The 258,277-nt window shown below is 39.8% G+C and overlaps 1 protein-coding gene across 2 annotated transcripts; it reads right to left on the bottom strand.

Moving 5' to 3' along the window:
* Window positions 1–23,008: 23,008 nt before the first annotated feature.
* LOC306835013 (contactin-associated protein-like 2) lies at window positions 23,009–218,947 on the bottom strand. Of its 2 annotated transcripts, none has more exons than XM_079361383.1 (26): window positions 218,374–218,947; window positions 143,210–143,320; window positions 133,377–133,570; window positions 123,537–123,684; window positions 114,423–114,475; window positions 114,076–114,238; window positions 113,538–113,722; window positions 108,595–108,738; window positions 105,893–106,154; window positions 99,370–99,519; window positions 92,788–92,950; window positions 90,626–90,732; window positions 88,368–88,487; window positions 87,404–87,519; window positions 86,039–86,123; window positions 60,727–60,883; window positions 58,335–58,462; window positions 50,845–51,015; window positions 47,197–47,415; window positions 35,320–35,556; window positions 32,559–32,792; window positions 30,364–30,497; window positions 27,288–27,381; window positions 26,418–26,708; window positions 25,379–25,450; window positions 23,009–23,999 (listed from the first exon to the last, which is right to left on the bottom strand). In XM_079361383.1, the coding sequence occupies exons 1-26, from the start codon at window positions 218,474–218,476 to the stop codon at window positions 23,809–23,811; spliced, it is 4,032 nt and encodes a 1,343-aa protein (XP_079217509.1). In that variant the 5' UTR covers window positions 218,477–218,947; the 3' UTR covers window positions 23,009–23,808. The 2 variants fall into 2 exon arrangements, with proteins under 2 accessions (XP_079217509.1, XP_079217510.1); XM_079361384.1 differs by having other exon boundaries at window positions 114,088–114,238.
* Window positions 218,948–258,277: the final 39,330 nt, after the last annotated feature.

Genomic DNA, 258,277 nt, shown 5'->3' with positions numbered 1-258,277 from the left:
TGGCTGAGATGACTGACATCATTTCGAGAGGAAGGCCGTGGTGATGTCAATTACATGGAGCAGAGAGGAGCGCACAGGGAGAGAGCTGAACGGACAGGAGGTCTGTTCAGGAAAGTGACTGCAGCTCAGAAAAGCTCATCTGAATCCCTGGTGAGAAAAGGCTGGATCTGATCAATGTTCTATATCTTTGGAATCACAAAGTGAGGTATAAAAGGTTGCTGGCCGTCACGCCACGATCCTCGGCAGTGATGGACTGGGGTCAAGGGGTGTTATTACCGAGGATGTGCAGGTCCTGCAAAGACTAGGATCTGCAGAAGAAAAAGGAGAGAGCTTACTTAAAGGTGCTTGAGTTGCTGAGTGAAGGTTAAATCAGAGCCTCATGGGATTTTGTAAAAAGGACATGTTAAGACTTTTTTTTTTCTATAAAATACCAGTGACCGACATTATTTTTCCACAAAGCTCTCCAGAGAGAACCAGAGCAACAAAAAAGTGAAAGCAGGAAAACGTGCTTTTGAATATAAAGCCTTTGAATGTATTTGCTTCAGGTGATGGAGTCCTTTAGTGTTGAAACACTGAATTTAAGTGAGGATTTAAGTGCAACATTTTTTTATTTATTTTTTTAATGATGAACATCTACACATGTACAAAGCTGTTGATGCATCTGTTTCTGCCAGATTCATTTCACAACAAAAATGTTTGAAGAGAATATTGAAGAGTTTTAGCTTCAATGCATTGAAATCTGAAACAAACAAACAAACTGGACACAATGTCAAAAAGCTCATTGTGCAGATTGCACTTTTTTACTTACAAGTTTATTTTATCGCCTCCTGTTCTTCTGGCTGCACAGATCAAAATCAACAACAAATATTCAGTGACCTGAAGATACAAATCAGCAGGCTGATCAAAGGTTGGCATCTGGGTAACAACCAAAAGGAAGACGACTGAACTAATGACACAATGATAAGAAGACAAATTATTCAACATCTCTGCTGTCATTAAGGACCTTAAACTGTTCATATAATCACTGCTTAAAAGGATATTTTCGGGCCGCCAGGGGGAGCTATGAGCGGATAGGACGCGTCTCTCAACAGCTCTCACTGATTTCGACTTAAAACTCCACTTTTAACAAAATAAGGACACTTTTATTGTTGTTTCTTGCTAAAGTTCGACGTCTCAGGTACTTGTGAAGTTGACCTACTTCAGGGACCCAAGAATGCCAAACCCAAAGAAATAAGCCAAAAGGTGATCTCGCTGAAGAGGGCCCCAGTGGAACCGCGGACTGGCCGGAAGGTTATGGCGGTGATACAACCGCAGCTAATGCTAATGATAACGCTGTGCTAGCCGCAATCGCATCTTTACGCTCCGAGCTGCACACGGTAAAAGCGGATATTTGTGACAAGATAGATGAAAAAATTGCAGATGTCTCGGTCACACTGAGAGCGGAAATTGCTGCTTTGAAATCAGAGATTGACTCAAACATCACGGCTCTGAAAATACAGACCGAGTCACAGGTTAAAACGTTACAGGGACTGGAGCAGTCAGCGACCGACACAGCGGACAGAGTGGCAGAGCTGGAGACGCAGGTGAAGCATCTCACCAGACAAGTTGACCGCATTAACGGGAAATGTTTGGATTTAGAAGGGCGCTCAAAGAGACAGAATCTGAGGATCACGGGCCTGAAAGAGGGAATGGAGCAAGGGAAAGCGCCCAGGGAATTTGCAGCGGGCTTGTTAAAAGAAGTTCTGGAGCTGAAGGAAAAGCCGATTATCGATCGTGCCCACAGAGCTCTCCGGCAGCGACCAGGAGATGGTGAACCACCGCGCCACTTCATTTTAAAAATTCACTATGGGCACGACTTTGATGACATCTTCCGCCGGATCACTAGCAAGAAAGACCTAACTTTCCAGGGACAGCGGATCCAGATGTTCAGAGACCTTCCCCTAGAAGTTGCCAAAGCGCGAGCCGCCTTCACACCGGTCAGGAAAATGCTCCGGGATAAACCCGGGGTCAGATTTGGAATCATGTATCCAGCGAAGCTGCGGGTGACCCATGATGGCAGAGAGCGAATGTTTACTGACCCCCAAGAAGCCCTCGCTTATGCAGAACGCCACTTTAACGCAGAGTAGAAGATCGGGATGGTAACGTAGTATTTGATTATATTAAGGTGGACTGATGATTCTCTGAAAACTGGGACTGGTTTGTTCAACTTTCATAAGCTGTTTAATCTCTATAAACTGTCTACTCCCACTATTATTATGAACATCATAATTTACAATTTCTATATTCCTCATTTGTAGTAGGCAGTGGGTTGGAGTATTTTTGTTATAAGTACCTGGACTTTTGGTCCTGTTTTGTTATTGTTAACATATTAACCAATGTAGAGCTGTTATTGTGTTAATTCATAGACACTAGGACTATCAGGGAGTAGTGTAAGAGGCATTCACAGTTGCACTTATTGCTGTATCTTATTGTATCTTTGTTTTCCTTTTTTTTGTTGCAGTTTAATAATGTTGCAAGTTAATGGCTTTTCTTTTAAAAGTCAGGGGGTTAGGGGATGGGTGGGAGGAGTGCTACCCGGTAGACAGGATTTTGATACAGGATTATGGCACAGAATAATGTAGGGGGAACAAAGGAGAGGATGGGGGAAATATTATTTTCTTCCTGGAATGTGAAAGGACTCAATGAGCCAGTTAAAAGAGGCAAGGTGTTGGCTCACTTAAAATCTCTTAAGTCAGGGGTTATGTTCTTGCAGGAAACACACTTGAAGAGAGATTCACATCTCAGACTCAGATGTAAATGGATAAATCAAATTTATCACTCCTCCTTTCCATTTAAGTCCAGAGGAGTAGCCATTTTAATTCATAAAGATGTCCCTTTTAAACACCATTCTACTGTTGCCGACAAAGAGGGGAGGTATGTACTGGTGGTGGGAGAATTATACTCAAGGCATGTTACATTGTTAAATATTTATGGACCCAATCAGGATGATCCAGATTTTTTTAAGAAGGTGCTCGGGTTGATACCAGACATCTCTAATACTAACCTGATTATTGGTGGTGACTTCAATTGTGCATTAGACCAGCATTTGGATAGATCATCGACTCAAAGCATAGCTCCATCCAATACGAGTAAGCTCCTCAACACCTATATTAAAAACATGAACCTGTGTGATCTATGGAGGGCTTTTAATCCAACAGGCCGAGAATACTCTTTTCACTCTCATGTCCATAATGTATACACAAGAATAGACTACTTTCTTGTTGACGGTAAATTACTACCATGCGCAGGTAACGTGAAATACCATAACATTATTATTTCTGACCACTGCCCAGTGACATTTTCGTTGAGACTAGGTGAGGCAGACCGACATCAAGGAAACTGGAGGTTTCATCCACAGCTTCTAACTGACTCAGTTTTTTGTGAATATATTAAAACACATATTGATACATTTTTCGAAACAAATGACTAAACCAGAAACTGCTCCCTCTTTATTGTGGGAGACATTTAAGGCCTACCTAAGGGGCTGTATTATTTCATTCCAAGCCTCTAAGAGGAAACGCAATAGAGAGGAGCAGTCAAGGTTGGAAGAGGAAATACATAGACTTGATATGGAAAACGCAAAATGTCCCTCCAAAGAGAAATTTAACCAAATTCTAATGCTGAAATACAAACTTAATAAAATACTTTCAGCCAAGATTAGTAAAGCCTTTATGTTTACAAAACAGAAATACTTTGAGTTTGGTGATAAACCGCATAAATTATTGGCTAGGCAACTGCGTAACCAAGAGAGTGAACGTGTGATCCATAGAGTTAAATCGGGCACTGGGGAGCTCTTAACTTCACATAAAGCTATAAATGACAGATTTAAGCAGTTCTATGAGACTTTGTATAGCTCTCAAATGAATGCAACTCCAGGGGATATGCAAACATTCCTGGACAAGTGTAAACTCCCAACATTAGATCAGGCGGACCGTGACTTCCTGGGAGCTGATATTACAATAGGAGAAATCTCAGAAACAATAAAATCCCTTAAAAACTGTAAAACTCCAGGACCGGATGGGTTTGGTAATGAATTCTATAAAAATTTTAACAAATTGCTGGCACCCTACCTGAATAGAATGTATGGACAGGCGTTTGATAGTGGAGTACTTCCACATACATTAAATGAGGCGACTATCACTTTAATTCCAAAGAAAGGTAAGGATCTGGAGGAGGTCGGATCTTACAGACCTATATCCTTATTAAACACGGATCAAAAAATTCTAACAAAAACTTTGGCCCAAAGACTTAGTGTTTTAATAGGTAAATTAGTACACCCAGATCAGACTGGGTTTATACCTCAAAGACATTCATTTCTAAATCTACGACGCCTTTTCAACGTCATGTATTCCTCACGGGCCTCCAAAGAGGACCTATCGATTCTGTCTTTGGATGCTGAAAAGGCGTTCGACCAGGTCGAATGGCCATATTTGTTTGCAGTTCTTGAGAAATTTGAAACCGGTGATAGGTTTATTTCTTGGATAAAATTATTATATAACAACCCCCATGCTAGGATACTAACTAACCAGACGCTTTCACCTAAATTCAATTTATGTCGAGGAACAAGGCAGGGTTGTTCATTAAGTCCCTTGCTCTTTGCTCTAACGATAGAGCCACTTGCCGAGAGCATTCGGTCACACAAGGAAATTTATGGATACAATACAAATTATACAACAAATAAAATATCCCTTTATGCAGATGATATCCTCCTCTTTATATCCCAACCTCAAACATCTATTAAATCGATTCTGTCCTTGATTGACCTATTTGGGACTTTTGCAGGGTACAGAGTAAACTGGGATAAGAGCGAACTTATGCCAGTCCATATAACAGATTGTCAGTGGCTTCAACAAGTCCCTTTTAAGATTACAAAAGAGAGGTTTACATACCTAGGCATAGTAGTCACTAGGCAATATAATTCACTGTTTAAGGCTAATTTTGACCCCCTTATAAGCAAACTGCAAAACAGCATACCATTTTGGAGGTTGCTCCCTATCTCTCTAATTGGTAAAATAAATGCTGTTAAGATGATATTCCTTCCACAGCTGTTATATCTTCTGCAGAATATACCTGTTTTTATCACTAAAGCATTCTTCAAACGATTAGATTAGATTATTCTGTCATTTATATGGGATTATAGAATACATAGAATACGAAAAGCCCACCTTTGTAAACCAAAATCGAGTGGAGGCCTGGCCCTCCCGAATTTCATATATTACTACTGGGCTGCTAACATCCGCTCCATTATTTATTGGCTGGATGATACAGCTGTGCTACCTAGTGGTTTGGAGATGGAGTGGGAGGAATGCTTACCGTTTACCATCGGCGCAGTTGTCCTGTCACCGGTGACACTAAGTAAAGTAAACTACAACAATAACCCAATTATTCATAACACTATACGCATTTGGAAACAAATATCCCAACATTTTAATCTTAGGACGGTGTCTTTCTCATTACCCATAGTGGCAAATCCCTCATTCGCTCCCTCCAACATAGATGGCGGTTTCCTTGCGTGGCGAGAGATGGGAATATCTAAGGTGGGTGATCTGTACCTGGGGGGGACATTTGCATCTTTCCAACAGCTCCAAATTAAATACACTCTCACACAACAGGACTTTTTTAAATACCTTCAGGTCAGGAGTTATGTGAGAGCACACCTCCCCAACTTTGAGAGTGCAGGACCAGATAAACTGGATGGTTGTCTGAAACATTTTGCTGGGTCTGAAAAGGTGATCTCTCACTTGTATAACTCACTGCAGAATATAGCCCCGACTACAACAAACACCATTAAAGCAGATTGGGAAACTGAACTGGGTGTACAGATACCAGATGATACCTGGGACAGGAGTCTTGAACACATACATAAATGCTCAATTAATGCAAGACACAACTTAATACAATTTAAGGTGCTGCATAGATTACATTATACAAAATTACAACTACATAGATTCTTTCCTGAAATCTCACCTCAATGTGACAAATGTGGTTCACCAGAGGCAACCTTACTCCATAATTATGGTTTGTGCCCAAACTTGCAGAACTTCTGGAGAGGAATATTTAGATTATTCTCTAAAATATTAGGGGAGGAAATTGAACCTGATCCAATATTGATTATTTTAGGATTATCAGAAAGGCAAAGGAGGTTGAGCGTAGCTCACAAACATCTCTTATCCTATGGGCTCCTTACGGCTAAGAAGCTCATTCTTCTGTTCTGGAAGAAGAAGGAAGTACCGACAGTAAAACTCTGGCTAACTGAGCTGACAGGCACTCTGCATTTAGAAAGAATAAGATTCATTCTTCAGGACAAACTTGGAGAGTTTGAAAAGGTTTGGCACCCCTTAATCTCCTACCTAAAAGGCTGAATCTGGTTGATTTGAAACACAACCTGCATGGTAGACACTGACTGGTAGCACTCCTGGGGGTAATGGGGGGGTGGGGGTTCTTTTGCACATTATTATTATTTAATTTTTTATTTGCATTTCTGGTCTTCTTATTTCCCTTTGTGTTCAATCAAAAAAACAAAAAACAAAGTGAAGGAAAATTGCTTGATGGATGACATGTGAAAGATTCAATAAAAAATATTTGAAACAAAAGGATATTTTCAATGAAGTGGTATACTTATGGAAGAAAATCATGCTGCATTTTATTAATTAAAAATATAAATCAAATCTAGTTTTCATTATATGAAGCAAGAATGATCCCTGCATCGCTTTCACCACACCACTGCGTTCAGATGTTAGATGTGTCAATTGCCTCTCAATGAACTGAGTCATAACTCTGCCTCAGAACACTTATTGAGGGCTGAGGAAAAGGAAATGGGCTCATACATATGCAAAAGTTAAAAGTGTGAAATGCATGTAAATGAACAAATGCATCTGATTTTGCCCTTGTAAACACAGCAAACAGGTGATAAGAGTTGGTGGTCAACACTGGGAGGAGGCTGCTGCCGCCTGCAGCTCAGCAGGTCTTAAACACAGCTCGGCCGTGTTATCACTCTGATTAGAAACACTCAGAATTCATTACTACAGAGAAAAAAAGTTAAATATTCTACTGACAAATATGTGTTGGAGTAATCTTTGTGCTATATCGCATGTGGCATCAGCATTACAACATACGACTCCTTCCTACTTTATGACCTTTGCAGCTGCTGCACATTCTGTCTAAACTGCTTCGAGACGATTGTGTGCTTATATCTTTTCATGAAACCTCAGCTTTGCAGCGTGTTGTGAAAATCTGGCAGAAAAGTCTGTAACTATAAATATTACAAATTTAAAGATGAGTTATATTTTTATGTGTATATATTTATTTATTTAGATTTGATCAGCAGTGCTAGAAGGTCAAACATGCTGCAAACCCATGAAATAATGCTGATTATTTATTATTTTTTCTTGACATTAAACAGGCGTCAGATCCATGTCACCCTTCTTTCACTAATCCCTTTCTCCATGAAAAAAGCTTTAAAGATAGCCACTGTATCTAAACTTTGCTGTTTATAAACTTTCATTTCTTATCGCCTCCACTTGTCACTCTGACTCTATCTTAATACTTTTTTAATACCCAACTGCTTCCCAGTAGAGGGCTACATGCTGTCTGAGCAGCGGACAGAGAAAGGCAGCGAGGGAAGAGGAGACAATCAGGGGCTTAGCGTCTACGGGAGGGTGACCCATATATTGTTCAAAATGCATGAGGGACCAGAAAGGGGAACCCTGTGGATGAGGAGCCTCAGCTTAGCTTGTAATGCATCACATACATTTCTCACCCACGTCTGCTTGTTTGCCATTTATACACTTTAATTCCCTTTATCCTGTCTCCTTTAAGTAGCTCAGTTTACTTTACTTTAAAACTCATAAAACGGATGTCACAGCAGGATGTTGGGTCATGCAAGGGGGAAGTGGTGATAATGAGTAGCGTGATTGCTTGAAAAAAAAGAGCCAAACACTAAAAAAATAAAATAATTTCTGCTCGCTGTACATGCTAATGCTTGACTGAATCGTATACAGGATTTTAAGAGTTCACAGCCTCTGGCTGATGTCATTCTGTTTCATTGTTACAGTTTATGCAAATAAATGTTTTTGATCTTTCATCCATTGATCCATAACATCTCTGAAAACCCCATTCATGTATTTCTTATCTCTCCTCAGAATACAATTTGCATATACTTCCACTTTCTGCAACAAAATTACATGATACCTGGCCCCATGGATACTTTGTAAAGGTAACTTTTACTCTGAAATGCAGGAACAACCCATAGGCCCTCCTGCTTACTCTGTTGTTTTCAAGATGCTTTGATTTAAACAATTTAAACATCTTTTTAAATGTGCATTTCTTGTTTTACAAAGTCTTTCCATCCATTTTTCAACAAACATTCAGATACAAAGAAAAGGCCTACTTTAAGCTGTGCCTCACATGATTGGCCACTGTAGTCCCAGTGTTTAACTGGCCACACCCACCAAACCAACTTAAATACCATCACCTTCTGACCTCACTACCCATTCAATAAGAAACCAGACAGACATCTTTCACACAACATCTGCAAGACCGGGTTGTCAACTTCAACAACTTCATCGGAGTGTACCAAGTTACATGTCTTTGATCGAGCAACACTACTGTTTTGTCAGCCAGTTATTGATGACAAACAATGGCACAATAATTATTCCAGATGGCCTACAGTGTTAAGGACAGATGTGCAATTGTTCTGGCATGTTGTGACGTTCTCAATGTAAGTCAATACCACCTTTATTTAAATCCTTATTTTTGCTATTGTATTGCAACTTGTATTCTTGACATTAACTACTCTGTGTTCCAGGATGCAAGTCAAGACGAAGCGTTAACAACAGAAGAACTTGAACTTATAGTACAAACTCAAAAAATAAAATAAAATAAAAAATCAAAGAACTTCAGACCCTGGTTAACAGTGAAAAACAAGAACTGGGTCAACTGCATAGACAAGTACTAATACTCTGAGATGAACAAACAAAACAACTGATGGTGAAAGGCCAACTTGAAGGCTTATAGATACTACAGGAGATGAAACAAGTGCTCTGGTAAGGCTTCATTTAAACTCCACAGAAGTCTATCGTACATTTGACTAAAAACATTGATAGATGGTGTTTGCCCAAGCATCACAGAGGTGAATTAGCACCAGAGGATAAGCTAACAGAGCTAGACTCCTGTGTCCTCAAGCTGAGTAAGCAAAACGACTTCTTGATTGACAAAGCATCGCTGCATCAAAGATTGTTGTAAAGTGATGGAAAACCTCTTTTTAATTGCAACAAACTAATGACAAGTCCTACCCCCATCACCCCCAACACACACACAATACTACAGTAGGTTAGATCTATAAAGCACTACCACATCAATAAAGTCTGCCGACATTCTGTATTGTAACATGACATTTAAGGTTTTCAAAAAAATCCCCTTATGTAGGCTTACTTGAGGATTGTGGTGAAAAATGTCAATAAATAAGGTCTAAAAAAACCACAGGTTTAATATTTGTTATTACAATATATCCATTCATCCCTCTTTCTATATTTGTGCAGAAATAAATATTTCTTCTGCAGAAACACAAATCCTCCTGACTTTTCTTTTGCAATGAGGAGCACTGGTTCACATAATGTTCTGCAGGACTTCACATCTCATTCTGAATGGCACTAGAGCGTTCCTGCACCCTGACTTGTTATGAGGTGAAGGCACTCTCATAACAAACCTGAGGGAGTCAGATCAGGATCAGACATCCACAATCTTCTGAACACCATATCATTACTTGTCATCTTTATTTTAGGTTTTTCTCTCCTCTCTGCTTAATATTCATTATTACTGTCTCTCACCTCTTTCTTTTAACATCTGATGAATGCACATCTGTCATGCTGAGCACTCTTTTAATATGCCACATATGCTGTAAGGGGCCAATTTTCAAATCTTTGCACTGCGTCGTTGAAGTCAGCTTTGTGATGCATTGGAGGAACAATTCAACATACCTACGTTTAATACCATAAACGTACAAGGTACACTTTTTTCTTTTTTTTTTTTTTTACTTTTATCAACATTTTATTTCAGAAATATTCAAAGTGTTGTCATCCAAACTGAGTAGAGCTGTACCATGCAGAGAAAGTTCAGATTTAAAATAAGATTTTTAACTAGGAATGTGTTCATGGACAGACAGATTATGTTCCAACGATTGAGGATACAATTTTAAAAGAGTTTGTTTGACTGACTGCAACAGAGTGGCACATGCAGTTATGAGAGACTTGTTTGCTGAACCATGAACTAATTACACTATGTGGTCCCCGGATTAAATACATTCACTTGTCTTTCTTCAGCTTTACAATCTAAGTGTGCCAACATTGTGAAGAATAGCTGTTTATTGTTTTCATCTAAATAATTATGTTTCTGAATAACAAGAACAAACTTCAGCTACAAACATGTCCTTTTGACTCTCTATGTCCTTTTCTGATACTATGTCTTGCGTTTATATGTAGTGAAGCTACACAAACTGCATTATTTAAAATATACATTTTTTCTAGACAGAGTTGGCAATATCAGGTAAACAGCCATTTGGACTGGATGCAGATTTTCTGCATGAGATTTGATTGTGAGCCCCTTCTAAGCTAAAACTCTCCCACGAAAACCTTGCTAAGTTCGAAGGTCATGCATGAACAAAGATTTATTGATGATCCAGCCTTGGTGCATATTTTATGAACATTTTTAATAATAATAAAAATAATAATATTTTGTTTATTTGTGTATAACCTTTCAAAACAAGTTATAAAGTACTTTACATACATAGAAGAACAGTTGATAAAAAAATGATATGGACAAGTGGTAGCAATCAGCAAGGGGTCAGAAAGAGAACCCTGTGAAGCTGTGTATGTTCCAAGTCCTAGAGCTGATTTAAACTTCTAATTTTCACTCAGAACAATATCTCAGAGGTTGGATTATAATCTAAAACCAATCCTGAAATGTCTACCCAATTTTTAAGCGATGTTTAAAATAGAATGATCAACAGTGTCAGAAGCAGCCGATGGGTCCAACAGGAGTAAATTAGTGTGTTGCCTAGAGTCAGCTGCTAAATAAAGATTCTTTAAAACATTAAGGAGTGCAATGCTATAGCCTGCCCTAAAACTCAATTTAAAATTTTCAAAGAGACTAAAGGAAAAAAATCTGCTCTTCTACATTTGTTATCAATACCATTACAAGGTAGAGCAGTTTTTAGATAGACAAGAAATTATTAAATAATGTCTGGGTATTACAATAGAATCTGATTTATTGACTAAACAAGGAATTTGTCATCAGTAACTGTGCTCTCAATATACAAGGATAACAGTAAATATGAACATAATAAGCAAAGAATCATATATACAAAGCTAAAATAAATCAATAGTAAGAGATGCAAATATGCTTACGTGATATTGGTAGTCATATATTTAAGTAACAGATGGATATTATAAATGACGTAGAATTTCTACAGCTCTTGGACTCTATGTTGCCCCATCTCCTCCTCCTGTTATATCAAAGCACTGTCCAGCCCATCCTGCTCTACTGTCCTGCTTCTTCAACATGCTTACAGTCAAAAACTGAGTCAAACTCACACGTGTCACAAACATTGCAGCCAAACTAATCGGTCTCCCCAATCCCACCCTGTCAGAACTCAACTCAAAGGCCATCACTGACCCACTCAACTGCCACCTCACCATCATGCCCTTCGGACACAGGTACAGGTCCCTGTTGTGCAGGAGGGCGTAATATGGCAAAAGCCTAGTGTCCGCAGTCATTGCAGCCCTCAATAAGATTGCCTGACATAGATCCACCTCAGGTTCATTCTCCTGTTTTCTCATAACCATATGCACTGTATGTCCTGCTGTCCTCCATGTACTGTATGTCCCCTTGTCATTCTTTGTCGGTGCGCAGCCCTTAAACTGTACTGTTCTGGTGAAAAAGAATCTCCCCTCGGGGACAATAAAGTCTTAAGTGTCTTTCGACTCAAAAGCAAATACACAAAATGTGCTTTAAAATCAGTCGCACCCTAAGCTCTTTCAGCCTCTATCAGCAAAGTATATAAGCAAAATGTGTGACAAAGACGATTTATCCTCTATCAGCCTGCCGTGGAGCTAAAAGCCAGGCCTCCCCTTCTAAGTCCCGATGCACACAAGTCATGCAATGGGAGGGGTGGCAACAGGAATAAAAAAATAGCCAGAACAAAAAAAAGGGGTGTGCTCTAAAGACAAAATGTATAATAATCAATCACCAAATTGCCATAATTTGAAAAAACAGCAGCTCCCTGTAATCATTCAGAAGGGAAAAAAACAAGGGAAGGACACAAACGTATCAGAATACTGCTTGATTTATATAATTTGGAACATAGCAGAGTTCAGTCTGGGCTCCAGTTAGTGTGTGTTGTGCAATTTTCCAGTTTCTGTTAATGTTGATGTATATCTCAGGGCAAACTTTTTCCCCACAAATTAAACAAGTGAAACAGTTACTGGCACATTTTTTTCACCCTGCATGTAAAGTAAATGTTGTGTATGTTGAAATAGATGGACTATTTTATTGGCCAAAATCAGATTAGAGCCTGTCAGCTAGCTGCTGGCCAGCAGCCATATCAAAACTTCAGCCTACATCAACAGACTCATAAAAGGATCGTCGCAATTGACTGCACTTTGATCACCTTTCCTGCAGTTGAGCTGTGTATATGTCACCTTTTTTGAATAAATCTTGGCCTTTTTTTCTGTCGAGAATGGCAGTTACAGTATGTTTTTTAAGAAAAACAATTACGGATACCTGTTTTGAAAGTTCAGATGTATGGCCGAATCCTCTGTAAAGTTGGATTCAGTAAAGTTATGCTTACTGAAGTGTGTGTGTATCTTTTTAGGCCTGTCTGCCTTTACATAGCACAACAAAGATTATAAAGTCTCAGGACAGCTTCAAAACAGTCTCCTGCACTGAAGTGAGTGGGTGGACAGCCTCTAACAGCTGAAAGAGAGGCACATCATTTTCTTATTAAAAACCTCTGTAATCATAGTCATTAGTGATGAAAAGAGGAGGAAGCATTACAGACAGCTAATGCTTTCTGCCTCTCACGATGAGTTCACTGCAAACCCACATTTAGTGCGCAGATTGTTAAAGCAAATTTAACATGGTGGCCAAACCTGGTATTGAGTTTCTTAAAAGGTAAATTGTTTTTTTTCTATTTTGTCACATGTGCCACTGAGCATCTATGGGAGTCCACCTGTAATGCAATATCCATTTTCTGTCATTGTAGTCCAGGGTGTATCTCACCCTTTAATTCAGTGTTCTTGTGGATAGATCATGTCAGGCAAAGTTTAAAAAACACAAAGACAGAAATAGTTGGAAACAGTAGGCCTATATTAATGCCAGGGGGAATATTATCTATTTTCATCTTCGTGAAGCCGTAAATGGAATGGAAGTTACCGTAATTACACAGAAAAGTACTGCAGTGGGTCAACGCGAATAGACTGGAAGAGGGCCTGAAGAAGAAGTCTGAGTCTGATGCTGAGCGGGACACACAAAGAGACTGAATGGAAAACACATGCACACAAACACAGGCAAAGGTCACACAGCCATCCCAGCCATCACACACTCAAGCAAATGGCGGGGAAATGCTCTATTTCCTGTCCAAATTGAAGTGTCAGTTATTATTAATGTGGAAGTGAAGACTGTCACCCACACAGCACACCAACACAAGTTACACACATGCTAACAGCATTTACTGCGACACAATTTAGAACCTCACTTGGTCAATTACTATCAGCGGATGGAGTCAAGTTCACTGTCAAAGACCACTATGGGATTTGTTCGTGCTGTCTATATGTGTAAAGCTGCGACTAGGCCCAGAGTCATGTCTCTTCCCTTTTGTCACTTCAAGTTATTACTGAATGGAGATGTTTTATAGTGATGCATTTGAATGGTGTTTGTGTGGACGACAAACAATTTTACCTGTATTAGAGTCTGGGTCCGTGTTCAGAGTTTTAGCTCACTCAGGAAAAAACAAGAAAAGCAAATGGGTCTAATGTGTTTAATTAAAAGTTGTGTACATGCACAGATCCATGAGAAACTTAATTATGGCACTTTGTAATCATTTCACCCAGACCATCATCAGAAGCACACAGCATTGGTATTGGTACACAGAGGAGTGGATAGGGAGGACTGGAACTGGAACAATAGTCTCATCTCTGACTGACAGACGGACGGACGGATGGACAGACGGACAGACAGACAGCAGTTAAATATATCCCAATGAAGAGAATACCAGCAAGGACTGAGACGTCGCCCAGTACGGTGCAGCCGGGGCCCCACCCTGGAGCTAGACCTGAGGTTGGGGCTCGCAAGATCGTCTGGTGGCCGTCCTCCACAGAGGATACCATAGGGGTCGGGTGCAATGTGAATTGGGCAGCAGTCGTAGGCAGGGACCTTGGCGACCCAATCCCCGGACAGAGCCTGAGCTTGAGCGGGAGGTTGAGAGGTACGGATTAGATAAAGTCGGGCTCATCTCCTCTCACTGCTTGGGCTCTGGGACCCAACTCCTTGAGAGAGACTGGACTCTTCACTTTTCTGGAGTTGCCCGATGTCAGAGGCGGCAGGATGGTGTGGGCATGTCCCACAGCTCAGCCGACATGTGCTGGACTTCACCCCGATGACGCGAGAGTCGTGTCCCTAAGCCTTTGGGTTGGAGACAGGTCTCTGACTGTTGTCTAGGCCTACGGACCGAACAGCAGTTCAGAGTACCCGGCCTTCTTGGAGTCCCTGGGAGGGGTGCTGGACAGTGCTCCGACTGGGGACTCCATTGTTCTACTGGGGGACTTCAATGCAAGTCAATGGGCAATGACAGTGAGATCTGGAGTGGGGTGATTGGGATGAACGGCCTCCCTGATCTGAACCAGAGTGGTGTTCTTGTATTGGACTTCTGTGCTAGTCACAGCTTGTCCATAACAAACACCAGCACAGGGATGTCCATAAGTGCAAGTGGCACCAGGACTCCCTAGGCCAGAGGTCGATGATAGACTTTGTGGTCGTGTCATCTGACCTCCGGCCGTGTGTCTCGGACACTCAGGTGAAGAGAGGGGCTGAGCTGTCAACTGATCACCACCTGGTGGTGAGTTGGATGCGCTGGCAGGGGAGATCATAGATCATGATCATAGATCATCAGGTCAGACTCTGCAGGCCCAAATGTGTTGTGAGGATCTGCTGGGAACGTCTGGCAGAACCTTTTGTTAGTACGACCTTCAATCCCACCTCCGGGAGAGCTTTTCACAGATCCCAGTGGAGGCTGGAGACATTGAGTCTAAGTGGACCATGTTCTCCACCTCCATTGTTGAAGCTGCAGCTCAGGGCTGTGGTCGCAGGGTCTCTGGTGCCTGTGGGGGCGGTAATCTCCGAACCTGGTGGTGGACACTGGAAGTAAGGGAGGCAGTCAAGCTGAAGATGGAGTACTATCTGGCGTTGTTAGCTCATAGGACTCCTGAGGAAGCTGACGGGTACCTGCAGGCCAGGCGTGCCGAGGCCTGGGCTGTTGTGGAGGCAAAAACTTGGCCGTGGGAGGAGTTTGGGGAGGCCTTTGAAAAGGACTTTTGGACTTTTGGATCACACTCCTCAGCCTCCCTGGGAAAGTCTATTCCAGGGTACTGGAGAGGAGGATCTGGCTGTTAATCGAACCTCTGATCCAAGAAGAACAATGCGGTTTTCGTCCCGGTCGTATAACTCTGCACAAGCTCTATACTCTCAGCCAGTGAGTTGAGTGAGCTGTTGAGTGAGTGTGTTGTTCCATAAGTAACCAGACCAGTGCCTCAAGTTCACGGATGTTACAAATCTAGTAAGAAAGAGCATGAAGTTTAGCTGCCCAGTAATAATACAGGTTTGGTCATGCAAGACTAGCGTTTTCCCTCAGCCTCTCCAGAAAAGCCTGTCTAATTCGTGGCACAGTCCTGTTCAATATAAAGGTGGATATGTCTTCATTCATTTCAGTAAAGAAGGTTTTGGGAATAAATATAAGGATTATCTGAAAATGAAAGGAGAATTGTGGCATTATAGCACTTTTAGCAGAGTTAATTCTTCCTGCCAAAGATAACGGGAGGGATGACCACCTTGTCAAGTTCTGTTTAGCCCTTTCCAGTGTGAAAGATATAGATATATGATCAGTGTAGTTAAGTACCAGTGAATAAAAAGACCCTTAGAGTGAAAATGCACCAAGCTGGGAGGCCATGTTATGAAAGGTATATGTTGCATTGATGGATGTGTAGCATCCAAAGGAGGCATTATGCAAAAGTTAGTTAAGTGTTGCTTTCAGTTTGGACAACATCTCTTGAGGCAGGACATGAGTTAGAATAGAATCTGTTGGGTGAAAAGTGTGCACTCAGAAATGGTCAACAGCTTGTGCTTGACTTTTCTCTTGGGAGATATTGAAACATTCTTTTACATACATCAGTTTAACATGTACCTGCAGAAAAAACAATGAAGGTCGATGGAGGAGGTAACAGAATGAATGTATCCCTTTCTTTCTGTTTCTTTGTCAACAGTACAGTGTGTTTTCAAGTGAAAACATCTAAGTGAAAGAAAGAAAAACAAACCAAACGGGAGAAAAGAAGAGAAGGATCTGCACAGAATATCAGAGTTCCTACAAATATTTACACGACAGATACAGGCACTTGTATATCTTGATTGTATTTGTATTTTGGATACTGGTGGTTGAGTCAGTCATCACCCTCTGCCTTCTACACTCTGTTGGGTTTTAAAGCAGTCAGTGTGGGTGCTCGGGGAGTTTATGGATAGAAACTGCCAATCCTGCAACTGTTGGACTAACATTTGTCTCAGGTCTTAAAATCTCCCTCAGTTGTGCCACTGCCAGTCTTTCTCTTTGTCTGTTCTCTCTCATAAATTTGTGTTGAGTGTTAAACACTTGGAGAACTTTTTTTCTTTGTTAAGTAATCTCTTCAAGAATCTCCCTGTATGCATGCACATCCCCCCATCGTTGCATTATTAATGTGTGTGTTTTTACTTGCTCTGCAGCACCTCTGCTCCAACAGTCCAGTGCCCACAGGAGCAGATACGCAAGGCTTCTATTTTGTGGGACGCTGGAGCACAATACATCGATTTACCACAGACAAAAATCGAGCGGGACGGGAAGTCAGTCACTAAAACCGCATCAACATATCCAGTGTATTTTTCAGAATAAACTGAGGAATGAAAGACTGACCAGCGAGTCCCCAGAAGCCAATTCTCTGAGGGAATAAACAAACTCAAAAGCTACATGTAAAATCCTTTAATCAACCTCTCTTTCTTTTTTCCAGTTTATCTTTGCAAAGCAAAATGGAGGACGCTGACAGATACTTTTGTAAAAAGCAGGGAAAAAGTGTCAGCAAGTGGATCAGCAGGATGCACTCACAAAGACTGGAAATATTCAGAAATCGTGTCTTTTAGTTTGTCCTATCTTCAGCAAAGAAGGTGTGCATCAAAGTATCCAACCCACCGTTGGATAACAGAATTGATGGCATTATTTGTACTTCTTTATTTACATAAAATTGCCGAAACAAACAAACCTAATATCTTTGTGGCATTTCTACACAGAGTTCCTGTGAATCCAGAAATGTTCCAGAAATAAATCACAAGCACTGAGTCGGTTTTTCTTTTCCACTTTTTTTTCTTGTGTTGAAAAAGTAATCTAAATGCACCTCAACTGGAAGAGGAGAGATGTTCAACACCACTTTCAGTGTGTGGATCTGATGAGCAATCCATTGGCAGCTTCTCTGTCCATGAGAGACAGAGACCACCATCTCTAGCACCGCCATAGCCCACAAGCTCTGGGGAGAGGATCAGGTCCCAAAGGTCCTGTAGTCCTGCTGTAGACAGCGGGTGTCAACAATGATATGTGCTCATTCAGATACAAGGAGTAGCAAGTTTACAAAAAGCAGGTAAAGAACCTTACTTATTGCTATATTACAAGAGCCCAGCTTAATCTGTCATAACGTGGTGAGAGAAAAACTTCTCTATCACAGGCAGAAATCTTCAGCAGACCCGCGCTCATGACGGAACAGCCATCTGCTAAACTGCGCTGGGCTTGAAATGGGATAGGGGAGATCAGATAAGAGGGATAACCTCAGTGCAACAGTCTCTGCTTTGGCTCTATGGCTCAGTAGTTGGTGGATAGCCTGGTGAGTTTGTCCCCAATGAGTGATAGAAGCTTGTCCATTTGCTCTACTCTCATCCTAAAATACTGATGGTGGCGTTGACTGTCTAGCCGCAGTTCAGCCACAAGATGACAAAAATCCCCTTGTTGATGCTTGCTCTGGCTCAGTGGATGAAACACATGCAGACTCCTTCTCCTTGCACCTCCTCCGTGACCTCCAACTTGTCCTCAACATGCCAAAGGCCCGCTCTATGAAACAACGGGCCTCGACACGACATTGGTTGAAGTGGCTCTACACCTTCCCTTGCAATGGTTCTCTATATGGGATGCTGATAGCTACACATTTCTGTGCAGGGTTACCCACCTCCATCCACAATAAAGTAGCCTGCAGAGAGATAGAGGAAAGAATCAATTATATGTGTGTGATGTCTTATTGTACTGGTTACAGTGGTGTGTATGATGCATTTGGGTGAAATCACTGTAAATTAAGACCTTTGTTCAATTCTTACCCCACAGTGATGTTCAGTGTTTAGGGCTTGCTCATGTCAACAACTTGATTGGAGACAATTGACCTCAAGTCCACTGCTGCTCTAGATTTAATTCTTTGACTTATTCCCCACCCTTTCAGGTTGCACTGTGGTGTAAGTGGATATATTCAGCCAGTTCAAGAGCACCACAGCGGAAGGTGTGAATAATGATAAATGTGATAAATATTTCAGTGTTCGAAAGAGGTTGTTGTATTGATTTATTTAAGCTTCGAGATCCCATTAACCCATTCATGTTCAGATTTCCTTAAATAAATGCTTTGGAAAAAGTATACTGTGTTGTTGTTGTTGTTGTTTTTGTAAACAACCGCAAGATATTGAACGAAAGCCTGCTGCAGAGGTCTGACAAAATGTGTCAGTGTGCTATTGCTTTTTACAAGAAGCTTTATCCAAAAAAGAGTTCCTGGAGAAGCCAGAGGTGGCGCTGTGCTTCTATGGGGTCCTTAGGAGGATAATGCAGCGCTATTAGGAGGCCCTACAGAGCCTGCAGAGCAAGACGCCACTGGGGATAAATTATCTCCCTGCAGAATTTTATAAGAATTTCTAGCCTATGACAGGAGAAGATGTTGTATTTCTTCTTCGAGACTGAAGAGTAAAAAAGGAGACCGCACACTTGCTCCCTTTTCGTGCATTTTATTGTAAGCACATCCCGTGAGTAACGTTTTGAGCACAGCTCTTCTTCAGACTCAAAGACATACACATTTGACACCCATTTTTAACCCCTCCCTGAAGATCACATGATAGGTCACATGAGTAGGGAGATCCTATAGAAACACTGTGTTAAATATAGAAAAGCAGATGAATATATACAAAAGTAGAATTTCTGATGAACAAAAATATATACAATCATCTATAGGAAATGATCATCAGGTTTATCGGCCGTCATACATATCCAGTTAAATAAATGAGGCATCGTCCATGAAACTTTGAAGGGATGGCTGAATAAAAACAATGATTACTTACTTTTCTTCACATTTCTACACTTAAAGTTACACATGTATTAAATTATCTTATAGTATAGATCCAGTTGCATAGAATGTATGTTTGACCAGGATGTCATACACATTAAACATATTGAATAATCTATTGCACTAACCCCGTGAAAGACATATAGTGACAAGCACTCACAAATGACCAGATTAAGTCATCAAGTTGGACCATGGAAGATAACACAGCTTTGTTGATTTTTTCCCATTTTCTCCACAGGAACAGTTTAATGCTAAAATCTTCATTCAATTCTTTTGGTTTCAATGTTTGTAGTGTGCATATCCAATATATGATCAGCGCTCTCTGAAGGAGTAAAGTGTCCACATTACCTCCTCTGCGGAGGGGATTTATTGACTCAATGCCAGGTCTTAGAGACTGAGCAAGAGTAAAGTAAAGAAGGGGACATGCAGGACATTAACAACTGGCGTCATGCGTTTTCACAGTGCACAGATTATAAACTGTTATCAAAAGTGTGGGCAACGAGCCAGAGAAAAGTGATAGATCATCCACTCATGTCGACCAGACTGTGAACCCAGCCAGTTGAAATCTGACAATAAAACTCTAATTTTGGACATTTGAACCTCTCTGGTTTATTTTTTTCTAGAGATCACGATTGAAATCAGTACTTGCGACAGTTGCAGACAGGCATGCTCTATTCTTTGGCCACAGAGCATCTCTGCATACAGAGGTAACATTTGTCTGGTTTCTCTTCCATATACCGTACTAAAACAGATAGAGTTGTTTGACAAAGCTGGTGTGAGGTATTACATGTCTGCCTGCAAGAGGCAGACAGATCTCATATTCCTTCTGCTTCTCAATGTGCTCCTCTTATCTTTTAATTTCTAATTTCTTCTCTCAGCCTGTTTTTTTTTCTGTCAGTATTCTCACCTTGTGTTTTCGACTTTAATTCTTTCAGCATTTCAGTCCAAAGAAAGTGAATTAATTCTCCTTTTATCTTGAATATCTCTGTCAACATACGTTGTTTCTCTCTCTGCATCTGCCACACCTCTCTACAAAATAATGTCACTTTCTGCCCCTCTAATCCATCATTTCCCCTCTCTTTTTCCTTTCTCCTCATTTCCTCCCTCTCTCAATTGTTCAAATTCCCCAAGGTCCTGGAGAGGTAAAATGAAACTTGCATGTATTGTGTAGTGGTGCAGTGTGGAAGCAGAAGGGACAGCTGCTGTTTTCTGGTTTTATTCATGCATCTGTAGATCATTAGCTCTGTGCACATCACAGGGGGCAGCAGGGGGACAGAGGAGCAGCTCTAATACTCGCAGTATAGAACAGCACAGAGGCAGAGATGAGAGATGCACAAACACGGTTCCCTAACTTGGACCAAATTTTAATTTTCTCTGACCAAACAATCCTGCACACACAGTCAATTAAAGCCTTAATACAAGGCATTTATTCACATTTGCACATCACATTCAATTATACTGCTCACACAGCCAACATTGAACCGCTAATATCGTAAATCACTGTGCCTTTTTTCTCCACACTGGAAGAAGTTGTGTTTATCTGAAGGCCAACCTGAGCCAGAACAGTGTTTGTCACTGCACACTCTTCCACAAACTCAGCAGTGCCATCATACACATTTAATGGAGGCGGCTATCGGAGCACAGATGGCGTTAACAGTGCTCTTGCAGGCCTTGACTTATGTCAGGGCAGATAAATAGTGTTCAGCCCCATCGTGATTAGGCCCTATGGGGCTAACAACAACCTACAAATTGACCCAATAAAGCGCATAAACCACCTTCACAAAGTCAACCCAAGGACTAAATTAACAAGCCAACACAGAATCCCAGACTGAGCGGCAGCAAGCAGCAATCCACACTCCAAGAGACTCCCTTGCCAGCACTGGGCTTTTAAACACTGAGGTCAGGTGCACCTTGTTGAGCAATCAGTCACCTCACTTGGGCAGAGACGCAGACCTTTGGCAACAGAAGAGATAAAGGCCCAAACTGCAAAGGGAAACATAAAGGTATAATTATAGTCTTACGGCGCATTCATACGTACGTGTGCCCCGCGGTCCGTCTGTGCCCCGGTTTTCTTCCGTCTGACAGCGCGTGACCATTCACACTGGATTCGTTTCTGGAACGTCAGCGCAGAGAAGCGCACCCATGATCAGCTGGACACACATCACGGGAGAACTACAAAATCACACAGGATTAAAAAGAGAAAAAACGTGCGGGCAAAATGACTCTTTGTTTTTTTTAGGATGATTTGTTGTTCATTTGGTGCTTGTTTTAACGTCCTGTTGATAAAGTGATGGAAAATACGATTGCTAGTATGTATAATGTGTTTCATTTTGAAATTGACTGAAGAGTTTCCTTGTCTGACTTCCTGCCCAGGTTGTGATATTCTGTTTAGCTTGACTAGTGTCTGCAGCGTGCTCCATCTAAAAATAGACTTATGGTGAATTCACACCAAATTCAATATTTCTTTTTTGGTTTGGTGCGGTTTGTTTTCACATTGCACTTTTCGCAAGAGGCCCAGAATTCATAAACAAAACCACGTGTGCAAAGATCGTTCAATCATTGGATAAAAAGCAGTAATCACAAAATGAAATTAAACAATCATGGAGAACTTGTGTACTGCACTCACTGTCCTGGTATTGAACAGTTTGGCAACAAGTTCCTCCATTTCGTGAATACACCCTTACAGCGTATTTCACACGGAGCATAGCAGCATGGTGCTGGTGTCACGCTCTAGAGACAGACCACAGCGCCTATTGTGTGAACACAATGAGTGACTAAAGTGGCGGCACCTTTAGACATGAGGAGTAAGTTGAGGAGAGAAAACGTGGGACATTGCTATGTTGAATTTCCTGATAACATAGAATGTATGATTACATGATTAGAACTCCCACATTTTTTTAGACCCTTGCTTTTGTTTTTGATGCATGACATTTTGGAGATTTTTCGATACTCAAAGATTTGAGCATCGAAATTCAGTCAGAGGAGCGAAGGCTACAAAGCAAAATAAAAGCCCTTTGTACTTATTTTGATTGGAAAGAAAAACAGTGGCTTCTAAACCCCTCCAACCACACAAAATCGTAACTTACAGGCAACGTTTGACTGAATATAACTTCTATCAGGATTGCTTAAATCAATTTCACCTCATCAGTTATTTTAACTGCAAAAAAAAGCATACATGCTTCCTTAGACATTTGTCACCAGACTTCTCGAACAGTCTGCTTGCATTTCCTAAATTAAAGAAATTCATAAATAACATTTTCCATTACTGCAAAAAAAAAAAAAAAAAAATTTCCAGTTACATTTTGTCAAACCACTTATATTTGTCAGAAGATTACTACATTAGTATGTATACATTTTCCAAAATTACAGAAAATTTAAATAACATTTGTAAATATCGCTTAAAAAAACAATTTGCAGTTAATACGTTTCACCACTGTTTGGCCCCCCACCAAGGGAAAAATACAATAACTCTGCGAAAAGATTAAGTTCAATTCCTAAAAATAAAAATAAAAAAGGAAATTTAATATCGGTATTTGGCAAGAAGGAGATGAAAAAGTCTTCTCACAGTTCAGACTCCCAATAAAACTTTACTTTGTGAGACACCTCACTTCACTGTGAAAAAAACACAGCTGTTAAGTTCAGTGCTGCTCTCTTTACACCGTGTGGAGAACAGCCACACTTTTAGGTATTCTTCTTGTTGAATTTGTCCAAAACATCCACCGGTCAACGACTTGTTCAATTTAGTGCTTATCTCCAAAGTGCTTCTCCATGAACAGCACAATGTGTCCGTTGCACGTTTGTCCATTTCCTGAAATCTCTTCCTTTTCCCTGCCATGGTCTACACATCATCCGTTTAAACATCCACAACGTTTTTTTCTACTTCAGGCTGCGCTCTGTCAGGTAACAGACACACAGATTTAAAAAAATAACACTGTTGCTCTGCATGGGTCAAACTTACAAAACAGTTCATCCAAACACAGTGTTGCATTTGTTTGAATAAACACCATTGCTAGACTGCAAACCCGGTTTCTATATTGTTTCCACATTAAAAATATATTACGCAGTCAAGACATTCATTTTTTCAGCACTCAGTACTTTCTCGGAGTCCTCTCATTGGCTGCTAGATGAACCACTCCTTTTTTGACTCGTCAACCATTTCTGGGTTGTCTGTGCCGATGATGGCCGTTCCCGCTGACTCTCCTGCAGAGTCCTTGGACTCATGGGTGTGGTACGTGCCTTTGTGACGGAACATGTAGCGGATCAGGAACAGCAGCGTACATAAGATGGTGAAGATCACCACGGCGATGATTCCTGCAGAGGACACAGACAACAGGTGCACAGAAACAAGTGATTGTGTATGCTTTCGATCACTGCTGCCATCTTGCTTTTGATCAGCAAACCAACTTATGGGTTAGGTTTCAGCGTAGAGCTTTAAAATTTGGTCTTTCATGGATTCATTAACTGAAAATCAAGCAAATCAAGCTCATCATGTGAGGCATGTTTTAGCAAATGATGGCAACATCTCTTGGTTCCTGCCTCTAAATGATGACAAACTGTTGCTTTTTTCACAGAATATGATACATAGAAACCTTAATATTTCAAGTTTTAAACAAAAACAATTGTTTGTAACTTGTAACATGTTGTTGTAACTAGTTGTTATTGAAAGATTATTTGAGGACTTTTTTTTAATAGTCACTTATTTATTATGACAATACTGTTATTTGTTGATTTTTTTTCTGATATGACTGAAACAAATAAACAAATACACCCTGCAACACCAGCGAAATAACGGGAGAATCGTTCAAGACTTGCAACGCTCACAGCGTCTGAATCACATTAGTGTACACCTTTCAGTTAAATCATACCTGCATTCATGAGTTCCTCAGTCATCCACACCCACAATCATCCAATATTCCAATGGAAAACCTCCACAGTTCCTAGTCTGAATCCGTGCTACAGGAAGAGCACCAAAGTCCCAGTTGACAGTGAACAGTAGAGTCAGTGGAGGAGATTGCCACTGTAACATCGGCATAGAGCGGGTTGTTAAGTTGTCGCTGTTTCGTGTCGTAGAACCTCGTCGCAGGAGTCACGTTGGCAAAATTCCCTGGTGGATTTGGGGATTTTCCAGATCGATCCACTAGTGGAGTGTGCTGTTTTCTGGAAGCGGGAGCTGCCGGTTCCAGCAGAGGGAACTTCACTGTCTCCATATTTCAGTACAATTTATAGCTGGTGTGCAATTTGTGTCTGGTGTGCTTTTTAAGGTTGTACAGCGAAGATAATCGCTACATTTTTTAGTTGACTTTTTTGATTTGCCTCGAGTTGTGGGTCCGTGGTAAAACCCAAAGTGGAATATTCCGTTCTTTAGTGTGGGGATTGATTGAACTGTGTGGAGACACTGGAACTGTTGTTGAATTTATTCATTGCTTTTGTGTGGTCGTTGTTTGGTGCGGTTTAACAAAAAATATATACTTTTTTTACTGAATGGCAACCAAAGTCAAATCCGCTACAACTTGTAACAATGCCTTGAACCCCCGTTATGTCTCATGTCTAATATGTTAATGCCTTTAGCCATCTGAGCATACTTTTAAAAATAATTATTTTATCTCTTCTCTACACTGACTTATCTATTTATGTTTTTTTTCAGATTTTTGTTCAATAAATTGATCTCTTATTGTCTCAAGATTGTTTACCTCCAATGATGGCTGAGTCTCTGCTGACTCCATCAGGGATCACTCTCTCCTCATTAAAGGGGAACTTCACATCTGTAAAAAGGAATAATAGAAATCATAGTACCTCAGTGCCTTGCTCAGGGACCAATTTCAGGATTTCTTTTTTTTTTTGGTCCACACAAGGACTTGAGCAGGCGACCCTCCATTTGCCAACCCAAGTCCCTACAGACTGAGCGACTGCCACCCCTTTACGTTGCATGCTTTAAAAGTACAGATATAGCTGCAGACTTGAAGGATCAAACTTTACACACACAGTTTCAAAAAGTCTCACTCTGTAGTGAGCTGTCAGCTAATTCTGCTGCTGACTTCATCGCTCTCCAGGGAAGTGAAGAGCGTGAGTAAGACCGAGAGCAGGAGGCTGAGCAGAGACAAAGGAGTAGCACCAGAGGGAATAGAGGGTAATCTGACCCATAATAGCATGTCAGCAGGCTGGAAGTTCTTGGATATATAGTTAAGAATTCTTTTTTTTCTGTGAAAAGACAAGGGCAGAAGGTAGGAAGGTAGCTAAAACGATAAAAGTTAGGCAGAGAGGAAAAACAAAGTAAAAAAAAAAAAAAATCAATAAGAAGACAGACAATGATCTTTGCAAAGTAATGGATTGGATGAGGGATGAATAAATTATAAATAATATCTATAAATAGAACATATACATGAAGAGTTAGTCAGTTATATCAGTTAAATGGAAGGATAGCAGAGAGCCCACTTTGAACTTGATCATAGAGTCCAAATCAATGGACTCAATTGATCTGGAGCTTAACACTACCAAAGGTGCCTTTTAACACCAAGCCGGAGGGAGAATAGCTGCATCCACTTTCTGAAATACTGAACACTTGGGTAAGTGCTACATTGTGTTTGTGTGTGTGTGTGTGTGTGTGTGTGTGTACACATGCAAGGACATGTAAAGGATATAGATAGCATTTGAGTGTGTAACCAGTGATTGTGTTTTTTTTTTGTTTTTTTTTGAGTATGTGCAGATTTAGACAACGGTTGTTTGAGGTACCTGTGTTTTCCACATGCCAAGGATCTGTAGCAGCAGACATGGGTGGGATGGAGAGAGGAGACGTCTTACAGTTGGACTCCACCAGTTTGCCCTGGTACGACACTGGTGAGGAGGCTGCAGGAGGCCCGACTGTCTGACTGGCTGTTTCTGTGGGTGTTGCTGGGGTCTGTGCAGCAGTTCTCAGTGCAGACTTGAGGGGGGCGATTCCGTTGAACTGTACCCGTGACAGACAGCCAATGAAGCCTGGGGTGTTGTAGCGCTCGATGAGGACCGGGTCAATGTGTCCAGTTTCTACAGAGACAAAGTTAGACAGAAGCAGGGAGCAGAGGATTATTTTGATGGATTCGATGTGAAACTGTTTCATGAAACTTTCAAGCTTATTAAAGGGAGTATTCAATGATCTGTAAACGATGTGTTTGAAGTGAATTAGAGAGATACAGAAAGAGATAACGAGGATGATCTAAAGCCATGACTACGACAGATTTAAAGGAAAACACTTTTTATAATCCACAAAATAAAATAAAAAAATAGTTGGCACACATTTTTCTAAAGGCAAACACACAAATAAAAACTGAGATGTAAAACATCAGCACGAGATTACAGACGTGCTCAAACAAGGAGGGGGCGAGTGTGTAAAGAGACGAGTGTTGGCAGCATGGAGTAGGAGAAAGCAGAGGAACATACACGATGAGGGAAAACTTAACCTGTACAATAAGAAAGTTAACCGTCTTTGAACTACGATTGGTGGAGACAAAGGCAGTTTCACTAATAAAAGGAGAGAAGATGTCGTCATACTAAGTGTTGTAACAGTCAATGAAGTGTGAAAAAATAAATGCATGTGAGAAGTTCTCGCCAAGCTGAGATGCTTACCAAAGACTTTGGCCAGGAACAGAGTCTTGACCAGGTTGAACTGTGTGTCTGAGGAGTCAGGGAGGGTGTAGCTGACAGAAGGGTAATGATCTAGCTGTGGAGAGAGACAATGAATTAGCATCTGCATTTTGATAAGTCTGTCTATAAAACCACTGAACACAGCAATTAAAGACCCAACCCTTTCAGGATTATGTGTAAAGCTTTTGGTCGTATTTCTCAGTCAAACTGAATGCAAACTGAAAAGAGATCTCCCTTAATGACCCTGCAAACGTTAATTAATGGTGTGCTTTTTCTAAAGTCTGCGCTGCGTTCAAAGAATTTTAAACAAAGAGAGGGCAAGTTTGCGAAGAAGAACGTCTTCAGAGACGGAAAACCTGAGAGGGTTGATGGAGGGAGTGGAACACACGACTTTAATATCGCTGCAACATAATTAACTTGTTATTGCTGTTTCACTGACGTTTCTTAATAACTTGACAGCTGCAGTTGATGCTCTTCACAAGAATCATTTTAGACCAACACATTGGTTTATGTTTGTTGCAGGGAGGGAAAGTCTTTTTCTCTTTTCTATGTGTTCCAAGGAGGACTGTATCTTAGCATGTGCCAGTCTGCAGGTTGCATACAACACCAGGTGCAACCGGGGATGGTTATAGACTTTTTTTTGTTGTTGCTTTTTTTACTTTGTATTGTTATTTTTAACTGGAAATGTGCCCAGTCGATATCCTGAAACGCTGTTGCAGCCTTTTAACTTCCAGCTGAACTGAGATGTGGGTGAAGGGTTGATTCGGATGCGTTTGTGTGAGCGTGCGAGTGCATGAAAGAATCACTTGAATCTTCCCATGCAAAAAAAACCTCTCTAAACCCCCTCGCACTTTTCTCTGTTTATTTCTGCACAAACAAACAAAGCAACTCCTAATTTGATTTGCTTCTCCAACAGGCTGGTCTCAGAGGAGCACTGTGTGGCTTTTGTTTTCCACTGTGACTGGAGGGTCGGATAATGTGGCACAATTCAATTTTGCACAGTTTATTTACTTTTATCTGTGGAATCAAATTGGCTGCAGAGCGGGGGACGGCAGTCGGAGTCTTCAAACCCCACAAAAAGGTCCACAGAGAAGGACGTCTAATTACAACCACAATTACTGGGATGGTTTCATGTTATGCAGAGCTATTTAGACAACAACATGTTCTCCTTTTTACTTTTTACTCTGTTATCTCTCAGTTTATACAAAGCTCACATTAGCAGAGTAATCAGCGGGTGGACAACAGGAGAAAATGAACAATGGTGGAATCTATTTCCTCAATATGTGCTCAGAGAGAATGTTATTTAGCCAAAGTTCTGTTTTATTTATATTCACACTAGTTTACAGTAAACAGAGAACACTCTGCTTTTTTGTAGCAGCTCTGTTTCTTTAATTTTATTTGAGGGACAGAACATAGTCCTAATGCACGTTAAACATTAGAGAACCGAGTGCAACTCAATGCTAATTTCTTGTTAAATTGTTAGTCAAAAAAGAGAAATACCAAAATGTGTTTTATTTTTCACAGCTTCAGACAGCAGTTCCGACCATGTTCATGAGTACAAATACAGACCAGAGGGAGGAGAGGAGAGGAGAGGAAGGACGGGAGAGAATAGAAGAAGAAAGAGAACATAAAGGGTAAGGAAAGGAAGAAGAAGGTGAAGAACTGAAAAGAGAGAGAGGAAAAGAAAGTCAGGAGACATATTTTAAGTTAATACATACAGAATACTTCTGATACAATTCTGCTAGATAGTTGTCATCTCTTCCGTAAATATGGCATCAATCATCGTGAGCTGACTGGAGACTGTTTGTTCCAAGATTCAGATTTTTTACTTCATTCATCGTATAATATCTTTAGTTCCTTCGAGCTCATAAGTGTGATAGTGAGATAAAAGTTGAGCTTCCTGCCTACAAAGCAGATAAATCATTACTAAAGGAGAGAAGTGCAGTGGACAGATGAAAAAGACACATCAATATTCCCTATCATGAAGCCTTTATAGAGAGTTGACCTGACAGCATGTGTGGATATGAAGAACATGTTTGTACCATGAAAAGAGCCTCGAGGCAACATGGGAAAAGTTTCACCCATTAAAGTTATCTTCATTAGCAAACCCTCTGGCTCTATCATTTTTTTTCATCTATATCTTTCAACTTTTTTATTCTCTCTCACAGCTCCCCTGATGATTTTTTTTTTTCAATTTAAAAGAGCACATTATGCCCACCAGTGTTCCTCTTAATACTCTGAGCTCTATTTAATGTTAAGTGCTGAACCTATGATTGAAGAAAAAAAAGGATTCAAAGGATTGTTATTTAAAGTACATTAACACTGTTTACCTGATGAACGTAAACGTTTCAGTCACACACTGAGCTCCGCATCTTTATCTGGCCAAAACTGAGTGCATGCCGAGAAGCAGAGAATCTTCCAGTCTCTTTCCATGCCAGTGAAAAGTGATATGTTATGTACAAGTGCTCCCATCAGGGTGATCAGCAGCTACAGGATATGATTTGTACAAAAGGAAGGAACAATTTCAATTGAACGTTTCAAGGGAATTTTCTCGATTTCTGATTTTTTCTCTATTTTCCCCCCGAGTGAAGGTGAAGAGATTCGAAGATCGGGTGGATGTCATTGCAATGAGGGTATCAGGCAAATGTAGTTTTCCCTCAATAAACTCGTAATAACTGCTTATTGAATGTAGCATAGGAAGTTATGATGTTAATATACTTTACTTAATATACCCTTAAAAGGTAGTAGTACTCTGATTAGGTCAGGTCTATTCTGAAACACACAACACTTCTTGTCTTAGTAATGTCCAAAGAACTTCTTATAAAGTCTTTGTAACGCCAAATATTTTTATTTTACCAAATTATTGTCATGGTCCTCTAAACCATATTTTCCTCCTCTCAATCAAAAGCGTTTTGTCATGGTGTAGTTGTTCCTACACTGCTTGAAAGGATGGTCGAAGGAACATAATATTTCAGATTCTGAGATTGATCAAAAATCCTAAAATATATGCTTTGTGTGTGTGTGTGTGTGTGTGTGTGTGTGTGTGTGTGTTCTGTACCTGGATGGTGATGCTTCTGTCAACACGGGACATGTTGATGCTATGAGGCTGTCCGTTGGCCAGGTTACGCTGATCCACGTCTATGGAAAAAGGCTCCCTCAGACCCCCCAGGTTGTACCGCACCTGTAGTGAACCTAGAAACAAACTGTCATGGTTTGGTTTTGTTTGGTTGTTAATCCTGTTTTAGTTTTCATTATTTCCCTTGTGTTCTGTGTATCTATGTTCCTAGTGTGTTTTCCTGTATTCTTGTGTTCTTCTATGTTGCCTGTTAGTTTATTTCATTCTGTCACGATCCGGGGTAGGAAACAGGGAGGAGGACCCAAATGCAGAGAACTAAAATTTATTAACAAAAAGGCAAACAAAAACTTACTTTGAAAAACCAAAATCCAAAAACCACGACGGAGAAAACACAGGGAGCAGGGAGATGACAGACCACGAGACATTGACAATACAATGAACCGACAAGAGACTGAGGAAAAACACAGAGACTAAATAGACAGGGGTAATTGGACACAGGTGAGACTAACGAGACAGGTGAGGAACATCAGGGTAATCAGGAAGGCGGGAAACACAAGGAACAAAGAACACAAGACCAGAACACTGAAGACAAGTACAACTTGACAACGACACCACCAAAACCAGATATACAAAATAAAACATGAAACACTAAAGACTAGACTTAAAACACAAGACAGGAAATAAACTAACAGGCAACATAGAAGAACACAAGAATACAGGAAAACACACTAGGAACATAGATACACAGAACACAAGGGAAATAATGAAAACTAAAACAGGATTAACAACCAAACAAAACCAAACCATGACACAAACGACCTCACAACTCAGCTCTCCATCTCTGTAGAATGTTTTTTTAAAAAAAGCTCTTATTGTTAGTAAAATGAAGTTAATAATAAATGAGATTTTTTTTTCTCTATGCTGACAAATATTAGTGGGAATGATGACTTAACCCCAGCTAATAGCGGCTCAATTTTTGTGGAAATCCATAGGCATTAAGGTTATTGGAGATGTATTTAAAGATGGTATTCTCATGTCTTTTCTTCAGTCTGGCCTTCCCAAGGACCATTTTTTGGGGTACTGAGCAGACTTGTCTTTTTATTTTGGGCTTAGTATCCCTTCCCTCAATACTCCGAATGAATGAAGAATCCTTTCTTATTAAATGCAAGAACGCCTCCCATTGCATTTCCTCTTTTCACCACCTGTGACATGACACAGCATAAATGGTAAAGGGACCTAGATAATGAGTACATCAGAGTCAACTGGCACAAGACTGAGCGAAACGTAATATAAAATTTGTCAAGGATTACACATAACACCTTCCATCCGGAATGAGATGGAGCCAGGCCCATCACCACAACGTCTGAAATTAGTTTTGGCAAGAACATGTATACTGTTGAGGTGGATCAGTGAGAAATGTTACTATGTGGTACAAAGCCACAGCAATTTTTTTCTCTTCTTCCATATGATAGGATTAGTGCAGTGCTGAAGGGCAATGGACAGTTATTCTTGATCACTTGGCAGCCACTCATGGACTACCTTACCGCAGAGAGTCTTGTCAACATGATTCTCTTACCTGTATTGGACGCCCTTAGGACTGAATACCGGCACTGGACATTCCCATTCAGGCTGAGGCTGGATTTCAATTTGACGGACTCTGGCAGGTTAATAAATCCCTGGAGTGACCATGATGAGGAAATTAGGTGTTTTATGTTCGACTTTATTTGCCTTTTTTGATTTTAGTTTTTATTGTCTGTTGTGGTTTGCCTTTTTTGCCGGGGTTGATTTTAGTCATTTTCTTTGTGTCTTTGTAAACGTCTTCTAACTGTTATATTGTTTAAAAAATGTCAGTAAAATTGTTAATGGGAAAAAAAATAAATCAGATTTTTCAGGTGCAGCGAGTGTCTTGTTGACACTTAAGGACAAAAGGTTGTTTTTGTGTAATGTTGTTGTAATGTTGCGGGCCTGGAGACATGTCGCTGCACCCATTGCCTTTGTTGTGATTTTATTCAAGTAATTGTGAAAGTTGGTTGCATGCAAAATATTTTTGGGAGATTATAAAACTTTGTCTGTGCTGAAAGAGAAGCTTTGTCAAATATATTATTCAACCACAGACATGAATTATTTAAGGCAGACATCTGAACTGTGAGCAACAAAGCATTGTGTCAGAATCTCACCATTGTGCCTTAGAACCACAGCCAGGTAGTCCTGAGTCTTGGAGCTGACATACATCAGAATAGCTGGAGCACTGGATGTGCTGAAACTGAAGGCAACTTCCTCCTTTGTGAGATTCACTTCCTGTGGTGTGAGCTGGTGCGTCAGGATCTTTGAGTCTCTGCTGGCTCCTACAACTGCTTCAGGCATGAAGTTGTACTTGACCAGAGTTCCTGCCTCAAAGAAACCCCCAACGTCTGTGTGGGACAGACAGAATCAGAAAAATACGTCAAAAACATATGTTTCAGCTGCTGCAAAGTGAACTAGGTGTAAGAATAGAGGACGATAAATGGGATGTGATATGGAATGCAGAGGATATCAGATTGTTACAATTTAAAATCTGACACCGCTTGCAGCTCTCTCCCAATAGACGACATAATGAACTCCCAGCTGTCACCTCTTTGTCTTAAATGTAAAATCCCTTATACTCATCGTGGATGGTCCTGTCCAAAAAAAAAAAAACAAGCGTATTGGGTAGATACTTTACAAGATATGAAAAACATTCTGGGTGTGAGTTTGTGTATGAACTCTCTCTCTTTAAGACAAACTAGCATAAGATTATCATGGAGTCTTGGATATTTGCTTTACTCTACAAAAGGACTATTCATGCAAATATGGACCCCCATACCTCCGCTTTTTGAATTCTACTGTGGCTTTTTTTTATTTTTATATATATTTTTTTATTATAACTAATTAATAACTATGGACACTGCTCTCTGTTTGGAAAACCAAAACGGGACACTTTTGTTGAGTTATACCCCCTCTCTGTGTGTTAAATCCATTGTGGTTGGGCAATGTCTTGTTTTGTTCTGTTTTGCTGAGCTTTTTGTTGCTGTTTACTTAAAAAAAGGAGAAAAAAAACAATAAATATATCTGGAAAAGAAAAAAAAACATGATAAGGAACATTTCTTGACATGTTTGAAGCAGTGAAAACGGCCCCCTTTACAAGTACAAAGGAAACACATTTATGTTGTGTACTTCAAAGCGTCATTACACTCATCGTCTTCTTCGGGACACAGTACAATCAATACTTCAAGATGCACCGCTTAAAGTTAATACTAACCTTCTGGTAATTTAAACTCAGGGAGTCTAGAGGCACATGTTTTATAATTCTAAGTGTTTACCAGGCAGAGTTCAGTGAAACACACTGCTTGTAATTTTGTTTTCTGATACGGAGGGAATGTTTACTATTTGCAAATAATTAATCAGACTTAAAAAAAAATACAATAAAATCTTTAAAATAAAGTGAAGCTGAGAAACTCAGAAATCATGAAGGGGGCAACTGAAAGAGGTGGAAACAAAGGACAAGGACTCAGAGAGAAACTAAATCAAGGAATGGGAAAGGATGAACAAAGATTAAGGTGGATAGAGTACAGAAGAAAAAAAAGGATGAGACAAATTGAGAGCAAATTTAAAGAGTAAGAGGGGAAAAAGAAGAATCCCAAAAGTAAAGAATAAAAGTCAGAGATAGAATAAGACATATTGAACAGCTTTAAAATGATTGGTTGAAATAAAGAAGAGTACAAAGTCGATTCAGAGTTAAAGAAGGGGAATTAGGAAACAGAAACAGAATGTAGCTGGAGGAGCAAGGAAACAAAGGAGAGGGGGAAAGTGGAGATGTAAAAAAGTGTGATGTGTTTGATATGCCAGGTGAAAAAGAAGGGATGAGTTCAGAAAAAGCAACAAGGGGGAGAAGTGACAGATCCGACATGTAACAGTAAAGGTGGAAGAGAGGAAAACAGAAATAGAATAAGTGTGTCCTCAGAGAAGAAGTGCTCTCCTTTTTTCTTTTTTTTCCCTGAACATGTTAAACACATGTACAAACACTCACTTTATTGTATAAATCCTGAAGAGTCGGATTATTTAAGACATAATTCAAAGGACCTCTCGTCTTAAACAAACATGTCTGCACACCCTATTACCCTTTCTCCGAGCATACACAAATACACATTTTGCTTTTCTGTCATTCCTCCACAACCCTCAGCATCCCATGAGCTCAGGGGAAAACCCTCTTCAGCTTTAAGGAAACACATTAATTCAGGTGATGGAGTTCAACTCTCTGCCTGGGAGCGAGCAGAAAGTCTCTGACTGTGCTGCACTTCTCCCCAGAGCATTTTACCAACACTTGTTTTGAGAAGCACAACATTAAAACTGTATCTAATGAATCCCTATGAAACAAACATGAGGCTTTAATGATGTGTTACAGGAGCTCAGTGAAAGTGTAACATTTCTCCTCCTCTCTTCTTTCTGAGCGACACGCCGCCTGGTAACAGGACTTTTCTTATGTTGTTTGTCGGTTCGTTCTCTCAGCTCTGCGTTTGCACAGATTTAACATTCAGCGGGCGCACTTGAAAGCCGGAGAGAATTGGTAGGTAAGCACAATATCATTCTCAATCGATGCCTTTCATCATAAGCCCAAACACTTTGAACACCAGCAGCTCGGAACTGAACAGGAAGTGAGGACAATCATGAAGCACAGCAAAAAACACAGTGGGTTGTCACGCAATGAGGCCCATTGAAACGCTACTCCAGCAGTTATCGTGGACCTACTTGAGTCTGACCCTGAACTGAACAGGGACTCAAAGATGAGTTTGCACAAAGAGAATACATTATCTGCCGCAGTAGGAAATTTAAAAAAACCCTGAAGAGGCGGCAAAATGGAAATAAAATCTGAAATAAAGAAATGCCAGAAAAACGGAATCTAAAGAGTATTATTTCTCGTACCTCTTGTGCAGAACGGCCCGTCGTACGCGGTGTCAGTGCAGTCACACAGGTATCCGTTGTATTTCTCCACACACTTCCCTCCATTCTGGCAGTACATCCCAAAACTTGTGCAGTGGCCTTGGCAGCCAGGCTTGACCCCAGGCGTGACCTCCGCCCTCTCTTCCAGGTCCAGCGTGATGCCGTTCATTCGAAGGGCTCGGATACATCCCAGGAAGCCCCTCTGCCCCCCTGCAGCACCTGAGGAGAGAGAGAGAGGGAGAAACAGGAAAAGGTGAGCGGGCATCAAGGACATACAAAGTATCAGGGGATAGGAAAAAAAATCCAAGAAGACAAAAAGTGAGGACGAGCAGAAGTCAGGGTCACTGAAATCATTTTGAATAAAAGAGGCTGTTTTAATCTCTTTTACAGACGTTTATATCCCTACGCCTGGAGGAAGCCGCTGATGTCACGTTAATCGTTCCGACTGTGACGCCGCTCTTGAAACAACCTTCAACTCCTTTGATTTCTTCACTAATTAAAACCTTCTAATGAACACTGTGTCTTACTGAACATCTCACAAGCACACACAAACAGAGTCATGTCAACTAAACACACACACACACACACACACACACACACACACACACACACACACACACACACACACACACACACACACACACACACACACACACACACACACACACACACACACACACACACACACACACACACACACACACACACATCTGACTTGAATGAGTCAGTAAAGGCATCAACACTTAGCCTTGGGGTGTCGATAGCCATTCCCCTAAACTGCTACCATCATCATTCTGGCCTTGCAGCATTACTGTCTAACTACCCATTAAGTTGGACAGAGGAGGGGACTTAAATAGATTAATGTCAGCCTAAATGACTATAGCAATAAACACACACATAAACATGCATGCACAGGTATGGATTCAAACACAGGCAAACTGACAGAGGACGCCTATAATGTATGGATAAACACACAAGTATGAACACACACTCATACACACCGTCATTAAGAAAAACCAAGGGACAGCTTAGTTATTAAAACATCTCAACTACTTCATTTTAATTAGAGAGAAGTGTGCACTCAAAGGGACATGTTAAGGAGACTTAAACACTCAGGACATGTTTGCATAAAACACGTCAGTTAGCTGAGCCCCACAGGTACAACACAGACTTGTGAAGATCACTGCACCCACAGCACATAGACTGCCATTCTTATGCTAGCTTACTTCATAAGCATCAAGATGCAAGTTGGCGTTCACACACTTTCTCCACTTTCCCCTACCACACTGGATTTGACTTTTAGTAGTCAAATCCAGGGACATTGATTTATTTGAATCAGGGACATTGTACAAAAACAAAGAAAAAAAGAGAATAGATGCTTTGTACCAGATTTTGCTGACTAATTAACTACACCTGTTAATAAATCCATTTGGCTGGTGGTTTGTGCCACCTGTTTACACAGGTCTAAATCAGTTTCTGATGAAACGTACAGCAGGCGCCAAGGTCTGCAGGGACATGGGCAGACGTACACACACACACACACACTCACTCACACACAAGTGCAGATTATTTTTCTACCTTTGAACTGCAGGACTGCTGCACTGCTTCTCTTCTGTTATCACTGTATAAGTGGCTTATTAAAGTGCTGGAATGTCCTATCTCTCGTCATTCCTCTGTTTGAGATTGAACACCAAACACATCTCTAAAACAACGTTTACCCACTCCATGTTTATCACTGCAGGATGCTGATGGTGTTGGTTTAAGATCACTGTGTTTGATTCATATGGTCTAAATGCCATTTCAAAAACCTTCCTCACCCTGCAGCAATTCCAGAGAGATATTATCACATGAATCCCATCTCACCACCAAAGTTATTTGTTTTTTTCAACCATCTCTCTTAAAGGTCTATAGCAGGGGTCGGCAACCTTTGGCACCTGTGCCATGGGTGGCACGCCGCGGAATAAACACTGGCACGCTGGCACCTCAGTGTTCCTCACTTTGTGTGTCCTGATTTCATGGGTTTGAGTGACAGCTCCCGCCACAGCGTTGTAGCCGCGGTCCCGCCCACGTTCCCAGTGACCCCCACACATGATGTTGTCAACGATGGCTACGCCGGCTGTTAAAAAGGCCAAAAGTAGAGCATTCCTGTCCTCCTGGACACAAGAGTTTGGTTTTGTATTTTTGAAGGACCGTGCTGTGTGCACTTTATGCTGTGAGAATGTTGTGTGCCGAACATCAAGTGTTAAGCGGCATTTTGAGACGAAGCACAAGAAGAATTTCAAAGACCTAGCGGACAAAGCAGAGTCGATTAAACGTGCTGTGTCAAGGTATGACAAACAAGCTAGTTCCCTCAAAGTTTTTACCACAGCTAAAAATCACGGGACAGAAGCAAGCTATCGCATTGCGCATTGCATTGCAAAACATGGGAAGCCGTTTACGGATGGCGAATTTATTAAGGAGGCTTTTCTCAGTAGCTCAGATGCTCTTTTTGAAAGCTTGCCAAATAAAGAAACGATCAAGTCACGAATAAAGGACATTCCCACGTCAGCTAGAAGTGTTCAGCGACGTATAGATGAAATGGCTGAAAATGTCAGAGCTCAGCAAACAGCTGGATTAAAAGATGCTGCGGTGTTTAGCATTGCACTCGATGAAAGCGTGGATGTGAATGACATTCCGCGTTTGGCAGTCATGGCAAGGTACCGTGATTCAAGTACCGTGAACTTTGCTGCTTGAAGCCAATGCCTGAAACAACAAAAGGTGAAGACATAGCCAAGGCATTAATTGAACATTTTGAGGAACGAGGGATTAACATCGGAAAAGTGTTTGCAGTGACCACAGACGGCGCCCCCGCTATGGTTGGGAAACAAAAGGGAGCTGTCAAATTGATTGAAGAAAAAGTCGGCCACCCCATCATGAAACTCCACTGTATAATACATCAAGAAAATCTGTGTGCAAAAATGTCAAATTCGGATCTCAATGAAGTTATGGCCACGGTGTCAAAGATTATTAACTTCATAGTGAAGAGATCTGCACTGACGCACCGGCAGTTTCAGTCCCTGCTGGAGGAGCTGGGCAGCGCATACGCAGATCTGCCTCTTTACTCAGCAGTGAGATGGCTGAGCTGCGGAAAAGTTCTGGAGCGATTTATCAGCTGCTTTGATGCTATCAAGGCCTTTCTGGCCGAAAAGGGCCAAAGGTATCCAGAACTGGAGGACGAGAGGTGGATTGTAAAACTTACGTTTCTGGCAGACATTACGGGACACCTGAACGGGCTCAATCTCAGACTGCAAGGTGCAGGACAAACTGTTTTGGACATGTTTGAGACATGGACGGCTTTTGTTGGTAAGCTGGCAGTATTCTCAGGTGACATTTCCACCTCCGCTTTCCGCTACTTTCGACACCTGAGAGAGCTGTCCTCCCAGCGCCACATTAGCACCGCTGAAATAACCACGTACATGCGTGAGCTGGAGGCTGAGTTCACAACGCGATTTGTGGATTTCAAAAGGTACGGGCCAATGTTTTCTTTCTTGATCAAGCCCGACAGCTTTGATGGACATGATTTGGACACTACTCTGTTCGACTGGATGGATGTAGAGGACATGGAAATGCAGCTGATTGAGCTGAAGAGCTCAACACTGTGGGTGACCAAGTTTGCAGAGCTCAGGAAACAGTTGGAAGCCACACCCGTGCGAGATCACGGAGCCCACATCCTCACCTGCTGGGCATCTGCACCTGAGAAATTTCGCTGTCTCCGGGACATTGCAGTGGCGCTGCTGTCAGTCTTCGGGTCAACATATCTCTGTGAGCAGGTGTTCTCACACATGAAACATGTGCTCAGCCCCACCCGCAGTCGGTTAACAACGGAGCACTCTGAGGCATGTTTGCAACTCAAGGTAACCAACTATAAGCCCCAGATCACAGAGCTCAGCCAAGCTAAGCAGGGCCAGGGATCACACTGACTATCTAGTAGGCATCTGATCACTTGATGTGGCCTCAGCCTACACAGGTTTTTAGTTTAAATGTGTAGCTGTTTGTCCATGTCTTTGAAATGTTGATGTGGCTATTTTGTTAAGAATACAGATATGTTATTGTTTTGTTATGATACAGATACAGTTTCACTTTTTATTATTATTATTAAGCTTGAGCAGATGCAGGTTTTAAGACAAGGCACTGTGGTCTCAGTTTTGGTTTGGCCTCTCTTCCCAGAGCACTATGTTTATGAAATGTTTGTGTTTTGAGATGTGCTGTATATGGATGGAATAAAATTCCAGGTATAGTGGAAATTATTTTGTATTTTGCGTCATTTAACTTTGCGTTATTATTGATAATGGCACACTAGATGAGAAGAACATTTCAAACTGGCACTCCATGTCACAAAGGTTGCTGACCCCTGGTCTATAGGCTAATAATCTCTCTTCTTTTTTTTTTTTTTTTTTAATTTTCTTTTTATTGAACATTATAGCTTACATTCTACATACAGCTGGTACATAATGTTTGAGTTCTTTATATTTCCAAATGCAAATGAGGTATCTTTAAGTTAGAATTAAACATGACAATCAAAAGATACATGAATAATACAAGAAAAAAAGAAATAAAAATGTCTTCAGCCTTTTACTTTAAATCCCCTTAGAGAGTGTCTGTACCTTTCCATGTAAACAAATGAAATTATGCCCAGGACATAGTGGGTAGTTGCATTTTATCCTTCATTTTAAATGGTTCAATCTAACATAGTTTTGTTATGTTACCAGTGTAGCGAATGTAGCAAAATAAAAGGAAATGAGAACTAAAACAAAAGAAAAGAAAGAAACAAAAAACTAAAATTCCAACTCCTGTAGCTATGAACTGGGTTTTTTTTTTTTCCCTCTTCTTTCCCTCCTCTTCACAATGCACATCTCAAACAAAGTCTGATCTAATTGGTTTTATGAACTCAATCCAGTTTTCCCAAATTCTTTTAAATCTATCCCTCTCCATTCTCAAAGAGAAAGTTAGCTTCTCCATCACATATATGTCGTGTATTACCTCAATCCAATCCTCCACCCTAGGTGCCTCTATCTTCGACCATCTTCTGGTAATCGCTTTCTTGCTAGCAATCAGCATTATTCTATAAATGTGTTTGTCCCCAAATCTTATAAAATTTATGTCCAGTTTTCCCAGGTATAGTACCTCAAATGTAAGTGGAAGGTCTACCTTCAGTATTTTATCCATACACTTTTTGATCTCCTGCCAGTAACAACCAATAGTGGGGCATCCCCAGAACACATGGAAGTGGTCGGCTTTGTCAGCACCACATAGTCTCCAACACTTTGTGTCATGATACTTTGTCTGTGCTGGTGTTTTAAAGAATCTTATCATGTTCTTCCACCCGTGTTCTCTCCATGTTAAGGAGCAAGTTGTTTTCCACTGCTGTTCATGTATTTCCTCCCATTCTTCCCCCAATATAATAATATTTGCCTCTTTCTCCCACCTCTTTTTTATATACTCCGTGTCATTTCCCTTTAGGTCTTCCACTCCCTTATATAATTTTGAAATTAGCTTTTTACCCAGTTTTGATTCATATGCCGAAGTGAACATCTTTATGACTTCAAATCCCCTCCCCTCCATAATTCCCCTTCTTGTCTGCTCTAAATAATGCCTTAATTGCAAGTACCTGTAATGATCCAGATCAGTTAGATTATATTGGTCTTTCAGCTCTTGAAAACTTTTGATCTCCTTCTTTCCTAGGAGCTCCCAAAATATTATAGGTCCCCTGTCCCAATTTTTAAAACTTTTATCTGTTCTATTTGGTATGAATTCGGAATCATATCCAATCCATCTTAATAGTCTGCTTTGTACTTTCAAGTCATTTTTCATAATTAATTCAAACCAAAGCTTCAGTGATATATCCAGCCAAGGGTTTGTCCCTTCTCTAATGTGTTTTCTCAGGTTATTGTCCCCTATTATAGCCTGTATAGGAACACCATCAGTTGTGGTGATCTCAATTTCTTTCCATCTTGCTGAGTAGGAGGGATTGTATATATTCAACAATATTTTTATTTGTGCTGCTTGATAATAGCTTTTCAGGCAAGGGAGTGCTAGTCCTCCTTTGTTTTTAGGTAACTGCAGTGTTCTGTACCTGATCCTTGGTCTCTGCCCCTGCCAGATATATCTAGAGATCAATTTATCCCATTCCCTGAATTCATTTTCTGTTACCTCCACTGGTAAACTCTGGAACAGATACAGAAGCCTTGGCAGTATATTCATTTTGATCACCTCCGTTCTTTGTGTAATACTCATATAGGGTATCAGATTCCATCTCCTAATATCTGATTTAATTCTATTGAGCAATGGATCATAGTTGATGGATTTTAATTGCCCTAGATCCTGAGGTAGATTCACTCCCAAATATTTTATTGATTTTAGGTCCCAGTTGATCTTGTACATTTCCCTAATCACTTGGTTTGGTCTGTAATTAAAAGTAATAACCTGAGTTTTCTGTATATTTATTTTATAGCCAGATAGATGGCCATAATCTGTAAGGGTTGTCATAAGTGCAGGGAGAGATGTATTGGGGCTCGACAAATATATTAATACGTCATCTGCGAATAGGGCTATTTTTTGTTCACCTCCCCCCATATCTATGCCTGCTATTTTGTTTTATCCATTTATTCAGGGGTTCCAAAAAAATGGCAAAAAGTAGGGGACTCGCTGAGCAACCTTGACGACAGCCTCGTTCTAATGAGATAAACTTGGAAAGACTTCCATTAATCCGGATCCTAGCTGTTGGTTTATTATACAGGGCCTGTATGGTCTTAATAAATATCTCGTGGAAATTAAACCTTTCCAGCACTCTGTACAGGAAATCCCACCTGACAGAATCAAATGCTTTTTCCGCGTCTATTCCCACTACTACAGTCTCCATCTGATGTTTGGTTACGTGCTGCATTACGTGTAGGGTGCGCCTGATATTGTCTTGCGTCTGTCTTTGTTTTATGAATCCCGTCTGGTCTAAGTGGATTATTTCTGGCAGAATTGTTTCTAAACGTCTGGCTAGAATAGCTGTAAATAGTCTGTAGTCTTGGTTAAGGACACTAATAGGTCTGTAGCTGGAGCATTCCTGCTTATCCCTTCCCTCCTTCGGAATCACAGAGATAATGGCCTCTCTCCATGAGTGAGGAATCTCTCCCTCCTTCAACACCCAGTTAAATGTCTTTCTCAGAAGTGGGATTAATGACACCCTAAGTGATCTGTACCATTCAGCGGTGTACCCGTCAGCTCCCGGGGACTTGTTGGCCTTAAGATTTGAGATTGCTTTGTTTATTTCCTCATCTGTAATTTCGGTAGTCAGAGCCTTATTCTGTTCATCTGTCACTCTTGGTAATTTTAAGTTCTCTAAAAATGTATCCATCTCGGTTTTATTACCAGCTGTCGGTTGGGCATATAGATTTTTATAATAAACTTCAAAGCACTTTTGAATTTCCTCTGTTTTTCCGACTGTTGTTCTTGTATGTGGGTCTCTTATCTTGTAAATATTGTTTTGGGATTGCTGTTTTTTCAGTTTATATGCCAATAATTTTGTTGATTTACCCCCAACTTCATAGTATCTTTGTTTTGTGAACATTAGATTTTTTTGGATCTCCTGTGCATAAATCTCATTTATCTCTGCTCTCTTTTTTTTAATTTCCTGATTTATGTGCTCTTCCAATTTGTCTTTATGTTCACTTTCTAGTTTTTTTAGGTCTGATATGAGTGCATCAAGTTTTGACTGTCTTACCTTTTTTAAATATGCTGTTTTAGCAATTATCTTCCCTCTCATCACTGCCTTACACGCGTCCCAGAGCACCGACGGGGACACTTCACCATTATCGTTATCCTCTATATATGTCTGTAGTTCCTTCACTATTTCTTCCTTAGTGTGTCCTTCTAATATACTTGAATTTAATCGCCAGATTGTTGTTTTTTTCTCACTCTCCAGACGTAGTGTTAAATAAAGGGGGCTATGGTCTGATAGGTCCCTTACTCCTATATCACATTTTTCTACCCTATAAATATCTTTATTATACATCAAAAAGTAATCGATCCTCGTATAAACGTTGTGAGGTGAGGAGTAATAAGTATAATCTCTACTTGAGGGATTCAAATCCCTCCATACGTCTACAATCCCCAGTTCAGACATCAGACCTTTTATTTTTTTACTTATTGCACTTTTTGGTATTCCACCTCCTGAGGAGTCTAGCTGAGGATTAAATCTTTGGTTCAGATCACCCCCAGTAATGAATACTCCCTCTGTCTCTGATGTCATCAGGTCAAACACCTGTCTATAAAATCTCCACTCCGAGCCTGGTGGGGCATAGACATTCAGAAAAGTCACCACCTCTCCCTCCAGTTTCCCCTTAACCATGATAAACCTTCCCTCTTTGTCCCCTGTCACGGATATTTTTTCGAATGAAATACTCCCCGAGATTAAAATGGCCACCCCCCTCCGGTGTCCTGATTTGTAGGAGGCAGAGAATATTTGGTTGTAACCATTCCTCTTTAGCTTAGCATGTTCCTTTTCTGTCAGGTGGGTCTCCTGCAGCATTATCACCCCCTTTCCTTCTTTTTTCATCTTTCTTAATATCTTACTCCTTTTGGTTGGGTTGAGTACACCGTTCACATTATGTGAGGCTACTTTAATGCAATTAATAATCTCTCTTCTGATGGATCCATGCATGAAAAATATACATGCATACTGCACTAAACCTAAGTCTATATTTAAGGTATATTTTAAAAAGGAGCCGTATAAGAGCATAGGCGGTTGCATTTCAGAAGATTTATCCAAGCTTAAATTCAGTCAAGACGATTTGAGCTGAAAACAACTCAATCCAGATAGATGTCCACCGAAGATTATAATGTCACACGTTTTCATTGAGACTCTTTAGTTAAACTGAAATATATTCCAGGAACCATGAAGGTTATTTTATCTGAAGAAATTAAGTGTATAATGTATTCTAAAACACAAATGACAGCCATGCTCATCTAACAAATAGTATATTATAAAACTATGACTTTTGTTTTGTGCCATCTCTATTTCTTTTCTCTTGATTTCTTCCTTTCTTTCTTTTCCTTTGTCCATATATTCATGTTTGTGTTTTTCCCTTGTTGTATGTTTTTTACAAGCTCATCTGTTTTGATTTGATGAAAGACAAGCGTCATTCACAATAGGGCGTGTAGCTGACATCATGGACAAATGGTGGCAGTGTAACAGTTTGTCAAAAGGCTTAAGCCCTGCCTTAGTTCTAGCTCTTCACCTGACGTTAGGTTGACTGAATGTTAAGACGACTTTTTTCAGCATGGTGGCCACTATCGATGACACTCCAAAGCCCCCCCCCCCCGCCGTAACAGATGAGTGATGTCACTCTGGCTTCATCTATTACTAACAAAGACCCAACGCTTTGTGTGTTGGCAGGTGAGTGAAGCTGGCTTTCCTGCAACAGGTGTCGCACATATGCAGGAAGGAGCAACAAGTAAGATGAGGATCCGGGAAGAAAGAAGCACAAAAAAAAAAAAAGACAAAACAACGACAACATTTAAAGTAAAAGCATGCAACGTCACAAAAGTGTAATGGAAAGAGTCAAGAGAGGAAATAGATAGACGGTGAAATGAAATAATAAATCCTCACATGATTGGTAGTTATGAGCGTGAATGAAGTGACTGAACAGTGTGAGGTAAATGACTACAGGCTGATGATATTTACATTTACTCTCAGGGTCATTAAAGCAAATGAGCCACTGTGCAAAAGCAATCAAACGCTTGATGAGGAGCATATTGATCGAGAAAGGGAGAAGGAGATGATACAGAGACGGATATGAGAACAAGGAGCAGCAAAATAAAGCTCCTGTAATATCTCTTCAAAAAGGAATCATGACATAAAATAATTATAAGGGAAACCATTTTTTCTTGATGGCAACTCACATAAGTCCCCCGCACACCCACGCACACGCACACCCACCCCCACACACACACACACACACACACACACACACAGCAAAGAGAGAAGAAAAAAAAAAGGAAAAGGTTTGTTCTAACTCACCAACAAAAATGATATTGCAGTAGTAAGTGTCCCTCCCTTCCTCCTTACGAATAACTCGTCCAGTTTCGTATAGAACCCAATCGGAGCCTCAACTGCCTTGTAGTGTCTTTAATTTGGTTATATAGTTGATCACAAGGCCCCAGACACAGTCACATTTTTCAGGCGTACCCCTCAAATTATACTTAATTTTCTCCAGCTTTAAGTACATCATGAGGTCCTTTAGCCAGTGTGATGCTTTGGGCGGGTAGTGGGGACTTCCATTCTAATAGTATTCTTCTGCGAGCTAAAAGATATGCGAAAGAAATACAGTCCTTTATTTTCCTGCTGATTATTCGGTGAGCTGGTACTACTTCAAAGATAGCTATTTCTGGGCCTGGTGTCAGAGACCTGTCTAAAGCCTTGGCAAAGGTGATTGAGAACGTTTGTCCGGTAATCATCCAAGCGGGGGCAGGACCAAAACATATGTGTCATGTTTGCTGGAGACATGTGTCTGATATATTCTCATACATTTTGGAGAGTTTATGGCTTGTAAAAATAAAGCTCCTTTTTTGTACTGCCCTGCCATGAGTGTTTATGTGAAACCCTGCAAACAGATTATGTTTGTCATTATCAAACCTCTGTATAGAATTGATCTTTTTTTCCAACAGCCAATCACTATCAAACAGAGACACTGTGAAGTGGAAGAGGACAAATCTGATCAAACATTTTGATGTCTGCCAGGATCTGGACTCTCGTTCACTGTTTATGGACCAAAGGCTCAGGTGGGGAGCTTTCTGTCCCGTCGTTTGAAAACATTAAGGCTCGACCAGCATGTAAATGAGGTGAGGGTCTCCGAAAGCCTTTATCCCGTTCCACAGCTGTGAGACACACGATGCAACCCTTTTCGCCCCCTGTTCCATTCCACTAAATGAAAGCACAAATACACCGAGAGGCAAATTGGAACATGATGAGGTGGGGATGTTTCAGCAGCGTTCAAATCAGCAGAACTGATGAAACGATGAAATCATATTACAAATGGGGATCAGGGAGGGGAAGGCTATCACATCAGGACGCCTGATTGGAATTTGGAACAATCTCCTTTTTTTCCCTGAGACAGTAGGAACTGCGATATCTGCCTCAGCACTTTCCCTTCTACCCGCAAATCCCTGAAAGATATTTTAGCCACAGAGTTTGGTTTAGAGAGTATTGATGGCTTAGCACAGAAGGCAGAAAAAGGGATGAAGAAAAAGAGTGCGAAGGGACAAATGTGGACAGATCTTCTGAAGTTTGAACTTCTGATGAGCTTGAGAGGAGTTCTTGAGGAGAGAAGAGGACGCATTAAAGGACAGACTATTCGTCTTGATGAATCGTCAGTATAAGTGTGATCGCTGATACAGAATAAGTGTGTGTGAAAAAGAGAGCCATGTAAAGTAAGGTGTGCTTTAGTCGCACGCCCTCACATCCAGCCAAGAGTGATCACTTCCGCTGGCGAGTTTGTGAAGGTGTGTGTGTTCTCATCCATGTGCATCATAAAATGAGTCAAATGGCTTTGTGTGTGTGTGTGTGTGTGTGTGTGTGTGTGTGTGTGTGGTTAATCTAGTCCTTTTATGTTTACACGTGATGTGCGTAAAGGCTGAGCCTGCTACCTCATGATTGTTATTTGTTTGTCTCGCTCAATGTCCCTCCTTCACGTAGTTGAATAGTTGCAATAGAATATGGGTGCATGAGGGGTTATAGCGGTTATATGCAAACTAATTGCATGTGTGTGTTTGTGTGTGTGTGTGTGTGTGTGTGTGTGTGTGTGTGTGTGTGTGTGTGTGTGTGTGTCTTACCCACGTAGAGCTGGCTGAACAGCTCCAGCCGTGTGTGTCCCTGTGCAGGAGCGAGCTGAGACACTGTATGCGTCTGATCCAGCCGAAGGACCGCCTCTTTGACGTTTCGCTCAGCCGTCACGCGATGCCATTGGTCGTCATTGAGGGGCGTGGCTGAGTGGAGCGTTAGCTCTACGGGTCCGTTTCCAACATCAAAGGAGAAGGAGATGACTTTTGGAGCTGAAGAAAAATGGGTTGAATCAGAAAAAAAAAAAGATTGATTAAAAAACAACTTTCTAAACTTTTATGGGTTTATTTCTAATCCCATAAATCTGCCTGTTTTGTCATAGTCACCTCTGCAGGTATACAAACGCTCGTATTCCCATTTATTGGCTCATTTGTTTCAAGGACACTCATTTGGCTTCTATAGATTTCAGCTTTGCAAGAGATGACTGCTCACAGGTCTGAACAGCGAACAGTCAAGCGCAACCAGGAACTGCTGCTATTACATGCTGCTTTTTTTTTTTTTTTTTTATTGTCCCATGGGGACAAATAACGTTTGCTGAATTGAAATGAACATTTTCAGTTTTCAAATCAAAGCCCAATGTGTCTCTCTTCTTGATGTTTGTAATTACTGGAAGGCCAAAGTATGAAAGCTATGAAATATGTTGTGCGCTGGCAGATGGTGGTTATTTGCAGCAGTCACGGAGATGATAAATAACCACTTCAAAGCTCTTTATGTTCCTGCTTCATTATGGCTTCATTATGCTTAGATAATAGAGCGGACTATTTGAGGCTGTGGTCAACGGGGAAATTAACTTTAACTCTTCTTTTATTTAAATCAATAAGCCCCACCTTTTTCCTCCATGTCATATTGATTTTATTATTATTTTCTGCTTTTTGCTCAATTTATTTACACATCCTGCAATTTATACACCTCATACATTGTTCCTGTTTCTTTTTCTGTTTCTTCCTTCCTTTATTTTGTCTCTCTTGATTTCTTTTGTCCTCATGTTTACTTGTTCTTTTATCCATCTTCACTTGAGTCTACACTCTATAAAGTGGATGATATCCTTTGTTTTACTCTGTTGTTTGTTCTTTATTTACTGCCTGCTTTCAGCCTTTCACTTACCCATCCTTTATGAGTCTTATCAGTCACTTTACCCTCAATCCCCATCCTCACCTGAGTCACCTCCATTATTCATTCCTTCTTTACTCTCTTCCTTCCTTCACTTTCTTTGCAGACTTTATCAAGTCCACTTTGATGAGATGTAAAAAACAAATCGTCGCTGCAAAAACCCGTCTTGTAATGCCGAGTGCATGAAACAATAAGATCGATCTAATAGTGTGCTTGAACATTCAACAACCCACAATGCACAGCAGCATAAAGACAAGTAAAAACCAATGTGTGCACCCACAGTGACACTCTTGAGAATAAGCCCTCTGACTGGATTTAGTACAATGATTTAAACAATGCCTGTGTGCAATATAAATTGTGCAGGACATGACAGAGCCTCATCAAACAAACAAAAGCTGTAGCTACACAAGTGAATAGCTGTGATAGATGTCTTAAGTGTGACTCGGTGTGTTTGTGGATGTGATTTAGACGTACTTGCATGTTGTCCCCAGGGAAAAATCGAGAAGAGAATTTCAATGCTCGTCATGAGTTTTTTTCTATTTATATATTAATATGAAGGCTGAAAGTACCGCGTTCTAAATTTTGCCACAGTGCGATCAAACAATGATGAATAGTGAAGGCTGTATATTGTGTGTACTGTTTTTGTGTGAAAGATTGGTTGTGGATGTCTTTGTTCTTCCCCATGTGCAGTGTGTAATAATAATATGTGTTTCTTTTCTGTTTTCTATTTTAAACTCTGTTGTCCGTCTCATTTGATGTGTTCGGCTCCTCACACTGCTGGAACTTTCTGGCATTTTTAACAAGGCAAACTTTGACTAACATGCCACAGAAAACCTGCGGCTGTTGATACCCGGTCAAGATCTAAAGCAAACACTTTTCTGGTAACACAAAACAATTGAGAGCTAAAAATTCAAAGAATCCCGAGGAGTTCCTCACGTGGGTTCAAACCCAAATCAAAGCAAATGTTACTTTCAGAAATCACACAAAATACAGCTACGTGCCCAAAGTTGGTTGTTATCTGGTTGTCTGGTTGTTATCATGTAAATACAGATAAAAAAGGACTATTTATTAGAAATATTGTGAAACAACAAAATAGTTTATGACCTTTTGAGCAAGACTATCACAAAAAAGCCTTTTTATTCTTTCAATAAAAAAAGAGTCTGTTGCAGTCCCATAGTGTGCGTTTTTTACAAGGTCTTGTGTGTGTATAAGAAGTGTGTGTTTGCGCTTTGAGCTCCTGCAACAGCATGGTGATGCAATCCCAGTCTACTGCTGGTCATTTCATGGCCTGACTGGATTGCAGCAGACACAGCTTTTGCAGCAGTAAGAGGGCAGAGATTATGTGTGTGTTTATGTGTGTGAGCGTGTGTTTGTGTGGACTCGAGATGTGTGTGCGCTGTGGGGCAAAATGTGAGAGCATAGTGAGGGAGAGGGGAGAGGAAAATCGGTGCAGGGGCATTTTGAAAGCCTCGGGGAAACACACGCACTTTCTATCTCCTCTGGCCTGCTGTGCAGCATGGACAGCCAATATACTTAGTGTATATTTCTGTGTACAAGTTTGGAAACACCAACCCTTTCGCAAACTTCTCTCTGCACTTGAAGTACAGTGTCAGCACATCATGTTTTTGCAAGAATAATTGTCGGCATGTTTAGAACTGAAACAGAGAATAACTAGCTCATTGAACGTTGAGTCCACAAACTGACACTATGTCAGTCGGTGTGGCTCGTAAAGTTGATTTGATGGCACGTTGACAGAACATGAAGGCCATTCTGGCAGGAAATGGTAAACGAAGCATTTGTCAAATGTTGAACACCTGTGAATTCTAAATAAAATGCAGTAATTCATGTACCCACGACCATGAACTGCCAGGAACCTTCACAATGCAGCTCAGCGGTTAGAAAATAGCCCAAGATTTTAACATCCCTGATCAGAGCAGCTCCATCAATGCTGAATGTTGCTGGAAGATGATCACACTAACCTACAACAATAAAAGACAGTCATCATTCTCTTGAAAAGACTTGGAGAATGTGAATAATGTGGTAAAAAAAAAAACAGTTCCATTGTTTGAATTTGAACATTTCTTTCTCTTCTCTTCTGTTGCCATCTCTACATTGTTCCTTTCCAGCATTCGACAATGTGCAGGTGCACACTGAACAGGGACAAACTATTTAAATGCTCCGATCCGAATGGATGTTTTTTCAGAAATAAGAAAGAGAGGGGATAGTGGAACAGGTCTGTCTGTGTGTGTCAGTGACAGAGGGGTGGTTGTGTTTCCTCGTGCCTGAAAATGAGCGATTTGGTTAAACGGAGCTCCATAACGGACATAATGATTGCATACGTAAAACTCAAATAAGTAGTGCTGAATAATCAGGACAGCAGTTCACCAGCTGTTGTGTGTCTGTGCCGGGATTCATGTTATGGTGGAGTGTGTGTTTGCTCGTGTCAGTAAATATGGGTGGTAAAAGATTTAAGCTGGATTTAAGCTCCGACTCTGATAAAAGAGAGAATTACACACACATATACTTCTTACATTTGAGCTCCAAGCGGATGAAGTCAGTGTTGCCCAGGTTCTCCAGAAAGACTCCGTAGGGGGCGCTGGTCTTGAAATAGAAGGAGATGTCAGCGCTGGTCTCACCCTGGAAGGTGGCAAAGTGCAGGTAGGAGGACGGGGTGGTGAAGGAGGCAGCGTTCCAGTAGTTATCTGTGAGAAATGAACTCTCCATTAGCACTTTGGCGAACACAATCTGATCTGATCTGCTGCAGAATAAACTAATTGTAGAAATTGTGATTTATCCAATATTCTATCTTTTTTTTTTCAAAATAAAACTTTTACTTATCTCAGTCATGTGTTTAAACTTGTTTCATTTTGTTTCACAATAATTTCTCCTTTAACTCTTTTTCTGTGTAGAGATTTAAATATACTGAAACATCCTGAACCTTCAACAGAAAGTATATCATAACAGATAGAAACCTTATTTTGACATACATGAAGAATGGAAAGGGGACAAACTAAGGTGGACAAAGTGTTGCAGCATTTTTCGACAACTCAAATAAAGTGAAACCAGCAGCGACTAATGAAGACAAAGGATGTTAAACAGCTTCTGATGAGTTATCAGACTGTGGTTGATGAAGTGACTCTCTGCCGTCCCCTTTCACCTCACATTGCCATGTCTCCGTCTCTCTCCGATCACTCAAGGAAGTTGAAGTGTAGGAAAGAAAGAAAGGATAGAGATGACAGATTTGACGGAAAGAGGCCAAACACGGGTGAGCGGACAGAATATTGAAGAAGTGAGGGAAGAAAAGAGGGTAAAGTCATGCAAAGGGCAGCTGACAGCAGAGTAGATGAAGAGGGAGAGGAGGAGGAGCTGCAGGTTTTTCATGGTTTGTCCACAATTTTTCCTGCTGTTGACACAATCAGAGAGTTGATTCTTTAATCTACAGCTCAGGTGACCACACCAGGCCGGGAGATGGAAATTAAGACACACTCAACAATAGATTTGATAGATTTGGATACCAACTCTAAAATGTGACTGACTGACAAGAAGACTTCTGAGTTTTCTAAGGAGATAAAGTCACTGTGAGCATTTCTTGGAGATATACTCAGCTGGAGGTCCAAAGTTCTTTCAGTTTCTGTCTCAGCTTTGACCCATCCCCAGCACCATTTGAAGATACTTGAAGATAATGTTGTAGTACTCAAAATCGGTCTTGGTCTCAAGACTGGTCTGAGACAAGTTTTTGAAAGTTTTGTCTTATCTGTCTCAGAATAGGCACACAATTTTAAATCAAGTCCAATTCCGACCCTCATTGAAAGGCAATTTTTCCAAATCATTACTGTGGTTCTAAGAGAAGAAATAACTTCAACTTATTCATGACTTGATTTACATCTCCAGTTTATGGCCACCAGCTTCCCAGTATTACGCTCTAAGTGAGGGACCCTTGTCTTGGTCTCAGTGCACTCTGCTCTCGGGTATTTCTTTGTCTTAGTTAGTGTGGTCTTGACAATAGCACTACTTCAATGTTCTAAAATGACGGGATTCTAATGCTTAAAAAAATGTTGGCACAAAGCATTGCACTCGTTATGGATCTTTTTTTGTTTTTCACAAAAAGTTAAATACAAAATCCAATTAAAAATTGGATTTCATTGTACTTTTTTTTTTTTTTTGCAATATATTTTGCATCCACGATAGGTGAAGACAAGTCACAGCAGATAAACTCCAATTAACTGTGTACAATACACAGTCCGAGTTTCCACATCTGACACATTCACTTGCACTCTTCATGTGGTTAATCGTAGCACATTGGAGAAAAAGTTACAAGTAAACATTATTTTTACACTCTGTCACTTTCAGATGAAACGAACAAACACATCACCAGCACCAAAAGTCACATTTGTTGCAATGTGTATTTGGAAAATACTGAATGAGACTTCAAGGGCTTTCAACAAGAAAGTAAAAAGAAGTTTTACAAAGACAGTGTTGAAAGACAAAGGGAGCAAGAAAATAAAAAAAGACAGCCTGTAGGTGAGTCATGCTTCAGAATGATGTAGGGGGAACAAGTGAGAAAAATGAGAGTGAGAGCTTGGAGAGAGAGGATCTATGATGTCAGGACGAAAGAAGAAAACTTGGGGGTGAACAGACTGTGTTGGAGAGGATACAGCAGTAGAGGAATAAACACGGAAGCCAAATCATCAAGCTCTGATTGCTCCTGTGCCAGATCCACAGATGCAGCTGATTGGCTCTGCTCTGTGGCACATTAACCATCCCGTATTGAAATGTTTATCCAACAAATCTTACAGAAACTGATCCAGTAAATCACTGTCTTCACTAACTGACTGAGACACCACATTAAACTCTTAACGCCTTGGAAAACAGTGTCATTACATATAACTATAAACTGCTGTGTGAGATCTAGCCATTTGACATTTATGTTTAAAAAAAAATGAGCAGAATAAAATTACAAAGCATGTCAACTGTGTCATTGATTTCAAATGCTAAAAAAAAAAAAAAAACCCCTCCTGTTATCACTTCTTCATCTAGATATCCTTCTGTCATTATGTGGTGCAGTGCTATGGACATCACAGCTAAGCACAGTGTGTTCGATCTATTTGTGGACATCTGTCACTACTGTTACAGAGCCACCCATGTGTTAGACGCTTTACTCACAGAAATACCTGATTATAGTCAATCGATGTTCAGATAATAATCGTTCATGTGACTGATCACATTAATTGTGAGTTACCCAGCCCTGGTGTGGACCAATCGCAAAGGAACCATCCTTCACTCAGAAAAGTCCACGTTTTACACTCGTGCAGGGATCAATGCAACAGAATCCTTCATGGAGACCAAAGACCTCCTCCTACGTATCCTTTTTACAGTTCACTTCTTGTCATGAACATCACTGAGTAATATGGTGTTTGTGATATGTGATGTGATATACTGTTTTTATGAATTGAATTTTAGCTAACTCTTGAGCAACAGTTTTGTTGCACCTGGCCCCTTTCAAAATAAACCAATAAGCTAAACTTAGACCAATCAACATATTTATGCGTCATGTTGCAAAACAGCTGCTGACCTTTGGATCACACTGAGGACCGAGATTAAAAATTCTCTCACGCCCACTGAACTGTAGCAGCTGACACGATGTGAGGTCCAGTTTGAGCCGAAATTTGGGTCTGGAAGCCAACAAGATGATTCATGTATCTATGCTTGACCAGATGGGTTATGAGCCAGTATACTCACAGATGGTAAAAGTGACTGACTGCTCTATCACAGGTCAGTAACAAGAAGATTTTCAGACACACACAACAAAAAGACACACATAAAGTGCATGGAAATAAAGATTAAAAAAGCTTATATCACAGCACACTGTGGGCTTCAGGCACACTGGACTCTATTTAGCACCTCAATTGCTCATTACTTACCTCCTCCTCACGTCATGTTGCATAATGAAATCATGATATTTCCGATTTTTTCTGTTTGACGGGGTAAACACTTGCTGTGAAACATAATTTAACCCTCTAATTGCTACTTCTTTTATTCAATCTACTTCAGGTGCAAAGTTGTTACAAGACTTTTTATTTGAGGCCAAAAATGTGTCTTATGATAACTTGGAAAAAAAGCAGCACACATCTTAATGTGATGCATCTTATTTCAAAAAGGACCCATAAGGCTTTGGGTCTTTTCATAAATTTGCAAAAATTTCTACATTGCCAAGATGGGGTGCCGAGTGTACATTAATGACAAAGAAAATGAACTTTTTTGACTTTAGCAAATGGCTGCAATGAAACAAAGAGTGAACAATTTAAAGGGGTCTGAATACTTTGCATACCCACTGCAAACCCATTAAATGGTAGCCAAACATCATTGCTCTTACTTAAAAACTTCTGGCCCAGTATTAGAAACATCAATCATTCATAGAGTACCTATTCACGTGTGACATTTTTAATATATGTTAAATATGTCTCAATGGGATCTTAATGTGATCTCCACTGTAGAATTAGTTTGTTAATTTGGTTGGTCAGTTTGACGGATGATAATTCTCTGTTTGTCTTCACACTCTCACATACAGTGGATAATGTAATAAAACGAAGAGAATATGTGCCCGTAAAGTGACAGAAGATTCATCTTCGGTGATTGTGTCTGCCATACTGCGACGTATAAAGACCCGCACACACACGCATGTGATGTTATGGATCATTAGATCATTGCAGGTCTGTGACGAGTACACATTAGTGAGAGTGGCACCATATTGTTGATGAGAGGAACATAATGAGTGTGGCACCAGTGAGGAGTGCAGGGCAGGTGTTCTGTCATGTTTTGTGCCCTCGACAGAAGCAGGCCACTTCCTGTCTGGGATGAGTAAACAGAAAGGGAGAACAAATCTGTGCCTAAGGAGTTTGAGAATCAATAGGTAATAGCCACTGTATGACTACACTTACAGTCCACTGGGCCTGCAAAGCTCTGCTCAATTATTCCCTTTACTATGAAAAATGAGAAGTCAATAGATGATAAACAAAGCATTATCATTGTTATGATCGTGCTGCCTTGCACAAAAGATTAAATCCATGTTTGCTTTTCCTCTCCTCAGGATAACGCTTTACACTAAACCTCACACAGCAGATTATTTCCTGTTATATTGTTTGAAAATATTTATTTCAGAAGACAAAAAGAAAGGGAGAGGATATCTCAAAAACAGACATATTCTGAGTAAAGGGAGCGGATGGGGAGGAGGGAGGAGTCTGCAAATGACAAACAGTCGATGTCGAAGGCTAAGAAATTAGCTGGTGTTAGCTACTAAACCATAGAGGGCCTCTAATCCACAATCAGATGTGGTGGGAGGCCAATTGGCAGGAGATTGACAAGAACCAGGTAGCTTTACATAACAGCTTTCTCATCATACTAGCTTTCCATCTTCTCTGTGAAGAAAAACCAATGGCAATCGAGACTCCTTTGCACTGCCAGCCACAGGTAAATCATTGTATAACAAATGCTGAACAAACAAACGAGCCATTTACTCAGGTTGTCGCTTGGGTAAAGTGGGACAGTGGTGTATCCTGACATGAAAAATCATTAGCCCAAGGCATCATGAAATTGCCTTACGAACACTCCTGGTTTGCAGTATATGAAAAATGTGGTAGTGTGTGTTTTGATATGTATCATCGCTTCAGTCAAGCAGCTCCTGAATATCCACTTGCAGGAAGCTATACCTCAAGTTTGCGTGGCTTTACGTCATTAAGATAAAGTTGTCCATTATCCAGTTCACTTTATGAGTTTGGCTGAGAGCTCAGAATGAAAAAAATATTTCATTTAGTCATGGATAACAGATGGATGAAGAATGTGATGCAATCCATTTATGGCAAGCTGACAGCAGCAGAGTGCTCACTGCAGGACTGACACACTGATACAGATACACTGCAGGACTGACACAGTGATACAGGACTGACACACTGATGCAGGACTGACACACTGATACAGATACACTGCAGGACTGACACAGTGATACAGGACTGACACACTGATGCAGGACTGACACACTGATACAGATACACTGCAGGACTGACACAGTGATACAGGACTGACACAGTGATACAGGACTGACATGACTGACACACTGATGCAGGACTGACACACTGCTGGCAGAGTGAACAAATGTTCAAGAGTCAGAAAGAAAGAGAACAGGTGAAAAACAATGAAAGGGCAGGACAAGTTTGAGTCCCCCAGGTGATCCAAAGTCCCACAGAGAGCAGAGTGCCAACACTGATGACACAGGGAGACAAGCAGCAATGATTAAGGTGCCCTCTGTGTTGCATGTATTTCTGCTGTGTCATCAGATGAAACAAAAAAAAGGAAAAGGGATTTGAATAGACTTTAGATTTAATCTGGCCACACACGCATGTTACACACATGAGTACAAAGTAGGGAAGAACCATTCCTCTGAATGGTTATACACTGTGTACCAGAAAAATGTTCTTTTCAAACTTAAACATAGAAAAAAACAATCTGTCACCACTCCCTGTTTTACTGTAATTCTGTTAAGAATTTCTGCTTTTTAAATCTGTTATGGTGGAATGAAGAGTCCTACTGCATGACTATTACTATAAGAATACAATCCAACAATAATATAAATTACTATTTCAAATGTGACCAGAAGACATCAGTCTTCTGAGACATAAAAAAGGAAAATATTCTCCACAAGCTGAAGGTGTATTATTAATAAATGTGTGGCGCACATTTGTCAGCAGGTTGGGATGTGTTTCTTTTTTCGAACTACAAATGCATTTGTTGGTGGAAATTGTCAATTTACTTCATGTTCCTAATGTTGTTGCTGTTTGACTTGCCAACATTAGTTGTCGCACATTGTTCAGAATGTTGTCTTATCTTATCATTTTATTTATTCAATTGTTTTAGGCTGCTGCCCTTCATGAAGGAGGCCGTTCTTCGGTAGTTCACAATTGAACTTTTGTGGACCAAAGATAAAAGAGAATTCAGCCTTTCTTCTTTAAAACTGTGAGTTTAATTGTCCATGCAGTTGTACTTCACCTGCTGTAGCAATGTGGTGGCATTTACGACACAACAAATGGTTCAACAGACATCTGAGAGCACTTTATCGTTTCAACACTATACAGCTTAGTGACCTTTATTGTAAGCACTGTCTCATTTTCTTTATAAATTCTTCCACAGAAAAGAACTGTCACACCTTATAAACCCAGCTGCTTCAACACTGCTCATGTGACAGCTTTTTGCCCGGGGGATTTTATAACTGAAAATTACTTTAAAACTTTTTCACACCCCATGACTGTTTCAAAGTGGACAAAGGTGGACTAATAGGCATGGCATCAAAGAAAGGTTGTAGTGTTCTTCCTCTCCAGCTGATCTTGAAAATGAGACCCCACTCTCAGCTTCTGACTTGGACAAAGTCATTAATGCACAGAGTTTCTCTCAATTGAGATTGTTATAAGATCAGACTGTTCTAAAGCACAGTGCGATTTTGCTCCTGTCTCTGTAAATTGTCTTTTTGTGGTGTTAGAGCATCCCTTGGTGTCTTCAAGCTATTACCCTGAGTGTCCCACAGTCTGGACTGCCAGGGACCAGGTCTCTATTTTCTGTTACACAAAATTTTAAGTAAGAAAATCCAGTTTAACGTTTGAATCAAATTTGGCAACCATTCATTGGATGTATTTCTTTTTCTGTAAATCGTTAAGTATTCTGTTGTATTATCTGTCCAATGAACCAGTAACTATCAATAAATTATCAGTACAGCTGCAGCACGTTTTCAATAAAATGTATCTTCTCGCTTAACTTGCTTCATGTTTGTCTCTGATTCAATCATTCATTTTCCAACATTTGGAACCCTTGCCACTCAAAGACACCTATGATAAAAAAAAAAAAAAATGTAATCCCGTTTACGCTGTTAATCTCTGTACTCACATTTACAACCTAGCTGATTGGTCTAAATGTTGTTATCCTGGGTCCTGAAATATTTTACAAGTTACTCAAAGTCATTGGTTAACTCATCACTTACTGTCTCCTTGGCAACGGAGTGGTCCAACGGTCAGCTTGGCTTCAGATCCTGGTCTGTTAGTGTCGCCCACGGCAACCTGGCTGACTGGCAGGTGTTCTTTATGAATTAGGAGACCCGAATCTTCTCTCCTGTAAGACGAGCCAAAAGAAACATGTTGGTTTAACACGGCTTTTTTGATTTATTCTTCTTTGTGCTTGAAAACTTTTGAGTGCTTGGAACCTCTTTTTGTATGTGCACAAGATACACAGCCAATATGTCTTTTCTAGAGTAAGTCCTTTGGTTTTTAAGGGAGTACTCATAATATGTTTCATACTCTAAACATTTGTTAAACAGTGATTCTGAAGAGGTGAGGTTAATAAAAAGGTAGTGGAATAGTGTTTTTGTTTTCTATTTGACAGTACAACTGTGCCAGATGTTGCAGTAACAGCATAGAAGTGGCATTAAGTCCTCAGTTTTACAATACTGTGATTACATGTGTGCTGTATGAATCGCATTTGATTAATATTCAAATGAATGAATAACTAATGTTTCATATAAAATCACACAATATGACATGTTATATAATACAGTCTAAATAATAATACATTTTATTTGTAGCACACCTTACATTTAAAAGAAAATCTCAAAGTGCTACGAGTACCATAAAACCATTAAAACAATAGCAAGAGTAAAACAATTAAAGTCAGGCAGAGTTAAGAACCTGAGCATAAAACAAGATCTAAAAGCAGTGGTTTTTTTTTTGTTGTTTTCTTTAAGATGTGAACGGATGAAATGTATGGCAACTGACACAGACATGCATTAACTGTTACAGGAGAGGGATGCCTACATGGATAATCAATAATCAATAATTGACCAAAAGAAAAACAAAACTAATCAATCAAATGCCTTAAACTACCAATATCATGTAAAAACAAGAAACAATGTTTTGTTGTCCTCTGATCACATGAGCTACTATTGTCTCATTACACGGGAATCATTATAAACATTGAATGTTCATTAATTGAGGACTTCATGGTGAAAATGTTTTTGAATACAACACATGCATACCCTTTAGTTGGAAAGTGAAACACTGGGATACAATTCATGGTGTTATGGTGTTTCTATGTGCTGCCAAAATGATGGGTAACGACTGGAAATAGAGTTATGAGGGTAATATTTCAAAAAGTCATTCAGTCTAAAAATGAGACAGTGATGCAAAACATATTAATTGAGAGAACAAGACAGAGTGAGACCTATTTGTAATCTCATCAGTTTGAGAGATCAGGACAGAGACATGAAAGTAAATGAAGTCCCTTCTTCTTGCTGAGACACACATACACACTCATACAGGCACAAACAGACAGTGATGCGTTTGATCTCATGAGAATATCCATCAGCTGACTAAAAGAGCTTTGAAACACAAAAGTGTTGGTTGTGGAGGCAAACATCCCTCTTAAAAAAATGCATCATGAATGGTAGAATCCATCATTCAGTCACTTTGAAGTCAGACTCTTCATCAGAGCATCCAGCTAAGGCTGACTGTCCTCTGACAGATTCATGAAAACATTAGCATTAGCAGCAGCGACATTTTTACTATCAGCACAGTGGGCCTGACACATTTCACTGTTTAAGGTTTGTTGATGTCATAGTGCAATGTTCAAATCTGTCAGTGAAGATGTTCTGTTCTTTTTAGAGGTTATGCACAAATTCTGATTTTTTTATTTGACTGTCATACACATTTAAAAAAAAAAAAAAAAAACTCTAAGAGCATATGTACTTATGAAACATAAGATGCAGTGACCATTACAACTTCTGCTGATGGTATAATCTTATGACAGAGGGTAAGTACAGTACTTTGGGCGGCCAGAACCTCAGGTTGGGAACTGATGATCCAAGTTAATACATTTGATCTGGGTTGCGACGTTTAAAATCAATTAATGAATAATCAAGATGCGTTCAATAGTCTTTAATCTTTTGTTCAATCTCAGTCTACAGTAGAGAAAATTCTGTTTTTTTTATATACTGTATATATATATATATATATATACTGTTATATACTGTGGCATGAAACAAACAAACAGATGTGCAGATGCAGCTGTATGAAAGCTCCTGTATGAACCACACACATTACAGCAGAGTGGAAACTTTCCCCAGCAAACTGTTTCTGCAAATTCTTTCAGTATTCACCTTTTTTATATATCTCAAGTATAGTGTATTTAGTCTGTCTTTCTATTATGTGATGTAAATATATATATATATATATATATATATATATATATATATATATATATATTTAAATTGAATTGAATTCAGTTGAAGTCAATGCAGAACTAGTATCACTGGAGAGAAGTCAATCAATACATGACTGTGTGTTTGTGCTCCTGATCAACTTTTTTTGAAGAGTCTGTCTTACCATTGTTTGTGGTCGGCGTCACAGTTGCAGTCGTACTTTTGGTCAGTGCAGTTTCTGTTGATGCCGCAGGCACACTTCTGGATGCCGGGTGCCGAGCCCCCCCAGTAGAAGTGCTTCTCACTACCTCGACCCACCCACCACGTGTAGGGGGTCCCATCTGTGGAGAAAACAAAAAAAAACACAAACAACAAAAACTTTAGTTTGTTTTTTGGAAAGAGCTCGTACTACTATAAATAACATTCATTAGAAACAGGGAAACTTCTCCTTACTGATTAAAGGTAGGGTTGGTAATTTTTTTGAAAACTAGCATGATTTTCAAAGTATCATTCCCTCAGGGCTCAGTCTGCACCCACCCCGTCCCCTATGTGCGCACTCAAAAACTGCGCACCTCACTTAAATTCACAAGCATCACTGGTCCAAAAACAGACCTCAGCTCATGCTTTGAGTGTGAGCTTGTGCATGCACGGGGTAAAGAACGAGCAGGGAGACATGATTGGTTCCTCATGGCAGACATTGGTCAAACTTTTTACCGGCTTACAACTGCAAAGATGGCAGATTTTCTTCTTTCCTTTTTAACACACATAAATAATTAATGTCTGTCAGGACCTAAAGACTATTTTAACCAACATCTAAGTAAGTGTATCTAGTATCTAATGATCAACCCTGCCTTTAAGTCTCTTTTGAGACATACTGCATATAAACAGGTAAACTGTTGATGTGGGCAAAGATTTGAAGTGTTTCGGTTTTTGTGCAGAGAGAAATAGAAGGAGAAAGCTTTCCTGGAAGACATGGGGGGGGGGGGGGGGGGGGTCATCATGCTTGAATTAATGTTGATAAAGAAACTATCTGCAAACATGTACTGCTCAGTATTCCTTCACAGAGGTCAAACATGGTATCTGCAGTGCTAGCAAATAGACATGGACGCAAACACAAAGTACATATAAAAAAAAACAAAAAACTTTCTTGTCTTTAAAAGGACAAGACTTTTGCTCTTCCATCAGCCTGCACTTAGACTCAATAGACCTTAAAGGCCTCGAGAGTAGGGGATTCATTTTCAAGATGTATTTTAGCTAACTAGAGAGGAACAACTCCATAAACTTTCTTTGATATAGCTTTGTGCCTGTTACTCTACCTTTGTCACATCCCTAATGTTTAGTGTCATTATTAAGCTGGTTATTAAATCATTACTTGTAAGAGGCCTTTGTCTCATTAATTTAATTTATAATGACGGCAAGCAGCTGCATGCTGAATTAAATTTGTTTTCCTCACGTTTTGAACAGCTGGATGGTAAAAGCCTTCGAGACTGAGAGTCACAGATCACACCTGTGATTTAAGACGTCTTCTCAAACACACTTAGGGTTGCTTTTACATCGATCGAGTGCATACTAACGAGTGAGTCACTGTGTATGTAAGTATTTGTCTCAACACTTGAGATGCCTCAGTGCGTGCTGATGTGATTGAGTGCTTTTTTAATGGTAGAATGTGGGGTGAAGGATTACTACTTTTCAAAAACAAAGGTAATTTTTCTTTGCTCTGCCTGGATAATGTAGTCTGGCTCAAGAAAGTAACAAGGTGGAGAGATAGGTGGAGATATGTTGGTGTCTATATCATGATCACAGAGAGAGATATATAGAAATATTACTTCAGCACTTTCCCTGAAGTGCTGATTACTATATATATATATATATACACAACAAGTCCTATGAGCTTTTCCTCTTTATTCTGGGAAAATAAGCTGCATTGTCAATATCACTTTGTCAAATTCCATCAGACAATGAAATCTCCTGAGTCAGATTTCTTCACAGTAGGGGACTGAAGAAGACTTTGATGCTGCACAATTGAACTGAGAAGTGAAATATTGGATTGTAATCTTTTTTTTTGTTTCTTTTGTTTTTAAACTCCAGGACGAAGCTGTGGATGTGTGTGTGTGTGTGTGTGTGTGTGTGTGTGTGTGTGTGTTGAATACACACTCAGCCTGTGTGTGTTTTATGTGTGTGTATGTTTGGCCTTCTTGACCTGTGGTGTTTATTGTCCCCATAAAGAGAATCTCCTGGCTGCTGTTCAGTCAAGTTATCGTTGACAGGACTAACACTTTCTCCTCAAGAGACATCACAATCCTCTCTCTTTGTGTGGACACATCTCTGTGTTTATGTCTAGCAACTTTTAGTACATAAAATGTAAAATGTGTATATTAAGTAACTATACTTAATAAGCATACATAACCAACAGTTAATTCAATATGTTATACATTTAAATGAGTTTAAAATTAGAATGAATATTTGTTATAATTAGAATTGGTCACTTTTTACATGCTTCTTCATGACAACGGATATTTATACTTTATACTCGACGAGGGAGTCAGTTGAACAGATGAATACACACAGTCATGGGTGTCTTTGAGATTGTTTCTCAGCTTTGTCATGGTTTGGTGGAATGATGTGGTGACACATTGATGGTGTCAGTTATGTCGTGAAGGTGCAAGAGGAAGTTTTGAGCCCAAACGCTGTGGCTGTTTTTTTTGTGGAGTGCTCATTCTCATTCTCAGAGGTTCCACTTTAGGATATGGTTACTCTTTAGAGTGGAGGATGTTTGTGTGTTATGATGCGTGTATAGTGCTTTTCTTGTGTTCTTGCTACGTAAAGTGTTCACCAGAATAAACTAATTCTAATGCATACACTGCCGATGAGGCAGTGGGAGCGACATTGAGTTTGGCGTCTTGCCCGAGGACACGCCCGTGATGGAACCCATAACCTTCAAGACAACCGACTCTAACTGAGTCACAGCAGCCCAATAAACAGTTCATCTGCCCTCTGTATGATTTAGAAAGAAAAGAAAGGGAAAACATTTGTCTCAATAGAAACTACACATTGTTGTCCAATGCTCTGGACAAAGACAAAAGTTTTCCCCATGCACACATTCAATCTTGGAAAGAGCTCATACAAAGGACAACCAGAGTGCCATGTCTATTCTCTGTTGTCATGATTTGCTCCACGATTTGCAGAGAGTATGTTGTCTCCCATCTGCACCTGCTGCTTATTTTTAGCTTCCTAGTCTCTTTGTTTGTATCGAGATCTAATAGAGACACAGAAGTCATGGTCTGGGATCTCTACAGTTTTTTTTGTTTGAATTATTAGAGAAGCTAAGAGAAAATTGTGTTTGTATTGTCTTTGTCCTTGTGTGTTTGTATGTTCTCTGTGTACTTGCCTTGCTCCCCTGTCTCTTTCTATTGTCTCAATCGTCCTCCTCTCCAGGCCACCCATCCATCAATTTACTTTGAGAACCTCTCCATTTCTTCAGCCGAAACCATTGTCTACGTTGTGATGGCTCTAACATATTTAGGCGTCTCTCTACTCCACACTCCCCACCTTGTCCTTTCTATCTTCTTTCTTTAAATCTCTGAGGCCTCTGTGTCTATATCTCTCCGACTATTATGTCTCTCTACTTTTTTTTTGCACATCTGGATCTCTATCTCTATCAGGCTTTTTTACCCTCCCCTCTCTTATATCTGGTCTCACATTTTTCTCACATTCAATCTTATAACAGTCGGTCTCAGCGGCATCTTTCTCTGCTCTATGCATGTACATATACTCGAATTCTCCAAGACCCTCGGTTGTTATTTTTTTGGTCTAATTATCGTCACCATAATCTGCTCTTAAACCCACTCTATTTGCAAACCACCCATGCCCTGATGCCGGTCTGAAGTTGTGTTTAAAACCATTCCTTTCGTTCCCTTGACGCTTAAAGGGCTTCTAGCGTAACTTATGGGGTATATTAAATTGGTCACCAGACAGACCCCCTAAGTCTGTCAATACATTATATTTAAGTAAATTAAAGCAGACTACGAAGCAAAATTAAATCAAGTTGAAATAAATTAACACAAATTCAGGATAAACAAACCATTCATTTTGGGTAACTTTTAAATCAAAACATCATATAACAAAAGATGTCCCAACGCTTGGAGTTAATAACCCTTCAAAAATCCAGTCCAAAGTTTATGTCAGTTCCAAAAGGAAAAAAATATATTAATGAAGAAAAAAGGGGCGTGTGAGCTGAGTGGGTGTGTGTGGGTGAGTGAGTTTGTATCTTATAGTGGGGAAAAGGAAGGGGAGCCTGGGTTTGGGAAAACAGGGAAGTCCGGAGGTGAGGTAGGAGAGAGAGAGAGAGAGAGGGGGGGGGGGGGGGAGATATCACCTGTCCCAGGTTTTTTTAGGGTAGAGAGGTTAGGTTGGCAGGTTAGTCTTCTCCCAGTCATCCAAACATGAACTGATCCATGCAGATCCCTGTCACCAACAATCCCACTAGAAACCAGTGGGATTTTTTTTCAAAATCCAGAGAAACAAGGCAAAAAAAAACAACAAAAAAAAAACCTCCAAAAGCTTAGCATCTCCAAAAAAACATACAGGTGGTTTCACCTCGTTCCACCTTTTTCTCTTTTGTCCACTGTCTGTCTCTTTGTTCCTCTTGCCACTCTCACGCTCTCAGGTGCAATCAATTCTCATTTTCTTCCCTCCAAGACACGCCCCTTTTTTCTCTCTGCTGTGCAGCAGGTGGCCTCTGCCCCCTGACTTCTACAGTGTAAATGTAATCATCACCAATGCAACAAGGAACCTCAAATTTAGTCCTCAATGTGTTTGTCGTTGTGATGCCATCTGATACACAATCTTACCCATTTAACAAGATTGCGGTTGTCTAAAGTGCTATGATGGTGTATTATTAAGATTATTAATCCTTCCAAAGGATCACATCTGAAATGTAGAAACAGAGTAGGAAACCTTATATGAATGACTTTACGAACCACCTGTACGAACAAACAAATCCTTCAAACCTCCATTTACTGTATGTGGTGCAGGGAGGAGGTGAAAGAAGAGTGGGGCAAAAATCAGCTCACTGTGACCTGTGGTTTCTTGCTGTTTACATCACAACGCACGGCAGAATGGATGAGGCAGGATAAAGAATTATTTCAACTTTTCTTTTTTTTTTTTTACCTCAGAGCACCCGTAACGCGAGCCACCTCCCTGACAGCTCCGAGGTTGGTCACATCATTCAACACAATGTTCTGCTCTAGTAAATTCACTTATCGCATATCTCTGCGCCAATCTACAACTCTTCACAGGTCATTAGTGAGTGTATCCGGAAAAAGTCCTCAGAAAGAAGAGCTGGAAGGAGAGAAAATTAATATTAATGGTTGCACTCCTAATTGGCTTGTCTGCATGATAAAGGACACAATAATCCAACTTTGTCACTCTAGTATGCACTCAAACCAGGCTGAAGCCCATAAACAACCATAATTATCATCACTGATCTCAACTGTGTGTATGTCCTTGTGTTTATGAACATAAGTCAGATTTAGTGTCCCCCCCGTCTCGGTTAGTGCTGACCTACCAAATCTCTGCATATCACTCAGACTTGTCATCTGCATGCATCATAATCACAGAAGATCATAAACAACTCCATTGGGGTCAAAGAGGCAGCGATGACACAAAAAAGAAAAGAAAGAAAAACTTGGCAGAGCTGTCCGAAACAGGAGACAGAAATAAAGCTGATAGGACCTCAAAGTTAAATTCAACAACGGGGAAAAACACGACACAAACAAAACCAACGATGGAAGACATCCAGCCATTCATCTGCTTCTTCACTGACATGTGGCTCTTTATTACAAAACACAATCCAGTGTTGTGTCAGAGAAGGCTGTGTGCCACGAGGAGAAATACAGACGAATAAACGATGGACGTGTATTCAAACACGGTGGGGTTTTGTTTGCCGCTGTCACACAGGAAGTGACAATTTCGATCAATCAACTGACTGCAGTGTTTAGCTCCACCTCTGAGGGTCGGATTGATATACATTGGCACCCCAACAGAAGGGTACTAAAAAGTTGGACGGTAATTTGGGAATCTTTCCCGGCTTTAGTCAATGGAAATGCCACAAAAGATACTGAATAAAAAAAACAAACATGTTTTCTTTCAGGCATACATTTTATACCCACTAAAGACAGCACTGCAACCCACATTTGGATCCCAACCCACCACTGCAATAGTTCATTTGCCAATAATTGGAACAGACTGTAAAGATTTGCTAACTTGACATGTAAACTCTGAGTCACTCTTCAGCCAAACACTCTCTTTTTTTCTAGCTCCAAAATACAACATGGGGACTATAAAATACCAAACTCCAGTGTCCCAAACTCCAGTTGACAAAATAGTGGATCAGGGTATCTTTGGCTATTAGTTTTTACAGTCTATGGTTTGTCAACATAGTTCAAGTAGAGCTAATATCTGCCTTTTCCTTAACCTCTGACTCTTTTGCTTTATTCATAACAATGCTAATTTAAAACACTCAAAGCTTGTGTGGAGATTTAGCATTGACAATGTGACTATATAATTGAGAGTCACTGACACTTCAAAAAATTAAAATGCTGTTGCCCCGAAGTTAAAAAAAAGCACATTAAAAAAAAAAAACAAAAAAAAAAACTCTCAAGTAAATGTCAAAGACAGAGTTTGAGCCTCTTCAGACAGTGAATACATTTCAGTTCTATACACAGCGTCTTGAAGACGAGAACGGAGAATAACCTCTGACACTCCTCTCAAATCCAGTCTCTTTCTCTACTAGCCTGCTCTGTGTTTGCAGTTGATCTGCAGGTGAAGAGGTCGACCTCACAGAGCCAGACACTAACCCGCTGGGCTTCTCCATGAAAGCCCACAAAGACCCAGCAACCTTCTCCATCTTATTCTACCTCTACTGCACACTGTCTGTCTCCCGCCTTATCTTCTCTTAAGTGCTTTATCTTCTCTCTCCTTGGTATTCCCATCTCCCCCATCTCTCTGCTCCCTTTCCCTTTGTTTCCTCAGTGTCAGATGTCTCCATCTTAGCTTGAGTTATTGATTTCTGTGAAGGTTGACTGCAGTTGCTGCCTTTCTTTCTCGTCTTTTCACCTATCTAACTTCCTGCGTTTTTTTCCCCTCTCTCTTTGCTTTACTTTCAGCCTTCTACTATCATTTAATTAAACATCATATCCTTCTTCCTTTAGTGAAGTCTCTGCCTTTCTATTCTTTTTCAGGGTTAGAGTAAAGCTAAACTTTGTAATAAAACTGTTTTGTCTGTTATTTTTTCTCCATCTTCTACCCTGCCTGTATGTGATCTGGACGGAGAGCTTATATGATTGTAGTTTTTGAAATGTCCACTGGCAAAAAAAGCCAACATTTAAAATATTTTAAAAAATTGAAAATACTTTTTTTACGACAGAAAAGTTACCCCTTCTTTCCAACATTGACGAATGCATGAGCTAAACTGTTATGAAAGTTCTGTCCCTTTAGGTAGGTTTTAAAGAATAAATATACACGTCTTTTTATGCATTCAGGATGGCTTTGCAAGCAGATTTCTGTTATTTAAAAAAAAAGACAAAAAATAACTTAATTTTTTCTCAAATAATGTGTATAAGAAAACTAAAACATGATGATGGACACAAACCTCTCTCTACAGGAGACTCAATATACCTGGTTATAGTTTCATTTTACATCTCAGTCCCTCTATGTCTTCTTAGGAGACTCACCAGGTTTTAATGTGACAGTGATGTTTTGATAATCATCCTCCCTGTAGATTTTGGGAGACCTTCCTGCAAAAATATTGAGTATTAATAATATGAACCAGACACTGCTGAAAGAGCTCACATTTCTTCCACCCATGTGTGATTTACAGACAACTAATTTGCTGCAGGCAGACCTTAGTAATTAAAGATAAATGTTCTGGCTTTGTATGTCTTTTTCTAACTGTGGAACCAATTTAAAATGTGAGAAAACAAGTGGCTAGTTTTTATCTGGTTCTGTGTTTGTGATGTTTTAAAACCAGCTTCAGTTATTCTCATTAAGTAACTTCTGCTTGGAGAAACAGGTATTTTAACCTGAACATCTGCTTTATATTATTTGCTTCAGGATAAGGCTGTCTAGTATGGCTGAGCTTTATCAGAAACCCAAATAAAACTAACTCTTATTCTGTCTCATTTGCTTCAAAAATCCACATATCGTTACTTTTCAGTCTTTACATTAAGAGTATTAGAGGTCTAACTCCTCCTCGACAGTGGTTTCTAAGTGACAAAAAAAGAGCACTAATCTATTCTGCTGTAATCAGGCTTTGACCTGGCTAATGGGGAGCACACCCCAGGGTGAGAAGTAATCAGATAAAATGAACAAGAACACTAACATACATGAATGTGCCCTTATGCACATTATACATGACATGCAGTGAATGACTGTACAGACGCAACAGTGTCATGGTGATCCTATATGTTTTTATATTTCCGTACCTTTGTTATTTTGTTTTTAATGCTCTGTTTTTGCACATTGTGCAGTATATTTGTTTTGTTCTGTATTTGTGTGTGCCAGTTTGGATATGTTTTTTCTTCATTGATTAGATTGGAAGCTGCTGAATGTTTGGCAGCTCTTTGAGTGTAAGACAAAATAGTTGATAAAAGGAAGGCTTATCAAAACGTTCACACTCACTTCACAGCTGTATGCGTGCTAACAGCCAGACGGGTGTGTCTCTAGCCTATGATAACGATAATATCACAATATAGCAATTTTTCGAATAATGGATACAAGACATTCACACAACAACATATCAATAAATCTAATTGACTCAAACATTCACCATACACTTACATATTCGTGTACCTGATAGGTTTTATTCATCTTAATCATTGTGAATGTCTGGAACTACGCATCAAGGTGCTCGCAGATAAATGTTATTCTGCAATGCTTTTGTGTTGTTGCTATTTTTCCTAATAGTTTTAGACTATCGCAGTATACACTGTGGTTCAGAGAGAAACAAAATAAGTGACATATTCGCCAGTAAGGGACCAGATTAGTCAACACAATCATGCCTGGCATAGCTAGCTAAGTAGCTTGGCTAATAAAGTGACAAAAAGGCCCTGAGGCTCCACAGTGAGCATATTTCTCTGCAGACAAATTAAATCTTAGCAATAATGAATGTAACACAGCGATCATATCACATTGAAGACAGTTAACACTAAAGAATAAAATGAGCTAATATAAGTGCATGCAGCAGCTATAGTCAGTGATTAACAGTGGCTTCATCATAATGTTACTGGGCTCAATGGCTAAGTTATTATCCAGCATAAGTTTAATAATGGTTCAGGTTTCTTACTGGTTACTCTAAAACTTTAGCGTGACGAGGAAACTTGCTGGAGTAGAACAATGGGGACCCCTGGGAGCTCAAGAGACACTGTTAAGCGGGTCAAGAGATTTCTTTCAAAATGGAAAATGGTTTAAAATTGCACATTTTACCATTTAAGTTTTAAATATATACAAATGTATGATGGTGTTGGGGCTATTGTGTGGTGTCCCAGTGCTAGGGTTTGTAGTGTGCATGGCTGTGTGCAATGTCGGATTTTTAACGCACTTCCAGGGACAGTGGGGATCCGCAGTATCGAGCACCGTTATATAGAATAGAAGACCATTGCTTTGAGCCAAAAAATGTTGTGGCATGTTTTGTTATTCAACTTTGGTATCATCCTGATTGGTATAGAGACAAGTCAGTCTACACAGTTAAAGGTTTGTGTGGACAGGGTGGCATGTAGCAAACTTTCCACAGTCCATGCATCAGAACTGGAACTTCCAACTTTATGGAAGAAAAAAAATACAGCAACATGTAAACAACCTATTTATTCACTACCTTTATGGTATAAAACAGTAACTGTTGAGTGCAATGACTGAGTCTGTGTAAATAAATACACGTGATTAAACACCAGAAGAACATGCAGTAAAATGAAAAAAAGAATCTACGGCAGACAGATGATTTCTTGGGAGAGACATGCAAGGAAAAGATTAGCTGTCATGACCTGCGAGATTGTTTTTTAGCAAACAGTCAATAGAAAGCATATCTGTCAGTGAGGGAGAAAGATGAGGCCAGAGAAAGAAAGCATGCAGTAATTGGACTGAAGGTTGATATAAGAGAAGAGAAACACTGATATTAAATCACAGGTTTCTGAGAGCTGAAAATGGCAGATTCTCTGCTCTAAGGCACAGCAACACTCACTGGATGTTGCTTGTTTTCTCATTCCATTGTATTTTTATTGAATTTTCCCTCTCTGGAAACTTTGTTTTTGGAAACTATACCAACAGGGTCGAGAGAATCCGGCTACATTGAACTGAACAGGGCCGTAGCCACCACTGAGGACATGTCCTCTGTATTAAGTTTCATTTAAATTAAAACCCTCGTTATTTTTTTCTCTTCAGTTTTGTTTCATTAAAACCCAAAGTAAACACGGGAGCAACGTGACTGCAGGTCTATTTTTAGAACGGCAATTAAATGAATAAAAGCAAAGATGCAATGCAGTGGTTCCAGGCTGCTTTAATCAAAGTTATCATTCGTTACAGAAAGAGAGGCAGAGGATGATAAGGCAAAGAGGAGGAAAGGTGAGAATGGTAATAAGCTAAGAGAATGAGAAACATAGTGAACAAGCCTACAGATGCAACAGATAGCCAACAGATGGTAAACTGTGACCTATAATCCCTAAAGTGGATATGATTTCTCCAGGATTTTCATTTTAAATTGAACTTTTCACTTTATTGGAAGTCTTTCTTTGTAAGTTGACAAGCATATACTTGAAGTTACACATCAACAGGAACAAGAACAAAAACGTGCACAAATCCCCAATGCTTTTTCCAACTCTCCTGGAGCTGGAGGGAGACTTTGCAATAGGAGGCTTATTGAGATAAAGCATGCGGCCTTGAGGGAGACAAATGTCTGCTCTGCCAGCCTCCTCTGCTCTGACAATCTACAGAAACTCAACCCCACCCAGCAATCTACAGCAAACGAGGGAAGGAGAAAGAAAGAGAGAGCGATATTTCAATTCTTCGCCTTTTACAATTCATCACCTCGATCTAAGAGCAATCTGTGCAGCTAAGCTATCGCTCCCAGGAAGAAGAACTGGGATTCTTCCATCAAACTGTCTGGAAAAGTAAGATGCTGTCAACACAACTTCTATCATTCCTCTTGAAAGGCTTCAAAACGATCTGATGTCATTTAAAACACGCAATGCTTTCTTGCAACATCAGTGATCAGTGAATTCTGTAAAACCAGTCAAATGCAGCACAAACAATGAAATGAATTTATGTGATTATTAAACAAACTAAAGCCAATTTACACCACCAGCATTGACAAGAAGCTAAAGACTTCACTTTGAAAGGAGTAAATGTTTTAATCTTTTTAAAATGGCATGTTACCAGAAGAAACAAAAAACTTGGCACTTCATGTTTATGCAAAGATGTATCCTCAGTGTATGCATGTTTGAGTTTGATGTGTTAAAGCGCCTCTCTAAAAAATTTAAAACCATTAAATAAACAACATACAGTAACTGAAGTCTGTTTGTTTTCATCCAGATGAAGACACGTTTTCCTATCCTTTATGGAATCAGACGCTTCTTCAGCAAAAACAGAATACGACTGAAAAGGTCCATTAGTGTTAATTCTCAACTCTAGGAGACTGTGCCAATTATGCATATTGCTCAGTTCCATGAAAAGTGGTCCATTAATGTAGCAGATTGTTCAGCGCAAATTAGAAATGTCTTTATAACAGCAGAATGCCCATGACACAGCTCTCATTTTATTTCTTAATTTTCTAACTGTCATACTGTATATCCAATAGATATCTCGTTTATTTGCATCATTTGTTTCGAAAACCATCTGTTACACAGTAGATGATTCTGTACCTTATAGCTTCACCATACTGTAGGTTAATTAGTAGAAAACAGTCTGTGTGTTGCATATTATATGACATGACTTCTCTCCACTCCTACAATCAAGGGTATATCACTGCTCATTGCTTTGTTGTTCTGTGAAGAAGAATAAAGCATACTGGACTCCAGTGCTTATTTTAGAAGAACATTCTGTAAACCTTAAGAGTCCCATTTGAGCTTGAAGAATACTACGTAAAGAATCAACGTGTTGAAGCGTTAGTAGTCCAGATTGAGGTTCATTCAGGGTCCAGATCTTAAACAAAAAGACTCAACAATACCACCGGAGATATTCAGCATGACGAGTACTAACTGATGTGAAGCCGGTCTTTGAAATTATAACTGTATTTTGGTAGCTAGATCTGGCTTTCTCACACACTGTAGAGTAGATACACTTTAAACAGAAGAAGAGACGGGAATAAGCGAGACCAACACAAGAGTTTCATGTTCAATGACAGAGCGATGGGCTGGAGGAAAGCTGAACATTTTAGAAGGATTGTTCGTCAACAAAGTAAAAATCCACAGTGTGATCCTATTAACCTGCTCGAGGTTTTGTTCTGGAGGCATTGTGAAGTGGGGGAAGCACTGCAGAAGCAGAAAGCTTCTTAGAACCACAGGGGTGGAAGGCTAAATGACAGATGATACACAGATTTAAACACCACGGGATGGCCCAAGGCAAGCTGGGAGACACAGACGTAAGTATAGTAGCACAGGCACAGTGAGCGCATACTCGAGCAGAAAAACTCAAATGGACTCTTATCAGGCTTTCAAAACCTTCCATGTGCGCGCACACACACATGCACGCACGTATACACACAAACACACCTGATTGGGCTGACAGGACTGCACCATTCTAAAAGCTCATCCATCTGTTGATAAATTGAATTTCATAGGGAGTAAGTACATTGATGACCTTCTTTCAAAGAAAAATCAGGATACAAACTTTTTAGCATTGATGCTAGTTATCAGTAATAGTAGGCGTTCTTGCAGCAGAAGTTAGCACAGTTTGCACAATGTTGTTTAATGGGTCCATTTTATGTCATATTGACTCCACAGTTTTATGAAGAATTCCAAAATGTACTATTAGCTTTGGAAGCTTACAACAAAGCTAGAGGGGGAATCCTTTTTGTAAAGAGGTTTAGCTATTTGCAGCCACAGAAGTGCCTCTCACTGTGACTCCACTTTTAGTTTCCGGCTCATCGTTGTTGACGAGTCTTGCAAAGCAACCTGAAAATGGATTATGATAATTTCATGAGGAGAAACATAAAGCCTCCATTTAACCCCCTGCAGACTTCTTAAAAACCCTTATTCTCCTCTTCTGTCCTTGTGCTTCTCCTCTGCATTTTAGTCAACAGTTGTTTTTCTCTTCTCTCCCTGCATTCTTAATGTCTACTTCTGTTCACTTCCTCAACATCAAGTCCTGTTGTGGTGTCTTTAACCCTGTAAGACCCAAATATAGAAAAACCTAAAAAAAAAAAAATTTGACCTTTCAGATGTTGTTTTAGGAGGCATTTGATGCAGAAATTAAAGAGTTTTTTTAAAAAAAATGTTTATGTACGTTTTTAGAGAAATGTTGTAATATTGCAACATTGGGCTTAGTTGGGAGCAGAATTTCTGTTGTCTGAACAATTCAGAACAACTAAGGGTTCATTTGCAGGGTTGCTTCCTTTGCCCCCTAACAGTATAACATTAATAATAATCACACATTAGTCATATTTTTATGAAGTCATTTATTAAAAACAATAAAATATAAAAAATATTAAACAAGATAAAACTCTTTAAAAACGTTTTTCCCCCCTCTTTTTTTCTTTTCTTGACATTGGTCATGAAGACTTTCATTGGTGGTGAAAGTCCCAAAAACAGTCCCTGTCGTCTGTAAAGCAAAGGCGAACATCACACTTTCTGCATTGTGTGTTGGTGTATCCTTTATTGCAGTGTCTGCAGCGTCCTCTCCCTGTCTTCCTTGGGAAATGGGCAACTAGATCGTTGCGTACATCCAATGGGAGGTGTGCACATCTCTTGGATGGCCTCTTCTGAGCATTCAGAGGGCTTCCTGATGTCACTGTCTGTGTTGCTGGGCTCCCTTTGCCTGAAGATGGCCGTCCTCTCTTTGGAGTTTGAAGTGTTGCGTTTACCAGGATGAGAGAGGATGCTAGCTGTGCCTGAAACTGTCTCCTGTTCATTGTCTCTTTGCTAGACATCTTGAGCGCTTTACAGTCCCGCTTGTAGAGCAGCCAGGCATTGACCACAGCGAGGATGATGGTGTGCCAGAAGATGTACATGTACTAGCGACGGGATTTGATGGGGAACTTATATTTGGCTGTAAATGAGTCCAACAAATCCACACCTCCCATGTACTTGTTGTAGGCACCAACAATGTAAGGCCTCTCAACTTCAACGTAGGTTCTGTTGGCTTTTTCCCAGCGTTGAATCTTCTGCACAGGTTCAGGTCCAGCAAAGGATGACACAAGTGTGACGGCCCTGCTGTCATACCATTTGATAGCACAGATGTTGTGATTCCCCTCCACTCTGACGTCATAGCTTCCTCTCCCCTTTTTCTTCAAGCTCTTCTCGTCTTCAAGGTTACAGTTGGGTAGGCGCACCTGCCTGGCTGTTCCCACGTAATGAATTCCCCGATCAAGGAGCTTCACTAATAATGGAACAATGGAATAAAATATAAATTAATTAACATGTGTATATATATATGTTTTATATATTGTAGTACATAACCTGAAGGAATAGAATAGGGTGGTGGACTAGGTGTTCAGGGTAGAAATGTTTTCGAGGCAGACAATACTGTAAGTCGCTTTGGAGAAAAGCGTCTGCTAAATACCCTGAATGTAAATGTGAATGTAAATGGGTTAATGGCTCCAATTATCATACTAAAAGGAAAACATGCATACCCCCACTTACATCCACACCCCACATTCAGGAACATTCCTTTCCCCAGAACTGAATTGTCTGTTGATATCCTCTTTGTGGACGAAGTCATGGAATTTTAGGTCAGGCTGATCAAATTAACTACATTTTAGAAATAAAACTTTTAAATCAGTCAAACTTGACCATAACACAACAGAAGGGTAGAATGTATAATATCCATGTATAAAGAAAATACTCTCTTTCAGGCAGTGGTGTAGTGGAGGGAATACAACCTGTTTGAGCCCACTGCAACAAGCCAGCTATTTTGACTACCACGTTCACCCAGTGTTGTATAATTGCAACAATTATATAACAAGCTCTAAATGAAATTTGATGCATCTATTCCACAATAACTACATATGTACATGCTCTAGACATTGTAATAACAACCCAAAAAAATATAAAAGACATATTACTTACTTGAATCTGATGAATCCAGTCCAATGAAACAAATAGTTGTTGTTCGAAGGAAACCTTGAGAGGTTGTGTGAGTTCATGGCCAGAAGGCGTGACTTGTAAACAAATGTAAGATCCAATAGCATTGTGAGACTGAACAATAGGACCCAATGACTATGTAAATGTGGTAAAAAATAAGATAAAATATAACAGATTGTTTTTTAGGATGGTTAAAGGTGACGTTGTAATTTTACAACAAGGGGTGTTACAGGGTTAAGTGCACCATGTTGCTGACGACGAGTATAATAAAAACTCACGGCTTCATGTTTGAGGCAGGATTGATGGGGAGAGCAGCGTGGCATCTCAGAGTCTCAAGCTGTAATCATTCTGAGACTTGTGATGGGACGCTCTGACAGGCACAAAACCCACCAAGTCGCAAACAATACCCTCTCTGTGAGTGGTTGAAGGTCCTTATTCCAATTACAATAAGAACTGGGAATGAAAGCTTGTAAAGAAACAACCTCGGCACTATTCTCCACAGCGTATGTGAACATCATCAAAAAAACAATGGAAGTTTCTTAAGGTGAACAAAAACAGGAGAAAAAAGTGAACACACTTTTATTGTGAAGGTCGCTGTTTCACTATCATGGACAAAAAGATGCAGATATAACCACCATTTATTTTTATTTATTTTAAAAACAATGACACCTGTCACCACTAGGGCTGGGTATTCTGTGGGTGTCTCAGGATTCCTTACGATTTTTATTCAAGGGCTCACAAATTTATTTTCGATTTAAGACGATTCTGGATTCATGATTCAAAGTCTATTTTTGAATCAGTACACACTTCAGGGTCTACTCCAGTCTTCTGTGAGACTGGCTAAATTTCTTGCTGCTCCATTAGGGATACTACTGAGTTAAAAAGCTAGCATTAGCACTTAGCAGAGAGTTACTGACTAGCCCGAATTAAAACAAAAAAACACGGGGTTTTTTTCGAAATTGTGAATCTCTTGAAAATCTGAGAAAAGAAACTCAATTTTTAGATACATTGGTTTTTTTCATCACCTCTAGTCACCACCGTGAGATAAATCAAACCTTTAGACTCTTGCCTTTTTAAGTAAAATATACTTTTCAACACTTCCTTATTGCATATAAAATACAAAAAAAAAACCCTCTTAATCTTATTTGCACACCCTTACAAGATGAGAGTATCGATCTTCACGTCAACTTTTAATTCAGAAGGAAAACAAGTATATTCTCTCAAATGTCACACAGCTGCTCTGCAGTCAGGCAGTCAAGGGATTTGTTCTTGAAAACAAGTTTGTGATTGATGTGATTTCCTGATAAATCAGGGTCGAAAGGAAAGGATGAGGTCAGTGCATGAGAAAGTATTGATTTATGATCAAGAAAACACTTCAGCATTGACCAAGTCCACTGCAATGCTCATTTGTTTTTCTCTCTTTTTTTTCCTGTTGAATGCATTGACAGTTATGAGTTCAGCTCCTCTGTGATCTGACCTCGGGATGATCCTCAAAGGAACTCATTTGGACTTTGGGCGCTTAGCAGTCTGATTGGACTCACAGTTTATGAACTGAGCTGCTTTTCTAGGTTGACACATACCTTTGTGAGCATGGGAGCGCTCACAAATGACATCAAACTCCCTGCTCCTGTAATTGGATGGGATTAGTCTGGGCTGAGAGGAGCAGCCCTAAACACGGCTGAGCCACAGACGCAATTTGCATAATTTAAAACCACGGGGGTTTGAAGTGTTTGAAAAAGGAAACGCAAAAGGGAGGGATTTAGTTAGGACGAGTTCAGGTGATGAACAATATATGGAGGAGAACTCAACACCTTGTTTCGTGAGATCTATCTCTGTTAATTTAAACTTTAAGTTAAAAAGTGTTGATTTTATGAACAAACTGCCTCCTGCAATTAAAGGACGGGCACTTTGAAGCAGTGTGTCTATCAAGGAAGATACACAACGAGAAAAATGAGGATGCAATAATGTCCTTTTAAGAAAGATAATGGTTTATACAAAGGAGTTAGACAAGGCACACTGTGAATTTATTTACATCTCAGAAAAATAAAGATGACAAAAAAAAAAAAGTTTTAGAAAAAGGCAGATATGGAAAATGCTTGTGTCAAAAAAGAAAATCAAACTGAGAATACTCCCAGTGTGGGTGAACCTCAGGAAGATGCATGTGAATCGCATTGTTGCCTGTCCCTGATTGGTTCAATAGCATGGCTGTCAAACTCAAGAGGGGACGGGTCTTCCTGCCTGGCTCTACTGCTGATGGCTCGGGGAGCCGTAGCCTTGATTAGCTGAGGTATGCAAGTGTGAAAGGAGTTAAACGTTTGGGCCTGTGATTTACTTCATGGGAGTTTGGACAAACACTGTTTACTGCTTCCCCACTTTTTTTTTTGTAATATAGTTTCTGTTGAGCCATTGTCACATGTTTTATGTTATCATAATGAACTGTAATCTGACACAGAGAAATAAGCACTGGACCGGACTAGAGTGAGCCGGCGCAGATAGCGACTCGCTTTGGCAGCCGAAAGCAATTACGCCACAGACAGGAGACACCTGTAAGCCAGAGACAAGAACAAATCCCAGGCTTGTCTTTGTTGTGACAGTATGCCACAAATGATTTATTCTTTTTTTTTTTTTTCCATTTCATGTTCGTGCAACTATCAGACACCTGAGAATGTAGGCTGGCTGTGCATGGGATACCTTATTGATGGTTTATACAGTGAATACTTGTTTTAGCCAAAGTAAATTCAATTGAGATTACCTATTGGAGTACAAGGCAAATACACTTTTTTTTAATGAAGACAGGCATACAGAAAATACTTGCTTGTGAGGCAGAGAGGTTTTCTCTCACCACAAAGTCAATAAAATGCAGGAGTCTCAGGCTGTTCTTATGACATGACCTCTTCAACCGAAAAAGAGCAAAAGCACCTGTAACTTCTCTTTCTTTCTTTCTTGATCAATGTGTGCAGCTGCATGAAAGGCAGGTTGAAATCTTGTCATCTTTTCGTAATGATTAAAAATACAGTCCTTCAGTTCTTCTCTCTGACAAAAGCGACTCTTGACAAGCAGAACCTGCCTCCTTGTAACACTTGTCTTATCCGCCAAAGCACGGTGATCCATCACACTGTGGTTCTCAGGACCCCCTTTCCTGCTGCTCGTTGTTTTCCTGCTCTCATCGTCACCTCCTCCCTGCAGGCTCTCTCCCTCCCTTTCTCCCCTCTCTGAGTGTTTATCACACTGCCTGGGCTCCAGTCAGCCAGGCTGCAGAGAGGAGAGACAGAGAGCTCTCTCTCCTGGGTCGCTGACCCTTGTGAGGAGGACAAACTGCACACTGCTGCTCGCCTACACACAGCTGGACAATTGAAGTGTGTGTGTGTGTGTGTGTGTGTGTGTGTGTGTGTGTGAAGGAGGTGTTCATCAGCTTCGGTGTGGGTAAGAGGTTCACGTGGATCCGTGTATGTAGAGTATTTGATATAAAGTGTGTGTGTGTGTGTGTGTGTGTGTGTGTGTGTGTGTGTGTGTGTGTGTGTGTTGTGGTACAGGTTAAACAGTCTTGTTTAGAGAGGTGAAACATGTTGCAGACGGTTTAGGATGTCCAGCTGTTACTCTTATCAAGTAAATGAATATCACAGCATCCCTCCAGCTTCTATCTCTTTTCCACATTAGCCTGTTGGCACAAAATCTGCTCAATTAATTTGTAAACTGAGTCAACAGCAGAAGAAAAAAAAAAACAGAGAGAAAGACACTGTGATTTGAGTTGTTTCTCCAAGAGAGCTTTAACAAATACCTTCAAAGATGGGGTGGAATGAATTAAAGCAGTTTGAAGTTTGAATATCTTTTTTTTCCTTTCCATTTGGTTTAATTGAAATGTGCTAAGCCAACACAAAGAACGAACAAACTGAAGTGGCTAAATGCCCCTTGACTTGTATTTTTTGGGCATGATTTTTTTTAATCCATATGCATTTTATTATTTACATTTATTTTGAACGATTTTAAACGTTCAATCATTCAAAAAATGAAAATCTCCATCCAACTGTTGATTTTAAAGTTTGCTGACGTAATTCAGCATTCCCTGGGGGAGAAAATCTTTTATTTTCCTCGGGATCAATAAAGTATCTATCTATCTATCTATCTATCTATCTATTTTCAGAGGCGAAATCGCATGCACACACACACACACACACACACACACACACACTACAAGCTGCACACAGACACCCAGTTTAGTTTTCATACCTTGTTTCTAAAATACATTCATTTGCAATTAAGTCCCACTTCAATCAATGTCCCTCTGCCCTCCATCAGACCTGCAGCTCTTATAAAAGCCACAACACAGCAGACTGTTCTCACTATCAGTGTTTTGTGGGGAGAGGTCACCTGTTGACTTCATTTTTTTTTTTTGAAATCTCAACCTGCAGACTATTGGTTTTGAATTCCACACAGTCGGACATGTACAACATCGTGTGTGTGTGTGTGTGTGTGGGTTTGTGATTGAGACGGAGCAAGTTCAATTTTGAAAATCCCATTCAGCGAGATATGTATTGGTTTGCTGTGTTATTCAAGACTTCCTTGAACATTCGTGCCAACACATCTTTCACTGTCAAAGTGAGCTGCAGAAAAAAAACTAATCTGCTTCCTCCTCACTCTCCTCTCTTTCTCCTTTTTTCTTCCCTCTCTGTCCCTCCACATCCGTCTCTGTCTTACACGACGTCATCTCTCCGCGTCTTCTCTCTTCTTATTGCTTTTGCACTGAAAGATGCAACACTGCCCTTCATCCTTCTTTATGTCCCTCTTTTGTCATTATGCACGACATTAACGTCCAAATTCGCCGTTGTTTTGGAGTAACAGACAGGTTTTTTGTGCTCAACATAATGCTGTGACGGAAGAGTCAAGTCGAAATGTTCGTAGCGGTTTCTAAACACAACATTCAAACTCGGCCTCTCCTCCCGGGCTCATCGCCAGAAGGTCACACCCACTGCAGGACGCAGTGTGGATGTTTACTGCATGTACCTACACTGCAAGCTACCGCACGCTAGCACAAGCTGTCCAACAAGAAGCCATACAACTCCTCCTCATGATGATTATATTTACTGCACTCAAATACACACACCCACTCCCGTATGTATTTATATTGAATGCACATTAATGAAAACATAAAATGTAAATACACCTGCTCCATGATACACAGGACCTTATGATAAACACAGCAGAATCATACACATCAGTTTAATGCAGTTCTGATGTGAAGGAAGACAAATAATAGATGTTAGTTGGGTTTTTTTTAAGCATCCACACTTAAGGATTCATGTACATAGATGTGTGTGCATGTGTGTGTGTGTGTGTGTGTGTGTGTGTCTATGTGTTGTCTCTGTTTGTTGTGCCTCAGGCCCAGCCTTTAGCAAAGAGCGCTTCAGAGTAGATAAGACAAAAGAAGAATGAATACATTGAAAAAGGAGAATACTATAGGTAACGGGAAGAAAAGGAAATAGCAAATGTGCAGAGAGAATTCAGAAATATATAAACAGCAAAATAAAAAATAAAAAAGTGAATAAAGTAGGAAAAGGATCTTCATCCCTCCAGTAACTCAGCTGACCGGCCTTTAGTCGAGTCACTGAGGAGCGATATGACGCTTAATGTCCCATTTGGAAATGTATAGCAACAAAGTGGCAGTAACAAAACCATTATCAACAGTCATGATAACAATGCTATTAGCTGAGTGATCACTTTTGTGTCCACATTATGGACTCCCCGGTTGTCTCTTTATGTTGACTGATGGCTATTTTGGCTGAAAAGAATAAAAGGCAGACAATGATCATCGGCATGCTCTGAAACAAAGGTCTGTAATCAGATGTGTGATGTTCAGTATTATGGAACATCTTTTCTTACAAAAACAGTATAACTTCAACTTAATGTTCTGTGAAGTGTTCAACTCTCCCCGTGTGACTGGGAGCTGGAAGTGTTGCTCTCAGGTAGACAGACAGACGTGGTGCAGGAGGAACAAGACACATGACTCTGTCAACGCAACATATGACAGCATTATCCGGAGCAATGACGCACTACCACGGCAACAGCACCCAGAGAACACATATTATGGGGTGTAAATGGTACCAGCTCCTTCTGAAGTCGATCACACTTTGATGATTTATTTATTTATTTATTTTTTGACAGGCTTTGGAACTAAACACAAAGAATAGTCCAATGATAACACGTCTGCTGTTTCCCTTTAGCAAACTCTGTGACAACCACAATGTCTTTAGCTTCGTCCGACCTAAAGGCTGTAGAAAGGCTCCACCTCTGTTCGTTTGCCGTGCTATACGAAGGCTAACTTCACACGCAGCAAAAAAACCCCCCAAAAAAACACCTTGACCTTAAAGGGACACAGATTCTTATCAGAACATTTAAAGCTGTAAAAGACAGAGATGATCATTCTTGATTAACATCTTGTCTAAAGGAGGGGGAGCAAAAGAGAGAGAGAGAGAGAGAGAGAGAGAGACCCGTTTTTTGCCTGAAGACCTTGGCGATAGTTCTCGTCTCTCTCGTCTTGCGATATGTTCTCACTGAGCCCCTGCGTTGATTCTTGCCTCAAGCGTGTTCACAAATAAAAATACACTCTAAACGGAACATTAGTCGATTAATGAAAGTCATGGCACAGTGAAAACATGCTAAGAAAAGCGGATAATACATGAAATATAAAAGGGATATCAAAATTGACAAAGACATTAACTCAGTGTTTTAAGGCAATAAAGATCCAATTCAGCACGTTTTTCTCATTGAAAGAAAAGCAGCTCATGAAATAAAAAAAAGGCTACATTTTGCAGTCATAATGTTGAAGATAAGGGCTTCATTATTTCTGATAAAGGAATAACACTGAGTTTTGTAGTTTTGTTCAATACCATGAATTTCTCAGGCCCATTATTGCCATCCCTTTGAAAATTAAATATTTTACTGCTGCTGCATATGTGAAGGTTAAGCACGTCTGTGTGTGTGCGTCTATGTGTGTGTGTGTGTGTGTGTGTGTGTGTGTGTGGACTAGTGTGTTGTTGACTTGCTGTGACTTGTGAGGCATTAACTGAGGTGCCCAAGGATCGGACAGTAACGGCCTCCACGCATGCACACAGCCTCATTATCCTGAAACACACTCTCTTTTCCTCTCTGAACTACCTCCTATCTCTCCGCCTGTGGCCGCCACTCTCTTGCCTTCTTTTAATCTCTTTTCCGTTTGATATCCATGACCTGTTTCTAACCTTTATTAGAATCCTTTTCATGGATGAAATCATCAAATGACTCTTCTCCACAACAGAAGAGACATTGTAATGAGATGAGTCACTTCATACTACCAAAAAGAAAAACTCAGAAAATCAATCAAACTTTGTTTGAAAAGCACTTTTCATACATGGATGTAGAACAGAGTGTTTTACATAAAACTCAATCAAGCAACATGAAGTTCAGTTGAAGGCCATACGAAAATGGGAGGTCCTAAGTTGGTATTTGAAAGTACTGACTTTTTTACCGCCCTCAGCTCTCCAGGTAAACTGTTCCACAGACAGAGGCCATAGAAATAAAAATATGCCTCGGGGTAAGATTTAGTTTGGACTGGCAACAACTAAAGACCAAAGAGACTAAAGAGCTGGGGGCTCTCGTGGGCTCTTTGGTTAAGAGCAAATCTAATTATGTACTGTGGGTGGGAGCAAGACCAAGAAAAACTTTAACAACTAAGAGAATCATCTTAAAGTGTATTCTAAATCACAGCGCAGAGACTTTAAAATCAGTACATTATGTGTGCTCTTCTTCTGGTATTCGTCGGTCTTGACAAAGCCTTGCAGCTGAACATGAAGGTTTTCCTTTGCAGAATGAGAAGTCGGGCTATGTTATAATATCAACGGTCTTTCATAGTGTCCAGGATGAACCCTTCTGAACATTTAGGACGGATTAGATTGATGTTTCTTCACGTATTACTTACTTGTTGATATGGTTACAATAATTATAGACTTGCTTGAAGCAAAATAATTAACTTTAATAGCAGCTTGAGTGGAAGAAGCCTCGTGGGCTAATGTGTGCACTGGAAAGGCTTTTCAACCTGTTGTCTCATCTTAATTTTACTGAAGTCATTTATCTTTTACCTTTACTCAATTGGCAGACAGAGCCCGTAACACGACTGTCTCACCAAATATTTACATCAGTGTGACATTAAAAGCATTAAAAAAGGAATAGAAGCACTCATTGAACAACTGCAATATGAAAGAATGAAGAAAAAGGCTTTGTAATTTCACACTGGATCTTCTTGACTGTTAAAAGGTAAGTCCTTTGATGAATCTCAGCACACACGAGCAGGTGTGATCAGTGGTGGAGACTGGCATAGAGCGACAGATGTGCATTTATATCAATGTCTGCATCTGCAAAGGGGGCTTGTTTGAGGAAGTCGTGTGCCATTAGTTGTTAAAAAGTCTGCTTGGTTGAAAGGACTGACGCTAAATCGGAAGTGAAAGGGGCTAATTCCCCTCTGAAAAAACTGTGATCTCAGCACTAATGGAAGTAGTCTTCAGCGGTGTGAGGAAGAAGACGGGGCGCAGAAATCATCTGGGGTGAAATTGGCGGAGAAGAATGGGAGTCAGGCAAAAGCGCCGATCTGAAAAGGTAAATGGACGAGGGAGAGAGAACAACGGGAGAGAAGAAGAGTCGGGGGGAAAAACAGATGGTTAGGAATTTGGAAGATAACAGCGAGCGGTGGGAGGCGGAATAGATAAGATACAAATGGGGAGGAAGGTAAGGAAATGCTGCATGTGTCTGCATCAAACTCTCCCATTATATGACCTTCCCATTGGCCAGTGCAGGTCTGACATCAGTAGTACATGGATATGTATGTGTTTGCATGTGCTGAAAGTGTGTTAGTGAAACAGAGGTGGAGACAATTCCAAAAGGACAGAATCTGCGTAAGAAAACTGCTGTTGACAGTATGATTTGATTAAAGCTGACAACCAATTTATGAAGCATATTTTGAGGTAAATGATTTTTTCCTGCTTCCTCGGTCATTCTAAACTGGTAATTGTATTTCTCCATCTTGAAAGGTAGTGAAGTGGGAGTAAACTATAATGACGGACTTACTGACAGTGTATTTGTGTCGCTGTGTGCGCGCTCGGTACAGCGGAGGTTAATGGAACAGATTTGTTCTATTGCAAACCACCCTCTGCTTTATTATGACTCATTCAATCATCAGAAACACTAACACGGCCGCACACTCACTGACACCCACACTCCTCTCTTCTTAATGTTTCTGCCTCCTATCAGTCATTCTAATTGACTGGAAGCTTGTTATTCTCAAAGCAATAACACACACACAGCACCGTGAGGAATAAAATGCACACACACACACACACAAAGGACTTTTTGTCAGACAGACTGAGCAGAACAAGCGTAACCCCCCCCCCCCAGCTCAGAGCCTTCAACACTCTACTACACTGCTTACAATCATGTCAAATTCTCTTAAAAATGCCACTTTACCCAACCGCATCACTGATCGCACAGATCTAATCCAGTGCAAACCTTACACAGCTCAACCATTTCACTCGCCAGCCTCACTAATCCAAACCACACTGACGAAAACTCCACTCAGCTTTGCTCAAGAACATGTGCGGCCAAAAAGACGGAATCCATTCAAATCCAATCTAAATAAATGCATCAAAGTTAATCCACTCAGAGCGAGCGGAGCCGAGGCGCAACTCATTCTCAAAGTCTGTTTCAAACACCGTCATCTGTCGATGTCGTGGAGGTAAAGGCAGGGTGAAGAGCACGGCACACGCGTAGAGATAGTGGAAGGGAGACAGTGGAAACAGAAACAGAAAGTTATCCGTCGCCACATGTCAACAGGGAAGCTTTGAAGCTGCCACTGCTGGAAGGAAAAAACATTTTAGTCAATGTTTGATAATGTTCTGTTGATCGAGCGAGGGTATTCGAACAAAAGAGGCAGAATACAACCGGCTGTTGTGCAATCCTTAAAGCCATCGACAGTCACCTTCAAATCCATATCTATAAATCAATAAATCCATAATGATTTTTCAAACAGTTTAGGTTATTCAGCATTAGACAGCCATTTTTCATTTGTGTCTTTACTGAATAGATCAAGTTGTTAAAATGAATGTCCCCTCAAATGTGGCAGATAGAGCATCCTGCGTGCTTGTTTGAAAGTCAGCGGTGAATAAAGATGCCATCCTCAGCTCTTACCTGGAGTGTTGAGCAGTCTGGACATGCGACAGCTGTAGGCGATTTGCTGCTCACAGCTTTCTGCACTGGTGGTGATGGCTGTCATCTGGAACCAAGCACACAGATGAGTTGTTTATATCTATCTTATTCAGCCAGACATTTGCAAAATGAAACAAAGTGCAATTTAATGTTGTTTTAATTTAACTTCCCGTGACTCAGAGACGAACACGCGTTCAGGACAGATGAAGTGGTAAATGGACTTGAGCTTAAGTGAGGTTAAGTGTTTTGTTAAAAGACACATTGGACATGCAGCTGCAGGAGCTGGGCATCGAACCCCCAATCTGCTGGTTGAGAGAAGGTGACTTTACCACTGACCAACAGCTATCCCAAACATAGAGGAAAGACAATAACATGCTACACAGCATTATTGTACACATTAAAGGTCAAACTGCTGCTGTAACTGACTGAAGTTAAGCAGTATTTTGCTTTAAAGTATGAGCTGATTTATTTATTTTTTTCCCCACAACAAACTTGATTCATTTTATGTTGAGGAGGCTCTTAGGAATTCGGAAGAAAGATGATTAGTAGCTGATATGTAAAATAGTAGAATGTTAGAATGTATTTCAAATCTATCTTGGGGTTGAGCCAGACCGCCAGATATTGAAGTACTGTTGTTGGTTCAGTGTTTCTGTAATGTTCTTCTGGATCTATGATCATAATAAACAAACAACCAAAAAGTTAACTCTGCATGCACAAAGTACTACAACAAGTACTAGTACCAAAAGATTCAGAGACACAATGTTCATGTACGAGTTGTAAAGCTTCAACATGCACCTGAACCGCAATGGGAAAATATGGGACTTTACAAATTCTGTTTAAAATCTGGTACCTAACATTCTCTGCATTGTTTACAAAGTGCAAACTAAAGTATAGAAGTATGGTTTACTTTACTTCTATACAAAATGGGTTTCTAAATCTCTGCATTAACTTGCTTTTTTTTTTACTTTACAGGTAGAAAAAGCAAAGAAAGTTTTGATCAGCATCCTGACATAACAGACAAAGTTGGTATTATGTAGCAGTATGGAAAATGGCTATAAAATTAAACTGACATCAGTTTAAACTGACCTTTTGAAAAAAGAGAATAACTTGAAATAAACACCTTCTTTATAATATACTGTTGATTATTGTACTCTCATATGTGAATAACTTAACTTTACAGTAAACATAGTTGGACATCACACCTGTCTTTTCATGTCTAGTATGTCTGGAGTGAAATTGTAAAAAAGCTCAAATGTAGGCGTAACAATGAGACACATGTCTTATTAGTGCGTGTGTGTGTGTGTGTGTGTGTGTGTGTGTGTGTGTGTGTGTGTGTGTGACTGTAACCTGGTCCATGGAGGCGCTGTAGTTCACTTGTAGGACGGTGCGTCTCTCTCTACTGGAGCCAATCACTGTGGTTTTTGGGGACAGGTTGTTCATCACTGTTGTCCACACTTTGTCCTCTAGACACACACACACACATGTACCAGAAATATTTAGGAAAAAGTCAATCATTTGTAAAGCCTTTCGATAAATAGTAGATTCAACCAGACAATGGTAGAAAAACAGTCATTCACACATACACATTTCTGTCATGGCAGTGACATTATTTCTGTGTGATCCAGGTAACTGCTCAGACTCTGTATGTGCTGCTAAAGCCAAAACCAGTCACTAAGACATTAACCTGTTCATTCACACTGTCAGTCAGAGAACATCTGTGTGTGTGTGTGTGTGTGAGTGTGTGTGTGTAAAATACAGTCCTCCTAAGTGAGTATGTGTGAGAGAAAAAGAAGCTCTTCACATTTGTGAGCTTGCAGCCGCTGCAGTGTGTGTGAGTGTTAGTGCAGCGTTACTAAAGGGCCAGCCAGAGGAGTGCAGTGACATTTCATTGAAAGACTCGCCTTTGCTCTGCTGTACACTTTGCTGTTCCACACAATCTAGTTATTCCATGCTCTGTGTGTGTGTGTGTGTGTGTGTGTGTGTGTGTGTGTTTCTGAAGTGACTGGGTTAACAGTCAGTGGGCTTAGAACGTGTTGCTGTCGGGACCCCAGGAACCGCAGGTTAAGAGTGCTGTTGCCTGAGGTTAAGAATGAGGGCTGGAGTATTTCTCCCTTGTGGGCCACTGATGCTCGACACACACACACACACACACACACACACACACACACACACACACACACACACACACACACACACACACACACACACACACACACACACACACACACACACACACACACACACACACACACACTCTTCAATGTACCAAAGATAAAGGTCAGCAGAGACAACATCCTGTGCCCACAGTCACCTGTCATGTTGCAGTTGACTTTAAAGGGGCCGAGTGGTCCACTGCCGTCAGGGTCGATCCAGTAGGTGTCAGAGGACCTCCCCAAATGTTTATAGGCCTCACATGATGGCTCATAGACAGCTGAGGCAAAAAGATTAAAACAATGCATGGAAAATGAGCTGTTGGCAGACAAAACCAGAAGTCCCCTTCTCGGTCTGCTGCTGCAAAAATATGCATCTTTTTTAACACAATGCATGATAAAATAAATGGCAGGGTGGACATAAGTATTATTATAATAACTCAACATCAGAGGTAGTGTTAGTGTTGTGATTAATCTAACGTCAGAGAGATGGACCCTCGGGTGGTGAGAAATGGTAAATGGACTTGACCTTGTACAGCACTTTTCTTCCGGCAACTTAAAGAGCTTTTTTTTACACTGCAGGTCACACCTACCTATTCACATTCAAACTGTTAAAGGTCGTACACATGTATTCACCAAAGGACACATCGGGCAAGTGGCTGCAGGAGCTGGGGATGACCTTGCGGTTGTGAGATGAAGATCAACTCGAGCCTTTAGGCAAAGGGTAAGCAAGTTTAGTATCTTCAAAATCATTTCAGAATGCTCCCATTATTTAACGACCATAGATGAAGCACTTCCTTAAGAGAGCATATATACAGTACATATATATATATATATTACATATGTAAGATTTCAAGATGGATGTGAACAGCCCACCACTTTTCTTGCCTTCAAGAAGGTACAGTGATTTCATGTCGTTGTCTGTCTTCATTCAGTGCTTGACAAAAAGTGGTGTCACAAACACCAAAGCAATCTATCCAACAATATATTGATGTAGTGTTTCTGTGGATGTACTCAGACACAGAGTGTCTCTGTGGATGTGCACACATGCAGACAGAGAGGGAAGGAGGAAGACATTTTCAAAGAGCTTTGTGAGAGTGTGACATGGACTGAAACCTTCTCCATGGCTGCTTCTCGGTTTAACACTGAGTTATAAAGGGAGATGATCCACCATTTCTCTTGTTTAGCAACTGAAGTCGAAACTTCTTCCTCTGACTTTTTGATTATGTCTTTTTCTCTTTGATATCCCTCTGCTCATCGTGGAGTTTAGTGATGCAGCTGCTTGCTGACAGGATGTGCTCTATTCAGTGTTCACTGTTGTGAGGAACTGACCCCGCTGAACGCTCTCACACTGATCTTCACAGAAATAAACAGAGCTGTTAAAGCATTACTTCGAAGTCAAAGGCTTCAGTCAGAGGCTGTATACAGAAGGGAAATAATAAACACATTTTTTTATCTTCACTGGGGTTTATACAACACAAAGAGTCCAGATCAAGGCCAACAGAGAAACAGAGACATTGTCCACTTGAGGGAATGCGATTAAAAAAATCAGCTAATTTACCTTCAGAGTAAAAGGAAAAAAAAAACAGTAAGAGTGTATGTGTAGTGATTTTTTGAGGTACTATAAAGCAGCAGCAATGATTTCTGTGATTGAATAATACTGTATGTTGATCAATATTTACTAATTGATCCATAACTGCACTTTGTCAGCACAATGTCTGTGAGGTCTTAAGACCAGTTTGAAAACTATATCTATAATGTATTAAGTGATTTAAAAATTGCAATCATCAACTGGCATTTGTGTTTGATAACAAACCAGGTTCATCCATTTTCAAAACATTTCCTGTTGATTAGATGGCGGTTAAATAAACAATTGTTGAGTATGTTGTTTCATGGAGGCAGATTTTCAAGAGTGATTAAATGTGATCCATTGCAGAGGAAGAGATATGATCAACTTAAATGGCTTATTTGTGTCAATCTTTGAAACATCTACGACTCCAACAGTGCAAGTATAGCATACCTTTAAGCACTAAAAATCAGCCTTCATGAGCTCAGCAGTGTTTATGTCAGTCTTGACTGAAGAATCAAATGTTGGTTTGAAAGGTTTGAAGTTAAAGATTAAAGTAGGCCATAACGCCCACAGTGATGGCATTCTCAATATGTTAAGCTTTTAACAATTCTTTGGCTTTTTACTCTCTCCTTATCTCTGACGCTGTTCTCTTTGTGCTTTGTTTTGGAGCAGGTTCGGCCGTGTTGCCCCTACTTAAATCAAAACAAAACATAATGCATAATGTCAAAACTTCAAAAGTTCATGTGCTCCTATGCTAAGGGCTTTGGGTTGAAGAAAACAGCTTAGTCACTCAAAAGAGAACAGAGGAACTACAAATCAAAGTTTCTGCATACACGCTGACAGGCTTACATGTGTGGCAGGTGGCTCCTGTGTATCCTGTCCCATCACAGCTACAGCTGAAACTGTCCCACGTCTGTGTACAGCGACCGCCATGTTCACAGTGATTAGGCATACATCTGGAGAGAGAGAGAGAGAGAGAGAGAGAGAGAGAGAGAGAGAGAGAGAGAGTATATGAGTATATGATACAAATATACAATAGTTACTGTTTAAACAGGAAAGCAACCACTAGTTTTAATCTGTGTAAGAAAGATATTAAACTGTAAGTAGAACAAAATAATGTTCATCCAATGCATCCCTAATTGTGTTTAGTATGTTTGTAATACACTTGTTTAGAGCGTCTTGGATGAGAGAAGTGTCTTAAGTGCACAATTTATCCACAGAGGTCCCTCAAGAGCCGGTGCTCGGTCCCCTCCTCTGTTCCATGTTCACCAACTTACATGATCGGCTCTCATGGCTCCTCGTACCTTGCTGATATCTTTAAACGGTCGAATGAACGTCGCCTTGAACTGAAACTCTCAAAGACTAAGCTTCAATTCACACCAGCCAGTCCTTCTGTGCAACCCAAATCAACATCCATTTTTGTACAACCAAACATCAGGAAGAGCAGACCTTACCTGTCAAGAGCATGCAACACAGCTTCTCTTACAAGATCATGTGATATCATGCATTGACTATTGCAACTCCCTACTGGCAGGTCTTCCTGCATGAAACTGCAAATGATCCAGAATGCAACAGTGCAAGTTGTCTTCAACCTCCTCAAAAGAGCAAATGTCACGAAGCAGTCCATCTCCTCACACTTGCTCCCTGTTCCTGCTTGCATCACATTTTAAATTCTTGCTCCCTTACAAGACAGTGACAACAGTGGCTCCTCCTTATCTAAACTCTATCATCCAGGTTTACACTGCCTCCCACCCACCACACTCTGCTAATAAAAGGGTTTCAGATTACATCATTTACACATTAAGCAATACTACAGTTCTGTTGGGCAGTGGGCCCATCAGAGAATAAACCTTCAAAGAGGCAAATAAGGTGGTGAACAAACATCTGGAATGACCTACACAAACAACAATGGCCATCATGTTCCTCACACCTTCACACTGCCTGGGACACTCTGAGTCTCCTGCAGAGTTTCTAGATGCCCGAGGGCACGGCGTCGATGCAACGCAGAAGTGTCAACTAGGCTTTACTCTCCCATGTACAATGTTTTGGATAAAAGTGTCTGCTAAGTGAATTGTATAATTGTACAGCAAACTATTCACCTGTAGGTTCACAGGATCTTAAAAGGTTACAAGGCGTATCCAGAATAGTACTACCAACATTTCCACATTGTGTTTGAAATACATGTACATAAATCAAAGTATGAACTATAACTGCAATAACTAAAAAATACATATGAAAAAGTCACAACATTCTTCTTCTGTGTAAATTGATTCTTACACATCTGAAGTTCACCCTCATTGACTGGCAGAGGCAGTTCTTCTCTTCTGGATATCTCCATCTCGGGCAAGCGCAGGTCGAGTGTTTACATAAATAAAGTCACATGTGACCTCTGATAACCCCCTGACAGGTTTAACTACCGGTGTCATCTGAGCACATCGAGCGATGTTTATCTTATGTAGCTTCAGCAGGCTAACAAGAGTAGATAAAATGGTATTGCCATGGTTAGCAAGCTGTGAGCAATGAAGAAAGAACGCTGACGACACTTGCTTTGAAATTTGAAAGTGACACTGCTCTCATTTGCTGTATCTTCCATGGAAGGAGAAGGCCTCAACTACTGCAGGGATGATACACATAATGATAATAGGGAGATGGGAAGCACTGGAAGTCACAAGTATGGGTATTTGTAGTGGACATCTCAGTACTTTAGCAAAAGTTCAATCATGATCACAGTGAGCCTGTTGTAAGCCATCTGTACAGCAGCACTAATGCACCACATTTTGCAATAATTACAAATTCATACTACATTACCTCACATTAGCAATGCTCATTTGAAAGAAATGATAACAGAAGGAGGCAAGCAATGCAAAAGATTAGACACAGGCATGAAGAACTATGTGAATGGGATTATTTTACCAACTGAAAAAGATAAAATGATTTAAAAAAAAAAGTCATTTGATTCATGACACCTCGATCGTATGGATTTGCATGGAAGTTAAAATGATCACTCTTACCTGTCTATGATTGCACACATGTCCAGACTGATGTTCTCAAAAGCTCCTATGGAGCCTTTCTCCACAGCGTGCAAATCTGCTGGTTGGTTGTCCACTACGATCGCTTGCAGGCAGCCCTGGAAGGAACGCAGGGACGGGGAGAACGGTGTCTGCAGGAAATACCCTGAAGGTTGATAGATGGAAACGAAACAATCAACTCAAATGCAACTTTATTATTCTTTACTCTTATCCAGGATTGTTTTCTGCCATGGCTGCAGCCTAAAATGCCTGACTTGCAACAGCTTTTTTAAAATCTGCAATATAAATTGCAATAATGTGAGGCTTTCTTTGTGTGCAACACATTAAACATCCATTGTGAGCGACAGGGACAAACGCTTCAATAAAAGTTAACGATTGGCTGGGAGAAGCCCTTGTCTACAGACAACACTTCCAGTTGATTTTTCTGTGAAAATGTTCGATCAAATGTCTAAAAATTGAATGAAACTTTAAAGCCATTCTAGGAGGACTGTTAGAAAAACAATTGTCCTCAAGATACATAAAACTTGACCACTTGTGAAAATTGGTTGATTGCACTAAAAAGGATTTTTAAGTCATCTTGTTTGTCGTACACAACAATGGTATTTATCTGGATGCTATGGCGCTGTCATTTACAAACAAAAAAAAAAAAAAAAAAAAAAAAAGCTGAAGGCATAGGAACTGAATACTGACCAGTGTTTGAGAAGGACTACCACTAATGTCAAAACATTAAAATCAATAAGCTGAGAAAGGTGACGGTCAATACAAACAGATGGTTTTTCTATTAAACACAGTCTTAAAACACCTCATCAAAAGAAGACCTTGTATCGACGCAGACATCAGAGTTAACAACACCATCATCCTTGACGAGGAAACACTGACCTGTCCGGTGTTCTGTTATTGTCACTTTTTGAAGCCATGAACCTTCATCTGCCCTTTTGTTTAAAAGCTTATCCACAAGTCCCATCTGCCTTTATGTCTGTGCTAAGGCTGCAATAGACTACGGGACATTTAGGCTTTACTATATACAGAACCTTTATGTGATACAAGAGTCAATGGCCCGTCCAGAGGTAGCACCAGGCCTTGACTGAAATAAGTACAAGGCTAGGACACAACTGTGAGTGTAACAGTGTTTGTGTGAGTGAGTAAAAGTCCATGGATATATGGTAGGTGTGTATTCTACATAAACAAATCAGTGGACATGCATCTGTTTACAGTAAACGTGTCTGGACATCTGCAGGTGTTATGACAGCACACACAAGCAGCTCAAGGAGAGGAGTGCCTGAGATTCAATCTGAGCCACAAACACTCAGGTCACTCATAAAACACTGTCTCTCAATGACGTCTCCATCATCATGTTGTTATAAACTGTCACACTCTCTAGCATACCTGTTAGCCTCAAGGCCAACGCATCTCAAAGGCTTGTTACAGAGGGCGTGTGTGTGTGTGTGTGTGTGGACGGGGATGTAGGGAGATGGATGATAAAAGTACAGCAAGTAAAATGTTTGCGCCTGTGTGTGTGCGTGTGTGTGTGTGTGTGTGTGTGTGTGTGTGTTTCTTCATCTCCTCACATCTTAGACTTCATGCCCTGCTTCTTCTACTCTACACCGGTCTGCTGTCATTGGATCCTCTCCATCTTTCGCCTCCTCCATTTTTCTGAAAATGTGTGCTCAATCAGGCCATTTGGTCGATTTTTCAAAAACGTATCGTTAAAACAGCTGACCAACAATGACCAATACTCTTATTTTCTTCCAAACAACCAACCTGTGAACATGTTCATTACTCCATGAAAATGATTTTCAAAAACGATATCATTGCATGATTTAGACTGCTGTATAAAAGCTGCTGTGTCAAACAGGAAGACCAAGAGGAATGAGGCAGAGTTCAAGATAGAACAACATTTATCAAACAAAAGGATACATCTGTTCATCGTCCAGCTATCATACACACCAAGGATGTCTGATCACACTTTATTTCTTCCCCTGAATGCAACTGTATTGTCTGGTTTTTAGTCAAAAAAAATAAATTACATCGGCCCTCAGGATCTGAACCAGTCCCCTGCAGTCTAGTTGGTACTCTATCCCAGCCTTCCTTTGGTGCCAAAAAAGAGCTTCTTTTACAAAACACAGGAAGAGCAGCACCTCTTTCTGCTTCATGAACACCATCTGACTGACTTGTCTATCCCTCAGGTTACAGAACACTTGTTTCCACATCCCAACATATTTATGAGGAAGCCTCTTCACTGGAAATCAACCAAAACGTAGGAGAAGGAAGAAAAAAAGTACAAAAAATAAAAATAATCTGAGGATACGAAGCCACAAAATATTCAAACAGAAGAAATAAAACTGGCTTAAAGAATTTTTTTTTTCTTCACAAATCCAAATTTTCCTTATAAAATATCAGTGAAATGCTGCAACACAGACGTACAGTATCAAAGATAGGTTTTCAAACATCACTGCAGTCATGTCAAGGACAAAATGTACCCACCATGGTGCACATAAACAAGACTGTGTGCACTTAGAAGAAAGTGCACAGCGCTCATGTCGAGATAGCAGAGGCTGCTCTTTGATAAATGTGGGCGTCAGAGTCTCATGTCTTATTCATCACATGCTTTAAGGTGAAGAAGAGAAGTGACACAATGTAAAAGCTGGCTGGAAGTGTGCAATATATTATGATTATCTCTGATATACATGTTGGAAGTATACTGCACATCCTCAATGCTTGGCGAACAAAATGAATAATTTGTACTGAAAATACTTTAAAGGCAGATTTTAAAAAGTCAGACAATTCTTTTGCGCAATTTTCTTTATAGTATAATGGAGAAGTAAAATTTAAGAGTTTCTAGTATTAGTTTGTCAATTATCAATCCATATTAAATCAATATGAGAGAGAACATGATTTGTGAAATTTTACAAATTAAAACAAAACAAAATTTACTTTTCTGGTGTAAAAGGAGTCAAAGCTGGAGGTCGTAAAGGAATCAGAGAACAACCCTCTAAAAACAATCTGATCACCATTTGACAATGGTGGAACGTCCCATGATTGACATTTCCTTTATTATGTCCATCCATTTGTGAGTTATGGCTCTGAGCGTGTTCATATGTGTGACTGTGAGTGTCCATCTGTCTCTCTTCTTGTGAAATTCAATTTGTGGATGTCTCGTGTCGGTCACTTGCTCATTTCTTTAAGTGCAGCATCAGCATTCAGAACCTACCGGCCGTTAAATGGGCTTTTGGTTCAGGAGGATGCATCTAAAAGCTGACGCTGAAAGTAGGGGTGATGACGAGAGCGGGCGACCTGGCTGAAGAAAAGGGAGGAGAGCATGCGGGCCAATAAGAGCAAAAGAAGAAACGAGCTGGGACTGGGGAGAACATCTTACAGAAAATAAAACAGAGAAGACGACAATTCAGGAAGACAGGATAGTTGAGGACGATGGAGACTGAGAGGCATATCTTTTTCATTCCTCTAACTCAGCTGACCAACATACACACACACACACACACACCTATATGTGTGTGTGTTTTTCCAGACCATCGGTCATACATGCCCACTTAGATACAAACCACCTTAAAATAGACAGTTTTTGGCATCATTTCCTTGTTGTGTCTGCTCTTTTGAACAATTCGTCACTTCCTGAATTGTAGTCGCTCAGATAGACATTCCAAGGAAGAAAAAAAAAGATACATAGACTTATTTAGCCTGCAAGCACATTCATGCACACACACACACACACACACACACACACACACACACACACACACACACACACACACACACACACACACACACACACACACACACACACACACACACACACACACACACACAGACACGCACAGACAGACGTCAGTTGGCACTTTTTAATCTTTAAATAAGGGGTGTCCAAAGTGTGGCCCGGGGGCCATTTGCGGCCCTTCAGGGGAATTTCCAATTGTTTTTTTGTTCATTTTCAAAATGAAACTTTGCATATTTTTGATATCATTTTATTAGAAGCTGTTGTGAACCTTTTGATTCTGATTTACAAAGCTTTACCATTTATAAAAATATATATATTAGAAAAGAATAGTTTAAATATTTGTTCATGACACCAGTATCTCCTCATTAAATATCCTTTTCTCACACTTTTTAGTTTTTTTGATGTATTATATTCAGTGTGATGAACGTAAAAACAAGCTGAAACGTACAAAGACAACACAAACAGAAATCTTAAACACAGACATATAGGACAACAGGTTCTGTGTAACTTTTCTGTCCAACAACTTAAACACCACATCACAAAACCTTATTGAAAGGGAAATTATTTATTTTCTTTTTTTTGTTGTTTTTGGTAATGAAATCAAGCCCTTTGGATGTGTGGTAGGAAACTGGAGCATCCCGGTGAAAAACCTACAAAGGTGTTTTTTTTATTTTTTTTTTATAAACCTTATCACAGCTGACATTTTGAATTGTCATGGTAAATCAAAATGTTAGCCATATAGAAGGTCTTATTGTTGGGGGGAGAGGGAAGAAGGTTCTTTCTTTTTCTTCCAACTCTCAGGTTTTCTCAGTCCCAGGAAGTGCCGAGCTTTCTTAAAACGGGTCTTCTGCTGCTCTGGCTCTTGAGGCTGCATTGTTTCGACAGCTTCAGTAGCCTCTGCGGTTTCTGTTGCTCCCGAAGTTCCTACAGTTTCCGTAGGTCCCACAGGTCCTGGATTTCCTGGGGCTTCGGCAGTGACATGGAGGATGGTCACTCCCATGCATGAAGGCTCGCCATGCTTCTCCTCACAATTTGCTTTCTTTTTTGTTGGAAGCGTGCGACCCTCCCTGTGAGCCTCCAGTTCACTTGAGAGCTCCATGTTTCGTAAGTTTAGGAGCTGAATCTGGGTTTTCAGCTCCTCCACTTCTTCACACTGGAAGCTCTCCTTCTCCATGTTGACCTGCTGCAGGGTATTGACCTTTTGCTGGAGGACGACCTTTTCAGCGTTCAAATTGCAGATTGAAAGCTGGTTGTCTGCCACAGTGTTATGGAGAGACTTCATTTCGGCCTCAAGTGCTTTCTGGCGGCTCTCAGCCTGCTTTGTCAGAGCCAGCACATCGGTTTGGTATCTCTGGCTGTGCTCTTCGTTGGACACTCTGAACTCCTCCAGTTGTTCTTGGAGAAGCTTTCTGTTGTCCTTCTTCTGGAGCTCAGCAGTAAACTTGTCCTTGATGACTTTCTGATCACTGAGCTGAGTTTTCAGGCCCTCAAGCTCAGTAAAGTTCATCTTCTCCTTTTTAAAAGCGACCTGTTGCAGGACAGCAATCTCCTCTCTCGCCTTCTGACTGAGGACATCCAGTTCAGCTCTCAAGGTTGAAATCACCTGCTGGTCTTGGGACACTCTTTCTTCGTGAGCCTGAGCTTGCTGCTCATTCTTGCGCTGGAGTGTCTCCACCAACTGCTTGGCAGCGAGCGTTTCGGCTTCATACATGAGCTTGAGCTCATGGTGTGAAACTTTGCTCCTGTCCAATTCTTCTTGGAGAATCTTATTTTTCTCCCTTTCACTCTGGAGCTCCTCTGTGACCTTCTCAAAGTGTGCCACCTTGAGCTCCACATAGTCAACATGAAGATCTTTTTTCTTCCTCTGCTCGTTGGTGTCATTCACTTTCTGGGCAATTTCCTTGAGGGCTTTCTGCTTTACCAGATCTTGCTTTGCCTCCTCCAACTCTTGGCTGGTCAGGAGTTCATTCTGCTCCTCGCAGCAGTGTTGTGTCTCTCTCTGCAGCAGATCACAGAGGTTTTTCACATGAAGTCTTTCGAGCTCCATGTCTCGTCCATTGCCCTGCTGCATGACGGTATTGCTATTCCATCCTGGGCAGCTGTCTTGCTTATATCTCGGCAGCAGATCACAGAGGTTTTTCACATGAAGTTTTTCGAGCTCCATGTCTCGACCATTGTCCTGCTGCGTGAAGGTATCGTTGTTCCTTCTTTGGTAGGTGGGTCGCTGCATTTTCTTTGGCTGGTTATTTAAGTCACAAAGAAATGCTGCTGTTGTTTGTAAAGTGTCTCTGAAGAACAAACGTGTTAATCGGAGGTGATAGTTGAGTTTTCTCTCAGTGCTGCCACTAGTCGAAAGGTTCAAACTCAACTGACTGTCTGGACAGCTGTTGTCTCATAAAAAGACTTTATGACTGATCAAAGACACTTAGAATGGAATCAGTCGTTTGAAAACATACAACATACATCAATATGGGGTCCATAGGAGACAGATAGTTACACACATTCACAGTACAGTCATTTTAAAAACCAGTTACAGCAGAGTGCATTTTCTTCATGCACCTGCTTTCATTCTAATTCATCAAAGCTGAACAAAAATATAATGTATTTTTACAACAAAGAAACCAGACATTAAGGTTGCCTGGTGGTACTTTGAAAATAATTGTGAAACAGGTTCAGAGGTTCAGATTGACGAGACTGTAAATGGATGTTTAATGGATGCTTTTTTTTTCAGTTTCCTGAACATCTTACACTCTGATGCCTCCCTGATGGACACTCAAGAGGAATGTGATGGGATGTCAGTGAATGCAAATGGAAGTTGGGGCGACCCTTACCTCCCAAGTGATAGGTTCCTCCCGTGGTGACGCTGAGAGGTGAAGTGGAGCTCACAGCAGACGCCTCCTCACCGTCTGTCGTCAACATGGCAAAGTTGTCCTTGGCGACCAAACGGATCGAGTGCCACTGGCCGTCGTTTAGGCTTGAACCTAGAAGGAAATGAAAGTAAATATACAAAAAAAAAAAAAATACACAAAAAAAAGTAGAACTTTTTGCAGAGTAAGGTTTAAGCTGACACACAAGACCATCCGCAGAGAATCCGGATTCATTCATCCATGGTAGGAAATGTGAGTGGTGAAGCAGAAAAACAATTTATGTCTGTGATAAGATGCTATAGCTCTCTTTTTACCTTCTGCTTTGTCAGACCACCATTTTTTTTCTCCACAATCATGACACCTCAGAGTTTTTTCTACCACCTTTTTGCCTCTTTCCAAAAGCCTGAGAAAGTTGGCTTCAGAAACAGTTAAGACAGGATACGAAAAAAGGAGATTTATGAACTGCCTCAGCCTCATTTTCACAATTTTCACATTCATTTCAATTCCCTCTAATTTCTCCCTTTCCTTCTCTCTCCTTTCTTTCTAGCGTTAACCAAGCTGAGAGCAGTGTCCAGTCTTAAGGCCCCTGAGCTTCAACTCCATTAACTCACAGAGAACCCTATTTGCGTCAGTGAAACGAGTTTGTTGCTTGCAAGCTTTGAGCTCTCTTTGCAAGTGCATAAAAGTCTCTGCGTGTGCATGCAGGTTTTGTACTCTCCTTTACTCCCTTCTTTGTGTTTTTGCTTTGCTCCATGTAAAATGAGTGATGTTGTAGAAAAGGACATCACGACTGGAGCCGAGAGGGAAGCCGGCTCACTCTCATCAACCTCTTGTCTATACATCACCTCTTACTGACTTCAATCTCTATTCATCCTTCCCTCCCTGCTACCTCTCTGTCCCTGATCATTGTCGGTGTCTCTCCATCTTTATTTTCTGCCCTGTGTTTCAGTTTCTTATTCACCTCTAGTGACCATTAGCAGTATTGTTCATCTTTTTAAATCTTGGCTCTGCTTCATGCTTCACAGGCTGTAATACATTGTTAGTGAGGACACTGCACCAAAGTTCAAGGTACGGTCCTTTGCAAATCAGTTGCAGCAGAGTGCATTTTCTTCATGCACCTGCTGTCAAGGCAATTGCTGTTCATGCATTTCAGAATTTTGCCTATATCAATACATCAGAATCTTGCATTTATGAGCTTTCACTTGCTTCATCAGTGCCTTTGTATTGTACTGTATGCGAGAGTTGCTGCCTATAAGCCACCATCTTCATTGTTTTTTTTCTACCCAGAATGCACTTGGAGACCTTTAGCTTTCTTGTCGGTGGGGAGCCTACACTAATTAATCTCCATCAGTGGGGGGGACAGAGTGTGGCGTCTGTAGAGGAAAACCACGTGTGTGTAAAGGGTATGTGTTTGCAGGTCATAGCAGTGACCGAAGTCACTCAGAACAAAGATGGCCCCCTGCTGAGAGGTTTGACTGCAGGTTAAATGCACACAAACAGAAACGTGCAAAACATACAAAGCTGTGCTACCATTTGATCATGAAAAAAATGCAAAAAGTCGATCCAGGACCTTTGGTTATGGCTGAACCCATAACCAAATTTCTGACTTCAATAGTTTGATGGTATCACTATCACACTCTCTGCTCCCTCTCTGTAACCTCTTGAGTGTAATGGAAAATATAAACTGTGCAACCTCATGTTTCCTCATCTGTTTTCCATCACCTGTAACAGCTGTGAATGATGAGCTTATCAGTTAGAGCGAGGTGGAATCTTCGGTCTCGCTGCAGCTAACAGAGAGAAATGTGTGCTGCACTGTCTCTCTCTGTTTTTCTATCACACGTCAGACGCACAGGTTCAAATGAGACACTTGGGGGCCGTCTGCTGCAGGTAAGACCAACACAGATAATCACAGAAAGTGGAGGAAGGAGGGAGATTCGACGAGATGAGACTGTTTCATGGCTGGCCTTGATGTTGTTATTCCTATGGAGTTGTCTAGTTGCAGGGTGGACAATGTTTTCACTTCAATTAAAAGGTGTTGAGCCGTGGGCTCAACTATCAAACTTCAGTGGCAAATGTGTGGTCTCGCAGTCTGTCTGAATCATCGAGTGTGTGTTTTAGGATTATGAAAAACCTGTCAAAACTGTCCTGATGTCTGTTTTCCCACCTTTTTAAAATCCATTTAAACATGAACATTTTGTGTGGCCAGCTTTAAGTTTAATCAGATTGCATCAGATTATATTTTTAACAATGGTCCCCAATCGCCCTCTCAGCGTTTCCCCGACCATCAATTTAGGGTGGCAGACCGACACTCCCAAGCGACGTCTCTCCTCTTCAAAAGATAACACAAAATACTTTTTTTAATGGAATTTGCAGAATGTAAATTCACTCAAGAGAAGAGAAGGTTTCAGTTTCTCAGAAGATGATTAAATTGACATCAAATTATCAAATTACACAAGGAGAAGAAACAATATATATAGCAAAGCAGAATGTGATTTTATTTTTGCCTGAATGATTTCCCTTGGAAGAAAAAAAACTGTGTTGAGTGTGGGTGTTCAAACTTTCAGAAATCAATGTTGATCCACTTTCTGTAAGAAATCTCCTTTCCTCTCACCTCCTATATTGATTCTGTATGAAGAGCATACACTTTGTCTGCTTTGGATTTATGGCACCCTCAGTTTATCCTCTCTCATCTCCCTCTTTCCTAAACATTCGATCCTGTGAGGTATTTTGGAGAGCCTTAAAAGTACCACACAGTCTAAAATATCCAACAGTTTAAGTCCTGCAACACACAAATACAAAAACAAACAAGAACAGTGACTCTCTCTCTATGTGCCTCAGGTCTTTACTTTATTGTAACTCTGGTTGATTTCTTCTCAGACTGTGCATGTAACCCAGCGTTTTTTTTTCTATGGCTTATGGTAACTCTGCATGTGAAAGGAAATGAGGTTATTACATCAAACTGGGTTAATGTTTGTGAACACCTGCATGTAAGAACACATTTTTAACACAGCTAAATATTGTGGCTCTGCAGGTGTTCGAACACATCTGATGCTAAAAGTGGATTTTAAACTTTTTTTTTTTTTTTTCCAATGAAGATATAGTTCTGTGCAGTTATAACATTTCAATGTTGGAGTCGAAAAAGACAGATTTCAGAAATAATGTCGAAAAGTAATCTGAGTGACGGAGGGCAAAGCAGTTTCAAGAGGCCTTCTTGCAGAACAAACTTTTAATAACATCTCTAGAGAAAAGCCACACAATGTTACAAGCTGCAAAGAGGCAAAAGAAAATCAATCACACCTGCTGTTCAAGATTTTTTGCCATTTCTGCTCTTGGTTTGAATGACTAAAAAGAAGAAAATGTTTGCCACATCTCAATCATCCACTGCATGTGAGATTAGTTTGCCTCATTTCTTCTTGTTACGACCAATGATCATAATAGAAAAGAAGAAGAAGAAGAGAAAGCTTTGTGAAAATTCTGTTCATATTCCTTACCATTGAAATCTTTCGTCTTTAAAAATTGAACAACAGCACAAATATTCTTCCTCACTTAGTAAGATGAGAAGCTCCTCGGAAATTAGATATGTCTCTGCACAAGCACTGGAGACAGAGCATTTCCATAGAAGCGATGCAAGGACTCAGTAATTCTATAATTAATCGAGAGTGTGATCAGAGAAAGGCGTCGTCAACACACAAAGACAAATACCAACGCTCGCTTCTGTATCAGGTAGAAAAGGAGCTTAGAATATGAACAAGCTTGGTACTCTGAAGGAAATGCTGAACATGATTCTAGACTCAAAAAGGACTGTTGTTTTTTTTTCTTCCTTAACCTAAATATCTTTTTCTTTCTGAATACACACAATAAACACAACTAAACAACAAGTATTATTTGTTAAAAGAACAAACTCAATGAGCAGTCGATGAGCCTCATGAAAATGTGGTACGGGGGTGCGCTGGTGGCGCAGCGGTAGCGCGTGCGACCCATGTATTGAGGCTCGGTCCTTGCGCGGGCGGCCTGGGTTCGAGTCCGGCCTGGGGCTAATTTCCCACATGTCTCTCCCCACTCTCTCTCCCTGATTTCCACCTCTATCCACTTTCCTCTGTATAATAAAGGCCAAAATTAAATCTTTAAAAAAAAAAAAAAAAGCAGGTGGTACACAGTACAGGCAAGTGTCCTTTCAAGGTTTGGAGTGAAAATGTCCTGCTATAGTTAGCATGTATACCTCAGTTTTCTTTTTAAAAGGTGAATACATATCTCGGTCTTCTTGGTCTGTTTGTAACTTCACGAGGATACCATAAATTCCATCTATCGACAGATTTGTACAAAAAGAAATGAAGCTGCTAACTATACTGATCATTCTGAGTATAAACAAATTTTCCATTTCAGGACTTATTTGATTCTGTGATTATAAAGAACGCCATTGTGTTGGTTAATGAAGCTAGAAAAACAGTTAATTGATTGCTATAAAAGGGAGATGAAGAAGATAGTTTTCTTCATGCATCCATATCAAGCTTTAATTTGTTTTCTGATTTCTTTTTAAAGGGGCAGGGAATGGCTGAAACATTTGGCTCACCTGTATTCATATTACATCCACATTGAGGGAAATATCACGTGTACAACAGTTCAACCAATTAAGAGGTTTCTACAAGTTTTTCTCTGACAAGTCCAGCAATTACAGATAACAGCTCACACATATCTAACTCTGATACACTCAGTGGTTAGTGTCCTAAACAAACAGATTCATGTTATTCATTAGACAAAATGTTTTATATCATGCACCTATGTATGTCACATCCCCGGGTTTCTGTTTATTTATATTTGCCCTCATGCTCCATGTCTTGTGTTTTACTTTGATACTCATCCTGTGTCTCGTTTCGGGTTTGTTACTGCATGCCCTTCCCCGTGTTTCACGCTCTGCTGATAACCTGATGTTTCTCACCCATGTCTTGTTAGCCCCACCGCCTTTCAGTATATAGTCTCTGTGTTCCAGCTGTGCCAGTTCGTCTTGTTCTTTGTATCAGCGTTTGAAGCATTCTTTTGTCTAGCCATTCTGATCTGATCCCGTTTAGTTTTTTGACCTTGTTTTTGCCTGCCGATTTGGACACCGTGACCTTGATTGTTTGGATTTTGTGTACCGACCTCTGCCTGAATAAACAGACTTCGATACTGTCTGTTGTCTTGAGTTGTGCTATTGGTTGTTCTGTGTCCAGCCGTGACAATCAATGCTTCTAAATATGCACTTTAACAGAAAGTGTTCCATTTCTTTGTATTGTGCAGACCGTCTATGTTGTCTTCTCTGAAAAGATAATTTGCTCCAATGTGAAAGCATTCTTCTGAGACTTACTATCTACTTTAAATGCAAGAAATGTCCGCCTTAGATTGTTGCAGAGCTAAATATGCTCAAGGATCAGTGGAACGAGAGTGTCTGGTATACTTTCCAGGAGATGCCGAATGATATGTCTAAATAAGCTGTCATTTACAGGCAGCTTCAGAAACAAACTCGCCCCACTGGGAGAAGAAGACGGAATGTGCAGTCTCTGGAAGAACAACTTTTTTTTCTCTCTCTCTTAGCATGTGCTCATCTCTGCGTCTCTACCCATTATATTTTTCATTAAGCAGGACCAAGCATTTCATTACAAGTCTGCTGAGCTTCCAGTCTTTAGAGCCTGAGAACATAAGTGGCTTTTTTTTTTTCGCATAGAGATACAAATAGAAATTTAAAAAAGAGGGCTTGTGTTTGTGTGTCTGAATTATGTTGGTAATACTGATGTAAAAACAGGCTCAAGACCAATTAGCCTAGAGGTTAACTCAGTAATAATCCCTACCCCCTGGGCATAATGGCCTATTAAAGCAGCAGTGGGCAGAATAAGTGAGTGTGTTTACATAAAAAAGTAGTAGAAGTAAGGTAGGCCAGGTAAGTCTGGTGGGATACAGGAAGAAAAAAGATCAGCAGGTGAATCGTGCAACATGTCAACACTCTGGTAAAATGGTTTTAAATAGTGGCTTGCATTTTTTCTCTCTCCATATGTTCACTTTAACATCAGGTTATCGTCAGAGCATGCAGGAAAAAGGATCTCATCGCTAAGTTTCACAGAATCTCCTTTTTTGTAAACTATACTTTATCATTTACAATTTTCTTAGTGTTGTATGGCTCACATGACGGATGAGACGGATTATGTGGAGAGGTTGAAAGGAGATCTAATAGAGACCAAAAGGAATTTAAACTGAGTCTTTGACTTTTGTGTTTTTCACAGGGAATAAATTTACTGTACCCGTGTTTTAGAGTTTAAGAATCATTTAAATGAACAGACAAAATAAAAAATAAAAAATGTGGTTGTTCCCTGAATTATAAAAACACAAACCTTTTGCCTTCCTGACATCAAACATGTTGAGCATGTAAAGTATTGAACTTCCATCCTTTTTGCTACAGTTTGAAACAGATTTGAATACAAACGATGTGTGTTCATATGTGGACATCATCCAAACTCACCTGATGATAAATCCACCCGGTTGTTGCTGGTCCCCTTCGTCACGTTGATGTGAACCACCACCTTGCTCTCCTCCAGGGAGATCTCCAGAGTGCCGTCATCGAGATTACTGAAGAGAAGGAGCACATCAGGGTTCCACGTACGAAACTGAAAGCTCACAGATATTGTGTTGTGATTGGCTCGTCCTGGAAGCTGCAGGAAGCTGGTGGCGTTAAAAAAGACCGAGAAGGTGTGGGACTCCACGCAGGAGAAGGACAGGTTACGCTGTCGAGACACAAAGTGGGAGAAAGACAGAACATTAAAGATACTGAGAGTGAAATGTCACAGAAATCCGACCCCCTTGAGGCCTTCTTTATGAAAATGTTAATATGTATCGAGTGTGTCAAACACTTGAGGGTATCAGCCATATTTTTCATGGTTTCATGCTTTTATTTCTTTGAACCCCACCTATGTGTGATTAGCTTCAGAAGTTCAGTGTTTCTTTTAAACCAGGGGGGGAACAGCATTTTGGGGAGCTGTCGAAGAGCTCGGTCACACTGGCAATCCGTACCGTGCCGTACTCATGCACAATTGCCCACAATTTCATTTCTATATTTAAATATTTGGCTTGTATAATTATCATATTGTCATAGTGTCATTATTCACATAGTTGTCTTCTTCCCTTTTGGTTGTCCAGGACTCACCTTCGATCTGAGTGTTTATATGTGGGGATACACGTATCTGTAGTGCACTTGGAAGTGTTCTTTCTTGGCAGCTGGTCCAGTAAAGACATATCAGGGTTCGGGATTTTGGGCTTTTATTTTGAAGTCCCATGAACTAAACTGTGTAGTTTTGTTGCTTGCGTGATACGATGAAGTTGAGGCATTGGTGCGGTTCTGTTGTTCCCCCCTTGCTTTTATTAAACTGTTAACATTTGAGCAGAAAATGGCTTTGTTCAAACAACACCTGTAATGAAGCTTCAACTACACAACAACAAGAATACAGAAAGTGTTATTGTGTTCACTCTCACCTGTCTGTCTCGCTGCCACACTCAGTGATTCAGAGTGGGTACAATAACAACCCTTTCCTTTTTTTATCTGCTGATAATCAATGTGTAGACTATTCTTGTATAAAACTCATCATACTTTTGCATGTCGAAGCTCTTTAAAGGTCCCATATTACGTCTTTTCTAGTTTTCTATGCTCCTTAGTGTGTTTTTCACGTGTCTTGTGTGTGTTTAGGCACATCTATTTGCAAAAAATCAAATTATGCGGAAGTGCGGCTTCAATAGCAGTATGTAACGCTAAGCCCCCCTCATTGAAAATGTGTGGAGTGACATCAAAAGACAAATATGTTACTGAGCCCATTGGCTTGTTGTAACGAGCACAAGCTCCCCTCGACTGACTACCATTCTCAATATGGTTAAAAGGGGCGGGACATATCCAAGAACAAAACTGAACAACTGTCCAATTACGAGAGAGCAGATAGGCCAACCAATCAGATCAGACTTAACACAGGCGGAGAGCATTTTTTCCCCCACTCTCTCTTAATTAGGGACACTGAGCGTTAGAAACACAGGCAGATGAGAGAGGCTGCATGGAACAGCGTCTGTGGGCCGTAAGGGCCGTGATCGTTGGCCTGCAGTATACTCTCCGACCACCAGAGGCAGTATCATCAGTTAGAAGTAGTGGAACTTTATAACGCGACACGCGCAACACTCAGCAGTATAACCACTTCCTCCACAACATCCTGTTTAGCGGCTCGTTCTCCCAGGTCTTATCTAAATGCTGCATATGGTCGCCCTGTGCTTGGGTAAAGGTTGAACTATTTGCCGCAAGTATTCGTTGCTCTTTTGGCGGCGACATACACGATGTATCATATCAAGGTTCTGTTTTAAAAGACGATACAACGCGAATAGCTGCTGAAGCACATAGCCGCCGCCATTGTTGTTTGTTGTCGACTACTGCGCATGTCCAAATGTTTCGTCTTGCTGTCACAGCGTCTCCGTGTAAACGGGGCCTGAATCTGAATGGAAACGTAACGGAGAGGTTCTTAAAACGAAAAAATAATGACAGCAACGGGGGCAGCGCTAAACAAAACAGACTGCTCATTTTAATTTCAACAAATCTACCTAACTTCATTGAGCACCTAATTTTATTGCTTTTGTTGCTAAGTTTATATTGTGTTACTTATTTGACAAACATGCACTTAAACATGGTTTTATATGAGCAAAATTAATTAAATGATCTTAACTTGTGCAAGGTTTTATGCATAATTAGCCAATGTATAGGTTATATATTGATTAAAAAACATACAAATGAAGAACAGGATTCGTTATTACAACATAGTGACACAAATAGCTATTAAATAAAAATGACCGCAAAAGTTAAATCAGAACCATTCACTCGATTGGGCCCCAGACTACCTTGCCCTGAAAATGTTGGGCCCCAAGGTCAAAAAGGTTAAGAAACCCTGCTTTAGTTGACACAAATTCGATATATGAACACCAAAAAGGCATAATATGGGACCTTTAATCACTTTATGCATCAAAGGTGATGATGCATATAACGTGAGGGCGCTCATTATTAAATATATTGGGAAGGTTTTATGACAATGCAGTGGGAGAATATCATGATGAATCATGTTCCTCTGTTTAAGTCTGTCACTTTAGTGGGAAGATATTCCAATCAACCTCACTAAATTCGACGTCTTGTTGCGTACTTACAAAGCTGGAGGTGTCGAGCTTCTTTCTGCGGGCCAGGTCTGTAATGTTGTCTCCATTGTAGTTGATGCTCTCCAGGCAACCTTTGAAGTTCTTCCTATCGCCACCCGATGGCTTCCCACTGTATGGCATCCCTCCAAAACTCAACTGGAGAAAGGTAGACACAAACCAGTTAAAAAAAAAAAAATCACAGGTTCCTTCACCTTTGATGATCTTCTCACTCTATGGCTTGAAATTTATTTACAGTTACTGATGTACACTTAAAGATCAAATGGTTCCTTGGGAGAACTAAGTGGTAAAACTATGTGAAAGGAATAGGTTTAGATATTCATATTTGGCAGCAGAAGCTCAACAGTAAAGCTCGTTTTATCTGGAGCTTGCATGAACAGAGTCTCTGGGTCTGGTGGGATTGCTGTGTGGGTTGTAGCGGTCTAAAAGCTATGTGCTCTGTTATGTAACTCATCAGTAGAGCATAGGGTGTAATTAGCATCAGGGGTTTAGGTGTTCATCCTTTTCATTACGGCACAAGTATCTTGTGTTTATTCCAAGTTAAACAACTACAAGTTTCATTCTGTAATTAATTAACCACAACCAGATCAAGCTTTATTGACACTGCATGTGTTTACTAATGTGGACTATGATGAAAATTTAGTGTACACAGTTTAGCGTGGATAAATCCAATCATTTTTGGCCTTCTCTTAAGAGGTTGACATGATTCGCATTAAAAGGTCCTGTTGAGTCTGAAATAAGACTGGATACTTGTGATCATCCTGGAGCATCTCTTGAACCACCCTTACTAAGCTTTTTTCAAACGGTTTATCTTATGCACCAAGACGCCGTTTCAGGGTTTATTCTACATTTTGTGAGCAACATTGTCCACAGACTTAAAAGTCATGATCAAAAGATGCAGAAGTGAAATAAGAACGGTTGTGTAAAATGTTTACCTATATACTGTATGTGGTGGATGTGTATGGTTATTTTTATAGTATGTAAAATGTGCATCCATGTGATTTTGTAGCAGTTGTTTATTTAACCATTCCATCGATAGAGGAAATGTGGATCATTGAAGTGGCAATCTCCCCCAAAATCAGATTTAAACAATATATTGTCACGGGTCGGGTAGAAAACAGTGTGGGAAGGACCCAACTGCAGTAAACAAAATATTTATTTTAAAAAACAGAAACTAAATCAAAAAGGCAAAAACACAAAACAAAACTTACTCAAAACTAAATCCAAAGTGTCTCGAAAACCAAGTGATAAAAAACAAAGTAAATCCAGGGAACAAGAAACAGACGACAGGCAACGACGGACACTCATCACAGACTAACACTGGGAAAGACAATGAACCGACAAGGGACTGAGGAAAAACACAGAGACTAAATAGACAAGGTTAATTAGACACAGGTGAGACTAATGAGACAGGTGAGGACAATCAGGGTAATCACACAGGCGGGAAACTCAAGGAACAAAGACCACAAGACCAGAACACTTGAGGACACCACCAAAACTAGATATACAAAATAAAACAGGAAACACCAAAGACTAGACTTAAAACACAAAACAGGAAATAAACTTACAGGCAACAGGGAAACACACTAAAGACACACTAAACTATAACAAGACGAAACACAGAAACAAAACCAAACCATGGCACATATTGTGCATTCTGTGAGAACAAGTTCTTTACTGTCCTTTTGTCTGCATGGTTAAAAAAAAGTAAATCAAATAGACCTAATTAATATTCAATTAATATTTATTTTTTCCAATTATTGGATTTGTGGGACAAACCGGAGCGAACCGGGGAAAACCCACAATGATGGTGTTGAGAGGGGAAGAATTCTTTGGGAGGTAAGGTGGAGTCAGAAGGATTAGGCGCTGGTCTCCTTCTTCTTCTTCCAAGACTTTGGCTTTCTCAGTCCAATAGCATGTCTGAACTTCTTGAACCATGAAGCCTTCTCTGGGACCTCAGCCTGGAGTTCAGAAGAGGGATGCTCCTGCTCGCCCAGCTCAGTCTGATGCTCCTCTAAACGTTTCTCCTTCTCAGCCTTGAGCTCATTGGAAAGCTCAAAGTTGAGCGAGGTCTGGAGACTGAGCTGAGCTTTTACTTCTTCAAGCTCTCTGATACAAAGGGCCTCCTCCGAAGCCTTGTTCTTCTTCATTTCGTTCTCCTTTGCCATCTTTCTATTGAGGGCTTGTAGCTCAGCTTTCAAGTTCTTGATAACTTGTTGGTCCTTCACCACCCTGTCTTCATTTGACTGGACCTCCTTCACAAGTTTACTTTGCAGGGTGTCAGCCTGATGTTGGACACTCATGACATCTCTCTCATAACGTCGGCTGAGCTCAGTGAAAGAAATTTGGAGTTTCTCCATTTCTTCTTGAAGAAGCTCGTTCTTCTCTCTTTCTACCCGGAGCTCAGCAGTGACATTCTTCTTGCTTTGTATTTGTTTCTGTTCAAGCTGCTTGTCTTCTTTCTCAACCTCTTTCCTGAGTAGCTCCTGCTCCTGCTCTTCCAAGAGATGCATCTCTAGTGGACTCAAGGGGTCTTTTTCAGCTCTCAGGTCGGAGATCACGTCTTCATCTTCCAGAGACTGTATTGTCTCCTCGAGCTCTGGCTGAAGGATGTCGGCCTGCTGTTCTTGGACGACATCGTCCTCTCCCCTTTGCATGTTCTTCACAGCTTCCATCTCCTCTGCTGTCCGTTGTGTGATTTCAGGAAAGTCATCACTGGAAACCTGCTGTTCCTCCACATCCACTTCTTCCTCGGATTGTGTTCTTGTCAACTCCTTCTCCAACTGATCACACACCCTGATTCTCTTTTTTCTTTCTCTCTTTTTCTTTTTGTAGCTTTCCCTCTCCGTATTCAGGTCTTTAACATCTTCTCCAAATGTATCGACAAAGTCTTCCTGCCGTTTGCATTTTCCAATGACCACTTTTTTCGAGGTCTGAGCGTATTTTTCTGATTTTCTTTGTCGGGGCATTTTGACCGGCTGGTTGAATCACTGTTAAAAGGAAAGCTGATGTGAACAGTTGCAGTTGATTCTGATGAGGTTAAGTTGTCTGCCTTAGTTTTGAGTTGAAGATATCTCCTTGTCTCAGTAATGTTACCTCTGACAAATCTGAAATCCGAATGACTGAAGAGCTGATAGCCAGCATATATACACTCTAATCATTGCTTTGATGACACGTTCAGGTTCCATTTCCTTTTGATGTGAGTTCCAAACTTTCCTCTATTTTACCCTGCTAAACTTATTCACGTTTTCAAATCAAACAATAACAAAATACATGAGAATTTAAAATGGCCGTAAACAAGGTGATAGTTCCAATGGAAAGTTACCACAGCAACCGTTGCCACAGCAACCAGTCCTATTTGGTACGAACAGAAATTTCTTCAGCGTTGAGTTTCAGGACCAACAAATGTTTGCTTAGTGAGATGTTCTCCTCTTAATATATATGAACACTTGTTTCCTGTTTCCTTTTTTAATATCTCCTGATTTGACCATTTCTCATTTGAAATGTTTCGTAGATTTAAATCCCTTGAGGTGGAAAATTTTGTATGAAAAACAAACCAACTGGACAAACCGATTCTTAAAATGGAGGTCGGATAGATCTTATTTAATTTTTCTTCATGTCACTCTGACATTACTCTGAACCAAAAAACACGATTTCTACTCCTGGTATTAATCTCATGAAAGCACATCCAACATTTGACAACAGGATTTTTTATGAACTAGTCTGACACAGTTCTTAAAAGAGTTCAAACCGAGTTAAAAAAAATAGTTCCAGTTGTTATACTTAAAACTGTGAGGACACAATGTGTGGACTGGGAATCATTCAAGAAGAAAGGCTGTGGTTTGTGGGGAAGATATGTGATGAGAACAGAATTGAAGCGAAGCGATTGCCAATAAAGAAGCATCTGCTGGGACGTGCTGAAGGGCAAACAACGGATGGAAATCTAAAATGTTTTATTGTTTTTTTGCAGTTGCACTGCATTTTTATTCAGGCATAGCTGAAGTGGAGATGTTGGGAGACGGTCTTCAATCACTATTATTTGTGTGTATGTCCATCTCTTAAATATATATATATATGTGAGTGTGTGTGTGTGTGTGTGTCTGAGGAGACACTACAGTTTTCTTTGTAATTACTTCTCAGGGTATACACAGTTGCAGCTTGAAATGTAGTCTACATGATTACATGGTAGCAGGATACAAACACACAGTTAGACATAGGATTTGCAGAATAGAAGTGGCGCAAGGGTACTCATTTGGGGATCACCAGTGGGATCCATTCAGAGTTTAAGAAAGACACAAAAACACACCCAGGTTGTATAGCTTAGCTGCAAACTAAAAGGTAAGTACAAGGTCTGTCAGCTAAAACCACCAAGAACCCAGAACAAAAATGCAATTCCACAGCAGCATTACTCCCAAAGCTGCACTGTGCTGAGCTGCACAAACAGCCTTTGAATCACTAGTTTAGGTTTCTGAATGACTTAACCCGTATTGATACACAGAATGACTTCAATTCACAAGAAAGTTAGTTATTTCTCGATCTATCTATCTATCTATCTATCTATCTATCTATCTATCTATATATATATATTAATACCCTGCAAATCATCATCTGATATTTTTGTTATTTAATCTTCAGGTTTTTTTTTTTTTTTTTCAATTGAAGTCAGCAGAAACGTTCTAACAAAGTACAGCAGCTGCTGTTTAATCTTTTGGTACCAGGTGGTTTTCATATAAACATGATGTCAGTCTGGTAAGTCTCACAAAGACGCAGTTAAAGTGCATGTTTGTCTTACACGGCTGAACACATTTTCCTGTTCTTTCCTGGTTGTATAGCTTTGTATAGTTTTTACATGCATGTTTGTTTTATGTTGGTTTCTTGCATGACATCAAACAGATCACATTTACCTATCAGTATACTCAGTATTATTATTTTCTCACCTCATAGTCCAAATCGAGGTGGTCGAACTCTCCGTTGGTCCTGAAGTGCTGAGTGTGTCCGTCCAAGGTGAAGTTGACGTTACGACGGTATCGTTCAAGAACCACTGAGTGCCAGTGATTGTCGTCCAGGAGGCTGCCTGTGGTCACAGAGGTATGACCCAGGATAGAGCCGTACTGATTACTGCCTGGAATAAACAGAGCATTACAAAAGAAGTTATTAACACAGAAATATTGGAAACTGTAATGGATTGATTGACCATTTCCAAACCTTTAGGCAATGCTACTCTGTTTGGATCTGCCATTTGCATGCGTTAAGCTGAAAACTTTGAAAGGGTATCTGGGAGATTTCTTCTGAACATTTCACATATTTTTTACTTGTAAAAAAAAAAAAAATGTATGATTTAAACTAGAAATATTTTTAATGAATTGTATACGTCTTCTTTAAGTGTGACTCTTTTAAGAATTTAAAACATCTATAAATGACTGATATGGAGACAGGTTTATCTTAAGTTTTACTGTGTGTAAATAAATGACATACTTGTTTCTTCACCCAGGTTTATCTGCAGCAGTAGTTTGGCCTTGTGAAGCTCCAGGGTAATGTAGTCTCCCTGTTGGCCCTCCCCATGAAGAATCACACCATCGCTCTCTGACGTTTTAAACCTCAATGCGATCACATCTTTAATGATCTTCATCTTCTTCACCTGGGAGGTGAGAGAAAGAAAAAAAAGAAACACACAGATGTGGTTCTTTACCGCCACAGTAACACATTTTCAATCAAAAAAATATAGTTTATAGTATATATTTTCAATTCAAATTATACATTGTTCTTCATTTTAGAATGCATTGGCACTCTCTTTAGTGATATCAAGGTTTTCTATTCCGAACCTTAAAACGGTATGAGATGACACCCTGTCCATCAAAGTTGATCACGTCTGCCCCTAAAAACACACAAGAAGGTAGACATAAAACATGACAGACAAAGAGACAGAGAGTCCAAATAAACAGTGATGTAAACTGTAACTGAAAAAAAATAATAATAATAAGATTACACTCTTATTGCTGGATCATGTCATTAGACATCGAAGCAAAAAAAAAAAAAATACTATTTACTGACATTTACAACAACAAATATGTTTTCTTCAACTGATTCTGAGATTTCTTCTAGAAGGAATCAAAATTCCTGGCAGAAAATGGACTCTATGGTTGTGTCCACAGGCAAACAGTGACAGCACCTACACCCCCAGTCCACCACAGCACACTGTCTTCACCGCCACTTTACTGCTATATTGCGGCTTGTAGAGATGGCAACAAACATCCAATTCAAGCACAAGACCTTAAAAATACCCTCTTCTCTATTGTTGTTTTTTATCAGCTTTCTCCATAGCGCCTGTTCGCATCGCTTCCAAGAAATATGTCAGATGTTTCCTTTGGCAGTAAGGTCCCCACTAATCTGTAATAGGTCTGTAGCTTCAGTGGTCAAAAATATGAGGAGCAATCTCGTTTCACCACCTTGAACCAAGCGTAGCCTTACAGTTTTCCCAGCTCAAGAGATAATGAGGGCAGGATGCACAGCCATTAAAAAAATACAACTATGTTTGTAATGATTAAAAGATTAAAGCAATTGTTTTTAGTTAATGCTAAAACAATATTTGGTTTGTTTTTCGCATACAAACATAACATGAAACAGTGCTGCAGTCTCCAATACTGTTTCCCGGTGTGCAGTCTTGCTCTGTATCAACAACATATCTATGAAATCATCAAGATATTTTTTTAGTCATAATAGGCTTACATTTTTAAAGTTGATAGCAAGTGTAATTATTTTCTATTTGGTTCATAATGAGTAAAATTGAGAAATAAAGATATGGTCACCTCAACAGATATTCAGACTAGAAGCACAGGAAGGGCCTTTTTCAAACCAACCCCTACACACTCCCCCTCCGTGACGGAGTGCACTCCGTCAGAAGTCACACTCACAGCTGAATGAAGTCCCCTCCATCCAGGTGGAGGGTAGAAATACAGCAGCAGGCTTTGGGACAAACTTCACTCTCTCAGGTGGAAACAGGAAGTGTGTGTTACCATGGTTTCTCAGCGGCATCCTGGGGGAACGGCTTATTATTAATATACGTAATACATTCTGTAGAAGTCTTTATGTAGATTATTTTTCTCGAGTAAATTTACATTAGTGTAGACTTATAGCAAAACGATCCGATGGAGCCCACATTCTTTATTGTAATTTATAATTTAATGTTTAGTTAATTTATTATAATATCAAAGAACAGGTTGTCTTCAATGAAAGCACAGACAAGGAGACTATAAATGAACATCACAGCTGCAAGACGTTTATTTTTTTGTAGCCGAAATTAAGTTTTACAAAGAAATCGAAAGTAAAACAATGATAAATAAATAACAGTGAGAAGTTGTCTGTAACATGATTTAATATTCTTTAGTTTTTGCAACAGTCCCTTTAAATATGAAACACAATCAAATAATCACGTGAACAGAAGGAAGAAAAGAAGAGGAGGCTTTTATTTGATCTTTAAAACAATAAACAGGTGAAGTTGTTCACGTCTGTATGATCATATTAAATGTCCATATTAGTTGGAGCAGTGTTGTTCAAACACGAACACACGGAACTTACTTTTGTACAGGTCACTCCTTCCGTGACTACCGGACACAATAGGCGTTACACGTGATCATCGAGTGGGCATCGGTGCAGACTCGCTGGCGGAGGGTTTTATGGCCCACTACCACTCCCTGCTAAGTGGTTTGAGACGGACTTAATATGGCGGACCCTCCGCGTGGACGCGCAAACGGAGGGGTAGTGGGTAGGGCGAGGGTGTAGTGGACGGTTTGAAAAAGACCCGAAACCACCAGGTGTTTGCCCTTAATTGGCTGATTAGATGATGGGAGGAGCCAAAACTCAGCCAGGCTTCAACCAGAGCAGATGTCTAATCAGCCCTGATTAAAAACACCTGGGTGTGCAGGCAGGTCTGTACGACGTGCTAATCTGAAGGTATGAAAAGGAGCAGTATTGTATATTCTGGTTGAGGAAAAGAAGGTTTTAAATACAAACCCACGTCCTTGCTTTGAAGTTCTAAAAAAAGAAAATATCTTCAGTTGTCAAACAGAGAATAATTGTCACGATCGTGCAGGCAGGAAACAGGGAGGAGGACCCAAGTGCAGAATACAATTTATTTTAACAAAAAGGCAAAACAAAAACTTACTGAAAAACTAAATCCAAAACGTCTCGAAAACCAAAAAACCAAAAATCCAAAAACCAGGAGGAGAAAACACAGGGAGCAGGGAGAAGCAACACATACCAGGACCACGAGACCATGACAAATACAACGAACCGACAAGAGACTGAGGAAAAACACAGAGACTAAATAGACAGGGGTAATTGGACACAGGTGAGACTAACGAGACAGGTGAGGAACATCAGGGTAATCACTAAGGCGGGAAACACAAGGAACAAAGAACACAAGACCAGAACACTGAGGACAAGTACAAAGTAAAACCTAACACCACCACCAAAACCAGATCTACAAAATAAAACAGGAAACACTAAAGACTACACTTAAAACACAAGACAGGAACTAAACAAACAGGTAACATAGGAGAACACAGAGAGACACACTCAAGACTAAAGTAAACACAAGACTATGAAACATTAAAGCACACAAGGGAAAAAACCACACGAGGAAACAAATAACACTAAGGACAGAATGAAAACTAAAACAAGAAACACAGACAAAACCAAACCAAACCATGACAATAATTAACTCATCAATAGAGACATGGGCAAATGTGGCTCAGTTGATAAAGTCATTGTCTCTCAATCGGTAGGTCAAGCGTCCAATCCCCAGCTCCTGCAAAATGTACTATGTGTCCTTGGGAAAGACACTTAACCCCCTGGATTGCTCCCGCTGCTTTGTCAGTGATTTACAAATGCTTATAAATGGGATTATTTACTTTTTCCTTCTCTTGTCACTTTCTTTTATCTGACCCCTGTTTTCTCTCTTCTTTCTTTGGCTATTGCTCCCTACCCCTCTCGTCATCTTCCTCTGCCATGTATATGGTTTAGAAAAGGGTTGTATTTGACAGTTGTACGATATTTGCAGGTCTCGGAGATTTGCTCAGACAGCGGTTGCCCGCTCTGCTCAGTCCTTGATGTCAGAATGGAGACATTGCTTTGTATTGTGGGCCATTCCACCACCTGCAGAACACTCTCAGATGTAGAAAATGGTACAGACACAGGGAGAGGGGTTGACCCACTACAGATGCAGAGCAACGCCTGAATGTTTCCCACTACAAGGTCTTCCACTGCAACTGTAATGGCATGTACCCTGGATAGTTTCAATTCTAGCACCTTGTCACAAGACACGTCATCCTTTTTGGACCTTGACTAAGTTCTAAACCACACTCTTCATTTTATAGAGCTGAGTGTATAACTAGCAAAGAAAGGTCCATATTGTGCCCATCTGGCTGTACCTTGGCACCACTGCAAATGAGGCTTCTCTCTCAATGTGTTTTACAAGGTTTTAAATAAATACAATTATGATCTATCTCAGCAAGTCTTTCTATATGAATCAAACACTGTTTTATGAGCAGGAACATCCTTTTTCCTTACAGGATTTTGTGGGCTTTTACTGGTGGTTGCTGCTAAAAATGCCTGATAATGTGGCAGCGTGTTTTAAATAGTAACCACATTTTTAACACTCCACATCACCTGCTTATTTTGTTGCACAGTTCTAGATTAATTTGCATTTAATTATCATCCATTTCCTACTAACTAACAACTAACTAGTGATTACACCAGAAACACATATTCACCTCCTCGCTCTCCTCTTACTACTTAGGTGGTACTGGAAAGCTTGCTCAGCCAGCCTATATTGTGGACTTTGAAAAGGCCTATGAGAGTATCCATCAGGTTCATGTCAGTGGTACGTCCAAATATGGCTGCCATTGCTACATGCCATCCAGTCTTGTGTATGACCAAAGTGGAAGCTGTGTCCGGATCCTCAGGACAAAGTCAGACATATTCCTGATACATGATGGCTTCCACCAGGGTTGCCCCTGGTCACCAATTCTGTTGTCATTTTATTGGACAAGATCTGAAGATGCAGTCTAGAGGGGGGATGCAATGGGGCTGTTTGAAACTGAGTGTGAAGCGGCTGGGAGGAGGGTCAGCACCTCTGAGTGTGAGGCCATAGACTGGTATAGTAATGACGTATTTTTGTAGGCCAACCCGAAAAAATGGCGCCGGTGGTTCCTAAGAAAATTCGCCTATGGGATTTTTGCATTGGATTTTGGATCATTGCAGAAAATAAGCTCTGTGTCAAACACACATTTCTGACGCGTTGCTGTTTTGTTCAGCGGGATAATCTTTACAGATGAACATCATTTATATGAAGTTTGAAGAGTTAATGCAGCCGAGAGAAGTAAAAAGCTAACGTTATGCGCTCGCGAACTACACCGCGGTCGATTTATAATGACGTCACGACCGTTATGCTTCATCGATCTAATCAGTGGATTTGACAAGATAGCTAAACGTTAGCTTAAAAAGTTGTTTAGTAACTTAATATTTGCAAGAGCACTGAAAAACATGACTAGAGGCTGCAAGGAGGATTGGGGAGAGAGTTCCCGGCGTGATGACGTTTAATGTCTGCAACAACCACTGTAGTTTCAGTTAGCTACTCGTTAGCAACCGCCATTTAAAGTTCGCGTAAAAACTTTAAAAGTCACAAGTGGGATCTTAAGTAATATAGTTTTTCTCGTCTAACAAAACGTCAACATCTCTTCAGCTTTTGTTAACCACAGACCTTATTTCAGGCGTCTAAACACAAACCCATTCAAAATCCCCATTGACTTTCAGAGTTAGGAACCCATGGCTCTAAAATGCTAACTCACTTCCTGGTTTTAGGACTCAAAACTACACCAGTCTATAGTTGTCTGCCAAAAAAATGTTAGATAGCTCCCTCCAGGTGAGGAGTGAGTCTTTGTCCCAATGAAGGAGTTTCTGTGTCTCAGGTTCTTGTTCACAAGTAAGAGAAAGAATAGGTTTGCAGATACAAGTGGCGAAAATGAGTTTCCTCTGGAGGGCGTCATAGCTCAACCTTAAAGATAGGATGAGGAGCCCAGAGAAGAGCCGCTAATCCTTTGCGTCAAAAAGAGCACGTTGAAGTAGTTGAGGGGCATCTGATTAGGATGTCTCCAGAGGTTTTCCAGGGTACTCCCAGGGAGAACACCCAGTTGTAGACCCAGGGCTCGCTGCAAGGATTTATGCATCTTTATCGCCTTGGAAAGCCTTGAAATCCCCCAGGAGGAGCTGAAAAAAGGTTACTGGTGAGACGAAAGTCTGGTATGACTTGCCTGTTGCCACTGTGACCTAACCTAAGATGGAAGAAAGTGGATAGATGGACAGATGGATGGATGATGGATGGACATTTGACCCATGTTCCAGCTGTTAAAATGGAAAGGAAGCAGAGCTTATTGGCTACATTAAAGCGAGTCAGTAAAGTAACTCAAAATGTTTAAGCTTCACTTTCGGTGAGCTACCATTATATACACCCTTTCATACAGTTCAAGTGCCACCCGAAAAAACTAGTTTATAGTTTTTTTGTTTTGTTTTTTGTCAGGGACGTTTGACAGTTTTCATCATTTTCCATGATATCTCTGTGGAGAATTAACATGAATGTGGACATCAGTAAGAAGTATGGGCTCTTTTATGACCAGTGGTTTCATGTCTAGCTGTCTAACTGAGAGAAAGTAAGGGCCATAAATGAATTTTAATAAAGGTGTCTTATTTTAATCTTAAGACGGGAAAGCCAAAAGAGCCCTCTTGATCTATTCCATGGTGATTTATCTCGAGCAGATGAAACCTAATTACTTCTGGGAGTCAAAAATAATCAAAGTTTTCTCCTACTGGCCAAAGAGCAGCTCCACTTGCTGGCGAAGTTGATGTCAGAGGTGACCGTTACAGAGAAAAAGTGAAAACTTGTTATCTTTTCTGGCCCTGATTTTGCTAAGCCTCCACCTTTCCTACTGTTGTTCAGTCCTACATATTCCATCTTGTAAGGTGAGTCAATGGGGTTTCATGAAAATATTATTGTTATTCAACAAATATAACCTTGTGTAAATTATGCAATTCCAACAATGATTGGATAGTAGAGTAATTAAAAAAAACGAGAAATTAAGTTTGAAACACAATTACCTTCAATGTTAATAAAAGCAAGAAGATTTGGAATTTGAAGAGAATCCCAGTAGCAACATTCAACATAGCTTCTTCAACATCTCTTTCAAAAACCAGGCCAAAGTTACACACACACCATACTCAACACAACCACAGCTGCGAGAATAATAGGTTTCCCCATAACCAACCGAACAGAACTCAAAACAGAACAATCACATGCATTGCAACCTCAATAGAACAGGAAATCACACATCCATTACACACCAACTTCACCCCCACTTCACTCAGGGTGGAGGTACAGAGCACTGAGATGCCGAAAGGTTGGCCTTGGGAAAAGTTTGATGCTGTCATGGCTGCCCTGAAGAAAAGGCCTTGCTGAACCAGCCAGAGTGGGAACTTTAGATTGCTGTTTTACATTGTTGGTTTTATACACTGTGTTTTGCTTATGTACAGTTGAACAGAAAAGGGGCTGTGATAAGGAATTTCCCCATGGGAACAATGAAGTCCAAAGTCTCAAAAGTCTTTTATAACATTTTAATAGCTAACGCACTGTTTGAAGAATTGTGACAAGTCACTTGAGAAGTGAGAAGCTGCTTCAGAGAAAATATAATACAATCTATAAAGTCAACTGACTTCCAGGTCTAGGTGCATAACTCAATTCTTCCAAAAATAAATGTCAACCAGCTTTTCCGAGGCTTCTTGACAGCCAGCATCACAACATTTGTTTTTGTAGTTGGGGGAAAAAAAAGTTGAGTTTTGCTTGAATAGCACCTCACATAATATACAACTACTCATAACACAATATGTTCCAAGAAGGCTCTGTTCTGCAATCTGCATCAATGAGTGTGCATCTTTCTAAAACAATGTTTCAGAAAGCTTATCAATCAATCTTATGTATATGTTATACCTGCAAGACATTTAATGCGGACAAACTGCATTAACCAAAATACACTTTAAAGTGTTTTTGAACATTCATTTGGGTAACCTGAGTGTCTATTGACCCACACAATATTAAATAAACCCATCCAGTCCTTTGTTTGTAGTCTTATAACATAGAGAAAAATGCTCAGTTTCAAATCTTCTCAAATTGTAACACGGAAATCACAAATTGGATTCTGGTAAAAAAGATTAAAAAAAACCTTCCCCTCCTTTGTTTTCTCCACCCATTGGCTCCAACCCCAGCCTAAAGCAAAACTTTTGTGCAGGTCCGCCATTTTTTTTTCTCACTACAGAAGTGTGATATCTACTGGGAAAGTTCATGGGGGCTCATTGCATTTAAAGAGACATACACATGAAAAGCTGGTTAAAACAGGGTCACAAACCTCTCCTGCTGCTTGATTCATGTTATATTTGAAGCAAAGCTCAGCACAGATGTTTCATTTAGACCACAGTGGACTGTTTGAAAAGGTGGAAAAGGGGCATATTATGTCCTCTTTAATGCTTAAGTAGCAAAGCCCTCCTTTGCAGAACTTCTACATTTATGTGCAACTGTTAACAAATAAAGGAGGAGACTTTATTCTAGTCAAAAAACAGCAACAGAAACTAGCTGTTCCATTGAAGCACAAAGGTAGCGGCATGTTACCCATTAGAAATGAATTATTTAGTTGAAGCAGTTTGTGTGTGCTCTCGTGTCTTCATTAGAGTGGACAGGTGCTTTAAACTTAGAGCAGGCTGTATATCTCTGTTTTATTGCTTTGTGCATTTGTGCATTCACTTGTGCAGCTCTGTGTTTGCAAAACCTCGTCATCTTTATTTTCAGTGACTTACTTTTCTTCTAACATGGGAAGGAAATGAACAAGGGAAATATAGTGAAATGAAAGCAAAAGGGTAAAGAATAACTTGAATGCAATACATGCTTTTGTATTCACTCAGACACATAAGCACTCTCACAGATGTATTCACACAAGCAATCCCATCTCCAGAATAAAGGGTGTATGTGCGTCACTTATTTCTGTACTTTATTTAGAGGCTTAATTGAAAACTGTTATCAAAATCAATTTGGCAGCCTTTAATAGGATGAGAGCTAAGAGGCTGTGGGAGAGTCAGTTCCTCGGATCGTACATTTGTAAAAAAAAAAAAAAAAAAGAAAGAGAAACAGTTCAGAAAATTTACAACTGAGAAATGAAAGGCAATATTACTTCTCTGATGATATCACTAGAACCTTAATAATGCACATGCTTTGTTTCCCACTACCGACAGGCTAGCAAACCCTCCATCAAGGGCATACTCTGAACCTGCCACCTTCTTTACAGAAACACATTACAATATTAGACAGGAAGTCAGTCAAAATCAGGCTTGGATCTGTGTCTACTTGAAGCCCATTCAAACATCATGGAACAACTCATCATAAAGACGGAGAGCACATTATACAATCACTTAATTCATCTTCCTGCTGTGTGGATCTTCTCCTGCAGGTCTAATCCTAAAGGTTAATAAAGTTGTGGCTTCTCATACGATTCTAAATTTAATTTCATCTTGACCAGGCTTCTTCCTCTAGGTCATCAATCCACTGTTAAAGCTTTCTAAATATGACTTTGAATAACTTTTTATTGGCTGATGTAAAATGTCAATTTTTTAAGAAGATTAACTGAAAAGAAAATGTTTTCAACTCATAAATAGCAGACTCTTGTCTTGCCTATTTTTTATTCACACTTAAAATTGCAGTCTGTGAACATTATTCATGCAGCGTTTACTTTGCCACAGGACATCATCAGTGAAGGGTTTTGGTGATATTCAAATGGGAACAGGTTTGGCAAAAGGCTATATTTTTGTGTTCTGTGTATGTCTGTGTGTCGTTCTTCACTCACAGTATGAACAGCCGTACACTTCTATACGCAGGCCGATCCTTCCTTCCTCGCTCCAGTCCAGTGGGACGATTCGCAGGAAGCGCGCAACGATTCCCTGCTGCAGTTCATGGAAGACTGAGCTCTCTGAGTTGGAGTTCCCAGAGAAGGCCTTTAAAAAAGCACACACATACACACACACACACACACACACACACACATTTAAATTAAACACATCATACTGCAAGCCTGCAGTCAAAGAAGCGGCTCTGAGATTAAGAGCATTTGTATTTGTTCCACTCATCACATCCTGCCCTAAGGTGCAAAGTAAAACATACAAAATAATTATGAGTCTACATATTTAGAATGCCTGCCATCAGACTCTCTGGCTGCAGGGAACTCTGTCTTGTTTACAGCTCAGTGTAGATGTAAGACACTCCCTGTTCATATCGCTTCATATTTAAGCTGATTTCAGGCTCTGCAGAAATTCCCTGAGGCTCTGTGGTTTTCAGTCCCCTGTATACAGTATACTGTAAACATTTTGTACTGAACATTTACTAAGTATACTTAAATCACAGCCTCTAAGAAAACATCATACTGTATTTTCTGCAAACAAAATACTGTAAATATGTCCAAAACACTTGGCAAACAGTCCGATTTACTGAAATGCAGTATACACGAACAAAAAGTGTATGAGACAAAAGCTTGGAATTCTGTGTAAAATAACATCAAAACACTTTAATGCTGTATGAGAGCAAAAAGTCACCAATGACATAAAAAGAGTTCAAAGTCAGCTGACAATGCACAAGCAGCAAAATAATAGTAATGGGATTTGAGCATACCAGGTATTTAGAAATGTAATTTCTGCTCTCCACTGGAAAAAAAAAAGAAAGACCTTAATTAATTATGGCCATTCCCTGTGTTTTTAATAAAGCTAGAGCTTATGTACACATTTTATTTAACCAGTTTTTCCCCCCATTGTTTTACTGATATAGTTCAAAGTTTACCCTTAGCAAAAGCTTAATTTGCTGTCAAGTGTTGCTGGGACCATTTAGTAAGACCTTGCATTCGGTCGGTGCTGACAACTAATTTAAACACATGACTACAGTACATAATGAATAAGAAAGTAAAGCCTCATTATGGAACATTCAAATGTTTGATTATATATTAATCTAACTGCACATTTTTGGCAGAATTCACATTCCTTTATGCGTGTATGTATGTCTGTATGCATTGTGTGTGGGTGGGCCTAGTCCACAGGGTGTTGTGATGCGCCTAGTGCAGTAGTTAGAGGGAAGGTGCATGCCTCCTTTCCATCTGCTTGCTACCTCTTGCTTTCAGAACTGCCGCTGGCTAGCCCTTGTGGTGAACAGAAAAGCAGCTTATGCATCAGTCTTTTCCTGCCAGTACACAGCCTCTCCATCACCAAGACTCCTGCCAGACCACCACGAGGTCACACATGGATACTGGGGCTTTGCGGCCCCAGGCTAACTTGGCAGGAGATCTCGGAGCAGCAGTGGGCCCCAGAGACATGGTGTGCAGGCCCACCATGGTGGACACGCCCTGGCACTTGTCATCCACTGCTCCGCTGCCTTGCGGATGAGTCTGGGAGGACAAAAGGCTAAGGGAGTACACCCTGACAGAAAAGCAATGTGTTGGCGGCACACGGTAGGCGGTACTCCGAAAAATTGGAGATCCGGCAGCCTCCTGCAACTGTTGAAAAGTGCCGGTCGTCTTGGGTCCCCCTTGCCTTTGGGTTACGCTCTTCCACAGTAAAAAAGTGCTGTTGGGATACGTGCACCCCCACTCAAAACAATTTCTCTGCGCAGGTATCCACCTCTGCTCCGGTGAGACCAGCAACCGGTCAAAGTCTGGTGGCGAAGGGGGCTCTGATGATGGGAGAAAGGTCTGAATGCACTGGAAACTCCTAGTCAGAACCCTGCACACCAGCAGCACAGGGCTATTCATGGTCGTTTGCAGCTGGGGCTGAGTGGCAGCTGCTCCCGGCAGACCCCTGTGTGACTCAGCAGCCCTATTCAGGAACCACACTGCTTACCCCAATCGGGGAGGGGCCTAGAAAAGGTGGCCCAAACATTGCCCACTCAAAACATCCTGGATAGGGAACCGCACCTATCGGGACATTCCATACAGTGGTCAAAATAAACAAAAGAAAATAATCCCTCTCAAACTGGCTACATGGAATATTCAAACTCTCCTGGACTCTGATGCCGTCACCAACAGGCCTCAGAGGAGGACTGCACTCATTGCAGCAGAACTGAATCGCTACAAGGTTGACATCGCTGCACTCAGTGAGACAAGGTTTTAAGAGGAAGGCTCCCTGAAGGAAGTAGTGCCAGGTTACACCTTCTTCTGGAAGGGAAACCCAGCAGAGGGGCAACTTCAGCATTTTGTAGGCCTTGCAATTAAAAACACACTCCAACCAAAACTCCCAGAAACACCAATTGGCATTAGTGAAAGGCTTATGTCACTCAGGATCCCTCTGGCCAAGAAACGTTATGCCATCCTTCTAAGTGCTTATGCACCGAGACTTCCATCGAAGGATGACGTGAAAGACCACTTCTATGCCACATTACATGAGGCTCTCCGTCACATGCCCAAGATCTTATTGGGGGATTTCAATGCCAGATTGGGGCAGGACAGCACGGTGTGGAGTGGGGTCATTGGTAGCCATGGCATTGGTCAGATCAATGCCAATGGCGTGCGGCTTCTAAGCCTATGTGCTGAACATAACTTGACTATTAACAACAACCTCCTTAAGCTCAAGAATAAGCACAAGACATCGTGGATGCATCCACGCTCCAAACACTGGCACTTACTGGACTACATCATTGTGAGACATTCTGACACGAGAGACGTCTTATCTTATTAATGAGAGGTGCGGAGTGTTGGACAGACCATAGACTCATTATAAGCAGGATCGGGACAATCTCCGCCACTCACTGGCTGAAAATCTGAGCGGCATTGAAACCGTCCTGAGCACTGATGTCTCCATTGATGACCTAGCGTCTTCTCTCTAAGACAAGGAACTATCAGGACTGGTTTAATGATAATACAGGCACAATCACCATCATGTTCAAACAAAAACATGAAGCACACACGGCTTTACTCAACCTCACATCCGCTCTTCTCCGCCAGAAATGGATAACATCTAGGAGAGAGGTGCAGTCAAAACTGCAATCCCTGAAGAACGACTGGTGGATATCAAAGGCAAATGAAATACAATCTTATGCCGATCAGAATGATATGCACAACTTCTATGATGCAGTAAAAAAACATCTACGGCCCAAGAAACTGCTCAGTCTCACCGCTGAAGTCTGCTGATGGCACCACACTCATCAAGGATCAGAAGCTCATAACCAGCAGATGGGCAGAACACTTTGAAGCCCTCCTGAACCAGCCATCCCCAACAGACCCATTAGTCCTGGGTGAGTTACCCACCCATCTACCATCTACCAGCTTACCCTACCATCCAGGACCTTGACCTCCCAACAACTTTTGAAGAGGTTAAATGTGCAATAAGATCGCTGAAAAACATCAAGACCCCTGGACCTGATAGTATCCCTGCAGAGATCTTCAAGCAGGGAGGCTACCTCTGCACCCGTGCACTTTTTCTCTTCATCAAGGATGTATGGCTGCATGAAACAGTCCCTCAACAATTGAGAGATGCAAATATCATCACCATCTACAAAGGGAAGGGGGAGAAGTCCATCTGTGGCAACAGCCAGGGCATTTCACTGCTGGCGGTTGCTGGCAAAGTCTTGGCCAGTCATGCTCCACCGACTGGCACAAAACATCACAGAGCAACTGCTGCCTGAATCACAATGCGGGTTAAGAAGGAAAAGAAGCACTGTGGACATGGCGTTTACAGCACGGCAACTCCAAGAGAAGTGTTGAGAACAACACCAAGATCTCTTCATGGCTTTTATTGACCTGTCAAAGGCCTTTGACGCTGTCAATAGGGAGCTATTATGGAGTATCCTCCTGAAGTTTGGCTGTCCAAGAAAGTCTGTCAAACTCCTTCAACAGTTTCACGAGGGCACGATGGCACATGTCACTGTTGGAGGTCAGGAATCAGAGACATTTAGGATCACCACTGGCGTACGTCAGGGGTGCGTCCTTGCTCCAGTTCTTCTCAATATCTTCCTTCTCTGTGTGACACTGCTGCTCCATACCAAGATCAAGAAGGATAGTGGCTAGATGGAAACCTTTTTAACATCAGAAGGCTCCAGGCAGTCACGAAATGACATCTGAGCACATTATTGAGCGACAATATGCGGATGACTGTGCAGTTGTGGCCCACTCACCAGAAGCGCTGCAAGCTGTGCTCACAACTGCTGCTGAGTGCCTATGGCAGGCTGGGGCTATCTGTAAATGTACCAAAGACTGAAATGCTGTGCCAGCGGGCTTACACCACCCCATCACATCCACCAATCTTCACCATCTCCAATAAACCCCTTGCAGTAGTTGAATCCTTCAAATATCTCGGCAGCTTCATCTCCAATGACTGCAGCATTGAAATAGAAATACAAAACCGGATCAAGCAGGCATCATCTTCTTTTGGACGACTAAGAGTCTTTGAGAATAAAGACCTCAGCCTCCACACCAAAATAGGTGTTTACCAGGCAGTTTTCCTGACAACACTCCTCTACAGCTGTGAAGCATGGACACTGTACAGCCGACACCTCAAGATGCTTGAGGCCTTTCACATCGGATGACTACAATGCATTCTGGGGATATCTTGGCAAGACTGGGTCCCCCATACTGAGATACTTTGCAAGACCAACTGCATCAGTATGGAGGCCACAGTCACACAACACCATCTGCGTTGGCTTGGCCATGTCATCAGGATGCCTGAATATTGCCTGCCACGCAAAGTTCTCTATGGCCAACTACATCTTGGCCGTCGCTCAGCAGGTGGTCAAAAAAGGCGATATAAGGACCAACTAAAAACGCTGATGAAGAAGTGCAAGCTAAACCCAACCCAGCTGTAGGGAACCGCCATCCAACGCACCACCTAGCGAAGGCTCTGCCAACAAGGAGTGCATAGACTTGAGGAGGACCGAGAGGGACGACAGACTCAGAAACACCAGGAGACATGGAGCCAGTACCGCATCTACTCCCCTTGGATTCACCTGTTCTGACTGTGGGAGACAATGTGGATCACAAATTGGACTCTACAGCCACAGCAAGACTCACAAATAGCAAAGGAAGGATCCTCATCATCGGAAATGAAGGACAACCTAGAACGATGTATTGTGTACGTATTTATTGGTTTTTCATTTTTACTTGATAATAATTTGATCAATTTTACACAAGCAAGAGATAACTGAATTCATCAGTGTGAAGTGTATGAACTTATTGCTGTTAAATATGTATGTAGATGTGTTATCACATCATAGGGTCAGGATAGGAAGGTCATGAGGAAACACATTGTTGACCTTTTTCATAGTTATTCCTCTTTCGATTGCCTGGGCATTGTGTACTAATCCAGCTCATTCTGGTGCTCTCTCCTCACCTCCCCCACCCTGTTCCCCTACTGTATATGCACAGAAGAGTCACAACTAACCATTCGGGGAGGGGAACCATAGCCTTTCAGGTATTAAGATGAGAATAGACAAGACTGCCGTGTGTTAGTCGAGATAAGCCATAAGCCGGGCAGGGCAGTGATGTGCATGAGGAGGGGTAAAGCTCGGCACAGAAGGTCGGCTTTGAGCGGAGTCCTCAGTGACCTGACTCCTGAAGATATACACTATCTGCAAAGACGAGATGGTCAAGAGTTCACAGTCGGCTTAGAGCCATTGAACTTTCTCTATGGTGAGGGGAGTGGACATGATGTGAACAGAGCTTCTATCTCCTCTCTGCCTTTCCCTCACTTTCATTTTTATTGACAGAAGGTTAAAAGAGCACACAAGTACTCTTAGTTTTTTTTTAATCTTTTACTTGCAGCCTGCTTCAAACTCACACAGCTCCACGAGACATCTTGGAGTCTTTCAGGAAACTGTAACTGTGGTTTCTACTCTCTGTAGGTGCACTGGTCCTGAGACTTGCTGAAGGTAAAGTGTGCTGCGGTTTGAAGTCTTGCAACTCACTCACATGTTCACAGTTTTTCCAGAAATAGAAACATAACATCAAGTGAACACAGGGCTCCTGTTGGTCATGGATGCCATGAGTCAAGTTCTTATGATACTTCTGAGTATCATGAGAACTGAGCGCTTTGAAAGAATTTTGAAGGAATCTTGTACCTTCCATGCAAACTTAGTGCTAGACTAAAAGGGGCAGTTCAGGTGTATATGACTGCAGGTTAACATTTAACAACGGAAGAAATTTACAGTGTTGGTAAAAAGATTTCCTGAAATTGGAAAACTTCTTTTTATCACTTCGGCCAACAGCACTATGAGTTGTTGTTTGCATATTTCTCAGGGTTCCTTTCGTCTCTCCTCTTTTTTTTTACTTTCAAATCCTCTAAATCCTCCTTCATCATGAACTCTCTGTTGCATGTTTTTTTCTTTAACTATCTGGTTTCCAAACTGCCTGTAGATTTGGCTCAGGCATCTGAAGCACAAAAAGGCACAAATGGATCAATTTGCATGCACACACGAATGCACATATGCATGCATACACACAACCGCCTACACACCACCTTGTCATTTCAACCTGCCACAAGAAACCTCATCACCTCCAAGCTGGTGTCAAATTCTGAAATTAAATATGAATAAAAATACACGCTTGAATTCTATCTATCTGGAGAGGATTTGGCTGACTGTGCAGAAGATTTTACTTTTTCTAATCCAGGTGACACTTTATTTCTTGCCTATACCCATGACTTAAGAGACAGAGTCAGAGAGAGAGAGAGAGAGAGAGAACAAAGCCGTTTTCATCTCCACCCAAATGCTCAATCCCCCTGTCCTGATTTTCCAGCTTCTTTCTTAAAATTCACTCATCCTGCCATTTCTTGGCTCGGCTGAATGAACAGCTCAATTCAGACATTTGCTTTGCAGAGTGGAGGGGCAGGAGGAGGGATATGAATGAGAAAGAAGATGGGAAGAGGAGGATGAAAATTAGCTAAGTAAAATATTGTGGATGCTGAACACCTCGCAAAAATGTCTGCAAAGTTAACCATTTAATTCCTTCGACTTTAAAGTCCAACCATTAATCAGAAAATCAATGATTTATTGCGTTTCTGTGTCACATTTAAAATGAAGTCGATATATATTCATGCAACATATGAATACAACGTTATAAGTTAACTGCAGTAAGATATAAAAAACATAATATGCTTGTACTTGATCCCTGATCCAAACCAAGACATACATTTGTTTTCAGTGCTCCTCTCGGTGTACGCATAAACTTTTAAACAACGACATGCTCCACTTCAATGATTTTACAGTTAGTAAAATTGAACCTTGGGTAACAATCAAAATAGTGCCAAGTTGTCATATCATTTTTCAGAATCCATGAGATCAGTGGAGGAAAAGCAATGTGAGGATAGTTGAAAACAAAAATAATGAAGGAAGCTTGATGCCAGTTTGTCTCCTTGTTGGGCATTTGGGCCTCTGTGGGCTGCCATCATTCAAAACAGAACAAGCCATTCACTGCAAGACAGCTGGTTAATGAACAGCCCAGCGATCTGATTTGTCACCACACACACACAAACACATTTAAACAAGATTCACATGCATGTTGGCATGCTTATGTCCATTTGAACAATACTGGCACTGTTTCATTTAGTTTCTTTCCCTGGCTGCATGTATTTCATCTTCTGAAAGTGCATCTGCCAGATTTCTCTGTGTCTGTTTGTGCATCTATCTGTACGTGTGTGTAACTTTGCGTTTGTGTGTGTCTGTTTTGACAGCCAGAGACATCCTTTCTAGATAGCAAATCTCCAGATACAAAGCAACAAGTGAAAGCTATTTTCTGGTGCTTGCTTGTTGCAATGGGCTCTGTTTCAGACCAGCCCAGAGTCTGGCTCCTTTGTGTGTGTCTGCCTGTGTGTAAATGATTTCCTTTCTATCAGAGGCAGAGGAAATCAGTCTGACCCGGTCTGGTCCTTTGTTTTTATCAGCAAGTGAACAAGACCATATTTGAGAGAAATTTGAGTGGCTGTGAAGCTTGGTGGGTGACTGTGTTAATACTTATACATGCTTGAGAAAAACAAGAAACAATTTAAAACATTACACTGGAAGACGCTTTTCCCATTCAGGGTCACAGGGGACTGAAGCTAATCCCAGCCGTCATTAGGCAAGAGGCATGGTACACCCTGAACAGTCAATCACAGAACTGACATCATTATCAAGTAACCTAACAAGAAGGTCTTGTTCTAATTTACTTTGGAAACTACAATTTTCTTCTTTTTTGAACTTTGAATATTAAAAAGGAGCAACTCTTTCCAAGGTTTTTCTGTTATCTATGCCCTTCTGTATCAACTTTAGCCAGGGTAGGCTCGTATAAAACAGGCTAGAAGTGTTAAGTCCTGCCTTTCTGACATATATATATATATTAATGTTTTTATTGTATATAGGAGAACATTACTTTTCAAATAACTTACAAAGTTTCAGAATACATAATTTACATATTAAGCATTACTACAGGTATGTTGGCCTGTGGACCCCATCAGAGAATAAACCTTCAAAGAGGCAAATAAGGTGGAGAACAAACACATCTGGAATGACCCACACAAACACAACAATGGACATCCTGTTCCTCACACATTCACACAGATTGATTTAAATTATCAATCAGAAACATTGTTTCCAAAGTAATAATTCCACACTTGTGATACTAATTCTGTAAGCCTGTTAATTATAGTTTCCATTATGTCAAGGAAAAAAAAAAGAAAAAAACAGTTTACAAAGAAACAGACACTGCAAGAAATCCCCCTCACAATTATCTTCCCTGTCCTAAGATCTGGTAGTACTTCCTGTTTTCTTAAAGATTCTTCCAACAGGAGGGAATCCAATGAACAAAAGATTTTGGTGTGCACAATCATACAAACAAACCCTCCACTGGGCTCTCCTGCAGACTATCGCTGTGTGTCAATATTAACCAGGAAGGCTGTTCTTCTCTTGTCTTTTCCTGCAGAAAGCCCATCTGTCATCACCTGCCGGTCTTTACCATCGAGCAACAGTGGTTGGTGCAGACCATTAACACATGAACTACTAATCAGAGATTTTACCCAGTTGAGACTATAGGCAGAGAGGAGTCAAGTTCTCACGATGTAGGACCTTAACTGCTAAAGGCTTGTTTCTACATTGGGCGGCTGTGGCTCAGTTGGTAGAGTCGTCGCCCCTCAATCGGAAGGCTGAGGGTTCGATCCCCAGCTCCTGCGAGCAACATGTCCGATGTGTCCTTGGGCAAGACACTTAACCCCAAATTGCTCCCCCTGCTGCGTCTGGGGCGTATGCATGTGCGTGAATGGATAGTTACTGGATGGGCCACATATCCAGCCCATCAGTGTGAATGGGTGTGATGGGTAGGTGTAAGAGGTGTAAAAGCGCTCCGAGTAGTCGGAAGACTAGAAAAGCGCTATACAAGCTCAAGTCCATTTACATTTTGCTCTTTGTGCTCTGATTGCATTTTAAACCTCAAATGAGTAAGATCAGAGCTTGATATGTTATCGGACTAGTCAAATTCAGCACATTATTTTCTCAATATTTATGCGCACCATGCTGTAAAGCATGGTGAGCTAATTGTAGTATTAACTTTGGGGTTTGTTTTAATTTCTTCTTCATAATTATTTTGTAATCATTAACCTGAAAAACAGCTCTGCATATAGGTTCTGCTTTGGCTTATGTGCACACACGTGTAACTTAAATATGGTCAGTAACAAACATATTGTTTGCTCACCCAAATGTTCCCATCTTGGTGATATGGTTTCCAGTTCCTTCCCGTGTCACTGTAGAGGAGACGGTACCGTGTCGTCCAGTCTGAACTGCTGTAGCGACCCTGTGTTGCAATGGTGCTCACCTGCTTTCTGGAACCCAAGTCCACCTGAAGCCACTGGTAATGGTCACTGTCCAGAGGTGACCATCCTCCAGCACCTGTAGAGACAGTGACATTTGTATAATGAGTGAGAAGTCAAAGGTTGTGTTCAAAAATCCTACTTTAATTCATTAGTGTCTGTGTCAGTAATATTTTGTAAGGTCAAATGCTGAACGCTGAGTTGGCACTGTCAGCTATAGTCTTTAACAGCATCACAATACAGAGAGAGTCGAGGTAGTCAAAGGCAGCAAAATGTTAGTAATGATTTTTCCCTAAATTAAAGTAATTGTGTTTTTTTTTTCTTCCAATGAAGTACTTTGTATCCACTCAAGTTTGTAACACTCAAGTCTCACTGTCAGTATTGGAATCGGGATTTAGAAACACAAAACTGTAGCATATGGATGTCATAATTTGTACTTGTCATTTTGAAGTTGATAGTCTGTCCTTTATCTACAGTGAATGCCCAGCAGGACATGATTATGTGATAGTATGTGTCTTGGATTTGTGTATGCAAGTTGAGTGAAAGGGTCCACTGGCATTTCTACTGGCAGTATTTAAGGAAAAGTGTCAATGCAGAAAGAAAATGTAACACTATCTTGGAACTCCTTGTGGATGATCTAATGACAGATATGGTTTTAATGATTGTATTTAAATGGATATCTGCATAGACATGTAGCTTCTTACCTCATCAATCAACATTGACTTCAGTCTCTTTTTGCAAGTTGAAAATAAGGCTGTAAACATAGGCAACCACAGTAGAAATAAGTATTGGCAATATTTCTATACCCTATGTCAGTGGTCACCAAACTACGGCCCGCGGGCCGGATACGGCCCGTCAGCACATTTGGCCCGGCCCTCTGAACAATACCAGAGACGCTATCGGATTTTTTTCCTATTTGGCCTCCAGAAAAAAAAATCCTAGGCCCGGCCCTGTCAAAGAGAGAACGGAATAATGGCGAAAAGGTTAGGTAAGAGAAAAATTGATTCAGAATGCAGGGTATTCGCATTTTTAACAGACGTGACAGAAATACTTAACAGCCTTAACTTGCAGCTACAAGGCGAGGGGAAACTCATTTGCGACATGTATTCACACATAAAAGCATTTGAGGTGAAATTAGCGCTGCTTTTGGAACAAGTGAAAAAGCGCAACTTCGTCCATCTTCCTGCTACCCAAAACCTGTCGACAGAGAACCCAGCGGTTCCGTTCCCAGCTGAAAAGTGCGTGGAAGCACTGGAAATGCTGAAGGCGGAGTTCGGTGTGCGATTCAGTGAACTACATGTTCATGCAAAAGAAATCCGTCTTTTTCAGAACCCCTTTGTTGCCGACATTGATGAAGCCCAGCCTTCATATCAGTTTGAGTTGGCTGAGTTACAGAACTGTGATGTTCTGAAAGACGCATTCAAGCCCAACAGTCTCATTGACTTCTATGCCGCCCTCCCAAACGACACATATCCAAACATCAAAAAACACGCAATGAAAATGTCCACAGTTTTTGGCAGCACGTATATCTGCGAGAAAACCTTTTCTCGCATGAAACTGCTGAAAACTCCGATGAGATCAAGATTGACAGATGAACATTTGCATCAGTGCTTGAGACTGGCTGTAACTAGAATGGAACCTGATATTCAACTTCTCACCAGCCAGATGCAGGCCCACAGTTCACACTGATGAACATACATAGGTAAGCTCACTTTTCTGACTTGAATGAGTGCCTACTGGAACCTACAAAAGGATTATAACGAAGGAACACAAGAACTTTAAGAGACTGCTCATATGTGTCAGAGATTCTGCTCTGACAACTGAGCTGAACTTTTATCTGTTAAGATTGTGCATGGCACAACAGAAAGTTAATGTTCCATGGCTTTTTTTTCTATGAAGAACCCAGAGAGAGTTATTTAGTTATTATTTATTTCATAAATAGTGTTATTTATTTCCTGTTTTTTCTGTGAAGAACTCAGAGAGGGTTATTTAGTTATTATTTATTTCATTAGTAGTGTTATTATTTGTTTCCTGACTTTTTTTCTGCAAAGAACCTGGAAAGGGTTATTTGGTTATGTGTGGCTTTCTGGAAAACAATAAATTTTTTAAGCTCCCCTACGATCGTCACACTTTTTCTGTTACAAACTGACACCGGCCCCCCATCAGAGAAGGGAAAAGTTATGTGGCCCTCACAGGAAAAAGTTTGGGGACCCCTGCCCTATGTCCTTTATCTTTCTATACCCAAAGTCAAGATCGCCATTGCTCCAACAAATATATATGGACCATAGTCAATGGATTTAAGGATGGAGCAGTAGGCAATCCTGAAAAGTTTTAAGTATGGGACACATTACATTCATAATTAGTTTTCTTAAAGGGCTAAAAGTATTCATAAAATGAATCTCTCTCCAACAGAGCAGACACATCCAGGGGAACAATTAATGTATTTGACATTTCAGGACTGATTCCTTTACAATATTGATATTCAAGAAATATTGGGACATTTTGGAATCCTGCAGATATTTGTAGTTTAAGCTCAAATAAAACAAAGAATGGAACCACGATAAGAAAGTGAGCACAGCATCACAATGTTGTCAGTGAAGAGATCTAATTATCACAAATTGCTTAAATAAAGTCAAAAATGGATGACACAGATCTGTAAATACATTGAAATGCAAACAATGTCAAGCACAAATTCATTGCACTTCTTACTGACAGCCACAACTGGTTATCTCAAATGATTTGCAGCTAAGCTCTGTTTCAATATTGGCATACAGTATTTGAGTGGAGATTAAATGGAATAGTTCACTCTGCTGCAGCACTGCTCACATCTGAATGATTTTATTTCTTCTTTGAATTCTCAAAAATGGACATTAAACGCAGGCTTATTAAAAGCTACAATCTGGACTGTTGAATAGATGACTACCTTTTTGATGTCTTTTCCTTAGTGACAGTCGATGTCATGGTATCCCCACCTTACATGGCTCTGCCTTCACTTCCAGACAAACACCCAGGCCCGCCCCTCCCTACACGCAGAACGTGCGCTGTGCGTAGGGCCCTGTGATCCATGGGGGGCCCCATTTAGCACAAGTGAATTGAATTTCCCTCGGGATCAATAAAGTATCATCATTCTCTGCAAATGCGCAAAGGATGCGCGTGGCGGGGAGAGGCGCGCGTAGAGCACCGCCACCAAGTCAGCCGGAGGCAGGGGAGAAAAAAAAAAGAGAGATGCAATGATGAAGCATGGTGAAGCATCACCATCTGACCAATCAGCGGCCAGATGGGCCGGCAGGCAGTTTTTAGCAGGTAGAGAGTACAGAGAGAGAAAGAGATGGCTTCCAAACGTCAATACAATTCGGGAGCTTGCAAAAGAAAGAAAAAGTCCAGACAAGAAGAGGCTTGTGGTTCACTTGAAGGTGGGTATGTTGTTGAAATAAAAAAGAAAAAAACTTTGTGGCACATAAACATAAACTGCCAGCATGTCTCCTCATGCTTCTCATGAGACAGAAGAGATGATAATTGTGTCTAGATGTGGACTGGAGATTAAATTTTCAAGCGGCCCTGATAACCATCTATTAGATGTCTTGTTAACTGAATATATTCAGCTTTATTGGAAAAGCAGGAGTTTTTAATATGACCAGTTGGTGGTCATATGTTGGCTCAAGTTTATAACGCATCAGTCTATGTTTTTAATAGAAGTATCCGGCTATTTTTATGGCGGTAAAATGTTGTCATCTTTTGGTGAATTTAATTGGTAACAGTCATACAAGATTAGATAAAATAAGATAATCCTTTATTTGACCCACGATGGAGAATTTTAATGTGTTGCAGCAGTAAACAGTAGTGTGGAAATGTAGAACCTAAGTACAACATGAAAATAAGGATATACAATATTGAAATATCATCAAATTAAATCATAATGAACATTATTAGTTGTAATCATATTTGCATTGATTGCAATTTAGTTGGCTAATGAGGCTAGTATTTAAAATCATTTCAATGTGTAGTTCACCATGAAAACCAAAACAAATCTATGAAGTTCTTGTTCCACTGTTGATAGAGGCTGTTCATTTGATTTGTTAGTAATTGTAATTTATTATTATAATTATTAGTATTATTATGTTAATGGAAGGGGGGGCCCAAAATAAAATCCTGCTTAGGGCCCCCACTTGGCCAGGGGCGGCCCTGCAAACACCCATGTGTCCTCTAAAACTTGCACCTATTCGAATCTCAAGATATCTACCTCCCCTGGACCTTCCAGGTTAAATGGGCCTCATACAGAAAAAAGAGCACAGCTGGACAGCTGGAAAAGAAAATTGTTGCATGTGACACCGATATTATATGCCATACAATCAGAGGTGTGTTGCCAGTATTATGTAAATGCTATATTGCGAGAGCAGTCAAACCAGTGAGAGGAATTTCAGGAAAACTAACTTAGCATGCACAAGCTTGTACAAAATAGATGCATTCACTCACACGAACCAAGCAGTGAAGAGAGGTCAGAGCAGTAGAGAGCCGAGTCTGAGACAGAATGCAGCTGTGAAAGGGTCATCATGAGTGGATGGTGGATGGGCTAAGAATAGGCCATGTCACAGCCATCAAAAAGTGACAGGGTCTAAAAAGCAAGGGAAGGGTAGGGACTTAATTTAAAATGAAAATGAGCTAGAGAGAGAATAGTCAAACGATAAAGAAGAGGGTAAAGCACTTTGCAATGTATTCCCCCCCCCCCCAACTGACAAAATATTTTATCTTATCCAATTATGGAATGATACTCCAGCCACAACCTTGACAGATACTAGGCCATATCAGTGAAAACCAGTTGCAGCAAAGCCATTCCCTGGGGGGGATAAAACAATATAAAAAAAGAGGAGAGAATAGAGGGTAAGGAATCAGGAGCAGGAGGGATGGGGCAATGGTGACAAGTTGACAGTTAATAATATAGATTATGAAGGCAAGTGAAGCGGACAATGACTGAAAGAGTGCAAAGCAAGGAATAAGATCTGAGGATAGCATGTCAGAAAGAGTGACAAGAAGGTGTGAGAAGAGAGGGGATAACAGAAAGGGAGGGGTAGCTGGGGAATAGAAGTAAAGGAGGGTAAGAGAGATGGACGAGTTGGGGAGAAGACGGAGTGGGATTTGGCTCTGATACACATGAGATAGCATGTGGATGGGATGGTGGGGGGGGAAAGTACAAAAATGGCAGTTATAGTAAAAGAGGTGATAGATGAGGCGAGAAGTGAATAGGGGAGGAGGGACAGAGTGGAGGGAAAGGAATGAGAAACTTGGGATGGAGATAAACTGAAGCCATTAAAAACTAGAGAGGGGTAACCTTCTACAGAGAGTAACTGCAGGTAGGCTTAAATGACTTGGAACAGAAAGCAAAGATTGAAAAAGTTATGGGGAGAGTTCAAGATACTACAGGAAAGTGAGATAGGAATGGGTGTAATTTCTGTGAAACACATGAAGCTGCCAATGCACATAACTCAGTAATAGTAAGAGATGGCACAGAGAAGGTAAGTTGCTATTACAAACCATGTCTTTTTGTGGCAGGCCTTCAAAGTTGACTTTGCGTTCCAGATGCCACAACGTATGGCAAGGTTTTCTTTGATTTGGAACATCTCAGCCTAGAAATTGGGCAATGTTCCCCAAGCATAACATTCTTATCTTTGTTTTTTTCTTTTTCAACAAGACACACTTTGCCTTCCCTTATGGTAAACATGCTGGTACCTTACTGACTTTAACACCTCATTATGTTTCTTGTTGTTCCACTAAGTTATTTGTAATGAATTCTAAGCTGGTCTTGAAGGCTGAGAGGATTGTCAGGGATTTGAACCCAGGAGGATAATACATTTAGACCTTGGCCCGGTGTCCCCAATCCTAAAGAAACATCCCCTACTTCCCTTTTGGCGGCTCCAGAAAACAGACAAATTCTTACCCATGCTTTAGTGTTTTGTCATTGGTCTTGTCTGATTAAACTGCCTTGAGGTTTCAATGTCCATTGATGTGAAAATTCCCCCAAAATTTTTGATATAGTTTAAACGCACGTACATACGTACGTACGTTTGGGGAGGAACTAAAGGACAGGAAGGGAAAGTGGAACAGAGAAGGGCAAAGGGACCCACCTCTTAGGAGAAGGTAAGAAATAGGAAAAATGAAAGCAAAACAGAGGGAGATCAGGAGATAGAGCTCAGGACAATGTTTTTGGAATAAGCATTGGGTTACCTATAGCGAGTAAACCTGGTCACCTCATTCAAATGTTGGAGCTTGCTCAATGGAACTCACACGGAGAGGCTCTTTCTGATAGATAAAGAAACAATCCAAATCCAAGGAAACATGGCTGGATTCCCTCCAAGCTTACAACACAGAGTCGGAGGTATCTTGATGACACTGATAATCCTGAGCTGTAGCACAGGAGGCACAGGTGGGAGTGTGTGTTGTAATATAATCCCGCTGATATCAATCATGATTATGGCAAACAAAAGAGAGAGACAAAAAAAGAGAGGATGCCACTTTGTTGTAACTGGACTTTAAAGTCAACTCAAACCTCGTTGTTGTTGTTCAGGGATACAAATAATCAGGAGGGATTGAACTATTGTTAAAAAAGACTGGATAAAGGAAGATTGTATTATTTTTGTAAAACACAAACAGGAATACCAGAGTTCTGAGAGTGAGTAATGAAGGTGCAGCATGATCTTTGGATGATTGGTGAGGAGCTGGTGACAGACATGAGAGACAAACAAAAGTGACGGCGTCAAAGCGGAGCGTCAAACAAGAAGAACGTCTTTCCTCTCTCTTACTGTCAGAGTGGGAAGGTGTGTGGAAGGAAGTGTTCTATTATCAACATTTTCTCTCCACACAGGAGGGCTTCGACACACCCGAGAGAAGATGTGAGAATGTGTTTTTGAAAGTACAAAAACCTCAATTAGACAAACTTTCACATCTGAAATATATATAGACCTGAGGTAGCAGGAAAAGGACACAAGAAAAAAACAGGTGGTTAGCCCTTGAGCAATGTTTTTTTTCTTACTGTAATGGAGCAAAGGGAACAGCTGGATACAGTAATTTAATTAAGAGTGGAATGCTAAAACAGCTACAGACATGGAACGACTCTTCGCCAGATGACAGAGAGAAGCGAAAAGTATGAAAAGAGACGAGGGATGTCGCTAATAAAGATCTTTAGTCACCTTGTTTTTTAAGTGGGTAAAAAGCTGTTGACATCACTGCAACAAATATTGAACATTTTCAATTTGGTTTATTTAGCATTCAGGTTCTGTTAAAAAATGTGGTCCCTCTGAGGCCCATTGTCAACTGTTGCTGTTTGGCCCTGATAAAGTGAAAATATATTTTAATGCTGCACCAAACAAGTATCAATGTCAGGAGGTTTTCTTTTATTTGTAACCAGTGTAATCCATGAAGGTAAGAAACTCAGGGTTTGAGAATGAAAAGAACTTCCTTCTCTGCATTTTATTGACTGTTATCTGTCATCTTTGTTTCAAACATTAAAAAGCTGTAAGGGACAGTGAGGAGTGCAACTTGCTCCATTTGGTTCAAGGCAAAAACAAACACACCCCAAAAAATAATAATACAATCTTTTGTTTATCTGTTTTCTATCAAATATTGCAATGTGCAAAATCACGTTTGTACCTATCCACACCTATGCACGCACTTTCTATTCACACACATACACGTGCTTGCACATTCATACACACTAAAACGGATGTACATGCAAAAATACATTGTGACGTGCACATAAGCTATAGCCTAAAACTGTACTCGCTGTCAGCATTCTCAACTCAGCTTATTATGAGTGGTGTGTCCCATTGATGTTGTGCCTCCCCCTGCTCCACAGCTCTGGGAGATTGGAGAAGATTGGCTTACCAACACACACTCATGCCACTGACGGCACATTTGGTTTCCAAATGTCACTGCTTAGAGCAGGGGTAGAGGGACTCCTCCTTATAGTATGGCTGCGTGGGCATGGAGGACTGTGTGACTGTGTGTGTGTTGAGTGTGTACTTCCATGAGAGATGAGCTAAAATCAAACACGAATTCGGAAAGGCATAAATGAGATGGATTGGGATAGTCTATGCACCTAAATAGACTCTTTACCTTCCATCAGTATTTTTTTAGTTATGCTCTTCATTAACGCAGCATGAGTCTCCTGTCATCAGTCTCTGCTCCTCCATCTGCATTTATTAATTGAGGCTAGGGCTTGATTTCAGTTAAACTTCCACAAGGTACATGAAAATAATGTTGAGAAACTGTCATATTAGCGGGATGTTTTATATTCTCCAGTCAAAGACAAAGTTATTTGCTAGCTCGCTGCACATTGGCGATGGAGCCGTCTCACCAGAGACTTTCTTGTTGTCTGTCAATTTCACGGACAAGGTCATAAAACTTCTGCCACACGTTTTTAATGATCCGTCCTTTTCAGTTCTTATATTTTATAATGAGACATTGCCCATTTATTTATTAACTACTGATTTTAGCATTTTGTTATTGAATCAATTTGATTGCATGTTATGTTTAATTCGCAAAACAATCTAAGGGCGAACTCACTCTAGCAAAGTTGTCCCGTACTGCACTTAGGCACGAATACCCCCCCCCCCCCCTCCCCAGTCCACCGCCTGCCTGTACTCCCACTGCTCCAGGACTAAAAGGACCTTAGCACGGTTATTTATTAGGTTTACGTGATCATGAAGCGAGCTTTATTTACAGGACAGGGAGACTTGAAAAATATAAAGGGACACACTGTGAAGTCCTTGTCTGTACATCGGAGAACAACACAGAGAACATGACAGCTACTTTACCGGCTTTATGGCTTATTTTACCCATGTGCTGGTGCTCATCGGCTATACAGCTCAACCGTGCTATAAAAACAGCCAGCAGCTATACAACGACAATGTTGTGCAAGTGAGCTCAGATAGCCTCCAGGACAAAACGATTACTAATTAATGATGCACACTCGCTGGACTGGGAGGTAATACTGCAGGTACATGTGGTTTGTGACAGAGCTGAGTGAGAATTTGAAAGAAGTGGTGAACATACAGTTCAGTTTATTTCAAACAGTGTATGTGTCCCAGTAGCTTGTCTGTATCAGTACAACATTAAAGTACTAAATTCCCCAAGGACCTTCATCCTTAAGTAGATTGAATTAAAAAAACGCTATATAATTTGTGTTTCTTTATATTATGTTGGTGTGTCTTTGTTAAAGGATGAACAGTCCTGTCCTCGCTCTGTATTAATTCTATTGATATGATTGAGCACAGTAGATTGTGTGGCCTTTCTTTGCCAGCTCTGAGCCTCAGCTGTCGTGTGACTATATTAGATGGGAACAAATGAATTATTAATTCTATAAACATGGACAGTTGTAATTGTCTGGCCCCATCTCTCTCCCTGCTGTGGACTGGTGTGGAAATGAGCTCCAGTCTGAGTCACTGAGATAATGAGGAGAGAGGAAGGCAAAGAAATCAAGTGTGATGTATAAAAGAAGTATCAAGGGGGAAGAAAGGGGAGAGTGAAAGAAGGAGGTAGAGGGCAGCTTCCTCATTTACCTGCCAGTTTGTTATCAATAGAATACTTTGCAAGGATGTACGTATATGCATCTGAAATAGATATTCACTTTTACCTCTACCGGATGAGCACATGTACATCAATATGTTTAACCCGTGTGATTACAACAGGAGGCTTTTTAGTGCTGTGAACTGTGTGCTTTGTCTACCTCCTCGCCTGTTGAGCTTAGCATATCCAGGTGCGTATCCGTTGGAGAAGACGGACGAGCTGGTGAAGGCTGTGTGAGGAAGCGGAGAGGCCAGAGCTTCATCACACTTCTCTGTGGAAAAGTGGAGAATATGATAGCCAAGGGAGAATGAAAGGACAAGAGAAGGGAAAATAGGAGGAAGTGGGAGGGAGGGGAAATAGAACATAAAAAGGGAGGAGAGAAGAATAAAACATTAGCATATCTCACAATAAAAGAGAACATGCATCGATGCTGAACATTGACATTTGTTTACTTTCATGGAGAAGTTGAAGTAATTCACAACACTTCTAAATAATGAGACTTTACATTGAACGTTAAACACAATGTTCTTGAATGAGATCATATCCAAATTTAAGCACTGCAAAAACAAAAAACTTTCTTCGCATGGTTTTCCTCAGTGTATTGTCTGTGAGTTGACAATGATATAATCTGACAATCGTGCAGACATGGGCACAGCTCTGAAGGAGGCGGTTTGTGGGATAGGAGTGCCGTCAGTCAGCATTGAATTATGAAGTGCAACCAAAAATACCCACCATAACAAGCAAACATGCTCCAACAACATTCAAGAAATAGAACAAGAGAGGTGAAGCCACCTCTCCGGGTCGGTGAAAACCATCCAATTGAGAACCATGGCCTCAGATTTAGAGGCGCTGATCTCCATCCCAGCTGCTTCACTCTCTGCAGCGAACCGCGCCATGATGAACAGATATATAGAGAAAACTACCTTTAAAGACCATACAAGCTATGTAGGTGTATCTAACAAATATGTGTCGCCCTTTGTTCCACAGTTTGACAGTGAACTGAAACGTTTGTTGTCGTTGAATGTTTGTTCAAAGAGACAGAATGAAAGACATGTTTTAAAAAAAAGTTTTGACACTGAAAACAGATCCACTTTTGAGCTGCACCCCACCAGTTGCTGTTCTTATGTACTTATGATCCTTTTAACTGCCACTGTTGTGTTTCTGTGTACATTCTTTTTTTTTTCTTTTCATATCACCTTATGTTATCTGTAATTCTTTCTGTGACTCTCATGATTCATGTGAATTACTAATATTGGATTATACTACAACTGTTTTGTTATCGATTTTATTTGACTAAATAAATGAAATTAACATATTGTCATTTCTTGGAGTCATAATTGACAGAAATGGTTTTCTTAAAAGCAATCTAAATAAATATGTCAGTTCTTTTACAAAGAGATGTTACCACATTATGCAAACGTTTTTACATTTTTTTGTGTTTTTTCCTCTCTGTATGACTGTCTGCGTTGTCTTGTTTGCTTCTCCCGCCTTGGTTTTACATTCAGGGATGTGAGTGTTCTTGACCTTGAGTGGGAATCTTAAGGCTGGTTCACACGGCAGGATAATTAGGCCGTTTTTGGCCTCGATATTCCCCTTCTGATGATCTTAGAGATGCCCCGATTATCGTAAAAAAAAAAAATCAGATAAAATAGTCCTGCCTTGTGTGGTGTGTTCAGAATGCTCGTCTGCTCGGAAGGACATCGGGAACGCTCCAATCTCAAATTGGGGATATTCAACATGTTGGATCGTTTTGGCCCGATCTTGAGAGGTTTTGCAAGATTTCCCATCAGATTGGGGGATGTTTGCAAGTGAAATCGGTTTGTGTGTGGTGTGTTGATGTTACTGTAACTATCGCACACCAAAACTATGAAACCTCTGATTATTTATCGCCATGTGTGTGGTCTCTAAGGTTTGGGAAATCGGCCAACAATTTTAAAATCCTGCCGTGTGAACCTGTCTTTGAATACTTAGGCCCACAGAGACGCTGCAGTTCAACAAGTTCAATTATTATTATTATTTTTTTTTTCATTTGACCCTTCACCCTTTTACTGAAAGTACGCTTTCTATGTCAATGGACAGATTGGTGTTTGTCACAGTCACTCACAGTGGATGTGCAATGAAAGCACCACATTATGCCCAAATTTATAACACCGAAAAAGACTTCAAGACATTGCAACTTCATTGCATCTGAACTTCTTTTAAGGCTCTAGAAAATCAGGCGTTATACAGTAGATGGCAGCAGTCACAGAAAACCCAACAAAATTGTGGAGCTAAAGAGTAATGTATGCAAAATGTAAAAATAACGTTTCTTTTTTAGAATGGCCTTCCATGTATACTGTAGCACAAACAAGAATCACATTCAGAGCAGTGCCTGGACCATTGATTTGAAGCAGCCACAGAAAATGTTCAAAAACACCAGCTCTATAAAGCTGTCATGTTCAATATGACCAAACAGTTTCAAGTACAAAAAAAAAGAAAGAAAAAAAAGTGACTGAAGAAAAATTGAAACATTTAAAATCAGCAAGAATCACTTAAGAGAACTAAAGAAATACATGTTCCTGTCACACAGACTCATGAAGTTGTTCTCCTTTCTTTTTGTCATTCTGGTCTTTTCAGTCACCCAACCTGTCAAACACACTCTGTTCTCTCAGTACATTACATTTCACACAGGGAGACATTGTGAATGGTCTGTCAAGCCAAGTACAGGCAGGCTCCCTGTCATGCTGCAGTCGATAACTGTGTGTGTTTTTGCCTGTGTGTGCATATGATAAGGGAGAACCACATTTAGAAGGAAAAGTATTGCCTGTGCTTCTGTGCTGGATGTGTGCAGGACACTGTCAGTAAAGCTGTGCCACTTTCCTGGGCTGTTGGTTTTTAGACATGTTCATTTGTGTCACAGGTGGGTTGACACAGAAAAAAATGAAAAACAAACGTTATCAGCTTGATAATGTATGTGTGTGCATGCTCCGTGCGTGCAAGATATGGTGTCCTGGCATTTAGGTGAGGTCCATATTTGAAATCATTGTGGGGTTTGACCGGAGTTAAACTAGCTGATACACAGGCTCTCCTTTAATAACACAGTTGTAATAAGGGTGCAGGCACATTGACCTTGCACTGATGCAGCTGTAAAATCAACTGGCATGCATTTATTTACAAGCTACCTATGAGACATAAATATGATGGACAAAAGTAGGGAGTGTCCAAAGAAATCAGATTAAAAAAAAATACCAATGTAACAATTTGTGCAAAAGAGTATGTTAATGTATTAAACAATTCCTTCTGATTAAAGTTCGACTGAAGATATGTTTTGTCTGTGTGCAATCAAATCTGAATACACCCCGCTATTATCACATAAAACCCTAGAAGGTAAAGTTTAATAGTCTCTAATTGTGATAATGGCTAGACCACCACCCTCAGGCATCATTACCATATTACTGGCATTGTTTACAAAAAGACTGATTAGATTTGAATATATTTTGCTTCATGCATTTTGCATTGGTTTTTCAGCTACAGTTGTGTTCATTAAATCTATTGAGGAGAGCTAATCAGAAAGAACTCACATGTTTGATGGTTTCATTGGTTCAGTTCAGCTGCCAACACCCCATCACCCTTTTACCCATGTCTGTGCACCTTATAGCCCTGAATATTGTTGTTTCTGGTGCTACTGAGTCTGCTTTCCTTCCGTGTTTAAGGGGCAGAAAAATCCAAATAATATTTTTGCTTGGCCTTTCTTTCGTACAATGTAGATCTGGGCAAAACGCTGTTTGGATTCATGTGCTGACCATCGACACATTCAGCCATGAAATATCAAAGTGAGCATAATCCTTAGAGTTCGAGGGTTTATTAAATTTAAATCCAATTGTTCAAATGTTTAATTGTTTGCTGTTTGTCTACAGCTTGGTGTAACTTTGACATACAGTGACCCTGGCTCTCAGTAATTCTACTACATTTCATTGAGTTGCTGAACATTTCACAGCATACAGTCCAGTCTACTTCAACTCAGTGGGTTTTAGCTCAAAAGGTTTTAGTTCAGAGTCACTAGATCCCCTCACACTCCTCCCTTCCCGTTTAAATAGAGGAAGAGCAACAGTATTAACTTCCACTATGGATACAGAATTTAGATCTATTTTAGCTTCAGTTTATCTTGAACTGATGAATTAAAAGACTAAATAGAAGTCACAAGATCTGAAACTACGATATCTCTCGAAAACACCCCAACCACCATAAAGGAGCAATATCTAACTCTGACAAGTAATGTTTGAAATAACTACTGCAGATCAAATTCTAAACATTCAAGAGCTATCTTCACATACTCAAGGAACATAAAGGTTGTCATGTGGTAGACATTTTAGCTTCAGTGTTTAGTAATAAATCTTGAAAACTTTTACATTCTAAGCTCTCTCCAGAGAAATCTTGCACCGAGACAGAGAAGAAGAAAAAGAAGAAGAATACTTTTAAGTAACTTTATTTAAGCAACATTCAAGATGTCCTTAAATACTTATTTCAAAAACATGAAAAAATAATTCCCCCCCCCAAAAAAAATAGACCAACCATCCTTCTACACATGGAAAAAAACTGAGAGCCATCCTCCCCTAGTGAACACAAAACCTGCTTGACAGCCCACACAGCTTTAAAACCATCCGGTTGTTGGACAGTCTATAAAACATGTGCTCTACCCTCAGACGGGCCGCCACTAAATCCCAGCATAGTGGGTCTGTGCAGCCTTTTTCCAACAGTTTGTTTTTCCTGCTTTTTCCAAATTGCCAGTTTGGCAGATGCAAAAATAAAATTGATTAAAACCATAGTCTGTCTTTTCTTGGAAGTCTATTTTGGCCCGAAGATAAAAAAGGGGAACAGAGAGCACCTCCCCCAAACCCTCCACCCACTCCTGCAGCATTTTAAAAACCTCAACCAATCGGGGACAGGACACGACAAGGTGGTCTAAGGTCTCTGGGAGAGAACAAAAAGGACAACCCTCCCCAGTGCTTGGGTCAAAGTGAGCCCTGTGTCTGTTCGTAGCTATCGCTCCGTGTATTATCCTCCACTGGATATCAGCCATCCGTTTCTCCAAAGGAGGCTTATACAGGACCCGCCAGCTGCCACTAGGGGAAAAGCCTGAGCCTAAAACGTCCATCCACCTCGACTCTCTGACTCCTGAAAGAAGAGAAAAGTTCAGCACCTTGACACAGCTGGAGTACAGCTGTTTGCCTGTACAGGAGCTGAAGGTTCTCAGAGCTGGAGTTCTTCGTTTTAAAATGAGGCCTCTCTCCTCTCTCCATTCCCCCACCTTGGGACTCACACTCAAGGAGGGGAAAACATACTCGAGTCCTTTGCTCCACTGTTCAGCCAAACTTTGGCTCTGTGCAAAAGTTCGAAGTGGTGCTGACAGAGATTTCCACACTCCGTTCACCAGGTTCTGCAGCACTCTGGTTGATCTTTCACCCGTCCCTTCAGCCAGACTCAAGCCAATTGATGTCCTGGTAAGATGGCCCAGCTTCACGACACCTGCCTCAAGGAAAGCAGTTTTTAGGGCGGCTGAGGAGAAAATGGTGTCACACAAGAAATCATTATAAAACAAGTTTTCTTCAAACAGCCACATCCAAGGCCTGGGGTCAGGTGGTCGTGTGAAGCCCAGAGTCCTCCAGGCATCAATGACAGAACTGTAAAAAGGTGTTAATCCATTAAAACTATATGAAGGGGTCCTCCTTAAAAACAACTGTTTATTGTATCCGAGCCGCCCGGCCTTCCAGAGCAGCAACCGGGCCACAGCAGACCAACAGAAAGAAGATCCGTACAGCAGCCGCTGGGTCTGAACGCAGCAGTCCTGGAGGCGATGTCTGTAAGGCCCTGTCCCCCCTCTGCCACAGGAAGGTACAGGACCTCTGGAGTTGTCTCACGAGGCCTTGTGGTGGGGTTAGTACTTGCAGTCTGTGCCACAGAGAACCAGGTTGTTAACAATCAGAGGTCTTCCCCTGTTGGACAGCTGGGGTAGCAACCATTTCCATTTAGACAACTTGGCTTGCACCTTCCCCAGCACTCCCTCCCAGTTCTGTGCCTCGAGCCCTTCACTCCCCAGATATTCTCCTAGGACCTTTAGACCTTTTGTTCCCCACCTCAGGTTTCCAGGGAGACTGGGTGTGTTCACTGCACTCCACTGACCAACCAAACAGTTTTGAGGAGTAACTGTTCTGTGTTTTCAGCAGACATGCTCTCTAGCTCTCTGATTTCTGACTCTAACTGCTCCATAGCTCTTCTAATGTTAGCAGAGGAGTGGGACGTGTACCACTGACAGAACACCTTAATTTGACCTTTTCCAACCTCCCACCACTGACTCAAGGAGGGAAAAGTCTATTTATTGGATCTCCAGTTAGCCCAAAACAGTTTAACATTTTCACGGGAATTAAAATCATGTAAAAGTTTAACGTTAAAATGCCAAAAGGGTCTAGGTTTCCCAGTAGGAGTTAAAGGGACACTTCACCCATTTACATGAAGCTGTGTATCATTAGAAACATGGTAGTAGTGTTGAATGGTCGTGAATCCAACCCTCATTTTGCCCTGAGACGAGAAAAAATTGTTTTTCGTTGCTTGAAAGTTTTCTTCATGTGATGCAAAAAGCGTCATATTGCATCACATGAAGAAAACTTCCAGGCAAAGAAAAACATATTTTTTCTCGTCTCAGGGCAAAATGAGGGCTGGACTCACAAGCAGACACGTAAAATCTGTCTAACCTGGTTGCACTGACCCTGCCATCTGACATTTTCACCCAGGTGAACTATTTATCTGAAGGATGTTTTATCCTCCACACATCCACTAAACTGGCCTCCTTCAGCAGCTGAGACAGGAAGGAGGACGACTGAGGATGGAGCTCCTTTCCTGTCCTGTCTAAAGGGACATCAGTGCAACAGTTCTAACCCCCCCCCCCCCCCCCCCCCCATTATAAAAGCCTCCCCCTGACCACAGTTATCTATGCAGTTTCCTGTAAAAATACAACACTTTTCTGTGCCTAAGTGAGGCCAGTGTTTATATTTCAAGAGGCAACCTTTAAGGCTTGCATATTAAAAGAGGAGAAAACAAACAAAAAGATACAGCAGAGAGGAAACACCCAGTGTTGCATGATCATTTTCTAGTTCTAGAACTTTGTGTTTTCTCGGTTTTCTTGGTCCCTTTAAGACCTTTATTCAGATCGTTTACTTTTTTTTCCCAGACGGTAACGTTTCTTTTTGTCCAGCAGGTCTGTTCCCACAAACTTTTTAAGGGTGCTCACCGTCTAAATGAACTTTTTAACATCAGGGAAATACTCACTGATGTCCACTGACTTGCCAAAGGATTCATCCAAATAATCATTTACCTCTTTAAGTGAGTACAGGTCTGCACTCTGAGACACACTGTCAGAGTCAACCTCATCATCTGAGTCCATTTCAAATCTTAATGCTGCATGAAACACGGAATCCAACATTTTCAGAGAGGAAAGATTTGCATGCATGTATAGGATGTCCCCATAGTCAAGAATTGATACAAAAGTTGCCTGAATCAGGCTTTTCTTGAATCAAAGGAGAAACAACTTTTGTTTCTGTAATAGAAACCAAATGTAACCCTGAGTTTCTTTGTAAGACACTCAATATGGTATTTAAGAGACAGATTTACATCCAAGTAAAATCCCAAGTATTTGTAGACTGAAACTCGTTTGATCACTTTCTCATTTTGTGCAACAATCTGACAAGCATCATTTATCTTCCTTGATTTCGAAAAGCACATCAAATCAAATCAAATCATGATTGTTGTTTATGTCACCTTAAAGCCCCCATTGTTCCTTTATTAAAACATCCACAATCTGTCAAGTATGTTTGTTAATAGCATATCATCTAAGTATTTCTGACATCATAACTTTCATTTTTCTCCCTGTAAAACATTTCAGGGCCTTTGACCACTAATTTTTTGGGACCAACCGAAAAATGCTTTGCAGATTCAAAATCATCCCGATGTTATGTCTGTATTTTGATTAGTCCTCTCCCACTTGAGTTGGAAGTCTGTCACGACACAGCAGAGCGATACTCTCAAAATTCCGCTTCATGGGATCTTTAATAAATAACACAGAAACTAACCATTTTAAACTTCATCTTGGTCTTTTGCTCAGGACACAAGTGAAAGATTTCCGCTACAAATCTTGCCCAAGATTTAACTGCAACAAAAAAAAAAGGCAACTTAGAATTAGCAATATCCAATGAGCAATATCCAAGTGCTATTCCCCAAAGTGAGAGACTTTTTGTTTTACACATGATTGTTTGATAAGGGCAGAGAAACATGAACTGTCATTGAGGAAGGCTGGAAGGGGAGAGAAAAAGGAGATGGAAAAAAAGATAGAGCAAGACATAGAGAAGCCAGGTAGGTGAAAGCAGAAGAAACATGGCTGCCTACCAAAGCCTTCCAAGTGACATTTCCAGCTTGGTAAATAATTTGAATGTGAAAATATGATAATCAAGAGATGTGTGAGCCGGCGGCCACCATGTGGGACCAGAGCCATGGATAGACAGAGTTTGGCCGGCATGTTCAAAGGGCTTCACATCTCTGCCACATCTCTGGAACTGAAGGGAACTGGACAGAGTTTGAGGGGAGACATTTATGATGTCCTAAATGTCAGTTGGCATTAAATCACAGATGTCAGCCATGAAACTAAAAGTCAGGGACAAACTCTTTAAATGAGTTCTTGTAACAGCCACATTTGCAGACAGGGAAATAATCCAGACTCTTTACAAGGTGATGTAGTCTAGGCAGATGGCTGTACACCAACGAGTTATGTTTCTATTTGAGGTTTCTGTCTAAAAAGGAAGAGTTTCCAATGTACACCAACTGTGATCACTGCATAGTGTCTGTTCTGTTCTGCTAGTCCGCCTTTCGGACAGGAACAGAAGGGACAGTTTATTGGTATGGCACCTTTCAGACAACAAGCAATTCAAAGTGCTTGCAGGCTTAAAGGACATTTCATATATGTAATGGACTAATAATAGCTGTTTGCATTTAAGAATTCCTGCCTATAAAGTATTTAGAGCCTTTCTTGGAGTGGCGAGGGGAGTGAGGTTGCTTTCTGAAAGGGGGCCACTGTTCCAAATGACTGGGGGAAGTACAGCTACAGTTCCTAGTGTGAGTGCGCCCTCAATGTCACCTTCTGCAGCCATTTTTAACAATGGGGCCAGTAAGTCAGATAGGGAAATGAATACACAAATCTCTGGTGTCTTTATTCAATGACTGTGTGGAGTTGTTTTCTTCTGTTAAATCTGTCCTCGCATAGAGACAGAATACTGAGGTTTGGGGGCCTTGAGGACTTTTTTTTTTTCATGAACACTGTGGAAGCTGTCAAAAGTGCCAGCAGCTGCATGGAGATACAGTGTGACTTTCTAACCAGCGAGTGAGTGGGTGACTCTCTGTCTATGCAAGCATCTAGTGTCTGGTGTGGCTGGGAGCAAACTAACATTTTCCATTTTTGTCAGAAAACTGATTGCTTTCAGACAGGAATGCTGTTGTGCTTGTCTTTTAAAAACAAGAGCAACAGAAAGTTACAAAAACAATCAACTAGCCGTTGGCTAATTAGAACGCAGCTACATTATCTGTGATTGAGTGAACTCTCAACCAGGACTGTTCTGCCGAGGGCTGCATGAAACACAAACCTGTTGGAGATTGTGCACAATGGACAGGCCGATCCAAATGGGCACCCCGAAGGAAAACATAATGAAATACAGCTGTGCATGTTATGTTCATCTTGTGTGGGCGATTGCTCATATATGCTGTGGCCGTTGTATAACCTTAATCCATACATGGAAGTGCAGAGCACATTTGCATTATGGATTCATTTGCACTCACATCTCCATGCAATTAGCTCCCGATTTACTAAGTGAGCAGCTCATTACACAAGCAATGGCTGAGGCTGCCTTCTGACATGCATTCTTTGACTCAAGGAGAGTTCGAGAGATTAACCCGGTGAAAAAGTAACGGGAGTCATTAAAATCAAATGGAAAGGAAATGACAAATGAAAAGAAGATCTGTCAAAGTAAAATTGTCATCATCATTCAGGAAATGTGTGTAATTCCAGAGCATTGAAGACAGACATTGTATCCACCCGCTTTACATAAATGAAGCCACTACGCTTTGCTCTGCTTCAAGCACGAAGCCAGTCTTTTATGACAGAGCTCGCAGCAAGAACGCTTGAAGTTGAATAGAATAGAGTGAGTCGGACAGGAAATTAGACAAGGAAACCACATTGTCTGGTCAATTTCAAAATAAAACACAATAGACAGACTCAAAATCATATTTCCCATCACATTCCAACGTTAGGCCAAAACAGACACCAAATGAACAACAAATTAACCACAGAAAACAAAGCATCATTTTGTTTGAAGAGGAGCATGGTGTGCATTGACTGACAAACCCGGAAGCTCAATAAAACTTGAGTTAATTATTCTAACAAATCCGGTGCAGACAGGGCCGTATTCCTGGAAGAAGAAGTCAACAAGGGTGTTATGACCCTATTCCAGAGCATCAAATAAATGTAATGGCAACTTCTCAGAAAATTCAAAACTGGGGCATAATTCAGCAGGAAGAACTCTTAAAACAGGAAACCATGCATAAACCATGTATTTTGTTTTCAATTATAGACATGTTAATTTGTGTCCCATGTGTTAGCATGAATAAGGCAGATGTTAGGACATATACTTCAGCCTGGCAGTCGGGAGAGCTCCAAATGTTTTAGCTTCACTTTTTTTGGGGAAACGTAAGGTTGCATTTTTTTTCATTGTTTATCGTCCAGAGGATGATGCTGAAAGCAGGAATAACTATTGCAGTGGAGCAACACTACAAACAACAATTTGTGTCTTGTAAAGTATCTGTGCAATTGCCAAAATACACATCAGTAACTCAAAGTACAAACCACAATCCATTATGGAATTTGTTGTCTTCTCTGTAAATGATTATGTTCAGTCAATTTGTAATTTACAATATACTCGCGTTCTGTACTACTTTATAAACATGTTCTGTGCTGTCATTGATAATTCAGAGAAGTCAGCAGATTATTGATTATTGTATTCTTTCCCTTTTAATTTGATTTCATTAGTTTTTCACAAGGCAAAGAAATGAAAAGGCTAAAAGAAAGAGAGATAAGGCCCACTCTGTTTTCTTTCACAGGAGTGAGGTTATTGTACAAAACTCAGAACAATGGAGGAGTTCTTTTTTCCCCCCATGGTTCCACAGGTGGGAATGGCTTTCATTTTAGAGGCCATTAAAATACCATCACACACACCATTGGGATTGTGGGATTTGGCTTATTGGTTAGAGAGTAAACTGGTATCAAAGGGCTCAAACAGAAACAAATGTAAGGATTGCCTGTTTCAGAATGACATTTTATACAAAAGCCCAGCAAATACAAGAGTAAGTCAGGCCTGAGAACCATAGATGTGAACTGTGTGCTTTGTATATGTTTCAATATGATTTATAAATGACAACTTCAGACTCTGAGTTGAGGTGCACACATTTGTCAGGAAAGTGTTCACTCATACTGCAGATGGTAATCTTGTGTGACAGAAGTATTTAGCAGATTGTATTTCTTCTGACACTTTTAGAAAAGGAAACCAATGGTGCAATATTCAGATATAAAATGTGTGTTTCAGAAATCCCAAGTACATGTTTCACAGTTTTAAACTGCACAGGTTGAAGAGTAGAGGGAAAGCTATAGCTCCAACTCCATTTCTAATCTGCTCTTCAGCAAGTGATTGAGACCAGTGATGCACCATTTTTACTGGTTGGACTTAAGATACTCAGAATTTGACAAAGTGAATAAATAACACCTTCAACATTTACTATGAGCATATATAATGCAAACTGTAACATGTCATTTGTAGCTCATTATTCCAATCCAGCATCGGAGGATATTTACAATTAGGCTTTTCTTATCTGCAATCCCCCCTTCACAAGGGTCACATCAAGTTGCCTTTACACACATATCACAAAAAAAGGTTCAAATGTAGATAAAGAACACAAACATAGAGGCACATCAACACAAGGCACATCAGAAATCATAAAAAAAATAATTACAGCATGAGATCCCATGAGTGAAATTGTCTCCAGGAAATCGTGACTAGGCCAGAGCTAGACATTTTAACACATCAATGTGTTTATATCCTGGGTGTTGTCATGACTGGCTCAAAGGTAAATAAAGGGAGAGACTTTTTTTAATCGATGTAATCTGTTAAAAGCGAGTACAAATAGCTCTAAAGTAGAAAAATGTGAGAATTAGTTGATTGATACAAGTTTTGCTAGCCTTGATGCTCATAGAAAAGGCAGCCCACAAAAGCTAACTGACCCTGGCACACAATACACACTCACTTGTGGATTTTTCGCCAAAACCTCAGCATGGTGGTCTACTTGTATAGACACCATGTCCTTCTAAAAGAGATAACAGATAAAAGCCGCTCTGATAGCAGGCTTCTGTTCTGCTAAAGGGTCCTTGAGCAGAATACTGAACATTTCAACAAAAGTAGCCCAATCTAGCTTTTCATGTTGGACTCTGGGTGGTGGGAGAGAGAACAAGGAGGACATTGAGAACTGTACAAGTTTGTTAGCTTTATATAATGATCATTAAATCCAGATTTGTGTGGCTTATGTACTGCACTCCAACTACAAAGAGAGAGGGAAAAGTGAGCAGAGACGAGGTCTGAGAGAAAAACTGTATAGATCCTAGACAGTGGCGATTCTAGAGTCTGGAGCGTCCTTAAGCAAAAATCATTTCGGCCCCCCTCCTACCAGTGTTCATGTAGTGTCTGTCAGTTTCCCTCACTGTTTGTTTTTCTCCTATAGACATAACTCCATGTCATTTACACTTGTTAACTTTCACTGACAAACTTTGGTTTTCAAAGTAAAAAATGCATGCAAAGTTTAGCAGGACAATGAGAGTGAATGCTGTCAGATAGGGCCCCCTAAGGGAGGTTTCCGACTGTCGTTGCAAAAAATGTGCACATTTTGGGCCATTGCTTTATTTTTTTTGTTTTTTTGAGCCCTCAGGGCCCCCTAGTGGTAAGGCAGTTGCCTGACTTTCCTGTTGACAAGCAGCCTTTGATTTTTAAAAACCCTGACTTCCCTCAAAAACAGAAAGTAGTTGCTGATAGAGACATACATGTAATATGCATCATACAAATATTCACACTGATGCAAAGGGAAGTCCAGCTGTAATTAGAGGTGAAATGTTTTCCCTTACCACCTTCAGCAGCACAGCAGGCTGATAAATAATGGTTCTTTCACCCAGCCATGCAGGGGCTCCCTCAGGTTAAAGGGATCAGGAAGCTGAGTGTGTGTGTGTGAGACAACGCAACAGCTGTAGTGAGAGTGTGTGTGTAAATCTTTACTGTCAGGCAATGGAAACTCAAGCTATGTTAAGCCCCTCCAGATCGGGGCTTGCGAAGAAGGATTTAGCATTGTCTTCTGTGTCAGTAATACCTGGCAGCCATAGCCAAGAATTAGCATTGCTACTGTCCGAGCAATTCAAAACAAGGCTTACGGTGGTTAGCTTTGTTTGTGTTGTTGAAAAAAAGAAAAAAACAATAACTGTGTTTGTTTGTTTTGTATTAACTGATGTTCTGAAGCAGAAATGTTAATACCTGCTGATCTCAGATGAGATGATTATCTTTTCTGCTAGGGAGAGGATTAGCATCTGGCTACATTTGTTTATTAAGCACAGCACATTAAAGGCAAAATGGGAATGTTCTGTGTGTTTTCTCTTGTGTTCTTCTTATATTTTGAGCCTTTTTTCATCTATTATCATATTATCATTCATCCACCCCTGTGTTTCCCTTTTTTTTTCTCACACTCTCATCTACACTGTCCAACTGCCTGCCATCAATAGCAACTTTTGTCACTCCATGTATGCCTCCCTCTGTCTTTCCTTTCTGAAACAGGTATTGAATAGAAATGGATCTGTTCTGAAGGCCAAGGAAGAGGAAAGAAGGACGCTTAGTGGAGGAGTAGAAATTGTTTGGGATAGAAGAATAGTAGAATAGTGACAAAAAAAAAGATGCATGGACTGTGATGGAAGAAAAGGAAAATATATAAAGGCAAGAGTGTAAGAAATAATCAAGTAAAATCACAAAAAACAGCTCTAGGGACTAGTCAACGGTTATTCCATTTTCATCTCGAAAAGTGTGTCAGCGTAGTCAAATCTCGAATTTCCATACCACCAGAGCTCATTTTCAGTTTGAACAATATGAGTGCTGTAGGCTTGAAACTGTCAACTGCGTCAGGTGGATGAAAGTAAAAACAGCTGCACTGCACATCAAGGTGCATGACAGAGCAATTCACAAATTCACCGCAGTCTTCATAATAACAATTTTTCCCATTGCATGTCATTGGAAGGCTTCTTCAGTAAAAAGGACAAAAAGATGAAACTTTTAACATTTTATTAAAAGCTTTACATTGGTAGTCTTTGTTTCATCTTCAGACATGACACATCATATGGTTTATATCTTATCATATCTTAAGTTTCACTAGAGCTGCAAAACTATTTTGTCTACACTGGTTGACCCAATGAGACTGTCACCAAACTCGTCTGAGCTTGGAGAAGGTCATATTTTGGCCAGGTTTACTGACAGGACTATAATGTCAGTCCCCTGCTGTGAGGTGTCAGTAGGGAAGTGCACATGTCTGGGGAGAGATGGGCATGTTAGAGCCCAAAATGCAACAACTACTGGAAATGTTACTCAAGAAAATGTAATAACTGGTCAATAATCTAACAAAATGTGAAGCCCAAAACAGAGTATCTTTTTGCCCAAAATGTAACCAGTTGTTACATTGTGACAATGAGCATTACAGTTGTCAAGCACACCTGTGTGGGTTGCCTCCTGCTGCCACTGCTCCACTTATAACTGTCCTCCTTCGTCTCTCCCTGTGATTGTCATGCATGACTTCTGCCAGACCCTTTTGTGCCGTCATTGTCAAGATTTTATATTCTAAATATCAAACGTGTTTCAAATAAATCTGGGAGTCCTCAGAGATCGCTGAGCAGATTGGGGACGTTTACTCGGGATGGAGTTTAAAACACATGTACTCTATGTCATGGAGGTTGGTTAGGAAGTAATACAGTGTCGCTGGATGATGTAACAGGAGTAAAAACTTGTTGACTTTTTGTCCAGTGACTGGAGTATTTGCTTGTACAGGGTTTGGAGAGAGGTGAGTCTTATTTTAGATATATTGTACAGACTAAGGGCTTGATCACACAGAGAAATGTAGTGCAATAGTCATTGCTGTTTCAAAAACGCCTGAGTGCATCTGGGGGGAAAACAATGGGGAGCGCCAGTGGAGCAAGGCTGCGTTTGCACAATGGACGACCAAATAACAATAAAAGACTTGAGGGGGAAAAAGGGATTCGAGGACCAAACTTGCTGCAACTGATGAGACTTTTAAAACTGGCTTTCTGCAGAGAAGGAACATTTGGGAGAACATGTGGAACATGCACTGACTTGATTTTGAAGAAGGCTACACTTAGATTTGTGCTACTTGCCATATGTAGAAGACATCAAATTTAGGAAATGAGGGGAATGTTTTAAAAGCAAGAGATTTTTTTTTTTACTTTTTGAGAACTTGCAGATTAACTCAAGTTGCTCTTACAAAAGTATTTTAAACCTATAAAGCTTCATGAAAAAAAAAAAAAATCTCAGAATCTTGATAGGAGGGGGATGTGTGCTGGAGTACCGGTTTGGGCTGTGATCTCAAGGCAGGAAAATTCTGGGCGAATGGGGGCCTTTCTGATGGGTGGAAGATTTTGAACATCTACCTGGGCCTGCGTGTTTTTGTTTTCTGGAAAAACTCCAGTTCATTCACGTTCAAGTACACACTTGTGGAGGTCAATCGTTGGCTCTAAAATTGTGATTGTGTGTGTATCAATGTGTGGAATATAGATGAGAGTAAGTAGAACTTTTTCATATTTTAAAAATGATAAGTTATGCCATTGGTTCATCTGGGTTATGAGAGGGGTTCCAGCAAACTGAGTGAGGCAAAATTGCATCGAGCTGATTGTCATTGTTTGCAATTAAAGTCTTAAAATAAGCATTACTCTAAATATGAGAAAACATGAGAGGATTCTTCTATTTAACCACAATATGTTAAATATATTTTATGCTAACTTTATACGAGTATTTTACCCATTTCTCATCACATTGACATCTGAAATCATTTGAACCTGAAAAGGCCTAATTTACTGCAGGAACGTCTCTTCAGTCAGTCTGTCAATTCTCCATTGAAGCATATGACTCGTTTTATCATCACCGAGGGTCAAAGCTCAACATCAGTTGAATTCTCCGGCACAGTGTGTCCTTACCAACCTGATGTCTCATAACTATTATAATGTCATGAAAGATATCCCACTTCTCGTTTTGATTTCAGGGCATTACGCAGCTGAGTTGGTCTATTTAGAGAGCGTGAGGCTGCTTGTAGCCTGAAAAGCATTTTAATTCTCCCACGCTTGCTGTTGAGCTGACGCTGGAGCAGATTGTTTATGACAGCTCTCCTGCTGTAAACACCAGACTGTGTGCGCTGCAGGACGGCTTCTTTTACTGCAGCTCATCAGCAGGATGAGCTGCAACACATAAACAGGCTCACCAATGAAAAATTCAGAGATCAAAGCGTACACATTTTCACCCACACAAGTTCACATGTACTTGTTGAGTAGAATACAAATAGCTTCTCACTCTCACACATTCATACTGATGTAGCCAACAGACAGATCCTTTTTTTTTACATCTAATCAGTGCCTGCTTGGATCCAGAGAGTAATTTATTTAATGATTTTAAAATTCTGCTACGTAGACTGCTTTGAAACAAAGCTTTGGTAGAAATGATTTTAAATTAGTGACACAGTTTAATATCTCTGTAATACAATTGGAGAGATGTGTATTTGGGTTTACAGAGGGGAAAGTTGCATCATGGGAAGAATTGAACAAAACAAAAAAAGTGTTGCAGGACATGGCTCGTGGTTTGGGAAGTTAGAGAAGTCAGATAATGTGCTAAAACACAAGTTGTGCACGGCGACTCATTCATATGTTGCTCATTACTTACAGATTTAAGGAGTCAACACAAACGGTCGCTTGAAAATGTAAGGAGCATAGCTCGCATGATTGACAGGTGGGCACGATGAAGCCGTTACCTGACTGAGCTCCAGCTGTAAGCATGTCGTTTGGCTGAATGAAAGGCAGGCTGAGACAGCATTTCCATCATAGCAGCTGCTGCCGATGAGCTTCTGATAGTACGAATTTCTGTGAATACGTTCAGTTTGGATACACTTTGTAGAGGTGACTTTGCTGTTAGCAGACCTATGATCTATTTGGAGAAGCTATGACCATATGGGAAGAGAGGATGAACTGTTCCTCAAATATAGGTCTGACATGTGAAGAGTAAAGGTCATGTGTTTCTTCATACCATGTACAGAAGTATCTAAAGTGGGAAGGAATTTGTGACATCTATTGAACGGTATATAAGGGCTCTGCAACGACTAATAAAGTTGTCTATTTTCTCAGCCTGCACAGCGTCTCGGTGTATCTGTGAGAATAGAACCACGGCCGTGACATGCTGCATCTTTATCCAGTCTGTTGATAGATTCAGCTTTAGGGACAGTTATATTATTCAACCCATCAGCTTCTGGAAATATATATATATATATATATATAGTGATTATATGTGTGTCCAATTTCAGGACACTACCTGGTTGTTTACAAGTATACTTATACTCTGCGGATGATATAGAGTTTATGTCCAAATAAAATGGAATGATTTATCTGTGTCTTACAGTCAGTAACCACTTCAGCAACTCCAACTACAAATCTGTCAGTCACTTTTTTTTTAATCTCAAGGATTTTCATGCCCTCACTTCCTCTCAACACTTGAGGCAACAAGAAACTCCTTGTCTCCATATCTGTCAGTACCAAACATCCAGAGAGCTGAAAAGGGACACGGCTCAGGTTGAAACACTTTCTGTCACAAGAAGAAAGGGGAGAAGTTGAAAAGAAATAATTTCAGTGAAAACAGTACACCCCTGCTTCATTTCTTTATCTACAGCCACAGCGTATTTTGTTTCCCTCCCACCCAACTTATTTCTCTCTCTGCACTTCTCCCCGATTCCCTCTGTTTTTCCAGCTTTGTATTCCTCCCTGCATGTCTCTTGTTGGATCAGTGTGAAAGAAGACGATACAACACTGTTCCCATCGGCAGTATGGATAAAACAGTTGACTCTGTGTTTGCCGGCACAGCGAGAGTGGCGCCTGAAAGCGAGACCTTTTCTCTTGCACGGATGTGTGTCTTAGTGCAAGATGTGTGTTTTTTGTGTTTGATTGCATTGTGTTTGTACGAGAGAGTAAATGCTGGAGAAAACACCTCCCCATGAAGCATTCCCCTGTGACATCCCACAGCACAATACAGTGTTTGAATCAGATCGTGTTGTTGCTCAAGAAACTGACTGGAGGCATTATGTTCCTTTGATTTCTTGGTTCTCGGGGTCTGTGTGCGTATATGTTGTGGTGTCTGTTAGCAGAAGGGGGAGTTGTGCAAATTGCTTGTGTACAGGGAGTCTCCTGTACATCTGTTTCAGGAGGGAGCTGGGGAGTTTTGGCAGACTGATAGTGATGCCAATGAGTTATAAAACACTACAGAGTGAGCTGCTAACGATTCCCAGCACCAGATGTAAAATTTCACAGTTCTTTTTGAATTTTGTAGACTTTTATGCCATATTTCCCATGTCAACAGTCTTATATTTCTGTAAAACCAAAACTTGGCTGTATCAAAAGTAGAGAGGCTTTCTTCACTATCCTAAATTTAAAAAAGCTTCCTGAACACTCCTCTTAGACATGAAAAATGTCCTTATTGGGGTTCAAAAATGTCTGGACCTTCACAAACCACAGTCTTGGTTTTCTGAAGATTTTTCAAAAAGACTTTACTTGGCATATTGAAGAACGGAAAATGTAATTTTCAGTTTTGGAAATGTGAAACAAGTTTAGTTCAGTTTAATCTCACTCGCGGATATACCTCATATAACATATTGGATTCTAAATTATCTGCATGAGGTTTGGGAGAGGTTTTTATTGTGGATGATTTACTGATGAAGATTATAAAAGTGATTCAAACATATACACAGAACAGTGTGATGAAATATCCTTTTTGCTACTTTGCATTTTTTCCAAGTCATGTTCGCCTCCTTTGACAGGACTGTTGAAGAGAGACACGATGTATTGTATAGCATGGCATGGCACCAAAGGACCAAGAGTGGGGGTCAAACCTGAGGCCACTGTGTTTGGGACTCTGGCCTTTTTGCAAGCTTTAATTTACCTTCAATGTTGTTTTAGTACTCATCTTTATCAAAACTACGGCTCTGAAATGACAACAGCCAACATTCAGAAAAATACTTCAAGAATGCATGCAGCCTAGAATTTACCTCGAGGCTCTCCAATATATCGTCAGTGCTCACCAACTTACACACAAATATTGTAATTGAAATAAACTTGCATGGGAAGGCCCTCAAGTTTTCTGATTAGATACATTGACGAAAAGTGATGATGGAAGATTGAGAGTCCTCGACCATGCAAGTCTGTTGGTATAATGACAGGAAAATGGAAAATCAACTGCTGGGTTGTGCTGGAGCTGCTGCACTGATGTTGATTTTATTTTTTCAGAAATGAAACTTCAAAGATGAAATCAAACAACTAACTGAAAGGCTTTAGCATTTAGTTTAGTGTTGTAAACAGTCTAATGTGTCAAAATGATGACCATGGCACATAGTATTATGTCCTGTCAATGAGTCAAATTATTTATCAAACAAGCTGTTAGATGATTCTGTTGAGACACTCAGAAATAAAGTTAAACAGACAATAGATGTGGAAAAAAAGTCAGCTTGCAACATTTAAGCATTTAACGTTAGTTTAAAGACTAAATTTGACAGAAACATGGTTCATGATGTATAAATGGATCTTTTTAGACTCAGAAAGACACTGTGTTTAGCTTTCACTAAGATTTACAATCTTACAGAAATTGCTTTCCTTAATGTTTCGTTAATGTAACCTCGGGAGTTTAACACAGTTTTTGAGAGGCTGATGAAATGATTTCATTTAGTTTCACAAAGGTTAGCCAGACTTAATTATTAATCTCATTTGGTTCACACTTTAAAGTGATCTACATCTGAGCATCATATCACAAATCAAACAAGTGTCATTGTAAGAAAAGGAACAGATATTGTGAGACCATTGACAGAGCTGCTCTACCTCATACAGCATTTATATCTCAGCCCAAATCAGCTACATGTACATCAAGTGGCACCTACTTTGTTAAAAAAAAAAGCAAAATGCCAGTGTCCTGCTTCTATAAAATTGTAAATATATGTCAAATTGTCCAACCCCTCAAGATTACACAAACTAAAGCCAAAAAGTTTAGAGAAGAACACGTGCACGTCTAAGTTGTTAACGTAGAAGACTCATATCTATCGTGTTAAAAGGCAATGACTTCTTCATATTACAATTTTCCTTTGGCCTAACTTGCCTTTCGAAATAGACAGAAGATAGAGACCAAAAACTACACTTCAGTTCTGTAGAAAAGCAGAAAGATCTTTTTATTTTATCTCAGCATAGGTAGCCAAAGTCAAATCAGTGCATTAAGGCAACATGAGCACTGACTTCTAAGCTTTCTCTCTGAAAAAGAAACCTGCTTCTATCCTTTATGTCCCAGCGTGATGCAAACTCAAAAAAACCCAACAGACAGGACTGTACTCCATCTCTCAGACAACCACCTGACTCCATCTGATTTCATTTTTCTTTTCTGTCTGAGCGGCCTTCATATTCTCTCACATACTCCCTCTCTCTATTCCCATTGTGTCTCATTGTGTCTCTCGCTGTTACTCTTTTTCACATTTTCTTCATCTCATATTCCTGAAACCATTGTTGTTGCCTGTCATCACTCTGGCTATTACAGCTCCGGTCTCTATCATTAAATGAACCACTCTTATATCCTTCTCTTAACCTACCCATCAACAGAAGTTGAACACATACACAAAGAGTTGTTCATTGCTATGCCAATGATACTCAATTATTCCTATCACTGAAGCCAGATGAAACCAACCAGTTAGAGCCTCTTTTTATATCTCTCTCTCTCTGTAGAATTTGCTCAGGGTGACATTTTTCAGCTAAAGGTTGACAATCCAATAATGAATGTGTTAAAAACATGAATGTGTAAAGCTAGAAAGATTAGTTGGGTAGTGAGAGCACCCAACTCTGTGCTGATTGTTGACAGTTTAATAGACAAGGTAAGCTTATAAAAATACTTGGGCAAACATATTTCCCTCAGGTGGTCATAAAGTGTAACCTTATCTTTAACTTTAAAAAAAAAATCCTAATCACATAGATAGTTAAATACTTCATAGTCAATTTGTGTTCAATACAATGAAGTCAAGTTGGGCAGCAATTCCATAGTGGATGCAAACAATATGACTTAAGAAATTCGAAGCACCTCTCAGACAGTTCTAATGTAAGTCACATTTCTGGTTTCAACATCCTAAATTTTCCCAATTTTCGACTGAATAGTTTTTGGCTTTGTGATGATGGTGCTCTTTTCAACTCGACTCTGATGTGTATGGCACAATTCACATCCCATCCCGGAGAGCTTCACCATTTGTTTCTATTCAGGAGAGGTTATTTTTGATTATTCTCCTAGATTCACTGTCAGGCAGGTATTTTTTGTAGAGATGAGGAGAGAACGCACACCGTATTTTTTTTCAGGAGGTGCTGGCGATGGAACACACGATAGGAGGCAGAGAGAAACGCCGCACACTCAACTCTAAAAGCATAGAAATGTATTCAGGCAGGTATTTTTGCCCAGACGGTGGCATGGTAAAGCACTTCAAGCTCTAAATATCTGCAGAAGTGACTATTCCAGGGATGTGTTTTCTTAGCTTTGAAACATCATTTTAAGCCTCAGGTCTATGACAAATTAAATTTACTGTGGAGTAAGCGAGCGCTGTCAGGAGACATGAACGTCTGAAGGTGATGGTTAAAAAGCATAAGAAGATCAAAAGTGACTACTTTTTAAAAGTGACTAATTTTAATCTTCCTTTTTTTCTTGAAAAAAAAATAGATCGATATCTCGACAGATAGATACTTTATTGATTCCGAGGGAAATTCAAGGCATCCAGTAGCAGTATACAGACAGGCAGGACACAAGTATTCCCACATTGAATACATACTGTACATTACATGACATGACATGACAGGTAGAGAAAAGGGCTTTTTATCTTTTTTTTTTTGTCCTTTGTGTTCCATTGTACCTCCGACTGTAACACCACTGTAGTGGTAGATTATGAAGATGAGCGCTATAATGGAAACCGATCTACAACAGAGTTAAATCTCAAATACGGAGTATTGACCATCTCTATCTCTGTCTTTTACTCACTTTCCTTTCCTCTGTCCTTTTCTGGTCCCTCATACTCTCTGTAAATCACTAACGATAACAACAGCCTTCAGCAGACTTTCCAATGACAGCATTAATGATTGGACAGCATTGAATTTGCTTTATGCATTCTGTATTCACATTTGTGCTTCTGCTGACTTTCCACTGTCTGTGGGCATCTGTGGTTTCTTTCACTTTTCTTACCCGCTGTCTCTTATGTTCACTTCCATCCGTCTTCTCTCCTTCAGTCCTCAACAAGGTGAATCGTCTAATGAAGGACAAGTGTTTCCCAAGCAGCATAAAGTCATCACCCTCTGTACTCTTCGTCTGTCTAACTCTTGCTGTGACTGCTTTCGGAGGATTTCCTTTTATTTCTGGTCGTCCTTCATTCATTCTCTTAGTGTGTCATTTTCTCTCCTCCCACCTCCACAGCACTGATTTCACCTCCAACCAACTGTTGGTGTCTCCTAATAGCTGTCATGTTGATGTGGACAGACTTTAGACCTTTGTCTCACACCTTGCAAATGTGGCTCATTAAAGTAGAGAGTGTCGAAGGTGACACGGGTCTGCATCAAGCTGCTCGATTTGCATGCCTTTTTCTGACGGGTCAACACCCATAATGTTCCTTACAAGGCAGTCATAAATGTGCCATGTTATTAAGAATAGCCTGATCCCTAGCTCAAGGTGTTGCACGATGGACATAATTGAGACATGGTGATGAATATGATTTATAAAGTTGGATTAGTTGAGACAAAGGGTTTGATTTTATTAAACTCGACAAGGTTAGAATTTAAAGGATTGATGTATCGTCTACCTTCCACACACACAGGTGTGCATAAAGGCTCACACGTGCTCAGATCAAAAAACATACAAAAGCACAAGAATCCCTCTCTCATCTGCAAATGTAAACAAATCAATGCAAGGCCATCTGCTTAAATCTTCTGTTTGCAAAATGTCTTAGAAACTCAACACTTACTTTGAAACACCTGACAGACCATCAGCCTTGGTCAATAGAAATCACCCACATATCCAGAAACACAATGGCCAATCCATCCCTTAAAAATGCAATTTTACAGCACATTGGACATTGTGCTCGAGATGTAAACCTCAAATTACTGAACACGACTGCAAAGTGTATTCTGTTCAATATTCACATCAAACACAGGCTTCCGAAAGGTTGCAATAAAAGAAGCTAAGCTCAACAGTGTGACGAATTAGGCAGAACACATGATGCAATAAAACAAAGAGAGGAGAAAGACGGGGAAAACTGAGAGAATTACAAGAGGAGACAGAAAAATCTTTTAATGTTAAATTACGCTTCTTAAAACTGAACTTGAAACCCCCCCAAAAAACGAACAAAGAATCCTCCAAGATTAAACCAGCTGCCTCACACAACCACATCACATCACACGGCAGCAAACACAGACCACTGCACTAAACAGAACAAAGCCTAAGGTGCCACCCAGCCTTCTCATCAGTTATTTCATCTCCTCTTTTCTGAAGCCATTACAATGATGTTTGGAAGAATGAGTGTGCTTGGACAGTAAAGATCATTGGCAGAGTGACACTCGTCTGCGAGAGAAGCAGAAGCCTATCTTAAAACGTGCACCATCAGGGAGAAAACTAAATACAAACAGATCAAGTTAAAGACATCAAAAACCTATTAAATGTTTATTCAAAGTCATCCTGGATGATGAAGTCATCCATGGGGCGGCAGTAGCTCAGTCTGTAGGGACTTGGGTTGGGAACCGGAGGGTCGCCGGTTCAAGTCCCGGCACGGACCAAGTCCGGAAACTGGTCTGGTAACTGGAGAGGTGCCAGTCCATTTCCTGAGCACTGCCGAGGTGCCCCTGAGCAAGGCACCGAACCCCAAAACTGCTCTGGAGCGCTCGCTGTGGGCAGCCCCCTCACTCTGAGACCTCTCCATTAATGCATGTCACTAGAACCCTGTTTGTGCATGAGTGTGTATCTCGGCCTATGTGTGTGTTAGACAGAGTGTAAAACCTGAATTTCCCCTCGTGGGATTAATAAAGTGTAAATTATTATTATTATTATCCTGAAAGCCTATGGAGACTATAAGGTCAACCAAACATGGCTCAGCTTTAAGACATGTTCCACCAATAAAGACTTAACTAATGAAGAAGGGACTTACCTGGAGATGTCAATGCAGGGATGGCCAACAGGAAGCATGCAAAAGAAAAAAAAAGAAAGATCTCTTTTAGACAAAGTGTGACAATAAATGTGTTATAGCGTTCATTTGACTCATTTGGCAGTTAAACTTTTACTCAAGTAACAACACAGCCTGATTTGTCCTTCACTGTTTGCTTGGTTTGACATATATTGGGATTTGTAATTAATGATAAAAAATTGATTGAATGTATCGACTAAAGGTATTCCTGTCACAGTCTGCTCTGCTCCTCCCCCGCTCTGCTCAGCCACACACCTCAACAGTCAAACTGCTCTCACCTGCTCGTCATCTCCAATCAAGCCAGTATATATGCAGCTTCACTTCACTCACTCTTTGCCAGATTGTCTTAGCTCCCATGCCCGTCTCTCCAGCACTTATTTCCGGATTGCCTACCTGTTATCGACCCGACCTGCCTCCGACCATCGTCTCTTGTCTCAGCCGCGGTAAACCTTCTAGCCTTCTGTTAATGACCACGAGTATTGCCTGCCTGTTCCCTGTTCCTTGTCTGCCTGTAGCTGGTTGGTGTTTGGACTGTTCCTGCTCAAACAGAAAGACTCAACAGATCAGCTTCGCCTCTCCAGCTCACTTCTTCTGGTCTGTTGTCTACATACGTGAACCTGATAAATAAAGTGCTTAAAAACAAACACTGGTTCATTTGTGCTGCAATTGAGTTCACTCCATACCTGTTACAATTCCATTCAATAAAGATGAAATGTTAATAAGGTGACAGAGTAGAAGTTGTATATCCACTGGTACTGGTTCAGTCTGACCCTGTCTAACTCCATTGGGTTCAGTCTAAGCCTTGTTCACACTGCACCTCCAAATCTGCACATCCAGATTGCATGTGGTTTGATTTTTTTTTCTAGGTCTGAATACAAAAAGCCACAAGAGATTGCAATTTCTAATGTGGACAGTCAGTCAGTTAGATCAGATTCTGATCAGATTTGGGGAAAAATCGGATTTGGGCGTCAGTCTGAATAAAGCCTTGGTGTTCACAGATGTTCTACCTGCAGTTGGTTTGACCTCTACCACAGAGACATATCTCACTGCACTTAAAAATGGACTAACATCTACCTCCCATAATAAGGCGACCTCCAACTCTTTACAGTCTAATATTAAAGCTGATACTCTGTCTTGGTGTTGTGTTTCAGATCTCAGTTTTTTGTGTTTTCAAAGCAGGTGACAGGCCGGGTTTGTTTGAAATGGTCCAAATTGCTCCGAATTGTTTTGTTTCTGAGGCAACTGTCCAATTTTGAAACCAATTTCACTGATAACTGTTTTTGAACATGAACTTCCTCATAGTCATTTTCAAGTATGAGCATAAAAAAACAGTAGTTGCAGAAATGAAAAGGCTTTTTCACTTGAAAAAAAAAAAAAAAACAATAGAAAAAATTGAATATCAGCTGTGGCTACTATAAACACTTCATGAATACTGATGTAAACACAAATGAATTCCTTTTGCAAATGATAGCGTGCAGAGAGTAGAAAAAGCTTTATTCATATTCAAGAAACACACTCCAGTTAAATGTGTATTATTTCTGTTTTCAATGAGCTTGACTTATTTGTTGGCAAAGCCAGATATGTAGTAAAACAAAACGCAAACAAACGGAACTCAAGTTTGCTGTTGAAAAACCGACTGAAACAGGAAACATCAGGGCGGTAATTTAAAGTGCAGTTATAATATTGTGATTTTTATAGAAGTTTGTGTTTATTTTTTTTTATTTTTTTTAATGAATTAATACTAATGTGGAGACAGCTAAAGTCTTGCAGATGGGGAAATTTGGAATCCTGGACTCCAAATTTTGACAATGTGTTTGCATCATGACATCCACATGTGATTATTAGATGACATAAAGCCTATTTGCATGACCTGAGCAGTAACTCAAGAGCAACATTACAAGTAGATTTCCTATTCTGTTTCTATTTGTCTCTTCTTTTATTAAACCTGAGAGTGAATTCCACACTCGGTCAGTGTAGGCTTATGACCCATTCTGTAAAAAAAGACAGCATGTGTGTGGGGTTATGTAGGATAAACAAAAAAACCCAACAACATTCCCTCTCTATCCTTGACTGTAAGACTCAGGCTAACGTGGGTTGGATGGATTGTGTAGATCGATGGATGGAGAGGGAGAGTGGTAGAAGGATGAGCATGGAGCTGCAACTTCTTATTCCCAATGCTGTGTCAGCTCTGCCGCCCAACTCATCTGGACCACTGACACTGCGGACAACCCAACAATGGGCACACTCACAGGTCGACAGCTGGATGTAAATACATGCACCACATCAAGTGCTGGTTGGGGAACAATTTCCAGATGAAAACTTGAAGTGCCAATTGAAGTTCTCCGGAAAACAAACAAACAAACGGAAGTGTAAATGAGTCATGACGATTAGCTGTCGGTTAGAGTGATAGAACAGGCAAAGAAGAAGTAGGAAGGAAGAGGAAAACAGAAAACTCTGTCTGTGCTTTAAAAAAAAAATCTCTCTGTCTTACATGGAGTCATGTAAAGGTCTTCAAGTGACTTTATAGTTTTGAGAAAGCAGAGTTACAAGTGACTTAAATATGAACATTAATGCAACATATTTAAATTATGTCTTTTCCATATCGCTTCCTGAGAACACACTCGCAACTTTAACATACAAGTTCAGTTACCTGCTACCTACACTCAGCAGTTTCTAATACCATTTACACCTGGATGTTGTTTTAATTAGCTGCAAAGTGCAACAAGACAGCAATGGAAGCTCCCTCATTATGCGCTAAATTAGAAAAATGAGAACGTTGACTTGCAAAACAAGAGGATGGGAAAATGTCCTCAAAGTGTATTATGATGTTTAGAAAAAGCTTATGAAGAGGAGGGTCTGAATCAGACCCTTTTACCAGCCTGAGAGGTTTTTGGAGCACTCTTAGAATTTAAGGGCAAACCAAAGGTGAATTAGTACTGTAGGGAGCCAAGAGCAGAAACTTAAAAAAAGTATCAGAAGAAAATGAAGCAGAATGAGTTAGTCTGAAACAGAGCACAAGTGGGTAAAACAAGGAAAGCGAACGAGGGGAATGGGGTGTGACGCTGTGGAAATTACAGGCGTCTGTGGTGGAAATGTCAAAGATATGCGAGGGCCCCTTTACTGAGGCAGTGATAATACGTTACGCGCTGTTCATCTCTAGCCAGAAGGTCTAGTCGGATCAATGGAGTCTTGGTCTTTATATGGTCTCCTCTCCTGCATTAATAAGACAAAGTAGCCCCAGCAGCGCTCACTGGTATCAAATATGTTTCCACTGTTTTATTCTTACACGCTGGGAAGACCAGCATGTTGTCAACAGGGCAGTGGGTGATGTCCGTCAAACTAAAGGCCTGAGATCAGTTCTTTACTTAATAGAGAATTTCCCCGGTGTATATGAGATGGAGTTGTAATAAGCAAAAATAGACAAAAAATATTAAAAATTGATGAATAAGGATGGATTTTTCTGTCTTGAGATAACAAATAATAAATACCAAACAAAGCTCAAATCATGGCACGAGAGTGAATGTGTACTAACAGACATTTTAACAAACTAACAGCTATTTAAAGGTCAAAGCAGGTCATTGATTAATGAAGCCCTGTGATTTACCAGTGCTTTCCAATCTCCAAGTGCATCCTTTCTCAGACCGGCTCATTAACAACATGTGACAGCAGGTGTTGAGAGGAAGAATGGGAATTCTAAAAGGTCAGAGAAGAGTTCCTTTCTCTGTCAGTGGCTGTTATGACAATGTGTCACTTCCCTTCAGTCAGACTGACATTTTAATTAAATTTCCAATAGGAGTATTAACACATAACAGGCGAGGCATGCTGAGAATTAAAGAGTGATTTTTCATGTGTCCACACCTCTCGGTGCTGGCAGGTCACCTTTTATTCTGTTTCTTGAAGAACAAACTCTCTTGGCCTTTTACGAAGTTAATCCTGCTATACAATTTCATCAAACACTCAAAGCACAAAAAGGAAGTGTCTGATAACCACCCTCAAATTGAGATTCATTTACAAAAAAAGCTCTTTTAAACCATCAGGTAAACAATCACAGGCAATCACAGGTTTCAACTTGACAATTGTAAAGCACAAAAACAAATGTTAGTTCCTCCCAAACTGTTGAAAAAAGTCTGATTTTCAGAGCAAAACCTTTTTTTTTTTCCAGTAATACCAAATTGATGCATATAGTTGTAGTTGCAATACAATACATCAGAATTATGGGACAGGGTATGAACCTTAGACTGTATATTACAATGGACGGCTCAAAATTCGCCGAGAATGAAGCCAAAATATTAAGAGCTCCATCTCCTGCCTAGCTACAGTATAAGTCAGAAACCCCGCCTTCTCCATGTTAACAGATGGGTCAAACTATGAAGTTCAAATATGTCTTAAGTACTGACTTAGCTGATAAAAGCATTTAAGATGTCTGCAACATTGGAGAAGATTCACAACCATCATGTGTCTACGTTTTTATCCAAGAGATCAACAGTGATCGGACTTGTGGGTGTGAGTTGGTTTCACTGGGACTCTTCCTCACCTAGCTTTATCCACTCTGTGAAGCAGAGAGACTGATCGTAGTAAACTTAAAAGTCGGTCATGAGAAGAAAGTGACTCATATGAAATTTAAAACTACGAAAGTTCTTTATTGATATGGATTTTAAAGTAAAGCCCAATGCTGGTCATATCAGTTTCAAAGCTCTTTCTGTTCTATGAATCCAAGTGGCAGCTTAAGTCTCCTGTGTCTATCTTTAAAACTTAAATCCATAAGATTAAACGACAGCCTGAAATCCCAGAAATGGAGGACATATTTTTGAAAATGTTTTACTCTGAATCTATGCACTGTCATGATCCAGTCGATTGGGCACACAGATCAGCCTGTGAGATTAAAAGGGGGATTTATTATCCAAAACATAAGAAGCTAACTTTGTACAGCAAAGATTCAATTTGCCCTCATGAAGCAAAGCAGCCAAAGTTTTTCCCCTCACTGCATGAAAGGCTAAACACACCCATACATACTGTGAATTCATTCATGCTAACACAATTCACACTTTTGCTCATTCACATACACACGGAGGAGACAAAGACACCAGGCAGTATAGTGGTGGATCCAGTCATGAGAGAGGGAGCAGGGGGCAGACGTTTGGAGTGTGTGAACCAGAGTGAGTTTGTTTCCATTCTAAGGCAGCAAAGCCCACACAGGAAAAGACATTGTGTCCCAAGCAGTGAAGCTGTGTAGGAAATGTCAAATCACTGCAGTGTTTATGCATGTTATGCAAGCAATGTGATACAGATAGATAGGAGACAGTCGCACAACCTGAGGTCGTCTTCACATATAAAGTTTGGTGGACTTGAATCCATTCAGGAGTAACATTTTTGCATTTTTCATTTGGTTTGTGTTCAGAATGCACTTTGTCAAGCGCACTAAAGCCTGTCGAATTATGTGTCCCATAGACACGCGTCACTAGGCTATAGCTGCATTCAGGTAGTGTTGAATATACCTAAAAAAAACAAGTTTCCGACTTGTACAATGTACAGAAACGCCTGCTCAAGTCGGAACAATGACCTAAATAGTTAGATGGTCATCAACCTGGAGTAGTACGAGTGTAAAATGCAACCACAAAATAGAATTTTTTGCAAATAAAAAAAAAAAAAATCAGATGTTTATTTTAACTTTTAGGCTGTGGCTTTATTTGCAAAAGTTTTTTTTTTTTTTTTGTTTTTTTCCCCAGTTTTGATGAAGTATACACTGAATCAGCTTGACTGACTTTTCTCAACAATTCTTTTATACCTCTAGACTACGATTGCATCGGTCTTGTCACCACACTCCTCTCAGGCGTTATCGTTCTGCGCTCAACGAACACTGAACATGATTCTCCATCACTTCCTGCTCACAGCCGCACTTTAACACAAAGAGCACGTCTTGATTTCTCGGCTCCCTTCTGATGTAGAGACAATTTCTCTTACATTCTCATTGCTTTTACCTCTGAAAGTGATGGCATGTTATAGTAGCTCGCAGTGGATTATAGTACTGCTGTGATTACAAAAAGGGAAGTGTGATCCATCACTGCCTAGAAAAAAAAAACATTTTACACAGACACTTCAAAAAGCAGAAGAACAGGGTTTTTTTTTTCCATCAATCTGATGAGATGATTTTAATGCTTCTTTTAACAGAATAATAATATTAATATCATTTTAATTAATAATATTTTGGGTGTTGATTTAGCAACTAAAAATGAAAAGTAATTAAAACTCTAGAAACTCTAGACCTGCAGAAAAACCAATACATCACTTTATTTTTATCAATTACTGTAAAAAAAAGTGGATTTTACAGAGCATCAGCTTGTATGCATCTGGTTTTCTACTTCTAACTTCTCATATCTGCGTTTAAGACTTCAGATTAAGAACATCCTTGAGTGACAAAAGGACATATATCATCTGCTGTATATTTGCCACTATGAGGAAAATCAACTGCTCCTCTGAGTGGGCGTTGGAAAAAAAAAAAAAAAAGGAGGCACTTGAGCAATTTAAACGAAAAGAAACGTGGTTCAAGGATGACAGGCCATTGGAGGATTTGTTGAGGCTCGGTGATTCATGCAAAGACTAACATTTAGATTCTTCACACCCTGCATCAAAGCTCTGTGATCCCTCCTTTCATTTCTAATCCTATAACTCTGCACTTTGTGACGGCGTAAGTGTTTTTGTAAGCTTTTTTTCGAGTGTGTGTGTGTGTGTGTATGCACGCACACACACTGCTGTCTGCATGTGTGATACACACCAGCTGCTTCAGTACGCACACTAAACACACTAAACAAGTGTTTCATAACCACTCTGCTCGAAAAAAGGTTATTGCCTTGACAAAAAAGGTCAGTTACAATTGACACAGTCATAGATGTGGATGAATGGTTTCCACTGTCCTACTTAATTAAGGAAGTCACACTTGGCAATGTTGTGAAACTGGACTATTATTATTATAAAGGTTAACAGTTTAATAATTAGTTTTTATTTTTTTTGTTAATTAAGAGGAATTCATGTTTAGAAAAAAAAGCAATGAAGCTTTGTCCACCAGCACATCACTATGCATATCAACCTCAATATTAAACATATTTTTATGGCATCTTAAAACAAATCTAAGATGTTTAGTGTGAAGTTATTAGAAGTTTATAGATTAAATAAACTATCAGAAGAAGTGGTTGATGTTTATTATCATACAGCACGTATTTCCTGAAAGACATTTGAACTTTTGAGACAAGAAATGGATTAGTATGTTGATATTTCCCCTCTCATTGATCTTCCATTGTGCGCTTAACACAGGCATTGATTATAAATTGAGACCGTTCTGCCTGAGCTGTGCATACCTTCCTCTTATTGATACAGGTCAAGAGGCCGATCTATCGTTCATATTACGTTTCTGTCAAAGGAACGAGGGCCACTTGCTTATAGGTTTCCTCTGCCTCTTTGTATAAACTGTTATCCACACAGCTGGGCTCTGTATCTCACTGTCAAAAGGTTAAAACATTGTGACAAAATGGGACTCTGAGAGGCACCTAAAGGGGGAGCTTTATTTTATCAGTGGATCCATCTTTAGCAACACAAAACACATTGTAGTTTACCACACGATACATACACTTCAAAGTCGAACAAGATGGAAAGGAAAGGAAAAATGAACCCAAGTTTCAGTCTGTTTTTTATAGCTAAACTTTTCACCCCTTCATGCAATATTATTGTCTTCTGCAAAATTGACAAGACAAGCTTCATGCAACATTTAGCTTTTACTTCCAGAAGACTACAAAAGGTCTTGTAAAATGGAAATGACACTGATGTTTTGGGTTTAAGCTTATTCCCCAGCTTCACAGGATAAAAAATGAGGAAATAGATTTGACTCATGTTTCGGAGATAGTGTGCAGCTACAGCTAGCACATGTGAAAACCGTGAGTCTCTCTTGGTCCAAAAACAATCTATTGGGCCAACTCTAACCCTTGAGCATATCAACGCTGTTATGTCATATGTCTTAATCAAAGTACAAAAAAAAAAAAATCTGAGAAAGATCATGGAGTCCTTGTTTTTTTTGGGGGGGGGTTTTCTGGACTTATTCCAAAAGTTGTGAAAATAACCCAAAGCGGGACGTTTTCGACCACACTGTCTGGTAAAAATCAACTCAAATGCTGGATTTATTCTTTCTAAATGGGTTGAATGATAATTTCCTACCATAACTGTTCCTTCAAGGCCTTCTTCCTGGCCAGGGTTCTCTATTGGAAAGTCTATATATAATTATATATAGGAGCTTAATTACTAAACCTGTTCAATCCCTAAAGATTTAAACACTGAACCACTATAAACACTGGCCGTCTGTGGTGCTCAGCGGCTGGGTAAACTGCTGAGTATTTGCATGGCTTCATGCCCACATAACGTGGATGAATGGTTTCCACTGTCCTGCTGCAGACCCCCCCCCCCCCCCCCCCACACACACACGCACACGCACACACACACACACACACACACACACACACACACACACACACACACACCACCACCACCACCACCACCACGCAATCCGAGGAGGTAATTGAAAGCTAATCGAGTCCAACCTCAAAGAAAAAATAAGTAAATGCTTAACATTCAGCTGCACGTCAGTGTCCAGCATGAGGTCTTGTCTAGTCTCCCCAGTCAATTTAGATATGAAAAGCTTAGTTCAGTATATGCTGCTATCATTAACTCCCTCTCTATTTCTGTCTGTTCTTCGGACTATTTTGTTCTCTTTCTTTCTCGCCTATCGTTCTATCATCACTTCATAATCCACCTTCATAATCTTCTGCCACAAATAGTCCTGTTTCAATTCCTCTTCATTACCTGCCACTTTCTTCCTCTGTTGTTCATTTTCTTGTTCTTAATCATCCGTCTCTTTCCGTCCCCCCCACCTCTTCTCATTTCTGTATGCAGGTCACCGAGGTTTTGGGTGAAGCAGCACAACAGGAGAGAGCAGCGAAGGAAAGGGACACAATGAATAGTAATTTATCGGCAGAGGAAATAGCACCTTGCCATCTCTCTCACTTTCTATGTATCGCTCGCCTTGCTGGCAGGAATATACATAATGTATGCACACCCACAGAGTTACTCTGAGACCACAAGGCCAGAGAGAGAGAGAGAGAGAGAGAGAGAGAGAGAGAGAGAGAGAGAGAGAGAGAGAGAGAGAGAGAGAGAGAGAGAGAGAGAGAGAGAGAGAGAGAGAGAGAGAGAGAGGAGCACAACAGAGCAGATGAGAAGAAAAAGTCAGGAATCAGTTGAGTCCGTCTAAAAATTAAAATGGGTCAGAGAAAAATCTTCTCTTCTATTGGATTACTTTGTTCCTTTCTTGTTATACACGCAGGCAACAGTGTTGATATATTCAGAACGGAAAAGAAGGTAAAGAGCTCTCAATTTTAATACCTGGCAGCATGAAAATAACTCCACAGTGTGAGGGTCAGGAGAAAGACTCAGACTGAGGGGGAAGGCCTTTATGAAGACTATTCTTTAAAGCTCAATAGCTGCATTGCTCTTCAGATGAGTTTAATTCTCTCCTTATCTTTATAAAACCACTCAATACAGAGATCAGCGGCTCTTGCACAGCAAGCTACCGAGTAGTCTGTACTAGTGCGAGGGGCGGACTACTTTATCAAGTCCTATTTGAGAGGGAAAATGGTCTAATGGTTGGAATTGCTAAAAAAAAAAATACAGCTGTGATTCTCACTTCAAAAGCCTTGAAATGTTTCCCCTGGCCTTTCTGCTTCAGTGTTCTAAACTCTCTTTAGCTCACAGCTCAAACTTCCTGATACACTTTCCAAACCTAATTTAGCCATCCTCAGATTTGGCCTTCATCTTGACCTCTGTTCTCTTTGGAGAATCTCAAACCCCCTCATAGTATCGGCTTGATAAAAGAGATGTAGAAGTTACCTTCGGATGGTGTACAGCGCACCAAAGGTGTGTAAGGTTTTATGAATGAAGGCACGCTGTTTTCCCCTTCCCTTCAGTGTTTGCTGCTTTTGAATAACCTGTGCAAGTGAGAGGTCTTGAACTTGTTTTTTTTTTTTTTTTTTCAAAATATGCAGTGTTTTTGACTTTAAGGTGTAGAGGGCAACACATATATTACGCTCAGGTGACCTTGAGCATGTTGCACGTCGGTGTTTATCTGAGCTCTGGACCTTTTCACAGAGTTGTTCACAGAAAGGCTCCTTTGACCACAACCACTAACGTTTCACAAAGTGTAACTGCTGGGGGATTCTAACTGCAGAGTGGAAGCAACAGTGTAGTGGTAGTGCAGAATCTTTGCAAAGTGCAATATCTTTCTGCATTTCTTGTCACATGTTTTGGGAAGAATTGTCTGCAGGAGTGAAGTTCATGTAACATGACAGAGTGTGGATCAATAATGCACAATTAAGTTACTTTTTTTGGGAGACAGAAAGCAGAAAATAATTTCCAGTTTCCATTTTTGATAACTTACTTTGATGCCAAACTCCCCCGATGGACATACTGGAACATCTTGCAGTATGAAAACTATTGAAATCTTGTAAAGAAGAATCAATTAAGAAGCTACCACATATATTAATCTTAGTGTGCCAATTAGATATGGTTTTCCTTTCCATGCCGAAGCTTCTCTAAGGCGCCCCACTTCTACAAATGTGATTCTGCAAAAAACTGTTGGTTACTTTAGGAAGGAGCAAGGTATGACGCAAGACTAATGCAAACTGAAATTCAGAATACCCTGACACCTTCTGAGGAAGGAGCATTGTTGTTGAAGGGAAAATGCAAAGACACAAAGGGATTCTAGAGCACAATGGAGGTTTTGGAAAGGTTAGACATTCATTAAATAAAATGTATTATTATAATAAAACTAACACAATAAAACAAGAACAAAAAGAAATGAAAGAGAATAGAGGGTAAAAATATTTACTCAATTAAAGTTATGTCTTTTCCTTCACCTTTATCTACGTCATCTCTAAATCTCAGATTCAATTTCTCCATCTGCCTGCATCTTAACATCTCTCCCTTGCACCTTTTCTTTTCCCCCTCAAGCAGCATCTACATATTTTATCCCTCCCCAAAACATTTTATTGTCCTTGAATGCAGAATTGACAGCAGCAGCCTTTCCAATGCACATGAATAATGAACGTGGCTCATGTTCTTACAATGCTCTGAATGCCTTCTTCCTCAGCTGTCCTATACACGACAGATGCACTGTCTACCTCTTGTATTCTGTGGTGCTGCTGTTTTAAATCTTGAAAACCTCCACCTGTCTGAAGAAACTTACAGCACAAACCAACAAAAATGTGTGATGCTTATCTCGCCATATATCAAAGCTATTGTGCACATTGATAAGTAGAATGGTGACGACTTCTTTGTGCACGTTTTTTTAAATATTGCACAACCAACAGGAGCCCCTTTCAGAAGAGTGAGGAAGTGTGAACAATGGAGGAGATGAATGGAGATGAGAATGGATGTGTGAGAAGGTAATTATGAGGGGAAAATTTGACAAAGGCAGGTAAGAAGGAGGCTGAACGAGTAAACACCAGAGGAGCCCTCCATGGTGTCTAATGAAGCTGGGGCTGAAACTGTCCGTGGTTCTGAATGTTATTCACTGTGATTTGCAACATATATGACTTTTTTTTCTCAGACGGTGAGTCTGCAATTAGAGGAAAAGAAAAGAGAAAGATGTAACCCTCCAGTTAAATGCATTCATTTGTGTTTTTTGTACTTGAATTATTTTACACACAGTTAGGACATTTACTTTGAAAAGAACATTTCGTTAGTAACATAATGTAGTGAACAGGATTCAGTGAGTATGATATTCACTTCAACATAGTGCTAGTTTACACTCTCCACCAAAAGAGAGACGTGTGTTGTCATTTTAGGAATTCTCATCTTTGTGACTAATGTCATCAAAATAGGGCACAGTACATGTGTGCATATTCAGTCACCACAACTGTTTATTGTTTACTCACTCAATCAAATATATGTTCATATAGTTGAACATATTTAGCAAACAATGATGTACAGAATGTGTGTGTGGTGAGCAGTACATGGAGAGTCCCTGGGAGAGTTAGGGGGGTGTCCATGCACCAAATGAAAACAGGCCTTGTTCACGTCCACCTTTCAATCATGAAGGATGGATGTAGAAAGCCTCCGACGCACCCTCATGCATGATGTCATACGTATGAAACTAAAAAAACGGGTCCCCAACCTTTCATTTCTCACATATTATGAGCTACAGATTATTAATACCCAATCTCACCCTGAAGTAATTGGTCCCTGAAGATTCTTTTATTTAAAACCATCAGGGGGCAATTACTCATAAACAGGCATCAGCAAAAAAAAATCATTTATGCTGATCAAATGTCTGTTGATTTGAGCCACATTAGACAGAGTGGTTTTAATAAGGGTTGGAAACTCTACAGTCACTGATTGAGCTCCTAAAAAAAAGACAGGGTATGTTTCTAAAAGAACTTCTGTTGCTCTCTTCAGAGACTGTTTCTTTCTCCATCTGTAAAATGTCTCAGAAAAAATGTGAAACTCGGCTCATGCTGGATGGATTAATCTCAAATGCATACAATTAATTAACATCCAGCAATCAGCGCGAGTGCTGAGTGAAAACTCACATGACATTCTGACCTTTTGACCTTCTGCTTCTACAATGTTGAATTTAAATTCAAGCAGTGTTATCCCCCTTTAGGAGCAACAGGTTTTGGATCAGTATGTACATAAAAGACATGAAAACACAGAAACAAACAGTCAACTAGACAACAGAGTGAAACTGCAGCTCAAACTGATGTTTAATGTATAGATGAATAAACACGCTGCATTACAACAATAAAAGGATCTGCCTTGATAAAAGCAAATGCATATAAAACCATGATTCACAATGGTGTTTAATAATATAGGTCTGGTTGTTTCTGTCTTTTTGTGCCTGTACACTTGCAGCGTTTGCTTTTTTCATGCTAGCAGCACCTGTTTTCTATAGTTAGCCTACCAGTTCAGTATTTCCAGTGCTCAGCTATCCATGCACAATAATTCCTCCAGTGTCAGTTTAACTGTTTGGAATACAACGCTTTTAAGTGTCACATTTCCCTCACCGACCAATCAAAACCAAGAAGGGGAGTAAAGTCTGTTTTCAACTTCATCCAGGGCTGCAGAGAAACTATTTTTTTTTTTATTGTACATTTTATCCCTTACACCACAACTATTTTTTTTTTTCTGAGGGTGCAATTTATAGGTCTGGATTTTATAGGTTGTTGTTATTTTTGTTTTTGGAACATTAACTGTCGCTACCAAGGGAAGCAGAAGTGCCCAGAGACAACATACACAACCTAGCAACAGTAAGTGAAAAGCACTTTGAAACTGAGGTCATTGATGCTGCCAGCATTGATAGTCAATTCAAGCGTCACTGTTAGGCTGTGAAATCAGCAGATGAAAAAAAGATTTTAAATAAATGAGACATTTTGGACTGGCTAAAAACAATTGATGTCTTTATAGGAGGCCAAGTCTCTGTTGCCTCCTCCTTACAAAAGCCCCTTTGTTAACACCAAATCAAAAGGTAATCATCAAGACCAGCAACACTCCATATTTTCATCATGTATGATGGTCTCTGTTTATATATAAGATGCATTAATCCATATCAGCAAAGCCAACAGAGTGATTATGTTTTCCAGACTTTAAAATTACTTTTACTTTTATAATAAAGCCACAGAGTTTAAAAAAATAAACAAGAAGTAATTTTTTAACAAAGATATAAAAAGTAAGTCACGTCTTTTTAATCAAACAGTGTAGATGGGAGTTTTCCCAAAAGTGAATGTACAAGTGAAATAAGCTGGTGTCACAACAAATGCTTTTTACTTCACAAGACAGCAGAGTGAGTCCGAATGACTGTAAAACAGGTCGATGTTTCCACTGACCTTCTCTTTAATCTCCTCCTTGAATTGATGAGCTGTTGAACAATGACCGTAAACCAAAAGAAGGGATCCACTGAGAATCAATGCGGCAAACATATGGGTTCTAAAAACAACAAAAAAAGAAGCTCCAAGAGAACTAAAGATGCATTCATGTGCACTGCCCCTTTAAGAGAGAATCTGCAGTTTGGTTTCCTTAGTGTTAAGTGATTCATTGCATTGCCCATTGTTCAATCATAATGTACTCTGGTCCCATCTGTATCCTTCAGAATTATTTTATTAAAAGAAAACTAAATTTGATATTTATTCTTCTTACTTTGCAGGATTATATATGTATCATTATTCTGTGTTAATAAAACTTGCCGCAGATAAACGATGACAGCACAGCCTCTCCTGTGAATACTGTGAGTCCTCTCCACCAATCACGGTGTCTACACTTTAGGCAGTACAAATTAATCTTCCAGTGTTCATCAGAACAATAGCTGAAAATGAATTTCCCTCCTACCACATTATCCCCAGGACAAGAAAAAAAAGGGCCAGCAGGCAATGAAAGAGGTTTAAGATATCAAACTCCCTGCAGCTGTTTGTCTTTTAAAAAGATTGTCGCGACCAGAAGACTGAATAACTCATGTCTGGTTCAGATGATTCTGAATAAATTATAATAATATCATGCGTATAACAGGTACTATGTAGAATCTTGTTTTCAATGAAGTGTGGTTTCAAAGAAATTGAACTTTTTCCAGATTGTTGTCCTTCTTTGGTTTTATTATCAATTGTCACTGTATATTTGTGTTGGTTTACACCACTTAAAAGAGTTGTTACAAGGACTGAAGTTTCTAGTTAATGTGACCACTTTTGATTCACTGTGTTACTTCTTTTAATAATTCCAATGTGATCAGTTAATCTCCAAATGTTTCATCCTAACTTTAATAAGCAACAGCAAATATTAGGTCAGGAGTATCTAACTGCTATGTTAGCTGTGTTGGCCAATGGCCGCTAACAGGGGATCAAATATGTGTCTCCAGACATATTCATTGTCATCATTCTTATTTTTGTATTCAATGTGAAGGAGATGAAATGGTAATATGTCAGATTAGTGAGTTTACTTCCAACCTGATCAAAAGCAGTGACAGGTGAACATTGTCTACCACTAGTGACAACAGCTATCAACACAGTTCAAGTCCAAGTGACGTCAACCATCTGTTATTGGAAAGGACTTTTAAGTCCCATTAATGGCTGTTGTGGTGCGGAAAATGATGTCTTCACTGACTTTCAGTCAACCTAACGACCGACTTAGATGTGAAGCTGTGGAAGGTTTTAAGCTTCTTGAAAAACTGCAACACTGCGCCCAGCTGTCAATCAGGGCGGCTATATTTCCTAATCATGAAAAACGCTTCTTTTTGACAGGTATCTTTATAACCTATTCCACAAATGAACGTGAACTAGTTTACTATTCGCAGGCCATTTAGCAGTACCGGGCCATGTGCCAGATGGCTGAGATGTAGCAGACTCTTACTTTAAGGCTGTACAAAACCATACTTTTCTACCTTAAACAAGTCCGAGGTCGAGTGTCAGTTTCAGTAACAACAGCTTAAAAAAAGCTCTCCCCTACTATTATGCTTAAGTTCAATGATAGGCTACCACCATGCCCACTGTCTTCCTTTCCTTCTCTTTCTTATCATTCTCTACCACTGGTAGCGGCTCAATTACGCAGTGGTCACAATAGAACATGAATATGGAGTAGGGGGTCTGAATTTCCAGCAAGCCTCTGAAAAATTGAGAGCAACACAAGGTGAACCACAGAGAGAGGAGACCAGGCCGAGCTTCCGTCACCCTTATCTCATGCTGCACATCAATCTGCAACTATCCTTTCTGTCTCTGTCTTTCTCAGCCTGCTGTCTCTAACCCAAATCTCTCATCACGTTGGATGAGGATACAATATGTGCAAGTAGATTCAGCTTCACCTCTTTGTGTGGCAGGTGTGTTTATGTCAGTGTGGTATCCAATTTCGATTCCCTGCAAGGGTTTTTGTTTGCCGTTTTCTGTTGGCCTCGTGTACACGGCTTCTTTAGACAACAGCATATCTCCATCCTCTGTACTTCTGCCTCTCTCTGATTTGGGAGAGATGCGAAGACCCTCGGTTGATCAGAGGGGGGAGCTTGAAAGGGGTCGAGGAAGAGAGAGGGAGTTAGATGGCAGGGGAGCAGAGCAAGCGCTGCTGTGATATCATTATTGTAGTCAAAGCCAAAGTAGACCGAGGGGAGGTGAGGGGCATTATATGAACCGATAGTGTCATTGCAGGTTTAGGCAGAGAAGGATTAACAAGGACTGAAAGAAAGATGGAAAGACAGACATACTGTATTAAGGGGGGAATGGGGCCATGACATTGTCATTCTGGTAAGGCAGTTGCGACAGACCCTTAGTCTGTGATTTATGTCTCCTTTGATGTGAGGTTGTGTCGGTATGCCCGTGTGTGAATTTGTGATTAATTGTGTGCTAAGGCTGAGGAATTCAACTTTACATCCCGCTGCGCTACACATTAATTACTGAGCCGACATAAAGCCTCCTATAGACCTCCAGGTGACCATCACATAATATCTCCTACTCTAGTTATATACAATTCAACTAACAGATTACAAGAAATAAAAATTTACAGTGGGGCAGTTGGAGGATTCATCTTCGAGCCAATTAAATAAATATATCTGCATCCAAACATGTTTCCTAAAGATGTGAAAAACTCAAACCAGGTGATAAATCAAACAAAAACAGATACAATCATTGCTTTGAATTTCATAAATGTAACATGCCTTGTTAGAGCCCGAAATAACAGCTAACATGTCGCATGACTTGGTCTTCCCAGAAAGTAAGACACAACCCCAGAAATGAGACGTTACACTGTTTGATACAGGAAGGATGCAATAATCCTTCCTCGTCTTTGTAAAGCTACACTACAAGTCACAGTGACGACAGCCCACAAAATCTAAATGAAATGCTGTAAATGTGTGATTCATAATGACACCAACAGGAGGGATCATAAATCTGAATTATCACTGGTTTCAATTATCAGAGCTGCAATGAAACACAAGGGTTTACACATCTATATATATACAGTATATATATAGTTTATCAGCATCACCGCCACATGACTCCGATGTATAATAATCTGTTAATGTGTTTTTAATCCGATCTGATCTGTCTTTACACAAGTGAAAGTGTACATAGTGTTTATGCCTAGTATTATTTAATTCTATATTGACTTATCTCTTCCTTTTTTTAATTATTGTAAACTTGCTCATAGCTGTTTTTTTAATTTTCATATTTCCTATTTCCTTTTCCTGTTCTGAAGCTGCCATAACAACCACATTTCCTCCATTTAGGGATCAATAAAGTTTATCCTGATCCTTATTAACCAGATCTCAAGCCATACATCATGAGCTGGTCCTGCTGCGATGGAGAAGTGGTTTGTGTTCCTGGCATGACATGGTGCCAGTGTGAAGCTGGGTGGACTAATGCTGATGGCAGAACAATCCCTCACTGTCATTAAACACTGTTGAGTATAGCCTGCCAATTGTCATTCCTTGGCCGTCCAATATTAATGCTTTGTCAATCCCCGCTGTTTTGCAAACATGCTAGTGATGTTTGGGGTACGGTTTCTGACACTATTTAAAACCAGACTTGACGTTCGGCTGCACACAGGACAGCTATCCTGGTAAGAAGGGTAAAAAACATTGTGTTCTGTTTGACCCATGCATCCACCCTGACCTTCTCCTTGTATGGGCTTTGAGGCTTTTTATTATATGTCCCCTAACCTGACACCTGATTGTCTCTGAGCTTCTAAAGTCCTGCTGGTGTCATCTTGAAGCTAAAACCAGCTTATACGTCTGACTGAGAGAGCGAAGGACAAGAAACAGGGTCGGTATTCGATGACCTTGAAATAAATGGCAAATGGACTTGAGCTTTTCTCAGAAAGTAGACACTTCCAATGTTTGCCCATATGAAACATGAACATGGAAACTGCTGGATTCCCATGAGGCCTCCTACTCTCACTCTCTAGGAAACGTGTTCATGGCCAAAGTAGCCTCATGATGACACAATTCACACAACAAGGTTATACTGCCTGTGTGTCAGAATGGTGCCCATTGCACACAGGAGTACAGCAGAACAAGCTCTTGGATACTGTAATGTTACTCCCTTTCATTTGATGAATCAGTGAGGAGTTTCCAACCAAACATAGCTTTAGGGAGATGCTGCTACTGCTAGCAGATTATAATTATAACACACATTATTACAGTATCATGGGTGTAGAATCAATAACCTGCAGCACTGGCTGTGTTGCAATAAGGTCAAATGCAGAGATCCCAAGAACCATGGCAACAGTTGAATCAGGAAATATCAGTTAATCCCCACCCCCCCAAAAAAAGAGAGAGAAAAAACGGAATCTTTTTGAACTTAGTTCTGACAATTGTTTAACTGTTTAAATGTAAAGAGCACAGATTTATCAAAACAGAAAGTATGTAGAAAACAAACTAAATATAATGTATTGGTTGTAAGTTGACTTAAGACTCTTTTCTTCTTATAAATCAGGCTCTTGAGACTAAATGCATGAAGGCTGTTCCCTTTTCCCAAGTTGGTTGTCAATATGTACGGTCAGAATATAATTATGAACATTAAATGTACTGTCTTTCTAAACAAAGGCCTGGGTTTGTTGTGTATTACTGTATGACAAAGATTGAATGAGTGGGTGAAGCAGAGGATTCATTCAATGTTAGTGTTCAATTCATTATCAACACACTGCACGAGACCATTAGCTTTCCCAGATCACAAGATAAGGCCCTCCACATAAAAAGTGGCATAACTATGAGTCAATCTAGTTAAGATGAGAACTGTATTAATTGCTGTTGGCTGCCTGTCAGATGCTTGAATATAATTGAGACAGCATCAAATTAAAAAGAGGAAGTAGAGAAGTGAGGTCCACAGAGAGCTTAATGAGGAGAGACTTTGTTTAATCAGAGATAAATATACAAATTAATGTTTGGCACACAGTCCAAAATCCAGATCAGATCCTGACACAGCGCTCTGTCGGAGGGCGCTTGAGTGTGAGCCAGCAGGGAGTCATCTCATCAAAACTCCTCACTGGGACATGTGGAGCTGAGGTGCTGCTCTGAATATGAGAAACCCAAATGAGGAAAAGTTCAGTGAAACTTGGAGACAGAGTTGGAGGAAGGAAGGGAGGAGAGGAGGGTATAGGATGGACTACTGTTGACAGCATTGATGTAAATCTGACTCTGAGAGGAGAACAAGCCCTGAGACAGACTCAGTGCAGACTCTGAGAGGAGAACACTGCAGCTGTTGTCTTCAGCTGCAGTTCACAATATTTTCACATGGTGAGGTGCATTTTTTAAAGTTCTGTGATATATGGAGCAACATTTACTAATCTTTAGTAACTACAGAGGGAGAATGGACTGAAAGTAGGACCAAGACTATTTAATGTTTGGATCTGTATGGATTTATCTGATGATGCTCCACAGTCAGCAGTGTGCAGTTTGCGGAGAGGTGCAAGCTAATAAAAGTACACCATGTAAACTCTTAGCATTATTGTTTGCTTTGTTTCAATGAATACAATTAATATGCTTATCCCCTTCACCTCCAATTAATATGCGAGTGTGGGTTTTTGCACCAACAGGGATCAAAAGCACGTAATGGTAAAAGATGTAAGTGGAGGATGGTCTGTGATTCTTCCCTTACATACAGCGCATCACCACATCAATGGTGTATAATGTGCATCAAAGATACAGACTCATGAGGTGAGCATAATATTAGGGCAGTATTGATTATTAGTTTGTTTCCAAAAAAATAAATTAAAATAATGTAAGTGTAATGATGAGACAGCTCATTTGAGGATGTTTAAAAATGCCCTCAGAGCAGCCAATTCATTTTGCATGTAGATGTGATAAGGTGCCCTGAGAGCAGTTTTAGAAAATGCACTGCCCTTAGGGCATCTTATAGTATCTACATGCAACATGATTTGGCTGCTCTAAGGGCATTTGCTGCACACTCTCTTATAGTGCTCTCATGCAGGGCTCCTTAGACTGCACACTCAAAGAGATAAGATTCCTACATTTATCTTCAGTATGTTCCTGAACCTCCGCTGCCTTTCTCGCTCAATCTGTCCAACACACACACAAACAAACACATCAACATGTTCACTCAAAGCCACATCTAGCCAGTAGATTGATCACTCACAAGTAGTCTAATACATACTAATGTAGTCTACTCAATCATCAAGTATGATTATTAAACAAGCAATCCATAAGATAACGGGTCACAATCATGCCCTTATAACCAAACAATAAAATGTACTTTGGTTTGCCCGACAGCAGCCCATGACTTTTTGATCAGTAGTAATTTGACAGGGCACTCTGGACATAACAAGTTAACATCCCCTCTTAAAACTTGTCGTTTATTGCAAACAGTTTGAAAAGTTTATTCCTCCAAACGAGAAAGCAATATTTACTAAAGCACAAAAAGCTAATAACCTTTGAATGAGTGATAAAAGCTGCCTGATTCAATGATGTCCACGGTCTTAGTGGTGTTTATTGATGGGAAAAGGCAAAACAGAAACAAAAAATGAGTGTATGGTAGCGTGAGAAAAATAGTGAACTTGTAAGCCAGTAAGACTTTTAAATACAAAAAAAGCAGAAAGATACAGGACTGGTCCTAATTTAAAGTACAGCGTGGTTCAAAAGGGGGAAGTAGGATCGTGTAGTCTGAGTAATTGCTTTAGTAGAATAGTGTTAATTAGCACCTCCACTCTAATTACTGAGGGATAAGAAGGTCACAACCTGTTACTGAAACCTTTGATTGGTTTTAACTTTAAAGCTAGGATGACAGTTCAGGGTTCAAAAGGTTCCATAATGCTACTGTAGTTGATGTGAATTCTCTCAAAATGAAACAGTGGACGGATATGTTTCACAGTCATTTGGGTTTGATTCATTAAAAAAAGAGGCTTGCTTGGTGTCGAATGAAAGTTGTTGCAGATGGGTATTTTTTGGAAAGTTCTTTTGTTCTTTATTGATTGAAATTAAATCACTGCAGATTTTTAAAAAAACAAAACAAAACACATTCCTCATGTATTTTTGTCACACAGGTCAGCCCTCGTAAACCACAGCTTACATCGATAATCCCCACAGTGTTAAGATATGGGCTGGTTATCAAAAAAGCCAGTCATCTTAATTTTCAATTTTCCAACATGTGCCGGACATTCAAAAGAATGACAAGGAGGTAAGCCACAGACATACTGTATGAGTAAGTTCAGATTGTTTGTCCACGCTGAAGTCTTTCCCAAAGCCATTGTTTTGCCAAAAATTCAATTAAGTCTGGAACTGATGAACATTTGGAAGTGGTGCAAGGGGAAAAGTGTGTTTTAGCAGCAGTCAGCCAAATAAAAGCCAGCAGCATTCATCTCTGTAATGGATGTTTTCTTTATGGGACCAAGCAGGTTGGAAAAGCACATCTACTGATGGGCATTTGTTAGTTTTCAACAACATAAATCAGATTTGACTTGTACAAAATATTAATGTTGAATAATACATTTCAATTCCTACAATTTTACATTTAAACTAGACTTCTAATTTCTGCTTATGAAGAATTAATAACTTTTTATAATCTAATATATTTTAGCTTGGCATGTTACAGCCCAAAATGTAACAACAACCTGATATGTTATAAAAAAAAAATAAAAAAGTAATGTAAAATATAAAAAGTTCTTACATTAATAGGAGAAAAAATATTTGGCCTGTCCCGTATTGTAATACCTGACCCAGAATGTAACAACTTTTTACATTTAAAATACTAAAAAGTGACATGAGAACAAAAAAAGAAAAAAACATACATACAAACATTAAAAAAAGAAAGTTGATGAGTATAACATACTGTAAATCCATTAAATATATATATATATATATATATATAAATATATAAAATAACTTATCACACACATCGCTGGACCTCAGTTAAAAAAAAAGTTGTTATTTCACGGATAAAGAACCTACACAGGAGGAATAATCAATAACCAGTTACAAGTACAATCTCTTGAACCCTTTTATAACAACATTTAAGTTAATTGTCTATTATTTTACTTCTTTGATACAGTCAAAAATGGTAGCTAGTGATACAATACAACATTTTTAAGAAAGGCAGTAATGTAATGATATATTAAACTTCCACAACCAAATACACAAACACACAGAACGTTTATTGTCAAGAAAACAAACAAGTTTTCAATGCAAAGTTGTGAGTACAAATTATATAAACTATAGAACTGTGCCCACAGATTGGGCAAACATCAACACTGAGTAACCCCTCCTCTGAGCATTGCTTCCTCTCTTTAAATAGCTCTCTAGTGTCCTCTTGTATGTTCAGGTTTCATCTGGTGTTCACTTTGTTCATCCCTCTGTCGCTGACACACACAAACCTCCTACTTCCCCGCCGACTCCTCCGTCACAGCTTAGATTGGACTGCTGATTATAGCTATTCACCAAACTTCCCTGAACTCGTGCTGTGACACAAACAGCTGCACGCAGTGGACCCTTTTCTCTCTTTCAAAGTTAATCGGACACTTTCCGTTTCCATGATCACGAGTATTTCATCATGAAGCCGCTGCAAATACTACTGCTTAACACTTCTTCTTCAAGCAGACATTAAGAACAGACTTGTATGTATTATTAAAGGTCACTCCTTTTCATCAAGTTTAACTAAGTCTCAGAGCTCCCCAAGAATGTGTTACAACTGCAGATCTGTTTTTTGGCTCATCAACTATTTTGATTTATATTTTGTATTTAGTGCTATGTGTTCACTTGTTTGGCTATCCTTGCTCTTAGCTGCTGTCACACTGTACATGAACTGTTTAGGGATGAAGAAAGGTTTATCATATCTTATCTTGCTAAAAAAAAAAAAAAAAAAAAAATGCCACATCCAAACAATCTATTCTCAGCACCAATCAGCCAGCATCTGACATTAGTTAATTAGGGCGCAACAGTCATTCTATCAGGGCTTCCAAAAGTCTCGTCAACATGTAGCCATAGTATCTCTTTCAGAGTAAATGTTTTGTAACCCGCTCCACCACTACTATTACTGTACTACAACCAATGCCGCATCACATTAATTCAGACTAAATTCACGCTTCAGGAACGTGGGATGCATTAGGGTTTTGCTTTTCACTTCTCCGGCTGTATCCAACAACCTAACTGACATCCTCCTGCCAGCAGCAAAGGACTCTCTACTATTTAAGTGCAGTGTGTCTCCCAAAGGCTTCTCATCACCGTCAACAAATCCAACTAACTACACGGTGCAGTTCTTCTACACACAGGCATTTTAAATCAGCTCAATTTTCTTTTTAAAGCTTCCTGATTTCTGTACATCTGGTGACAGAAGAGAAGCGAGACATGAGCCGACAAAAAGTGAGAGCAACACAAAAGGATGTGCATACAAGCATTTTGATAGATGTTGCATTTTCAGTGTATAATGTACATACACTAACAGTTTGCCATGCAGGTACAAGCGCAACAAAGTAAGAGACAGGAGAGACAGCAGTGTGGAGGATAGGACAGGGAGTGCGCACAAGTAAAAAAGAGAAAAATAAATGCAGAAAAAAGTGCACGAGGAGATCTGAGTTAACTTGGATAAGTTCTTGTTTACAAAGCTCTGTACTCCTAAACCAAGATTTAAATCATCCCCCACATAAACACCTCCAGGTTAAGGAGGATTTATTCAAAATATATTATATTTTACTTTTTCCTTCCCCAATCTCTTTGCTTTCTTATATTTTTGCTGTTGTGTTTTTTTCTCCCACTTCCTGTTCTCTCTCTCTCTCTCTCTCTCTGTAAACACCCACACACTGTCTGTGTGTTTCCCTCTATTTCAAAGCATCCCTTTGTCTCTGTGTCAGTGTCATTTTAGGGTGCAATGCAACAGGTTGATATGCCTGACATCCACACAGCTTTAGCTTTTTGTGAACCAGAGTTCCAAACAGAGGGGAGGCAAAGAGTCAACAGATTCAAGCTTTATACAAAACAGGTCTTAATGACGGTTCATGTCTTATACAAGCGGTCAGAGGAAATTCAAAGTTTATTTGTGTGCGTCATGCAATGGTTGATTGATTCATTCTCCTCTTTGTGGCTCATATTTTCTGGAGGGCTTGCTCTCTTTGTCTCGTTAATTTTCTTTGGCTTTTTCAGTCCCCAAGTTGTTAGAGTTCATTCACGCTTGAGTTAATGTTCTCTAAAATGTTACCTGTATTTTGCCTGCAGCAGGTCTTTAAGCTTTTCCGGGTTTGATTCTTCTTTACCTTTTTCCTGTCTCTCATTTCTATCTTACCTCTGTGACATTTTGAGGTTGCATCTACTTTAAGGTTAAGCCCACTGACACGTCGTACACATGCTCTGAAGCAGTGGTTCTAACCACTAACCCCTCCATGAACACTGTGACCCAAATATCAGATTTTTTTTTTCGACCAATCACATTTATAAAATGGAAAATATTGCAGTTTTGACCTGAGATGGTATGAAACTTCTGACAGCACAAAAAGAAGGAACACAACTCACATGTTTTTAGAGCGTTTCATAGACTTTTTTTTTTTTTTTACACATTTTCTTTTTCACATGTTCGTGACCCACTGGTGCCGACCCACCAGTCGAGAACTACTGCTCTAAAGAGAAGATCTAATGGGCAGACAAAGCAACAGTAAAGCAAATGTTAATGTCAACCTATTATAGTGACTTCCTTATTAAATGTGTGTATGCTATCATGCATAATATGTCATCTCTACAATACAATACATCCATATCAACCCCTCCAAAGCAGCCTGCCCAACATCAGTGCATGTGCACTGAGTCTGTCTCAGTTCAGAGAATCTCAGATCGTGTGTGTTTACAGATGAAGATCCACGCTAACGTCTCATCTGGCTGCAGTTACCATTCCTAAAATTCGACACAATTCCATATGTAAATCTTCCTCATGCCTTTTTCCTTGTGCTCCCCTTAACCAATCCTTAGACACTACCAACTGTTTGTGTAACCATGCTGTATGGTTACACAAACAGTTGGTAGGTGATTTTGCAGGCTTGACTCACAGCAGTAGAATCAATCTTGACTGACCCTCAAACTGTGAAAGATTATAACATATCAATATAATGTTCACACGTGTTCCTTTTGTTGCTTTAAAGGCCTTTGAGCTGTACTATTCAATCCTCCCGTACCCAGCCCATCATTATCAACAAATTTCAATGCAAAAAAGAGAACAGAGAACTGACAAAATATTGACTCTGTTGACAATCTGTAAACTATACAGTCTATCGCTTGTCCGTTAAAGCAGAGAACGTAAGTAGAAAAAAAATAAATTGAACATGTTCTATGGAAATTATAAGAGTCGATGTGTCAGCTATATATGGTCTTCAGTATCAAATCATCAGATAATGAGCTGACGGAGCAGAGAGAGCATGCTCCAGTGTCCATTCAAGCCTCTCTCAAGTGTTAAGTTCAGCTTGATACTTTCAAACAACTGCTCTTTTCTTTTAATTAAAGGCTGAATAAATGTTTTCACCTCAACCTTTTCTGAGTCAGAGAGCCTTCGGCCTTTTCGCAAAGCAGCTTCTGGTATCCAAAGCTAATGGTCCAGACAGTTGAACTCTGACTCTGTGTAGGGAGTGTTCTCCTCGGGTCAGACGGATCATTTTTACTCTCACGTTGGCCAATTAAACATTCTGTTGGAGGGGTGATATTAGGGCTTTCTGCTCACGCTCAGATTTTGCACACTTGTATTGAAAATCACAACACACACACACACGCACGCACGCACGCACGCACGTGTATGCACAGTTGCCATACCTGGGGATAGCTCATCAACATAATGACGCTTAAACATACAGTTCTGGTCTTCATTTTCATACTGGTGTAACAGAAATGTGCATGTGCAAATATGTGTGCATAGCTGCAAAGTAGCAGCTCAGACATGTTGCTGGTTGTTACAGCACACAGTCAGGTACGAGAAGTATAGCAAAGGATGCTATAGTCACTTCAAAACCTTCTGACTGCTTTTTCATGTGAACGGTCTGTCCACTTAATGGAGACAAAGGGGGAAGCAGAGGGATATAAAAGACCCAAATCAAGGTCGTCATGTGATAATGATCACATTTAGCAGACATCTCTGATAAAGAGAGAGGAAGGACAAAAGGTGCAATGACACTTCACACTCGCACTTTTAAAAGAGTCTTTGAATTCATTTCCTCTTTCATAGGTTCAGCTCTTTTTATCTGCGCTGCCTTCTTTTAAACCCCTGAGTCTCAATCACCATTTGGTACCAATCATTCCTACGAGAAGTCAAAGAAAATGACTCAAGTAGCCATTGGTTGCCTTTAAAGCGGCTGAACGAAAATGATCATGTTCTACGTGAAACACAGGAAGGAAAGGAACAGAAAAACTAACAAGTCTTCTATCGGCTTTAATCAACAAAAGCTAAACAATAAGAAACATTTCACTGCAGTAATGCTTCACTATGTCCAATAATACATACATTCATTATTTAAAATAGATCCTCTCGTGATTGATTCAACTCCAACACAGTAAACTATGCATGGAGTTTTATTATTTGAATTTAAAAAAAATCAAAGACAAATGATGTAGCATTAAATGACACAGTCAAGAGCTAGTCCGTGCTACGATCTTCTGAAACATGAGAAATCACAGTCGCTAAAGCCCCGTTTCCACACAGCAGTCCGGTACGGATCGGTACAGTTTGGTTCAGTAAAGCCTGATCTCGTTTGTGTTTCCACAGCCACCTGTGCCCTATTTGGTTGGTGGCGTGTAAGCCGGATGCAAATAACCACGTCAACTACATAATAGCATTGCATGATAGCAGCTAACTGTTAACAGCTAAACGCTAACTAATAAATTCAACAAAGTAGAAAAACGCGACACAAACAAAACTAACGCTGGAAGAAATCCAGCAATTCATCTACTCTGTCACTGACATGTGACTCTTTATTACACAACTCAATCCAGCTTGGTTTCACAGTAGGCTGAGTGCCGCGAGGAGAAATAAACAGACACATGGCTAGGTTGTGTTTGCCCCTGTCACACGGGAAGCAACGATTCTTTCGGCCAATCAACAGACTGCAGTGTTTAGCTCCACCTTTTAGGGTCAGCTCGATATTCTCGGCCCTCCAACGGAAGGGTCCCAAAAAGTAGGACAGTACAGGTCGGTTATTTGGGAATCTTTCCCGGGGTTAGTCTATGGAAACGCCACTAAATGCGTGCCGTACTGAGACAAACCAAACTGAACTGCTCGGTGGAAACAGGGTTTTAGTGAGGGGCATGATTCACTTCCTGTAACATGAATGCAAGAGCAGCCGAGTTCCACACAGATGGAGCACAGACTGTTAGCAAAAGGAATACAACTTTTCTCCTCCCATCAAAGCATACATTTCAATGTGGAAACAGAAAAGGGCTCACTTTGGTGTATTTGCGCTTGTACTACTGCAGCTCAGTTTCATAGTGTCCTATAATGATGCTGTGCACAGTTACTTAGCTTTAACACAATCAAATTGGCAGTACAACTACTGTAATGTACACCACTGTGTCCCACATACTAGTGAGATGACTTTTGTATTTCAAAAACTACAAAGATTGGTTTAAACCAGTGGTTCTCAACTGGTCTCATCTAAGGACCAACCACCAACTCCCTTTTGACCCCAATTTCTGATATATATTTTATAAACCAATCACGTTCATAGAATGAAAAATGTTGCAGTTTGGACCTCAGGTGGTCCGAAAAAGAAGGAAAAAAAAAAAATGTTTTAAGAGTGTTTCATAGACTTTTTGACACAAACAGTTCCAAGACAATGACGTTGACGTGACGTTAAATAAAAAAGCAATGTCGTCTTTTTGTATTCAGTAATGTTACAGTTGACAAGGAGATCACAGTGTAAGAGTGTAAAAACGTTTGCATCATATACAGATTATCGCAGGCTCTTTAAATCTGAAGCAAGCTGCGGTGATGACTGCCATAACTGAGGATAAACTGATACATCAGCATTCAAACAATGTGGTGTTTACAATGTTCTATTGATAAAGCTGAAGAGTTTATATGAGAGTAACACTGGCATTAGAAATAAAAAGGCACACTGGTATACACACTTCTAACAAAAGAATGATTGGTAAACCTCTTAATTTGAAATGAGCCAGAGATGACCCATATGTCTTTAAATAACAGTCTTTCCCTCTCTACCTGTGGCTTTTCTTTCATCTTCTCCACCACCTTGAAGCCCTTGTTCATTGGTTCTTTCTTTCATCATAAACGACGACAGGACGACTTTTACTCACAAACTCGCGAAACAGCCCTGAGCACCGCTGAGCGCAGGTACAAGGTTCCTAATCCTGTCACAGAGAGAGTGGGCCAGCAGGGGAGATTAGAGGAGGCGGGGGGGAAAAGATGAAGAATTCAGAAGGGTGAGCAGCTTGAGAGAAGTTGTAATAGAGTAAAAATGCCTTCTCATTGATCCAGAGGTTTGGGTTTTAATCTGCAGTGACGGTTGATTCAAAATGACTTCTCCTCCCTCTTTCAAACACAGGAACCCCAGAGAGGAAGAAAGGTCATACACTTCTTTTACCATCTTAAAAACCCATCAGCTAACATCTAACTACGATACAGCCTCTGCGAGTGATTGCCAACTTCTTAGGGCTGCCATTGTCGCGAATGGTTAGCAGGAAAGAACGTCATGCTAAGACTTCTGGTTTCTGTAAATTCCCAATGCGTTAAGATCTTTCTCTGCTGTCATCTGGAGAAACGCAAAATGGAGTTGAGAGGCAGGAATTAACATCGCGGAGGACATCATAAGCATCACCCATCGGTTTGTATCACCATGGATTGATATGTATCTCTTTTGCTCTCCACATAGACTTTATTCCTGTATACCATTAAAGCCAACTGAAAGACTGGCGGACGACACAACTCACACCCCGAGCATTATTATGCACAATCTGTTCACAGTGATAAGTCCTTTTAAAACTCAAATGGACTTTGAGAGGTTAAGTAAAGGTTAATAACAGACTGACAAACTTACACCTCTCTGTCACTCACAAAAGCAAACCAGATTATCAGAATATTTATTTTCAATATTTTCAATTATTTACACATTTACAGGAAAAGAACAGCAAAGGCATTCAATGTACTTTTTTTTTTTTTTCACAGTTTAAGCAAATATTCAGGTATGGGTATCAACACATATCTGCATAAAATGGTCCAAGAAGATTTCAGAATTTTTAATACTGAACACAGCAACAAATATTAAAACCCTACTAGTGTAATGCACAGAACTATTTAAAACAGGAACTGTCTGCAAAAACAGAAGCTCAAGCTTCAAATTAGTTTTTCTTCTTATCGTGTCTCCGGTTTGATGTTAGGAAATGTGGTTTCTCTCCAAGTAAATGACAGATAAAATGTTTCTTTTTCTACGTATTCCACCTCCTTTCTGCTGTTGGCACATCTCAGACGCCTGCACTACTTTGTGACAGGAAACAGTACGTGTGCCTGCCTTCCCTTTGATACAGAACATCAGGAGCAGTTTTATTGCACCGCAGAACACAGTTTGAGTGTTCAGACTCTGCTCGTGTCTGTGGATGCTGACGTGTCTGAACAGCATTCAAAGAAGGGCCATATGCTGATTTGCTTACATGACTGTCAAACACATAGACAAACCTGCCATGAACACACATTATGCAGAGCAGTACACACACCAAAAAAGGGGGAAAAAATGGTTTGTAATGGATGTCTCCATGGTTTTTTGCCAGAATCAAACCCACGAGGAGTCAGGCTGCATCATGAGAATGACAATGAGCTCCCTAAAGCTCTTTTCACTTGATTGAGAGTTCTAGCACAAACTTGCACTTTGCGTGTGTCGTACCCTCAATTACAGCTCCCGTTGACCACAGTCGGCCTCATTAAAAAAAAGGTTCATTCGGTTATTTTAGCTTGAGGCCAAATTCAAACCAAGGTTTATGAAGCATGTTTTCTATGATGCAAAATGACGTTTTCTACGATTATCCTATGGAAGAAATTTACACTGTGGTATCTTTCCCAGGGTATATACATGTTTTACATCATCACGCAGTTATTTAAAAAAGTTGAAAGAGTTTAGACTTTACAGTCCCCATGGGGAAATTCTTCTTTCACAGCACCGTTACTGTCCAAACACAATATTCTCACCAAAGAACATATATACATACAAAAGACACAGTTTGTGTACAAGCCATGTGTTTAGTACTCAAGCTCTTGATAGCTTATTTTAAACCAATCAGCATCCTCCTCACACAATCCTGCATCATCAAAACAGCAAAAGTTCATTCATACATACGCCTGTGTTTCCATGTGTCTATTCCAGTAATGGGAAGGTTACTGGAAGTAAGGTTACTATTATCAAAAAATAAACGAGTTTCTAACACATTATAAAAGTCACTAGTTTTTCATTATTACTCGGAAGGTGGAGCTTGTCGTCATCCCTGCAACAGACCGTTTAGTCTCAGCTTAAAGATTGTAATGCTGGCAGTGATTTCAGACAAAGTCTCATCTGTTTGGAAGGAGTGACTCCTACTTATTCTACCAAGCTAACGTGAGTCGCACCTGGGCCTCCAGTGTTCACAGCTAGGGGCTCTCTGGCAGCTATGCATGAATAAACTGATACAGTAATGAAAGAAAATGTCATTCCTGAATGACCTGCTCTATCTTGGAGTACTGAGACTAGAGAGACATCACGAGTTATCATGTAGGAACGTTAACAGAATGAGGCCAGCAACACCTCAGAAAGGCTCTGTGGTATATTACAGTGTCCCAGTTGGCTCTTCTTCACAACCACATAAGCATTCACTGACAGAAGACAGTGTTGCACTACGACTTGTCCCTCTTACGTTCATCAGAACTAAAACAATGACATTTTCATTGAAAACTGCTCGTCTAATTCACAAGTTCAGTCATTTCATTAACAGACACGGTCCAAGCTGAAAGTTTGCTTGAACATATACAGTATGTGCTATGCATCAATTTAGATGCATTTTAATGCAAAAATAATGTTTATTACATGCTACACAATAAAGGAATCGTGTTACAGACTCTTTTCTTGTTAATGTGATGTCCTTCGTAAAGATCCTGCTCATCTCTCACCTCTTTTCTCCTGTCTCGACACCTCTGGTTTTGTTCTCTCTTGCTCTTTGCTCTCCTCTTAAATTCTCTTTTTTTTTTGCACTTGAAGCTGATCTCCGTGGAGGTTAAAAGAAAGCGTTAGAGTGGTACAGACAGGGGTGGAGTGGTGCCTAAAGAAGTGTGTATACTCTTGTGTGACATGTAAGGCTCCTAATGAACATTTAGTAAGTGCAAATGAGCCAATTAGAGACAAGGAGGGATATCTCTTGATCATTATATAGGAAACAAAAACATGGATATCGCGGCATACCACCAAATGTTTATTATCATTGGTATGAATCAGAGGAGACATAGAAGTGTGTATACCCTATGGAGACTGTAATATAAATGGGTATACTCCACACAACTGCATATACTCTGAACTACGAGTACAGAGACTACAACAGTCTGTGCAGGCTTCTGCACATGTATATTGCAGTTTCGGATCAGGATTTAGTAGCAGGTTATGGGAGCTCTTATTTTAAATTTGTGATGGAAAATAAGCAGCAAAAGCAAGCTATACTAGAAAAACAAACTTAAAGAAAAAACTTCATCATCTTTGCGTCGATGTAAAATTGCCGTTTGTTTATCTGTGTGTGTGTGTTATTCAACAGACTTACATACTGTGTTAACATCCCTTTGTGTCTAACGGAAAATAGGTGGTGCTGCTTCACTTGGTGATGCTGTTCCTTTTCTTACTCGGCTGTCTCCTTCATATATACTTTGTTTTGCTGTATCCCTCCTACCTCGTCATCTTGTGTTCAATATAAGTAGAAGTCTCTCGTGGAACCGTCTTTTTCAAATTGTGACACAGGAGTGGATGGATTGTGTTGGGAGTAGCGCATTACTTGAGTAACATGTTAACGCCTCCTGTGCAGGCATGAGCAATGCAACGCTAAGAATGACAAGAAACAAAGTAATAAAGTAATGACAGTATGCTCTAGTAATCACAGGGACAGCATTCAGTTGAGGTGCAAACAAACAAAGCTGGTGGCAATAAACGCAGCATTTGCTTTCTATTTGTCACGAAGAGCAAGAAAATAATTCTTTAGGCGGAACTAATGGGATGCAACGTTCTACACGGGTAACTTAGAGCGGCGCACCGACAGTCTGTAGGGTATTTTGTGCCCCGAATACAGCCTTCAAAGCTGCGCGCGTGGTTGGTGTTAGGCATTCAGTTGGTAAGGGGGTGGCAGCGCCTTCCGTGCAACGCTGCCTTGAAGACTTTATTGAGGACACAAAACATCATCTTGCCACCCAAACACTGTGGTGCTGCTGCTCTGAATGAACTCAGTGACCAGGGGTCTGTGTACTACGAAGCAAGATTTGAGGTTAGACTTAGACTTAGACTGAACTTTATTGATCCTTTTGGGATGACTCCCTCAAGGAAATTTAGGTTCCAGCAGCATATACAATAAAATAAAAATGTAGCAGGTAACAAAAAGTAACAGTTAACGAGATAACTTTAGGGTTAACTCTGGGTTTTCAGTCCTATGAGGGTCGTTCACTTCTTATCTGGGTATATCACCATGGTAACTTCTGCTGCACACCTAACCTGCTCCGCAGCAGGTTATGTTGAATATAAGAGATCAAACCGTGAAAATCTCTGCCCATTGACCAATCAGATCTTTAGATCATGGAGCTCCTGGAGATGATCGAGAAGAGGGACACTTCATGAGTCCCGCATGATTTTACATTAGGCTATAGTCTGTGAAGTTAATGATTATTTTTCACTCATATCCTTCAACAGAGACTGGAAAAGTGCCACATTATTTTGGTTAAAGATGAACAATTCCTATTTTTTGCATATGTCTTTGAGTTATACTTTCATATTAATGTCTTGTGTCTCCATGCCACTCTGTTTGTGATCGTCAGAGCTGCAGCTGAACTACTCTCCACTTTAAAGAGCCAGATAAACACATTCAGTTCAGAGAAGAAACAGGAGTAATTATAGTCAGTTAAATGAAGTAAGGATGGGACATATATAAGCCACAGTTTACATGTTAATACTCACCAATTTTCCTTTATTTTTTGCCCTTTTGTCTTTCCTGCATTTGTTGCTGCAGCTGTGTAACTTTAGTGTTTTGGAGCCTGTTTTTTTAAACTTATTTATATTGTTAATATAGTTTGATCAGAGTTTGTAGATATGACAATCTGCTGACGACAGACCCAGTGATGATTGTGATTGGTTAAATGAAGATAACTCTGCCCTTTTACGTAAACACGATCTTGGTAACCCTGGGTTGATGGCTCAAGTTGATAACGAGCATCGTATAGGACTGTTAAGTGACGATGAGTGTTGAAATAGATTTAGCACGAGAGGAGAATCAGGAATCTGAGAAATGGACAAATGATGTTTCACATTCATATGCTAGCACACATGAAATGTCATGAAAAAAATTCAAAGAGAGATGAAAGAAAGCGAAAAGACCTATTCTGACGAAAAAGGGAGAACAGGGGAAGACATTCATGGACAGAAATGGATAAATCTGGGCTTTAAACAGGCCCTTTATGGGTTCACAGGCACACTTTGAAGTTGTAAGAAGATTTTGGGATGACAACAGGGACCGAAGATAAAACCAGAAATGTGATGCTCACAGACACTATATCCAGAAAGTAAGATCACTCCGAACACGGATAATGGATGCAAGATGATGATCTTTTTAGCTACTGGTACTGCTCTTACACAGATTGTAGAATTGAGCCTTTATATTATTCATAGTCTGTTTTTGAATGGATTGACTAATGACTTAAAAGTAATCGCTTGAAATTAATATACAGTATATATATATTAACATGTGAATGTCATTCAGTCGTACAGACTTTAAATCTGAATATGGGATTCATCACCAAATGGACATTTTGGCCAATATGACAGATCAATAACACGAATATCATTACAGACCATTTAATACACACTCTGAAAACACTATATATATATACTTCCCATAATAATAATTATAATAATACAGTTAAAATAGCACTAATAGAGACCACATGGTGGTTGCAAATAAGTAGAAAAAACTGTGTTCATGTTGTTAGTATGTATAAGCCTGACCAAGAATGTATCATAAGTTTGACCACATAGATTACACATTACAGATGTTGGTACAAATCCAATACCACAGATGTATTATGTTGGTGCAAAACAAGTGAAAAGAACAAAGTAGAAAAAATGTGAACTTTGAACTTCAATAAATTATGTTTACACCAGAAGCATAACTAAATGAGAAATACTCTGTGCAATGTTGGTTTTGAAAGATCTTTGCAAAAAATCCATCATCAGAATCAACTCAAAGAATCAAAGAAGAACATGTGAAACAGTTAGAAATGGGACTCGCTCCCATTGAGACCAGAGTGGAGTTTTGTAATTACTCAAAGATGTTGAGAATGAGGGAGGTTCAGGTCAGTCCCGCTTGTTGAGCGCTCAGAGTGGTTTTGGGACTCTTAAACTACTGATGAGCCAGCTGGAGGCATCATGTGTTTCCCCTGCCACTGCCTATCCATCCGATTAAACCATGCAGTCAGTCTTACAGAAGCAACACAAACTGTGAGTACTTGGAGGGGAAACTTCAGAAGTGGAATAAATTAGGAACAAATGACTTCAACTATCATTATCTCCCTACTGTACTTGACACTTTTTTGAGAACGGAGGGAATGCTGATGGTACTACTCAAGTGAAAACTAAAAGAAGAAAAAAGAAACACGCCACATGCTCTAAAACCGCTCAGAAAAGATTTTGTTTTTTTCTAGACCTAAAAAATATAAGTCAGTACTTCTGTACAGGTTGTTTCATGAAACTTAACCCTTTAATTACGAAAGGTTTGCAAACTGATGACCACCCACTACCATCGGACTGTGCCGTCCCCAAAACCAACTCATTCATGCCTGCTCCGACTTCCACCTCAGAGGCGAGGAAGTGTAGACAACAGCAATGCAAGCAATACAAAATGAGAAATCCTATATTATCCCATATCCTATATGGATTGAAACTATGAACTTTCTATTTCAACATTGTTGTTTTTGCTCCATTTTAATCAATGATTTTTTTTTTTTATCATAACAAATTAAAATTAACAAGGCATATCAAGATATTAATGTTCACCTTTTGCCAACTTGTTCAACTTGCCAATAACTTCCAATGTAGTTTCCATACAAAATAAATGTCACTCCCTTTTATTCTAATCACACTTTTATTCCCAGGAGTTCATCCACTTTTGGTTTTTAGGCCTAAAGAGTCTACGTACTTTCTCCGGTTCAGTAATAAATTGGCCACTAGCTCATTAGCATCAATAAATGGCAAAATATGCATAAAGATTTGAACCCAGACTGCTTGCTTATAAGCAAAATTATATTGTTTCTGTTCATGGGGGTGAATGTACTACCCACTTAAGGCTACTGCCCCCCCCCCCCCCCCCACCAAATTGTAATAAGATCAAATGAAAGAAGGACTTCTTCTGTAGAGTTTCCAAAACTCCTTAACCGTCCACTCTGCACTGCCTTATTAATTCCAAACCCTTCAGGCGTGAATTTGGCTCACAGTAACCTCTGGCTGTATTTGAATGATATCGATCCGCTCTTCATTTCCTGCTGAAATGTGTGTCCAAGTCTGACAGCCTGACACCTTCAATTTGTTCTAACAAGTAATACGAAGAGAATACAAACCAAACACTGGTTAGCGAAATGCAATTAAATGCACAATCACATGATGCAGCCCACACACGTGCACACACTTGCAGATGTCTAAAGAGAGGACATACACTGGAGAAGAAAGATACTATATGGGCTTGTAAACACAGAAATCCCTATAAACTCGATAGCCAACACACATAATAAATCAAGACAGAATCAGTGCAAACATGGGCTCATTATAGAACCTACAGGGACAGAAGGAGAGGGGATTTCTAACGGCTTTGATTTTCCAAACACAACACATGCTGCATTTTAGAAACAACAAAAGCTTCCTTCCAGACATCAGAGTGTGGGGTTTCATCACATCTGACTTCAAGATAAGAAAATTAGGTAATTCTTTTTTCCTTACTTTTTTTAAACCATCTATTTGTTTTGGGGTTTTTTTCCAACGTGATTCAGCTTAAAATGTGTTGGTATACAATACAAGGATATGTCCTCTTTAAAAAGAATGATTCATATGTTTATGTATCTGAACTGGCACACATCTCCTTCAGTGTTTGACCAAGGATATGTTATCTGTACAACCAGTCGTCAATACAGTAATTGTCAGTTTATCATTTCTTGCTCTTAATGGTTCCCTTCATGTATGTACTTTCAGCTGGTAGGTCTGGACATGTTTGTCAGGAGACACGTGTGTGTATGTGTGTAAAACATGACATGCAAAAGTTTCTTCTTCTCACAGTGGCAGGTGACAACATCTTGACATGGGGGTTGAAAGGAGAACAACAGAGCCAAGGAATCAAGGAGAAATTAGAGAAAAGAGCTTTGTGCAGCGAGGGTGGAGAGAAGAGAGGCTGCACTGACAGAGTGGGTTGTACTCACAAAAGACAAGTTTGTAGAGGATTTAAAGAACACGCAGGCTTCGCACACACCATGCAGGTTTTAACTTAGCACAGAGGCCAAGTGACAGAGTGATGCTTTGATAACATACGTTTCAACAGAAGAAAGAATAAGGGGAATGGAGTCATTCAGTGCTTTGTATGAAAATAACAAAATATTTATTTTTTAGTTTGATCTCTTTCTAAAGTTTACATGAAGACGATGGAGGGATGCAAAACAGGGAAGATGAAGGACGGATGGCTGATTCTCGATATTAACCTGGCAGCTGCCTTTTGGCAAACTGAAGACAATTTAAAAGTTGTACGGTTGGGTGACAACCAGGTGGCATTATCAATGTGTAGATGAAAGAAGAGGTGTAGAATAATAGTGCAATAAGATGCATGTGAGGGAAAATATTGATTTGATTTTTGCAATATTTCATGAATGCAGGGAACAGAACAAGTTTAATGACAAAAGTTTTAAGACTACAGTTCAAAGATGATAGCAAGATTCTTAGGTACAATTGATATTTGATTGGAATCTACCAAGTTAACTGGTTCACATTTAGTAGTTCAGTTTTGTTTGGACTCAGACAAAACTGATTCTTAAATATCTATATATGAACTAAAAACAATTAGCTTAGGTTATTTAGTTTTGTAGAAATAAATCAGAGTATAGTCGGCAGAACAACTTACCAAACTGTGACGATGCCGTCATCTCTTGTAATGCAAGCTGCTTTTGAAACTCTTTTTGATGGCTGTTATGGACACATTCTTAACGATTTTATCTGAAATAAATTTGTTCTAAAGATTAACTACAACAGAGCACAAAAGGTATTGGAAGTGCTGGAAAAAGTGAAGATGAGAAGTGTAAAATGAGGGGGGGAAAGAGGTGATGAGTGTAGGCCATTTTGATCATTGTAAAGTGAAGAAAAGCAAAGAGGAGGAGTGATACATTATTCAGAGTTTGATCCATAATTTAACAAAGAACCTCTGTGGAAGAAGTACTACCTGAAGCCACTGAGGTTTGTCATTAATGGTAGTCTGAAAAAAACAAGTAATAGTTTATGCTTGAATTTCTTGAATTTCCCTCGGGATCAATGAAGTATCTATCTATCTATCTATCTATCTATCTATCTATCTATCTATCTATCTATCTATCTATCTATCTATTTGCCACTGAAACACAATGACTCACATACAGCCCACCAAACACACTCAAAATTTGGCATTAAATTAAATTTAAAAATACAAATAAACGCCTGCAGGACTTTTTCACACCTCTTTGTTCATTTCTTCATGTTGTCCTCCCTCAGTATAAAGGAGCTGTTTTGCTATCCTATGCTGCTCTCACAGCTTCAATATTAAGAGCCATTCAAACATTTTGTTCACAGCTCTCAAAAGGATGGGACGGAGACCATAAGCATGAAGAGCTCTGGACAAAACATAACCTGGAACAGTTGAAAAATAAATTATGAGACCCACCTCTGGAACCATGTACCCACTTGCCAAGGATTGATTGTCCTCCTCTGATTCTCCTTGGCTCATCGGCACTACTTGCTCAATAAAGAAATAATACCAAGGAGCACGTACATACGTCTATGTTTCTTCAGAGTAGAATCCTGAGGGTGGCTTGCTGATGAGGATTTTGTTTTTTGCCTTGATATGAAGAAAAATAAGTTTAAAGAGTTCACTTTTGACACTGCGGGTGCACTTTGGTTTTAGTGGATTTGTCTAGCAGGCTGTTCTTTGAGTGTTTTAAAGAGAGGCACTCTTTTGTGAAGAGGGAGACTCTCTCCTCTTGTGCTGCACTCAAAAATAGTGGGTAGTCATTGAAACAGCTTGAATGGAGACAATTTGCGCTTGTGTGTGTGTGGGTTACAAACCTGACATGAGTCATTGATTGTTCAGCTCCAATTCGACTTCAAGCAGGATTTTTTTTTTTTTGTGGAGCACTTTACAATAAAGAACATTGATGTGTAAATCATGGGGAACTGTTGTTGTAACTTTAGAGGGAAAAGCCGAGACATAGCAAAAGCACATGAACATGTCATACTCTAGTCTCTCCTGGAAACAAAAATGGAAGTTTAAAACTACTAAACATCAATCAGGGATCTGTACAGTAAGTCCTTAGTGTGTTCATTTTCCTATATACCTACATTTTTAAGGTCTTGATGATTGCAGTCCAGTCATATGTTTTACTGATTTATGACAGGAGAGATAGGACACTGGACAGAGATGGAAACCAGGGAGTCAGAATGGGGATTAACATGCGGGAAACGAGCAGTTGAACCCCGGCCGCTTGCGTTGAGGACTATAGCCTTCATGGACATGCACACGAGTAAAAGATTTTAAATTACTAAGATTGACAGAGATGAAGAAGTCTTTGTTAATCTTTCCCCTTTTGAGTATTTTAATTGTAAGTCTTGGTCAAGTTCAACATCATCAAAGTAACATATTTGCAATACACAGCTTCTGCTCCATGATTGATGTTAAAACCTGATATAGTGTAATAAACTTAAGTTTTCCGACAAACTTACAACATTTATGTCAGTGCTGAATGTTTCTACAATGGCAAAAGGTAAATGTTCTGTACACGCAGTTGCATTAGCTCTTCATCTGAAATACTAAATACTGTTGGTTTGCTCTACAATACAAGTGTAAATACAAAATGTGAAAAACAGACAGAAAATCTCCATTTGACCTTACTTGGGGCTCTCATAACAGTGAAATGCAAGTCTTTCGAAAAAATGTGTTTACCCTGACACTAATTTGGCAGTTATGAGTTGCAAAATAAACTAAATGAATTACAAGTTTTGAGACTAATTAATCAAAACATTTCAATAACTGCCATAAAAAGCCCTCCATCACAGGCTGACCTGTGAGCAGTGTCATATTACTTTTACATATCTTCTTCGTAGCATCCATGCTGATTTTTTTCTGTTGTTACAACAGTCTGACTTTCCAAACTCAAGTAACTTGAACACACTGATGTCTGAAAGAAGGCTTCCTAACTCGGGAAAACTGGGACCATCCGAGGAGCACATGAACACAGCAAAACACTTGGCTTGTACTGAAGAGGCTTGTTTGTTAGTTTTGGGGTAACCAGAGCAGAAATGAGGTCAAATGACAGGACACAAGTGGCTGTCCTACCAGCTAGCTAATATAAAACCAAGAGCGCCTGTCCAAGGTGGTTATCAAAAGTCTTTACTAGCCCAGTATTTCTGCTGAGAATTAAAAGTGGTAAAAAAGTAAAATGGCTGAATCCATATGAAATTAATTAATGGACTAAATATGATTTGTAGTAAAACTTTAAAAGCTCATTCATTGTTGACAGTTATGTGAAAATGCTTAATCTACCTATACATACATAATCCTCAGAAGCAGAAAACCACAAAATAAGTGCATACAAAACTTTAGAGTCCTGGACAGATGCATAATGTAGACACACAGGCACAAACAAGCCCACATTCACAACAACACATGCACACACTAATGCATTAGGATGGTTTCACAAGATTACCCATTACCATTGAAGTGGCCAAGTTGTTAATGGATTTGAATCCTGTTCAGAGACAGTGAATCCATTAGCTGGTTGACACATGCTGACTAAACAACACTTCCACTGCCTTGCCTCTCCAATGCAACACCCGCCTTTGTCAGAGATGAAAGTGGCCTTCTGAGTTTGTGCGTTTATGGTTCTCTCTGTGGACATGGCTGTTCACACAGAGTACAGGTCTTTAATGTAATTCCCTGATTTTGTTACAGCAATCAGAAAGATAGAAAGAGAAATAGGTGGGGATGTAGGTAAAGTACACAGATACAGTTATCCTCATAAAACCTTTGGTTTGGAATTTGACATGCAAGGGGACTAATTCTATAACACATCTGCCCTATATTCTTTGAGTTTGACAATATGACTTGTGCTATAGAAGGCTAGCAAGCGGCATCTGGTGTTTTATTCTGTTTGAACTTATTTAAGGCCTAAATACAATCGGATAAACTTGAACTAGATAGTAAAGTAAGGTAAAATACCAAATATCTTTACATGCTACTTCAGTCTCCCAGCAAGGAGACTTAGGGCACTCTCACATGTTATCCAGTGACAAGCACACCACAGCCTGTTCATGTTGTGTACTGCAGCCATTTGCCACTTGAAAGGCTCTGGTCAGTGACTACTGCAATCTGGCCTAATGCTGAGCTATGACCCAAAAGTAAACAACAGGACATTTAGGTGAATGGTGTTTTAAAGCATTCCACAGTTTGTTATTCCTTCTATAAAATGTGTCAGCTAGTTTAGGTTAAAGTGATATATCGACTGGAGCAGTGAGTTACAACACTTGGCACATTCATGTGGCCGATGTTGGTGATGCTAACATTAGCCATGCTGGCAACCAATTGATATTTGTTGTTAGTTCTGAAATATCCAGCCACTTAGAAGTCTCCCATTTTCAAGTGGACCAGACTTCGATTCTTTGGTCTGCACCAGAGTTCACTTGAGCATTCACACCACCGCCAACTAAATATCCAACAAAGCACACCAGCGTTTGTTTCAAACCAACCAAACAGCTCAAGTGGGAATGCACCTATAGACTATATGCCTGCGTGCCAAATGAACACCAGAGACTCCCTGGATACACACACCGGTCTCTAGCTTCACATCCAGAGTGTATGACATCACACTGAGCTTTAAGAGCAGCACTTTAAACAACGTCTGTGAGAATGAAAGACAGGTGAATGCTCGTAAGTTGATTGATATCTCCCCTTCTTTGTCAAAAGAGAGGGTGACTCCTGCTGCATGTGTCCGTGTGCAGAAGTTGAGTGTGTTTTTGGAATGACTTACACATGGAGAAACCAGCACAAATAATGACGCAACATGCATGTATTTGTGTGTGTCTTAGTGTGTGTTCTGTGTTTCTCTGCATCGTACTCACTCTGCTTCCCTTTCCATGCCTGACACAGAGCACAGATCTGAAACTGATCTGTGATCAGCAACGCAGTCATCCCCTCCATGTTGGCAATCATTATTTCATGACTGGACGACTGACAGAGATGCCAGTCGACAAAAATAGCTTTTTTTTTTATTAATTTTTTTTCCCAGATATTAACACGTAGGATCCCAGTGTAGAAATATGAAACAGAGTGTGGATTTCAATGGTGTGCACTCATTATTGAACAGTTTAACAGGGAATTAATTAAATTCCAACTTAATCAGCCGTGCTGCTGAAGGATTGACCTAACTCAGTCTGTTCCTGTCTTCAATATTGTCTTTTTGGCACATTCAGCCTTAAATTGCCGTAATAAACTCACACAGAATATATTAGTTTGTAATTTGACCTCTTTCAATGAAGGCGGGATTAACTGGAATTATTTCTAGAGAGCATATTAGCAGACAGCGTGAGATGAGGGATCGTGGTTGAAAAGTTAACTGCATTTTCCAGCACAGTATGAAGCACTTACATTACAGTAATAAAATAGACAATATGCTTACTTTGGTGGTAAGATGTTGCTGATGCTCTTAATTTTAAGAGCTTTAATTAAATTTGAATTGGATTACTATTACAAGCCGTCGGTGTTAACATGTCCAACCATTTTATGCGTAACGTAAAATTCCTATTTTACTTTTATTTAGTGAGAATGAGGAAACAAATGAAAAAAATGTGATATTTAATCAGCAAAAGGTGGTTAACATTTGAGTTTTTCAGGTGCAGTTTCTACTAAAAAGAGGTCAAAGCAGCTGACATGAAAATGCCAGAAAACAGCAGAAGTAGCTTGAAAGGTTGAATGAATGAAAGCTAAAAAAATAACAGCTAAAATGACAACGAGCAAAGAGCATAGAATCTTAAACATTTGACCTCCTGAAAGCAGTTTTTTATTGAAGGACAATGACTTGAACAACTTTTTTGTTTCTTTGTTTAAACTGTAAAACTTAGTCAAACACTAAATCTCTGCTGTCCCATTTTATATTACATTAATAATTAATCATCTTTTTTAAATAAATTTAGTAATTGTGAATTGTCTTAAGTGCCACACAGATAAATGTCTCCCAACAACAGGTTCATACAGCAAGACCATAGTGACAAAATGGTTTTCCAACAACAGATGATACAAATAAAAGAAAAATATGAATTGTGAAGCGCCACAGAAAGATGCAGAAACAAGGTGACATTAAACAGCGAAAGAAGAACAAAAGTGGGCTGTGAGTGATGGAAGAGTCAAGCTGAGTGAACAACACAGTCAGAGGTATGAAAGAGAAAAATGAAGAGAATAGAGATAAACACCAGGAGAAGGTGAAAAGAAAGCTACTGTGAAAATAAATACAGAAGACAGCAGAGAGAAGGCAGGTGAAAGAAAGGTAGAAAGAGGAAGCAGTGACCCCTGTCTGACTAATCTCAGCTCACACTGTAACAGACCCTCGAACCAGAGCTATAGCGCCACATTTACATCAACATTCGTGTTTTCCCATTTTTGTGCACACTTCTCTGCTAATACACAGACATTGGTAATTTACTAAAATAATGTTTGCCTCCCACCCCAATCTCACACACACTGTGTCACACTTGTCAAAACCAACATTTTTTTTTGAGTCCAGTCACTTTTATAAACTCAGTTTCTGTACACACACTGTACATGTATGAGCTGAAATATTCAAGCAAGCTGGGACTTTCAGATCTGAAAATGAAGCTAATGTTGACGAGCACAAAACTCCAGTTCTTCAACCTCTGTCCCCTTAAAAACTGATCATATTATGGAAAGCTGAAAAGTTAAGAGGCGTGATCACTTTGATTGACAGGAGGATACTGCTGACTCTCTGAACATCAACACACTTTAAAAGACATTCTATTGAACAAAAGTAACGCATTAAAAAGCAAAACATCGGATAAGCATTCATTAAAATGTATGCCATCAATTAAAATACTAAAAATATCCTGAAATTGCGAATTAAATGGTAAATTTTCTGCTCTGCACCCCTTCCAGTGTAATAGTGCTCAGAGGACCCTGACTACAGAGTCTTACTATTCTGATGGACACACATTCACCTGCTGGTCTTGCATAATTCTAATGGATGGTAATCCACTTCAGAACATGTTCCCGAGGATTTAGGCTACCTGTCATCTTGGCCTGGGAAACCCCTGTAGAAAACACTCAACACTTCAACGATTATAATTGAGATTCTTCAGGCATAGCAGTATGTGTGATTTATCTTAATATGCCATCAGCCACTCAGTTGAACCTTACACTATGTTTGTGTTGTTGCTGGGATATGTCCGTAAAAAAAGGTAAGTGATATGATGTGCAGTTCATGGATGTCAGTTATTGGCCAGACTCTACTACTAGATGTGGTCACATTCACTACCAATCATTGTATGTTCACATGGATTTTTCTCATAGACCTCCATGGGCTAGTTCTCCCATTTACCTGTAGAGAAGATTTGTTTGCTATACCTTTTCATGGTTCAAATGACTAGTCATGTTGATTGTCCAATGAGAGACAAACAATGCACATTATGCTTTTTGGCGGTGATTTGTCAGGATTGCTCAATGAGTGTGCACTTTAACCACTTTCTCCAGACTGAATCACACCACCCATGTTGATACACCCCACAAGCAGCTTCACACAGTTAAAACACAAAATGCATACACACACACACACACACACACACACACACACACACACACACACACACACACGCACGCACACACACACAAATACAAAAGTTTTAAGTGACTGGCTGGCTACATTATGTCTCTCTTCAGACTCCTTGCTTTTCCTCCGAGACTTAAGCGAAAAAGAAAGAGGGTTTCTTTAATGAAAGTACTCTGAAGATTAATTCACTTAATCTCAGGCTGTAAATGGGGCATTCAAAACAAATTGAATGCAAAGACTGCGAGTAATAACAACATTTGTCTTGGTTGTGGCACAATGCCCTTTTTTCCACAGCATTCTTCCACATGAGCTGAGAGCGAGATTTCAGAGGAAGCTTCAAATTGTAAACACTGCCTGGTTTTACGTTGACACTGTTGTTTTGACTCTGAGAATGTGAGTCAGGTTCACTAACACAGCTTTTAACTATTCTTATATCTCCAACATCTTGGTGCAGCTCAACTCTGACATAATTAAGCCATGTCGTTTTTTTGTGTTTTGTACTTATTTAATGTATATATTTGAGACTGAAGCACAAGACTTGAACTTCACTCTGTGCGGATTTGGAATTTTTTTCTTGATCTTGCAGCTAATCAACAAGATACAAAAAAAAAAAAAAAAAAAAAAAAAAAGTGTAGTTCCAAGAAAATACAAAATCAAGTCTTGTGTCCCTATACTTAATATGAATAACATTTAATACATCTAGTAGCCTAGTGGTTAGTGTGCACGCCTCATGTAAGGAGATCCTCCAAGCAAGCAGCCTGGGTTTGAATCCAAACTGAGGCTCCTTCCCCACATGTCATTCCCCACTTTCTCACCTCAATTTCTAATTATACCAACTGTCCTAACGCTAAAATAAAGCATACAAAATAAACCTTAAAAAAAACTGAACAGACTCTGCTACAAAAAGCAAAACACAATGTCAGGAAGGTCAACAGAAAAAATGTGAGCCATACTTCAGAACACCAGGTATTAAACCAGTAAAAGTAGTAACATGTAATTAATCATACTCAACACGAGGTTAATACATAATGTGGCTTCGACAAACAGAAAAAAAAATCATTGTGACTCCTCTGGTAACAAATATAGTTCAGTAAAAATGGTTTGTATATAACTTTGAAGTAAGAACCCTGACTTATTTGCATAATGACGTATTTGCAAAATGTTGCTCAACTTTAATTGTGCAACATCACCACTAAGAAGGTTCAGAAATGTCAAAAGGCTAGAAAGTCGCATCATCACCGAAGCCTCCATTCATACACAGAGCTGATATGGATCGAAAAAATGAAAAAAAGCGTAAGTCTAGCTTTTAAAAAGCTCATTAAGATCTGACCCAAAGCTCAAGATGAACAGATGTTTGCAGGGTATCAACCATGTATTGTTCATATCATTATTTTACTGTATAATGTAACTCAGTATTGCTTTCTTACATCTATTTAATGTTGTTAACTCTCATTTGGCTTTATTTGTCTCAGCTTTAAGTTTTACCCACATCCCCGAGCACTTGAAGCACTGAGCCTGATGTTGATCATGATGATTTGCAGTAGTCTAATAATAAGGTTAAGTGCAAACACATCAGTTGAAATTCCTTCAAAAAAGCCATGTACTACCAAAGAGAAGTGAAGTATTTAGTGACAATGTGGTCTGATATACACACCAGCCGATGCAGCTCCAGATTTGAACAGCAACAGAAACTTTGAATGACAAGGTGTCAGAGAGAATCCTCGCCCCCTGACCGTCTTCCCTCGAGCCGTCTCTCCTCATCTGTCTCTCTGCTTGTGATAAAGGCCACGTTCTTCTCTGATTGACCCTCTCTCTCTTCCTCCTCCCATGCTGACCCACTCTCCATCTCTGAGACAGTTGTTTAACACGTTGGACAGATTATGACGGGGCCCTAATGACAACACATTCCACTAGAATAACGTTCAGATCCAAATCTCAAATATTTCCACTAATGGAGGACAGAGGAGTAATAGAGCTAATTTGCAAGCTGCAATAGTGTGTTTGAGTAAAATGGTATGGACACTGTTAAAGGAGTTAGGCTGCATGACTTGTCAGTACACATTTGTGTTAGTGTGGCCATGTTCCAATAATGAAGCACAGACAGCTCTGAGGAAGCATCAGAAAAACAGTGATGCGATGGATGATTCATAAAAACCAATGAGCAGAGCATGGTAGGCAAATAAGGAATTAGAGATAGTTAGGGGCGAGAAAATGGACATGTGACAGGAGGGGAAAAAACTAAATGATAAGACAAAAACTCAGAGGACGAAGTGTGAAGGAAAAGGAGAAGGAAAGAGTTATCAGGTGCAGTCAAGGTTGACAGTACAACAAATGACAGGTGTGTTTTTTTGTTTTTTCCCCCACAGGGCACATAAGTAAACACGGAGGAAGCTATAGCTTTTGAAAAGGAAGTGGAGATTCCTGAGATTTATTGTAAAAAGATGGGGGGGCAAAGGAGAGATGGATGAAGAAAAAGCAGGTGGGCAGATTGGAGCCATTCAAACATGGGACACGGTGGTAGAGAAAAGTAGAGGTGCAATTACCAGCTTAACCTTGTTTCCGAGCTCTGACTCACTTAATGCCATGCATGATAAATGTGTTAACATACTCTATATTCAAGCATGTGCACACACAGAGGCCAGACAAAACCAAACAACACATACTGAGCGGATTTAATCCAAGCCAAATCAGTGTGTTTCTTTCAGCCTCAATCCAATTATTACCACCTCCTACCGGGAGTCATCATACCCATACTTACACACACACACACACACACACACACACACACACACACACACACACACACACACACACACACACACACACACACACACACACACACACACACACACACACACACACACACACACACACACACACACACACACACACACACACACACACACACACACACACACACACACACACACACACACACACACACACACACACACACACACAGTACTGGCAACAGGTTAACCTGTGAGTTGGTTTCAAATAAAAACGATGGCCCATCTTGCTGACATTTCTCTTACAGTGACTGACGATGTGATTAGAATCTGTGACTCATTTAGTGACAAAAGGAATCAGCAACACTGCTTCCACTGGTGTGACTATGGTAGGAGTGTGAGGATATTCCAGGTTATTTTCTTATTTGACAGGATCAGCCACATCAGATCCTAAAATAAGCCACTTTGAAGAAGAAACTTCAGCCAAAGGGTCATCTTCAGTTAGGCCCGAGCCAAATAGAGTTGACAATCTTCGGATTAGGTTGCGTCTTAATCCCTTCATCATGTCCCGTTTTGTAAACACAGTATTTGGAAAGTGGCTTTAAATTTTGTTGCTTTTATTTAGAATGGAAGAAGTTGTACAGCAGAAATCTGGGATATAGATCAATGATCAAGTGAGTGCTGACAGATGTATTGTCTGGGTACGTCTTAACGGATGTAAGGATGAAAAAAACGGGGGCACTAGTCAAGAAAGTTATAATTACAGTGAAGAAGAAGCTGTCATACAGATCTTCTCATTTCCTATTTTATTTGGCCACAAGAGAAAATACGAGGCATAATTTCCCTTTTTACAGTCGTAGTTACACAAAAAAAACAGAAATGTTCCAATAATTGAACAAATAGTATTCACAACTGAACTACTAGAGAGCCACTGCAAAATGTACTTAAACTACCAGTTCATTCAAATGGAGTTCACCTCTCCCTAAAACTGGGAGTCAAAGTGAAGAACAGGAAACCTAGTGTTCCCGTTTGGTCCCTGAGGTCCAACCAGGCTGATGTCTGTGTCAAATGGCCCGATATGCTTAATGAGATAAGAAAAGGGTAATCTCATTGTTCATCAGACAGGCTCTAAGGGCATCCTATTCAGCCTCCCATCGTGTAACCAACACACTGACTCACATGCACATCTGCTTCACTCACTACTTCAATAATCCTGGTGGAGTTTGTCAGTGTAAAAGCAAACTGTTCACATCTAATAATGCTGATCAACTGTGCCAAATCTATGCAATTATAATGAAATTTAACTACAGAATTACCCATACCACGCTGATATACTTGTCCAATTTAAACCATCTTCCTCAGAGAACTGTGACTGCAATATGAAAGAATAAGTCAAAAGATTTGAGAAGACGATAACGAACATGGAGAGCGAGCACCTGTAAGACTGTGCACAGTTGTGTTGATTTAAGTTTGTATTAGAGCTTCATTAGAACACTCACTTATTCATTTTTGTTTGTTGCTAAAATAGATGTAGATCAATGCTGGAATGCATCATAAAACTGATGAAAGCTGAAGCCAAGCTTTTCTTGGAGGGAATCCCTGGATTACTGCTTTGTAGAACCATGCGCTGGCATATATAAATATAGTAATTATAGAAAAAAAAAAAAAATCTCTGATTCTCCAAGATTCTTCACAGTCAATGGGACAGGCTGTCCAATAAGTGGCAGTATGCCCTGACAGAATGGGACTTTTTATTTTATTTTTTGTCTGTGTCCATGCCACAGACCATTTGACACATCAACGCTGTCTATTCCCCAGAGTGTTTCACAAGTCAACACTTATATTTAAGCTCAGGGGTAGAACTGATGGTCCCATTCAACATGTGTGCATGTCTCTCTGTCTTGGGCAAACAAACACACTTTTTTTTTTCTTGCCTGCCTCTTACATATACAACCCTGATCCTTTTCATGAGTTTTAACACTTAAGAAAGAAAAACTACTGATGACTGAGTAGCATTTGCCATCCCAACTTTGGACCAAATCAGACTCACCAAAGAGCAATGTTTACCGTTTCAGTGTCAGAGAAGACAAAAACAAAAAAACACAGAAAACTGCTGCCCTGTCAAGTAGTTTGTGCTCTCTGAGGACCCTTCTTGTTTATTGTAAAACATAGTGATGTGCTAAAGATAGAGATAGAATGATACTGTGAGGGATACATGGGTTTTAAACATGTGCATGGTTTGTTCAATAAATGTGCATTCCTTTACTTTTTTTTTTTAAACTCTATTTATCCCCGTGGGGCAATTAGCTCACCAAGCGTTTGACCACAGGAGCAGCAAACTGCATACACCCTGACAAAGCAGGGGGAGCAATTCAGGGTTAAGGGTCCAAAGACACATCGTACATGTTTTCCCATGATTCACTAGAGGATAACAAAATAAAAATAATAATAATGCTGTTACCCTGGCACCTATAAACTCTAAGGGTGCTCTTATGAGATACAACTCATACTCCTCTCTCAAACAGTCGTATAGCTGTGCAGATGCGCGCACTCGCAAAGGGCTCGTGGTACCGTCTATAAGTTGAACGTCGGTTAGGATGATTAATGAGGCGCTTCCCCAGACACATTCATCTGGACCAGGACTTGAGAAGAAGCCCCGACGATCACAGAGGAATCAGTCACACCGACTCGGTCCCTGTCAGTGACACCGGAATAACAACAAACCAAGTGGGGGCGATTCAAACAGAACAAACAATAGAGCATGGCAGTTAAAGGTCTATAGAATGAAACAGGAAAACCAACAGCTACCAACATAAACAGCCTAATTCCCTGGACTGCGTAAGGGTTTGCAAAAAGTCAGGCAAGGAAATGTCAGATTTTAAATAATTTAGGTAACTATGACGCTAAACAAACGCTCGATGCAGAAGTTTCAAGTTGTCAAGTGAAGGAGCAAAATTAACTCGAAGTTTAAAATATTGTTACGACTTTGAATTAAGATGAACAATTATGATTATTATCTGGACTATCTAACATTTCAGTGAACATTTAAGTGTGCACAAAAGAATCCCTGACTTGGCAAAAGTGAAGATAAAATTAAACCTTACTTTAACTACATACTTTAAGAACAGCCTGTTTCATGGTGCACAATGTATATATATATGCTAATTTACATAAGCAAAACTACATTTCTGTTATATATATATATATATATATATATATATATATATATATATATATATCTTCAACATTTGTAAATCGTTCTTTCTTTTTCATCACTTTAAGAGAAAACTTGAGCATCAACTAATTTTGAAGTTCCTGCAATATTTCAGAATGCTATTTTATTGTTTTGTATAATGTGCACTAGGTTGAAAACAAACGATTTGGGCTATATGAAGTTAATCCTCAAAATCCGGACAGAACATGTAAATGAGTCAGAGGGCTGGTAACCCGCACGGTCCCCCCTCCTCACGTGGCTCTTGAGCTCTGGAGAGTCATAAACTTAAACCTCGGTGAGATACGTGCAGCCCCGCAGGTAAACTCAGTGTCTGCCTCACAGAGAGGCTCGGACTGCCTCCCCACCCACATCTAGTCACCAGCTCACCACTGGGAGACATACATATATATATATATATATATATATGAAATAAAAATAAAGCAAAACAACTTACGGGCTTTTGGCAAAGCTCCGTGCAATCCGTCAATTTGGCTGAAAATCCGCAACGCGACCAGCAATAACAACGTCCATCCCCGGGCAGGACGGTAAGGGTGCATGTTTACGACGAGTGGACGCAGCCCAACGACAGGAGGAGAGAAAAAAAAAATACTGTGCCCAGGTGGTAACGCCAGTCAGTCTGTCAGACTTAGTGCGCAGCAAAGGACTAGCAGGGGGAGTGTGGCTGCAAGGTCTCAGTCTTTGGCTCTCTCTCTTGCCATCCATGTGTGTTTCTGTTTTTCGCTGTCACTCTGTCTGTCTCTCTTTCTAATAAAGGTTTGGTGTGGGGATCGGGCACACACTCTGCTCTGTGCTTGCAAGCTCAATTCCAGTCCTCTCTCCAGCGACCCCCGATTTAAAAACAAACAAACAGCGGGTCTCACTTGGACATGACCACATTGACTCAACGGTACTGTACAGGTGACATAGTAGTCTCCAGGACTTCAGGGAATCATGACAGTGCCCAGCTCTAAATGCACTAAACCGGTTTCTCCTCTTCAGCGCTCCTGAACGCTGTCCTTGGTACTGAACTTCTCCCATTCACTCTATCGCCCTCTCTAAATGTTTTTTGTTTCCCGTTTTTTTTTTCTTTTTTTGGTTTAAAGCCAGAAAGTGCCCCCCTCCTTCTCTAGATGGTGGTAGCCTTGTACTACGTGAATAAGTCTTATTTCCTAAAACACAAATAGGGAAAATATTTTAGCATGTGGTCACTTTAAAGTTTGTTTTGCTCTTGTTAAAAAAAAAGCTGTTTGCTTAAGCCCACTTATGATACAAAAAACAATTACATCTCAATCCAAGGTCAGATGATGGTTGTGTAGATGTGGTATTTCAGCCAACACTATAATAAAACTGAGCAGAATGTGTCCTCAATAGAAACACAAACATTCCTTATAGTCTCTTTGTGTATATCAAAGCATCCTTTATATCATTTTGTTTTGTCTTCCCCCTCTTGTCTGTCCTGATGTTTTTTTCATCACTCCTCTTTTAGCTGATAAGTTCTTCCAGCCCTCCATCACGACGTTGGCTGTATGACAGAGCTCTTTCTTCACAGGGACTGCAAATGGCTTAGTAAACATGCCATGCATGGAAATTCACAGTCATCATTCTGTGTATATAATAAAAATGTAATGAATGATAGCCCAGATTTTGAATAAATAACATGACAGCTGTGATGGATCTCCTGAGGAAGGCTGCTTTATTCAGTTAAGTAAACAGTGTGTGATAAAGGGAGTGTTTTTTACAGACAGCTTCTAACCAGACTGCTTGCGTACAGATGCAACCAGACTCTGAGGTGGTGTCAACTAATATTCGCGGGATCATTAGCAAAGACGCAGCCTTTATCTCTCCATGAGGAAACTTGTTTCACTTGTCAGTATTTCTAAGAAGAGTTTCTCTGCATGGGCATGAAACATAATGTCTTTGGTTGGCTTTATGAAAGTAAACTAGTAGTATCTAAATTATTAAGAGTATCATGATCCTCACTCACAATAAAAATAATACACCAATTCACTTTTGGAGTGTACACTATGGAAATCCCATAGTCAAGCATACAAACACTTTATCAACTCCTTCACACTTTACATTGTACTGTTCGTGTACGATAAGAGAGAGAAGCTACACTGCTGCTATATCCCACTTCTAAAAGAAGAGAAGTGAAAAGGACTTGCAGTATGTTCATGAACAACCTTTGGTGTCAATAGTTCCAGGACTGATCTGCATATGCTCACAATAACAATAGAAGTAGGAAAATAAACATCTGCTCTTCTTTTTCCCTCTACACGTTGAACAAACAATTGTAACTCAAGCAGTAAGTTGACTATCAAGGAAAACACATTAATGTAAATGTACTTTATTTATACAGCCCTTTACAACAATCCTTTCGGCAAACCAAAGTGCTTTACGACAGGTCGAAGAAAAAATAAAATCCAATAAAAAAGTTTAATACAAGTAATAAAATAGAGCAAAGTAAAATTAGATATAAAAGTGTCACCATGCTACTGTGTATTAAAAGCCATACGAAATAAATAGGTTTTCAGACTGGATTTAAAAAGGCTTTGTTCAGAAATGAGGCACATTTCAGCTGGAAGCCTATTCCAGAGCCTGGGAGCAGCAACAGAGAGAGCTTGATCACCCCAGTGCTTATATTTATTTATGATTATATATATATATATATATATATATATATATATATATATATATATATATTATCATTAATCACTTAAAGTTAGTTGGCTTCTTTATTTCATTTCTGTTTGCAACTAATAAGATGCTGAACTAAAAGACAAATCAACAGATGTTTTTTTACTCATCATCAGTATCATGCCTTTCCACAAACACAACATCCACATGTTCAGATTTTGTCAACAGGTCAAACAAATTTTGACAGTATTTTAGAGCCCTTCATCGTCAAACTGGCCGTGACAGACACTTCACAATGACAATTATAAAAGTCAACTTGAGCCGCTTCCCATCACTCTTTAGATAAAGGTAAATGGACACATTTACAAGGAAAAGAAACCAAATTAAAACCAATAAACTCAATGTTAATGTTTGGATTTAGTCAACTGTATTATGAGATTATGTGAAAGACGTTAAATGTACCTGTTACCTGCAGCCAGATGTATTCTCCATACACACACCCACTAATCATAATATGAAGGATGGAGTCCCCTATCAGTGTTGTAGTGCTCCACATTAACAAGAAATCATATCAGCGCCCATGTATTATCTGTAACCTATTGTTGTAGTCAGCTACTTCTTATCCTTACTAAAATACAGTCAAGAATATCAGGTCACAGCCACATCTAAGTTTTTCAAGTATTATCATAATCAGAGATCATGTTGATACTGTATTAACACCATTTACTGTGTTATTTAGGTTGAATTGAAACATTCGAAGATGAGAGTTTATTACATTGCATTTGGGAGCTATAATTCTTACACATGCCCTTTACATGTGGTGTCCATCAAGGATCAATTCTCGGCTCGCCGCTATTTAACTTGTGAAAGTCATCTGAAACTCATTTAAAAAAGGATCCTGACACATCATATCAGAAACAAAAAGGACAGCCCAATCCAGCTAGCCATTAAATCCCTAAACAGGTTATCAGTAAGCCTCAGAGTTTATTGATAAGTTAAGCCTTTTAACTTATCTTAACATCTCTACAAAGAGCTTGACTTAAACAAATGACCATTATGTATACAACATAACATTGCATGGCCTTGTTAGAACACTGGGGAGAGGACGGCTAGTTGTACCCAGGGCAAAATGTAAATAAGAAAAAGCAGCTTTTAGTCATTAAACAGAACACAAGTGGGACCAATCATCTGGTAGTCAAAGAAAAACTGGAACCCTTAAAAGTTTAATATCCAGACTGAAAACCTTATTGTTCAAGGACTTCATAACTCATGTGGCTTTGATCATTGTGTATTATGATGCTGGAAGAACGAATAGTATGTTGGCTCTGTGCAGATCTTTGTCTAATTACAGGAGTAATGTTTAATTGTTAATCAATTAGTTTATAACATATATGATATATGTTTATGTACAACAGAGATAATGAAGGTAGTTCAGTAAACACTAAACACATTGCTTTGACATGGGCTGCTTCTTAAAATAGCTTATTCCACATGTAAACATCACAGGGAGCAATAGTGTTGTCTTGGTAACACTGATTACTTGTAATTTATGGAGACGTTCAGATTGAAAGGATTGTTGTATTATGAATGTTGTGCAAACTTTTTTTTTTGGTTTTGACTTGGAAAATACATTCACATGGCAAAAGTGTTTTCACCCTGAACTTATCCTCGAGCAATATTGACATTCACATTTTCTAACGAATCTTTTAAATCGTTCTTTCCTCAGGCGGATGCTGCTGACTCTCACGCTAATACTTGGAATCTTTTACATATTCTGTCTATGACACCCATGTGGCATGATACAGAACTGTTTCGACCAAAGGCTCTCAGAACTGAAAGGTTCAGGGGCTTTTCTTCCAGCAACTAAAATGTTTCTGCAACTCAGGCTGTGTTGTTTTGCAAATGGCTTCACTGATTAACAATGTAAAAAAAGATGAGTGCTGTGTTTAGTGGATCAATAAAGGAAAAAGGACTCATGTGCTTTGTCCTTTTATGTTTTAGAAGAATTATCACTGGATACCTCACTCCTCTCATTTCACCGAGACGCACCTTTCAGGGAGATAAATAAATGTGAATTTCTTAAAGTTAATACTGGAGTTAAGTATGTTTTTTGTGATGATGACATTTCATCTATAGAACATCTGATCTTTTGCCAATACATAAGATCTGTGTAGGGAGCATTTTTAAAATATATTGCTGAAAATATGTTCATTCACCAAAATTAGAATATATTTTATTTTAAAACGTTTTTGTAATGGAGAATAAAAAAAGAAGTACAGTAATACCTCATTATTTTTATACAAACAATAGAAACATATGTTCATTCTTTCTTTAGAAATCAAACCAAACCATTTATCTTCATAAATGAATAAATAACTTACACACAATAACACACTTATATAAAAACTAAACTAAACTACAAGAAAACTTAAGGTTTTAAATCCAGATTAAACCTCTGTTGTTTGCTTTTCTATTCAGCTTTTTTTTTATTAATTTGTGCTTTAATTCATACTTAGTCTAATCTAAAATAATGTGTTTTGTAGCTTTTTGTAATTGTAATAGTCAAACTTTGATTAAAATAAAGGTAGGGTAAAAACAATGGGCTTTCAGCAGCAGACTGTCAAACAGCGGGTGACTTAACACTCTGCTGTGACTGATCAATCAGAGACATGCAGCACTACAGGAGCTGCATGCCCGATTGTCAAAAGTGTCTGGACCTTCAGAAAGTACATAACGCCTAGCAGGGTCTTTTTTAGTACGACATTTTACAACTACATTTCTACCCTGGTAGATTTGGTGGAAATGCACTAAGTTCTCCTAAACATAGTTCTGAAGAATAGTTTCTCCGATTGAAACGGGGCTGAAACAAAATAGTAGAGTTACTTCAAAAAGAAGAAATCCAAATTTATGCTTTCTTTATGTGATGCATAAAGACAAATGTTACATGTAAGAGGCAAAACTAATACTATCAGAGCACCTGAAGTAATGTCATCCAATAGAAATATTGGCTTTCACATCTACCAATAAGTGAATCTAAACAACTAAACCTGTTTTTAGAGGTAGATATTTGATCAATATACATAATATCAAAACCTATTCAGAAATAATAGGACTAAATTGCAAACAACACACACTTTGAACAACATTTGACCACAATCAGGCCCCATAGCCTAGCGCTTAATGTATGCACCCTATGTACGGAGGCATAGTCCTCCAAGCTGACATCCCAGGTTCAAACTCACCTGTCTGCACGTCATTCCTCTCTCTCTCTCTATATATATATATATTTCTGAATCCACTGCCCTATATCACCATAAAGGGACTAATAAACCTTGTCCATCATGCTGTTATCTAAGACCTCACACATTGCATGAGTAAACCATAGAGTGTGTTCTAATCACAGAATATATACAAATGTGACTGAACAATGTATTCAGTGTGATTAACAGTTATTTCCTGCTCAGTGCTAAACTGAATTTTCACCGGTAAAAATCTCACAGTTACGCTCATGAATTACAAGGGTGAAAGAGGATGGGCCGTAAAGGAGACTTTCCTTCAACCACAGCAGCTGCTTTCAACTTCCCATTTGGTAGGTGTTAGCTCCGTGGTTTGACAGGCATGTATGTGTGCAGCAGTGAATATTTCCAGCAAGCAAAAGAAAAATATGGTTTTACAAAAAAGCCTGTATTACTCACCCTTCGGGCAGGAACAAGACCACGAGATAGGGATGCTTAAAAATCGGAGAGTCATCGAGTAGGTGATCTTGTTATGTTGGCTTTACAAGGGCAGCCAATCCCACTGAAGGCTACATGGAGGGTAAACAGATTCTAGGAGAAACAAAAAAGCAGACGACACAAGACATAAAGCATCAACAGAGAGGATGGAGGTCTGAAGGTTATCCACTTCTTGTTATTCACTCCCATCTTATGCCCTTTCGTATCACATTTTGGTTCATTTTGCTTTGGATATGCTGAACGTAAAATCACACAGATAGAGCTGAAAATGAACATTAAACATAAAAACGAGTGTGATAGTTGTGTATGTGTTTGCTGAGGATGGTGCTCCTGGAAGCAGAGTCAAACTCCATCAGTTTCTATGCTGCTCGTACACCAGGTCCAACACTGACTTACTGATTGACCTGCAAACTGCTGGATCGAGTAAGAAAATTACAGGACTCTCTCTAGCAACAATGCTATTTAATATAATGCAATGCATTTATAATTTGTGGTCCATTTATGTCTAAAATTCTAAAAGTAGTAATCTTCTGATGCACCTCAGCTGAGTAGAGCTATGGAAATTCAAAACACTAATTGCATTTTCAATATGTGATAAAAAAGAATAACCACTCGAGCTGTGAAGAACATTAAAGTGTACTAAGGAGTTGGAATAATAAAATCTATTTAGCTCATTAACTTTCATTCCTTTCTTTTATGCCTTCTCTGTTTTTCCCTACATTTAGTTGCTTTCTATTTTAAGCTTTTTTTTTTTTTTTTACTCTACTCACTCTACCTCCACATCCCTCTTCTTTTAAATACTGTCATGACAAAAACTTTGAAGATTTACATCCCCATATTCTTCCTATAGACTTAACTTTCCATAAGATGATCTAAATGCATGTTGCATCCCAGTAGCCTCCTGTTGAATGCTAATGACTCTCTCTCTTAACATATTCTTTATCATTTCAAGTGCCACAGTGCTACTACCGAACGTGGACAATCCCAAAGCCTTCTTACTAATCAGCATTCTGTTAAAGATCTCATACATAATGGTCTAGAGTCTGATGGAATGGCAAGTTGATCAATATCCGGTCTGAACGACTTTATCCCTGATCTGAAGTTTTGACTTAAACACGAAACTGAAGGTAAATTAAGGAGGCAAAACGTTCCCCATAGTACCAAGTGGAACTCTTTAACAATTGTGATGTCATTCAGGCAACTGAAGATATTCAGCTGGATCATTTAAATAGTTGCAGGTTGAATAGAAAAACACTGAAACATATCAAGCAATAATGACAATACAAAGCACAAGTTAAGCAGTAAGATGAAGACATTGAAAAAGTACAGTAGAATGCAGATGTCTCTTGGCAACACTGTTGACAAGTTGTATAACTAGTTCTGTTCTAGGTGATTAATGATAAACACCGTTTGTGTTGCCTCTGACTAAAATTGTATGTTGCATTATACTTGAATTGTTAGTGTAGTACTGAAACAATGCTGTTAACTGTACACTCTTTTTCAATCTTTAGTCTGTTATTTTTGTTAAATTCAGATTTGTCTGCTATAACGCGAAAATTCTGGACGTTCATTTTTCTCTCCCACTAATACCAATTTTGCACTTGCAGTCGTCCAGCTTTCCATCCAAACTCTCTGTGATGTAAACCAGTAGAACACACAAAAGCCTGACAGAAATACTACCGCCTCCACAAGGTTTGCGCCTGATGTCATTCACACTCATTTTCTTCGTAGATCACCCGCAAAACGCCCACAAACCAAACGTGCGATCTTTTGGAGTGAACACGCAATTTAGTACTTTTTAATTGGGATCTTAGAAAATCAGGCTCTATATGTCTGAAAAAAAGAAACAAAATTGCCTTTAGTAATTGAAGACATGACGAACGTTTTTCAATTAATATTTTGTCATGGTTTTCACTTTTCTGCATGGCCATAAAATAACGAGACCAAACATCTTTAGAAGCCATGGCATGGTTCCAGACTGTTGCACTAAATAAAGTGAGAATGTAAAGCCTGGTCCTCCCTAATGTCCACCATGCCTTATTATTTTCTCACTGTTCCTTCCCTCTTTGTCATCGCTCCAGTCTTTAGCACTGTCTCCTGTAAAGTCCAAAATGGACTCTACTGCTCTTTGTCGCCCTCAGAAAGATTCTGAACTAAAACGTTAAACTATTTGAGAGGGTAAGTTTCGCCTTTTTATTGTACGATACATACATAACTCAATAGAAAAAAAAAAAAAAAACGTTATTGTGCATATTATTCTGCAGTATATTAAAGCAATATTTCCCCCTGAGAATAAGCCAGGCCATAACACATTTTAAAATAGGCATCAATTCGGTTTATAGGAATTCATAAAAGCTGCCTTCACATTCACCTTCTTCCCCAGAAATATTAACTCACCTAACACCCTCATTATTTCAACTGTGACCTCTAAGTCACCTCACCACCACCCTTCCTGGGCTTCATGTTATTATTAAAACTATGCCGATGTAATATCTCCACCAGTGATGGTAATGTCTTGTCACAGGCAATACTGTTACTGGGCAGCCTGATGACTCATTCCAGAGCAGAGTGCGGGCCTAATAAGAAAGTGACCATGGCTGAAGGAAGATAAAGACCTTTTCAATTACTTCAGAGGTGAGAGGACGGCCCATTTCCCTACATTTACTGTACATGTGATTGGCAATAAAAACATTATAATCAACAATCTGGGAGGGACCAAATGATTTCAAACTATTTTTTTGTCAATGTTAGGGGGCTAAAACTGAAGAGACTATATCTACATCTGTGGAATACTGTTTATATGCACCATCTTTACAGTTGGAAAACTGTGCTCAGGTTCAAATGTAAAGCAATGACGTTACCATCTTTTCTTCACTTAGCTGTCTGTCATAGAAAAGTCTGTTTTGGTAATAAAGGCATGTTTAATGAAAACGTCTCTCTACTTGAGTATTTCCACATCTGTTTTACAATGGTTATCCTTTGCATTCATAACGATGTTGGGAAATAGCAATTGTATTGACACAAAAATAAAAAAATATCGTTAGTTGACATCTCATTTTTCGACAAGGACTCTGTGGACTCTGTGTTGCGTAATGCTGCTGCAAAACAGCATCTCAAATCCAGGTGTGCCAGCAGATGCCACTTCCAAAGGTAATTTAATGGCAGGTGGTGAAGGCATTTACGGCAACTGAACTGAACCGATTGAACCCATATTCCATCATTATCCCGTGTGATGACTATTAACTGTGTACTGAGATTTGCATTAGTAATTAAACTATTTCAGGGTGAATGCAAGAACTAGAACATTTTCTTCTCAAGCAGTATTTATTCATGAAAGAGTTTTACAGCTCACATTTTTAACTACGTTCAGTCTCCCACTGTCACGTTTTTTTTGTTTTTTTTGAAAAGCCTATGTGAGGGAACTACATTGGCAGACAACACAGCAGTACATAGGAGCATGTGTGTTTGCTTGGACACAGCAGTATATGTTTTTGTCTTCAACAACATGATTGGTTGCCAGATATTAAATGTACTGTAGTCTATGAAACACAAGAGAAAAAGGCCAAGGATGCATGAAGCTCATAACTGTAATACCATTTAGGAATACAGTTCCACAATAAAAAAAAAGGTACAAATGGAGAGCCAGCAGATATAAGCTAAGTGGACATTTTGTGTACTTGCAGGTAAAGTACATGTGTTTAATAAGACAGACAAGCTCATTCCATTTAGGTGAGCTTTTTCCAGAGCTGTTATATTAAATGTGCTTGCTCACTGATAGAAACATGTGATGGAGGTTAATTTACTCCAAATGTCTGACTCTAAAGATGTGTTTTACAAGTAGTGGAGAATGATATTGTGCATTTTTAGGAATTTGCACTGCATGCAAAATGTTAATAATCTCTTGACAAAGCAAACCTCAAGAATCTGGAAGTCTGTTGGTTCAATGAAAATTATGGGTTTACTGAGGGGCAGTAAATGTAAAAATGTAATCAAGGACAGCACATTTTTTTAGTTAATAAGTACAAATACCAGAGGTACAGAGTGAGTGAGTGTGTGTGTGTGTGTGTGTGTGTGTGTGTGTGTGTGTTCCCAGTCTGCACAGCATAGTTATTTGACAGAATAGGAAAATGTGTTGCTGCTCTAAAGCCAAAAAAAAAACAACAACATTGTTGAACTTTCATAAGATCACCAGCCTCAATCAGCAAGTGAAAGGTGGAGGAAACTATGGAGTCAAATAAAAGCTACGGCTGATTATGAGTAACTAGAGGTTTGTTGTTTGCTTTAATTTGACAAAACATAGGTAAATTATGAAAAAAGTCAAAGTTTCTTTGAACACTTTTGCATGTTTAGACAGGTAGCTGAGTCAGCTCTTCTATCCCCCACTATATTATCATCATCTGTCACTCATTTACTTCCGCCCATTGTAGCTGTACTATAGGTATGTTAATATGCGTATATGCAAGTTCATGTATTATTGTATTTGTCATTATATTACTTAACAACATTACCTAAAAATACAATGTTCTACTTTAATACTAACATATCTGGACACATTAAAATAACACACCTTGTTCCCCGTGCTTGCTAGTTTCCTCTCTGAACTCTTCACCTTTCTATTCAAAGTCTCTGGTTTCAGCTCTAGTGCTTTAGTTATTTCTTAATAATGTTCCCACCCCCCAGTAGATACAAAAAGAAAAGGAACAGAGTTCCAGGCTTGGTATAAATTATCTTTGACTCAGTTTTCATCATCTTGAATGATTACAACATTTGGTAGATTCATTGGCAGTTGATTGGCTGGTTTACTCCTTTTCGGCCAGACTGAAAGTATCACAACAACTGTTGGATGGATTGGGATGAAAAAAGGTACAGACAAAAAATGTTTCCTTTAGCACCATCAACATGTACTCTACATAGGAGTTGATTAATTGTAGAAATCATAATGGCTCCCAGACAAGGCTTTCTAATGATACTGAATTTCATGACTTAGATGATCCCCAGGCATTTTAACTTCTGCCATCACAAGGTTGACACTTATTATTTTTGTTGATTGGATTGCTTTACATTCATTCCTCGGTCAATAAAAGAAGTGATGCCTTTAATTGTCCTTAAATGTTAACACAAGGACATTATTTTATTGATGTAACACTTTGGTTAATAATAATAACTGCAGAACGGACATATTTTACTAAACCTAATTTTAGGAAAACAGGATGCGAAGGATGAAGACCAATGAAACAATGTGCAATCGTTATGACATGCAACAGAGCAACTAGTGAAACTGAATTAGATGCTAAAGGGTATTGACATCTGCAAACCGTTCTGTTATGCCTGGTTTTTAAATGAGTCATGTACTGCACCGACAGTATGCACTCTTTAAACAATAGTTAAATTACAGCGAGAGACACAGTATATTCTAAACTGAAACGTACTGATACAGATACATTGTATAATGAGAGCATTAACAAAGGACTCAACATTGGCCAAGAACTCCAACAACAGCAATGAACAGATTGATGAGTCATGCTGAACCTATGGATGATATTTAAGGTTTTGCACTTTTTGTACAATTCATGCACAAGGCTTGTTGTTCCTTTTGAGGGTACAAGGCCAATTGTGTAGCCAGTTTAACACAACACATTGGTTGCACCTTTTTTTTTTAGTTTTCTACTATTACCTTTATTCTGATTGAACATGTGATACACAAAGTGCACCTGAATTTTAAAGGGATTTAGTGTCAATTGACAAATATTCAGAATGATCTGAATTTGCAGCCTTCGCTGAGGAAAAAAGTTGAAAGCAAACATGCACAGACCTCCTGCTGGCTTACACTGACTCTAATGACTCCTAGCTGTAGCAGTGTTGGAAGTGGTGTGTTTAGAATTATATCGCCTACCATTATAGATCAGCATTGCAGCTCCATGATAGAGCAGCTGAGATCAGGTCAGAGGCACTCAACTGTTACAATTCAACAGTACTAATATGAGGTACTTGCTGCTTGTGCAATAAAGCAGAGCAGCAGTTGTGGAGATTGTTTGAGCACAGAAAATGTGGTTACAAAGATGCATTTGCCATACAGTAAGTACGGACATGTCGACATGTTCATTAAGGTAAGACACGATATGCTTTTATTCTCCCCTTGGGTAAAGTCATATAGAATAGACAAGAGAATCCAAGAAACCTTCATATCATGTCATGATGGAAAAAAAAAAGATTCTTCGTGTTTGCCTGAACTGCTTAAATTATCATTAGATATTAAAAGACCTATATGAATTCCTTAGAAATTAAGTTCTCCCACCACATTGCATTGGCTTTCTAACAAATGTCAAAGCTCAATACAGTATGGTCCACAAAATGAGTTAGACGGACCTCTAGGAGCAGTTTGACGTTATATTTCTACTTTAAATAAGACCCCATGCGGTTTCCATTTGTGACTTTGCTCTTTGAAGTTAGTTTTCTTCTCTGCAGAGTTTAAAGCTGTCCAAGCCTGCTTAAAATGAATCTGGTAATTAATTTTGTCATGTTTCTCTGCCTGCAAAAGAAGAAGAGGAAACATTTTAATCCTTATTAAAATGGTTAGGAAAGTTTAGTTACCCAAGGATTATCGTTTCCCTTTCTGCCTTTGATCCACACATTCCTGTATCTATATTTGTATATATATATTTTTTGACCGGAAGTTGTTCTCATGTTGACACTGAAGATCAATGGGCGTGCACACACTGCTCTATGCAACTTTATAGTGTGAATTTATGTGCCTGTTCTAAATGTGCATCACTCTGATGAGGCAGTGCGTGACATGATCAAAGAAACTTGTGCAGGAGGGATAGAAATGATAATACTATTGAATCAAAAGTCTCTAACCAATTATGGGGCAGAGAGAGAGAGAGAGAGAGGGAGTCATCCCAAAGGATCAATAAAGTTTAGTCTAAGTCTAAGTCTAAGTCTAAGAGAGCGAGCAGAAGTAGAAACTATAACAATAGATTGTAAGTGAAAAATGTGCAATGTTATGCATTTTTGTAAACATAATAATTCAAAACATCTCAGTACCAAATCATCAGATTTTGTATGAGCATGATGGGGCTGGATGTAACGCAAATTAGGTTTTGAAGTCAATATAAATTTAAGAAGAAACATAATTAAGTTTGTTATACAACAGAAAACTGTGTTCATAACCACCAGGGCAAATTTCCATAATAGTTTATTCAATAAAAATCCCATTTTTAAATTGTGAAAAATTTAGCAGTCATCTCTGCCCTGGGATGCTTTGCATCACACAGCTAAGAGTTTGTTCTGTCCATCTTTCTCTCATTTTTATATTGGCCTTTTAATACAATTATTTTACTGTTTTTTGTCTCTCTCTACTGGCAGTCTGAAATGCCCCCATTACTGCCACTGCTGAAACCACTGTTCTGCCATTATTACAGTATTGTCTTCATCAGCAGTTCTGATTTCAACACTGATTGACATTGGGAAAATGTAGAGCTCAGAAAAAATTCTGAATGAATGCTAAATTGAAATCGAACTTTAACGCTTATTCTCCAATATAACATGTTTTTAGGTTGAACGTGTTGTAGCATGTATCAGCATACAATGCTTTAAACATAATTCCACTAGAGAGCTTTACACCAGTAGAAAGCCCTTTTGTCTTAATGTGCTTAATGAGGCAATTGTTCAGTAACAAGCAGATGCCAATTTCAGGTGTTTACTGCTATTTACATCCTCTCAGTTTGACCTTCAGAGTGTATACGTGTGTCCTATAAATGTTTAAGCAGTACCTTGTTCACTGGTGGCATGTTTTGTCGAACTAAAAAACAACATTATTTTCCAGTCAATATCTAGTTTTCCAGTCTTTTCAGGTAGAACAAACAAGAGAAAATACTCTTCTGAGGTCCACATTGTGTGCAAATAGGTGTGGTGTCTTTTGTTGTCATTATCCAAACATCATACAGATACAAGATTTTAAGATTTTCCTTCCTCTGCTCCCAAATACTTTCTCTCAGTTTTTAAAGACAGATCCATGGCAGACGTAAAGACTCACAGAGACCCATCTCGTCATCAGCTGCTCTGACAGGATCAAATTTAACACTGCACTTGATTTTCTCAGCCCTCCTGGAAAAATAAGAAATGACTGTCGAGCATTTCTCTGCCATCCCTTTTTTGTCACAAGAGATCAAAAGTGCACTAGACAAATACTGTGTAGTGAAGAGACTTATAAAGGGCTCAGTTCTGGTAGCTACTGCTGTTCTTCAGCACTCCGTGGAGAGAAATAACAGAGAGGGAGGCTTTTTGTGGCTCTGCACTGTCAATGTCGCTACTTCTCAGGTTGTGATGTGAGGATAAAAAGAAGGTGCAAAAGGTCCTATCCGTTTTGTAAATCAAAGTGTCTTTTGATCATTTACATTCTACAATGTTACAGATCTTACGTACACCACGTTCATGTAATGATACATCAGATATAATTATTATATGCTTGTTATTATACATGGTACTGAGACTTCAACAACCAATGTACTCTTTCAGAGAAAACAAGGCAGCCCAATTCTACAGAGAGATTCTCTCTCTCTCTCTCTCTCTCTCTCTCTCTCTCTCTCTCTCTCTCTCTCTCTCTCTCTCTCTCTCTCTCTCTCTCTCTCTCTCTCTCTCTCTCTCTCTCTCTCTCTCTCTCTCTCTCTCTCTCTCTCTCTCTCTCTCTCTCTCTCTCTCTCTCTCTCTCTCTCTCTCTCTCTCTCTCTCTCTCTCTCTCTCTCTCTCTCTCTCCTGCCCATAAAGGGACTAAAACGCTCATAAAATAAACCTTGTCCATCATGCTGTTATCTAAGACCTCACACATTGCATGAGTAAACCATAGAGTGTGTTCTAATCACAGAATATATACAAATGTCACTGAACAATGTATTCTGCGTGATTAACAGTTATTTCCGGCTCAGTGCTAAACTGAATTTTCACCGGTAAAAATCTCACAGTTACACTCATGAATTACAAGGGTGATAGAGGATGTGCCGTAAAGGACACTTTCCTTCAACCACAGCAGACACACACACACACACACACACACACACACACACACACACACACACACACACACACACACACACACACACACACACACACACACACACACACACACACACACACACACACACACACACACACACACACACACACACACACACACACACACACACACACACACACACACACACACACACACACACACACACACACACACACACACACACACACACACACACACACACACACACACACACACACACACACACACACACACGAGCGAGATGGAAAATGAAATCAAGCTTTTAAAGATGGCACCACTGGGTGTTTTTATTCCACTATTATAGACACTTCAGATACTTCAGATAAATGCACACGTCACTGAAAGGACCGTGTTGTTGTAGAAGTGAATAACATCGGTGGCGCAGCGGCAGTGCGCGCGATCCCACGTAATGAGGCTCAGTCCTCGCGTGCGGGCGGCCCGGGTTCGCGTCCGGCCTGTGGCCCATCTCCCGCATTTCTCTCCCCACTCTCTCCCCCTTTCCGACTCTATCCACTTTCCTCCCTCTATAATAAAGGCATAAAAATGCCAAAAATAAATCGAAAAAATAAACATAAAAAAATGAAGTGAATAACATGCATCAAACAGAAGTTACAGTGAGCGCCTTATACTCTGCAAGATGTTTATGCTGCTGTTTTTCTATTTCAGTTTCAAGCGATGGGAAAACACGATTGCATATAAAAGCAAACTCAAATGTCTTCTGGCATCTGTGACATTTGCAGAGATGAACCAATTTCTATTTTTACTCCACGAGACTAAATAAAGATGTTGACGCTCTGTCAGTGTGCACAAGGGCAGATGAGTTTTTTTATGCGAGGGCTCGACTATGTGTTGTGAAAATATAAGTTGTTGCTTTGTGCGCAAAAAAAAAAAAAACATGACATGCCTCATAACAGAGAGGATGTCTGATTAATTGGAGATCCTGAAAGCATCACTTTTCTTTGCAACATCTTCGCATAAATCAAATATAGTGTATTCAAGACTTGAGGCAGGAATCCCAATTAGTGATGCAAACAAACTCGTCATGAATTATTTCATTGAATTCACAAACATGCTCATAGAATCTACTGTATATGCATGCACATGTAGACTTTGACACACACTGTCACACACACACTACCTCACTGAGTTGGATCCCCCTCCCCATCCCTCATGTCTCTGCTGGAGTTAATGACTTCTGCCTCGTGTCTCCATAAGCTCTGTTTTAGAGGAATGAAGGCGAGGTGAGACTGCAGGCTGCGTCACATTTCTGCATCTCTCTGCTTCACTACACAATCATCGTTAAGCACTGAAAACACACTCATTATCACAACACAGAGACCAAACGTATCAATGTGTGTGGCTCAACAAAAAAGGGTAACGCAAAAAAATGTAAATGTTTGCGTTTCATCTCTGGGAGTTGAGAGATTCATCATTGGAATTTGTTGAGTTGTGTGTGCGTGTGTGTGTGTGTACAGTACTAACTTGTGTTCATGGTCAAATTGCTCTCCATTCAGCACCTTTATAATGGAAAGAAAAACCTTTCCTGGAGATATAAATTAAATTCTGACACTTTACTGAAAAAGGGTCAGTTTCATTCTGCATCAACTGTCACTTTACATTTAGAGAACATTAACATGTGCTGTCAAAGGAAGTGATTTTAGAATTTGAACACACTAAGCTGGTATTAACCTCCCAGGGTTTACTGATTTTCCTGTTCAACACAAAGAGAACACAAAACAAAAGGCTGATTGTCTGATGCAATTCTTTGTCCAGATTTTCCTCTTAATAATGTATGGCTTTTTGGACTGTGATAAATGACCCAATTCTTCATGAATTCAAATATTTTTAAATTATAGTCTGTGTTTGAACGATGGACACTGCAGACAGGGTATTATCAGAGCAGGGCTTTTAATGAAGCCGGCCATTGGATGCTGTTGGGCCATTCTCATTGGCTAAGTACGTTTTTGCAACACATCTGGCACATTCAGCAACATTTCAGTCTGCAACTTAATCCTATCTGCAAATGAAGCAACTTGAATTGATGTAAAGTAAATCAAATGGAAACACTGACTACTTGTTTGGGTATGCTCATTACTCATTTGAAGCCTTTAACCCAGATCCTCAAACCTTTGATTGTATTCATTTTTCTCCATTGACAAAAAACAACTACATTAAACCAATAACAAAAAAAACACAAAGAAAAAATAAAAATAAAATCAACACCACTGAACTTTACTAATCATGACCGTAGGACTCAAAATGTCTTCTTAGCAAAGAGGCTGAGAGGATGTTTGTAGTCGTGTCCTGTAACTGCAGCAGTCATCTGTACCAAATTGTATTTAGATCTAAATGGGCCATAAGGAAGGAAGAAGAAACCATCAAGTATGCACAAGCTTCCAAACTTATATGATGCTGATCTCCTCTGTGTACTGATGTCTTTGCGATTGCATGTGACGGAGAGAAGGACGAACCATCGACAAATCACAGTCAACCTCTCCATTCATCCATCTCGCTATTTCACAGAAACAAGTCGAGAACACAAGAGTGCATGATTTACTGCACGCATTTAAACAGGAATATAATTCATCTGTAATTCAATTTGAGAGGATGACAGTGTCAGTGCTTTGCCTGTCATCTGCAGCGCTGGGTAGAGTCTGGGATTGATGTGGATGTCTGCTGTTATTTACCTTTGTCTTATTCTAACACAGATATGCAAATGCTGCTTTTTGGGAGGTCTGGGAAACAAACTATCCTCCGGCCTTTGCGTTGGAGTTAAACAACTGCACAAAGCTGAGGAAGTAGTTCTCATCTGACAGTCCAACATTTGAACTGTGCTACTTTCCAATAACATCCGCAAGCTTCAAGTCATTCTTGAATATCGCTTGCAAATGCAAATATTTAGATGATATATTGTATTCATAAATGTACAACTTTCACACACTACATCATACTGACAAAATGTACCCTGCACGTAATAAAGGCCTGCCTGATGTGTGCATGCGGGACACTGGTGAGACATAAAACACACTGGGATCACACCAGGATCCTCGGTGTGCATGTGAATGAGATTTCCAATCAGTGTGCAACCTAAAATTTACCTCATCTACACAGGTTATTGACATGGTGTTTGTGTGCGTTGGTGTTGTGTGATGTGTCCGACCTTCTCAGCCAACTCCCCAACACTTGAATTTCCCTCGGGATCAATAAAGTATCTATCTATCTATCTATCTATCTATCTATCTATCTATCGATCAAATAAGTCTGGTTCCTGTCAAAGGAAGTTTTCGCTCTTGTAGAAACTTCATAAGTTGTTTTTTTTTTTTTTTTTTCACGATTCCTCTTTCTCACAAGCACATCATTATGGGAGATGCTACCTGTTGAATTGGGGGAGGGGTTTTGGAAGGCAGGTCAGGACGTTAAAAGGATGCTGCAGAGGTCAAAGTGCAATGTTTAAACATGTCCAGGATGGGCACAAAGTTCTGCAGTTTGAAACTGTGATTGCACTGGCTGTGTTTTCAGTATCAAGGAGTTCTTGTGGGGAGCAGAAACAAATATGAAACTAACAATAGTGGCACAAAGATCCCACTCATTTCTGCTCTGTCTCATATCTTTGCAATTTTAACATCCGCTTATCCAACTTCCTGTCCAATTTTTTTTCTGAGGGAGGCAAACAATTGGACCATTTGTGCTCACTCATGCATCTCACATTCACATTCCATTAGCAGGAGTGTAGAGCAGGTGGAAAAGGGATTTTGGAAAGAAATACAGCAGGAACACTGATGTAGAAAGTAAAATAATAAAAGTGATAAAGCTACGGTTCAGTGGCAAGGTATCAAGCAGTTAAGTAACATTTAATGGGATTTATTTGAGTTCTGTTTTAATAAAAATAAGATCAAAAATAACAGGAAGGTGAAAAAAGTCTGTGGTGATGTGAAGCCTGATGTGAAAAGATGATAAGGAATAATTCTGTTTGCAGGAACATCATTCCAAAACAAAAAAGAAAAGCCAGGGGAGTGAAGTCCAGATAGTGCGAAGTGATAGTGACGTCAATGCAGAGAGGAATTTCCTGAGGTTGAACCATCGCCATAGGCAGGAGGTCCACTTCCTGTCAGATCCTTTTGCATTGTCGTCTGCAGCTGAGGTGACAGGGAAGAGTTTAGAGGGGTGGATCATGGTCTAAATGTGTGAATTGCACAGGAACATAAAGGAGAGCACAGGGAGGGAGCAGAGCTGACAGGAGGTCCAGCCAGGATAGTGACTGCAGCTCGGGCGAGGACTTGAGCTGAATCCCGGGTAAGAAAAGGCTGAATTTGACAGATTTCCTAAATCTTCAGAGTTGTATTGTGGCAAGAAAGGCTGAAATGACTGAAGACTTCAGGCGTCTTATTTTTTAAAAAGAACACACAAACACCCAAAACTTAAAGTGAACAAAAAAGTGTAAGATTTAATTTTTGCTCCCATTTTCAATTGAACTAGACTATTAAGCGGAATTTAATGCAGAAGGAAAAGACCAAACAAAGGTATGTTATTATAGAGTCCAGAAGGAATCATTATCCAAAGGTCCAAGGTCCTGGCTATCAGCTTCGACACTGAGGCAGTCGAGAAAGGTGGGTTAGTGCTGGATATAATCTGTCACAAAAGAACACAGCGGTGTATACTGCAGCCATTATATGCCCTCTTAATGCTTATGCTAACAAGGCACGATACGGTGACATCTGCTCTCACAAAACAAGTTCCTGGAGGCATTCTATGGGACTGCTGGGGATTTTAACAACGTCAACTTGAAAGATATTCTAAGCTTTATGGAAGACAAATAGTTTGATGATGTTGTTCAACTCAAATGAGAATATAGATCAAAGATTGCAAAAATACAACAGACCTTTCAACTGTCAGTCGATGGCAGGGGAAATTTAAGTCAGGTACAGCTATGTACATTTTTAGTCGGGGACAGGCCTACTCAAATCACATGCATTTTATAATATTGCTTCTTGTAAACATTAGAGATATGTACCTACTTTAATCTTGTTCATGCACTTACAAGTTCTGGAATGACGGCACTTCATTGAATCAACAAAGGTTTTGAACACAATTAGAGTTCAAAGTAAAGTTAAAGTAAGATAAACTTCAGGAAAACAGGTGTGTTTTGGAAAACTGGGTCTAAAGGCAAAGACTAAAAACACTGAGTGTAATCAGGGACAGGTGACACTACTGAGAAACAGGTGACAAGAGTAAGAGCGGAGCACATATTCATACAGACGGGAAAACAAAGTAAGTGAGCAAGTGAAGTTACGAGAGCAGGAGGTGTGAATGACAAATTTGACTGGAATCTATAACTGAACAATTAAAAATAAATAAGTAATCTGTAATAGACCAATACAAACACTGAGTAACACATAACACCAATAGAAACAAATAAATTGCACGTCTTCTTTTCCTTTTAATCTGATTGTAATTTACACTTGGTAAATGTTATATATTGCATATAAAAGTCTGATTATAAATATAGATGATCATGTGCAATGCAGTGGTATACTATATCTGATAAATCTTCATCTGACTTTTTCCATAAAAAGCTGTAGATAGCCACACTGTGTTAACTTTCATTTCTTATCCTGTCATATTCCCACTCTGACTCCTTTGTTTCCCAGTGAAGGACGACTACATGCTGTCTCAGCAGCTGACAAAGGCAGCAAGGGTCAAAGAGAGAGATGCAGGGTCAGAAGGGAAACCCTGTGGTTGAGAAGCCTTCGCTGATAGCATAGAGCTCAAAATTAATTCCTCAACTGCATCTTATTGTTTGCAATTTGCTCATATAATTCCTGCCTCCTTAAAGACTTTCCAGTTGACAGAGTTTTACAGCTCATAAAACTGATGTCACAGCAGGTTCATGCATGTGACCATACAGAGATGAGGTGATAAATGTGTTGTTTTTATAATCTGATTGGTTGAACAAAGAAGTAAAAGGGCTGAAGAACAATTATTAAAATGTTTGTGAAAGTGTTTGCACAGTGTGTCTTGTGTGGCAGTAAAAACGAGAGTGGACCAGTTTTTAAGGCAGGTTTCAGTTGCGGAATGATGAGCGCAGTTAGCTTCTCTCTCAGTAATCTTCTTCTTGCCGTGAATGCTAATTTGGTTTCATGACTGCTTGACTGAGTCCAGGATGGGATTTTGAGAATTTCTCCTATCCCTGTGTCTAATTTCACTCCATTTAAGCCCCCATAGTGGCTCTTTGTGGATGCAGTTGTGCATGTTTGGTTTTTCATTTCACAGTTTTAAAACGCCTCTTACCTCCTGTGGTTTTCTCTTTTATTAAATAACTATTAATTCACGCATCAATCAATGTAATCCATACAGCAAAAGGGGGTATAGCAATGTCGATGAAACTTACAGTAAACATGATACAATTAATACAGTACAGAGTTTAATGACTGTGAAAAAGAGCGAGAAGTTGACAAACACTATGTTGGACAACTTGAAACTTAAGACTTCAAATCATGTCCACTTTAAAAAGAAAAAAAAGAAAAGCTGACTTGGTCAAACTAATACTTAAAAAAAAAAAATCATACAACTCCTGCTGTTTAACCAAATATATCTATGTGCAGAAGGTATTGCATTTCTGCTGAGATTAAAATCCTTCCGACATGTTCTTTTCCAGTGACGAGCATCGTTTCACATGCTGTTCTTCAGGATGTGATTTCTCATCCTCATTTGCATTATAGAGCCTTCCTGTACCCTGATTAGTTTCCCGGGTGAAGGAAATGTGCACTCTGAAGGAGTCAGTTGATAACGTTATCCCAGGGATCAAACACCCAGTCTTTTAAATATCACCATATTTGACTGGTCACCTCAGTTGTTTCCCCTCCTTGCTTCTATTCCAAGTTCTATTGTAACCGTCTTTCTTCTCTCGTTTTAAAATCTGTGAGGACACCAAAAATGGTCAGAAGTACTCAAACTACAAACGTGTACACATCTACATTGACAGTCAAGAGCTCTATTAGTCGGCATTGAACCCAGTAACTTTGAATAGGACAGGCCAGAGAAAGAGACATTTAAAAAGGGACATCAGAAAAGTTACTTAATATTGTAGTAGAGAGCTTATTTCACTATTTAAGATAAACTCAGTTAATCAACAGTATTTAGTGAGTTTTTTCTTTAAGTTAAGTAAGTCAAATACTTACTCTGGTCCACACTCCAACACAGTAGGGGGCAGTATGCACCTAGAAGCTGAGTGCCACCACCATACTAACTGAAATCAAAAGTCACAATGAGCTGTATGCGCAGTGACATACCACACGCTCCGAGAGAAAACACTGGAAGATCCTCTCACTATCTCTGAAGGTGAGATAATGAGTTGGCACAGAGCACTGATCCCAAGAGTAGATAGTAGACTCTCCACACCTGGTCTTAATGAAGGCCAATCAGCCACAAACACACCTGGCACTGGACTGAGATGATTCACTGTCCTCAGAGAGTAGAATGAGTGAGTGTAAATAGTCAACAGCAGTTCTTAATAAAATCAATTCATATTTTAAAAATCTGTTTTTACTTACATGTTCTCACCAGCTATTGATTCTTCTGCTGGTACAGAGCTTTGAAATTCTTAAGCTGTGTGTCTACGTCAACTCAGCCAGCCGTGCAGGAAACACTGTCAATCAAAAAGACCAAGACAGACTCCATACCTCTCACTAAAGACTTCAGCGGGTGAAAAGTCCACGATCCTCCACAAGCTCTCCTTGCCTCTTTGGTCCCTTAAATAAACCACTCTGGTCGGCTACCACTTTGTGGGAAATGAAACCTCATGATCTCGTTACTGAATAGTGTTCACATTGTCATACTCAACCCTCAGTCGTGTACAGCAGTGGTTTACAAACTCTTCCGAGCCCCCCCCCCCCCCCCCCCCCCCCTTATTTGTACCTAAGAAAGGTAGAGACTTTGAATGTTGGGATGGAGCCCAAGTAGCTCTGCATAATACATGTATTAATTTCTGTTTGTCAGGGACAATATGTAGGCCCTTGTAACATCTATTTAAAGGGCAACTGATGCAATGTATACAATACTTCTACCCAGCCATTTCTAATTGCTTGCTCCTTGTCCCTGGGTTTGTTTTTTTGGCAATCACACACATAATACTACACTGCAAAATAGAGACAAAACAATGACAATTACAGCAGATGCTGACAAACAGCCACCTCGAGGCATAAGAAACAACCATGAAGCAGGTAAGATGGTAATATTGCTTACAGTTGCATTATGCTAATGCATCGCCCTCTATATTATCAATAAGCGTTTCAAATCTCTAATGATCTTGTGAAACTGCAAAAGGCCAATGTAGTTGTGCTTCTGTTTATCTGCATATGTTTGTACATACTTGACATTCTAACTCAGGTTGTCTGATTTCTGCAAAGCAGAGAACACACAGAGGTGGTGTTGATTTTCTTTCAGTGTTATTGATTTTCCAGCTGAACAAGCAACGACCATCATCAGTCTTTGAAACAACCGTCTCCTCAAACATGTTAGCTTAGCATTACTGGCTGTTCTTGGGTTTTCTCACGGTACACATCCAGGGTTTATTCTCAAGATTTTACAGTTTGCAAATAGAACAGAACAGAGAAGAGAAGACGCACGCATGCACACACAAACGGCTTTAGGTTTACTGTTGCAATGTTGTTCCTATGCAAGCAAAAGTAAACTGTGTTTACTTTATGTATCTGTTTTAGATTCCCTGTATCATACACTGTTTTAATATTTTTCTTTCCCACATGAGTAGAATTATACACTTTCACTTACAGTTTAGTATTTTTTATCATCACTTCATACATTTAAATCTCTTGCAGAAAACGCTTAACTAAACTCACAGGAGAATTTAAAAAAATTTAAAATCTGCATTTTAAAATCCTGGGTGTGCATGGCAAGTTTTTGAAATGGCAACATTTTTAACAGAAATGCCTACACTTGGAATATCTATTTGCTACATTAGGTATATGTGTGTTTGAGCATGTACGTGTGATAATGATGCCTGGCACCTTTAAAAAACCCCAAAGTCACTTTGGAATGCGTAAAATGTTGTCTACCTCCTCCTTGTGTGTTTGTGTGTGTGTGTGTGTGTGTGTGTGTGTGTGTGTTTTGTTGTGTGTGTGTGTTTGTCTGTGTAGCTGTGTGTGACAAAGGGTTACCTGAGTAGTCACGCCTGCTTGACTTTGTCTTTTAGTTTCTGTACACCCCCAGCCAATTAAGAGACAAGAGTGACAAATCTACCCCTCCTCTTTCACCTCCTCACCCAACACCCCTTTTGCCCTCCAGTTTTTCCCTCCACCTATGCGTCTCCTTTTTGTCCCCCTCTACCCGTCACAAGCCTTTTTAACACAGTCTGCTGGGGTTGACTTTTGTGCAGGAAATGACCTCCATTGATTTTCTATTTTTTAACAACTTTTAGCCTGCTGCAGAACACCTTGTCAGACCAGCTAAAAGGCTCTTTCCTCTTAAGGGTAAACATTAAAAATTCAAAGGTTTTCTTCAGGACACAAGGTGATGCACATTTATCAATAACAATTTCATGAAACCTTCAATATCTTATCTGCTCTGTTGCTTTCCTGTTCCTTCTAGTGTACAGAATGGCGCTGTAAGACTCATTTATGTTTCAAGATTTTATTAATTACCTATCCAACCTCATAATTCTCAACCGCAATCTAAATGGAGCGTTGAGATGAGACCTTTCTGCTCCTTATCTTTGACACAGTGGAGGATCAGTGGAGTGCTTGCCGCTGTCACATGGAAAGTGACAATTCTTTTGACCAATCAACGGACGGCAGTGTTTAGCTCCACCTCTAAGGGTTGGATTGATATACTTAGCACCCCAACAGAAGGGTACCAAAAAGTGGGTACAGGTGAGTAATTTTGGGATGCCGTACCGATACAAACCGAACTAAACAACATGGTGGAAACAAAGCTTTTAAAACGAGTTTCAACATTGCCACGTGAAAATTTACTTCAGTTTTAGACACTCCCTCCTAGTCTATGTGTGGAGCTTTTTCATCCATTACTTCATTATCACACTATCACATTTGATTGTTCTTTCCAGAAGGATGCAGTGAACCCCAGTGCCACATACGAGAGTCCGCAATGCATATTGAACCGAATGCTGTCATGTGTGCTGTTTTTACAGTGTTGTGTTGTGATGCTACAGCGAGTTGTATCATCATCTGTCACTGTCTGGCTGTGGATGATTCATACCTTTCCCTGTCCCTCTCCATCACCTTCTGCAGGCACGCAGGAGATCTGTCTGATGTGTGTGAACTAGCATCTTGATCAGGACTATACCTACGTCCTCTGGAGTAAATCTATATCTCACACATGACCGACATGGATGAAACAAAAACCACTTTGTATCACTTAGCTCCTGTCTGCACTGGTTATCACTGAGCATGTATTCCTGTGCTGTTTGTTGATCTCCAGCTTATGTATACCTCTATTGTGCAACATCTTAATTCCTGACATGTGCTCACATATACATAGCTTGAGATACTGTATTACCATTAAAGATGCTTTTATTTCCCGTGTGTGTGCACAACTGATTGATTTGTATTTTATTCTTGCCATCACCTGCACAGGGACAACAGGTGGAAATGAGCTAGTTTGCTACATCTGGTACAAAGCATCTCTTCTTTCCTGAGACTAATGTTTTGTTGTTGTTGGGTTTTTTGTGTACAATGTCCCTGAATCAAATAAACTAAATTAGACAATCTCTAAAGATTGCATATAATTATCCAGCTACAGTTTAAGGGGTCCCCTTTGGGATAGAGGGACGTATAAGTTGTACCTTGAAGGAAAGATGTAGCTTGATAACATGACCAGGCATTTGTTTCATGTGAGATAAGTTTGAGAGATGGCTGGTCGCTTCTGCAACTCATTGCTCACTGAATCAACCACTTGTTTTCTTACAAATTATTCACTTACTCAAAAAAAAAATCTGTGGAGGCAACTCAACTCTCTCTCTGAGACAGATAAGAGGGCTTCATGCATCAGTTTATGTACAGAAGTTTGTGAAGATGAAGCTTACAAACATCACCCATTAGCTATTTGCCATTCACATGAGTAGCAAGGCTACACTCTTTTTAAAGTCTGCAATGAAGCGCGAACGTCAAAGTTAACAAGTATGTGACGTATTTAAAGTTCAAATCCATATGCAAAAAAAATGATTGCTAGAGATCACAATAACTTTGAAAAAGACATGCTAAAGAATAAAGAGAATAAAAAGAAAGAGAAAATTAGATGTTTTTTCCAAGAAAATTAATTGCAGTCAAGCAAGGTGCAGGGAGCCGGGTGACAGATGAAGGAGGTATAAATGTCCTGATAGATGAAGCTGTCTAGGCATCATAATAAGGATAGCCCAAACCTGATGGACTAACCTCATAAATACTGACTCCCTATAAAAAATAATGTACCTCACAGCAGTGTGTGTGTATGGAACGTGGACAATGAAATATATGATTACAAAGCAGTCAAATGTGTGTGGTAGTGCATTATCTCCTGACCAGCGTATGTATCTATCACCCAGCAGAGTGAGTGACAGGACAGAGTTGGTGGTGAGGCGTGCAGGGAGGGATTATCAGGCTAGTTAACTCACAGGGTCATCGCCTCATACCACCTCAGCTGTCCCAGCTCAGCTCAGGATCCATATCACACCAATGTCTCTGTCTTTTTGTCTTTAGCTCTGAAGAGAAAGAGAAGGTAGAGTTGGTTAGGATGTTGCTTTTAGAGTTATACTGTACTTTAAATGACAGGTAATACATTATTTCCAGAGGCTGAATGACAGTTGTCTCTTCAGTGTTGGTGTGGATGGAGTGCAGATAAAGAGATGACCTTTCTTAAATTCAGTCCACCCACTTTTCCTTTTACTGTGAAGGATACAACTTGAATATGGAGAGATGTGAAATGATGCCCCCAGGAGGTGTTAGGTTAAAGTTTTTAGTCTCAGTATTGTGTCGAACACAGCAACTTTAAAACAACAGTTTCCACTCGAACCAAAACATTATTGCCATCTTCAACGGACCCAGGCTTTTTTTCTGCAAACATACATTAAATCTCTTCAATTCACCAGAGTTGCATGCATGTCTGCAATTTAATAGCATGGTGTGCAAACATAGTTGGATAAATGATTGACAGACTGAAGGAAATGTCAAATCCTAAGTCAGAAAGTGATATGCAGATATTGACTGATATCCTTTCATCTGCAGTCTTAGAAGTGGTTTCTTAGTTTTTACAGGAGTTTTCTTTTGCAAAGTTTCTCAGCCTTTGCACTGCTTCAGAGATAATGAGCCATTTGCATTGCAATCATTTCCTGACAAGGGACATCAACATCAGCAGGTGGCTGGGGCTACGAAGAAAAGCACTACCTTGAGTATCAGTGTCTTACACAATATGTAAATGCATGCATTCACTTTTTAAGCACTCAGGGCAAACACAGTTAGTTTAACAAGGACAACCCCCCTCCAAAGGAATAATCATTCATGCATCTGTCTCCTGAGATCTATGTATGAGTTTTTTTTGAATTTACATTAACATTAAATATGTATGCACCATCACATGCTTGTTAGGAGTCATGTTGATTACAATTTGTTAAGAGTTGTGTTTACAGATAATAGACATGCAGATGGATGTAAACTCTGAACCTGCATATGGTGTTAAATATAGACTAAAAAAATGTGTGACAAACCAACTCAGCTCTTGAGACGCTTCATTAGAAAGTATGATATTCACAAGCGAAACATACACGTTTTGTCTCACTGTAATGGAAGTGACTGAACGCGTTGAAATTCTTCAAGTCAATCTGATGATCGTTTTTAAAATGTAGAGTAACGTCAAGTCTCTAATTTGAGACTGTTAAGGATGTCAACTCTAAACTCTAATGGATACCTAAATTACAATCTTTGCAAATATGTGAGGTAAAAGAGGTACGTTTTTACCTTCAACTAAAGCTCAGAGGATATGATGTCATCAAACAGTCAACAGACTTGAGCAGAGGCCTAATCAAGCAATGATCAATCAAGCAATAATTGAAATCACCTTTGTAGGCCACAGGTGTGCGTGACCTTTCTCCAGAGCCCCACAGGTGTTAGTGATTAAGACCATGATTAGACCTTTTCTCAAGGAATATGTGGCTGTGGACACGTTCATTTGACTGACAGCTCCACTACTATGTGTTTTTGTTTTCTTTTTAATGGGATAGAGGACCTAATTATGTTATCATACTTGTTGGTGCTTGGAATGTCTTCCCTATTCCGTTTTAAATCAAATAGGCCAAGGGGTGCATTAAGTTTGTCCCTCCTATCTACTTTCACTATCCACTTCACCTTAACTCCGTGGGAAATGTCATGGGGTTAAGGAAAGGTGTGGAATTGTGGGGTGGCACATCTCCTTTCGCAAAAAAGATGGTTCAGTGTTTCCTATGCTGAAGAAGGTTATAAAAGGAAGCATTGATCCAACTTTCCTTCACATTTAAGGAATTTGAACCGCTTTTATCACCACGGAAATGCTTCCGGGGTAAAGGTAAAAAAAGAAAGTGAAAGGAGATAGGAGGGACAATCCAAACGCACCCAAGGTTTTTTAGTTCTTTGAAGTGAGTTTGTTTATTTTATATAAACTCTGAGATCATGTTGGTGTTCTGTTGTATAAAGCAACATAATATGTCCTTGAACATTTGTTTTTGTTAGTGGATAATAATATTATTTAGGGCCCTTATTTAAATAATTAAATTTGAATAGCAATGAATAAAAATGAAAAAAACATGACTAATAAAAACATGTCTGATACTTGATCTTATTCATTTCAGTGATGTTCGAAAAGATCCAACATGATTCCAAATAATGTGCTAATTTGTACATTTATTTCTTTCACAAAGCATTTGACTGTATCAATGCTCTTTTTGGACATTTGATGCAACTCCAGTAAGTCTATTCTGTAAGCAGTAATTTTATTTTTCAATCTGTAGCTTTTTTAATTTACAATTTCAAGGCAAGGCAAGTTTATTTATACTTTATTTATATTTAGGTAATACACAGTGTTTTACAGAAATAAAATAAATAAAACAGAAAAACAGAAATACATTAAAACAAAGCTTTTGGAAAGAGTGCAACAGAAATTAAGAAAACAGTGCAAAAGGAAGACATTAAAAGACAGAAAAATGTAAAAGTACTCGATAAGGTAACGCCTTTTAAAAACGATTAATTTGTTGGTGTAGGGCCGAAAGTATATTTCTAATTGAAAGCCTGAGTGAATAATAACGTTTTAAGGCCTGATTTAAAGGAGCCGAGTTTGGCAGCAGTCCTCAGGTGTTCAGGGAGTTTGTTCCACAGGTGAGGAGTGTAGTAACTAAAAGCTGCTTCACCTTGTTTGCTTCTGACTTCTGACTCTTCAACATGAAGCCCAAAACTATTTTTGGTCTTTTTTTTATCTATTTATTTTTGTTTAACCCTGAAGCCTCCTCAAAATAAGTCCACAAAGCTTTAGATTGATTTAATCAGGTGTGTAGCACTTACATTTCAAATTCCAACAAGTCTTTTAAGATATGTAGTTTTCCACCAGCGCTCCTCTCTGATGAAAGTGATAGAAAGTAAAGGAAAAGTCTCATGTTGTTTATCAGAAGACGATGAAAGACATGACGAAGGACATAAACAACACAGCTTTGTGTTTCAATTATGTGGCCATACTGATGGTTTCTGTCAGGCTTAGTCTGAAGGCAAAGACAAAACTAGAAATGGGCAAAGTATGAAACTAAAGGCAGAGGGGGAATGATTTTAGTTTTAACCAAGCATTCAGACACACACACACACACACACACACACACACACACACACACACACTTCCCTTTGTGGTCCTGCTCCAAACACTTAACACACATGCACACAGACACACACATCAACAGATTAAAGACAGAGCTAAATCTGTCTCTCTGACATGACTGTTCTACTCAGGCATGGCTGGGGGAGTTTTTGTCTGTTTTCTTAAATGTCAGCAATACACCTTGTTATTAATTCCTATTTACCCTGGGAATATAAGTTTTCCTGAAAAAGCATTTATATTTGGATAAGGGAAATCTGTCAGCCTTCGTCATCTCTTCGTCTTCCCTGGGCGCCGTCACTCATCTCCTTTGCCGCACAGATGGAAGAGCTGACATATGCCCATCTTCATCTCTATCTTTCTTTCCCTCTCTCTCTTAAAGTTTGGAAGATGACTCATTACGCATGTGATGCAAATACATTTTCTCCCAGGCACCTGTTTTGCCAAATTTTCCTGACACGGTCTTATATCCAGCGCATTAAACCCTGTGGAAATCGACATGCAATGGAAATGAAATACTTTCTGGGTGTATAGGTGGTGTGCCAGGAGCAGAGAGCGCAGTGCATGCTGTCAATAAATGGATCTGCCACTATCAAATTGGAATGGGGAGAAATGGCTCATTTGACTCTCAAGGATTTCCACCAGCAGTTAAAAAAAACCAAAAAAAAAACCGAACATGTAGTCTGAACCATCAAAAGTGTGTATGACTGTGCTGTCTGACATCAGAGTGGGCATTCACAGCCTCTAGCACAGGACAAGGTAAGACTTCCTGCTCACAGATCATGAAAACTATATCATTGTTGTTTGTGGAGAGAATCTTTGAAATTTAAGGTTTGAAGGTCGACAGTCTTTGAGTTTAGGAGATTTCCTGATTTTAAACTACCTGCACAGTTTTTGCCTGGAGCTTGCCAGAACGGCACACCAGCTGACATTGAAAGGGAGAATTTTCATGATCAGCAAAATCTCAGTATTTATATTCATTGTCATTGGAATATAGCCAGAAATGCATGATGTTAAACTTAAAGTGGAAAGCTGTTTACTCAATAGAAGAAAGAAAACACTGTGCCTTTTAACCTCTGAGCTGTGTTACTGTGATAGGACCAACACTGATGCATAGTGTTTACAGTTTGATCTAGATTCACAGAACATGATCACACACATAAATGCAGAGACATGCCCCTCCATCGAGATTTGTTGGAAACTGTGAATAATTCTGCATAAATAGAAGAAAGAGGGAAAAAAAGCATTGACAAGTGAGAGGAAGAGACAAGAGAAGGAAGAGATAGAGGGGGGATGAGATGATGGAAGGGATCAAACTAGATGTCCCAAACTGTTATTTTTATGTATATCAAGACAATCATATAATGATACATTATGATATCTGATTTACTCACCACTACGAAAATCATTTTATTTTCTGTAATGGAGTCAGTTTGTTTCTCTTATTACACATTTCTAAAATTCTTTTCATTTCTGTCCAACGTTATCTGCTTACTTCTTCTTTTTATTCTACTGTCACCTTCTTGTTTGGTCAATTCAATTCTGTTCCTGTTACTCTCATTCGTGTCATAAGAACTTTTGTGAGGAGTCATGCAGTAGTGACACATTGAGTCAAACTGACAAGAAAATATGTTTGGAGCACCATATAATGTGTATTTCTTTTATTATTTATTTTCTTTAACTTAAAAATACAGTATGTGTGAGCATGCATTTAATAATTCTACCACATGACTCAGGACAATATTAAATAGCTGCATCATTTTTCTGTCCCTCTCCATATGTGTATGATTGGATCATACCGTTTGTCGCCTTCAAAGAAAGCTGAAGAAAAAAAAACAATTGGTTAAAGGTAAAAATAATGGAAGTCACTTATCCTTACCCCCTGTCTGTTTATGTATGTGTAGTGTGTGAGTCAAGTCAAAACATCAGAGTGCGTATTATTGATGGTGTCATGTTGGTTTTGGGTGCTGGTGTGACTGTCAGTTGTCACCCTCTGCCCTCCACACTCTGTTGGTTTTAAAGCTGTCAGCTCGGGGGCTTTACTGCTGAGAGCTGTAAATGTTGCACTTAAGGGAACTGCTGGCGTAAAGTTAGGACACACATCTACTTTAGCTTTGACTACACAAGAAATTGTGTTTCTTTTTGTAGTCTTATCTGACATCTTTGAGGCAGCATTGTCCAGAATGTATTCTTTGATTCTGCCCCTGATAGCCCTCTAGCTTGGTTAACTCCTGAAGCTCTGGGTCCTTGCTTTTTGTCTTTGATTCTTTACTTGTATTTGACTTTAGATCCAAAAATACAGAAATTATGCCAGACACCAGTGCTCTGTACGTCACACCATGGTGCTTTTCTGTATCTTTTTAATATGTTTTTTCTCTCCCGGTACAGTAGATGCAAAAGTGACACTGAGTAGTCTGCGGGGCAGATTTGTCCAGATCATGTCATCTGTTGAAAATATCTTCTTCTCTCAATGACACAACTCCCTCTGTTGATCACACAGGACAAGCCTGGCATGCCTACTTGGACCTATGAGTGTATTTGAACACACTATACAGCATATACAGTAAACCAACCATGCAATTGTGTCCAGTGAATCAATGAACATAAAGTGAATTGCAACTTAACAAAATGAGATGAGATGATTAGCAGTACAAAACATACCATTGCTGTATCTATCTTGAAAGCAAAAGGTGGACTTTATTCAAACTTGCAAATAAAAACTTCACATGGCTATGCCTGCAGTATACTTCAAACCTACTGGATTAACATTTCACTCTCTTGTAATATCTCCTTCCCTGAGTCACCCCTCCCTCTACCAGTCTTTCTCTTCATGTTCTGTTCTCTCTCACATCCTCTGCTTTCGCTGTTCTGTTTCCTGGATTGGAGTGTTGAACATTTTGTTTCTTTGTTAAAAAGCAATCACTTCAAGAATCCCCCGATACCAACATGCGCACACACAAATCTTCTCTTATGATGCCACATTTTGCTGTTGTGTATGAAAGAAGGAGTCTCTTCTTGATGCTCACAAGTGTTTTTTTTTCCTGAATGCCAAACACTTTGTCATGCTCCTCAATTGATTGAGCTTACAAGTGGGCCAAGCAGCCACAATTTGGGACGCATACTGCCTATTTTTTTTTCCTCACTCTTGTCTTTTCATTTTTTTCCTGTGTTGTTTGTTTGCCATATGTTCAAGACAAAAAGAACTAACTGTCACACCCATAGATGTAAACCTTTCTCTTATGCTCTCCATCCCCACGACTCAAATGTATCCCAAAAGTAATGTCATTTGCTGCCTTATACCTCGACACCACCAATTAAGCTTGTTTTTCAACGTGCGTCAAATGTGCCGATGACTGATGATGCAGATGGCTGTACATGAAGGTGAACGCAATATTCAAAAGACCCAGTGATATTTGTTCAAGCTACAATTGTAGTGTTTACAAGTTTGTTTGTTTTTTACCAAACATTTTGACCGTGTTCAATGTGATCACAGCTTTGTTTAGTGCTCAGCTTTGAGATTTGCACAGCCAGTTTCTAATTGTCTCTCCACAGCCCTAACACACATGCAGAATAATGCACTGCTTACATATCCAGAGGTATGTAAGCAGTGATTTCATTATGCAAATTGGACGAGCGTCGATCATGTGACCTGAAAGTACAGCAAAAAGAATCCTGAAGTCACACATAAAAGCTATTCCATTAAGCATGCATATTAATAAAATGAGTGAGACCAAATACACCTTTGTAACTCAGTTATTATGTTTATTAGCTTTTGATCCTTAGGTCAGCTGTAAATGTGCTTCCAAGATGTCTTTCTGCAGCAACATCAGTGCATAATGTAATTCCCACTTATTAAAATTATGAGCCAGGGACAATGCAACAGCCACAGGATTGTTTCTCTGAAGTTCCTTTGTAACTGATTGACTAAATAGACAGTCCAATCTGTGATGCACAATTTACTCAACATGGATATTCAAGAAAAAAGTTGCACTCAGTTCATCTTTTTTGTTTGGTCTATTGAGTCTCAGTTTTAGAATGTAGCTAAAGTACCATCCTGCCTCTTTACGATACTTGAAAACGCTTTCCCTCCATATTGTGGGACTTTGTCAGTCCAATCAGTGCAGCATTAAATCACTCTGGGGTTGTACACACTCCAGGTGAAATATACAGGGTTGTTTTTTTTGTTGTTTTTTTCTGTCCTTTAACAGATAGAAACTTGTCAGGGGGAGAGCTGATTTAAATAATCAAGTGTGCAACCTGTTCCATCTCATGCTGTGCTGGACCAATGTTTACAAGAACATGAAATGAAAATGTACAATAAGCTGAACTTGAGGGAAAAAAAAAAAAAAAAAACAGCCCCAGACCTCAAATCAATGACTGGTTGTTGCAAAAAAATAAAATAAATACATTTTCCAAGACATTAATTTATGGAATTTATGTAAAGCGCAACAAAAAGGTAAAGTCTCTCTCTCTCTCTCTCTCTCTCTCTCTCTCTATATATATATATATATATATATATATATAAATAATGTATGATCCTATTTATACGACTGATCTGATGCTAAAACGTGCATTTGAGCCTGAGCATAAATGTCATGCGTAGCCTGCAGAAAGTCAGTGGAGGTTATATGTAGAAGAAAAAAGTAATATATCTAGCAGAGGCGAGGAGAGCACTACAAAAAACAAGTGTTAAGGAGACCTCTGTTTTTTTGCCTTTTCCGTCAATTTACTTTGCATCGGAGGTTGAGTGGAAACGTCTTACAGTGAACGTTCAACATGCAAAAACATGCAGTGAAACATCGTACTTCATTTGCTTCTGTCAAAATAATCTGCAGTTTGAAACAAGTTTCATCACACACAACATTATACTTTTTATAGTCTTGTAGAGTGTGGAAAATCTAATCAGACACCTGTCTAAGGACTCCTGGGATCTTACCCATCTCTCAGCCTCATGTCCAGCTGTGTTCTTAATGGGCTGGCATAATAAATGCCACCAGTAAGAGGTCGACCTGGACCCTCCGGTGGTCAGGTAGTATAATGTTCATATCATGGCCTGCATGCATGTCTGTATATGTGTTGTGTGCTGTACGTCTGTTTGCTGTATTCTTTATCAGCACACCTGTGAAATGGCCTTCTGGGTGGTAATGAGAGGGGCTTTTATCACGAAAGTCTTATGCAGATTAGTCAGCGATAACGAGGCGTCTAATTAATCACGTGCGTATTAAGGGGGCTCAGAGTGATGATTTCCCATCGGAGTAGGAAAGAAGGCCAATCATATGAAACAAAAACTAGAAAAGGAAAGGTAGTTGTTTTTGCTCCATATGTAGACGTATGTAACGTAACAGTGTCAAAATACATTTCTTTATTACATACGTAAAAGTCCATAGAAATAGCTTACAGAAAAAAATCGAAAAAGATTTTGACATAAAAGGATAAAAATAAAAGTACAAAACTACAAATTTAAAAAAAAACCCTCAAATTTAAAATAATTTCTGAAATGTACGTACATTTAAATGAATTCCCTGAGAATATTTATAGTCGAACCTTTAATTTCCTTTCACGCTCTTTGATGTGGACGGCCCTCAAATATTATGTTACATCATTGACCTCACAATGAACCTCACACTGTTTAGTTTTCGACAGTTTCTTTTTGTTCAGCTTGCTCATAAAGTTAAAGCTAAAAAAAACGGTTCAGTTGTCACAAAAGAACAGACAAAATTAATAAAAACTCTGAAAGGTACATTTTTTTTTCAGGTCTTTAGCACTAACCCTCGGGCTTCTACCACATGAATGAATGTTTTTAGTTCTGAATGCAAAGCTAAAAGCGAGGTAGATAATTGCCTTAGTCTGGGGTTTTAGGACATTGATGTGAATGAAAGCTGGGTCAGCATAATGCATTAAATATAGTCCTTATATACTCACTACATCAAATATACAGCCTGAATATTTGTAACATAACCTGTGGCAGGCTGTGACTGTTTTTTTTTTTTTGTTTCCTCTCTTAAGAAGTTCAGTGGGTTGCTGATACCAATAATTATGCAAAATAAGGTTGAGTTCTTTGCCCACTTAATTGGTCATGGCTGGGCACATAAACCCAGAGTGTGCTCTTCACAGCCAGGCTCCAGTCACCCAGGCCAGAGTCGTTGATTGGTTTTGCTCGCAGTAACACTTTAAGACCTAAACTTTATTTTTCCCTGCTGATTTCCTCCACTCGTGTGTTTTCCTTTGCCCTTGCTTTGTCCTGCAGAAACTGAGAAGAAGTGAGTCGGCTAGAGAAAATAGCAACTGTAACATTTACATGACATAAAGAGCCACATATAGGTGATCAGCTTTAAAACAGTGGTCTTTAGATCACTGGTGTGCCTTAGTGTGAATGTGCTGTAAATGCCTGCAGTATTCGGAAGCTGGGGTACACGCTGCTATCTGGACTTATTTACTCTGCTAATAATGTTTGGCTGTGTTTCGTAACTTTCATTATTTTCTGCACATGTAGCTCATGTGAGGAGCTTTTAGGTTGTGTAGAGTTTTTTTTTTTTTGTCGTGTCCCCACTTAGAAACAAAGTGGTAACCCTTATGTCTGAGCTAATCACGTCCAATACATGTGTACATAAGTTTTATTAGCCCAAAAAAAACACTTTTGAAATTCAGAAACAACGAATCCAAAAACCTGTTTACAGGATTGCCTCTTTAAAGTTTTGCTCTGCTGCTGAGATGAAGTTCTTCAGCTCAGGCCTTCACTGAGAGTTTTGGTATTCAGGAAACAATCCGAATTCTTTAAAGGATCGTTTTCAAAGGAGGAAAAACAAATGTGCATCATGTTGTAGTCAAACAGATGAAGTGTCCAACAAAGCTGGTTCAGTGAGGTCTTACCTATGTGTCCCTGCCAGAGGCGGACATACAGTATCTACGACAAGATCTCTCTTTTTTCTTCTGCTTCTCTAGATGCAAACACACCCTCACCTTCTCTTATCTTTGGATTTCTTGTGTTCATACTTCTGTTACTCTGTCAGCGTTTCAAGTCACATAAAGTTAATCTATTCTCCTTTATTTGTCTTGCTTTTTCTTTCACATCCTTTTTCCTAAATGTTTCTGAGTCTCTCTCTCTCTTCCTCAGCTTTACCTTTTCTACATAATGTTGCTGCCACAATGTGCCCTTCTCTGCCTCTCCCTCCTCTTCTTTCCTCCCCACCTCTTCAATCTTCAAGGAGCACTCACCAAGGTTCTAGAGAGGGGAAAATAAAAGTGGATGTATTCTGTAGTTGTGCAGTGTGGCAGCAGGGGGGCAAACTGCTGTTTAATGGTTTTATTTATGGATCTGTAGATTTCTGCCTCTGTGCACGTCACACACAGGGGGCAGCGAAGAGCAGCCATGTGTGAACTGTTGCACGTTCCCCCAGTTGGGCTGAGAGCCAAGAATAAATTGATACATTTACATATTTTGGACTAAATATTTAAAAGTATAACTGGTATTATCTTCACATACAATGTTATCTTGTGTCTGTTAACACTTGGTTTCCTCACGCACTGATCCCAACAAAGATGTGCTTTCATTTTCTGAAGGTCACCTTAAGCAAAAATCCTGTTTCGTCAACACACCCTCTTCCACACACTCAGCAGTGCCATCATAAACGTTTAATGGAGGTTACTCAGCAGATGGTGCCAACAGTGCTCATGCTCGGCGTGGCTCATGTCAGAGCCGATAAAGAGCCTTAAATGTAAAGGAGGAAGTCAGGTAGGTACAACGAAGGACATTGCATGCTGTAAATCCAGACTGATGTACACATTTTACAGACCGTTGATGCTCAAATCTAATGTTACTGCTGGGTGTTTTCCAAAGCAAAATATGGAGGTACTTGCATGTTTTAAACATTTTAAATGTGTGGACCCTTTTTTTTCCTTCTTCACTATGTGGGGGATTCTGAGACTTAGAAACACAGGCAGATGAGACAGCCTGCATGGAGTGGACACTTTTGTGGAACATTAACGATTGTGAACGTACTTTAGTAGACATACATTAGATATATGAACCCCTAAATGGGCATAATATGGACCCTTAAATGACCAAATTAAATTCTTTGAGGCTTCAATGTACATTTTGCTTGAAAAAAATTCCAACTGTAAAAATGAAATGCCATTTATAAAAAGACTCATGACTCAAAAACATGACTTTCCCTGTGTTCAGCAAGAGTGAGATATAAATTGGCTAAATAATTTAAATTGTTCATTATTAATCAACAACCTCATCTATCTGCATACAAACACAGTTTGTTCCCAAATTGTTATTAGTGTCCCTGATAGAATCTACTTTCGTACCTTAACGTACAGATTCTGTTTCATCAATTTATTCTGATAATTTACTGTGTCTGTAAGAAGGTGGCAAGAGAACTGAAGAATCTGAAGAAACACAGTCATGCACTCAGCTCATTTCAGTAATTGGACAGCTCAGTATTGAAAAAACAGGATTTAAAGAAAATGATTTTCAATCTCAAACTGAGAAATGTGATCAGATTCGATAGCACACTGTCCTGGAGGAGTGAAGGCTCTTTCCTCTGACTGAATCAGTTCAATTTAACTCTCAATGTGGTGTTAAAAAGAGACACGTGAGTGATGTGATACACTTTCAGAGGTAAAAGGCAGAGATAATAACCTTGTTTGTGATGAGTACCTGGGATCGTTGAGAATGACTCTGTTAAAAGTGACGTGTCACTTTTGACACGCAGCTACTGATTTCATCCTTTATCCTAAGTGAATATAAAAGATTTGTAATAATTAAGGGAATCGAAATCAACATGTTCCAACACAGTGACATAATCTTTGTTTAAAATATGTTTTTAATCCAATTATAATCCGTGTATGAGCCAAAACAGACAGTTTAATTAGCTTTAAGTACATTTTGGACAGCAGTTACGCAGGTTGTGTTTTTAGAGTTGCTGACATGAACACCAGAAAGTGGTGCCTGGGTAATTTGTCGTTTGTTTCAACCTCCTCCAAAGGTGGACAAGCCATCCAATGTTTAACTTCACCGACATCAGTGACATCTGCCTCGTGTAAGTGCAGTCACATTCCCATATCACCTTGATTAAACCTTTCTTTGACCCTGTGCCATTTTTCATCAGGCTTAATAGAAAGTGGATAGAGGGGAGTTTTGGGGACTTTTCAAATGGACCTTAACCTCCAATTTACACATCATATGTTTCACACTATAAGGCACACTTAAAAGCCTTTAATTTTCTCAAAAAACAACAGTGCACTTTATAATCCGGAGCGCTTTATATATGGATTAATTCTGGTTCTTATGGCTACCGTAGTCAGGAGCATCGCAGAGTAATACACATGCTTCACCATAATAATACAGGTCATTTAAAGCTAAACTGCGAGCTTCATGGGAGCAGTGGATGACAGAAGGCAAACACACATTCACCAAGACAGGGAGACAGCGGCAGTTGATTTACGCCACTATCTGCCAATGGATCGTGGATGCCTGGGCTGAGGTATCAGTAGGCCGGAATCATCACTGAACTGCCAGGTAACAGCAGTGAAACTGACACTGACTCGGATAATGACGAGAGGGATCCGGATCGCCCAACTGTTGAAGTTGGACACTGAAGATGAAGAATTTGAGGGACTTGTGGACGATGATTAAGTCTAAATTCATGGTCTCAAATGTCCAAATGTCAACAAACATGTATGTATTTGAATAAAAATCAATCAATCAGTCAATCAATCAATCTGACGTTTTTACGTGTTACAACTGAACAAGGTTGGGAGTTATTGTGAATACGCTCTTATATACGTTTGAACAATGTTGAGAGTTATTTTGAACGTGTTTAATAAAATTTGACTGACTTATCTGACTATTTTGTTTTGCTTAATGTGCCATAATACAGTGCGCCCTATAGTGCGGAAAATACGGTACTCCGCCCGGTGGAGCAAATCCATAGTGTTGACAGAATGAGGCGTGCATGTGTAGACTCAGGAAACACTCCTTAAAAAGCTGCAAGAAAATACATGACTGGCTTTCCCAGAAAGACAAACTACACTCAGAGAGAGACTGGAAATGGTGCGCATATCACACATTTAGGTTCTTGTGGCCCTCATAC

The sequence above is a fragment of the Symphodus melops genome (assembly GCF_947650265.1).
Source record: "Symphodus melops genome assembly, chromosome: 14".
In the NCBI taxonomy this organism is placed as follows: domain Eukaryota; kingdom Metazoa; phylum Chordata; class Actinopteri; order Labriformes; family Labridae; genus Symphodus; species Symphodus melops.
The sequence above is the reverse complement of the archived record's forward strand: the minus strand, read 5'-3'. Positions and strand labels throughout refer to the sequence as shown.

Coding starts and splice junctions, on each gene's coding strand:
- LOC306835013 (XM_079361383.1), bottom strand. CDS start 218,476: ATGCACCCTTACCGTCCTGCCCGGGGATGGACGTTGTTATTGCTGGTC. Junction 51,016..58,334: donor ACTCCGTTGCCAAGGAGACA/GTAAGTGATGAG, acceptor CATTTCTCACAG/ATAACTACTGGAACGCTGCC. Junction 30,498..32,558: donor TGTGGTTCTAAGGCACAATG/GTGAGATTCTGA, acceptor GTTTGTTTCTAG/GTTCACTACAGGTGCGGTAC.